This window comes from Macaca fascicularis, chromosome 3 (genome assembly GCF_037993035.2).
Source record: "Macaca fascicularis isolate 582-1 chromosome 3, T2T-MFA8v1.1".
NCBI classification, from domain to species: domain Eukaryota; kingdom Metazoa; phylum Chordata; class Mammalia; order Primates; family Cercopithecidae; genus Macaca; species Macaca fascicularis.
Window position 1 is genome coordinate 38,557,364 of NC_088377.1, and position 288,358 is coordinate 38,845,721.

Genomic DNA, 288,358 nt, shown 5'->3' on the forward strand with positions numbered 1-288,358 from the left:
TGATAACTGTTATCATTGAGAAGGTCATTCTCGCAGGCTCTAATAAGGCAGGATTTATTCAGTGTTAATTTGTTAAAGACAACTGTATTTCTAGCCAAATCCATGGGAGACGTTTCTCCTGGCAGTGTTGCTCGGGGTATTCCATGGCTTAGTCTTAGGGAAGCACACGCCTTTGAATACTGCTGAAGAGAACCCAAAGCGCACCAGAGCACTTTTGCCTTACGGGGTGTTAGTCACTGATACACGTCTCAGTGAGACCTGATGGATTCTTGACCCCTTCCTTTCTTAATTTTTTAGTTTTATGTTTAATTTTTGTTTTTTAAGAGTAAAACCCCTCAGGTGGCCACCATGAATCTCTGGTGTCTTCAGCTGGTTGAAGCCTATTTGCCGTCTCTGGTTCAAACATATTCGAAGCCTGATGATGCTTCCCTCGGTTGTTCTGCTGTGTGACCTCCGCGCCCGCAGGGTTCAAGAGTGTCAGAGCTGGGAGCCGCCTTCACAACTACCAGGGTTTCCGGAACCTCCTTTATCTAGCCCTGGGGATGGAAGAGGTGTCATCACAGGTGAAGGCTTATTGGTTTACACGCCATTGATAATGAACGAGGAGGTTTTCTTTTATATAAGGGGAGCTTCTTATAATGTGCTTTAGTAGGGTAAAGAAGCTTTTGAGGTTTGCTTTCTCTGGAAAGATAATTTGTGATCCTGCCCTTGCTTTCAACAAAAATATAATTTGCATACCAGTGCATGTTGTGTTACTGAGCACTGGCTGACAAATGGTTCTTAACTCGTCATTCACTCCGCCACTGTTTCTTGAATGGCATATGTGTTCCAGCTGTAGTAGGAACTTGCTAGGCTCTAGGACTAACCCTTATGAATCGGGGGCCCTGGGGGAAGCAAATGCATAAAACTATAAACATTTGTGGGGATATCAGAGGGGGTGACTACAGGTGCAAAACTTCGTTCATTCATTGCCCCATCTAGGAGGTTTTGTGTCTTAGTAGCGTGTTCCATAGCAACACATCCCTGTATCAAAACATTCATCATATTATTTTGAAATTCTCTGCTTAGGTATGTATTTTTCCCACTAAGTTTAGAACTGGTTAAGGACAGGCTATGGGGTATGTAATATATGTACACACACACAGATATACATATTACCATAGTAAATATACAATATAGATTTATATATATGTACACGTATATATTTCTCCCTCTCTATATATACACAACACACACACACACATATATACACACACACATATATATGAAATACACACACACACACACACACACACACTTCTGCCAAGCACAGAAAGTCAAAACTAGGCAAGGGTTCTTTTAGTGTTTATGAAAAAACAGATGTGTTAGTTGAGAGCGTCCTTAAGTTGCCAGGGGAAAGACAGGATGGATTCACAAAGGGAGATAGTGTTGTTTTTTTTTTGTTTTTTGTTTAACTCTTGAATTCTAAATAATCCAGACTTATAAAACAGTTGCAAAAATAGTACAGAGAATTCCCGTATGGTCTTCCCTCAGATTCCCCAAACATTTCACCCCATTTTTACTTTCTTTTTCTCTCTCTGTGGATATAATTTTTTTTTTTCTGAAATGTTTGAGTGGAAGGTAGAATGCTCTGAGGGATCACTGAGCTGACATAGTCTCCTAAATCCATGCTGTCAGGTGAGCGACAAAGCAGGACAGGAGGGTGATTTTGTAGGAGAGTCGGGCCACGGGCCCGAGTGTTCTCTCTGTCCCCATAGTGCCAGAGTTTCTACGTGCTCCAGGCCCGGGTTTGCATTGCACATAATTCTCAAGGGCTCATGGCAAGCTGCGCCAGAGACACAGAGGGTGGGGATGTGAGGACCCTGCCCCCAGTGGACAAAGGACTCACTGCTGGACTCTAATTTGTCTAGGTGTTTTTGTGACTTGCAGAAATACCTCCACCTTGCCTGGGCCTGGAGCCACAGGACACCTTGCCGAAGGTGAAGAATGTTCTGGAACAATGCAAGACCTGGCCAGGCTGTCCCCAGGAGCCAGCGTCCTGGGATCTCTGTGCAGCATCCAGCAACGTGAGCTTGCAGGACCCCGAGGAGCCCTCCTTCTTCTTGGAATCTGAGGATGACTGGGAGGACTCAGAGGCCCTGAGCTCACTGCTGCTGTTCCTGAACGCCCTCAGGTACAAGGCCAGCTTCCGTGGCCTGTACAACGTGGCACTGCTATGGCTGAGCAGCATGTTCTGCAGCTTTAGCGACAAGGAGGAGCTGACTGGGTTCCTGGCACAGGCCCGAGGGGCAGCCAAGAAAGCTGGCCTCTTGATGGCCCTGGCCAGACTCTGCTTCCTCCTGGGGCGGCTGTGCAGCAGGAGGCTCAAGCTGTCCCAGGCCCGGGTGTACTTGGAGGAAGCACTGGGGGCCCTGGAGGGCAGCTTTGGGGACCTGCTCCTGGTGGTGGCTGTGTACGCCAACCTGGCCAGCATTTACCGGAAGCAGAATGGAGAAGTGTACACAGGTGGTTCCCAAAGCCATGACTCTGCTCCTGGGGACGCCCGGCCACATCTGCAGCACCGAGGTGGAGGGAGAGCTCGTGCAGCTGGTGCCGCAGCAGGCGGTGGGTGGCCAGAGCCTGCAGGCCGAGGCCCGGGCCTGCTTCCAGTTGGCCAGGCAGCATGTGCACCTCAAGCAGCCCGAGGAGGCCCTGCCCTTCCTGGAGCGGCTGCTGCTTTTGCACAGGGACTCGGGAGCCCCAGAGGCTGCGTGGCTCTCAGACTGCTCCCTACTCCTGGCTGACATCTACTCCTGGCTCCTACTCCTGGCCGCAAGTGCCTGCCCCACCTGGTGCTGAGCTGTGTCAAGGTGGCCTCATTGAGGACACAGGACTCACTGGCCGGCTCGCTGAGAAGCGTGAACCTGGTGCTCCAGAACGCCCTCCAGCCCCACAGCCGCCCCACCCAGACTTCCCACTACCTCAGGCGAGCGCTGGCCTCCCTAATCCCGGACACAGGCCAGGCGCTGCGTGGCCTTCTTCACGCCAGCCTGGCCCAGCCGTACAGCCACCGTGGCTACCACAGCCCAGCCGTCACCTTCATGACGCAGGCGGTGGAAGCCAGTGCTGTTGCCGGAGTCTGTGCCATCATGGACTGCCTGGTGGCCCTGGCCTGGCTGCACGTGCTTCATGGACAGAGCCCGGTGGCCCTGAACTTCCTGCAGTCTGTCCAGGATGCAGTGGTGGCCAGCGAGGACCAGGAGGGTGTGATTGCCAACATGGTGGCCGTGGCTCTGAAGAGGACGGGCCTGACGAGGCAGGCAGCCGAGGGCTACTACTGCACCTTACGGGCGGCTTGGGACCTGGGCCAGCGGAGGAACCAGGCAGTGGTGCTGGCCAACTTCGGGACCCTGTGCCTGCATGCGAGTGCCAGCAGGCTGGCTCAGCACTACCTCCTGGGGGCTGTGCGGCTGTTCTCGAGGCTTCCCTGCAGGGAGTGTGGCCGGGACTTCACCCACGTACACCTGTAGCTGGGCCACCTCTGCACCCGCCAGGGCCCGGCCCAGCAGGGCAAGGGCTACTACGAGTGGGCTCTTCTGGTCACCGTGGAGATGGACCACGTGGAGAGTGAGTGCCCCAGTTCCTCTTGTGAGCCTTCTGGGGCCACACGGGTCAGGGCACACCTGGAGTTTGTGATTCGGAAACAAGTGGTGGTTTTTCCACCATCGAAAGTGCTGAGTCATGGCCAGTAGGAGATGTTGGCAAGCGCCCTGGAGACAGGCGGTTCCCATGCAGGGCCAGGCCCTCTGTGCCCTACTGAGGCAGCCAGCTCTTCCTGGTTTGCCCAGGGACCATCCTGCCTTGAGCATGGAAAGTCCTGCGTGCTGGGAATCCCTAGACATAACCCTGGGATCAAGGCAGGCTCTGCTACGCTGGGACTTGGGGCCCCTCCATGAGCCAGGCCCTGAACACCAGTTCTTGTGCCTGTGTGATCTGCTTGGTATCTCGGCAGCCTGCGCACCTGTCATCCCACTTCACAGAGGACACGGGGAGGGTGATTGCCCAAAGCCACAGAGCATTTCATGCAAAAGCAGCTTGTTGTGCAGAGTGTGCCAGGCCCCACCCACAAATGGGGCTTGTGGGGTCCTCAGGTGGCAGAGACTGAGCATGGGAATGTGAGCTTCAGGCCACAGAAGCGACAAAAGGGTGAGTGGCGTGATGGCGGGGCAGCACTTGGCCCCGGGTTAGGGAAGCCTCTTTAGTCTGGGACCAGAGGGTTGAGAGGATTTCGTCAAGTAATAGGTGGTGGATGAGGGGCTGGTGGTGGTGGAGGGGCTGGAGGTGTAGCCTGTGTGAAGGCCCAGGGGTGAGCGAGTGGAGGTGAGTGAGCGGGGATGAGTGGGGTGTGAGTGGTGGTGAGTGAGTGGAGGTGTGATGGGCGTGAGTGAGTGGGAGTGTGAGCGGGGATGAGTGGGGTGTGAGCGGGGGTGAGTGAGCGGGAGTGTGAGCAGGGATGAGTGGGGTGTGAGCGGGGGTGAGTGGGGTGTGAGCGGGGGTGAGTGAGCGGGGGTGAGTGAGTGGGAGTGTGAGCGGGGATGAGTGGGGTGTGAGCGGGGTGTGATGGGGGTGAGTGAACGGGAGTGTGAGCGGGGATGAGTAGGGGTGAGTGAGCGGGAGTGTGAGCGGGGATGACTGGGGTGTGAGCAGGGGTGAGTGAGGGGGTGAGTGAGCGGGAGTGTGAGCAGGGATGAGTGGGAGTATGAGCGGGGGTGAGTGAGCAGGGCTTATGCAGGGAGGTGCAGAGTTGAGAGTGGGTGGGTTGGGTGCTGGATGGTGAGAAGCTCTTCTGGAGAGCTAAGCAGGGCCTGGGGCCTCAGGCTGTGGCTTGGCCTTTTCCCCAAGAGCACTGGGGAGCCATGGGGTGCTATCGAACAGTCACTGCAGACTGAGCAGTGAACGGACAGTAGGTGGGCAGGGCTGTCTGAAATCTAGGCCGCAGAGGATAGATGAGGAAGTTGAGTCCAGGAAAATGGCTGAGTCGAGGGATACTGTTGAGTCCCCTCTGCCTTGCAGCGCTTTGTCATGGCATCGTGAGACCACTCAGAGGTGTCTCCTGTGGCCTGGACCAGAGCCCCAGGGGCTGTGACCAAACCTGCCCATTTCCCAGCACAGGCCTGGCACCCACTCCTGGCCCTAGGAGGGATGAGATTTTGCAAAGGACCGTGTGAAGGGTCCCCGGTCCCACACATCTGCCCAAGGAGGGGTGGGGGGTTCTGACCCAGGCTTCTTCCCCAGGGGCATTCTCTGACTGGAAGGAGACCCTCCAGGAACCCAGCGCCCCAGCCCCCACTGCAGCCTCCGGTGGCTCCTGGCACAACAGCCTGTGGCACCTCCTCCTACGAGGCCCTCCCCGGGGTGCTGGGGGATTCAGACTCGGAAAAGCAGGCCAGGGAACGGGGATCATGCTTCCCTGTCTCCCCACGCTGAGCTGAACGGTCGAGGAGACCGATGGTGGGGTTGATACCCCACATGCTTACTTGGGGTCATTTTTGAGTCATTTTCGGTAGTTTGTGTCCTTCTAGGAGTTTGGCTGTTGTGTCTAGATGGTCTGATTTCTTGGTGTACAATTGTTTTTAGTGTTTTCATGGAATCTTTTTATTTCTGTCAGGTTGGCAATAATGTTTCCTCTTTCATTTCTGATTTTAGAAACTTGGGTTTTTAATTTTTTATTTATTCATTTTTATTAGAGATGGGGTCTCATCATGTTTCCCCAGGCTGGTTTTGAATGCTGACCTCAGCGAACCTTCCACCTCGGCCTCACAAAGCGCTGGGATGACAGGCGTGAGCCATGGTGCTCAGTCTCTGATTTTAGTCATTTGTGTCCCATCTTTCTTTTCTTGGTCAGTCTGGTGAAAGATTTGTCAATTTTGTTATTATTTTCAAAAAATCCACTTTTGGTTCTGTTGATTATCTCTTTTGTTTTTCCATTCTCTGTATTTTTACTTCCCATTTCCACTCTCACGTTTATTATTTTCTTCCTTTTATTCACTTTGTGTTTAGTTCTTTTTCTAGTTTCTCAAGGTGGAAGGTTAGGTTTTTGATTTGAGATTTTTCTTCTTTCTTTGAATGTAGACATTTACAGTTATAAATTTCCGTTTCAGCGCTGCCTTAGCTGCTGCATCTTGGAATTTTTGATACACTGCTATATATATATATTGTTTAAGGCAGAGTTTTGCTCTATTGACCAGGCTGGGGTGCAGTGGTGCAATCTTGGCCCACTGCAACTTCTACCCAGGTTCAAGCCATTCTCATGCCTCAGCCTCCCGAGTAGCTGGAATTACAGATGTGCACCACCCCACCTGGCTAATTTTTGAATTTTTTTTTTTTTTTTTTTTTTTAATAGAGACAGGATTTCACCATGTTTCCCAGGCTGATCTCAAACTCCTGGACTCAAGCGATCCTCCCACCTCGGCCTCCCACAGTGCTGGGATGAGAGGCGTGAGCCACCGCGCTGGCCCGGGCTGTGCATTTGTTTGCATTCTTCTCAAATTAGTTTTCGGTTTCCCGGATGGTCTCTTTGACTCACTGGTTGTTTAGGAGTGTGTAATTTTCACATATTTTTGAATTTCCCACATTTCCTTCACTGTCGATTTCCAGTTTCATGCCGGTACAGCTGAAGAACACCTCTGCTTTGGTCTCAGTCCTTCTCCATTCACTGAGGCTCATTTTGTGGCCTGGCACATGGTCTGTCATGGGGAATGTCCCATGGGTGCTCGAGAGGACTGTGTATTCAGCTGTTGTTGGGTGGCGTGTGTGACAGATGTCCATTCGGCGTACCTGGTTTCCGGTGTTAATCTCTGGAATGTTTCTGACGCTAGAGAATCAGAAGCTTTCCACCGTTCCCAGTGCCCTGGCTTTGGGAGGAGCCTGGTTGCATGAGAGAAGCATGTGTGGGAAGACCAGGGGCGGGCTTTGAACCCCATTCCCCCAACATGATGCCATGTGTGGCAGACATGACGCTTGGCTTTGCTCTCAGGGTTCCATCTGCGACAGGGGCTACTTGTGCCCCTGGCCTCATCAGCTCAGGCTGAAGGCGGCCCTGGTCCTGGCCAGAGGGGCTTTGTGAAGCAGAAATAGATGGCCTGGTGCAGGGGCCGAGCCTGGCCAGGACCTCGGCCCTGGGAATTGTAAAGAAGGCCGGCCTGTACCATGAGCATCTGCACCAAGGTGTGCCCATGTCACGGTGTGCTCGGCATCTGCCCTGGCACGGGTGCATGGCCTGTCTGCGCTCAGGCTCCCCGCCTATGGGGCCCAGGCTCACAGAGGTGTGAAAGAGGCAAGCAGGGACCTCCGAGCACAGCCAGCCTCGCTTCGATGCTGGGAGACTAACGTCTTCCATTTTGTCTTCTGCCCAGGCCAGCTGCCGGCCATCCAGTGGCTGTGCTACTTCTACAGCGCCGTCATGCCCAGCGAGGCCCAGTGTGTCATCTACCACGAGCTCCAGCTCTCCCTGGCCCGCAAGGTGTCTGACAAGGTGCTGGAGGGGCAGCTCCTGGAGACCATCAGTCAGCTCTACCTGTCCCTGGGCACGGAGTGGTAAGGGCTGGCTTTGCAGTGGTAGAGGTGGGGGCGGGCAGGGCAGGGAGAGGGGCACAGGGAAGCTGGCCCAGGGCGCCAGCAGCCCCTCTCCTTTTGATCATTTGGTTCCTTGGCATCAGATGCTCTGAGCTGGTGGGCCTGGGGTCGTCCCAGGGCTGCTGCTGGCCCGTGAGTCCCAGCTTGAGCCTCCCTTGTTGGGTCAAAGGTCATCTCAACCCCAGCAGAGGCAGTAGGTGCACTCTGGGCTGTTCTTCCTACTATAGTGACTTTTGTCATCTGACCTCTGCCTGCCCCGAATCTTCATTCCTGGTCTTCATCTGTCCCCTTAAGTGTGACCACAGCAGCCACCTGTGGCTTCTCTTCCACAGAAGACAGAGCCAGTTGTGTCACCTGCTTCCCTGGGGCAGGGTTTCAAGGTCTCACGTCCCATATGTGGCCTACTCAGCTTCCCTCAAGCATCCTGACCTGGTGGGGTAACCATGGCCCTGGCCACCCCACCCACAGGGCCCAGTGACATTGCTGCAGTCACACCCCCTCGAGTGTTGGACTTACTGAGAGAGCAGGGAAGGATCAAGATTCCATGGGGACCCGGGAGACTGGCTCCAGTCTTGGCCTCAGGTTCACAGAAGGAAAATGGGCCAGTGGGCTAGAGCCATGCTTCTCAAAGTGTAGTCCCTCGACCAGTAGAGCAGCATCCATGTCACCTAGGAGCTTGTGGCAAGTGGGAGTTCTAGGGCCTGCCCCAGGCATGTGGAGCCGGGAGCTCTGGGGGCAGGGCCAGCAAGCTCTACAGTCAGGCCTCCGAGTGACTGTGATGCCTGCACACCTTGAGAACCATCGGCCTAGATAGCCTCTGAACACTAACGGCTCCTGGTGCATCTGGAGAAGACACAGGCCATGTCTGGGAGGCAGGGGAGATGGACTAGCACACTCCTCCTGCCACAGGGCAGCATGATGCTTGATTCCCTCAGACGATGTCCTTCATTTTTCCATGCCGTGTGAGTTCACCCTGGCCCTCCCAGCAGCCTGGGAAGAGCAGAACACTGCACACACGAGAGGGCCTTTCCCAGTCCCCACATGCCAGATTCATCTGTCACCAGACCCACGGGAGGAGGCAGACTGGTTCCAGGAGGATGAGAGCCCTTGTTCTGACACCTGCATCTGATTCCAGGGCCTACAAATCTGCTCTGGACTACACCAAACGAAGTCTGGGGATTTTCATTGACCTCCAGAGGAAAGAGAAGGAGGCACATGCCTGGCTACAAGCAGGGAAGATCTATTACATCCTGCGGCAGAGCGAGCTGGTGGACCTGTACATCCAGGTGAGTGACAAGGGATGCAGGAGGACCCCTGTGCTGTTCACTCTCTGTCCATCCACCCATCCATTCATCCTTCCATCATCTGTTTACCTGTTCATCCTTCCATCCATCCATCCATCCATCCATCATCCATCCATCCATCATCCATCCATCCATCCATCATTCATCCATCCTTTTATCATCCATCTATTCACCCGTCTATCCATCCATTCACCTGTCCATCCACCCATCCATTCATCCTTCCATCATCTATCTGTTTACCTGCTCATCCTTCTATCCATCAATCCATCATCCATCCATCCATCCATTCTTCCATCATCTTCCCATACACCTGTTCTTCCATCCATCCATCCATCATCCATCCATCCATCCTTTCATCCTCCCATCATCCATCCATTCACCTGTTCATCTTTCCACGCATCCATCCATCCATCTATCATCCATCCATCCTTTTGTCATCCATTCATTCGCCTGTCCATTCATCCATTCACCTGTTCGTCCATCCATTCACCTGTTCGTCCGTCCATCCATCCTTCCGTCTAACTTTCCATCTTCCATCCAACTGTTCATCCTTCTGTCCATCCATCCATCCATCATTCTTCTGTTCACCTCTTCGTCCATCCATTCACCTCCTTGTCCGTCCATCCATCCATCCTTCCATCCATCCATCCGTCCTTCCATCCGTCCTTCCATCCATCCTTCCATCCATCTTTACATTATCCATCCAACCATCTTCCATCCATCCATGATCCATCCATTCACCTGTTCATCCATCCATCCATTCATTCATCATCCATCCTTTTATCATCCATCCATCCATTCACCTGTTCATCCATCCCTCCATCCATTCTTCCATCCTTCCATCATCCATTCACCTGTTCATTCTTCCATCCATCCATCATCCATCCATCCATCATCCATCCATCCTTCCATCTATCTTTCCATAATCCATCCAACTATCTTCCATCCATCCATGATCCATCCATTCACCTGTTCATCCATCCATCCATTCATTCATCATCCATCCTTTTATCATCCATCCATCCATTCACCTGTTCATCCATCCCTCCATCCATTCTTCCATCCTTCCATCATCCATTCACCTGTTCATTCTTCCATCCATCCATCATCCATCCATCCATCATCCATCCATCCATCATCCATCCATCCTTCCATCCATCCTTCCATCCATCTTTCCATAATCCATCCAACCATCTTCCATCCATCCATGATCCATCCATTCACCTGTTCATCCATCCATCCATTCATTCATCATCCATCCTTTTATCATCCATCCATCCATTCACCTGTTCATCCATCCCTCCATCCATTCTTCCATCCTTCCATCATCCATTCACCTGTTCATTCTTCCATCCATCCATCATCCATCCATCCATCATCCATCCATCCTTCCATCTATCTTTCCATAATCCATCCAACTATCTTCCATCCATCCATGATCCATCCATTCACCTGTTCATCCATCCATCCATTCATTCATCATCCATCCTTTTATCATCCATCCATCCATTCACCTGTTCATCCATCCCTCCATCCATTCTTCCATCCTTCCATCATCCATTCACCTGTTCATTCTTCCATCCATCCATCATCCATCCATCCATCATCCATCCATCCATCATCCATCCATCCTTCCATCCATCCTTCCATCCATCTTTCCATAATCCATCCAACCATCTTCCATCCATCCATGATCCATCCATTCACCTGTTCATCCATCCATCCATTCATTCATCATCCATCCTTTTATCATCCATCCATCCATTCACCTGTTCATCCATCCCTCCATCCATTCTTCTATCCTTCCATCATCCATTCACCTGTTCATTCTTCCATCCATCCATCATCCATCCATCCATCATCCATCCATCCTTCCATCATTCATCCACTCGCCTGCTCATCCTTCCATCCATCCATCCATCCATCAATCCATCCTTCTATCATGCATCCATTCACCTGTTCATCCTTCCATTCACCTGTCCATCCATCCATCCATCCATCCATCCATCCATTCGTCCATTCATCATTCATTCATTCCTTTATCATCCATTCATTCAGCCACCATCCATCCACCTGTTCGTCCATTCATCCATCCATCCTTCCATCATCCATCCATCTTTCCATCATCCATCCTTCCATCATCCATCCATTCATCCGTTCTTCCTTCCATCCATCCATCATCCATCCAGCCATCATCCATCCATTTGTCCATTCATCCATCCATCCTTTTATCATCCATCCTTCATCCATTTATCATCCATCCATTCACCTGTTCATCCATCCATCCGTCCATTCATCCTTCCATCAACCATCCATTCACCTGTTCATCCTTCCATCCATCCACGATTCATCCATCCACCATTCATCCATCCATCATTCATCCATCCATCCATTTATCCATTCATCCACTTATCCATTCGTCCATATATCCATCCATCATCCATCCATCCTTCCATCAACCATCTACTCACCTCCTGTTCATCCTTCCATGCATCCATCATTCATCCATCTATCTATTTATCCATTCATCCATCCATCCTTCCATCCTTCCATCATCCATCCATTCATCTGTTCATCCTTCCATCCATCCATAATCCATCCATCCATCCATCCATCCATCATCCATCCATCCATCATCCATCCATCTGTCCATTCATCCATCCGTCCATTCATCCATCCATCATTCATCCATCCTTTTATCCATCCATTCACCCGTCTATCCATCCATTCACCTGTTGTTTCATCCGTCTGTCCATTCATCCTTCCAACATCCATCCATTCACCTGTTCATCCTTCCATGCATCCATCATACATCCACATATCTATTTATCCATTCATCCATCCATCCATCCATCATCTCTCCATGCTTCCATCATCCATCCATGCTTCCATCATCCATCCATCCACCTGTTCATCCTTCCATCCATCCATCATCCATCCACCCATCCATTCATTCATCCTTCCATCATCCATCCATCCTTCCATCATCCATCCTTTCTCCCATCCATCCATTCACCGTTCGTCCATCCATCCATCATTCATCCATCCACCCATCAATCTATTAATCCATCCCTCCATTCATCTATCTCTCCATTTGTTTACCCATACATTCGTCTATCCACCATCTATCCATCCACATGTACATACATCATCTACCCTCCACCCATCCATACATTATCTACCCACCCATACATACGTACAGACATACACACATCATTCCATCCATCCATCCATCCATCCATCCATCCATCCATCCATCCATCCATCCAAGCATTAATCTAGCCACACGCCCATCCATCCATCCATGTGTCTACATCTCCTCATCCATTCATCCATCCATCCATCCATCCACTCATTCCTAAGCCACTGCTGAGCACCTGTTGTGTGCCTTTTCCCTCCCTCCAACTGGTTCCCTCACATCCTCCCCCAGTGGCCAGCATCTTCTCCCTGAGGGCAGAGGCCCGGCCCCTCACAGTGCCCAGCACCTGCTGGTATACAGCACATGCTCAAATAATGTGACCACTCAGTTAACACACAGAAGAGCTTGCTCCAAGCGACACGTGGCAAATCTCCTTACAAAATGAATCTATCATAGCGGCTGTTTTCAGAGGCTTTCCCAAACACAGTGTGATCTGGAACAAATTGTGAAGCCCACGAGCCTGGTGAAGCTTTCATTATTGAGTACCTGCTGTATACCTCCTTGAGCTGAGGAGAGGGATCAAGAGCTCATGGCCAAGAGGGGACAAGGCCCACCCACAAACACTGCTGATGTGGCAGGGATGTGGCAACGCAGAAAGGAGCCAGGGGCTGGGCTCCCAGCAATCTGGGGGCCACGGAGACTGTTTTGAGTGCAGGGGGAGTGGGCTAGGGCTAGCCCTGGTGGTAGGATTCACAGGTGTCGGGCTCCTGGGCTGCAGCTGCTCAGTCACCTCCTGGCACTCAGGTGCATCAGTTCATTGTCCTCATGCCAGTGGTGGGGGCAGCCCTCATGCGCAGGGTCTGAAAAATACTCAAGTGTACCTGTAGTGTGTGAGAGGAAGGAGGCTGGCAAAGGTGCGCGTAGCCACCTCGCTAGGTGTGGGTCTTGAGGGAACTTCTGTCTCCTTTCAGGTGGCACAGAATGTGAACCTGTACACAGGCGACCCCAACCTGGGGCTGGAGCTGTTTGAGGCAGCTGGAGACATCTTCTTCAATGGGGCCTGGGAGCGGGAGGAAGGCATGTCCTTCTACCGGGTGAGCTGGCCTGTGGGCTGATGTGGGTGGGCCTCAGTGGGGCACCTGGAGGCTGAGGTACAGGTGTGGCAGGGTAGAGGCCTCCCACCTGGAGGCAGGGCCACCCATATACATGATTAGTTTCCAAGTGGTCTCACCAGGAATATTGACCATGCCCCTGCCCGGGACAAACGCTCGGGGCCTGGACGTGACAATGGCTCTACCCATCTACCTGATGACCTCAAGCAACCATGAGTGGGAAGTCCTGTCCCCATTTTCCAGATGAAGAAACTGAGGCTCAGAGAGGCACAGGGACATGTCAAAGGACACACAGCATCAGTGGGAGGCCCAGGTCTGCATGCACCCCGAAGTGGGACGGCTTCTCCCTTCCTCTGAGCTCACGGTGTGGCTCAGCCCTGGGCACAGATAAATGTGGTGTTTTTAGAGCAGAGAGGAGTGCTGGCTCCCCCCAGTCAGACTCCCGGTGCCCAGGTGGGAGAGGCTGGTCTGAGGCTGTTGGGTATAGCTGGATGGGCCTCAGGTGACTCTTCAGCCCCCAACTTGGGTGTCTGAACTGTGTGTTATCCCAGAGCACAGAGCTGTGTTGAGGTGCAGGGGTAGCTGGGGCGTGGGAAGCTCCAAGTACATGTTTGAGCTCTGAGGAGGGCTGTGGGCACGGTGGGTGCTGCAGGAAGCCTGACCCCACCTGCCTGTGTGGTAGGACCAGGCCCTGCCCCTGGCAGTGACTACAGACAACCACAAGGCGGAGCTGCAGCTACAGCTGTGCAACAAACTGGTGGCACTCCTGGCCACGCTGGAGGAGTCCCAGGAGGGCTTGGAGTTTACCTACATGGCCCTAGCACTCAGCATCACTCTGGGTAAGTCCCCTGAGCCCCACCCTGCCAGGACCCACACTTTGCCAGAGCCCAGCCTCCAGGTCTGCAGGCCAGGAGCTGAAACAGCTGCTGGATTTTCCTGGTCTCCTGTCCAGGCAGGCAGATCTGCCCAGCTGGCTTCCCCGTCCGGCTGTGGGGCACAGCCCGAGGTCTCTCACGCAGTGCAGAGCTCCCTGCCTGACTGAGCTCTGCTTCCTCTGCCTGTTCCCGCTGCTGACCACAAGGGCCGCCCAGTGTGCCCTCTGCCTTCCAGACATGCCAGGCATCTCGTTGGTCCCTGTATGTGCCAGGCTGAGTGACACATTCCCTTTCTCTTGTGCCCTTCCCACCCTCATCAACCACACGGCTCTCTGGCTGATAAAATCCCAGTTCCCCTTCCAGCAGTCTGCCCCTTAAGGCCAGGCATCCCCTGGTGCTGTGCCAGGGTCGTCTGTCCCCCTCCAGAGACAGGGAACCCTAGGCAGGCCACATGCCCCAGTGCCTTGTGCCCCGTAGCCCAGTACACAGTAGGTGTGCAGCTGACTCCCCAAGGTAGAGGGCTGTGATCGTGCCACACCCAGGAGGAGTCGGATGTCACATCTGTGGGTTGCCTGGAGCCGGGGTGTCCGGGAGCACCTGGACAGCATGGCTTTTGGGCTCCCCTGGTTAAACCCAGTGAGCAAAGGCAGGTGGCTATGTGTAGGTACAGAGCTGGGCCATCCAAGTCCGACTTTGCCATAAGCCTCACAGTAGACAGGGGCAGGCCTTATTAGTTCTGCTTTGCAGATGGGAAAGTGAGTCTGGGAACCTGGAAGGGACTGGCCAGAGCTGCCGACGTGACCACAGGTGCCTGGAGGCAAGCCAGGTGTGCTGCCTGGGATCTACATACCTGCTCCTGAGGGGCATGTGTCCTCCCTGCCCCAGGGAGCCACATCCTCACACCTGCCCCTTTGGCCTGCACCCCAGGGGACCGGCTGAACGAGCACATGGCCTACCACCGGCTAGCTGCCCTGCACCACCGGCTGGGCCATGGCAAGCTGGCGGAGCACTTCTACCTCAAGGCCCTGTAGCTCTGCCACTCGCCGCTGGAGTTCAACGAGGAGACCCTCTACTACGTGAAGGTGTACCTGGTGCGCGGTGACATCATCTTCTATGACCTGAAGGTGGGTGGGAGGGGCAGGGCTCGGGGTGTTCCCGGCCCCCTTGGAGTTGGATTTCCACCCACACCCCAGAGGCCTGGGTTCCAGCCTTCCTTAGGAATGACCCAGTGGCCTCCCTGGAGCCCTGCACCCAGCTGGAGGAGCTGGCAAGGTTAGCAGATACAACCTAGCTCCCAAGCTGGCCAGGCCCCACCCTCAACAACTCAGTCTCAGCCAGGGAGGCTGACACATGAGTGGGCAACGGTGGCCTCCGGGTAAAGAAGGGGGATTGTAGTCAGGGGGGCCCTCCTGGAGGAGGTGACAGCAAAACTGAGACTTGACAGTCAAGTGTCAAGTTGCATTTAACAAAGAAAACAGGTCAGGAGAAGGACATTTCGGAGGATGGCATCATCCTCACATTGAATCCACGTTGCAAGATCCAACCCAAATCCTGGCACCTCCTCTAGGAAGCCTGCCCAGGGTGCCAGCCTGCACTGAGCAACTCCTTCCTGGAGTCCCGAGACACCTTGAATCTTCACACCACCCAGGAAGGGTGGGGTGGGACCAGTGTCTTACCATTGGGTTCACAGACAGGGAAACCCCAGCTCAGGGCAAGGGCAGTGGGGTGGGGCTCCTGCCAGCCAGGCTGAGGCCTTGCTGGGTCGGGTGTGTCTCGAAGGGAGGTGCTGTGCTCCCTCTGCCCCCAGCCCTGCAGGGGTGGAGAGCTGGGACTGGCAGACTCAGACCTGGGGTGTCTCCACCCCTCTGCCCAGCAGGCGCGACCCCTCCTCAGCATCGCACCGGCGTCGCGTCAGTGCTCCTTATGGGCTGAGGGGCCAGGGCGCTCCAGTCCAGGGGCCAAGATCTTGTGGGCCTTAGAACAACATGAGGAGGTGGGGCAGCCCTAAGACCCTGCCCCGTATTCCCCACCGCAGGCCTGGGGCTGCCCGGGAGGCCTCAGCCCAGTGCTGGTGACACCTGGTGGTGAGAAGTGGTCCCCGTGGCCTCCCAAGTCCCAGCCAGACAGGGAGGTGCCAAGTGTCAGGCCCAGAGGGACGCTGCTCACTGCCCAGGGGCTTGCCTGGGACCCAGGGGGACGGGCCTCCCAGAAGAGGCCTTTATCTCTCTTGGTCAAGCCTGCCGCCCACTCCGCCTGTCCAGGAGAAAGGAAAGGTCCAAGTAGTACCTGAGAGGCCAAAGTCCACGGTTGGGGTCGAGGGGCAGAGGCCTCCTTCACCTCCTTCCCATGCACAGCCCTCCTTCACCTCCTTCCCATGCACAGCCCTCTGGGCCTCATCGTGACTATGCTGTCAGCGCGGGCCAGCTTCCCACAGGGAGGCCCCCTTGGAATTCCCCAAGGGCGGCTGTCTTTCCAAGGCTACACCCTCCTCCTTGTATAGGAGACCCTGGACCCAGGGCCCAGAGGAGTGGGAGAAAAAGCCGGGCTGGATGGAGCCTGGAAGGCTGAGAAGGCAGAGAAGCAGGGGTAAATGGGCATCTTTGCCAATTGCCTCTAAAATGGGGTCCCCTTTAGTCTACACGTGAGAGTGAGCCCTGGAATAGGGTGGATTAGATGTTTACTGGCTCAGCCTGCCACTCACTAGCTGCTGCACACACTATAGGCACATGGAAATGCACAGGGAAATTCACACAAGCACAGGCACACGCACACACAGGCACAGGCATGCACACAGGGAAATGCACACACAGACACAGGCACACGCACACACACAGGGACATGCACACACAGGCAAACAAACACGCACAGGCACATGCACAGGCACACGCAGAGACATATGCTTTGGCTGGCTCCTTCCTGTTTAGTTGGGAAGCCCCCACCCCTTCAGGAAGCCCTTGCTGCCCACCCCGGCTGAGTCTGGGGCCTCCTGGGCTTCCCTCTGCCACAGCCCGGGCCACCCTGTGTGGTCAGTGTTCGCTCCCAGGTCCCTCAGACTGGGAGCGAGGACATTAGGCTCCGCCACGCACCCAGCACAGAGTCCAGTGTTCGGCTGGGCTGGGGGGCATTGGATGAGCAGTGGCGGTGACTCGGGGCCTTCTCACGCCCCTGCTCCGTGTGTGGGGTGGGGCAGTGAGGGAATGGACTGCTGCATCTTGGACTTTCTCATTGGCCCTGGGAGCCATCTTGAGATGGTAAAGAGGAACAGGCCAGGCATGGGTCTTAGAGAGGTCCCTTGGGTGACCCCCATGTGGAGGAGGTGCCTGGGGAGAAGCCGGGTGGGGGATGGGAGGGTCAAGGAGGAGGTCTGGGAGATGGCATCCCAACCCAGGGATGGTGAGTTTGAGCCAAAGATGCATTGAAAATGGGAGTGGATGTCTGGGGATGTCTGGGGAGTCACACTCCGTCAGTATTTCAGGGAACATTGCCAGAGACGACACCTGTGAGATGGTTTTGTACCTGGCCTGTCCCGTGGAGGGCCTGGAAATGGTCAGCATGGACAGGGGCCAGAGGGGAGCCTGGGTCACTCAACGCTGTGCCCCTGCTGTGGCTTGGAGCCAAGGGTCCTGCATGGAACTGTCAGAGCAGGCAGGATCTGCCCTGACCTCAGCCCATGGGGAAAGCAGCCACTGCCTGCAGAGAGGGTGGCACTGGGGCAGGAGGCTTGGGGTGAGTGGGGCATAGGGACACTCAGGAAGGCTTCCAGGGGTGTCAGGGTCATCCCCACCTCCTGCAGCTGAGACCACAGCAGTGTCACAGGCTTCGGGGCTCATGGGGTGAGCCAGCATTGGCTGGACATGTGGAATGACCTGGAGACAGGAACGGCCTCTGGGAAGACGGGCTCCGAGTCCCCCTTTTGCTGACCATGACCTGTCCCCTTCAGGACCTGTTTGATGCAGCCAGGTACTACCAGCTGGCACTGGCAGCTGCCGTGGACCTGGGCAACAAGAAGGCACAGCTGAAGATCTACACGCGGCCGGCCACCATCTCCCACAACTTCTTCCTGGACCGCAAGAAGTCGCTCTTCTTCTACCAGAATGCCAGGACCTTGGCCACAGAACTCAACGTCCGCAGGGTCAACCCACCTCCTCTGCCACTCTGCCGGTGGGCCCCCTGGTTGGCCCCCAGCCACCCTCGCTGAGGACAGCATCCGAGGGAGCGGGTTTTGTGCAAGGAGGATGATCTCCTGCCTCTCCTGGTGTCTCCCGTGGCTCATTTTCTGGGAAATGGAGGCATGAAAGCAGAGTTCAAATAGCAATAAATTTTTTTTTGCAATAACATACCGAAGTCCCCAGGGCATCCTTCTCTGTGTGCTTCCTGGGCTGTGTCTAGGGGCCAGCTCCTTCCCTGGTGGCAGCCCTCTGATCTTGGGGATGAGAAGGACCCTGAGTCTAACAGACCTGGGCCAGGTCACCATGAGCCTCGGTTTCCTCGGCGGCCAGACGGGAGATGGTGGTGGAACTCCCTGGGCAGCTCCCTGCTCTCCCTGCTCAGAGCTTTTGCTCTAGGTCTCGTGCCGCTGTTGCCTTTAACCTTCAGGCCACTGTGATCAGGTGTGGGGGCTGCTAGTGTCCCTGTTCGCCATTGAAGAAATAGAGGCACAGAGAGGTTAGGTGTCTGGCCCACCGTCACACGGCAGGTAGGGGCGGAGACACAGAGCCCAGTACACTGACCACCACACCACCCTGCCAGCCTGCAGCCAGGAAGGTGTCCCCCATTAGGACCCCAGGTCAGCTCCTGGACCTCTCTTGTGGTGTCAGGAGAGCCACAGGCCAGTGAGGGTGGCCCCTGGGATCCCTCACTCAGTGTCCTCTGCTCCCAGACTTGGTTGGGCCGAGCCTGGCCAGTCCCACCTCTGGCCACTGGTCAGCCCTACGGGAAGTGAGACGCTGGGATCTCTGCCTGTGCAGACGCTGCTACCCTGTATTGAAAGCCTTATCTGGGCTGCCCCCCAGCCCTCCCTACATGCCCCTCCCCTTCCGGCCCCCGGCCCTCATCCCAGTCCCAGGAATCCCAGGTTTTCCTTCTTGGAATCTCATGGCCCCAGGGAACACAGCTCACACGGTCTCTTTGCCAGTTTACGGCAAGGAAACCGAGGTTCAGAGACTGTGGGTGTCCCACGTGATTCTCACGTACACTGCACTCTCCCAGGCCCCTCTTTTAAACACTTTAAATGAGGTGACTTTCACATCGCATGCAATTAACTATTTCAACGCGATTAATGTGGTGGCATTTGTGCATTCAGATTCCTGTGCAACCACTCACACCATCTAGTTTCAAAATGTGTTCATCTCCCCAGAAGAAACCTCCCATCCTCACTAAGCAGTTACCCCTCCTTGGTATCCCCCAAGCCCCTCGTTTAATGGAAGGGGAAACTGAGGTCCGGAGAGAGACTTGCCAGTGGGCGGAGCTCTGATAATAAGGAATCAGGCACCCATCTGCTGGTTCAATCCTGGGTTGGTTTTCCACCCAGCAGAGGTGACAGAGCCAGGAGGTTCTGCGAGCGCCACAGGTGTCACTGGTTCAGTCCTGGGTTGGTTTTCCACCCAGCAGAGGTGACAGAGCCAGGAGGTTCTGGGACCCCATGCTTGCAGCCAGAGCCCTGCCCCGAGCCTCCCCACCAGGGGGTATCAGCTTTACAGAACCAGCCGCGGGGCTGGCGGGAAGCAGCGGGTCAGAGCTGCTGACAAACCTCATGTAGACCCCAGATCGCTGTCTGTGGGTTGGGCTTGGGAATTGGAGAGGAGGCCGCATGATTGGAAACGTGAAGACAGCACGGCCTGGATGGAGGAGTGGGAAGCGCTGTCACGTTGACTGAGGACACAGACCTCCTGCCCACTGGGCCAGGTCTGCAGCCATTCTTCTCGGGGTGGGGTCCGCGGGTCCGGCTTGCTCTCGGCCCCCGACCTGCCTCAGAGTCCGGGGGGCTTTGGAACTGTGCCTCCCCATCTCCACCCACCCTGGCTGGTGCCATGAGGGGCCGGGATCCTGGGATCCTGTTCCTCTTGGGCAGCAGAGACTGGGGGACCAGAGGAGATGATGGGTCTTCAAGCCCCACATTCAAAACCCAGCCCACCACTGACAGTCTGGGGGTTCGGGATGAGGGAGTTGATGTCTCTGAGCCCCAGTTTTGCCACCACTAAAATGAGGCCGACATACTGGGGCAGAGTGTCAGCCCCCGGGCTAACAGAGGCCTGTTTCCTACTGACAATCCATCTTACTGCTAGGAACAGCTCCAACAACCACACACTAGAGAACACTCAACCCAGGCCAACTTGTCAGAGGCACGAGAACCAGAGCGACTCCATCTTGAATGGGGGCTGGGTAAAGGGAGGCTGAGACCTGCTGGGCCGCATTCCCAGGAGGCTAGGCATTCTTAGTCACAGGATGAGATAGGAGGTCGGCACAAGATACAGGTCATAAAGACCTTGCTGATAAAGCAAGTAGCAGTAAAGAAGCCGGGCAAAGCCTACCAAACAGAAGATGGCCACTAGAGTGACCTCTGATTGTCCCCATGGCTCATTATGTGATAATTATAATGCATTTGCTGCTACAAGACACTCCCACCAGCGCCATGACAGTTTACAGATGCCATGGCAACATCTGGAGGTTACCCTACATGGTCTCAGAAGGGAGGGCAGAAACTCTCAGTTCTGGGAATGGCCCACCCCTTTCCTGGAACACTCATGAAGAGTCCAACCCTTGTTTAGCGTATGATCAAGAAATAATCATGAAAATGGGCGACCAGCAGCCTTTGGGGCCACTCTGCCTATGGAGCAGCCATTCTTTCTTTTCTTTTTTTTTTTTTTTTTTTTTTTTGAGATGGAGTCTCGCTCTGTTGGCCGAACTAGAATGCAGTGGCGTGATCTTGGCTCACTACATCCTCTAACTCCTGGGTTCAAGCGATTCTCCTGCCTCAGCCTTCCTAGTAGGTGCGATTACAGGCACCTGCCACCACGCCCAGTTAATGTTTTGTATTTTAGTGGCGACAGGGTTTTGCCATGTTGGACCAGGCTGGTCTCGAACTTCTCACCTCAGGTGATCCACCTTCCTCGGCATCCCAAAGTTACAGGATTACAGGAGTGAGCCACTGCGCCTGGCCAGAGTAGCCATTCTTTTATTCCTTTTCTTTCCTAATAAACTTGCTTTCACTTTATGGACTCGTCCCGAATTCTTTCTTCTGTGAGATCCAAGAAACCTCTCTTGGGGTCTGGATCGGAACCGCTTTCCAGTAACAAACTTGCTTAAGCTCTCAGACCCTTCGTCTCTTCATCTGTAACCAAAGACAAAGCCTCCTCCGAGGTTCCAAAAGTGTGGAGAGAACGCCTGGGAAACGAGGGGCACAGAGTTGGTGTGTAGAACCAATATCACAGACTGGGTGTCAAGCCACTGTCATACTGGAAGGAATATCATGCTCTGCCTCACAAGTTATGAGGAACAATATCACAGGGGGGTGTGTACCTTCTCTGGTAGTGGGAGTAGTATCATCATCTCTTCCTTTAGATAACAGGAACGATGTCACAGGGTGGGTGTACACCCCGTGTGTTTTTGGAAGCAACGTCATTCTCTCTTCTTCTAGGATTTACGATTCACATCACAGGCGGTGTGTACACCCCTTGTTATACTGGATGGAGTCTCATCCTCTTTCAACTTGTAACTTTAGAACAATATCCCATGGGGGTTGTATATCTCTTCAATATTGGTACTAATACCATCTTCTCCTTTCCTGGATATGAGAAGCAATATCACAGGAGGTGTGTACACCCCTTGCGATGTTGGTAGTAATATCACCTCTCCCCTGTGGTTATTAAGGACAAAATCCCAGGGTGGCTGTACGGTTCCTACTTTATTGGGAGTAATATCATCCATTCACCCCCTGGATATCAGGAACCATATCACAGAAGAGTTGTCCACCCCCTTCGATATAGTCAGCCATGTCATCTTCTTCCCGCCTGGATATTAGGAACGATACCCGAGGTTTGGGGGCGGTGTACACCCACTGCGATATCGAAAGTAAAATCAGCCTCTTTTCCGCTGGATATTAGGAACGATATCACAGGTGTGTGTGCAACTTCTGGGATATTGGGAGTACTATCAGCCTCCACCCCGCTGCATATCAGAAACAACATAAAGGGGGCAGGGTGGTTACATCCCCTGTGATATTGAGAGCAATACTCTTTCCCCTGTACATTAGGAACTACATCACAGGGGTCTGTACACTTTCAGCGATATTGGGATTCATGTTATCCTCTCCCCCATTGAATGTCAAAAAGGATATCACAGAAGGGTGTACACCCCCTGCAATATGGCCAGTAACATCATCGTGTCTACCTTTGGATACTAGCAACAATATCACAGAGGGTGTGTACACTCCCCTGCAATATTGGGCATAATGTTATCCTCCCTTCCCCTGGATATTAGAAACGATAAACCCTGGTGGAGGGAGGTGGAGTACATTAAGAACAACATCACTGGGTGGGTGTAGTCCCCCTGTGATACTGTGTGTAGTATCTTCCTCTCTTGCCTAGGATATTAAGAACAATATCACAGGAGGGGTGTACAGCCACAGTCCCTGCGTTATTGGGAGTAGTAGCGTCTTCTCCCACTCTAGATATAAGGAACAATATCCCTGGGTTTGTGTACATCCCTTGCGATATTGGGCATATAGTCATTGTCACCCAACGTGGATATTGGGTGAAGTGTCTCAGCGGGGTGTACACCTTCTTCGATATTCGGAGTAATATCATCCTCTCCCCTCAGAATCGTAGGCTAAATGTCGAAGGGGTTTTACAACTCGTGCGATATGGGCAGTAATATCATCCTATCCCCACCTGGATGTCAGGAACTATATCACAGGGGGCTGTACACTTCTTGGCATATTGGGAGTCTTATCATCCTCTCCCATCTTGGATATTATGAAAAATATTAGAAACGAGGTATACACCCGCTGAGCTATCGAGAGTAACATTATGCTCTCCTCTTCGGGATATTAGGAACAATATCGCAGGAGGTGTGTACAACCCCTGTGATATTGGGAGTAATATCATTCTCTCCCCTTGAATATAAGAAACCATATCACAGGAGGATGTACCCACCCCCGGTGATACTGGGAGTCATATGATGTTATTCGGAACAATAGCACAGTGGGTGTGTACAATCCCTGCGATATTGCCACTAGTATTATCTTCTCCATCCCAGGGTATAAGGAAAAATATCCCAAGGGGATGTACACCCCTGTGATATTGGGGATAATATCTTCCTCTCCCCGGCTGGATGTGAGGGAAAATATCACAGTGGAGGTCGACGCCGTTAGTGATATTGGGAGTAATATTATCCTCTCGCACCTTGGATAGAGGGAACAAGATGACCGAAAGGATGAATACACGCTGCGGTAGTTTCATTAATGTCAGCCACTACCCCCTGCTTATTAGGAATAACATCATAGAGGAGGGAACACTTTCTTCGATATTGGGAGGAATATCATCTTCTCAAGGCCGGATATCAGGAACAAGCCTATTAATTGTTAATATTAATAAATACAATAAAAATTGATACTAATCATCAACATTAATAATGACAATAAAGATACTAAATACTAATGTTGATTCAAAATGTTACCGATTAGTATTAATAATTAATAATCATAAAACTATTAATAATAATATAATGATATCAATAACTAATGATACTTAAATGAATACAAAGTGATACTGGCAAAAACACAATAATTAATATTAAGAATTAATATTAATAAATGACATAATTATTAAAAATTAATTTTTGGCATCCATCATAATCTATTTAAAATAATTCTCAATATTAATGAGAAAATATTAATTGATAATATTATTGATAATTATTATAATTGATTCTACATATTTAATAAATAATTCTATCATTGTTCCATGAGCAATATTCTGAAGATACACACCTGTCTGTGAAAGAGTTAATCATTTCCAGAGAGAGAAATGATACTACTCACAATATTGTAAACAAGATGTGAGTCCACAATGGCTCCCAATAGCCAAGGGGGGGAGAGGGGGTGGCTATTGGTCCCCACCTCGCGGGGGGTGGCTCACCCCCCTGCGAGGTGGCTCCCAATAGCCAAGGGGGGGAGAGGGGGTGGCTATTGGTCCCCACCTCGCGGGGGGTGGCTCACCCCCCTGCGAGGTGGCTCCCAATAGCCAAGGGGGGGAGAGGGGGTGGCTATTGGTCCCCACCTCGCGGGGGGTGGCTCACCCCCCTGCGAGGTGGCTCCCAATAGCCAAGGGGGGGAGAGGGGGTGGCTATTGGTCCCCACCTCACGGGGGGTGGCTCACCCCCCTGCGAGGTGGCTCCCAATAGCCAAGGGGGGGAGAGGGGGTGGCTATTGGTCCCCACCTCGCGGGGGGTGGCTCACCCCCCTGCGAGGTGGCTCCCAATAGCCAAGGGGGGGAGAGGGGGTGGCTATTGGTCCCCACCTCGCGGGGGGTGGCTCACCCCGCTGCCATATTGGAAGTAATGTCAGCCTCTCCTCTCCGTGAATATTAGGAGCACTATCCCAGGCTAGGTGTACGCCTCCTGCTCTATGAGACGTCATATCATTCTCTTCCTTCCAGGATATTAATAACAGTATCACAGGCCGGGTGAACAAAGCTTTCCATACTGTGATTATTATCATACTCTCCCCCTCCGGATACTAGGAACTATATCACAGAAGACCTGTACTCTCCCTGTTATATTGGGAGTAATATCATAAGCTTCTTCCGTGAATATTAGGAGCAATTTCACCAGGTGGCTGTCCATTCTTTGTTATGTTGGGTTTCATGTCCTACTCTTTCACCGTAGATATTAGGATTAATGTCACCACGTGAGTGTACACCTACTGCGATATTAAAACTAGTATCATGATCTCCGTCCCTGGATATTAGGAATGACATCACAGGTAGGTGTACACTCCTTGTGTTATTAGGAGTAATAATATGATTAATTATTAAATATAAATGATTGATTTTAATAATTATCAATGACACTATTAATTAGTAAATACCGTTATTAATTTTGGATAACTCTTTTACATATGTGATTATGCACGCTTAAAATTAATTATTAATTTTAATGTCATTTAACAATATTATTAGTTCTTAATATGAATCATTATTTTATTACCAACATCTCTTAGTAATGATTTAAGCAACATTAATTGTTGAAATCATTATTTTATTATTAGTAATATTACTATTAATTATTAATATTAATCATTAACATTTTAAACCAGTATTAATTTTTACTATCTTAATTATGATTATTAATATCGATGATTATTATTAATTTTTATATTTATTAATATTAATAATTAATAGACTTGTTCCTGATATCCAGCGGGGAGAAGATGATATTACTCCCAACATCGAGGAAAGTGTACACCCCTCTATGATGTTATTCCTAATAGCCACGGGGTATAAGATAACATTATTGAAACTGCCGCAGTGGGTGTCTGTACCCTCGGTGGTCTTGTTTCTTATATCCTGGGTGGGAGAGGATGATATGACTCCCAATATCGCAGTGGGTGTAGACCTCCCCCGTGATATTGTCCCTAACATCCAAAGGTGGAGAGGATGATACTTCTTTCGATTTCACAGTGGGTGTACACCACCCCTGTGATATGATTCCTAGTATCCAGTGGGCGAGAGGAATAGTCTCAATATTGCAGGAGGTGTACACTGCCGAGTGATATTGTTCCTAATATTCAGGGATGGAGAAGATATCACCCCCTATAGAGCAGTGGGTGTTCACTCCTTCTGTGACATTGTTCCTAATAGCCAGCTGGGGAGAGGAAGACATTACTCCCAATATTGTAGGGGGTATACACCGCCTTGTGATATTGTTTCCTATGTCCTGGGAGGGAGACGATGATGCCAGCGGCAATATCGCAGGGGGTGTACACACCCACTGTGATATTGTTCTGAATATCCAGAGGGAAAGAAAATGATATGACTCCCAATATCACAGGGGGTGTACATCCTCCTGTGATATTGTTTCTTATATTCAGGGGGAGAGGATGATATGACTCCCAATATCGCAGGGGTTGTACACACCTCCTGCGATATTGTTCCTAATGTCCCAAAGGGGAGAGCATAATATTTCTCTCAATATCGTAGGGGGTGTACACCTACTTTGTAATATTGTTCTTAATATCCACGATGGGAGAGGATGATATGACTCCCAATATCACAAGAAGTGTACAGCCACCTGTGATATAGTTCCTAACATCTGGGTGAGGAGAGGATGATATTACTGCCCATACCGCTCGAGTTGTAAAACCGCTTTGATATTTTGCCTATAATCCTGAGGGGAGAGGATGATATTGCTCCCAATATCAAAGAAGGCGTACACCCCCCTGTGACACTATGCCTAATATCCACTTTGGGAGACGATGACACTACGCCCAATATCGCAGGGGATGTACACCCACACTGGGATATTGTTCCTTATATAGAGAATGGGAGAAGTTGCTATTGCTCCCAATAGCGCAGGGACTGTGGCTGTACACCCCTCCTGTGATACTGTTCTTAATATGCTAGGGAAGAGAGGATGATACTACACCCAATATTGCAGGGGAAGTACACCCACCCAGTGATATTGTTCTTAATGTACTCCACCTCCCACCACCAGGGATATCGTTCCTAATATCCAGGGGAAGAGAGGATAACATTAAGCCCAATATCGTGGGGCAGTGTCACACCCTCTGTGATGTTGTTCCTAGTATCCAAAGGTAGAGACAATGATATTACTGGCCATATGGCAGGGGGTGTACACCTTTCTGTGATATCGTTTTGGACATTCAGTGGGGGAGAGGATAACATGAATCCCAATATCGCTGAAGGTGTACAGACCTCTGTGATGTAGTTCCTAATATACAGGGGAAAGAGAAGAATATTGCTCTCAATATCACAGGGGGTGTAACCACCCTGCCCCCTGTATATTGTTCCTGATATGCAGCGGGGTGGAGGCTGACAGTACTCCCAATATCCCAGAAGGTGCACACACACCCGTGATATCGTTCCTAATATCCAGTGGGAAAGAGGCTGATTTTACTTTCGATATCGCAGTGGGTGTACACCGCCCCCAAACCTCGGGTATCGTTCCTAATATCCAGGTGGGAAGAAGATGACATGGCTGATAATATCGAAGGGGGTGGACACATCTTCCGTGATATGGTTCCCCTTATCCAGGGGGTGAATGGATGATATTACTCCCAATAAAGTAGGAACCGTACAGCCACCCTGGGATTTTGTCCTTAATAACCACAGGGGAGAGGTGATATTACTACCAACATTGCAAGGGGTGTACACCCCTCCTGTGATATTCTTTCTTACATCCAGGAAAGGAGAAGATGGTATTACTACCAATATTGAAGGGATGGACAGCCCCCAAGAGATATTGTTCTAAAGATACAGGTTGAAGGAGGATGAGATTCCATCCAATATAACAAGGGGTGTACACCCCGCCTGTGATATGAATCGTAAAACCTAGAAGAAGAGAGAATGACATTGCTTCCAAAAACACACGGGGTTAACACCCACCCTGTGATATTGTTCCTGTCATCCAAAGGAAGAGATGATGATACTACTCCAACTAACGGAGAAGGTACACACCCCCTGTGATATTGTTCCTCATAAGTTGTGGGGGAGAGCATGATATTACATCCAGTATGACAGTGGCTTGACACCTAGTCTGTGATATTGCTCCTAATTTCCAGTAGGTAAAGTACGATGTTCCTGCCAAGAGAGTAGTGGATGTACAGCTGCCCTGTGATATGTCTCTGAATATTCAGGGAAACAAAGGAGGACATTACCCCAAATCTCCCAAAAAGTGTACACCCGTTGTGTGGTATGGTTGCTAATATCCGGAGATGCAGAGGATGGTATTTGTTCTCCTGTCGCAGGCTGTGTACACACAACCTGTGAAATTGTTCCTAATATCCTGAACAAAAGAGATGCTAATAATGGACACACATTGCAGGGGGGAGTAATTGGCTATTACGATCCACATCGCAGGGGGTGAGGCACTCCCCACGATATGGGGAGTAATAACAACCCCCTCTCCCCACTGGCTATTACAATCCATGTCGCAGGGCACTTCAGGACTCCTGCCCTGCCCCAACCTTACCCGAGACAGTGGGTGTCATGGGACCACCTCAGGGTGGGTGGCAGCTCAGCTCGAAGGTATCCCTGCTGCCAAAGACCAACTGCTCCTGCTAGTTTGAATCTGGCCGCAGGGTCTCTGTTGGTGAGACAGGTGACCTTGAGGCAGACACCCTGAAATCTAGCACGACAGAGCTCAGCGCCCCCATGAGAGGCATCATAGCACGCAGACTTTGCAGACATACTAGCGAAGGCCACAGCAGGCCCTGAGTGAGGAACAAGCTGACCAAGATCCTGGGGTTCTGCCACACAGCCCTTAAACCAGGGACTGGAAACTGTTTCCCTAAAGAGCCAGGAGTCAGTATTTTCAGCTTTGCCAACTGATCTTTGCCTCAAGGATGCAACTCTGCCATGACTGCACGACAGCAGCCTTCTGTAGGTGGCCTGTGAAGAGATGGGCATGACTGCACCCCCATCAAACTTTACTTACGGACATGGACACTTCTCAGTGACATGAAGTGTTATTTTTTATTTGTTCAACCATTTGGAAATGTAAAATCCATTCTTGATTCACAGGCCACAAGAGGAAGCAGGTACGGGCTGCCCCTGGCCGACCTCTGGAATGAGCTTAGAGAAGGAAATGACAGGCTTGGCCAGCATAGCCTCCTCACAGCAGATCCACTGCAAGAGGGTCCTTCATAGCAATCACTTCTCATCCTTCATCTTGGCTTCAAGTGCAGTTCAGGTGGAGAAAGAGAGACAGAACCCGCCTCAGCAAGAAGAAGGAAGGAGATGCAGGGTCAAGCAGCTGTGTGGATCCATCACACTCAACATTCACACCAAGAGGAGCACAGGCAGGACCAGCCCCAGGGGGCTGAAGTGGAGGCTCTCTGGGGTGGAGGACCTCTGGGTGGGCAAGATTCTCTACCTAAAACTCACATAGAAGATCTACACAGCAGTAGTTACAGAAAACACACACTAAGAAAAAGGCCAAAATAAAAATAGGACACCAAGTTTGGCCAAACGGGTCTCACAAGCCAGTAGGTAAGAAAGCCCAGGAGGGCCCACCAGAGGAGCTGGGGTTGGGTTCCTGCCTGCAGGGGGCCTGGGACACCCCATTCCCACAGACGAGGACCCAAGCTTTGGGGAGGAAGCTGTCAGAGTCACCCAGTGAGCTGCTCAGAGCTGGAGCCACAGAGCAGGTGAGGAGCCCTGGCCACGTCCCCGTACGGGCTGAGAAGCTGGGGTGGGGCACACCCCCCAGGGACAAATGCAAACAGTGGACCATGGGCCCTCCTCCTGCCCAGAGGATGCTCAGCTCCCAAGGGACCACCAAGGCCTGGAACCCAGGGACACACCACCTGACCATCATGCCCAGGCCTCCTGGACCAGGCAATGTCCAGTACAGGCAGGCAGTCTGGGCTTGGGGCCAGGACAGGGGTGGATGGTCCTGCTAGGCAGGCCTCCTTCTCCCTACCAGCTGGGCTGGTGGCACTGTAGTTTTGTTCTGGCAACATATTGCTGCCCACTTTGGCCACACCAGTCCCTGGCTCCCTGGATAGACCCAGTGCTGTCCAACACACCTACACAGGCCCCACTAACCCAGTGCCCACCAGTCTCCCGTCAGCCAGGAGGACTCATGCTCACCCCCTGAAGTATCCGTGGGAACCTGCATCCCACAGGGACCCACAGCTCAGGGCCAACCTCCATGGGGCCTCTTGGTTGTGGTGGTAGGGGCAGGGGGCAGTTGACCTCCAGCCCTCCCATCCTGGCCACTGTGTTTTGTGGGGATCATTCGGTCCTGGGAGCTTCCTGGGGATCCCAGAAGGAAGAGAACAAGGTGGTCATGGCAGCCTCAGCCCCAGGCTCTGGGCCCAAGCGCAACAGAAGGAAGAGAACAGGGTGGTCATGGCAGCCTCAGAACCAGACTCTGGGCCCAAGTGCTACAGTCTTTCGGTTCTGGTTTGATCTGCTTGGTAACAACATGTCTTGTCATTCACACAAGCATTGGCTTCAATATAATGCATCAAGGGACTGTGGAGGACACAGATCAGCCTCCAGGCCAGTTACAGCTGGTGACTTAGCCAATGCAGGCTGGGGAGTGGAAAAGCTGACCCCTGACCTACCCACCTACCCTGCCCACCAGATGCCAGTAGGGGCCAGGGATCCCTGACTTCAGGCAGAGGCAGACAGCACAGTTGCTGCCTCCCTTGATCCCATCCCAGGGCCCACAGGGCCTGGAGAAACCTGGCAGGGGCTGAGTTGGGAGAATCAGGCAGGGAGATGCCAAGTGAAGAATGTGAGGGACTGGGTATGAGGGACACTAGGGTACAGGGTCTGCTTCCCCTGGGGAGGTGGCAGTGAGACATATAGTAGCCAAGCCTCCACAGGCACCACCCTGCTGCCAGGCACACGTGGTGCCCATACCCACCCCAACGGCTGCAGGAAGGTTCTTCATCAACAAAAGGGGAGGACGCACCCACAGCCACATAGGCATTGGTGCCCACACACACCAGAGAAGATAATTGCTGCTGTGCCCAAGGTGTGCGGAAAGGGGCAATGTCCCCTTCCTCCCCATGGTGGGTCCAAAATTACCCGCTCCTGCCAGCACCCCCTCCCCCAACTCCACAAGCTGCTGACCTCCACCACAGTGCCATGCCACGTGCCAAGAACAGCTCAGCGGTACATCCCAAAGGGTGCTATCCTGGAGTGGCTGTGCTGGGCAAGGGACACGTTTCCTAGTCACAGAGGTTTTCTTTCTTTACTGCTCACCGGCCCTGTGCCTCGGTTTCCCCCACTGTGGCACAGTGTAAAAATCCCATCTTGAAGGTTAGGAACCCAGAAAGGTCACCACACCTGGTGAAATGGGGGGTGAAACTTCCTGCCTCGGACCTCTTGCTCCAGGACTGATGTCCACTGGGACATGGCCAGGCCAGCATCCTGGGGAGGGCTGCATTCCCTGCCTGGGGAACCTTGCTCCCAGTTAGGGGTCACTGGAGTTGAGGCCCCTAATGGATTGGGGAGGCACAGGGGTAGAATGGAGGTAGCCCCATCATACGGGCCTGTGTAGACCCCAGAAAACAAGCATTGAGTTCAGACTCTTGTGTGAAGTTGGCCACCTGAAAGTATTTGGGCTTTGGGGTGTGATGAGGGCCTGGGGTCAGGGAACAAAGTGTTCTGGTTTGGACACGCAGGAGGTTCTCTGCAGCTCTCTCAGGTACAGGGTATGTTGCTAAGTATATGCTTTTAAAAACCCAGGAGGAGGGGGCACCCAGAAGGGGCCCTGAAGTCAAGGGCATGGTCCAGTCCTTCCACCTGCCCAGCTGAAGACAGGCTGGAGGACAGTTCTCCAAAGTTTCATAACAAAGAAGAGAAAAAAGAAATCAAAAAGACCTGGAGGATAGACAAGCTAATGAGGGCTGACTAGGATTACCCTGCCTAATCTTCAAAACAAGCCTTCCCTATCTGTCCTCTGGGCGAGGTGAGGAAACAGGTCACAGTAGGACATTCAGACCCTGGGCAGGCAGCTGGCAGCCTGGAGCCCAGTAGGTGTAAACACATTTTGACTAAGGCACCTCCTGCACAGCCCTAAATCCATTCAACCTTGAGTCAATACAGCACCTGCTTCTGTGAGCACAGGGTTGGGTGTAGGGTGACAGATTAACAGCATCTCAAGGCAGAATACTTTTTCCTAGTACAGATCAAAATGGACTTTCTTGTGTCTTCGTCTTTCTCCATAGACACAGTAACAGTCTGATCTCTCTTTCTTTCCCCCACACAGAGAGTGTCACCACTGTATGTCAGCTACTGGGGGACAGGCTTCAGCTTACACCCACCTTCGAAATTCCTTCCTCTCACCTTGGCAGAAGCTGGCCAGGAATTGGGGCCAATGGATGGGTGGGGTCTGCACGCGACACCGTGTTCAGGTCCCCATGACGGCTTCACACATGGGTGGTGGCCCTGCTGTTCCAGGTGCCACACACATGTCAGCCCCTGCTCAGGCCCTGATCTTTGAGGAGGGGGAGCAGCAGAACCCGGGCACTGACGCCACAGTGCCACTCACACCCACAGACGATTCTCCAGACAGGCATCAGGTCTCGGTCCTGGCCACCTCCCCCTGCAGGGCCTCAGCTCTTTCCTGGGACTCACATGGTCCTTTCTCACATGCAGTTCTGGTAGGATGCATTGATCTGTACCCACGGGCTCTGAAGTGACAATGGTCACCCTCGTCCAGAGTGCAAGGGCACAGGCTGGGTGCCCATTGTGGGAACCCTGACTGCAGCACTCCCAGACTATCATCGGATATGCTGGCCCCCAGGCTTAGCTAGGGCACCAGCGGTAGGAGTGCACTGCTCTGGACTCTGCAGGAGGAGGACAACTGTCACCGCATCTTTATGTTCTGCTGGTGTCACTCTGTGCTTCTCATCTCCTGGTTGCACGATTCAGGGCAGAATCTCTGAACACCTTGTGGGAAACAGCACAGTCCAGCAGAGAAAAGGAGAAAAGCCCAGCTGCAAAGATGAAAAAATGGCAGGTGTGACATGGACCCCCATTCAGATTCTGTATTTAAATGAGGTCTTCCGGAACACTTGCTCTCATTGGATAATACTTCAAATATATATATATATACATACATACACAAAATACATATATATATATTATTTTAATTTATTTAATTTTTTTATTGAGACAGTCTCACTCTATAGCCCAAGCTGGAGTGCAGTGGCATGATCCCGGCTCACTGCAACCTCCACCTGCCGGGTCCTGGTTCAAGCAATTCTCCTGCCTCAGCCTCTGGAATACCGGAGATTACAGGCATGCACCCCCATGCGGGGCTAACTTTTTGTACTTTTAGTAGAGACGGAGTTTCACCACGTTTTCAAGGTTGGTCTTGAACCCCTGGCCTCGAGTGATTCACCCACCTTGCACTCCTAAAGTGCTAAGATTACAGGCATGAGCTAAGTGCTAAGATTACCCAGCCCATTGTAGCAGCTTAATCACAGAGGAAAAGAAGGCCTGGACCCAGCAGGAAGATGATGAAAACGGGTAAGAGCAGCTCTCTCACCTATGGTGTTGCCAGGCACTTCCAACTTTCAACATAAGGGACGCTAAATAGCTTTCCCAGCAAAAACTGAGATGGTGGGTAAAACCTACAAAAATGCATCTTTGTAAGTGCATTACTGAGCTGGCATTGAAGGATGGAATCCACAGCAGTCAATAAAGAATTGGCAGGAACCAAAGTGGAATTTTTTTTTTTCTGTTTAGACAGTTGCACAGAGGATGGGGCATCAGAAACAAAACTGGATGTCTCTCCAAAATGAGGTCAGAAATCTGACATCTTAGGCTTAAAATAAAAGCCCACCTCAGAGCAGGAGGAGCAAGGAGAGCAGCTGTCCCTGCATTGGTGCTGGGTGGAGGGAAAACCACTGACCCTGAGAACCGATGAGAAACAGTCCTCCAGGAGTTCATGCTGGAAGACCTGGAGAGCATGGGTCAAATCGACGTGGCACCAGGAGGCTGCTCACTTCACCTCTACCCCATGTGAGTGAACATCTTTGCTGAAACAATGCAACCCTGTCCTCAAAATAGCTCCCCACATAAAATTCCAAGGAAGATAAGTCCGCGTGCAAAAAGTTACAAAACAAGTCAACAACGTGCTGTGGATACATCCGATAATTCAAGAAACAAATTCAGCAGAGCCACAAAAATCCAAAAGGTGGAAAAGATCAACTGCTGGCAAAGTATCCACTGCTGTTGCTCCTGTTAAGAGATTGTATTTCATAAAAAGCTAGACACGCCCCTCTGTGGCCTCACACTTGCCTTCTCAGGCATGTCTGCCCCAGAAATGCCCTTGGAGTGTCTTCTCCAAGAGAAACGTACGGGGCAAGAATATTTAGGCAGTGATTGCAGAAATAGAAAATACCTGAAAGCCATCCAAACACACCTCTATCAAGGAAAAAAGCTGGCATAGTCACATTGTGGAATATGATACAGCTGTGAAAATGAACTGCAGTTAGAAGCATCAACAATGAAAAATTACAGTGAACAAAGGAAATTACTGAAAAATACACTGCTATTCCATATACAGTTCACAAACCCTAACATATGACATTGCTTAATAATATACACAGAAATGATAAACCTTATGAAAAGCAAGACAAACATTAACACATTAGTCCTATGTCTGGGTGAAGAAGGGAGAGCCAGGTGATCAAGGACGAGCATATTGTAGCCTTTCAAGACAGTTGATGCTAATGGATGATGACATCAGTGCAATTATTAATCTATCGGATTATGCATTCAGTTTTGTTTGTTTGTTGGTTTTTGAGGCAGAGTTTTGCTTATGTAGCCCAGGCTAGAGTGTAATGGCATGATCTCAGCTCACTGCAACTTCTCTCTCCTGGGTTCAAACAACTCTCCCACCTCAGCCTCCCGAGTAGCTGGGATCACAGGTACCTGCCATGATGCTCAGCCAATGTTTTGTATTTTTTTAGTGGAGACGGGTTTCACCATGTTGGCCAGGCTGGTCTTGAACACCTGACCTCAAATGGTCCACCCGCCTCAGTCTCTGAAAGTGCTGGGATTACATGCCAACCCAAATTTTATAGACTCTTATATGTCACATATTTCATAATTAAACATAAAAAATAAAATATTTACTGTAGCTTGTAAATGAAAGAGCAATAAAAAATGTTGCAAACTTTTAAACATCAAACCTGTTGTATAGCTCATAGTGACCCTCGTATTAAGCTGTGGTAAGTTCCAAGTTGTATTTCATTGTCATTTTCTAAAACTAGATGAACAGATGAAAAACAGAATTCAGTTTTAAAACATGATATTAAGATAATGTTACTGGTTAAAGGTGTCCCGGTTCTTGGTGCCTTGAACCAAGAATTGGACACAACGCAAAAATGGAGCAAGGAAAGAATGAAGCAGCAAAGCAGAGATTGACGGAAAATGAAAGCACACTCCACAGGGTGGGAGCGCCTGAGCACAGGGAGCCCGTTACTGAAGCTTCTGGGCTTCAAATCCCCTCTAGAGGTTTCCATTGGTTACTTGGTGTGCACCCTATGTAAATGAAGAGGAGGAAGTACAATTACAAAGTCATATACTCGGTGTATGCCCTGTGTAAATGGAGAGGATGTTTCCTGTCATAGCCCAAGAGTTTCCATTTGATTTCATTCTCCAAAGTCAGGGTGAATCGGCCTTATGTTCCTGCCTCCAGACCCCTTTCTCCTGCCTCCGTGGAACGGATGGCAGGACATGGAAAAGTGTTCTGTCCAAATGACATGCCCCAGGGCACTGGCAGCTGAGGACAAGAGGGAACCAGTTAGTGCTACTGAGGAACGCTCACCCTTGTCTCCACACCGCACAGAACAAAGTGAGTGTCCTTGTTCTGAACCCACTGAAGTGAGTATCTTGCCTCAGGGCTTTCATGAAACCCTTTTTTGGAGAGGCTCCTTCTCTCTCCTTCTGCAGCCACAAGGCAGCAGGGATAGCCCGTCTCACGCTGAAATTCTTCTAAAAAACACAAAGAGAATAAAATAATAGAATTAATGTAATGGAAGGAATTCAGGCAAAATATTCCATGGCCTTCTGACTGCTCTCTGGTGCCTGTTGTGAAGTCTAAAAGCTGTGATGCTCCCCGGGAATGGCTATGTTCTGAAAGCTTTTCTAGAAAAGTGTCTTGAGCTGGGCTACATTGTTAGCTCTCTGCTTCACAGAAAGATCCTTCTCGCACTTAGATAAGACAGACTACATGGTACTTGAGGCTTCCTCCGTGGTTTTCTTCCAGACATCTCTAAGGCATCAGAAGCAAAGGTCAATGTCAGGCCTCTGAGCCCAAGCCATGCCATCGCACCCCCTGTGACTTGCATGTATATGCCCAGATGGCCTGAAGTAACTGAAGAATCACAAAAGAAATGCAAATACCCTGCCTCGCCTTAACTGATGACATTCCACCACAAAAGAAGTGAAAATGGCTGGTCCTTACCTTAAGCGATGATATTATTTGGTGAAATTCTTTTTCCTGGCTCATCCTGGCTCAAAAAGCTTCCCTACTGAACACCTTGTGACCCCTACTCCTGCCCACCAGAGAACAACACCCCTTTGACTATAATTTTCCTTTACCTACCCAAATCCTATAAAATGGCCCCACTCTTATCTCCCGTCGCTGACTCTCTTTTTAGACTCAGTCCGCCTGCACCCAGGTGATTAAAAAGCTTTATTGCTCACATAAAGCCTGTTTGGTGGTCTCTTCACATGGACGTACATGACAGTCAACAACTCAGTGTAATAGAAATTTTAAAATGAATCAAATATTTGGATGGAAGGAGAAACCTTCAAAATTATGTCTACTATTTAGCATTTTATCTTCCACAATGCAAAACAAAGCTATAAACTTCTCACTGCAACTGTGAGGGAAGAGGATCCTAAAACATTTTGTCTTAGCCTGTTTTCTGCTTCTCTTGACAGAGTGCCTGAGACTGGGTAATTTACAAAAACAGAGATTCACTTCTCACAGTCCTGGAAGTGGGAAGTGCAAGGTTAAGGGGTGGTGGGCATCTATCAAGGACCTTTGTGCTGTGTCATCCCACAGGAAGGTGGAGGAGCAAAAGAGCATGGAGGAGTAAGAGGGGTCAAACTCACTTTTGTAACAGACCAACTCTTGTGATAAGGAACCCACTCCCTCAATAACAGCATTAGTCCATTCACGAGGGTGAAACCCTCATGACCTGATTGTAAAGGTAAACTGAGGCTGGAGCCGAACCGGGAATGAAGACATAAGGCAAATGACAGTGAGAATAGCTTTTATTAGGGCTTGTGGGCGAGGTTCCTCGGTCCAAAGGTGTGGGTCCAGAAAGTCACGCTGAGGGAGGAGGATAGGGGCTTCTTATAGCCTGAGAGGTAGGGAAGCTGGTTGTGCAAACAGGGCCTGGGGGGTCTTGAAACTACTAGAACAGGAGTTGAGTAAGGGTCACGAGGAAGGGGTCTTTGGAAACTGTTAACCAAAACTGCTGTTTACGAACGTGTGGAATGCAGGTGAGCTGCAGGTCATGGGTGAGTGTGGCTGCCCAGCTGGAACCTCTGATGTACCTAAGTCTGAGGGTGTGTTCAAAGAGGGAGGGAAGTCTCGAAACAAAGGGCCTGCTATGCCGAGTGGCGCCGCCATGTCGGGTCCGGGTCCCTGCCTAACACTGATCACCCCTTAAAGATCCCTCCCCTCAACCCTACTGTATGGGGGATTCAGTTTCCAACACTTGAAATTTGGGGGACACTTTCAAACCATAGTAAGAAAGAAATGACAAGAATAAATTACTTATACAGTGTCTATCACTAATAATAAGGTATACACAAAACATCATTTATAGTCTATATTCACTATAATATGTTGTGCTCTATTTTCATGTGAATTCATGCAGAGAAATAAAAAACAAAGAGAAAGATTTTCGAGAGAGGTATTAAGAAACAGCACCATAAACTTTAGTAAAACTGAGAAACTAGTGGAAGTAATTGTTTTAAAAACCTTTTTTATTTGCTGGTTGTTTGGAAGTCAGTGGCGACATTTCAAGGAGGAGTTGTCATTGGGAAGGCAGATTTCAGGAGGCTTTAGTAAGAGTGCCTGAGGAAGATGGGGAAGGAAGGAGGACAGGTGACTTAGAAAGATTCTTGGTGGCAACTGGAAGTGCAGAAATAGAATGGTGACTTCAGGGAGAAGCAATTCAAGGAATGTTGTGCTTTTGCTTCTCTCTTTCCATCCCTCTCCCCATCTCTCTTTCCATCCCTCTCCCCATCTCTCTTTCCATCTCTGCCTCTCACTTGGTCTGTCTCTGTTTCTCCCTCTCTGTGTCTCTCTCCTGGTTGCTCTGTCTCTCTTTGTCTCTTTTTGAGATTCTGTGTGTGTCTCTGTTTCTCTCTTCCCCTCATCTCTTTCTCCATCTTTCTATGTCTCTCTGTGTCTCTGCTTCTCTGACTTTCTCTCTCTCTCTCTCTCTCTCTCTCTCTCTCTCTCTCTCTCTCTCTCTCTCTCTCCGTGTGTGTGTGTGTCTCACTCTCTTAGTTTCTGACTCTCACTCTCCATCTCGCAGCTCTCTTTGGTTTCACTATGCAAGCTGACTCTCTCCACCTGATGATCCAGTGGGATTAGCAGGAACCGGGTGGACCACCCCCACCACCCGCATCCTGTGCCCATCCATGAACTGGGGCAGAGGAGAGGACTGATCTCGCTACTTGGCCTGACTGGATGTGCTGACCCTCAAGATCACAGGCAGTGGAAGGAGCAGCTCCTGGAAGGTCAGAGTGGGTCCTGTGATGGATGGAAGCGACAAGTATGTTGAGCAACAAAAATGATCAGCACTTGGTCTATGGCAGCAGGAGCTCAGAAGTGAGGAATCCTAGGGCCTTAAATGAGTGGCCCGTTGTGGCAAAAACGTTTTTAAACAAAAAAATAGCCCCTAAGGAGTGTTCCAATGACCACCTCTTAAGCAACACAATTGACCCGTGAACAATGCAGAGATTAAGGGCACCAATCTGGCCACACAGTTGAAATTTGGACAATAACTTTTGAGTAGCCAAAAGGAATTTACTTATAACCTATTCTTGTGTGGAAGCCTCAGTGATCACGCAGATAGTCGGTTAACACACATTTTGTGTGTTATATGTATTGTAAAGTGTATTCTTATAGTAAAGTAAGCTAGAGGAAAGCAATCATAAGGAAAATGTGTTTACTATTCATTAAGTGGCTCATCATAGAGGTTCTTCTCCTCATTTTTGCATTGAGAAGGCTGAGGAGGAGGAGGTGGGAGGAGAGGAGGAGGGGTTGGTCTTGCTGTCTAAGGGGTGGCAGAAGTGAAAGAAAATCCATGTGTAAGTAAGTGACCCACGCGGTTTAAACCCTGTTTCTCAAGGGTCAACTGTTTGAACAGGGAAGTTTTGAAGTGACCTCTTTTTTTTTTTTTTTTTTCTTTTTCCTTGGGACAGAGTCTCACTCTGTTGCCCAGGTTGGAGTGCAATGGCTCAATCTTGGTTCACCGAAATGGAAGTGACCTCTCTTCAAATAGGGCATGGCAGGGAAACGGGGAAGAAAATGGCAAGAGTCTGCCCCACAAACTCAGGACCAAGATCCCCAATTTCTTCCCCTGGTGAGTGGGGCTCTCATTCCCTAGACCACAAAGTCTATTTGGGTTCAAAGATGACCTAGGCTCTGGGCTTGGTCTTCCAAGAGAAGAGGGTATCTGGTCCCTCCCAAGAATGCAGAGTTGTCCACCCCTGGATGAGTGACCGCAGCTCTGACCCTGTCCCTGGTCTGGGCTTCACTCCTCCTGTAGGTGGGCGCGGCTGCAGGCACAGGAGTTCTCTAAACCAGGCAACACGTGGTTGTTGGTGGGTGTGCTTGCAGGCAGAGGAAGAGGTCTGTGGCTTACACCAGAATCTCAAAGTTGACATCCATAAAAGGTAAAAGCTCCTGCGGGATGCTGACATATACAACTAACAAGATAACGCTCTGAGGCCGGGTGCGGTGGCTCATGCTTGTAATCCCAGCACTTTGGGAGGCCGAGACGTGCGGATCACAAGGTCAGGAGATTGAGACCATCCTGGCTAACACGGTGAAACACCGTCTCTACTAAAAATACAAAAATTAGCCGGATGTGGTGGCAGGCGTCTGTAGTCCCAGCTACTTGGGAGGCTGAGGCAGGAGAATGGCATGAACCTGGGAGGCGGAGCTTGCAGTGAGTGGAGATCGCACCATTGCACTGCAGCCTGGACGACAGAGTGAGACTCCGTCTCAAAAACAAAAAAACAAAACAAACAAACAAACAAAAAAACAAGATAACGCTCTGGGTGTACATCCTGGCACACAGGAAGAGCATTCTTGTTCATGGCGGTGGTTTCAAATATTTCAGTGAGTTCTCCCTTGAATGCCTCAGTCGGGAGCCACTTCAGTTCAGCGCGGGCAGCAAGGGAGCTTCAATGACTGGTAGTTACGAATTCAAGCTTGTACACAGCGACAGGTCACAGGTCTGTGGAAGATACTGTCAATCAATATTCAGAGGTAGCATTCCATAACTGAAGCATAGGGCATATCTGACCTCATCTGACATGGCTAAAATCATGATTGTTTTTCTAACTGGGAAATTTATGTAACTTATTTGCCAGTAAAGAACCATCTCTCTCCCCCCATTTTCTGACACAACGCTAGTAATTAGGGAAATGTTCCGATGATGTTTGTGAAAGAACAAACCAATGTCTTCCGCTGTAATAGCCACCCATTTCACACATATGACTCTTGCTGCTTCCATGTGACACTAAAAGTATCAGGAGTGCCAGGAAGTCTCTTTAATCATCGTTCTCCAACGTGCTCAGGAGATGAAGTCATTCTGTGAAGTGGACTTCAGTTGACATCAGGGCAACCTGTTTCTGCATCAAAGTCTTGGGAAGCTTCCATCTGTTTTTATTTTATTTTATTTATTTATTTATTTATTTATTTATTCAGAAATAGAGTCTCACTCTGTCACCCAGGCCAAAGTGTAGTGGTATGATCACAGCTCACTGCAGTCTTAACCTCCCAGGGTCAAGCCAATCCTCAGGCCTCCACCACCTGAGTAGCTGGGACTGCAGGTGTGCCACCATGTCCTGCTAATGTTTTATTTTTATTGTTTTATTTTGTGTAGAGTCAGGATCTCATTATGTGGCCAAAGTCGGTCTCAAACTCCTGGTCTCAAGCAATACCTATGTCAGCCTCCTAATGCGCTGAGATTATAGACATGAGCCACGGCACACAGCTGATTTATTATTTTATTTTCTCAGAACTCTATGCAACCTGATTCTTAATACATAAGGAAAGAGAAGCCAGACAGAGGTGGAAGTAGTTACACACGATGTGAGTGTCATTTGGCATTTAGACAAGAGAGGCGGATCATAAAAATAAAAGTTCCACATGTCGCAATTGACTGTGGGCTTGGATATGGACTCCAGCACTTTTTATTTTTATTTTTTTCGGAGATAGTGTCTCACTCTCTTGCCCAAGCTGGAGTGCAGTGATATAATCGTAGCTCACTGTAATCTCAAACTCTTGAGTTCAAGTGATCCTCCGGCCTCAGCCTTCCAAGTAGCTGGGACTACAGATGTGCCATCGCTCCAGGCTACTTTTTTTTTTTTTTTTAATTTTGTAGAAACGAGGTCTCCCTGTGTTGCCCAGGCTAGTCTCAAACATGTGACCTCAAGCAATCCTTCTGCCTTGGCCTCCAAAGCGCTGGGATTATAGGTGTGAGCCACTGTACCCAGCCAAGAAATCAACTCCACCTGTTTTCTATATAAAGTTTAGCATCTAGATACAAAGCAAAATAATGTTTAAAGATCAAGGAATCTGAAGGGAAGCTGGTGGGAGTGGAATGGGCTGAAGGCAGTGTTTTCTGGTCTACGGTTTTGCTTATTCTTGGACTTTCCAAAGTCCCGAAAGAAGCAGAAGGAAAATGAGAAGGGAGGAAGAGGCAGGAGGAAAGGAGGAGGGCTGTGCCTCTGAGGTTGCAGATTAGCCCAAGGCGGCTCAGTGGCTGGGAAGGAAGGAAGGAAATCCCCAAGGCCGAAGGTGGAGTCAGAGTCCTGGGTCCAGCAGAGACTGGAGGGGAGGAGGGTACCGGGAGCCAAAGACCTTCCTGCTAGCATTGCAACCTCTTAAACTGCTTAGGCTTTTATCCAAATTAGGTAAATTCACATTTTGTAGACCTCCAAACCAAGTCACTCAGGGTAACCCAAGCAGGAAGGGGAGGATGATAGGAGAAGGTGCCCCACCTGATGATGCCCTTCTGGCTTTTATCCATTCCTGGGAATGACTCTTTCTTCAACTCGGGGGATGCCCCTATGGGAGAATACAGTGGCGTGGACCAGCAGTGGAGAATTCCAAGTCCAAAAAACGATTAGCGTTTTAAAGGAAAATAAGAAATCATCCTGCACATGTGAAATATTGGGAAAAAAGGTTGTTACTAATAATTCTCAAGAGACCACTCTGGTGAGATTGGGTTTCTTTGGGGATGTGTGGAGCAGGGTATATGTACCGAGTGGGCACATCCCACCCTTCAGACTCCTCCCTCAGCTCCTGTCTACTGTAGCAGTCAGAGGGCAGCTCCGGTCCTCATCTCGTCTGAGCGACCCACTCACTCATTCACTCACTCATTCACTCACTCGTTAATTCATTCACTCACTCACTCATTCACTGCTTCACTCGCTCACTCACTCAGTCGTTTACTCATTCACTCACCCTTTTACTCTCGCTCATTCATTTACTCATTCAATCACCCATTCACTAACCCATTCACTCACTCACTCACCCATTCACTTGCTCATTCACTAACCCATTCACTCACTCAATCACTCACTCATTCACTAAGCCATTCACTCACCCATTCACTCACTCATTCATTCCCTCATTCACTCACTCAGCCATTCACTCATTCACTCACTCATTCACTCACTCATTCACTCACTGACTCATTTCCTCATTCATTCACTCAATCATTCACTCGCTCAATCATTCATTCACTCATTCACCTCTTCACTCATTCACTCACTCACTCATTCACTCACCCTTTACTCAACACTCACTCATTTATTGACTCATTCACTCACTCATTCGTTCATTCACTCACTCACTTCTTCACTCACTCGTTCACTTGTTCACTCACTGACTCATTCACTCACTCTTTCCCTCACCCATTCACTCACTCACTTCTTCACTCACTCGTTCACTTGTTCACTCACTGACTCATTCACTCACTCTTTCCCTCACCCATTCACTCACTCACCCACTCATTTGTTCACTCACTCATTCACCCACTCATCCATTCACTCATTCATTCACTCACTCACTCATTCATTCACTCACTCGTCACTCATTTATTCCCTTGGTCACTCACTCATTCACTCATTCACTCACTCCCTCACTCATTTATTCACCGACTCATTCACTAAGTCTCTCATTCATTCACTTACTTACTTATTCACTCACCCATTCACTCACTCACTCATTCATTCATTCACTCAGCAATTCACTCACTCACTTTCACTCATTCACTCATTTACCCACTCACTCACTCATTTACTTCCTTCCCTCATCCACTCACTCACTCATTCACTGACTGACTCACTCACCCATTCACTCATTTACTCACTCATTTACTCCTTCACTCACTCACTCACTCACTCCTTCATTCATTCATTCAGCAGCACCCATGACAGGTTCACTCTGTCGTGGGCTCTGCTGTTGCCCTAGGCCTGCAGCAGGGAATAGTCGAAGATCTCTGAATCCATGGCATTCAGACTTTAGCAGGGGGACCTCTGGAGAAGCCCAGCAGATAGGTGAAATGCCCCATGTGTGACACTGAGGAGGATGTTTTAAGAGAAGCAGGGAGGGAACAGGAGTGTGCATGGAGCCCAAAATTTCTAAGAGGGTGATCTGGGGAGGCCTCACCATGCAGGAGACCTTGCAGGACAGACCTGAGGAAGGTGGACAGAGTGGGTAGGGAGAGGAGGGCCTGGGCTGGGGAAAGAGCAGGCGGGTGCCCGCATCGGCCTCTGGGCAGCACCAGGATCTGAAGGGACCAGAGGACAGGCCAGTGTGCCATGTGTGGGGCCTGTGACTCCAAGTCAGCAGAGAAGATGCCTGAATTACATGCTGATAGGTACACCCTGACTTTGAAGTTGAGGAGACCTGAGGCATGGAGGTGGGGTGAATGTGGGGGCAGAGCATGGGGTGGGGAGGGAGCCTGTGCCGGTCCAGGTCAGAGGCAGTGGCTTGGCCCCAGTGGCTCCAGGTGCAATGAAGAGCCAAGAGGGACTTTCCTGAGGGACTTAGATTCCAGGGTGGAGGAGCACTGCAAGGCTTCAGCCTGAGCCCCTGGGAGGATGGAGTCACGAGGAGCTGAGGTGAGGAAGACTGAGCGGTGGGGGTTTGTGCAGAGATGCAGAGGCCTGAGCTCAGTGTGGCCCCTGCAGATTTGAGATGCCCACTCCATGCACAGGCAGACACAGCAGGGGAGGGGAAGAGGCTGCAGCTCAGGTAGCCCTGGAACGTGTAGCCTGACATGCTGGGGCAATGGGTCATGGTGCCCTCATGGCTGGGAGCTGCTTCCCTCCTGGGATGCTACAACTCCTTTAGGGTATATGGGCAACTCCTGCGCTCACCACAGAGGGGAAGCGGGAAGGGCATCTGTCCCTACGCATGTTCTCCTTCACTTGGTCCTAGGCAGGTCCCAAGCAGCACCTCCCCTCCGAAGTGGCTCCCCTTGGCCCCTGCCCCTAGTGTTCACAGCCAGACCCTCGAAGAGGGCTGGACTCAGCGGCTCACTTCTAATGAATAGAAGCAGGCAAAAGAGATGGCGGTCTCTCCTGAGATTGGATTGGGAGGGGCTGCAGGTTCCATCCATTGGAATTCTCCCCCTGGCTCTTGATAGGTGCTAGTTCTGGCAAAGCCAGTCACTGGCCCAGGGCAGAGGGTGGCCTTAAGCTGATGCCACGGAGAGACTGGGGCCTTCAGTCCAACAGCCTACAAGCAACAGAACCCTGCCAGCACCACAGAAGCGAGCGTGAAATTGGCTCCTCCCCTGATAAGCCTGAGCCTTCAGAAGACATGGCAGCCCTGGGCAGACACCTGCTGCAGCTGCGGAGAGCCCCTGGGACAGAGGGCCCAGTGAAGCCTGAACTCCTGGCCCAAGGAGTAATCATTCCTGTGGTATAACTGTGTGCTGGTGTGGGCCACAGTTTGGAGTAACCTGTCAAGGTTACAATAAAGAACAAACACACACCTCAGGTCCTACTGGGTGGAAGCTGTAGGGTCAGCATGGCATGTAATATCTGTCAGGCCTGAGCCCAAGCCAAGCCATCACATCCCCTGTGACTTGCATGTATAAGCCCAGATGGCCTGAAGTAACTGAAGAATCACAAAAGAAGTGCAAATGGCCTGCCTCGCCTTAACCAATGACATTCCACCACAAAAGAAGTGAAAATGGCCGGTCCTTGCCTTAAGCGATGATATTATCTTGTGAAATTCCTTTCCCTGGCTCATCCTGGCTCAAAACTCTCCCCCACTGAGCACCTTGTGACCCCTACTCCTGCCCGCCAGAGAACAACCCTCCTTTGACTGTGATTTTCTTTTACTTACCCAAATCCTATAAAACGGTACCACCCTTATCTCCCTTTGCTGAGTCTCTTTTTGGACTCAGCCCACTTGCGCCCGGGTGAAATAAACAGCCATGTTGCTCACACAAAACCTCTTTGGTGGTCTCTTCGCAGGAACGAGCATGGCAACATCTTCCAGTTCAATTAGAAGATTCATTGCTAAGGCCAAAGATTAAAAAAGAAAAAAATACCTCTAATTGTAGCACCATTAAAATACATGACTTGCAAAGAAAAAGAAGAAAAAAAAAAAAAAGAGCCATAGCCATTCTTTTCCATCTTAGTTACAGGTATATATTAATATATGTTAATTCCCTGACTGACTGAGCAATGGGCCAAACTCATAAGAACAGATGTGTGAGGACCGTCAGTGACCACCCTGACCTCAGCCCTTATATACAGACAAATTTTTGAACATAATCTGTAGCCTTGGGGGTCTTGACACTCTAAATTTCATTGTTTTTAATTAACTATTTCTATTCCCTAAGCAATACCTGTTCATCGGAGAGAAAAAATGGCATTACCTATACTAAGCAAAAGAAAGGAAATAAAATGTTCAGAAACATTTACATATATATGCAGACACACACACACACTCGCACACACGCACGCACAGGCTCGCACTATGTCTAGGCCTGCCTTTTCACTTATTTGTATGTCCTCAACATATTTCCATGTCCGTAGACACTTATCTTCGTAGCGGTAACAGCAATTAAATATTATTGCAGCGTCTATTTTTACCATCATTTATTTAACTCATCATGTTTGAACTGTTAGGTTGTGTCTATCGTTTTCTGTGTTATAGACAATTTGATGACAAATGACCAATCCCCTAACGTTCAATATAAAAATATCAATTGTATAAGGAGATAAGGGTATTTGGCTAAAATAAAATTCAGTGTGCCCCACCTTCTCCACATGTAATATGCTCTAAAAAGGCATGAATGATTAAATTAGCCCTTCTATTCTCCAGCACAGATCCTGAGCCCAGCGGTGGGTGCAGGTGCTCAGAGCCTCGGTCTGCTCTTCTGCCCGCCAGAAGGCAAAGGCCACTCAACTGCCACCTTGAGACACCCAAGATTCTCCTCTCCTTTTTTATTAATAGAATAATGCTCAGGCTCAGTGCATGAGAGCAGCGCTCTCCGACTTTGCATTCATCAGAGTAACCCAGGTGGTTTGTTTAAAAATATACATTCCCTGGCTGCGCTCCCAGAAACTGGACTTCAGTGGTTTAGTGGGGGTGTGCATAGGACAGGTGATTCTGAGGACCACGAGGGGTTAGGAATTTCCCCGTGAATTCTGGCCAAGGGAGAGATGAGACCATCCAGCACTGTCCGCAGCACATTTCTTTTTCCTCTTTTGCAATGAATATTTGATGCTCAGCGGGATGAGCCCCAGGATGAGGCACATAGCCAAGAAAAATCCATGCCTCTCCATCCTTTCCCCAGGATTGCCCTTTGGCGAGACGCTCCTTTACGATTGCTTCACTTTCCCCGATTCATAGAACAAACCTCTTCTTAGTCTCTTTTGTTGTCTCTTATCTGTTCAACAAACACCCAATGCGCAGGACCATCCTCCGGTAAGCCCTCGAGTGGGGCCGTTTGGCAGCCCTACTTCTCGGGGTGAGCACTGAAGGAACCGGGATCCCATAAGCCCGTGCTTTTGTGGGGGCTGCCCCCTCTCCCATCGTAGGTAACTGGCACCAGGCTGTTAAGCTGTGGATGGACAACCGCACAGCGCATTGCGTATGCGTATTTCAGCACTTGGCGTTGGCCAGTGAAGTCAGCCGAGGTCAGCACAGTGTACAGCAGCGCGCGTGTCCGTGGGGAGGAAGGGTCGTCCCGCCTCCCTGCGAGGCCAGTCCTGTTGCGCCTCCTCCTGCCCCACTCTGACTTTCGCGTGCCCAGACGTCTCTGAGGGTCGCGTCCCGATACCCTCCTCCACCCCAAGGCTTCTTTTCCGAAAGGGCCAGGCTGGTGGCTCAGGAGCGCCACAGCCCCCGTGGGCCCGGGAAATCGCAGTTTCGTCATAGCTAAGCCTGCAGCGCTCAGCTTTTCTCGCCACCCGAATGATCCACTCTCCGTGCGTCCTTCTCGACCTCAGGCTGCGGAGAAAACTTGGGGGCGGGGGTCGAGGAAGCCAGGCGCCGGGGCTCCCAGCGCAGCCCCCAGAGGAATCCTGCGGGCAACTACAAGCTGTGCGAGCGGCCAGGCTGGGCGCTGACAACAGCCGGAGCGACCGGGCCCGCCGCGAGCCTCCGCGTCCAGGTAGGGTCTCCGCGCCCAAATTCCATCCCGCCCCGCCATCGGCGCTCCCAGCAAGTGCGGGGTTTCCACCCGCCCCGCCGTTCGCGCCCATTCACGGTCTCCCTTGCCCCCCCGGGAGATGCTCCCCGCGTTCTATTCTGTCCCGCCATGGCAAGCCCAGCAAACGTTGTGACGCCGCCCCCATGCGTTCTCCCCTCCCCCGGACGCTGCCCCTGCCCCCACCTGTGGCGCTCCGGGCATCTCTAAAGCCCCCAACCAGAGTCCTCCAACCCACCCGCGAGGCTCGCGCACCAGCAACGCGGCCCCACCCGCAGGGACCCTGCCCACCTGTGGAGGTACCCCCGCATCTGCGACCTCCCCCACCGCTAGCGCGGCCCCTACCTACGACGACCCCCGCGTAGGTGCTCCTGCCCACACCCGCCCCCTCCCCGCCAGCCCCTGCCCTTTCCCTGCCCCTTTCCCTGCTTCTGCCCCTAGCCGCGCCCCCGCCCCGGCAGGCCCTCCTGTGCGCTCGGGCCCCGCCCGTCACTGCCCATTGGCGCTGGCGCCGGGTGGGGGCGCGGGCGGGGCAGCAGTTCCGAGTCCGGCGCGCGCGGGCAGGGTCCTCATTGCCTGCCGCGCACCCGGACTAGCGATTCCCCTCGGCCTCCTCGCCATGGACGCGGACGACTCCCGGGCCCCCAAGGGCTTCTTGCGGAAGTTCCCGGAGCACCTCTCCGGGGCCTGCAAGCCATCGGCTTGTTGACCGGCGGCGGGGATGCTCAAGGTGCGCGCCCCCCTCCAGGTGGCGAGGTCGGGACGGACGGAGAGAGGGAGAACAGGGCGAAGGGGATGGGGGGACAGGGCAGAAGAAGGGGGGAGCGATGGGAGGACCCGGTGAAAGATGGGGAAGCGATGAGAAGAACCGGGGAGAAGAGCGGGGAAGCGATCGGGAGAACTGGGTCGAAGCCGGTGCCCGGGAGCGGCAGGGCAGGGGTACCTGCGGGGCAGCGTGAGCGGTCAAGGCAGCCCCGGGGTCCTTGCCGGGTGGGGCGGAGGAGGAAGGGACATGGCGGTAGGAACCTCCATCCGAAGGATAGTGAGCTTTCCATCCCCTCCGGTTTATGTTTTAAATTGAGCCTGGCAGAGGGGGTCGCCTGGAGCGCCCTCGGGGGTCGTTCTGCCTCTGAGCTGTAGGACGGGGCCGGGCTCCCCCTCCGAAGCGAGGGTACAGCGCGATCACTTCCTAAGTGGCCCCCCGCCCCCCAACTCCGCCCCACACCACCACCCAGCATGTCGAGAAAGAAACGGCCGTGTCCCCGCACGCCTCCTGTCGCCTCGTGCCCGGCGCGGTGTGGGCGGGGTCCCGGCTGCTGCAATGCAGGACGCGGCAGGGGTGCTCTGGGTTCCCGCCTGGCGTCTCCGAGGCGGTCCGGGAGCCCCTCGCGTTTCCGCTGGAAGATTTACAAAAAGGGTTTCTTGTGCTCGGATGTGCTGTCGCCTTCCGGCTCGTGACAAAACTGAAAAGTAAAATGGGTCCCAGGACCTCCCCGCCAGCCTCCGCGGACCGGAAGGACCAGAAAGCTGGGACTCTGGGACGTCATCGGCGCCGTGGCGCGGGTTCTGGGCTTCCCCTGCCCTGCAATGTGGAAGCGTCTCTCCAGGAGGGGCCCGAGCCTGGGCCCAGGACGCGGGCGCGCCGGGAGGACATTTAACATTGAAGAGCAGGAGGTGATGGAGAGTGCCCTCCCCAGGTCCCGGGTGCACGTAGGGGCGCCTGTGCCCGGGATCAGGAGGGTGAGGCCTTCTCCGTCAGGTAGCCTTGTTAAATCTATCTGAAAGTCACAGGTAACTAAGTGTCAAGTCGTCACAGATATTTAAGTATCCTGAATGAGATGGCTACGGAAAACATGAAAACATCGTTACTGGTTACGTGCATGATGCATCAAAAACATTGTTGCCTACACAGTGGCAGCACTGATATTTGTGGGCTTTTGAACGTGTGGACTGGAGTGTTAAGAGTCCTTCAGAGTTATGACAGTAGTTTGCTTTGAATGTTCTTTTCTTGGCGAATAAATGTTGTACATTGAATTTACCCAGGAAACTAGGAAGGTGAACCCACACGAAGGACACAGACCTGTGGGCTGCTCCAGGCACCATTAGGGCGTTGCGGGGCCTGAGCCATGGGCTTCCCGCTCAGCCTCCTGAGAGCGGTGACAGTGTCTCTGTTCTGCCTCACACTGGACCGGCTAGTTTCATATTCTTGTTATGGTTCCAAAGCTACAAGCGGTTGGATTCTGCGAGTCACTCTCTGTCTTCCTCCTCCAGCTGCTTTCAAATGGGCCATGTCTTTTTTTAGAACTGCTTTTTAAAGCAGTGATTGGGGTGAGTTGTAGTGCTGGCCTGAACTGCAGAGGGAGCGCATTGAGGGACCTGGGTTTTGATGCTGTGCACATCAGCTGAGTCACCAGCCCAGGGCCCTGTTAGTCCCATTATTAAGCTCATTTCTTGCTCTTCTCATTGTTACTCGATGCCTTAAAAAAAAAAAAAAGCAAACTCCTGCTTGCGGTCACTGGCTGTTTGGCAAATGGGTGTTTACCCTGGAAAGAGGGGCATTTTGTCCTCTGGACCGTCTAAGGCGCCCTTTAGTGACGTGGTCGGTTTCTGACCATTCTATTCTGTGGGCGTCCTTCCTGCTTCCACCTTCCCTTTCCAAACGCCCCCGCCTCCAGGGCTTTAATTTTCCTTCTGTGTGTGTGTCACGCAGAGGTTATGACTATTGTGCCAGTGCCCCCCCCTTTTTTTTTTCTGCTGAGGGCCCAGAACTTGCTACATCTCAAAAGAAGCAATTGCACCCATTTGTTCGCAGTGATCATAAACAGCGCCCTCTAAGGGAGACTAATTGGTCAACCCGTCTGCTGTGGGTAGAAAGACAGCGGTGGCCGCGGAACGAGGGCTCTGCCTCTTCAGAGCCTGCACAACAGTCCTGCTTTCTTTCTTCAATATCCAGTAGGGGGGTTAATTTTAATGAGCCCTTGAAACCAACAAAGCAGGAAAGTGCAAAGACATTGAGTTGCGAGATTTAAAATTACAACCAGCAGCCTCTCATTCTTCCTTCACTGGGGGTTGCCGCTTCGTTTTGGGGCTGCAGGGTGTGTTTGGCAGCGACATCGGACCTTTGTGCTGTGCGACTCATGAATTGAGATAGTTCTTTACTAAGTGTTTTGTGCAGTAGGTATGAAAATGGGGAAAGAGGGAGCACTGTCCGGGGTGGAGAGGCGTGGAGAGACGCTGTGATACATAGCGGGTCCTTTTCTTCTGGGCTCCTGGTTATAAATCTTTTTTTTTTTTTTCCTAATAGCTTGACAGATGGTTTTTGTGTCTTAATTAAAAGATTGAAGACTGTAGGCCGGACCCAAACTAATTCCATTGGCATCAGAGAGAAGGATTCTTTACATATTTATCTATAGGCATAATTGATTTTTTTTTTTTTTTTTTTTTGCTGAATTATCTGGTTAGTCAAATCATACATTAGAGAAGTAATATTTAAAATTTTAAAAAATGTATCTGTAAACCTATCCCCCTTCCATTCTAGTCTTTCTCTCTGTGTAATTTTAGCAACTTGAACCACGATGTACATAGAGTTTATATTCTTTTAATATCTTGCTACTTCATTGTTTTAATGTTTAATCTTTGGGTTGATGTATCACAGATTACTTGACCATTTCTTACAGATGTTTGGTTTAGTTTTTTTTTTTTTTCCTTTAACTCTAATGTAAATTTGAGTGTTTGGCTGGTAGTTTTAGCAGGATTTAAGGCAGAGCCTCAGTTAGGGCCGTGGATTGATTTATGGTCCCTAGCTTGAAGAGGGAGGCGGCAATCTGCCCTTTCTTCTAAAATTGATATGTTAAATCACAATGGACATTTACTTGATTTTGAGCACTTGGGACTCCCGTGGGGTTCACTGGTATTGCAAGGTCAGGACTGGGGATCTACTGCTGGAGAGGCTCCCAGCGTGCCCAGCGCAGGGTCCTGAGCACGTTGCTGCAGGACAGAAGTCCTGGGCTTTGTCCTCCAGCAGCCATCGCTCTGGGAAGAACTGGCTGCTCCAGGAATGAGGTCAATGCTCTGAAGCCCACAGTCAGCAGACCAGCAAAGGTCAGCACAGACGACCTTATATGAATCATTCATTTAACAAGCATTCATGGAATACACACTCCGTGCAGTTGGAACTTAGAGTGGAGGGCCATCAGCTCACTGTTGTCTGAGCAGAGCTTGGTCTCTGGCTCCCTGTTGAACTTAGAGTGGAAGGCCAACAGCTCACTGTTGTCTGAGCAGAGCTTGGTCTCTGGCTCCCTGTTGTAGCCTCCGCTCCTAGGAGGTGCATGGTGAGTGTTGGGGAACCCTCCACAGGCACAGTTGCCGAACAAGGACCCCTCCCAAGGGCGTCAGCCCTGGGCCCTGAGCTCTGAAGAGGAGGAAGGCATTCCTAGGGCCGACTTCCCTTCTGGATACTGAGCTCTGCACCTGGAGAAACTCTTCCACATTCACTGCAGTGAAGGTCATAAAACAAATAACACTTTAGAGACTGGGACCTGCATTCCCCAGAATTTCCATGGCCACAGGTGGTGGCTGCACCGTGCGACTGGAGTCTGTGTTCCCCAGAATTTCTGTGGCTGCAGGTGGTGTCTGCACCATGCAACTGGTGTCTATGTTCCCTGGAATTTCCGTGGCCATAGGTGGTGGCTGTATCATGTGAATGAGGGTCTGTGTTCCCTGGAATTTTCATGGCCATAGGTGGTGGCTGTACCATGCGACTGGGGTCTGCGTTCCCCAGAATTTCTGTGGCTGCAGGCTGTGGCTGCACCATGGGACTGGGGTCTGCATTCCTTGGAATTTCCATGGCCATATATGGTGGCTGTACCACATGACTGAGGGTCTGCGTTCCCTGGAATTTCCGTGGCCATAGACGGTGGCCGTACCATATGACTGAGGGTCTGCGTTCCCTGGAATTTCCATGGCCATAGATGGTGGCTGTACCATGTGACTGAGGGTCTGAATTCCCTAGAATTGGCCATAGATGGTGGCCGTACCATGTGTCTGAGGGTCTGCGTTCCCTGGAATTTCTGTGGCCGCAGATGGTGTACCATGTGACTGAGGGTCTGCGTTCCCTGGAATTTCTGTGGTCACAGATAGCGGCTGTATCATGCAACTGGGGCCTGCATTCCCTGGAATTTCCATGGCCACAGGCGGTGGCTGCATCATGCATCAGGTCCTGTCTCAGGAGTTGGTGCCATTCTCTCTGTTACTCCCTCACCTGACACAGAGCGGCAGTCCCTGACCTTATCACTCCCAGGAAACACACAGGCATCTGTTTTGGATCCTTGTTTTATTTCCTCATCACCTTTGTCATCAAAGGGAAATTCACATCCCTATAAAGCTGAAAATGGTGTGGGGCCCCCGGTGGTCTTTCCAAGACATTATCAGCAGGTAAACTAGACCTAATGGACCAGTGTACCTGAAATGAAAACAGAAAGGTAAGTCGTATCACTAAGCTTTGCTGGGAGATTCGGGGTCTTTGTCAGTGACAGAATCATCCAAAGTAAGTTGTTTGTTCACTGCAGATCGACACGGTTAGCTGTGTCGGGATTAAACTTACCCAGTGTCGACAGAGTGAAGCTTAATCCTCGTGGAAGGGTGTCAAGTTCATTGAAGAATAGCTGCCGAGCCTGCTATTGTCGGGAGAGGGGCAGGTGCGGCTCTCCCTTAGCCCAGTGCTGAAGCAGGCCGGGCTCACTTCAGGCTGTGCGTGTGAGCGAGCTGGATTTTTAGCACGCTGGGACGATAAAGCACAAACATCTATTTTTAACTTGTGGGTGACCTTCTTCTGTGCTGCTTGAGTCTCTGTGGACCTTTCTCTGTTTCCTTCCTGAGGAGTCTGTGCCAGGGTCCCAGGCGTTCTCTGGGCTGCACCTCCGCGCATGCCCACTCAGGAGCTCCCACTCAGGAGCTCCTCCTGGTGGCTGTGGGACCGGGCTGGGCCCACACTGTCAGCATCGTCCGGGGTAAGCAAGCCCGTCCCTCCACACCTCAGTGTCCCCAGCTGTTGAACAGGGCCAATCAACTGACCGTCAGGATTAATGGGGATCAGATGCGCTCATCTCATAGCCCTGCTTGGTAAACAGCCACTTCCACTCTGTCCTCCAATGTGCTGCTCTAGACTTTTTCTTTACCTGCATTTATCAGGTGATTCGAGGTGATAGTGACTCTCAAGAGGGACGTACAGAGGAAATCAGTGGAAGAGATCTCGAGGAGCAGACATGGGTGCAGGGAACACAGTGCGGGGAGCACGGGTGCAGGGAACATAGGCATGGGGAGCACAGATAGGTGTGGGGAGCATGGGCGTGGGGAGGACGGGTGCAGGGAGCACGGGTGCCCGGAGCACAGGTGTGGGGAGCACGGGTGCAGGGGACATGGGTGCGGGGAGCACGGGGACCGGTAGCACAGGGTATGGAGAGCATGTGTGTACTTGCTCTGCTCTGACAGATGCTGCCGAGCACGTACTCTGTGATCAGATGGGTCAGAGCCTCAATGCCTCTTTTTTTAAAAAAATCTTTTTTTTAAAGATAGGACTTCCCTCTTCCTGGTGGCCCCTTTTAGTTCATACTCTTTTAAGCCTGCTTTTCCAGAGGAAAGCTAGGAAGGATGGCCTATATAGGTTCCAGTCTGGGCATATCTGGAAGAATGGCCTGTTTTAGGTTTGAGTCTGGTGTATCTGGGGACATCTTTGAGCCTCCACTCAGAGTCCCAGAGCCACCTGTAGAGGCTCCCCAAATGTCTGCTGGGACTTTCCCCTCTGCTCGGGGATGATGAAGAGCAGAACCTCACCCTGCCACGACCTCTGGGGTCCTCCTTCCTGGAGGGCAGTGCCTTGGTGGCCAGTGTGTGTAGGAGGCTGGGCTGGCACCTTCGGGCTATGCTGTGCAGCGGGGGCTCATGCCATGGGGCATTCTTGTGCTCTGCACCGGGACAGCTGACGTTGGGCATCCTCGTGCACTGTGGACCACATGGGGTGCACATGAGCCAGACAGCTCCTGGAATTCGGAGCCTAGTTCTGCCTCAGGCCACCCACCTGTCTGTGGCACTTCTGGGGGATTGTGGGAACCATATGAGTCTGTGTCCCCACCCTCACTGGCTGGACACCTGTGCCAGGCTGGAGCTTTATGTGTCACCATCACCTGTTCCGAGTTGCGTGAATATTTATTTTCGTTACCTACTCTCATAAGCTTTCCTTTTTTTAAAAAAAAATTCAGAGACAGACTTTGAAGTCTCCTGGCCCCACCCTTTGTGGACCTAATGGTATTGCAGAAATTATGGCTTCAATTATGTGTAATAACTGGGGCTACTTTAAAAGTCATGTAAAGGAACAAGGTGGAGTGGCCATTTCAAGCGGTACATCATGATGGATTCTTCAGTGAATATTATCAGGCTTTCAACACATTTTCTCTTTTTATTTACTTTGGAGAATATAATGGGTGCTCAGAAGCTGTTGGAATTTAGTAACAGGAAGTCATCCTTAGGAGCTATTTAAGCAAGGGGACAGTTGGAGTAAATGTAAGTTATGAACACACACTTATTCCAAACCAGAGAAATAAAAGCATCAACTGTGCTGGGGTTGAAACTTGGTTGCTAGTGTGTCTTTCCTGCCCACAGTGACTGTGGCAGTGCTGTGGCCAGGAAATTCTGGAAAGAAGACTTGGTGCCAGTGGTAGTTTTTGTGACGATTCATTTGCTTTCAGCTCAAGTGACTATAGTCTTACTTGCAAATGGCTAGGTCTCCACCAGTGGACCACAACATTGACATAGGACAAATGAGAAATGGCCCTTGGGTTTTTAACAATTATTATTTTTAATGGACACATTATGGTACATATCCATGGGATACAGTGTGATATTTCAATACATGTTTATCATGTGTAGTTAGCAAATCAGGGTAATTAGCATGTCCGCCTTCTCAAACATTTATCATTTCTTAATACTGGGAATATTTAAAATCCTTTCTTCTAGCTGCTTGAAAATATACAATAAATTATAAACTACAGTCACCCTACAAGGCTATAGCATACTAAACCTCATTTTTACTATCTAGATGTAATTTTGTATCCATTAACCAACCTCTCCCTTTCTGCCTTCCCGCCGCCCTTTCCTGTCTCTAGATTCCACTGTTCTCCCTTCAGAAGGTAGAATATCATTTTCCTCATAGAGACCTTTAACCCTCTTGGTTAGACTTCTTCCGAGGTATTTTTATTTTTATTTTATATTTTTGTAGCTAAATGGGATTGCTTTCTTGATTTCTTTTTCCACTGGCTCATTGTTAGTCTACAGAAATGCTACTGATTTTTATATGTTTATTTTGTATTCTGTAACTTTACTGAATTTGTTTATCGGTTCAAAGAGATTTTTGCTGGAGTCTTTTTTTTTTTTTTTTTTTTTTAATACATAAGAGCATATTGTCTGAAAACAGACAATTAGAGTTCCTCCTTTCCACTCTGGGTGCCCTTGATTTCTTTCTCTTGCCTAACTGCTCTTGACTAGGACGTTCAGTGCTGTGTTGGATAGGAGTGGCACAAGTGGGCGTCCTTGTCTTGTTACAGGTGTCAGAGAAAAACTCTTAGTATTTCCCCATTCACCATTATGTTAGCCGTGGGTTTGTCACATATGGCCTTTATTGTGTTGAGGTGTGTTTCCTTCAGTGCCTAGTTTGTTGAGACTTTTTATCATGAAGCAGCGTTGAATTTTATCAAATGCTTTTTCTGTATCTGTCGAAATGATATGGTTTTTGTCCTTAATTCTGTTGATGTGATGTAGCGTGTTTATTGATTTGTGTTTGTTGAGCAATCCTTGCATCCTGGGATAAATCCCACTTGATCATGGTGTATAATCTTTTCGATTTACTGTTGGATTCAGTTTGTTAGTATTTTGTTGAGGATTTTTGCATCTGTGTTCATCAGGGGCATTGACCTGTGGTTTTCTCTTTTTATTGTGTCCTTGTCTTATTTTGGTATCAGGGTAATGCTAGCCATGAAGAATGAACTTGGAAGAATTTCCTCCTCTTCAATATTTTTGGAATAGCATGAGAAGAATTGAAATAAAAATTTGTAGAATTCAGCTGTGAAGCCACCTAGTTCTGGGGTTTTCTTTGTTGGGAGACATTTTATTATTACATAGTCATACATGTTACTCATTATTGGTCTGTTTAGATTTCCGTTTCTTCTTGGTTCCATCTTGGTAGGTTGTACATGTCCAGGAATTTATCCATTTCCTCTAGGTTTTCCAATCCGTTGACATACAGTTGTTAAAAATAGTCTCTAATGATCCCTTGTATTTCTGTGGTATCAAATGTAATTCTCCTTTTCTGTTTCTAATTTTATTTATTTGGGATTTCTTTTTTTTTTTCCTTAGTGTAGCTAATGGTTTGTCTATTGTATTTATCTTTTCAAAAAACCAACACTTTTTTCTTCATCTTTTATATTTGTTAGTTTCCATATTATTTACTTCCTCTTCGATCTTTGTTATTTCTTTTCTTCTACCACTACTGGATTTGATTTGTTGTTGCTTTTCCAGCTCATTGCAGTTCATTGTTAGGTTGTTTATTTTAAATCTGTTTTTTAAATGTAGGAGTTTATTGTTATAACCTTTCCTCTTAATACTGCTTTTGTTGTATACCATAGGCTTCGATATGTTGTGTTTCTGTTTTCTTCTTTTTTTTTTTTTTTTGAGACGGAGTCTCGCTCTCTCTCCCGAGCTGGAGTGCAGTGGCCAGATCTCAGCTCACTGCAAGCTCTGCCTCCCGGGTTCATGCCATTCTCCTGCCTCACCCTCCCGAGTAGCTGGGACTACAGGCACCCGCCACCTCGCCCAGCTAGTTTTTTGTATTTTTTTTTTTTTTTAGTAGAGACGGGGTTTCACCATGTTCTCCAGGATGGTCTCGATCTCCTGACCTCGTGATCCGCCCGTCTCGGCCTCCCAAAGTGCTGGGATTACAGGCTTGAGCCACCGCGCCCAGCCGTGTTTCTGTTTTCAATTATTTCAAGAAATTTTTAAATTTCCTTCTTAATTTCTTCATTGACCCATTGGCTAGTCAAGGGCATATTGTTTAATTTCTATGTATTTATACAGTTTTGAAAGTTCTGCTTGTTGTTGATTTGTTTTTTGTTTGTTTGTTTATTAAACTTTATGTTCTAGGGTACATGTCCACAATGTGCAGGTTTGTTACATATGTATGCATGTGCCAAGTTGGTGTGCTGCACCCATTAACTTGTCGTTTACATTAGGTGTATCTCATAGTGCTATCCTTCCCCCCTCCCCTCACCCCACAACAGGCCCCGGTGTGTGATGTTCCCCTTCCTGTGTCCAAGTGATCTCACTGTTCATTTCCCACCTATGAGTGAGAACATGTGGTGTTTGGTTTTCTGTCCTTGCGATAGTTTGCTAAGAATGATGGTTTCCAGCTGCATCCATGTCCCTACAAAGGACATGAACTCATCCTTTTTTATGGCTGCATAGTATGCCATGGTGTATATGTGCCACATTTTCTTAATCCAGTCTGTCATTGATGGACATTTGGGTTGGTTCCAAGTCTTTGCTATTGTGAATAGTGCCGCAATAAACATACGTGTGCATGTGTCTTTATAGCAGCATGATTTATAATCCTTTGGGTATATACCCAGTAATGGGATTGCTGGGTCAAATGGTATTTCTAGTTCTAGATCCTTGAGGAATGGCCACACTGTTTTCCACAATGGTTGAACTAGTTTACAGTCCCACCAACAGTGTAAAAGTGTTCCTATTTCTCCACATCCTCTCGAGCACCTGTTGTTTCCTGACTTTTTAATGATCGCCATTCTAATTGGTTTGAGGTGGTATCTCATTGTGGTTTTGATTTACATTTCTCTGATGGCGAGTGATTATGAGCATTTTTTCATGTGTCTATTGGCTGCATAAATGTCTTCTTTTGAGAAGTATCTGTTCCTTGTTGTTGATTTATAGCTTTATTCTGTTACAGTCTGAGAATATCCTAGACGTTATTTCAATTTTTAAAAAATGTATTGAGACTTCTTTTGTAGCCTAGCGTGTGGTTGATTCTAGAAAATGTTCCATGTGCCGATGAGAAGAATGTGCATTCTGTATCTGTTGGATGAAATGTTCTGTAAATGTCTGTTAGGTCCATTTGGTCTACACTGTACTTTCAACTTGATAATTTGTTGTTATTTTTGGTCTAGATGATCTCCAGTGCTGACAGTGGGGTTCTGAAGCCCCTACTATTGTTGTGTTGGTCTCTCTCTCTCTCTCTCTCTCTCTCTCTCTATATATATATATATATATGTACGTGTGTGTATATATATGTATGTATATATATATATGTATGTGTATATATATATATTTGAGAAGGAGTTTTGCTCTTGTTGCCTAGGCTGGAGTGCAGAGGTGAAATCTCAACTCATTGCAACCTCCAACTCCTGAGTTCAAGTGATTCTCCTGCCTCAGCCTCCCGAGTAGCTGGGATTACAGGCATGTGCCACCATGCTGGGCTAATTTTTTGTATTAGTAGAGACAGGGTTTCACCATGTTGGCCAGGCTGGTCTTGAACTCCTGACCTCAGGTGATCCACCTGCCTCCACCCCGCAAAGTGCTGGAATTACAGGTGTGAGGCACCTTGCCCGACCTCTCTCTCTATTTAGATCTACTAATATTTGCTTTATATATCTGGATGCTTTGTTGTTGGGTGCACATATACTCGTAATTTTTATATCCTCTTGCTATGTTGATCTCTTTATTACATAATTACCTTTTTGTCTCCTTTTTACAGTTTTTGACTTAAATTGTGATTGGTCTGAAATAAATATAGCTACTCTTGTTCACTTTTGAGTTCCATTAATGTGGAACATGTTTTTCCATCCCTTCACATTTAGTCTATGTGTGTCTTTATGGCTGAAGTGAGTTTTTTGTAGGCAGCATGTAGTTGGTTTTTCTTCTTTTAAATCCACTCAGCCCATCTATATCTTTTCATTGGGAAGCTTGGGGTTATTTTGCTATTGATATCACAGTCCAGACATTAAGATTTTCTCACTTAAGTTATTTGTACACAAATTAATATGAAGAGGAAATAGAGTTTTTCTTTTGTCTTTTAAAGATGGCGACGGATTATTATTTTGATTTCATGCAAGTAAGGGACTCACCATGCCTGTTGGAATTTTAGAATTTCTTTCCTGTTTTTAGGAACAGCAATGATCTGTAATGGATTCCTGGAATCACCCAGTGATGTTCTGAATATCTTAAAAGTTTCCTTTCATGTCTCACTTTCTATTTCTCCCCTAGTAGTCATGCACCCAGGGCAGGATATGGCCTTACATTTCCTTGGTTTCTTGATGATTTCTTAGGTTTAGTGTTTGACACAGTTCGGATTCTGGATAAAATCAGCCCTTCTGGAAAGTGTGTAAATCAAACAAGGACTTTCTGGTGGCGTTATACAGGTTTCCCATGCCCCATGAGTACAGGAATAGCTCCCTGGGGAAGGAGTATGGGCACTTGATGGCAGGGAGCCATTCTTGGATGGTCCCATCGTTCTGCAAGAATTCTCATGCAGGGAGAAGAAGCACGCGGCGATTGAGCTGGTAGGGATTCTGCTGATGGTTTTAATCGTTATGATTTGCTCCTGAAAGGTGATGTGGGATGAAGTGAAATATTTAGAATGCTGACATTCCTTGAAACAAAAATATAGAAAAAATCTTATAATTGCAGGGTGCCTTGTAGTTTTCACCTGCTCTCATGTGGATCCTTTTTCGTCCTTCTGAAATGCTTTCCCAGGAGAGAGCATTGTTCTCTTTATATAGACGAGGAGCCTGGGTTTCAAATGGTTAGGAATTCATCGCAGGCATTGGAATCTTTGGTTTCCTGGAACATTTTCTATTCAAGTACAGACCACATGACCTCTAAAGGCTGGCTCACTCTTTTTTTTTTTTTTTAGTTTGTTTGTTTTTTGAGACGGAGTCTCGCTGTGTCACCCAGGCTGGAGTGCGGTGGACAGATCTCAGCTCACTGCAAGCTCTGCCTCCCGGGTTTACGACATTCTCCTGCCTCAGTCTCCTGAGTAGCTGGGACTACAGGCACCTGCCACCTCACCTGGCTAGTTTTTTGTATTTTTTTTTTTAGTAGAGACGGAGTTTCACCGTGTTAGCCAGGATGATCTCGATCTCTTGACCTCGTGATCCGCCCGTCTCGGCCTCCCAAAGTGCTGGAATTATAGGCTTGAGCCACCGCACCTGGCTGGCTCACTCTTAACACCACGATTGGGGATCCAGCCTCACCTCTGGGGTGGGTGGCAGGAACTCCACAGCCATCCTGGGTGCTCTGGGGTGGGGTGGCTGAACTGTGGCAGCCCCTCCCAGCTGAGCAGCAAGGCCAGGGAAAGCTCATTCTATTCCCCTTGGTTCTAACCAGGTAGAGGCTTACACTGCACATTTCCTTAGCTGGAAACATTTAGAACTTTACATTTAAAATCTAATCGGTGATCCAGGGGGTAGATACATGGGTACTCACTGTACAATTCCTACCTTTTTTGTATATTTAAAATTTTTTTTATGTGTGTCATGGACGACAAAAGAAATGCAACCCCTTTGAGTTAGCTTTTCTGTATAGCATCTTCTAGAATCAGGAGGCTGGCCAGAGTTTTGTTTCATCAGAAATCTTAATCTTTCTGGTCAAGAGACGGCATTATTAAATTCTTAGTTGTGTGGTTTCTGGGAAACAAATATTCTAAATGAGTTCCAGGAATCACCTCTGTGACGTTTCTACAGGAAAAGTGACCACTCTTAAAGCTTCGCTGTCACTAGCAAGAATGATTGTGATGGTTTCTAAGCCGTCTCCAGACAATCTTTAGTTCTTTTATGCAGAGTGCTTTTATTCCAAGTGAAGTGCGGTTCTGTTTAATGATGACCTCCAGTTACTACAGGGATTGCAGCCGCATTTGATGGACGTGAACCTACTCATCTCTGGCTCCCCAGCTTCACCTCTGGGGTGGGTGGCAGGAGCTCCGCAGCCATCCTGAGCACTCTGGGGTGGGAAGTCCCTAGTGGGAGTGGACGGTGCATGGCCGGGACATTCCTGTCCCATGTTCCACACTGGTGTGTGCTCTCTCTCTGCCTTGTTTCCTCCCTTCATGCGTCTGTGGCGTTTCCTCCCTTCGTGCGTCTGTGTCCTGTTTTCTCCGTGCGTGCCGCAGTGGCACATTTCCTCCATTCGTGTGTCTGCGGCCTGTTTTCTCCATGCGTGCGTCAGTGGCGCGTTTCCTCCCTTCGTGCGTCTGTGGTGTTTCCTCCCTTCGTGCGTCTCTGGCCTGTTTTCTCCATGCGTGCCTCTGTGGCGCGTTTCTTCCGTCCGTGCGTCAGTGCCGTTTCCTCCGTCCATGCGTCTGTGACATTTCTTCCGTCCGTGCGTCAGTGGCGTTTCTTTCGTCCGTGCGTCTGTGGTGTTTTCTCCATGTGTGCGTCTGTGGCGCTTTTCCCCCCTCCGTGCATCTGTGGCGCTTTTCTTCCCTCTGTGGGTCTGTGGTCTGTTTCCTCCGTCCATGAGTCTGTGGTGTTTTCTCCGTCTGTGGATCTGCGGCGTTTCCTCTGTGAGTCTGTGACCTGTTTTCTCCGTCCACGCTGAAGGCCGTCGCTTCTCTCTAGTCACCACTTACTGATCGCTCCCTGTGTGCTGAGCCTATGTCAGGTGTGTGGCGTGTGTCACCTGTGTGGCAGAGGTTTGCGTGACACATAAGGACACACACTTGGGGAGCCACAGTGATGGGGTCATAGCCACGCAGCTCGGCCCTCGGTCTGAGGGTCTTGGTGCCCACCCAGCTGTTCCCGAAGCAGCCTCGGGGCGGATCCCAGCTCTGCTTTCTCTCCTCAAGGCACCTCATGAAGTAAATTAAGCAAATCTAAAGTAGGAAACAGTTGTGAAATGAGACCTGGTTTCAGGTGTGTATGGTCATTTCTCTTTACATGGTTACTTCGTATACCCCAAATGATATACTTTTCCACCTGGTATAACAATTAATTACCAGCCATTACTGGTACAAAATTCCATGAAGGGTATTTGAGGAGGGCATAGTCTCAAAACCATGCTTTATTTTCACAGCTGTGATTTGCATGATAAAACTGTCAGGACTGTGACTTTGTTATCTTATTTTTATTTTTAGACCCTTGAAAGGAAGTTATTTAGTGATTACTTATAATTATGAAAATAATCTAATGATTATAGAACCTCATTAGAACAAGTATTATATTTTCTGTTCCTTATGTAAATGAAATCATCTTAATCCAGGCTGATGTTGGCAGGAATGGTCACGTTTAAAATGGGTAAGATGTTCATGTGATGTGCAGACCTCCCTCATATCCTCTCTGGAACATTCCAGGACATCCATCTCAATTCTCACTTGTTGACACCCTACCTTGTTTTGTGATTATTCTTGTTTGCATCAGAATTTTGAATCCACATACCTGAGATGATACTTACGTATGCATGTACACATGCATGTGTGTGCACGTGTGTATGCGTGTGTATGTGCGTGTATGCGTGTCCATGTGCACGTGTATATGCATCAATGTGTGTACATGTGTACACGTGTATATGTGTGTGCGTATATGCGTGTGTATGCATGCATGTGCATATGTGCGCATGTATATGTATGTATGCACACACGTGTACATGTGCGTGCAGTGCATACACGTGTATGTGTGTGCGTGTACATGTGTAGGTATGTGTATGCATGTGTATGCATGTGTGTGCACACAGGTAGAGCTTTCCCTTTCATACAGGCTGTGTTGAGTATTGCTGTTAGGCAGTGACAACTTTCCATTTCCTCAGTCAGAAAATGGGTAGCTCATCATTAATAAAGATGAGCATTCAATATCAGGAATCCCTAAAGACAATTGAAATTGTCATATTAAGTAAATAAATTCCAAAACAAAGATAGTGTTCTGTACTATGTGTTCACATTGAACTTTCTTATAAAAATTGGTGTGGATGTTTCCCACTTATTGGAAATTACATGACTAGTTTAAGCCAAAACGTGGAATATTAATTCTGTCTTCAGATCACCTTTGCACATTTATGATTGATCTGTTCTGCTGTTCTGGAAGCTCTGAAAGCCACTCTGTCTTACCCTAGCTGGTGCCACGGTTGTGAGAATTCAGGGAAACAAGGTGTCTGCCAGTTTCAGTATTTTAGATCTCAAGCTGCCTCTTTTCTGCATCATAAACCAGTCTTAAAGAAAGACACAGTGTGACTTGCAGTGGATTATATCAGTTTTATTTTCTGTGGCTGAATCGTCACCCTACCTTGTGAATTAATGTTATTTTTCAGATCGTCTTCATAACACAGGGAGGTTCTCCAGTGTTGAGTGCAGGTTCAGTGAAAGCACTAACACTGTTACTACGGACTTAAACAGACTTGTTTTCCGAGGTGATAACCCTGGAGTCAGGCATTCAGTGTCCGCCCATCACTTCACTTGGTTCCGAGTTCTCGGTCCCCTCCGGCTCTCCTTCCCCTGCACCCTTACTTCTGTCTTACCTTCTTTTTGACTCATAGGCCCTCGGCAGATGGTGTGTTGGGGGCAGGTGTCTGCTGTGAATCTTCGATAACCTTGGGAGAGAACTTTTTCTTTGGAGCAAGACCCCTCTCAATAAACTTTCAGTAGCCCGAGTATCATCTGTCGTGTGAACTATTTGTGGAAAATGTTCAGCATTTTTCCTTGGCTTTTGGCCGATCTTTCTCCACCTGCCAGTTTCTTCTCAGTTTGCCGTGTCTGTACCCTCAGCAACCCCGTTCCAGCCCTGGTTACGTGTGAAGTAATTGAAGCAGAGCTCTGCAGATGAGAGAGTGTGTGTCGCCCCCCGAGTTCCCTTTCTGGCCTCTGAGTGTGGGTTGTGTTTTGTTCTGAGGGACGACTCTGAGGCTCCTGGCCCCTGTTTTGGAGCACCCCACACCAAAGTGGGTGTAAAATGAAAAATGGGTTTATGCTATATTATTATAATTCATAGAGCAGATGATAAAAATGCTTGAATCTGAACAGCAGCTGAAAATGAGGACATGGCGCCAGTTTGGATGTTGGATGACCTTCTTGAGAAAACTTTCATCATACTTTAGAAACCGTGCGTGTGCTGTTTTCTATTTCATACTTAGAATGTGTACAGTGTGTGTTGTATGAATGCGTTGTATGAGTGTGTTGTGTTGTGTGTGAGTTGCATGGGTTGTATGTGTGTTGTATGTGCATATTGTGTTGAGTTGCATTTATTGTATATTTGAGTGTTGTGTGTTGTATGAGTGTGTTGTACGTGTATTTGTGAGTTGTATTTTTTGTACGTTGTATGAGTGTTGTGTGTTGTATGAATGTTGTGTGTTGTGCATATGTGTATGTTGTATATGAGTTGCATGTATTGTATGTTGTGTGAGTGTTGTGTGTTGTATGAGTGTGTTGTATGTGTGTTTGTGAGTTGCATGTGTTGTGTGTTGTGTAAGTGTTGTGTGTTGTGAGTGCATTGTACATGTATTTGTGTTGAGTTGTATGTATTGTGTATGTTGTATGTGTTATATGTTGTGAGTGTGTTGTACGTGCATGTTGTGTTGTGCGTGAGTTCCATTTCTTGTATGTGTTGTATGAGTGTATTGTATGTGTATGTTGTGTTGTGAGTACGTGAATGTTGCATTGAGTTGCGTGTGTTGTAGGTGCATGTTGTGTTGAACGTGAGTTGCATGTGTTGTACGTGAGCTGTATGAGTGTATTGTATGTGTATGTGGTGAGTTGCATGTATTGTGTCTATGTTGTGTGAGTGTTGTGTGTGCATGTTGTGTTGTGAGTTGTGTGTGTTGTGTGTTGTATGAGTGTTGTGTGTTGTATGAGTGTGTTGCATGTGCATATTGTTTGTGAGTTGTGTGTTGTGTGTCCTGTATGAGTGCATTGTACGTGCGTGTTGTGTTGTATGTGAGTTACGTGTGCTGTATGTATGTAAGAGTGTGTTGAACGTACATGTTGTGTTGTGAGTTGCATGTATTGGTTATGTGTCGTATGAGTGTGTTATAAATGCATATTGTGTTGTGAGTTGCATGTATTGGGTATGTATTGTATAGGTTGTGTGTGTTTGTGTGCATTGTGTGTTGTCAGTGTTGTATACGCGCATTGTACATGCGTGTTGTGTTGTTTGTGAGTTGCATGTTGTCAGTGTGTACCGTGTGAGAGGCGGGGCATCCACATGACTGCTCCTCAGCGAGTCCTGCCTTGCAGCCCCTTCGGAGCTTGTAACTTCCCGAGTAGCCTAGAATCAGCAGCATGTTTGCCTCTGCCCCTCCCCAGGAGGCCTCAGCCAGGTCCTGTGCTCAGCCCGCCGCTGGGCGGTCTGTCTCTCTTGTCTCTCTTTTCTCTCTCGTTCTCCTGCGCCTCCTCCTTCTCAGAACCTGCATCCTTCCTCTGTGCTCCCTGGCAAGCCACACCTGGGACGTCGGAGTTCAGGCTCTCCCTGAAACCGTTTGCTCCTCTCTGAAGAGCGCCACCCTTGACTGGCCGTGAGCAGCTGGAGTGGATTGCAGGGAAGGGAGGTGGGTGTCCCTGTAGAGATGCCGGGGTCTTACCTGGGGAGAAGGGGCCTGCCCTCCTGCGGAAGGGGATGGGGCGGGAGGAGCCTCTCGTGGACAAGGGGCCCACCTCCTGCCCTCCTTCCCTCTATCCCAGTCTGTTGTGAGGGAGGGCGAGGCCCTAGGTGATTTCTATGCAGATCTTCAATTATCCAGGCTGTGATTCAAATACTTCTGTTTTTAAGATCAGAGGAAATCTCCTTTTCTTTGTCTGCCTTTTATTTTATTTTATTTTATTTTATTTTATTTTATTTTACTTTTTTTGAGAAGGAGTTGCTCAGGCTGGAGTGCGGTGGCGTGATCTCGGCTCACTGCAACCTCTACCTCCCGGGTTGAAGCGATTCTCCTGCCTCAGCCTCCTAAGTAGCTGGGATTACAGGTGCCCACCATCACATCCGGGTAATTTTTGCATTTTTAGTAGAGATGGGGTTTCACCATGTTGGCCAGGCTGGTCTCGAACTCCTGACCTCAAGTGATCCACTCACCTCGGCCTTCCAAGGGGTTGGGATTACAGGCGTGAGCCACCGCGCCCGGTCCGTCTGCCTCTTAGTTAGAACCTGGATATTTAATGTTTTAAATTTCACTTTTCCGGGTCAGAACAGTCGTGTTTCTTTTTCGTAGTGTTGCTATGAATGTCCTTTACGATTAAGAGACTGGGCTGGCTGCCCACTGGAGAGTGGTATCACTGGGTCACGGTCACCATCTGCCCCAGCAGGGTCCAGAGTGTTTAGAGTCTTTCCTGGGTGTAGACACCCTTTTGTCTGACGCTCAGATAAAACCAATCACCATATTCAGTTAATCAAAGAGATCAGAGCTGGGAACGGTTAGTGCACATCCACCTCTCCCGAGAGTGTTCACGCCTCTTCCACGCGGGGCTAGGCTGCTGCTGAGCGTGATTCTACTGGCTGTGGGTGTGGCCTCTTTCCTCAACCACAGCCATCGCAGGCCTGCCATAGTTTTGATTCTTCTAGAAGAGAATAGGCAACACAAGAGAAACAAGATGTTAGATTTGAAACCTTTAAAAATTATTTCCTCAAACATTGTGTATATTTTTTGCCCATACCTAATTTGATAGCAATTTAGAAAAGATTAAAATGAAAAAAAAATTCCCCTATATTAAGTCTTTGAAAGGCATCCAACTTAGTTTTCATACAATTATTGTCTCTTTGGAGTCGTACTTTATTGGTTTCAGTAATGTGTAACAAGTACACCGGCATAAACAGATTTAGGAGCAAACAGCTGCCTCATGATTATAGTTCAGCTCACGGGGCCCAGTTGTGGGAGTGCAGCCTGTGCCTGTCTGTGCTCCAATAGGGCTGGTCACCTTGAGCATCTGGGAGTGTCTGGGTAAGTGAGGTCTGGACAAGGCAGCATCCACACACCTGCGTAGTTGTCACTTTGTCCACGTCATCCGGCAATGCCACAAAATTATCAAGTAAGTGTTCTCCAAGCGCATATTCAGTTAGTGTTTGGAAAGTGCATAGGTAGCTCATACAGCACCTTCAGGAGGAGCTAGGAGCCCAGGAATGAGAGCAGGTGTGAGGCCTGTACTCTCTTTGCATAGATAAAATAAGCATGTGCATATCTGAGACCAGAAAGTTAGATTGAGGCCAGAATGTGGAAGTCCTTACCTGTCGGATACTAGGGAGCCACTGAGGGTTTCGGAGAGAATCGTGCCTCTGATGTGCGGCATGCCGTGGAGCCGGAGGGACAGAGCAGGCTCATGCAGGGCACTCGCCGTGGCGAGAGGAAGAGAGAAGGCAGCCAGTGAGCTGAGCGATTCGGTGCCTGGGTCAGGAGGGGAAGAGGGAGTGCAGGAGGGCGGATGAAGCTGCGAGTCTGCACCCGGAGGTCGGCGTTGCGCTTTGCTGGAAATCAGGAGGAGAAGCAAGTGTGGACCTGACTCGGAGATACTTAGAGACACCACTGCAAGCTGCGAGTTTGGAAATACAGGAGGAGGTTTGGGGAAAATCTGGAGCAGGGTGCATTTGGGAGCCTCTTACGTAGAAGTGCAGGTCAAGTAGCCAGAGTGTGAGGCGCGCATGTCTCGAGAGAGGAGGCCAAAGGAAAGCCCACATTTGGAAATGGAGGAAGGGTTGGAAGACCCAGAAAAGGTCCTGCTTAGAGTCCAGAGAAGAGCTGGATGGCGCAGTTCACTAAAGCCCAGAGCCGAGAGTTTCCAGGAGAAAGTCCCAAGCGTTGCTGAAAACCAGGGTGCAGGACTCCAGTTGGAGCCTGCGAGGGGAGCCTGGCGGCCCTGATCCCTGAGAGCAGCCAGAGCCTGGGGGTCTCGCGGAAGTAGGTGGGAAGTGCAGGAAGCAGGTGGATATGATCCTTCAAGCCCTGGTGCTTCACACGGGCAGCCAGCCGTGGACCAAGACACAGCTTGAGAGGAGCCTGAACCCAGAGCGTCTCCAGGTGGAGGAGGGAGCCAGGAAGGGCAAAGGTACCTGGAAGAAAGGGGGCAGGCATGGAGCCACGTCCCCAGGGAGGCTGCAGTCTTCTTTCTCTGTTCATGGACTGATTGTTGGTTATTTTGAGTTCTCAAAGTCATCCACTCGATGTGGTCCAGAGAAAGTTCCCAGGGGTCTCAAGCCCGGAGCAGGCCTTGTGCTTTTCCGAACACTGTGCGTGTTGACTCAGGGTTACTGTCAATGGCTAATTCTAGCGTGTCTTTTGTTGAAGTCTGCAGAAGAGCCTCAACCAACACCAGCTTTTGAAGAACTTAGAAAACTTGTGTTCTTCTGATTCTGGGATTTTTGCCTGAAATGCCTCGTATATTTTTGGCTTAGGAGTTCTTAGCCCTTGTGTTACGGCATTTGGAGCTCTGTATTTTTGTGATGTGCTAGCTAGTGAGGATGTTTAAAATTAGATTCCTAGAAATCAGGTTATAGGAGCTCTCGGCCACGCTACATGGTTTATGTTTTGACCCCTCATAGTGGATCGCGTTGCGGTGGCTATTCTTAGTATTTGTGGAACACCTGACTGGTGATGCTAGGAGAATGTGATTTGTTTTCTTTGTAAGTCTAAAGTCTAATGACCTTGTAGAGTCTTTATACCCGTCTCTTATAAATCAGCTTTAATGTACTTGAAAGTGTCCTCATTGTGCTCTTGAAAACCAGGCGCACATTTTAAGTCATCCTTTTAAAATCCTTTACTCCAGCCTGTGCCCTTTGTCTGTTTTGTTTCCTTCACTGCAACATCATGAAACAGGGACAAGGGCTAGAATCTGTTTCATACACAGAGCTTGAAACAGGGACATGGACTAGAATCTCCGTTTCATCCACAGAGCTGAACTGTGCTGAGCGACCTGCTTTGCCGACGTCTGTTTCTGTCGTGAGAGGGAGCCCAGGCCTCTTGACTTTTCCTTTTGTACATTTTCAAAAAGAATATTTTTTCCTCTCTCGGGTCCATTCCACTGTGAGATTCTCTCCTAAGGCTGTTTCTTTGCCTTCCATTTTGACAACTATGATTTAGTTTCCGAGATGATGAAAGGTCAGTGAAAAGGCCTGGGAAAGAGAAAGCAGGAAGGGAAGGAATTATCTCATGATTTTCGTCAGAAGGAAATCACTCAGACAGAAATGCTATTACAAGTGGGTCAGATCCCAGGAAGTGGGATTGAATAAGTGGCATCGTATCACACAACTCTGTTTTACATTCTTGCTGTTGCCAGGAGTAATGAAAAGAACGAGTATATTCATTCTGACGTCAAATATATATCTTTGCTGACTCTGACTATAATTAGCAGAATTCGTTCAGTTCAAGTTTGAGAAAACCTTTACAGAAGAGGGTCTTCGTGCACGTGTGCCTATTTCTATTTGTATGTTCACATGTATTTGAGTATAAATGTGTGTGTGCCGTGTGTGAGACCTCATTATTTGAAATCAAGAAATGTGCAGTAGAGCTTATTAATTACGAGAAGGTACATTTGGGGGATAAACCACTTTGTTTAGAATTGAATAATGGAGTCCTTGAGGGGTGTATATATGTATGTGTGTTTGCATTTATGTGTATGAAAATGTGTATTGCATGTATATGTGTTGTGCATGTATGTGTGCCTTTGTGTGTAATGTACACGTGCATGCATGTGTATATGTGTGCATGTGTATCTGTGTTGCATGTATGTGTGTGCACGTGTTACATGTTTAGGCATGACAGTGCACATATGTGGAAATATGCATACATGGATGCTCGTGTGTGTATAGTTATACATGTATATTTGTGCATGTTATGTCCATGCATTTACATATGTGTGTGTCAGAATGTATATGCATGAATGTGTATGTATATGCATGTGTGTTTGAATGTTGTGTGTATGTGCATGCATGTGTTATGTGTTGGTATTATGTGATTATGTGAATGTGTGTGCATGTGTGTATGTATGTATTGCATGTAGGTGTGCGTGTGCATGTGTGTGTGTGTGTGTGTGATATGTGTCTGTGCATGCATGCATGTGCACATTTGATTTGTGAGTCCTCTCTGGGAGGGCCATCTTCCTGGAGACAGTGCATGGGATCCTCCGCTGTCCTCTCAGGGAGAGAGACATTGTGAAGATTCGAGCCATTAGGTAAACATGCCTGATGTTGTATAAAATATATATTTACATATACCACTGGAGTTAAATATATGTTAAATGGGTGCAAAGCTATTATATTGCATTAAAAGTCATGTTAATACTTCCTTGTTAAAGGCTCTGTGAGTGACTTCCTGTACATGGGGCATAATACACCACACAGAATTACAGCAGGTCAATGGTATTTGCCAGGAGGTCTGGCTTATGATTGGTATTTCTAGTTGCAGACATGCAGGTTGAGCTTTTCTGGACTTGGAGGACGGTCATTGACTCTGCCCACTGAATGATACCAGCCTCTTTGCTGCTTCCTTGTTCTGCCGGCTTCATCCAGAGCTGGGACAGCTGCTCTCAGACGCATTGTACTTTTCTCTCCATAAAAATCTGCAGCATTTGTTAGCAGTCCAGTAGCAGACCGAGTGGCAGGTCCAGGGGCAGGTCCAGGGGCAGGTCCAGCGTCAGGTCTAGCGTCAGGTCCAGGGGCAGGTCCAGCGTCAGGTCCAGGGGCAGGTCCAGTATCAGGTCCAGCGGCAGTTCCAGCCAACTTTCCACATGGCCCAGGTGAAAATGTACCCCCTCCCTTCCATTTTTCACAGCAGTAGTTATTAGTAGAGCCTACTGCCATTTCTTCTTGAGTTCCTCACAGTGGATGGTAAGCATTTGCTTTATTAAAGCAAAGTTCCATGCTCTTCGTGCTAAGTCTCCTCTGCCTTTCTGCGAGAGGCTAGAATTGGGATCGACCCTCAGCTGTGCCAGAGCCTTGATACTTGTCTCAGTTCTGGAATCTACTCTTTCCTTGTTGCCTTCCATCCACCGACAGCTATCTGTCTTCCTGTCACTCCTTCAACACGGAGTCCAGGAGTGTGCACACAGGTGAGCCTGTGTGGATGCTGGTTTCGTAGGATCTTATCTGGACCTTAGTCATCTTTTCACTAGGAAACCAGACACTGCAAAGGACTTACAGAAAAGCCCAAAGAAGCCATATCAATGGAATCATAGAGACAGAATTCTATAACCATAGGAAATGGCATTGATTATCATGAAATGTGCATTTATGTGAGGCATAGTAAAACATCACATTTCTTACGGGGCAAGAGCTTGGGAAAGAGATTATGAAAGTATAACTGGCTCTACTCTTGTATCGTGGAGGATGGTAAAGTGATGCAAGATTATTGTATAGAATGGAACCAACTGAATAGAATTATAGAGAGTAGCGCAGGATAGAACAAATAGTATAATGTTATATAGGGTAGCATAGAACAGAAGAAACATTGTAACAGTATGTAGTATAGTATACAATAGGACAAATAGTATTGCATGGCCTAGAATAGAACAAGTGAGATAGTATTGCAGAGTATACAGTTGAACTAATGGCGTAGTATTGCATAGCATAATATAGTCTAGATTAGAACACACAGCATAGTATTAATATTACATAGTATGGTGTGGAATAGTAGAGCCGCATGGCACAGAACAGAGAGGATAGTGTTCTGTAGCACTGATGCAGGAGTTTTGCTCTTTAGCTCGGCTGAGTCCAGGTTCTTGTCTCATGACCAGGAAGAAACAGGCACGTGGACATCGAAGAGTGCGTGCAGTGGAACTTATTAAGCTAAAAGGAAAGCTCTCGGCGAAAACAGGGGTGCTGAGAGCAGGTTGCTTGTTGCCACCTTCCCAGTTGACTACAAGTGCTTTTATATAGAAGCTGATGGGGCTGGGCTCCCTGTCTGTGTAAGGAGCGATTTTCTGGTGGCTCCACCCCATTCCCCCGTGCGCATGGGGGCCCTTAGTCTGCTGTGAGCATGTTTAGGCAAGCCCCCTATCTGCACAAAACTGGAGGCTGGAGGCTGGAGGCTCTCTGAGACCCTTTCCTTACTGTCTGCCTAAGGCAAGCTGGCTAACTCCTTTCCGTATAGAAGAAAATAATATAGAATAGAACAGATAGTACAGTATTATATAGTATAGAATGAAACTGTTGTATTCTATCGTAGAGAATGGAATAGTATAGAATAGAACAAACAGATCGTACTAGTGTAGTATAGAATAGTAGCCTCGCGCAGCACGGAGCAGTGTTGTGTTCCCTATGTACAGAGCGTAACCACCAGGAGAGCGTTCTTCAGTGGGGCATCACTGGCCCTTCATATTTCCTTGGTTTTCTGGAAATGAGGACAGGGAGATAAAGGAGAGGGAGGAGGTTGGCTTTCTTACTTTCAAGGTGCTCATTACTTCTTGGGGATCATTTGATGATGCCCTTTGGTAGTGTTCTGTGAAGCAGTCTATGGACTCTGTAGGGTGAAATGTGGAGCAGTCTGTGGAGTCTGTGTAGGGTGAAATGTGGAGCAGTCTATGGACTCTGTGTAGGGTGAAATGTGGAGCAGTCTGTGGACTCTGTGTAGGGTGAAATGTGGAGCAGTCTGTGGAGTCTGTGTAGGGTGAAATGTGAAGCAGTCTGTGGAGTCTGTGTAGGGTGAAATGTGAAGCAGTCTGTGGACTCTGTGTAGGGTGAAATGTGGAGCAGTCTGTGGACTCTCTGTAGCATGAAATGAGGTGTTTTATGTAAACAGTTGTCTCGTGCCTGGCACATGGCAGAGCCTCCGTGGATCTTGCTGTTGTGAACTTTCTGATAACTTCTCTACAGTGCCCTCCACACCATAAATACTATGCATTGTGGGAAGTCCGGGCCTTTTCAAAGGCTGGGTTTCATTTTATCAAAATTGGAAAGCCCTGCATATTTGGAGTGGCCAGATCATCCTGCACTTAAATGACTTCACCTGTCCAGCTGGGTACAGCTGGCTTTTCTGTCTTTTCTCCGTTTCTTTCATCTGGCAGTCTCTTCAGGGAAACCTTGACTTTGTTGTCAGGAAAACACTGATTAGCGAGAGATCAGATAGCAGCTGTGAAGAATGACAGCCACACTAGTGCCTGATGAGGAGAGATGCGCCTCCCTGCGAGCTGCCAAGGTTTATGGAGTGGAATTCCCTGACGCCACTGCCCTCACTGCCTGCACCTGCGTCTGCTGTGGGTTCATTTCCTTATTGGACTTGGCTGGGGACCGCCTAAGGGGTGGATGGGTCAGGACTGGGTAATCTGGGGAAGGTATGCGCAGCATTCCTGTTTGTAGTCTGTGTCCCTGTTGGAAGAGATGCTTTTAGTGCATCCATTAATCCAGACGTGATTAGCAAGTGGTGTCTCTCCCAGGTTAGAGTTGGTGCATCTCTGCTGAGCCACTTCTGACTTCATCCTTTTTCAAGTCTGTTACAAAGAGAACTTTGGTTTCTCAAGGCTTAAGAATTAATGTCAAAGAGCAATTTAGTGTTCTTTTTGAGTTTCCAGCCTGGCTGTGGATGATTCGTGAGTCCTTGGTGGTTAGGGCCACAGCACAATCGGTGGGCCGTCTGTTCCCCACCCTGGTGAATACTTTCTCACCCAAAGAAATGTATTCTGTTAACATGTCTCAATTAGAATATTTTAGTAGGAGACAGAGTTATGGTTCTTGTTTTAATTTGTAATAGATGATTACTGTGGCAGGATCAAGGTTGAGACTTGCAGTGTAGCTCATGGAAAACATTGATTAGAAACACCCAAAATATATCACCAGCTTTGTTGCTGCAGCTCCAAGGGACTAGGAATGCATATACATATTTTTCTTTTGTTATTATTTATTATTTTTATTTTTGAGACAGACTCTTGCTCTGTCACCCAGGCTGGATTGCAGTGGCATGATCTCAGCTCACTGCTACCTCTGCTTCCAGGGTTCAAGAGAATCTTGTGTCTCAGCCTCCCGAGTAGCTGGGATTACAGGTGCCTGCCACCATGCTCAGCTAATTTTTGTATTTTTAGTAGAGACGGGAGTCTCACCGTGTTGGCCAGGCTGGTCTTGAACTCCTGACCGCGAGTGATCTGCCCACCTTGGCCTCCCAAAGTGCTGGCATTACAGGCATGAGCCACTGTGCCTGGCCACCATGACCATTTTAAATGTGGCACTGAATATCTGCCTTTTTTTTTTTTTAAGAAGTGCAGATGTTACCCCTCACACCTCTATTCTGGGGCTGGCCTGGGCTGGCCAGCAGGGTTCCCAGGCTCGAGGCCATGTCGGAAGTGTTGCTGGACAACGTGGATCTGTGACCCTTGGTCTTTGGGGACTTGGGGCACCCCGAGACACCCACAGTCTTGCGAGGGTTTACGGCTCTGTGTGTGGCTGCTGTGAGGCAGCTTTGGGCGGGGAGGAAGGAGAGCAGAGCCCATCTGTCCTGGTGCGGAAAATGCCCAAGAAAGTAAAGAAATGGTACAAAAAAATCATCATCTGCCCTGGTGCCATTTCTGTTAAAAAAAAAAAAAAAAGAAAAATTCACTCTGAATGTGGTTCTGTGCTTGAGGAGGATAAAAATACCTGGAAAGACGCACAAAGTGTTCTTACGGGGTCAGTGCTGGGAAATGGGATGGGAGGCTTGGGAGTGTGTGGAAAGGATAACGTGACATATTTTATTCTAGTCTATTTGGTAGAGCGAGTGACGAAAGTGAAGCTTGAGTGATCCGAGCAGCTCGGCCTGGCCATGGGTAGATCCCAGCGTGTCCCACCTCCCGCCTCCAGCTGCAGCTCTATTTCTCAGTCACAGATGAGACAGGTGGCTTGAGGCTGTGGGCGGAGGAGGGGCAGCTCGGTGTCCCCAGCACGTGACTGTCCAGGCTGCTCTTGGGCCAGCCTGAGGGAAGGGGCGGAGGAGAGCTGGGAGGGTGCACAGTGCGTCCCCCTCCCCCGCCCTGGGACTGAGGTGAGCCCAGGCTGCTGTCAGGATGGAGGAAGATGCCCTCAGGACGGAGGAAGAGGCCGGTGGAGTTTGGTCAGCAGCCAGTGTGGTCTTTCCCACAGGGGATATGCAATGCGCCAACTCGCAGGAAAAAACTCTGCTTTAGTTTTTAAATTTTGCTCATTCTGTTTATCGTGCTGGTCATGGTAAGATCTGGATATTGTTGGTAGGAATCAGTGTCAATTGCATACAGTTGACTCTTGTCCAACACAAGCTTGAGCTTTGCGGGTCAACTTATAGGTGGATTTTTTCAACCAAACTCAGGGAGAAAATAGAGTGTTCTGCTACGTGAAACGCATGTCGGAGGGCTGATTCTTTGTACACGCAGAAAATATTGTTCCTGCCATGTGAAACGCGTGTCGGAGGGCCGACTCTTTGTATACGCAGATTCAGCAGGTCCACCTGTGCGGCTTGAATGTGCCTGGATTTGGTGTCCATGGGGTCCTGGAACCGACTTCCTGAGTCCAGCGAGGCTGGCCCCGGGATCGACTCCTTGAGGACAGAGACGCTGGCCCCGGGACCGGCTCCTTGAGGACAGCGAGGCTGTTTCTAGTAGCAGGTGGTTTATTTTGTGTTTTCCCCCTGGCTCCACACCCCGTTCTCAGAGACACGGCTGTCACGGGGGACCAGCTGGGGCAGGGGAAGAGTGGAGAGCACCTGGTAGAAGTGGCCATGGGCTCTCTTAGGAACGATAACCGTGGCACCTACCGTAGATGAAGATGTTGTTGGACTGCACTCTTCTTGTGTTGGTCTGGGGCATGCAGTGGCCGTGGGCTGGTGTGGTCCACAGCCCCAGTCTGGGACATGCAGTGGCTTTGCGCTGGTGTGGTCCACAGCCCCAGGCTCCGTGGTCCCTGACCCTGAAATCCCATCCGGTGCTGTGTCACCTTGGGCAAGCTGTCTCCTGAGGGGAAGGGAAAAGGGAACAGCCCTCCCCGCATGGCCTCCCCAGCACCACCCACTCCCAGGACCTCCAGTGTTGACCCTGCTGGGGGTTCCTCTCTCCTGGGGGGACCTTGTCCCAACAAGAGGACTCCATGGGCTGCAGGAGGTGTCGAGCTATTTTCTCTCCTGGAACTGGGTTGCTGGCAGCTCCCAGAGGCAGGAGGAAAGGCTCAGAAGTGCCTTCATAATAAGGAGTTGTTGACGTGAACTTTGGACAGCAAACACTGCTTACATTTCCTTTTCCGTTTTGATGCGTTAATGGTGTGCGGCAACACCGTGACACACGGGGATGCGGGTGACGGGTGACCCCCCCGCAAGGGGGCCATGCACCTGTTTGATAATAAGAAGGTATGCTTCTCTTACTGCAAATAAAACTTTTAATGGTTTTCTGCCAGAAAGACCCTGTCCTTTATGTAGGATACATAGAGGATCATTTGGCACAGGATTGGGGATTTGGGGTTAAACTAAAAACAAATTAATTTCATTTTATAGCACTCTGAACCCATTTGAGTTAATTATTCATTGAGAATTTGAATAGCACACACTGTTCTGACTTCCAATTTCCCCCTAATGAACGGCATTTGCTGTAATATGACAAAACCCTGAGTCTTAGAATTACTGGGTAATGTGGAAAAAGTCAAAGTTGGTTCTCTGTTGTTTTGCTTTAAGGAAATTATATTATTTTACAGCCACTTAGTTTTCTCCTTTCCAATAAGAAAAAATGCTTTCTTACTACCTGAAAATTCGTGAAGGTCAAGAGGACACAGGCTGCAGTGCATTAAAAGCCACCATCAAATGTGGACGTGGACCGAGTTTTCCCCTGTTCTCTCCCACCATCAAATGTGGATGTGGACTCAGTTTCCCCCTGGTCTCGCCCATCATCAAATGTGGACGTTGACCCAGTTTCCCCGTGTTCTCGCCCATCATCAAATGTGGACGTGGACCCAGTTTCCCCCGTTCTCTCCCACCATCAAATGTGGACGTGGACCCAGCTTCCCCCTGTTCTGGCTAACCATCAAATGTGGACTTGGACACACTTTCCCTCTGTTCTTGCCTACCATCAAATGTGGACATGGATTCAGTTTCCCTCTGTTCTTGTCCACCATCAAATATAGATGTGGACCTAGTTACCTTCTGTTCTCACCCACCATCAAATGTCGATGTGGACTCAATTTTCTTCTGTTCTCGCCCACCATCAAATGTGGACATGGACTCAGTTTCCCTCTGTTCGTGCCTACCTTGCCACCATGGCTCATTTCACAATCACTCAGGAAAGGAAGAAACATTATTTTTAATAGGCATGAAGGCAGTTGTTTTTAACGTAAGGAGCAGGACATAATTCCAGCAATGGAAATTGCCAGCTGAGTGGGTCTGTGTGAGGTTTGGAAGAAAAAAAGGATTTTACCTTCCCCTCTCTGTGAGTGCCCACCTCCCCCAGTTGAGAGTCACAGATTTAATTACTTTAATTTTGAGCTTAAAATAATTTGACAGCCTAACAAAAACTACTACAGTCCTATAAAATTCTGCTGTGTGTTTGGTTTTTCAGTTGCTTTTCTGAATATGGTAAATGAATGCATTATGAGTTGTTATTTTAGTAATTGCTGTAAAAATTAATGTATGTTATAACCAAGTGTTATAAAGTTAATTTAGCACCAAAGTAAAGCTAAAGCTGCATTGATTTCCCACTGTACTTGTGCATAACAACGGCTCCATGAGGCAGGCGCTGTGACCCTGCAGTCTGGTGGGAGCAGGTGCCACCTGGGTGGTGCGGTCACTGCCCATCCCCTCTTGCTACCAGGCAGCTTTGCAGTTTCCAGGCTATGCGGGAGTTAAGGCGGGTGGTCAGTAAGTGACGGTGGGGAGTTGGGTGGTGCAGGTTGGCGTGGGGTGGAAGGAGGCGTGGAGAGCCTGGGGAAGGCTGGACAGCAGCTCCGGTACCTGCACAGGGGGCAGGGTGAGGCGGCACCGGGCAGTGAGTAGCTCCTGGAAACAGCCCTTGGGGTTTTTATAGACGAGTCTGTCTTCAGCTCTGCACCCCTTTCCTGCTGAGTCCGGGTGGAGGGCGGAGGCGTCGAGCGCTTGTTTCTCCAGGTGAGGGCCCATCGGACACAGCCAGTGTTTCCTGGAGTCCCCTCACCTGGGAACGTGCCCCTGCTCTTTTCAGAACAAAACAAATCTTAGTTAAACTTGACACATCACCTTTCCAGAAGGTGTTTAAGTCTGTATGCCTGTTAAGTCACCTAACTTTAAAGAGTAATGATCCAATATGCTTCTTTTTAGGGCAGAAAACCTAGCTGATTTAAAAGAAAAAATCAGAGGTTGGGGTCGCAGCATTTTGGAGGAGACTTGGTTTATGTCCTAGTGGGCAGCAGTGTTTCCTCAACTGTTGTGTTTGCTCTATTATTACATTACAGAGGTGACACTTCAAACACAGGGAAATGGAAGACAAAACAGCCCCTCCCCATTCAGAGATAAACGTTATCAACATATTCATGCACTTCCTTCTGCTGTTTTTGCTCTTCACTTTTTATTTTAAGACCACGTTCGTAGGGTGGATATGTAATTGTTTATGTTGACTTTAAAAGCACCTTTCTTCTAAAAAGAGTATTTTTTTCAGTCTGGAAAATTTAGAAAACAAGTGTTGTTTAAAAATTAATTATAATACCACCATGAAGTCATCAATGTTTTTATACATTTTCTTGGTCTCTTTGTGGACTTAATATATACAATTTAACAAATTGGAAATAACGTAATTTTATGCATAAAATGTTTCTTGGCTTTAGAGATGGAGCAGAGAGGAGGCACAGGGCTTCCCGCTGGCTGAGGTCCTCCCAGGGTGTGACCAGCAGCCTCCCAAGTTTAGGGTCTGTACGGAGTAAGATTTCTAAATTGCCTTACACCACAAGCCCTGCAGCCACGCGATCCTTTGATAAGGGGGTGTACTCTGATAGATTTTTCAAGACAAGAGTTTGCTGGATCTGAGGCTGTTTCAGCTGCTTCTGGAGATGGCAGCTCTGGGACGTTTGTGCCAGCTCTCCCTCAAGATGCCACGGATGCCACATCCTTGTCTTTTGGAATCCAGTGTTGTAGAGGAGAAGTCTGAAGCCAGTTTGATTTTTGCTTCCTGGTAGGAAACTGATGTTTTCAGGCTTTTCCCCTTTGTTTCCATAATGAAGATGATGTCCCACCTCATCTAGAGGTGTTTTTGTTACTTTGTCGGGAATGTCCAGCCCTTATGTGCCCCTTCAGGTCCTCAGTCCCTTTCTCAACTTCCTCGCAATCCTCCCCATCTCATCCATCTTCACTGTAATTCTGTTATTTTTTTCATTTTTGTGCTCAATTTCCCATGCGACTTTTGTTCTTGTTTCACAGATGCCCGTGCCAAACTTTATGTCAGAGGCTCGGGGGCCGTGTTTTATTCTGTCTGCCTCTGCATGTACTTTTGAGAAGTGGGGTTGGAGGTTGCCCCCCAGGTGCTGTTTCAGCTGGACCTGCCCAGACTCTGTGAATTGGGGGCGTCGAGCAGAGCCCATGTGGCTCTATGGTGGGCCGTGTTGCTGAACCGTACGTCTGAGGTTTGGGGCCATGTTTCATTCTGTCTGCCTCTGCATGTACTTTTGAGAAGTGGGGGTGGGGGTTGTCCCCTGGGTGTTTCAGCTGCACCTGCCCAGACTCCCTGAAGTGGGAACGTTGGACAGAACCCGTGTGGCTCTACGGTGGGCTCTGGTGCTGACAGAGCAAGAAGCCGCACTGCCAGGACGTGCTTGCAGCTGTTGGCAGGTCTGGGATTGTGATAGGATGATTTCCTTGTCTAAAATACATCTCAACTGTTATCCAGAGGGTTGGCTGTAGGCTTTCAACAGCTTCACTCTTCTTAGTAACCAGGAGACAATTCACTAAACAGAGTTGCTGTCAGGGTTTAATTAGGAATTTCTGCGAGAGGCTGGCGGGACAGCTCCCTCTGCAAGCCTCCTGCAGCCTCCCTGTCCCCACTCTTGGGCCCAGCCACCTTCATTGGTCTGTGGAGGCTGCACATTCTCTGTTCTCCTAAGGGGCTCCTGGACTTTGGGGCAGCCTTGGTAAGCTGATGTGTAACTCCCAGTCTCTTATCTCTTTAAGTAAGTAGATTCATGGAATCCTGATCTTCTAAATTGTTTCATCTTTGTAAAACAGCCACAGTTTCCTAAGCCACCTTGTGTCTGAATGTGAATCACTTGTTATTTTTCACTGCAGAATGAACAGAACTGGAATCATAAGATTTAGAGGGTGATGAAAAGACAGAGGTTAGCATATTCCATTTTCTCACCTTTTCCTTACACTTTTTCCTTAAATGCACCCCTCGTATGTCTGTGAAGTTCTTCCCAATTCCGTAACGTCACTCCATCCTCAAGTGGAACATTTGTGAACAGTAACAAGTATTGATGTGTACACCTCTGCAACCCAGCAGGAATTAATGCTTTTTATTTATGAATGGATGGTCATCGGATGGCCAGAGGGATTCCCTGTGAATTGCGGGGGTCCTCATGCCTCCTTGTGAGTGACATGCACATGGCGAGGGCTAGGGAATCTCAGTCTCTGTGATTCGAGTAGTGACATCGTTTACGCAAGGCAGGTGGATGACTCTTTGAGCTTGGCATGCTCCTGGGTGGCACAGCACAGCTGACATGGAGTGGGGCAAGGGCTTGTTCCACGAGTCTCTGTGCTTTTGTTGTTGTTGTTGTTGTTGTTGTTGTTGTTTTGAGATGGAGTCTCTCTCTGTCACCCAGGCTGGAGTGCAGTGGCGCGATCCAGGCTCACTGAAAGCTCCGCCTCCCGGGTTCACGACATTCTCCTGCCTCAGCCTCCCGAGTAGCTGGGACTACAGGTGCCCGCACCACGCCCTGCTAAATTTTTTGTATTTTTAGTAGAGACGGGGTTTCACAGTGTTTACCAGGATGGTCTCGATCTCCTGACACTGTGATCCACCCGCCTTGGCCTCCTGAAGTGCTGGGATTGCAGGCGTGAGCCACCGTGCCTGGCCTGTTTTTGTTTTTTTGAGACGGAGTCTTGCTCTGTCGTCCAGATTGAAGTGCAGTGTCATGATCTTGGCTCACTGCAACCTCCACTCACTGCAACTTCTCCCTTTCAGTTCGAGCAATTCTCTTGCCTCAGCCCCCCTAGTAGCTGGGATTACAGGCATGTGCCACTATGCCTGGCTGATTTTTGTATTTTTAGTAGAGACAGGATTTTGTCATGCTGGTCGGCTGGTCTTAAACGATTGGCCCCATGTGATCCGCCCGCCTTGGCCTCCCAAAGTGCTGAGATTACAGGCATGGGCCACTGCACCCGGCCCTGTGTTTGACTCTTAAATCTTCTTTTTCTTTTTAATATTTCTGTTTCTGGACGGCCACTCAGTGGATATGGAGGAAGAGTTCACAGATGTCCATATTACATTTCTTTCTTAAATTAGCCTCCCTTGAACACTGCTATAGGGTACAGACGCATGAAGGGCTGAAAGGGTGGTTGCGTCCCAGTAAGTGTGAGCGTGGAGCTGGTCTGTGAGACCCCGGTGCCGGTGAAGGCACCCGTGTGAGATGGCCTGGGATGGGGGTGTGCAGAGCCCTGACCGTGGCACACACCCTTCAGCTTTGATGCTTCAGGCCATTGCTCTGGTCATCAGTGAGCAGAAGGTCTAACAGCAGTGGCATTTATCACTAGCTGTGTTGACCAATGTGTTAGGAGGCTGAACCTGTTTGACTTAAGCTGTTTGACGGGTTTGCATTTAAATAGACAACTGGTGACCTGGTGCCTGGACGCTTGCTCTGTGACCTGCCCCACGTGGCTTCTCCCTCTGGTATGCATTAGATGAGATGGGCGTGTTTAGGGTGGTGTGGCCCTAGACTGCAATGCATTAGAAGTACAAACCCTGCCTCACCCCAGATCTGCCCCACCCGTGTGACTTTTGGAGGTGGAGGCTCAGCATCCTTCACCTGCCCTCCAGGTGGGCCTGAGGATGCTGAGGTTTCAGAGCGCTGCTTTGCTAGCACTCCAGCAAGTCCTGCTTAAAGAGGCCAGGATCTGAAATGGCAGCTTATCAAATTGTATAGCAGAAAAATAGAAACGTTTCCTTAGAATGGGTGTAGGAAGAAAAATGATTTCCTTCACCATATCTGGAAAATATTTGGAATTATTAGTGGTCTCCTGTATTTCTTTCTTTTTTTTTTTTTTTTTTTTTGATAGAGGGTCTCACCCTGATGCCCAGGCTGGAGTGCAGTGATGCAATCTTGGCTCCCTGCAACCTCCGCCTCCTGGACTCAGGTGATCCTCTCACCTCAGCCCCCTGAGTATCTGGGACTACAGGCATGATACCACACCTGGCTAATTTTTGTATTTTTTTTTTTTTTTTAGAGACGGGGTCTTGCTATGCTGCCCAGGCTGGTCTCAAATTCAAGCATTTGTCCTGCCTCAGTCTCCCAGAATGCTTCTGTACCCCTGACCCAACAAGGAAGGACAAGAGGTGTGAGCCACACTCCCAGCCTCCTGTCTTTCCTTGTTGGAGCAGGGATGTGGAAGCACTTGCCGCAGCTGACCTGAGTATATCTCGTTTTGCTTTCTTTTCATCACGGGTAACCTGGCAGTGCTGTGCACCAGTGCTGCTGGCCAGCTGTTTTTTGATGGACTGGCAGAAAATCAAACTGAGACCCGCGTTCCTTTCTCCCTGGGTACTGACCAGGTGGGAGAGGAAGGACGTTATCTGAGTATCATCTTCATGAGGGCTGGTGGGGAGACGTCAACTTTAAGGTGCCTGGGATCTAAGGCATGGAACCCAGAGTGCAGCAGAACATAGGGGATGTAGCCTTGGGAGCAGAGACGTGCGGTCCGGTGCCCTCGTTCCTCGCGGGTTCTGAGTGCAAGAAAAGGTTAGTGAACCAGCCGAGGTCACGGAGCAACCTGCCAAGACCTGCCTGGATGTATGGCTGGCGTCTGTGCTGGCCCCAAAACTGCCCATTTGGGGATTCCTTGCAGTTTCAGATCCACCTAGGGGTCCGGAGAGCGTCCAATCCATGACCTCAAAGAACGAGGTGTTGCCTTGAGATCCTCCAAGGTGAGGGTAGGAATTTTTTTTTTTTTTTCAATTAGCCATAATTTGTTGTGAATGATCTTGGACCTATTTTCCACTTCTTTGTATAGGAAGAGAGACAGAATAAAAAGTCTCAATGTGTCAGATGCCATGTAATGAAGTCGTGGGGTTAACATTGTTGATTATTATGTAACATCACGTTAATTGGAACATATTCACACGTGTCCACAGCGTGTGTGTGTGCCCAGTCCGATGAGCATGTTGGGTTGGGGTCGCTGCTGGTTCTTGCAGCCCCTCTGGGTGGTGCTTTCTCTGTGACTTGCCCAACACCGTTGCTGCTGCCTCTGTTGGGGTTCAGCCTTGACCGGCCTTGCTGCCACCAGGTTCTCGGAGCCTGTGCACTCTCTTCCCCCCGTGCCCCCACTACCCCGCATGCACCTTCTTCCTGGGGCACACCCTCGTCTCCTTGAGCACCCTTGTCCTCCGTCCTGTCCACCCGGGGTCTGCTGTGTGTTTCTACTCAGCCCATGCCTGCCTCTTGCCTGTGAGCTCAGTTTATTGAGGTGCGGTGAGAAACCAACAGAGGGGAGCAGTGTCCCAGCCTGTCAGGGCAGGAGGGAGCCTTGGGCATCTCTTCCGCAGCTCTGGCGACCCACCCTTCGCGATGTAGTGCTGGGGAGAGAGGTGAGTTCTAAAGGTAGGACCACCTTGATTTCCTGAGTCTTAATTACCTAATACTGGGTCATCTGTCATGTCGCCTCATCGAAGGCACCTCTAGAGACAAAGCAAAGCCTCTGGTGGCCTTGGGCGGGGTGGCCATGCCTGTCTGTGGGTTCTGTAGAACCTACTCGGAGCCCCTCCAGCCGTGGGGATGTTCAGGCACTTGCCGCCTGTGGGAGGTGTGCGTTAGCCGCGTGGTAGGTGCGGAGGCCTGGAGGGACAGGCACAGGCCCACAGGCGTGGTGAGTGTGGGAGATTTAGCCGCCTGGGGATGTGTGGAAGGACAGGCACAGGACCACAGGCGTGGCGAGTGTGGGAGAAAGTGCACAGAGTGCCCAGCAGATGCCGTGTGGTCAGCGGAAGCCGTGAACACAGGCCGGGCTCGGGAGACACATTTGGAAATACACTTTAAGCAACATCAATGGATAATGCTGCGATTTGGTTTCCTCCCGTGGTCCAAAACACATTCTAGAGATGCCGCTGCTTTGTGTGTACCTGAGACAAGGGTCTAAATGTATTAGGGCCTTGATGTAATCTGTAAGACAGGCACAAAATGCCTATCTCAAAGAGGCACTGAACAAGAAAGCATGCTCTATTCAGTGCAATGAGAATGCTTCATTGTCATAAGCAAAGTAAAATGCCTCCAAGGCGAGCTTGCCATGTGTTTAATGACCTTGGACACGAGCCTCCTAAACCTGCCAGAAAGTGCTTCCAGTGTGGCTTCATGCAGTGGTTTCATGCAGTGGCTTCAGTGAAGAATGTGCATATGTGGCTGATACTGAGAGCTGTGCAGCACCCTCCTGACCTGACGGGTGCCCGTGTGTGGACCGTGAGCCGGGCAGCACCCTCCCGACCTGACGCATCCCCATGTGTGGACCATGAGCCGGGCAGCACCCTCTTGACCTGACGGGTCTCCTTGTGCCCATTGTGGGATCTCCGTCAGTCAAACAAGTGACACACGTCAAACTGAATGCAGGGAGGTGGGTCCAGGATTGCACGCAGGCTCCGTGTCTCGTTCTTCTGAGGCCTTCTGGGAATCCAGGAGGGCAGTGGGGTCTTTTGTGTGTTTCCTCCTGGCGGCTGTGAATTTGTAGCAATGGCTTTTTGCAAAAGGGCCCGGAGGCGGAATCAGAGCCTGTCTTGGAAAGGATGACATCTTCACGGGCACCTCTTTCCGCCTCTCCAGTGCTCCTGTGATTTTCAGTATGTGCACCCTGCAGACTTCAGCCTGTTGGTGTCTTGGGGGAAGAGATACCAGGATTGCTTCAATGTCTGTAAACCTGAAACAGGAATTTCTCTGCATTAAGTTGGTCACCAAAATGGGAGGTAAGTGGAGAGGGGAAGGAACTTCTTGACCTCGTCAGCCCTTTTCTTGAAACTCACAGTCAAACTTTGTCAAATTCTAGATGATGTTGCTTCAGGCGATGCATTTATGTATGTTATGTCTTGTTTTCTGAGTATGGTGCTTCAGGAATTTAAATATTAAGGTGAAATTGCCATGCACAGTTGAATTGGCACCATAATTTGACTCTCTGTAAAGCCTTTTGGTTTCCTGTTAGAGTGACTTACCATTTTTTGAGTTAACTGAAGCAAACTCTGCTGTCAGCACGAAGGAGCCACTGTATAGTTAGGACGTCCGATTAAATAGAATTCTCCTAAATAGAGTGTGTTCTTTTCATAAATTTTAAAAATTCATTGATTCATCAAACACATATTGAGTACTTATCACCCTGGTTGCTAGTCACTGTTCATATATATATTTTTAAGGAATTACTTCCACCTAGCTCTGAAATAACATTGCATTTAGAATTTAGCACAGAGGTGATTAAGTATGAACTTTTCTCAGTAGTCTTGTTTTCATTTTTACTTGGGAACATGTTCTCAGACTCGGTGCCCAGCTGACATTACCGTGCGTTGCCCGAGACACACACCTGGTGGGGCTGTGTCTCTGGGGCTTTAGAGCAGGAAGGAAGGGCTGCCAGGTGTCTGGCCCTTCCATGTTTCCCTGGGGGAAGGATTAGGTCTTGGGCAGGAGTCTTGGCTTGTCTTACTGGATTAGCTGGTGTCATTCAGTCAGCTCTGCCTTGGTGTTAAGCTCTGGACTGACTCTGACCTCTGAGTGGCAGAGGAGAGGATGGCGATTTAGAATCAGTCGTGCAGACCGGGGCACCCAGCGGGTCTTGGATAAAAAGTGGTGGCAATTGATCACTTGCCTTTTTGGGAGAACTGTGTGGATTGACTCAGACCTCTTTCTTTTCATTTTATCTTGAGACTTTGTAGAAGCAAAAATGCCTTTAAAAAAATTAAATGATGGGCTTTTGTAATGTTTGTGTCTCCCCAAGATTCACAAGTTGGAATCGTCACCCGCGAGGAGATAGTGCTAGGAGGGGGAGCTTTGGGCGGTGAGGAGGTCGTGAGGGTCTCATAAATGGGATTTGTGCCCTCAAAAAAGGGACTACAGAGAGCTCCCTCGCTCCTTCCACGGTGTGTGGACCCAGTGAGAAGGCGCCGTCTATGAACCAGGAAGCCCTCACCAGGCAAACCTGTCAGGCCTTGACTATGAACTTCCCAGCCTGAGACTGAGACTGAGAGCTGTGAGAAATGAACTTGTGTCGTTCGCCAGCCCCTACCCAGCCTGTGGTGTGTTGTTAGAGCAGCCTGGGTGAACGAAGGCAGGTCGTGAATTTTCTGTTGTAGTTTCTGGCTTCAGATACTTGCTAGGTAGATGTCACCATCTTACCCAGGTGGGACTGTCTGGAATCAGACGTTCCGTTATGATTTGACCTTGTTCTTGCCCCACGCCTGTGCCGTTCACACCTCCAGGTGTCTCGGCTGCCGGCGGTCCCTCCAGACATTTCTGATTCGGGGTGTGGTGCTGGTCGCGGCAGCGCCGTCAGTGACCAGGTGTAGGAGCTCGCGCCCCTGGTGAACCAGTAGCCTCACCCAGAAGCTGCCGAGAAGCGTTTGACAGGTGATCGCGCCTCGAGACTGAAACTTCCTGTTTACAGGGAATGGAGGTGCATAGTAGGGAATTTAATGATGGCCCTAGAAACAGATGCCTCTGGGGTAGGGGATATTCTGCAGGACAATGGCCCCGGACTCTGGAAAAGTGAAGATCACACATAAAAGGGGTGCGAGGCTGTTCCTGACGAAGACGGGGAAGGAGAGTCACTCGGCGCAGTGTGTGGCCAGGATAGAAAAGAGGTTTTCGGGACGATTGTGCTACCTGAACATAACCTGGACAGCGATGCTCTGAAATCGTTCTTGTCTGCCGATGATGGTACTGCGTCTGCAGAGGGGTCCTTATGCCTAGGGAATGTGTGCCTGAGGACTCCGTGAGGCAGCAGGAGCCTCTCACTTCAAGTGGCTCCAGAGGAGAAACAAATCTGTCTCTCTGTCTGATCTACAGAGAGGGTGAGAAAGCAAATCTAACGAAATGTTAGCAGTTGTTGGAGCTCCGCGTGGAGAAAACTTGACCACTCGTTGTACTGTTCTTCCACTTTTTAAATATGTTAGAACATTTTCATAATGAAATGGTGGGAAAGTAAAAATAAATCTGGAAATTAGAACGGAAGTGAGCCCAGCCAAGCGCTCTTGGGTTCAGCCGGGAAGAGCCAACGGTCCGTTGGTGTTCTCTCGACTCGTCCTGGGGATTTCCTCCTCCTGGGTTCACTACCTAGTTTTCCTGGTGATATTTTATACATAGCTATGAGCATAGGTGATACTGAAAACACACGTTTAGTGTGGTTTGTCATTAAGAATTTGGAGAACTGGCTAAAGAAACCACTTGTACAGAGTTGAGATGAGCACTGCCTGCCTCAGCATCTGTGGTACCAGCTTCACTTGGGTGCAGAGCTTGGCAGAGGTTTGAGTGACTCTGTCTCGATGGTCCTCTGTCACAGGACAAGGTTAAGCTTCACCACCAAGGGCCCTGTTGAGCCTCTGGGCTGGAAGTAACCTCCCCCGGGCTGGTGAGGCAGCCTCTGGGGGCCTTTCCTGACAAAGCCCTTCACTGAGCTGCAGTCTGGCCACCTCTGCCCTCGCCTCCCCGACTGCAGGGCCTCAAGGTCTCACTACCTCCAGCCTGAGCGCCCAGTGCCCAGGGGCAATTTCCCGCCTTCCCTGGGGGCTCAGGATGCCGGCTCCTGAGGCAGTGCCCGCAGCTGGGCCCCTCCTCCCGGGCTGGGGTTAAGGCTGGCCACGGCCTCCTGCTATGTCCCACTGGCCACTTCACCGCAGCTGCAGCCCACACTGGGTGGCCGCTCCTGCTTCTGTTGGATGTGGAGATGCAGGCCTTCACTGAGGCTTCCTGGCCTCGCCCCTGCTGGCCCCAAGGCTGTGCCACTTCCCCCTGCCCAGCCCCTGGTCTCTGTACAGTGTCTGTCCAGGATGTCTGTCCATCCGTCCTTGACATTCTGTCCACAAGCAGCCACTGTCATCCTAGCTTGTGAGGGGCGAGCAGAGCCCAGGTGCGGTCGACGTGGAGATGCTGATGCCCTTCAGTGTGCAGGGAAGTGAGTTCCTTCATATCTACAGCCTCTGGGCAGCCAGCTGGGAGCTCATCCCATTCACAGGTGGATGTGCCTTGTTTTTTGGCCCAATCGCCTGCATTAACTCAGAAGAATCTCAGTTCTCTGCTTTCAAACACATACGCTGGGACGTGAACACTCTCACCCTGGACGTTTTGTCTGAATGTTCAGTGCCCAGGCTCTTAGGTACACAGGCGGCCCCGGGTTTTATTTGAAAGCTTTTACTGACATGAAGGAATGTAGAGGCTGCTGAAATCCTGGTCATTTTGGAACAAAGTATTTTATTAACAGTTTTCTAAAAGAAAGAAATCATTAAAAAATTGATCCCTGTTGAGGTAGAAGGATCTCGTCCTCATGCTCCTCAGTTCCTTCCAGAATCAGCTTCCAGTTCAGCTGCAGAACAGGTTCTGGTGGTGGCTGGAGCAGCCCAGGCAGGTGCCGTCGGGTCTGAGTTCACACCGGTGCCCGTGTGGTCTCCAGTTATGGTGTGGGCCGTGGGGTCTGAGTTCACACCATTGCCCATGTGGTCTTCAGTTACGATGCTGGCCATGGAGTCTGAGTTCACGCTGGTGCCTGCGTGGTCTTCAGTTACAGTGCTGGCCATTTGTACCTTTCTGGGAAGTTAGAAGGAGGATCATTTCATCACCTCTCTGTCCTCCCACACCTGATCTACGCTGGGCCACCGTGAATTCTTCCTTTTAACTGTTTCTCTCGTCACGGGCAACGCTGGTGTTCTGTGGTCCACGTTTGCCTTTTCGGAAAACGGATTCTGTGTTGCTTTATATAATCACGTGGTCTCTTTTACGAATTTCGCTTTTCTTTAAGAAAATAATCGTGCTTTTATCGCTTCAATCTCAACTCTGGTCCCTGACACAGGCTCTTACCAGCTCGAAAATTAAAAGTAATCTTTGATTATACTTAATGCTTTCTAAAGTTTTCAAAAGTTTATCAGCATGTGGGTTACTGAACATTGTTTATTTAATGGAAAATTACATTGTAAGTAGAGTATTAGAGTGAAAATGATCTTTTGATTTTATTAAAATATTCAGGTAAAAATATTAAAATGCCTTCACCAAACTTCATGCCTGTGTATCGTGAAAACATTAAGCTGCTCTCTGCTCCCGAGAATGCATGAGTAGAGTATGTGTTTGAAAGCGTCATTCCAGTCTTAAGTTTTAGGTATTCTTAAAGGGGTTGGCTGGAGAAGTGACATTTAGCATTGAGTGAACGTTTGATAAAGATTTGTCTCGATATAAAAATAGTTAAAAACAATCTTTAGTGTTTCCTGTCAGGGTTCACCCATTAAAGAATGGTCTTGTAAAAAACTCATCGAGAGTGTCGGCGCCCAGAGGTGCTACCTTGCCCACAGTTGTGTCATCTGCTGTGACCAGGCGACACGCCCAGCATTTAGCTGCACGTCAGATGTGGCCACGGGGCCACAGGACATCCCTGCGGACGGATGTTCTTATGCAGATTAATGAGGATGGAGACCGCTGCAGAACTGTAAGCACCCCAGGGGCTGACAGAAGCCTGGGAACACCTGAGACACCAGAGTCGCTGCTGCTCTGGGTGGAAGGAAACCTGCCCTGGAAGATGGGAAATGCAATAAGGAGAAAGTACCAAGGTACATGATTCTGTGAAAACGGAGATGTTTTAATTAAATTAACAATTAAAATCATTTTAATTATGAGAATTATTTGAATTCATGTTAGTTCTTTTTAGGAAATTAATACTTAAAGCAAGTTTGTTTTCTGAATTGTTGGAATTAATTGAGTCAGCACAAGAGTTAGCATTGATATCTGACCCTCTTCCAGGGTTGGGGCAGAGGAGATGGGGGCAGAGGAGATGGGCCTCCCACCGGCTTTCCCCTGGAGCTCAGCCAGAATTTCCCATTGAGGAGCCCTCAGCTACCTGAGAGCCAGGAGCTCTTGCGGAGAAGCCACTGTCGGCATGCCGCCCGCTTTGATGGCTCTGCTCTGCCATCCCTGCGCTCCAAGGGCCGGACCCTGCCGCTGCCTGTGCCAGACGGGTCTCAGGGAGGTGCCAGTGAGCGGGTATGCATGGCAAGGCCTGGGCATCGCTGTCCGTTTTCTGTGGCTGCCGGTTTCATTCTCTCGCTGTTTGTCCCCTTAGCAAGACTCATGAGGTTCCTTGAGGACAAGACCCCCTCCTGCCACCTGGTCTGTTTCCTGAACGTTCTCTGCACTAGCACAGCCCTGGGATGCAGCCCTCGGGAATCAGGGTGTCGGCCATAGTAGGGCGGGTCGCTCTGCTGGGCACCACGATGGATGTTAGCTGCTGTGCTTCACTTTGCGGACACGTTGAAGTACAAAAGTAATTTTAAAATTTCACCATTATTTCAAGACAGCTGAGAGCCTATTAGCACAGAATCCCTGGTCTGAATGAAATCAAACAGTTCTTATTAATTATTCATGATGCCATGAATATGTAGCCTTATTTTTTATAATTACCAGTCTGTATAATTAATCTTTCATTTGGTTAAAGTACTTAACAGTAAGTAGAGCTGTAATTTCAACTGTTTATAAAGCATATGGAAGAATGTTTAAATGTTTAATTAGAACCATTTTTTTTAGTTTCATAGAGAATTTTTTTTTTCTTGTCAACGAGGATCTTTAATTATTTAAACCAAAAGAGAAAAACAGACCAGAAAAGAAAAACAAGTAGTAAAGCTCGGAACTGCGAAGGTGGCATCGTTCCGTTAGTCTCGGGTTTTGCTTCCTGGGTTTGTGACGTGGTCAGAGTCCTTGTCTTTGATTTCCTAACACAAGTTGTTAAAGTTGGAAGTGAGTGTGAAATTGAGTTAGTCTAGCTTTATTCTTTCACGGATGAGAAGTGAATTATCTTCAGCAAGGTGGGTGCAGGCGTGGTCCCCGGGGGTCTCTGTGGTGAACAGGCCACCCTTGTGGGGAGCCAAGTTCGTCATCACTGGGACAGAGCCCAGGACACTTCCCCGGCTGGCCAGCCTCTTCCTAAAACCCCACACATTGCAAAGGATGGAGTCCAGATCTATACCATAAAGAAACGAGGGTGGTTACCACGATCTCAGCTGAGTGGCTCTGAGCACCCCAACGTTGGGGCACCTCAGCATCATGTGTGGCTCAGGCTGTGCCCTGCAGGGAGGCTGGCCCGATTGAGCTTCGATCTCCACCCTGAGAGTGAGGGCTCCTTCCCCCAGAGTGGGTTAAAGCATCGTGTGTCCACCTGTGCAGTGGCTGGTCCCAGTGGCCCTGGAGGGCTGAAACCCTGGGTCCTGCCACTGGTCCGGGGCGTCTATTTCCCCTTCCTGCAGCTCCTGTGTCTGTGTGTCCAGGGGGCTCCGATCCCTGTCTCAGGACCATGGGTGAGGGGTCAAGTTCACCTGCTTTGGAGCTGGCCCGGATCTTGGTTCTGTGGATCCTCGCTGTGTGGCTCTGGAGCAGTTCTGTCCTCAGGAGAGGGATCCTTACAGCCGCCTCTTGGGGCCATGAGGAGAATTAATAGGACGACCCCCAGGAAGCTGCTCAAAGCCCTGTGCGGGGCCAGCCCTGTGTCTCCACCAGTTCCTTCCCTCTGTGCTCCCCCCCACTGTCACACCGCCAGCTTTTATTTCCTTTTCCTTGGACCCAGGCAGCGAATGCTCTGCTGCCCTTGGCAGCCCCTTCTCTAGTCTGTCCTCAAATCACTTCCTGACGGACAGCCCTGACTAGCCATCGGCGTGACCAAAACCCCACAAAATAGAACCCAACTTTCCTATTAAGCTGTGCAGAGCTGTCCCAGCCCCACTTCCCACAGGCTGGCCTCATTCGCCATGGGATCCGTGGTTCTCACCTGGGGCTGGGGGTGCCCCTGGCATCTGGTGGGGAGTGTCAGGGATGTCCCTCCAGGCCCAGTACAGTCCCCCAGCCGGTGGGCAGCAAACAGCAGCACCCAACCTGATGTCCCTGTGGCTTCTGGTTCCCCGAGGCTGGCTGTGCTTTGCTGCCTCTTCATGCCCTCTCTCCACCTTCGCTGTTTAGCAGTGTTCCATCCATTAGAGTTCAAAGCACTGCCTCCCGGCAATGCAGCCCGTTCTTCTGGCCTGCCATCTGCCTGTGCCCTGCGGTCTGTACCATGTCCTCACGGACCCATCAGAGCAAGGCTCCCAGGGATGGAGAGGTTCCTGTTTGTGTCTCTGTCCCACCTTCTCTGGACGTGGCACCGTGCCCTTTGCCGACAGAGGTCTTGGGTTGATTGTCAGCAAAGCAGACAATCTATATGGCTCTAAATGGTTGTGAACATGCTTGATTGAGTGATTTTAAAAATAATTGGATATGTAAGCATTTGAGTGTGACACAGGTGGATTTTTGGGCTAATGGTCTTGTTCTTCAGGGAGTAACCACAGGCCCATCCACAAGGACCATTTCCAGCTGATTTATGGAACGCTGTTCTACCTGGTTAATTTTGAACGTTATCTCAGCCTGAGAGGTAGGTCAGCATGTGACGAAGATCACTGGTTTGAATCCTAATCTAATCCTTAGATTGAATCCTAATCCTAATCCTAATCCTTAGGAGCTGCACCTTCCATGCCTCCGTTTCTTCCTTGGTTAGGTAGGGAAGGTATGAGCTACCTCAGAGTTGTGAGTGAGGCCTGTATCGAGTGAGCGATTTAAGTGACAAGGACTGCACCCGGAGTGTTGATATTTAAAGACCTTTAAACATCGCGATGCTGCATTTTGGTACCCAGGTAAAACAGCAAAGTTATTTCAGATGCAGACACAGACCCTCGGTGAGGTGAGGGGCTGATGGCAGGAGGTGGACCACCGACCCTGTAATGAGGGCGTGGTCTGTTCGAGGCTGAACGAAGTGTACATCATTGCATGTACCACGGAGGTCCCTCTCGTGAAGTCCTGGAAGGGTCCATGTGGCTGAGCCGTGCGGTCTGTCCATGATGTCTGGCAGGAGCAGAGCTTTTGGGTGCAGCCTTGCTCTTGTGTGCACGGCCCTCAACGGTCTCAAAAGTCTGAGGCTTAAAGCAGGCTTGGGGTTTCGTTACACCTCCTGGACATCTAATTTGCCTGGCAAACATGTTTTTCTTGGGTGTAAAGGTGAAGGAGTGGGTGACTCTGGTGAAAGTGTACTAATTACTGCACTCTGGGTCAGTGGCGCTTGGTCGAAGACACTATCTGCCCTGGGTGGACATCTCTGGGGTGGTGAGAACCGGTGGCTGGATGTCGCAGTTTTGCCAAGAGGATGCCAATTGTTTCCTTTTTCCTCAGTAACAACACCCTACTTTGTTTAGGGAAGCAGCACACCCCGCTGAAAATCCAATTGTCTTGCACGGCGGAGCGGCTGGTGACACAGGTCCAGATGCTGGGATGCTGATGGGGGTTTCTGGAGTGGGAACTGTCAGGAGGCTTTCCCGGCCCACAGCAGCCCTGGGCCCTTGTCCAGCCTTCTTGCCCGGGGCATGACACGTGGAGGGAAAGCAGCTTCGGGGGCCCGAGGGCCAGAAGGCAGAGTCCTGGCATGTGAGGCAGGCCTGGGCCAGGCTCCTCGGAGGATGTCACAGACCTGCTGCCCATGCAGGGACCACCCACCTCTGAGCCCCACGCAGATTTTCCTCCGTAGCCGAGTGAAATCCTGGTGTGGTGAGTGAGGCAGTCAGAGGCACCTTTTGTGGAAGGAGGACAAAGCTGGAGAGAAAGAGGTTTTCCTAAAGGCACAAGGCGCTGATTGTGCGTTAGGGATAATTCCTAGGAGTGTGGTTGCTGGTGGGTGGAAAACTGTAGCCAGAGAATAAGTGGGAACGGCCCTTGCTGGTATTTAACGGATTCGTTCACGAATGATCTGAACAGTTCCAGTGAAAAGAGCATTTCGGACACAGAAGTTTTCATCCTGCCTGACAATCAGCGTGACCGTGGGCTGTTCCATCCTTCTTGGGCGACAGTGAGAGGGTCTCAGGCCCTTTCGGCACTGTGCTGGCATTTCCCCAGGGTGTGTGCCCCATCCCAAATAGGCTGGAATGCCTCTGGGTGCAGCTGAGCCTCTTGAAAAGGGAAGAGACATGTGATGTGCTCTGGCTGAACAGGAAAATGAGGGAGGACAGGGAGAGGGGCCTGGAGGTGAGGAGGATGGTGAGCAACACTGGGGAGAGGGGACGGAGGGTAACACCAGGGACAGGGGGATGGAGGGTAACGCCGAGGACAGGGGCATGGAGGGTAACACCGGGGACAGGGGATGGAGGGTAACACCACTACTCCAGGTGCCTTTGGGGGATGGTGCCGCCTCTCTCACCCCAGAGTGAAGCCAACAGGATTCTGTCCCGAGGAGCCCCAGAGCCTGGCAGCTGGGATTGGCCCAGTATGAACCACCGTTCACTGGCTCTGCACCCTGGGACAGGCTCCCTGGTGTTTCCACCCTGGTTTCCCTTCTGGACAGTGGGACCCTGAGTATCCCCGTCCCAGCTGCACCCAGAGCCCTTGACTCCAGCGTGTCATAGGCACTCGTTAGCGTTTCTTTTGTTGTGGTCCGTGGACGAAGTGGCTCTCTCTTTGTGTGTTCACAGCCCTCCTGCTCACTTTACCTTCTGGGAACACTTTTTACAGAGCTTCGTATGTGGGGAGGACTCAAGCGATTAATCGAATGTTTCATCAGGTGCGGTTCTTCTGTTTCCCAGTTTTGACGCAACATTTGGTGAAATTTCCAGGGACTCCTGTGGTCAGCCTCACGGTTTCACTCTGTCACTTTCTAATGCAGTATTTTTGGGAGTCTTTTAAATTAAGAGCCACCACTTAAAAATAAGTTTTATAATATGCAGTTTCAGGTTAATTCTTTACCTTTGTGTCTCAGGCAGTGGCTCCCCACCTGTGAGTTGTCAGAAAGGTTCACGCAGTTTTCCAGGGTGGCCTTTGCATTTACTGGAACTATGAAGAGCTCATTCCTGCTTCGGAGGCGATTGACACACAGTGCGCGTGAGGCCGTGCGTGGCTTATCGTCTTCTGCAGGCTTAGAGGTCACTTTCTGTTCTTCCCCAAGCCTGCTGCACTGTGCCGAGTGTTCACTGCGGGCGACGGTCATGCTGTCTGGCACAGGCCACCGAGGCCACAGGGCAGGTTCCACGTAGCGGAGCCTACAGAATGGCAGAGCCCGGCCTCCTCGCCGCCCTTCATGGGGAGCAGAAAGCGCAAGCCTGTGATCAGAGCTGTGCTAGCCCAGAAAGCCTCTGAACAGGTTGAATTGAGGAATCTGCTCCTACCAACTGCCCATGTTTATGATGTGTTTGAGTTTTTGTGATTTTTCTTGCACTGAAGCTACTGGACTGGCTCTGAGTCACCGTCATGGGTCTTCATGTTGCCCCGACGGGAAACGGCGGGGGTGGAGGGCTGCACACAGGCTTGTGGCCCTGATAATGAAGGGCTTGTTGCCTCTTGGGACAGCGAGTTCAAACTCTTTGTAATTGTCAGCACAAAGAGTGACCCGCTGAGGACACGGCTGTAATACAGGGTGGCATGGTTGATTGTCATAGCTGATATCAGGTACCTGCCTCTAAAATGACGGTACCCGTAGTGTGGCTCCAGGAGGACAGCTCCTGCCAAACACACGTGCTCCTGGGTCCCTGCAGACAAGGTTGTGTTGCCAGCCAGGCCTGCAGCTGTGAGTGTAGAGGATTCTACAGGGTACCGACTGCCTCCCTCGTTTGCTTGTGGGGACCAGGCCTCCGTCCCTCCCGGTCCCCAGTGCGGCTTCTCCCAGGATTCTCCCAGCCCCGTAGACACCTCCGTCTTCACAGCTTCCGTAGTTTTCTTGTGGGTGCCCCAGGTGGGCGCCTGGGCAGGGTTCGTGTGTTAGTCGAGTTCTCTCTAGCCAACCCTGGCTCGAGGCTCAGCAGGTCCCTTCAAAAGAGTCAGCCAGCTGTGTGCCTGCATGTTCAGGATACTTGTCAGGGGCCTTCCTCAGAGCAAGACCGACGCTCACCTCATCCTTGGGACTTTGGAGCCCGCCCTGGAGAGACTCTTGCCAGTCCAAAGGGGCCGTCCGGGTCCCGCAGGCTGGTGGGAGTGACTTCTGAGCCACTCGAGACCCCACTTTGTGTTCCTACACCCCACAAAGCCACTTAAAGTGCCATGTTCTGGTGCCATGTGCCTCTCCAGTGTGCCACACAAGCCCGGACGGGGATCTGAGCGGGCGCTGCCTTCCTCAGGCTATGCTTGAGTTTTGGGGCAACTGGAGCACTCGTGGCTGTGATGATCGCCGCTGTCTGGGCTCCCCTAGAAGGTCTCACCCGCAGCCTGAGGGCCACGTCGGCAGCCACCGAGGAGCCGCCAGGTGCGGCGTTGGTCCCACTCAGTTCTTTTCGACTTTGGTGACAGAGGAGACACCAAAACTTCAGCTGGTAGCCCCAGGCCTTCTCTGCTTGGGGCCCTGGGACTGAGATAGCACAGATCCTGCCATCCACGTGCTGGGGGCCCCGCCGTGCGGCTCCCTCCTCTGATCAGGGGCCACGCCCTTGGGCTGGGCAGCTCCGGGTTCTCGCACTCAGGGGCCCAGGGAGGGTCCTGGATGCAGAGAGAAGGAGAAGGGTGGCGGTTTGAGCCCAACTGTGTTGGCTTCATCTTCTGCCTCCTGTCCTGTATTTACATTTGCAAAGTTTTCCAGATGAAAACTCAGAAGGGATTTTTAATGACTGGAATCTGTGAATTCCATGGAAGCCAAGTGTGTCCACCTCTTTCACCCACTTCATTTCTCCCCGTTGGGGCTGATTTTGGCAGCGTTCATAGGGGCATGGACGCAAGGGGTGGTGGCCAGCCCTCAGCCCTGTGTCCCTCTCCTCCTCCCCTCAGCGCCACAGCATTTCGGTGTCATCCCCTTCCCTGCGCGCGTCCTCATGAAAACCAAGTGCGGCTGGAGGGAGATGCCTGCGCCCACTCCCGTGACCTTCCCGACCAGCCTGGCTGCAGCGGCCTCTCAGCAGGCATCTTTCTGGTGCTGCCTCTGTGCCCCTCCCATCACCTGACGCTCGTGCTCCTGAATCTTCACGCGTGTACTCTGTGCATCCACCTCACGGGCTCCCTGGGAACAGAGACAGTGTCTCATGCCGGTCAGAATGCTCTTCTCTGTCTACTGAATAGTCCAACACAGAATCATTCCTCTGTGATTATTTATGCTTTGTTATGTAGAACTGGAATAAAGAAAAAGTGAATTTGGACATTACAGCCATCAGGTTGAAGCTAGGTAATGGCATTAGGGAATTAAATGAGAGCATTTGAGCTTCTTGAGTTCTAATTCCACATCTTCGTATCCCCGTCACCCCATACCCAGTGTCTAACACAGCTCTTGGTCTAGAAGTTTCTTGATAAATGCTTACTGAATTGAACTGGACTGAGCTTAACATTCCCACCCAGAGTTAGAAGCCAGTCCCTGAGCAAATTGCATTTAGAACATGAGTTTGATGTTACTGCGGTAAAGGGTATCCTACACGTCATAATTCCTAGTCAATATCGGGTATTTAGTCAAATAGTGTCAAGTAGAGAGAGGCATTGGCCCATCTGGCAAAAGGGTAAGGCATGGTGCTTTAGGTCCAGGTCCCCAATATCAACTATGGAAAAAAACGTTGTCATCTCCAATTGCAGCCCTGTCCTCAGCTGGTCACTGTTTACGCTAACAATTATAAACAGCTTGAACTTGCTGTCCTGAGAAGCAACACATCCTCCATTCTCTCTGCAGTGCAGCTGCCTTGGTGGATGGAACATGCCCCTCCTCCCTCCCTCCCCCTCCTCTCTCCTTCCCCCCTCCTCTCTCCTTCCCCCCTCCTCTCTCCTTCCCCCCTCCTCTCTCCCTCTCTTCCCCCCCCCTCCCTCTCTCCCCCCTCCTCTCTCCCTCTCTCCCCCCTCCTCTCTCCCTCTCTCCCTCCTCGTCTCTCCCTCCCTCCCTCCTCCTCTCTCCCTCTCTCCCCCCTCTTGTCTCCCTCCCTCTCCCCTCCTCTCTCCCTCCCTCCCCCCTCCTTCTTCCTGTCTTCTCTCACCTTTCTCCTCCCACTTTCTCTCCTGGGCTAGGGGCAGAAGAAAAGAGACCTCCGGAATCTTCTGCTTCATCCAAGCAGCTTGGGGGCAGCACCAAGTGCTACAATTTGGCTGCCCCAGCAGGTGTCTCAGGGCAGCCTTTCTAATGGGAATCCTGGAATCATGTCTTTCCTTAATGTGTCCTAAAGGCTGGAGGACATGAAGTGAAACAATGCTCCATGCTCAGTCCTGTGATTTTGTGTATTTATTGGAATTAATTTGAAATTAAAATAAATAATACCCAAGGTAGAGCATGAAAAAAAAAAGAAAAAACAGGCTATGGTGTTTGAAAAACAAACAAAACCGTTTGGTTTGTTGGTTTGTTGGTTTGTTCTTAGACCTTCACAGGCTCCTAGGTCACACGTTTCAGTTTCTCAGCGAGTGATATTCTCGTGTCGGCCTCTTGTTTGATGATGTCAGCCACAGCAGAAAGAAGCACTCCGTAGGCCCCGTGCTCAGCACATTGGCGTGAGCTTCTGCCGTCTTCTGTTCATGCTCATCACAGCTCTGTGCAGTGGGCGTCCTCCTGATCCATATGGGAGAATGGAGGATGGAGGCGGAAGGGTGAGTGATGGCAGGATCACATGAGGGGTCTCTCCCGAGGTAGGGAGGGGAACGGGCCCAGGACCTCGGTGCCCATCCCGTCCTTCCTCCTCCTCCTCTGCCTCTCTGTGACTGTTTGACTCAGGCTGCAGGGACAGACATGAGTATGTGCAGAGCGTGTGTGCACCCCTGGGGGTGTGTGCTCATATTGGCAGAGAGGGATGTGAGCGTGTACAGAGCGTGTGTGCACACCTTGGGGATGTGTGCTGGCGTTGGCAGGGACAGATGTGAGTGCATACTGAATGTGTGCTGGCATTGGTAGGACAGATGTGTACAGAGCGTGTGTGCACACCTTGGGGGTGTGTGCTGTTGGCATGGACAGACGTAAGCGTGTACAGAGCGTGTGTGCACCCCGGGGGTGTGTGCTGGTGATGGCGGGGACAGATGTGTACAGAGCATGTGTGCACACCTGGGGGTGTGTGCTGGTGTTGGTATGGGCAGACATGAGCGTGTACAGGGCGTGTGTGCACACCTAGGGGTGTGTGCTTATGTTGTTTTGTAAGCGGCAAATACGTGGCCCGTTGCCTCAGGCGGCCCTGCGCTCGTGTCGAGTCCGTCAGTGGCCCTCGGGTTGGGGTCTCCATCTCCCCAGACAGCACTCGAATGGCTTGAGGTTTCAGATTCTTCCTTTCCGGGTACTTGGGCCTCCTCAGGACCAAACATCAGAACCAGCCAACTGCAAACTACAAGAACGTTCAAATGCATCTTCAGTAGGAAAAACAAAAGCAATTGGAATAATTTTCCAACATGACCCCGTGGGTAAGCGGTTAGATACTCCAGCCAACAGATTGAGTCACTTTAAAATTCACACCAATTAAAATAGTTGTGAGAGTTACAGAGCTTTACCGCTAAACCTTGAAATAATTGAAGCGTTCTGCTCCACTTGCTTACAAACGGTTTGAGGATAACTTTCAGTCCAAAGCAGCAACCTTCTAAATCCAGCTTAGATGCGAGGCTCCCACTGACACAGGAAGAGACAGTGGCCCTTGATTATTCTCCTGTGTTCAGATACTTTGTCATTTTTTTTTGTATTCTGATCATCACTTCTGCTTTTCCAATTCAAACTAAAGGGAGTTTAGTTCTGTTTTGGAGAAGCTGTGGTTAGTGGTTTCTTTTCATGGTTTACTTAATCTCTTAAGTCTGGCACTTACATTTACCCAAATGGACTTTTCTTTAGTACGACGGTGCCGTAGCCCAGGGCTTCTCCCTCCATATCTGCTCCCCAGGAGGCCCCCTAGGAATGGGCGCTGGAGATCCAGCCCCTCTCCGTGTGCCCTTTTCTTTGAGTCCAATGTAGGTTTGGCTCAGAGAAGAAAACAGGCCTCCGGGTTAGGTGCCTCTGACTGCTTGCTTGTGAAATGTTTAATGAGAAGGCGTCTTCCAAACTAATTTTACACATTAATAGTTGTAGCTTAAAGTGTCACTGCAGTCATAAGAACAAGAAACACTCCCATAAAGTAGATAGGCAGAAAAAAGCCATAAAAGTTTAATAAAGCGCAAATAAAATGGTGTTGTAAGAATGTACAATGGGAAATGTTCTCAGTCCAGCCAGATCGGCTGTGGCGTCCTCCTGTAAATACATTCAGCCATGTGTGGCCCTGATCACAATCACTACTGTGAATTGTGATCCAGAATGTTCTTGGGGGCCGATACCTGGACTGTGCCAGCAGCTGAGTCTCATTGGAGGTCACGGCGGTGATGTGCTTAGTGCGGCCATCTGGGCTGAGGGGTGGTCACCCGTGCACTCACCACGTGCAGCCGTTATTCTTGTGATGGAGTTGCACAGGGCCCGGCTTGTCCACCTTGGCTACTTAAAGTACCGGGAACCCAACCGCTGGTGAGTGCGTCCTGACATGGGAGCTGTCTTTTTTATCCAGGGCCCTCTGGTGCTGCAGACCCTGAGTCCACGGGGAGGCACCGGAGGGCTCTACTGGGACATGGAGGTCCCCGAGCAGGTGGTCACTCATTGTGAAGTGGTCCATGGCCTGTGAGGTTATTCCCGGGGTCTGTGTGAGCGAGGTTAACCAGTTCACAGCTGGGCACTTACCCCTTACACAGGTGACACTAGTTAAAGTGGAATCTCTATTAGCTCGCACGGGCGTGTGTGAGGAGCTGGGAGGGTGCGGAGGCTTGGCCCTAGCACTGGAGCCCGGGCTCCTGACATTCTGCGTCTTCCTGCTGAGGGGCCGTCAGGGCTGCTGTGGGTCCTGAAGACAGTAGGTGCCATATGGACCAGGGGATGCGGAAGCCTCTAGAGGCTGCGGGAGGCGAGGAGACGGTCGCTTCCCCAGAGCCAGCCCTGTCGACACCTCGACGTTAGCTGGTGGGACCTGTTTTGGACTCCAGCTTTCAGAAATGGGAGAAAATAAGTCAGTGTTCAGGGCGCTAACTTTGGGGTGATTTAGTGGAGAAATAGAAAACCAGCCCACGAAGGTGCACGCATTGAAATGTTCTCTGTCCAGGTGTTCACAGTGGCGTGAGGGGGATGGCATCAGGGTTCGGGGAACTGTGCAGCTTTACTGAAGGAAGGGGGCTCGCCATGCCTTTCCTCATGTAACTGAAGGTATGTATGCCTGCCACACCGCCCAGGAGACAGGGACTAGAAATCTGACTTTATTTCTTATGGGAACCAAGGTCAGAACACGGTGAGGGCCGAGATGAGCTTCCTACAGCCTGACCTGGGAAGAGGAATCGCAAGTAGTTTGTGGTTTTCTACACAGACCTGTCCTTTCAGGTTTTGTTAAGTTCTGGAAAAAGGGAGAAGCCAGGCACACCTCGGCGAGGGACAGTGTTTCTGGAGGTGGTGCGGCTTCAGCCTTAATGTGGCCGTGTGGTTGGGAGCCTCAGAAACTGCCCTCCAAGAGCACTCATCTGTTCCTTATTGCACTAATACCTCATTTACAGAAATTACATAGCAATGCGGGAGGCCTCTGGTCTGGATGGGTTTGTGTGGACCGAGGTCACGGGGTGTTGTCCCAAGTGCTTATCCTGATCTGGCAGAGGCTCTGTTCCCAAATAATTATTCCACAGTTTCAGAGCCTATATCTGAGTGATAGTCTTTTAACTTTGTTGCATAAAAGTAAACAAAGTATGTCTTGAGGGTCTAAAAATTCATGTAGTAATCATGGCTGTAAACTCATACATGGGGCTTTTGGGATGGAGTGAAAACACCGTCACCTGGCGTGGACGCTGCGTGGTATTTTTAGCGTGGTGGCCTGCTCGTGCCTTGAACTCTATCTGCAGTGTGAGCAACAGCTGTGTATTTGAGAAATGTGGGCAGGTCAGCTTGCTCCTCCAGGGGCCTGCGGGCGTCCGGGTGAGGGGCCTGGGATGCGGCCATGTCAGTGGGAAGGAGCTTGGTTGTGTCAGCAGATATGTCTGCCTCTACAGGCCTACAGGCCAACCAGAACCCAGTTTTCCTTTGGCCATCTAATGCCAGAAAAAAATCTGTTTCTTAGAGACTTTCATAATTTATATTAATGAACCGTTTGACCATACATAAAATGTTATAAATGTATGAGGCTTTACAACTTGGCAGATGTGTAACTCACATGTTATGATTGAATCCAACTGTTGAAGATATTTGTTTCACTGGAAGGTTTTTAGCATTTTATGTGCAAACCAAATGCCAGTAGCATTTTGAAAGAGTATTTTGGAATTTTAAACACAGAGTGGGACAGTGCTGGGTCTCTGGGATGCTGGTGAGGTGGACGTGACCTCAAGCTCTTGGAGCTTGCAAGCAGGATTCCTAAAGTGTCACCTTCCAGTGAAACAAATATCTTCAACAGTTGGATTCAATCATAACATGTGAGTTACACATCTGCCAAGTTGTAAAGCCTCATACATTTATAACATTTTATGTATGGTCAAACGGTTCATTAATATAAATTATGAAAGTCTCTAAGAAACAGATTTTTTTCTGGCATTAGATGGCCAAAGGAAAACTGGGTTCTGGTTGGCCTGTAGGCCTGTAGTGCTGGAAGTCAAAGTGGACTTCTGTAAATGAGGTATTAGTGCAATAAGGAACCGATGAGTGCCCTTGGAGGGCAGTTTCTGAGCCTCCCAGACACCGCCGGAGGAAGTGGGGGAGGGGGGCAGTAACCCACCAGAACCTGGACGGTGGAGCCGGGTTTGCTGGTGGCCCTGGTCATTACGTGCAATAAGGAACAGGTGAGCGCCCTTGAGGGCGGTTTCTCCTTGCTTCGGAACTGCAAGTGGAAGATGCCTCAAAGTGGGGGGAGGTTGGTGGTGGTTGGTTATCCAGTGGGGCCGGATTTGCTGGTGGCCGCTGCGTGGCAGGTCACTGGGTGGAGCGATAGGTGAGTGGAGTGGGAATAGAGGATGCACCCTCCACAGCTACTGCTGGGAGTTGGCTCTGGTAGCAGAGGGGGCATAGAGGGATTCCCACCAAGGGCAACACAGCTGGGGTCCCACGTGTGCTGGACGCTGACGTGTGGCTATGTGATCTCAGTCTCCACAGCCATCCTGGGAAGTGGGTTCAGTTACCTTCCCATCTCACATTTGAGAAATCTCGGGCTCACATCACAGCTGGGTGGGTTGGAACTAATGTCTCAGGCAGGACGTTGGCCCCAGAGCCCAGCTCTTACCACCCCCCCCCCGCCCTTTTCAGTCCACCAAGCTTTTAGAGAGGGGTGTGTGGTGGTGGGGGGCGGCTGAGAAACCAACACAGTAGAAGGGGGGAAGGAAATAAACCAGGCAGGAGACACAGGCAGTACTTGGGAGGTCTACCCGGGGTCTGGGTGTGGGGGGCACCTCTGGGCCTGTGAATCCCGTTCTGTGCTCCCGGCTTACCCAACCTTGGCCCTCAGCCACATGCTGTGCGTTTTAGGTGAAATCTCAGTCCCTCGCATGGTGCGAGCATCTTTTCTCCCTGGCTTTGCTTCTCCTTAAATCACAGAGTCTCAGTGGGGATGGCGGGGTGGTTGGTGGTCCATGGAATTTGCCCTCCACTTTCCCATCCTTGTCCTGTCCTGTCTGGCCTGTTACCTGAATCGGTGTCTCTTCAGAGCCTGCAAATGAGTGGAGGCCACAGCAGCCCCTCGCTGACCGGCCTCTCAAACTTTTTTATTCATCAGAATTGTGTTAAATGCTGATTCCTAGGCACCCCATTAGACTCTCTATGCCTGCCTGGCATGGGTACTTTGGGGACGGTACAGAGGGTTGCTGGGCTGTTCCAGGAGGGAATTTGCATTTGTAGAATGTCCCCTGTGGTCTTTCCACCACTCTACTTTCCACGCACACGTGGCATTAAACCTGGAAGACCTCTGGGTGCTGTGCTGGTGAGGAAGTCCCGGCTGGACGAGGGGCTGCTGGGGCTCGGACTTGATTCCTGGGCTGGGGGCTGTGGGCTTATTCTCTTCAGTGGGCCTGCTTATGGGATGCCCTGAGTTCTGCTGTGCACTCAGGGGATGGTGCAGAGACAGGCTCAGGAAACACAGACCATGGATTTAAAAATTCCTACTGGAAAATCTTTTATGAGCAAAGAAATTTGCATCTAACTGAAGACAATCATTGCTTGAATAATTGGTTTGTTTACAAAATTGGTCCTATGAACAGATTAAAGTTTTCATTCATGCCTTGTCTATAACGTAAATAGGAGCTGTTACCGCAACCTAAATTAGCCTTAAATTTTGTATCAGATTGCAGTCCAGATTACAAACGGCTGCTTGATAATCTAATTGATAAAACGGAGGAATTTAGTGCCTGGAACCCAGCGTGAAGAGAACAGAATTGCTTTGGCTTCTCAAAAGCGTGTGACTGAGGGGTGACCTGGGGTGAAGAGAAGTGGCTGGAGTCATTATACTCAAGGAGATGATCTGCCAGAGCGCCTCTCAGCTGTCTTCTGGATAAAACAAAAGGGCGAAAAATGGAAAAATTCAGCACTGAGTTCGTCTATGCCCTGAGCTTCTCATATGGTCATTAATGTGACCGGGCTGTATCTGTGAAGCCTCCATACAGGCACAAAGGAATTAGGCTACCTCTGGCGTCTGGACCGCGTGTCATTTCCTAAAGCCCTTTTGGGTGAAATGACAATCGCAATGTCTGTTCGGAGAAGTGTAATCTCACGTATGAGATACAGATTTTAAATGATGTAGATTTTAAACACCAAAGTCAGGAAGCTTGGTGGGAGTGGCTGTCTTCCAAGTGGTTTTCTGTGCTGCCATGGATGAGGCGTGGATGTGTTTGTTGGTGAGATCCACTGGTGAAAGGGCTAAGCAAACCCTGCAGCTGGGGCGGTGTGAAGCTACATCTCTTCCGGCATCCCAAGTAAATACATTTTGTAAATCTTGTGAATTTGACCCTGACCCTAACCCTGAGTGTTGAAGTCTGGTGCAGTGTCTTGAGCCCTCTTCTGCATTGAGGGTGAGTGACTGTAAATGAGCGATTCCTCAGTGATGAAAGTTCAAATTTGGCTTCCCTGAGGAAGCCAGACCTCAGTCACCCGTATCTCCATTGTAAGCACTGTGGCCTCTAGGCGGGTGGCTGGAAGTTTCCAGGCCCGCCTTGGAGACACAGCCGTGCAGTGCTTGATGATTTGATAACATCGGCCACCTTCTGTCTAATCACGGTACAAATGATTCTCCTACAAGGAAATGGATCTGGTTTCTTCCCTGATTGTTGGAAGAAGCAGCCCACATAGGAACTGCACCGTCCTCTGCACTTTCACAGCGAAGCCTGTGTCTGTCTCCCAGGAGTGTCATGTGTTGTGGGAATCACGGGAATTGCCTCTTTAATTCTTCCTGCTTTTGAGGGCTCGGGCAGCTCTGCCTGTTTCACCCGGGACAAGCAGCGTGTGGTCTCTGGCTGCTGTGGGACTAGGGCTTGTGTTTCACCTGGGACGAGCAGCGGGTGGTCTCTGGCTGCTGTGGGACTAGGGCTTGGGGTGCATCATCACATCCGGTGACCTGTCCAGGTGGGCATCATTGTCTTTTGCCTGTTGGCTGAGGCAGCTGTGATGCCATGGGGGTCATGCTTGTGTCAGGGCCAACCCAGTTCTTCCTGTGCACACCTCTCCTGCTGGAGTGCCTTTCCTTATGATGACGTGCTGAATTAGGGCGGAGAATGCAGAGAGGCTCTGGGCTTCTCCTTCCCATTCTTATTCCCTGGAGCTGTGATGCCCGACAAGGGAGCCCATAGCCAGAGGCTCCTTTAAATTTAATTAGAATAAAGATTTGATTACATAGCCAAACACATTTGAAAAGAACTTCACAGATTAAATTCCGGATTCAGCCCTTCAGGCCCAGTGGCCACGTTTCGGGGCTCAGCAGCTGTAGGTGGCTGTTATCTTTCTGTGTTGGCTGAGCAGATTGGGACGTTTCCGGTTCAGCTGGCAGTTCTCTTGAATGGCTGTGCCTGTGGTGGGGGCACCTTGGCTGGAGAGCCTCGTGGGGATCCTTTAGGCCTCTGGCTACAGCCAGGCTGCACGGTTCCTGTGCCCCGGGTCCTCTGAGGCCCAGATGGATCCCACCACAGAGCCAGCACTGCTAGACTTGGGTACTGTGTGCAGACAGCAGAGGGGCACGTCTGGGCCTTGCAGGGGCTAGGGTGACTGGCCTCCTTGGCCAGGATCCCGTCTCCAAATTTTCAGAGGAAATGCATCCACCGTCCACACCGTGCACCAGAGGAAAACTGCAGGCTTCTCTGTGGATGGTGAATTGAGATCATGCAGAGTGACTAGGTTTGGGCTCCTGACCAGCGTGAAACTTGATACCTTTAGGTGGAACCTGACATGCCTCCATATGTACATGGCAAAGAGAATGCAGCGTTGTCAGCTTGAATCCAGATGTGCTCCTGTTTTGAGGTGGAAGGTTCTGGGAGTATTGGCCGTTGGTGATTGTCCTGCCATGGAGGACTTTGAATGCAGGCACTGGTTTAGGATAACCCTGGTTTCCTGGTCCTGTATGTGGGCATCGCTGAGTCTCCCGGGCTGGAGGAAAGCAGGGCAGATGGGAGGGTGACAAGAGGTCAGGTGTTTCCAGCTCTGGGGAGTGATGCCATCAGACGGCTGAGATCAGGTGGCCAGGGAACAAAGCAGGGGTGCATGGAAATGTCATGTTTCCTGGGGTATGGGGAGGACCTGTTGAACTCTATTCCTGGGCAACAGTTCTTCCATTCTCAGGAATCTGTGCCATTGTAATTGAGTAGCAAATTCTAGAATTGCTCTAATTACTTACTGTTAAGTCCCCATCCCAATTACCATGAATTAGCAACAGTGATAAGAGTTTGCCTGGTCAAGCCTTGCTAAGAAAAACCAGTGGAACTAGTTTTAGTTGCCTCGAGTTCCCTCCAAATCGGATTCCTTAGCGGCTTATGTCCCCACAGCTGCTGCAGTTCTTCCTGGGCCTGGCAGGCACATTCCAGACATTCACATCTCAGCTCAGATGCAGGCGTGCATATTATAGAAAATCGCACTGCGCTGTGATTGGCTTGAGCTGACGTTCTCTAGGTGAGAGGCGGAGGCCGAGGACCTGTGAGGGACTGAGTGTCCTCTCATTGACTTGGAGCAGGTGCATATCTGTTCTTCAAAAGTTCTAATGGGATGAAATTAGAAATATGAATTTTTAAAATTCACGTGTTACTAACTCTGTTCAGTGATTTCCTCTGAAATGAGAGACTATTTGCAGACGAGGCATTCAGACTGCAGCTCTCCTTAGAACTGTCCTAGACCTCGATGCCGTCCTTTGGTCTCTTCCTGGGTGTGGGGTCCTCTGCTTGAAGCAAAACCACGTGGTCTGTGCATCACTACTGCAACCAGCTCAACGTACACACCCACTGGGAGGGGGGCCGGATCACTTAACATTTTAAATGCATTTAACATTAAACCAGCAAGTCAGCCAGTGCTTTCTGTAACCAAGCTGCCTGGCTCATGGGAACCTGACACTTGACTTTTCGGAAGAGAATACTTGCTTCTGTGGAGTGTCAATATTTGTCTCATTTCTTGAGACTCTGCTCAAAGTGATGAACGTGTGTAAATTAGGACCTTTTTGTGTAAATTGGGCCACAGAGCTCTCTAAGCACGGTCAGGGGAGTAAACAGCTGTGAAAGATGCCGCCTGATGTGAGCCGTGACCAGGCACTTTGGAACCTGGGATCCCATCTCCAGCCTTTCAAAGGACGTAGAGGAATTGGCCTGATGTGAGCCCTGGCCGGGCACTTTGGAACCTGGAATCCCATCTCCAGTCCTTCAAAGGACAGAGAGGAATATAAAATGCAGATGGGAGAGTTCATATTTTGGGCATCTCTGTTCTTTTGAAATCAAAGTGCAAGGAAAAAGTTTTGCCTTGAGGTCTTACCCCATACTTGTTTTTCTCCTGAGGTTTTAACATTTTCTTAACTGCTTTTTTCTCCCCCGATCCTTGGGAAACTTCTATCTTCATATCTTCTTAAAAGATATGGTTAAATTCAACACTGAAATTTAAAAACATGCATTCATATTATTTTTCTTTAAACTGATGTATCTGATGTTGGTGAAGAACTCACTGGGCGTATTGGTGTATTTTCATTTTTTTGAGACAGTCTTGTGTTGCCCAGGCTGGAATGCAGTGGCGCGATCTTGGCTCACTGCAGCCTCACCTCCTGGTTCACGCCATTCTCCTGCCTCAGCCTCCTGAGTAGCTGGGATTATAAGTGCCTGCCACCATGGCTGGTTCATTTTTGTATTAGTAGAGATGGGGTTTCAACATGTTGGCCAGGCTGGTCTTGAACTCCTGACCTCATTTGATTAGCTCACCTTGGCCTCCCAAAGTGCTAGGATTACAGGCATGAGCCACCACACTCGGCCTGGGATATTCTTGATTGTAACTGTAATAGATCCCTTTAATAAAAACAAAACAGAACACCACCACCACCACCAACAACAAAAAAACAGCTGTCTGAAAAGTCCCAAAATTAAAGAGCTCACTTGGACAGGGATTTGGACACCAGTTGAATGGCCCAGCACAAACCATAGTTACATGGGCCACTCGGCCTGTTAGATCCTTAGGGTATTTGAAGTCATGTGGATATTTGCATTTCTGCTTCTGGATATCGTGTCAGTATGAATTCGTCTAGTGTTTGAGGGCCAGGCTCAGATCCGGGAAAGCAAGAGCCCCTGCCCTCACGGCACTTCTCTTCCGTGTGTGTGTTAGGAAAATAGAAAGCATAAGATATTTTTTTCAATGAGCTGGGAAGATGGAAAAATAAGCTTAAGATGTTTACTTGTTCAGAAGAAGGGAGGTGCAAGGAATACTCAGCTTTGCTGCTGCTGAAGGAGGCCCCTGGCGGAGGATGTTTCAGAGGTAGGGTTTGTCTGAGAAAGGTGGTAAGAGGCAAATAGGATGCCCCATCTGGTTTGCCAGAGATGGGGAAAGTCCGTATCCCCAAAACAGCCTCAGCATTCTGGCAAAGGCTTTGGAAAACCAGCTAGTGTGTGGGACCTTGTTGGCTCCTGGGGAGAAAGAAAACACTGCTGGTCCTGAGGACTGTACTGTTCTTCCACTGCTATAAAGAATTACCTGAGGCTGGGTAATAAGGAAAAAAAAGGTTTAATCGGCATACAGTTCTGTGGGCTGTACAGGTTTCTACATCTGGGGAAACTTAGAGTGGAAGGTGAAGGGGAGGTGGGCATGTCTTCACATGGCTGGAAGGGGAGAGAGAGTGAAGGGGAAGGTGCCATGCACCTCCAAACAACCAGATCTCAGAACTACCATGAGGACAGCACTTGGGGGATTGTGCTAAACCATTAGAAACCACCCCCATGAGTCACTCCCACCAGGGCTCACTTCCAACAAAGGGTTAGAGTTCAGCATGAGATTTGGGTGGGGACACACAGCCACATCATGTCAGGCTTCCCATTCTTCTCCTGCACATGCTTCGCAAATGGTTCTGTCATTGGTTTTTGTTTTTGTTGATACATAATATGTGTACATGTTTTCAGAGTGCATGTGATATCTTGATTCATCCCTGTATTGATGAAATCTGTGTACTTGGGATGTCTTTCACTTTAAATATTTTCTTTTCCTTATGCTGGTAATGTTCAAGTTATTCTCTCCTAGCTGTTTTGAAATACACAGTAGATGACCCACTGCCATCCCCCTGCTGATTTATCAATAGTAGGGCTTGTGCTCCCATTAGGCTGTGTGTTTGTGCCCGTTACAAGCCTCTGCCCATCCTGCTTATGAGTGGGCTCTGCTGGGCCCTGTTGACCACCTACTCTTGGCCTCCATGAGATCTGCTCTCAGCTCCTGCTTATGAGTGAGAACATGCTCCATTTCTTTGCTTGGCTCATTTGCTTAACGTATATCCTCCAGCTCCATCCATCCTGTCGCAGATGACAGGGATCTCAGCTGTGTGGTGGAGTATTGCTCCTGTGTATGTTCGGGTCACGTTCCCTTCATCCCCTGTTGACGGACACTCAGGTGATTCCAGACCTTGGCTGCTGTGGATGGTACTGCATTGAAGCTGAGAGCAGTCACTGGCTTTATACTTGGAGGACGTGAGCCACTTTGATGTTCTCAAGCAGCCATTCCCCAAAGTCCTCCGTGGAATGCCGCATTCCTTTGTGCCCATGGCTTCCACTAGGATGAAGAGCTGGGAAGGGGCTTTGAGTGAACCCTTGGGTTTCTGTCTTTAATTGGTACCCAGCTGCACTGACCAAGTGGGGGTCCCAGTGACCCTGGACACTACCTCACATAAGGTCCAAAGATGCAGTTAGGTTCTTTTTTTAACTTTTTTTTAAAAAAAAACCCTTTTGACCTGGTTAAGCTATAGCATTATCAGTTAGTGTTTTTCATATTGGAAAGGTGTATATTTTATTTTCTAAGAAGGAAAGAAATCCTGTTAAATACTCTAACCACAGATTAAATCATGTCAAGGAAAGAGGTACTATTTTGGGGGAAAATTATCCCTTCATGTCAATGATCAAGGAGATGACTTAGATTGTTTAATTGAGTTAATTATGAAATCTTAAGTGGTTTTGAGAAGATGAGCTGTGGATACTGCAAGACATGAGACTGATGCTGATTTAATGTTAGTCAGCCCTGACAGAATGTGGCTAATATTTAAAGCTTGCTCCAGTATTGCCTGATAGATTGTAAGTTAATGTAAAGATCTGTTTGATGCTTTTATTTTACAAAATATTATTAAGAAAAAGTTTGACAGCCAAGGAACCACCTTCAACCAATTTCTTCCTAATTTCTATCACTAGAAAAATTTGTCCTGTTAATTCCAAAATTTACTTTTGGAAAGTTCCTGTAAGGAGAGCAGAGGTATTGGTGGTTGAATGGTGACTTGAATTTAGGTGAAGATCGTTAAATATTTCATAGTCATGTTTGTCTTGGTGGTTTTAGCAATTTTATATTAAATTTAGAACTGTGAGTCAAACCAAATGTGTTCTTTCGCTTTTGTGATACTCCTTTGTATGACTATACTGGTAAAGAATGATAAAATGTGTATCGGGTATTTTTTCTGTGTAGATATTAGGATTTTGAGGGGAACAAATTAATCATTCTTCTAATAGACATTGTGCTGTGTGTTGGGTCTTTTGTATATTAGTTGAATCACTCTAATGAGGACCACTTGAAAGTCTGTTTCTATACAAGATCTTTTATATGCTGACTTGTGTTATGCAAAATCCTTCATCCTCAAAGAAGACTAAGCAATGGGTTGGAGGAGAGGTTTAATCCCCCATTAGGTCTATTCCAAATGCCCAGAATTGAATGCAAGTACGAATTATGTTTTTGAAGTGGTGTGTGTGTGTGTGTGTGTGTGTGTGTGTGTGTGTGGTGGACTCCTTTTTAGGTCATGAGAGGGAGTTAAAGCAAAGATCAGATTTGCTGATAAACATTTGTGCATATGCTAGTGGAGAAGTCATATGTCTTGACTGCACCTGCGTACTCTGATTTTGGTTTTGTTAGTGTCCGTAGCTACAAGCCTCACCCACCTCTGGGACTCACCCTGAGGGGCTGTGGTGAGGGTTATTACAGAGTCGTGTGTCTTAGCGAATGGCACAAACGGTCTTGTGGGCCTACTTTGGCTTTGTTTGAATCTGTAGATTGTTAAACTAAGTTTAACATTTTGAGGATTATAAATTGTGATTCTTGTCTAAGAAGAGGTTTCTGTTGTCTCTGAAGACAGGAGCCACAATACAGATGGTCCCTGGCTCACAATGGTTACGTTTGTGATTTTTTTTCCCAACCTTGTGATGGTGTGAACTAGTCACACTCAGTGCATTGTTCGGCCCGAGATGGGCTGCCTCTGAATGAATCCATTGTAAGTTGAAACTATTATGTCAAATGCACTTTCTATTTAGGATATTTTCAGCTTACGCTGGGTTTATTGGAACAGTTTCATCCCATGGTAAGTCAGGGAGCATATATGCTCATAAAAGTAGAGAGGATCTCATAGATACCATGAGATATAATGTCTCTGATGTTATAGAGATACGATGAAAACAATCAAGTGGGACTTGGAAGCCTTGGAGGGACTCACAAGGGTGGCTCTTGGAATGCAAATGTGAGCGCCACTGGCTTCTGGATGTGACATCTGTGCCTTCTGCTTAGCCCAGTGGGTTATTGGCTGCTCCCGAGGGCAGAGAGGTCCAGCGTTCCTGTGTTTAGGTGTTTGAGCTGCCTTAAGAGGCTAGGTCAATTCTCACTGGTGTCTTCAGGGCTTTAGGTCTTCTGAACAAGCAGGAGGAAGGACGACTTTGTAGAGCTTTGGAAATCTCAACGGACTTCAGGACCATCCCCCTTGGTAGGAGAGAGCCCCACTGGAGGCGAGCAGGGTGCCATGCGTGCCTGTGCTGGGCCCAGACGTGTACAGACGTTGTGAGGGCCACAGGACACAGATCGGTCTTGGTGCACAACTGGTGTCAATGGCCACGCAGCATTTCTGCCAGGTACATGAGTGCGGGGACTTGGGTTTTGGGGTGTGCGTCCTGGTTGCCTAGTTGCTTGGAAGACCCCTATTCAGACCCCAGCCTGAGTCACCGTGACAGGCCTCCCGCTTCACACGCCACACGGAAGCCGTGGCGTCGGTCACTGACGCCCACCAGCTGTCAGATGTGCGTGTGTATCTTCCCTGGTCTGGTGATGGGTCTTGTTTTGAGGTTATAGTAAACGTTCAGAGAGGTTTTGGATTTTTTATGTTGTTTGCAAGGAGGCAGCAGGGAGTGCTTGAGCAGTGAGATCCCCTTCCCAACCAATGCAATTTCAGATCACAGCAGGTAATTAGGGCAGCGGAGCTGTGGGATCACCTACCCAACCAATGAGAATTCAGATCACAGCAGGTAATTAGGGCAGCGGGGTGGGTGGCAGAACACTGAACTGTGTCTGTTTCTGGTGTCTTGCCCCGCGGACAGAGTGTGCTGGGGCCTCCGTGGTCCTCTGTGGGGTGGGTGGAGCACATGAGCTGGGTGCTGCTGGGCTGTGGCTGGCTCCCCAGTCCGAGCTTTATGCAGGACTCGTTCTTAAGACAACTTGGAACCCAGAAAGCAGCATGAGGAGAACGGGTTTGTGCGTTTCTGGATCCTTGGTGCTTCCCAGTCTCAGACGCTGTGCAGGCTCTGAGGGGTCTCGCCGGGAAAACTTGAACAGTCGGCCCCCGCGGTGGAGTGGGGCTGCAGCGGGTCTTGCAGAAACTGGAAGTGGGGGTGAGTGTCTCGCAATCGGGACCTTTCAAATGGGCCCAGCAGGCTGCATGTGTGGAAATGGTGCCACCTAACGCAGGGCTGTGGCCAGCATGGCCTGAAAGGCTACAGCAGGCTCTGTTTCTGCTGTCTTGAGAGAGTCGCTGCACGGTTTTCCTTGGTCTTTGTCTATTTGGAGGACGCTTCCCCCTTTCTTGGGCTTACACAAGCCTTCTGAGCTGCGTTGTTGAGTATGACAAAGCCCTGAGAAGGCATTTTTATCGCATAATTATGTTCTCCTGGTGGCTGGATAAATGACCTGCAAATGTGGGTGACTCAGTAGCTCTGAGGGTGCTCAATATCCAAGACAGGTGGGAAGAAAATGTTCAGGCAGGTGTCAGAGAATCTGTTCTCTACTTCACACTGGGGCCCTGGTTTGCTGACAGTCTTCACACTCGATCCAAAATGGGGATAATGAAGTCTCACGGATTCGGCGTCAGCTGAGAGCTGCCTCCAGCGCAGTCTTCTGTGAGTAACAGTTTATAGGTTTGGTGCAAAGGGCGGGCGTTAGTTGATCTTATTTGTGGTGGTGCTTATGGTGGCTTTTCGGTAAGGAATTTAGACTTTATTAGCTTTGGCAAGGGAATCCTGAGTGATAAATTGGAAGAATGCTTCAGGAAACTCTGGAACCTGCAGTGAGTTTGGAATCTGTATGAAATTGAGGTTTGGATTCTCACGATTTCCTAATGCTACCCCGAAACCCAGTAGTTGAGACAGTCGTAGAGCTTCAGTTGTGCTGCCCCGGTTCCCCATTTTAAAAGGAACACGTTGCTTTCATCTAGAATGTTCTGAGCTCTGAGTGCTGCCAGCAGAGTTTCCAGCTCTCTGCATCAGAGGGGAAGCCAGGACTGCGCTCACGGTGTCGCGGCAGCTGGGAGCTGAACCTGGACCTCAGGCACGTGTGATGCTGGCCATTTTCTGTAAACTCCAAGGGTGCAGTGGTCTCCTTGGCACTTTACAGTCTTCTGAAGCTTTTGATGTGTCTGTACTTTATAGATTTTTCAGAAGTAGACGGCCTTTTCCCACACCCTTGGGCCGAGTTTTGTCAGAGGCTGGTGTGTTGGAAGCACTACACCCACATTCTGACAGGGAAGACTCTGGTGTCCAACTGAGGTCAGAGTGGAAATTTGTTTTTCCTTCCCTCCAGTCTGGTCCAGCTGCTCCCTGCTTGGCCAGAAGAAAATCATTCTTATCCAAGTCGTAGGCAAACCCCCGAAGTCAAACATTTGTCTTTTTTCTTTAATATATCCATTTAGTTTTTATGGGATGATAGATGGCGAAGTGTTTTTTAGGGGAAAATTAATTTCTTTAATTACAGAGAACTTTTTGGACAAAAACTGTAATCAAGAAGCTATTTTGTAATAAGATCTAGTTAAACACTACAGTTGAAAGCTCCTTATATTTGATCTTAAACTTGGGTCTGGTATGCATGTCCACACGCTCATGCTCATGACGCCAGGCTCAGCTGTGAACTACAGGCACGGTACACACTTTCTGGTTGCTTTTTTGAAAGTCTTACTGCTTGGCCTCTCTGACTCAAATGTTGAGTTAGGTTGATTCTGTTCAGAATGTTCATCCCTCCATCTAGGGTCCAGTCATCTTTCAGGGAGGAACCATCTTCCTCATCTTTGTCCCCTACAGTATTGTATATTTAATAGTTAAATATTTATAGGTTACATGGGTGACTGATCTGTTCATTAGGAGGAAAACAATGCCAATTTTTACATCATTATAATGGACTTGTTAAATGATTGTTAGTATAATGAAGTTTCCATGGCAAAAGAGGCTTTGCAGATGTGACTGTAACGGACAGTGAGATGGGGGAGGACCCTGGGTTGTCCAGGTGGGGTCTAGCGTCCTCACATGTGCATTGATGAGAGGGAGTACGAGGGTCTGCCTCAGAGGAGGAGACCTGAGGATAAGATAGAGGCCAGAGGGCTGTGGGGCTGAGGGCGGGGGTGGGGTAGGGGCCGGAGGGGCATGGGCCAAGGGTGGGGCAGTGGCTGGAGGGGTGCAGGGCTGAGGCCGGGGCAGTGGTCAGAGGGGTGTGGGGCTGTGAGCCAAGCTGCATGGTGGCCTCTATGAATTGGGAGACTCCAGGCAGGAACACAACCTACTGACCCCTTGACTTCAGCCCTGGGACTTCTGACTTCCAGGGCTGAGAGGAGGTTTGCATTTGTGGTAATTTGTTGCAGCAGCCATAGGAAGTTAATGCATTGTATCTGTTCTTCACCTCCAAACCTTTGAAAAGTAACCCTGTTGTATCAGCCTTTTGTGTGCCCTAAATTCTAATGAGATGGTTTGTAGGAAATAACGGACACAAACGGTGGCAGAACACAAAGTTGGACAGAAGCAGTGTCTTCTGTGGTTCTGTAGTTTGGGTCTGTGAAGTTAGATTTCGGTCAGAGAGTGTGTGGTCTTGTTCAGCGTATACCTGGAGTACTTGTTCAGAGCTCCTGGGGGAGTGGTCTTTAACACTGTTAGCATTAAAACTTCAAGCACATCAGGGCCAGAGTTCCTGAGTCAGTGTTAGGTGACCTTTGAATAAGAGTTGGCATGTAGAATCTGCCCACTTTACTAGCATGAAGCAGCAATTTTTTTTTTTTTTTTTTTTTTTTAGATCGATCTCGTTCTGTCACCCAGACTGGAGTACAGTGGCTTGGCCTCGGCTCACTGCAACCTCCACCGCCTGTACTCAATTGATTCTCCTGCTTCAACCTCCAAATTGCATGATTTATTTTCCTGTTTTACATACTTAGTATGTGACAACTCTGCAAACTTTATCAATACAAATGACATGCCAGAACTTATGAGAATCCAGCATTTTCCCATGCAAATTAGTAGTGATATGGAATTCCTGGGCTGGTTTGGTTTTATAAGACGTAGGGGCGGATTCTTTGCCTAATTTCTGTGGAACTAACAATTGTTAATCACCCAGCAATCTTACCTCCCCTAACAGCTCAGGTGAGGGGGTTACCCCCGCTGTCATGATGAGAGGCAGGAGACTGAGGCTTAGATGAGCAGGTGACACATTACTGTCTAGTCCCACCCACCCCGTAGTTTCCTGCCATGGCTCAGCTATCTTCCTACGAGAAAGGACAGACACCCTGGTGCTGGGTAGAATTCCTTGTGAACCCCTTTGCATCCTCCAGGGAGTTCTTGCTTTACGGTGGTGGCTCATGGGGAGGCCTCTGGCCCACTGAGAAAGTGACTCATGTTGTAACATTACTGTCTCTCTGTCCGGCTGCTGTCGATTGGGTGATTTGTAAACAGACATTTATTGCTCACAGCTCTGGAGGCTGGAAAGTCCAAGGTCAAGGCAGTCCAAGGTCAAGGCACCTACACATCTGGTGTCCCAGGGCCTGTGGCATACAGACGGCAGCATCTCACAGGTTCTTGCGTGTCAGCAGGCATCTCGTTGGGACTCACATGGTGGAGGAGCAAGAGGGCACCTCCACCTCCCAACAAGGACACCAACCCCAGACCTGAGAGCAGGACCTCCCAAAGGTCCCACCTCTTAATGTATCCCATCGGAGATGGTTTCAGCATGAGGTTTTGGGGACATTCAGGCCAAAGCCATTACTCTGCCACGGTGTTAGAGCTGCATGGCATCATTACTGCAGCAGAGCCACAGCCTTCTCATGTGCATTTGCTGCAGGAGGAAGACGCAGGAGCCTGTGCAAGTTGGGGTTCAGTGCAAGAAGCCGAGACCCTCTGGGAATCTTAGCAGGAGGAACTTAAGGCTTTGAGAACTGACACCTTAGGACTGTAGTTTTCTTCAGACTGTAAAAACCTTGGTGTGTGATAATACTGAACATTTCCTGAGCCCTGTGATCCTGTAAAACAGTGGTGGTTAAGACATTCCCCCTCCCCACAACTGCGCCCCCACTTTTACTGCAAGAAGCCCCTTCCTATGTGGCTTAGGCTGACTTGCAGATGACCATTTACCGAGGACAAGGCCAGACACAGGCCTTCAAACCCCCCATCTCTGCCTTATAAGTGATTAGCTAAACTGCCTGTTCGCACTAATCAATCACCTTCCACCTTGAAATGGTTCTTCGTGGTGCAGTTGCGCCTGGGGGGTGGACTTGTCTTTGACTGTTGCCTTCCACAGAGGACGGTTAGGGTGGGCAGGAAAGAATTCTCTGCTACAGGTCTGCATTCCAGGCTGTTTCCAGAAGTGGGAATTCTTGTGCCCTGGAGTCTGGGAATGGATTTCTAGTGTCCCAGCTTCAGGTGGAGTTGAACTTGAGTGAGGCAACCCACCACACCCATCTGGAGCCAGGAACTAGAGCCATTTTTAAAGTGGCAGTTTCTCCATAAGGTTACCCAAAAAATGCGCTCAGCACGTTTCTTTCTTTCTCATATGCATTTGGCCATCTAAAACGGGAATGGTGGCTTTTTCAAGTATGGATGTAGTTTTTTTTGTTTGTTTGTTTTTTTGAGACGGAGTCTTGCTCTGTCGCCCAGGCTGGAGTGCAGTGGCCGGATCTCAGCTCACTGCAAGCTCCGCCTCCCGGGTTTACGACATTCTCCTGCCTCAGCCTCCCGAGTAGCTGGGATTACAGGCACCCGCCACCTCGCCCGGCTAGTTTTTTTTTTTTTTTTGTATTTTTTTTAGTAGAGACGGGGTTTCACCGTGTTAGCCAGGATGGTCTCGATCTCCTGACCTCGTGATGCGCCCGTCTCGGCCTCCCAAAGTGCTGGGATTACAGGCTTGAGCCACCGCGCCCGGCCGGATGTAGTTTTAAATTTTGAGTATTGTAAACCTTAATGTAGCTTCTTAAAATGTTTGCCTGATTATCTGGAGATTTACTAAACCTTTGGAGTGGTAATAATGAGTTGATCTATATGACTTTGCTTTCTATGATGCAATGAAAGTACTCTAATGAAAACCTCTGCAGTTGAGTCAGCAGGCGATTGGCCAAAACAAATTCTGCTTTTTGGGTTTCTTTAACCAAACAAGGGAGTAGAGTGTAGGCTGAAGTGGCAAATTCATTTCAGAGCACGCCAGAGCCCTCAGTGATTGAGCAGCCTTCTCAGGTGAACGTGTAATGTGCCGTGAGTCTTGGCAAGCCTGGCTACTGATGTGTGCACGCGACACCACAGAGCCACACCTAGGAAGATGTGGTTTCTGTAACAAGCTTTGGAAAACCAAAGTTCAACTTAATTATCCAACTTTGTTATGGAAAAAGCTTAGATCAGATGGCCAAAGACCTGATTGTTTCATGGTTGAGACATGGTTATAAAATTGCCCTTACTTGGTGCCAATCAGTGTTGGTCCACAGTGATACTCCTCCAACCTCACTGAATAGTTTGGAGACTGATATGAGACTGTGAAAATCTCCTTAAGGTGAAAAGGGCTCTGGGGCACCCGGGAATATCCGCACACCCGTGGCCGTTCCCCTATAAGGTGGAAAGGACGGCTGGGTCACGCGGGAGCATCCGCACACCCGTGGCCGTCCTCTTTAAGATGGAAAGGGCTGCTGGGGTGCCCTGCAATATCTGCACACCCGCGGCCATTGTGGCTGTCCCACTTTCTGCTCAGTCACCTCTGTGTTCCCGCATTCAGGCTTTGGGACACTCATGAACAGCTCGTCCCCTGGGCTGGTGAGGAAGGAGTGGGAGGTTGTTCTGAGGCTCTGTCACTGTCTGCCCTGTCATGAGCTGGGGAAGGCAGTGGCAGTGACCCTGGAGGAGTCTGGTCAGTGAGGGCTCCGGCAGGAAATGCTGAGGCTGGAGGTGGCTCTGCCAGTCATAACCAAATGTCTTCCCTCTTATTTCCATGATTCCTTCTAGTTCTGCACCTTGCACTGCAGAGTCTCTGTGTGTCTATAAATATACATGAGTTACGATACAGGTGTCTCTTTCCCCTCTGTCTGGGGCTGGGCCCAGGGAGTGAAGTGCAAGACCCCCTTACTGCTGGATGCCCACCAGCACGAGGCACTGCCTGCCCTGCTAACGAATGCCTCCAGCGGGGAGGCGGCGGTAGCACTGCCCCCATGGTTCATCCTTGGTGCATGGAGGAAAGTGTGTTCATGATTAAAACACAGCCCATCCTCTCAAAAGCAGGGTGACAACCACATTTACTTCTGGAATCTTAAAAAAGGGCCCGTCTCTTTGAGAGAAGAACGTAGCATGTATGTGTGTACCTCCTTTGTTTTTTTTGAGACAGTTTCCCTCTGTCACCCAGGCTGGAGTGCGGTGGTGTGATCTCACTGCAAGCTCCGCCTCCCAGGTTCATGCAATTCTCCAACCTCAGCCTCCAGCGTAGCTGGGACTACAGGCACCCGCCACCATGCCTGGCTAATTGTTTGTATTTTTAGTAGAGACGGGGTTTCACCGTGTTAGCCAGGATGGTCTCGGTTTCCTGACCTCGTGATCTGCCCACCTCGGCCTCCCAAAGTGCTGGGATTATAGGTGTGAGCCACCACGCCGGGCCGTATGTGAGTACCTCTTTACAAGTCTTGCCCGACCTTTGCATTTAAAAATTATTGAAAAACTTAAGGATGTAACTGACAAGAACTTTATAGGTTTCTCCAAGTAAAAATTTGGAAAAGTTAAGTGAACCCATAGTGTATTTTATTTCTATGAGTCCCACACTTGGATTTTTAAATGTGGGCAAAACATCTGTATGTTCTTCAGCCTGATTTCCGTGGAATCGTGAATGAAACGTGCTGAAGTTGCCATGCAGATTTTGTTATGTGGCGGTGACAAGTGGGGCTGGTCATTAAACAACTGGAGGGATCCCTGTCCTTTCTGTGCTCCCGTTGGACACTAGGCACCTGCTTGGGTGTTTTCTGTGTGTGTGGACAAGATGAGGACAGAATTTCCAGATTCACACGGTGGTATCTTCTCCCTTTTCTGTTAAAACGTGTCTTCTGCTGCTTCTACATAGACCAAGTGTTTCTTTCTCTTGCCTGTCTACATAAACGCTGTTTAACAAAAACCGTATTGCAGACATGTGAAGCTGAATTCCACATGATCAAGCAGATAGAGATGACTGAGTATACTGTTTTGTGGAAGGAAGGTTTAAAATGATTTTTAGCTTTTTCCCTGAAATAGGGAATAATTTTAACTTTTTCCCTGAGATAGGGAATAATGAAATGGGAAAATAATTAAATTTTCCCATTTAATTGTTAGATTATATTTAATTCATGTATTGCAAGGGAAAAAGGAACTAGATCACCCCATGTACCCAAATGAAAATTTAAAGGGTATGGGCGAGTTCATTTGAACTCCTTTAATTTGTTTTTGTTTGTTTGTTTTTGACAGTCTCACTCTGTTTCTCAGGCTGGGTGCAGTAGTACAATGACAGCTCATTGCAACCCCAACCTTCTAGGCTCAAGTGATTCTCCTGCCTCAGCCACCCCAACTGCTGGGATTTACAGGCGTTAACCACCACACACAGCTTATCACCTCTTGGAGACTAGCTTTGAGTTTGGGCATTCACTGAACTACATTTTGGTTAATTCTCAAAGTTTGTCACTGTTTATCTTTAATTTGCTAAAAATCTACATGTATTGTAAAATGCGTTATATGTCCTTAGCATTCATGGATTCCCTGTTATTGGGGCAGAGACGCAGAAGAGCAGAAGGCGTTCGGACATCATCAGGGTTGCAGTTGAGTGCTTGCCCCAAACACACTGGAGCTCTGGGCTCTGTGGCCCCACGGGGGTCCTCTGTCCACTGAGGGGGCCGGGTTACCTGGAAGGTCCCTCCAGCCTCTGCAATTTTGCCCTTTTCAGGTTAACATCTCATTGTTGTCCTGGACAGCACTGCCTTTCGTTCACTGACCCACGAGTGAACAGCTGGTCAGTGGCCAGTGCTGCTTCCTTCAGCTGGGAGGTGGTGATGTGATAACACTTCCGTGGAATTTGGTTCTTGGTGTATTAAGGGTTCAGTTGTACGTTTATTTTTTAATCTGCACCTCTGAATTGGTCTTTTGATTGCAAAGAGATTGCTTGTTGGATTTGTTTCTGAATATTTCGTGGATAACAGGAGAACCTTGCTTATCTGTGTGTTCATTTAATGTGTTTTTGCCAGGCATTTAAATGGGTGCATTAGCCCTTAGCCCACTTTCTGTGTGTGGTGGAGTCATTGAAATCATTTATGTGAAGTCTCTTCTATTAAGGCCAGAGGACGTGGAGTGGTGTCTCCATAAACTAGGGGGAAATGGCATTGTTCTGCCCTCCTCCCTGGGAACGCTGGTGTTTCCAGGTCTCTGAACTTGGCTCCCACACTGGGAGAGTGGCTGTGGCTTCTGGAGCCCGTTTTGTGCGGGACTGACTCCTTCACTTGCTTTATTCCCCACCATCTTTGCTGCTTTATGACGCAGGGATGAGGGAGTTGGGCCCAGGGGCCTTGCCTGTGCCTGAAGGGCCCGATGTAGAAACTCCTCATGGGAAGGATGTTCCTTGAGGGCAGCTTTTGGAGTCTTTTCCTACTTTTAACTGAGAAGCAGCTATTCACATGGTTCTATTCTGCTAGTGTGTTTCAAAATAATTGGTGTAGAGTTGCGAAGATGTCCGAGACACCCATGATCCACTCCGGGCCAGTGACAGGCAGTGTGCTCAGATGCATTCAGACCACATTCAGATGCCAAAGATTCTTGCTTGGTTATTCTCAAACTTATGAGAATCTAAAACGTGGGCCACGGTATGGATTTTCTCTTGAGCCCCCATGACTTTGCCTTGTATTTTGGGCATAAATGACTTCATCAAGGGGAAAGAATTTGAGGGAGGAGCCTCTGAGGCTAGCGGGGGCGGGGGGAAGAGGAGGGAAAAGGAGCTGTAGAGGGAAGAGCCAGGCTGGGGCTGGGGCATCTCCCCATGATGCTCCCCACCCCTGGCGCGAGGCCCCAGGGACTGACTGATTTTCCCACAGGAAACGTGTATGATTGCGTGTCTGTTTTGTGGGCTGGCCATTTGGATTGGGGGAATGTCTGTGTTGTGATTCCTTATTGATTCGAAGGTTGAAAAGGTTTGTGCTCAATACAGGGGTCTCCTGGTGCGATGGGAAATGTGATCGCAGCCGCCTTCGGGGTGGGGAGAGCCCTTGAGGCCCTCAGTGGTGGCCAGTGTCGGCTTCGCTTCCCTGGGTGAGCTGCCCTCAGGGTGGGAAGGGAGGTCCTCGGTGGTGGCCGCTGTTGGCCTTCGCCTCCCTGGGTGAGTGCTGCTCCATCCCCGGCTCTCCGACTCCTTGCCTGGGCACCTTCCTCGTTGGAGGCCGTGATCCATCAACTTTGTCCACGCGTGTCCTGCAAACTAGTGCTGACTGCAGGTTCAGGAGTGGTCAGAGGAGGCCAGAGGAGGCCCTCGTGATGCGAAGCTAAACGTTGAATGATGGCGCTGCTGAGTGCATGAGCCGCGTCAGCCCAAGAGTCTGGGTAGGAGGGAACGGCGGGGTGGAGGGAAGACTGGACAGATGGGTGCTTTCCTCGGCCCCTGGGAGCACGGTCAGGTCCATGCTCAGACCCCCTGGTTTCTCCCACATTGCCATAAATAGCAAGGAAAGGACTCGGGGCATCCAGGGACCTCAGGGGTATAAGCTGTGTCCTTGCGTGGCCCCAGCTGTGGCCAGTGATGTTATTCTCTTTAACCTCAGGCTTATTTTTTATAAAAACACAAAGGGACAGAAGTAGTTCAAGGGCCTCTAAAGACTTACGTAATTGTTAATAGGCCTACTTTTATGCTTTCTTATGTATTAAGAGCAAATCATGAAACAAACTCATTTCTGTTTGAAGAAATCTTTACTGTTCTCATTTTTGTGGCAAGCAACATTGATTCTTTGCTTAGTGAGCATTAGTGCCCTCCTGCCCAGTGCGGTTGCCTGGCGTGTCCTCGCACACACCTCTGTCCATTGGTCTCCGTTCACCTTTCCGCCTAGAATTGTAGGAGGGGCGCTGGGATCTTAGGGCTAGAAAGAAACTCTGAAGACCACTTATGGGGCGGCTTTTAGTCAGGGCTCTCCAGAGAGACAGCCAGCCGGGTGTGCGTGTGTCTCCAGGGGGAGGCTTGCTGCAGGGGCTACAGAGTCCAAGAAGCCCCAGGACCCACAGCCTGCAAGCTAGAGTCCTGGGAGGGTGTGGCTTGAAGACTTGAGAAGCGGAGGGTGCAGATCCCACCCGGGTCTGAGGAGCTGAGACCCAGGAGCACGGGCGGCAGAAGACAGATGTCACCGGCCCATCAGCCACACAGGTGGAGTGAACCCAGTTTTCCCCGCCTTGCTGTTTTACTTGGGCCCTGGGTGGATAGGGTGGTGCCCCCCACACCGGCGAGGATGGGTCTCCACTCAGTCCAGAGGCAAACATGCATCTCACACAGAAATAATGCAGAGCCAGCCATTTGGGCACCCCGGGCACGCTCAGGTTGATGCACAAAACCAACGCCGCGCGTGGCCCTGAAGTCTGCGTGTTCGCATCACTCCACGCACATTGCTCAGTCATCGTCTCGGTGAGTTTGTAAGCTCATTGTGTGGTTCTGGGGCTCTTTGTCCCGGGTGGTGGTGGTGGTGATGACAGGCTCCCCACTGCCCCAGCTCAGGTATGGAAGGTGATGGCACCAACGGCTCCTTGTTTCTCAGACACTTGAGCGGGTGCTCTGTGCAGCCAGTTCCACCTGCAGCAGCATCTGTTCCCTATGTCTATTCCATTCGGAGTGTGTGCCTCCCTTCTGTCGAGGGTGCAGCCTTCTTTCAGGGAAGAACTGTGTCCTGCTCGCCTGTATCTCCTGTGGTGTATCTCATGGCTGAATAACTAGCTATAGTATACCTCGGTGGCTGAATGATAGGTTCATTGGAAGGAAAACTTGATACTTTTTTTTTCTTTTTGGGATGGAGTTTCACACTCAACGCCCAGGCTGAAGTGCAATGGCATGATCTTGGCTCATTGCAAACTCTCCCTCCCGGGTTCGTGATTCTCCTCCCTCAGCCTCCCAAGTAACTGGGGCTACAGGCGTCTGCCACCATGCCTGGCTAATTTTCGTATTTTCGTTAGAGACGGGGTTTCACCATGTTGGCCAGGCTAGTCTTAAACTCTTGACCTCAGGTGATGCACCCACCTCGGCCACCCAAAGTTCTGGGATTACGGCCATGAGCTACCACACCCAAGAACTTAATACCATTTTTTTAAAAAAAAATCATAATGGGCTTGTTAAATGCTTACGTTAGTGCTTATTTTTTAAAATGTTATCTGTGACCTTTCAGCTTTTCATAGCACTTCTCGTGTGAATATTTAAAAAAGGCCCTTTAGTCATGGGGGAGAAGCAGTTATCCCTTTCAGCAGAGGGAGATGGAGGAACAGGCCCTCGTGGGTCTGAGCATAGACAGTCACCCCGACCTTGGTGCTTGCTTAGGTCTGTTCTCTGTTCACCGTAGTGCATCCACTCTCATTGTCAGCTTAAAAATAAGCTTTTTCCTCTTTCTAATCAGAACAGTTAGTTTGTTAACCATCACGTTAAGGTATCGAGAATGATGGCTTTCAGGCCTCAGATATGACACAAGTAGTAAATGCAGCTGACCCTGAACAACATAGGTTTTGAGCTTCGAAGGATCACTTATGTTAAATATTTTCCAACCAAACCCTTACTGAAAAAACCTGGCTTTGTGGAGGGCCGACGTTTCCTACATGCGCTTCCATAGGGTGGCTGCGGGGTCCTGTGGATACGTAGATTTGGGTAAACTCGGGGGGTGTTCTGGAATCCATGTCCCTGTGTATACAGAGGGACAACTGCAGCTTTTTAAAAATTTGTGTCCTGCCTTGTCCTGAAAAGGCTCCAAGGTGGATGCAAAATTATTTCATTTTTTTGGTTTTCTTGGTGGGATATTGATGTTTATTCTTCAGTGTCTAAAATCCTGAGTGAACAGAGTTAGTGCTTCAGGAACAAAGCCAGTCTGGAAACACATATTGAGATATCCACCTTTCCTTCATGGTTTCACAAAAGGCCATGATCATATTTTATTCGGTTGAACTGTAGGAAACTGCCAATATTTGCTGTTTTTGGCGTACAAAATGGCAAGTTCGTACGATATTAAAAACAAAGGCTTCCTGGATGGGGAAAATAGGAATCGGTAAGAACCTGAAGTTGTCTGTCATGGCCTCTGAGTCACAGGTAAATAAACCTGCGTGAGGGGAAGTTGGCTGTACAGTATTTTCCTTCTGTTTTGAGACTGTCGGAAAAAGGCCAGTTCCATTGCGTTGGGTCCCTTTGCCTCACCTTTGCTGCAGAGGGGACTTGCCATTATTCCTCTTGTTTCCGTTGCCCAGGAGGCTGATGCCACATAGAAGACCTGCAGGTCGGTGGATGTGAAACAGGCAACGGACACGCTGTGCACCTTGGGACGCATCTGAGAAGTGCGTGCTTGCAGCAGGTCTGAGGTTGAGGGCGTGTTCCATGTCCTCTCTCTTCTCTGGCTTTGAAGGCCTTTGAAGTTGGTCCTGGAAAATGAAATTTAGTTAATGCTGATTTAAGCTCCAGGTCAAAGCTGGGGGGGCGAAGAGACCCGCCCTTCACTAGAGGTGTGAAGCATTGGGCCTTCCCATCAGGAGGCAGCAGGGACTCCAGAAAGCCCCACATGCCCTCCAGTTCCCTTATGTTGAAATTTTTTGTACTCGGCCATGCCGGGTCATTTTGGGAGGTAAATGGGGGGTTCACATGGGGGTGTGCAGTATTATTAGGTGTCAGGTGTGAGAGTTGAATTTGTAGAAGCTGTGCAGATAGGAAAGGGCCTGGCCGATTTAAATCCAAGGAGCCGATTTAACGCGAGGTCTGTGCTCTGCCTGGCTCCGTGTCTGACCGGTGTCTCCCAGTCTGCAACAGGACATTCACGTGACTTGGCGCCATTGTCCCACTCTGTGTAGACGTCTGAGGATCTGTGTGCGGCTGCTCTGTGAGCATGAGTTGTGATAATGAACTGAGAAACAGTGAACAAACCCTGAATTGGGTAGCACTGGTTCCACGGCCACTTCTGCCGTGGTTGGAGTCATTCATAATAAAGTGTGCTGGACTCCTATGCAGAGCTCTGAATTTCAGAGGCCCTTTAACTCGGCAGCTAACGAGCCGCTTCCTTCAGAAGACATTTGAGTCCCCTTTACCTGCCAGGGTGACCCTGGGAGTTTGAAGATGAGTGAGACAAGCCCTCCGTGTCTTATGGATTTTACTGTCCAGAGGAGAGACAGATGTGGATGGTGAAGGAGGCCCTATCAGAGGTCAGCGCATGTCAGTTTTATTTCTTCAGCACTTGCTGTGTTCAGGCGGTGCCCCGGGCCATGTGCAGAGTATCTGGGGACCCTGCCCATGGCATCCCAGGCACAGCTAGCATCTGCGCCATCTTCATACTTGGTCTGAGTTTTGGGGAAGTACCGAGGATGGATTCTGCCTTTGCTGGAGAGAGTTGGAAGTCAGGGCAGCCCTCCACAAGATGATGATCGCCAGCTGATTCCTCAAGAAAGAGAGGTGGTCCCCACATGGGCAGAGCAGGGCAGCATGCGCAGACCTGGGTGTGGGGTCTGGGGCATGTGCATCTGAGTGGGGTCTACTGGGAGACAGCAAAGGTGAGGTGTGAAGGCAGTTGGAATTTACAGGACAAATTATCACTAAGGCCATGCTGGGAAAACATAAAATTGGGACTCTCTGGGGTAAACGTGGACTTAGGGTGACCCTGGGCGTGGGTGTTTTCAGGCTCTGAAGGCAGAAATTTAGGAAATTGGGGCAGAGCTGAGCCCCAGACGAGGATGAAGACCACCCTTGGGATGTTGAATGAGACAGGGGTGGAAACCCAGTGAATGTCCTAGGGTCAGTCCAGCAGGAAGGCAGCAGAGGAGACCGCTGTCCTCAAAGGCCTCGTGGGGCATGCCTCTCAAAGTGCTGGGATTACAGGCATGAGCCACTGCTCCCTGCCGATACTTTTAAAATTTCTAAGCTACTCTCTCTCATACCCACTCCCGTATTATTTTTTTTTTTAGACCAGGTTTATGGCTATATTTTTTCCAAGGAAATCAAACCAGTTACCTGTTTGAAGTACAAATAACACCGTGTTTAAAAACCGAAAATGCCAATTTGCATAGAAGTTTCCAAATACCCAGTTGGTTTGAGCCTTGCATTGCAGTGTCACTACCTGCTCTTAAATTTCTACACGATGTATAGATAGCGAGGCAGGGACGGCTCGTACATCTTCAGGTTTCGATTCTACTCACTTGGGCTATATTTTCATTTATTTTGGCACACCTGTGGGTGTGGCAAGCAATGCTAGGGTATTTATTTTGAAGCTTGTCCAATAACAGTTGGGAAGATTTTCACATTTTTAGAATTTTCATAGTAATAGTTATAATTTACAAAGAATTTAAAATTGTGTAGTCATTATTTTGCTTTTTTCTAGATGTGCCCCGAAACAGGGTTGCTAACTATCATTCTACATCACAGGATTCAGAACAGTACCCTTTTGGGAGCAGATGCCTGTAATCGAGGAATTCCGCCTAGTCGGTTCACTTTAAACGTGTTTAAAAGGTTTTCTTTATCCTGGTTGGCACCTGTGGCTACAGTTTGTTTTCACTGCTGAGGAATATTCCATGATGGAAACCGTAATTCATCTGTTTTTCATATCGGTGGACATTTGGATTATTTTGGGAGGGTGTTTATGTCTATTCAGCCTTCATTGTTTCAGGATTTTTTGTAGAAGATAATGTAACAGTGTAACATCCTCTGCTACGGAGCCAACACGAACCCTGATGACAGCCACACAGACTCACGCACAGACTCTCAGGCCTTGTTACCAACGCATAGAACCATTTTCTTAAGTTGAAACACAGTAGCAGAACCTGAAGCCATGTGAACGGGTCCTCCGATCTTACACTTGGAATTCACTTTTTATTACTATGTCTGCCAATTAGGAAGCATATCAATTATACAGAAAACTGAGAATGTAAAATTATATGTTTATAACAGAAAAAAAACTTATTTAATACCCCAGAACACATGACTATGTTTTTCCCTCATACCCCACCACTGTTTTCTTTGCTTGAAATGTGAAATGACACTTGAATGCGGTTTTCTAGCGACTGTTAGACTGGCATAGTTCTTCAGAGACAGAGGATGTAAAGCACATGGAGAATTTCTGTTTGTGGAATGTGATTTCCCGGTCACCTCATTCAGGCTGCCGCCGCCTTCCCCTCTGGCTGCCTGCACCGTGGGACGTCTGAGGAGGTCCCTGTTTCATCCTCTGGAAATTCTGAAAAGGAAGGAGAGGAGGGCGTGCAGGGTGTGGTACCTTTGTGTTGGTCCTTTGAGCTTTTATTTGGAGTCTGGGCTACCTTGGTGGTTCCTGCCTTTATGTCCCTAGCTCGTGGCTTCGTCCTTGTGTCTAACTCACAGGCAGACAGATGGAAAGGGAAGTTATATTCAGCCAACAGTTTGATCTTATTCTGAAGGCTCAAATCGACTGGGTATTTGGAGACTTGTGTGCAAATTGGCATTTTTGGTTTTTAAACACTATGTCTTATTTGTACTTCAAATGGGTAACTGATTCTCTTGGAAAAAATATAGCCATAAAGATGGTTCTTTTAAAAAAAAAAAAAGGAGTGGGTGTGAGAGAGTGGCATAGAAATTACACCAGTAATGGTTGTGCGTGGTGGCTTACGCCTGTAATTCTAGCACTTTGAGAGGAGGAGGCAGATGGATCCCCTGAGGTTAGCAGTTCCAGACCAGCCTGGTCAACATGGTGAAACCCCGTCTCTACTGAAAATATGAAAATTAGCCAGGCATGGTGACAGGCACCTGTAATCCCAGCTACTTGGGAGGCTGAGGCAGGAGAATCACTTGTACCCGGGAGGCAGAGGTTGCAGTGAGCAGAGATTGCACCACTGCACTCCACCCTGGGCGACGTTCAGAAACTCCATCTCAAAATAGAAAGAAAAAAAAAAAAAACACCCCGGTAACGGAAACCTGACTGCGTCATCTGTGATGGAGATGGCGGATTATTTGATTTTTAGTGACAGGATGAATTGGATATGTTTGCAGTATTGATCTTGACAAGGGAAATGGTGAGAACCAAATGTGCCGCCCAGCTTGGGCCTTGCCGTTGGCAGAAGACCCTGGCGGGCAACAGACTGGAGACTCGGAGACCAAGGAGAGAATTCTCACGCTGTGATGCTGGTGCAGTGTGTGCTTCTGGACTCCTGCTGGAGGGAGCGGCCCCTTTGCCTTGCAGGCTTTGGTGTAATGGAGACCTTAGGACCTGCCCCTCCTGGCACACCTGTGGGTGTGGCGAGCAGTGCCAGGGCTGAGGCACAGTTGGTGAGCCCGGAACGTGGAGGGGGAGAGGCTGTACACGCCGGCAGGCGTCTGCTCCAGCAGCCGGGGGTTTCCGCAAGGGGGCGGGGCGTTGGTTTTCCTCCTTGAATTTGGGTAGGGAGGGTGTCCTGGGGTGTTGTGTCTGCACTTGTGTTGCTCTGAGGTCAAGTTGTGGCCTCGAGTCCCTATCCCTCTGCCAAAGTGAGGGTTTGCCCATTTTCAGGTCAGATTTCCCTTGGGTCCGGGTCTCTAGGAGTGGGGCGCATTCCAAGGGGGCGTGAGCACGGTGGACGCGCCTGGGCCTCTTCCTTTCCCCCCAGCTCCTGGGCTGTGTGTGAAGAGCTGCCCAGCGGAATCGCTCTCCTGCCTGGTGTTTCATTCACCAGAAATCGTTCTCACTGTGGACTCTTGAGTCAAATGTAATCCAGGAATGGAACGTGCTGTTGCTGAATGCCACACACAGCATCAGGAGCTTAGTTGGGGATTATATGATCTTACCCCACACCTTAAAAGTAAAGACTATAGTTGTCAGGCCTCTGAACCCAAGCCAAGCCATCGCGTCCCCTGTGACTTGCACGTATATACGCCCAGATGGCCTGAAGTAACTGAAGAATCACAAAAGTGCAAATGCCGTGCCTGGACTTAACTGATAATATTTTACCAGAAATAAGTGAAAACGGCCGGTCCTTGCTTAAGCGATGATTTTTGTGTGTGCGTGAAATTCCTTTTCCTGGCTCATCCTGGCTCAAAAGGCTTCCCCACTGAGCACCTTGTGACCCCCACTCCTGCCCGCCAGAGAACCCCCCTTTGACTGTAATTTTCCTTTACCTATCCAAATCCTATAAAATGGCCCCACACTTACCTCCCTTCGCTGACTCTTTTCAGACTCAGCGCGCCTGCACCCAGGTGAAATAAACAGCCATGTTGCCCTCACAAAGCCTGTTTGGTGGTCTCTTCACACGGACGTGCATGACAATAGTTAAGGGGATACTGAAGTCTTTAGCAGCTCCAAGAACTTTTGCAGTTTGTGTCAGGACATTTTAGGCAGAAGGAAAAGCTTGCTCAGGCAATCTTATAGAAATGTTTGGTGCAGCGCCATTAACTCGTGGAATAAATGTGTAACTTTCCATGGCGGCCCTCTGGAAAGAGATGCACTTTGAGTGCACCCTGGTCTGCTCGCTACAAGAATCGGCCGTGTCACCCCGCTTTCTGTGGGTCTGCAGGTGTGCGTGGTCCATTGCTCTCCACTGTGGCCATGGAAGGGAAGATGATCTGGAATGCTGGCGACACTTATCGGTGTGTGTTGATGTGTGCTGCTTTCCACAGGGGAGAACATTTCTGTTTAATAAATATCTCATCACGATGATGACTGCAAGATATTTGAGCCTCATTCAAGAGTGTTTCTGGGTTCCTTCTGTTTTTAATCTGCTTTCTAGCACTAAGCAAGTGAAGACATGGAAAGTAAAAACCCATCGAACTTGTAGAGACATGGTGTTGTGTAGGAGCAGACTGTAGCCTCTGGCTCTTTTTAAAGATTGTAGTAAACCTCTTACCTGGGATGGCCAGGGTGTAAATTATCTTGTTTAATCGAAATGTGAATGAGTCAAAGCTGACGCCTGCATTGTTGATGAAATACCAGATTTTAAGGGAACATGTCAATGTACCATAAGATACCAGCAAAGTTCCTCGATGAGGTTCGGCGTGGGCTTGGAGGAGCTGAGCCTTAGGTCACCAGGGTCGTCTCTGGGAGCAGATGCTCAGTGTGGGCATTAGTCACTTAGCCTTTCCAGAGCCGAGGAACAGCTCGCTGTGGTGGTTTTTGAAACCTGTATTTTGAGTCAGTTTGTCCCACTTGACTAGAAGTTGCCGCTCAATTTCAGACCTTTGCCTCCACCGTGCGCTCGTTTTCTTGTCCCCTGATAACTGCCTCGGTTGCCTCAGCCTGACATTCGAGCCTCGTCGTTCATGGACACAGGCTCCGTGGTGGGGCAAAGGCCGCGACTCCGGCTTGCACAGTTCCGTGCCTCTCACCATGGTTTATCACATCACTCCCGGGATCTCCCGTTTAGAGGAAGAGTGTCCCTTTCCTGCAGGCCCTGTGTGGTGTGGAAACCACCCCTACCTACCTTTCTCTTCTTTGAACTGTACCGTGAAGCTATTTCTGTTCTAGTCAACCGTCAGAATTTAAGGAACAGTGATTCATGTAACTTATCACACGCTTCTCAGCAGTTCTTTATGAATTTCATTCTGTTGTGAAATTATTGCAGTTTTCATGGCTATGCTGGTCTCACGTTGTGGCCCTTGGTAACTACCTTGAAATGAATTGCCTTCCCCATTGTGTGTAAAGGTTGTGCCTGGGAGCTGTTGAGGCCTCACCTTGGGGAGGTGGCTTTGCTCTCCTGACAAGAGGAAGAATCTTATTTAGAGCATTTCTAATGTGGTTTTTGCTTCCAGACAGAATTACTTTTTTCACAGAGACGGCCACTAAAGTCATAAATTATGCTCAGGATGGACACACGGGTCAGCTGACAGAGTGGAGTCCAGAACAGACCCAAAGACGCAAAAGCAGTTCAGTAGAATTTGAGTCTTTTCAACAAATGGTGCTGGAATTATGGGACAGCTGTATGCAAAAGAGTGAAAACAGGGAGAAATTCCTGTATGAAAATTAAGGTGGACCATAGCCCTGAATGTAAAATACCAAATTACAAAACCTGTAGAAGAAATGGAAATTGTCAAGACCTAGGGCGAGAGCTCTTAACCATGATACCATGATCCATAATCAAGGAAGAAAACAAGTAAGTAAGACTCATCAAAATTAAACTTCTAATATAAAAGACACCCCTAGGGAATTGAAGAGACACATTTTCGATAGATGGGGAGAAGATGTCTATGAACCATGCAGCCGGCAAAGGACTCGTATCCAGAATGCACAGGACTCCCACGGCTCATGACAGAGAACAAACCACCTGACTTAAAAGCGGGAAGAGACCTGAACAGATGCTTCACTGAGAAGGATGGGAGGATGGCCTGAAAGCATCTGAAATGACCTTCAGCGTGACTGGTTGCACCGAGATGTGCACCAAAGCCGCAGTGAATTTGTTCACACCCCTGCTGGAGCGCCTGACTAAGGTCTTCCGACAGCCCCAGGTGCTGGTGAGGACAGGCAGTCGAGACTCCTGTGCGATGCTGGGGTTCAGCACGGTGCAGACAACTTGGCGGTTTCTTATAAAACTGAACTCACACAAACGTGGGGCCCGGTGACCCCACTCCTGGGTATTTACCCTAGAGAAACAGAAGCTGATGTTTAAGAAAAATTGTGCCCAGATGTTAATAGCGCTGTCTGTAGTTGCCCAAAACAGGTTACAATGTGCTACAGCCATACGTGGAATAATAAACATCCAGCAGCCCCGAGGCCTGGCTGTTGATCACAGGACACCCTGGGTGCACCTCCAAGCACGATGCCCAGGAAATCGTGATTTTGCGAGTGTTTTGCCACAACACTTGCAAAAGACAGACTCGGAGGATGGGAGAACACAGAGACGGTGGTTGCTGGGAATGGGACGGTATGCTTATGAGGCCCCGTGAGTGGGTTTGGGGCTGCTGGACTGTTCTGCTTGTGTGATGGTGATTATGAGAATATTTGTGCCGAAATTCACAGAACTGAACACTGTCCGCTTTACAGTAATTTTTAAAAAGAGTTAATATGCTCATTTTCAGTACTGTTTTTAATGGAAGATGGAGTTTGCAGACAATTCGTTAGGGCAAGCCTGTCTCAGGAGTTTGTAGACGATTCGTTAGGGGCCTGTCTCAGGGCCCTTGGGTTGGGTTGAGTTGGGCTGGGTTGGTTTGGGTTGGGTTGGGCTGGGATGGGTTGGGTTGGAAAAGCCTTCCCTATTGCAGGCAGTAGCATGGGGCATGGAAAGGATATCGCCAAGGAAACACGGAGAATCCTTTGAGGAAGCATGTGTATTTCTAACTTGCTATAAGATAGAATGGGAATTTGTAATGGTTTTGTTTTCTAGAGTCTTGGTAGAATAGGGAAGACAGTGTAATAAAAGCTAATTTTGAAATGAAGAATTTTAAAGATTTTCAACAGAAATAGCTCTAGGAAGTCACCCTGGAAATGTTTTTAAAGATGTTCAGTAGCAATAGCTCTAGGAAGAGTCACCCTGGAGTTGCTTCTTGAGCATTGCTTTTCTGGCTGTATCTTCCGACTTTCATTTTTAAGTTTTGCTGTGAGTTGGGGATGTGTGGGAATAGCCATTCCCAGGTGTTGGGTAGGAGTGGCCCTGCAGGAGGGTGCATGTGCCCCAAGGCCTGGGGCACTGTTTCAACCTAGCATGGAACATAGGAACTCTTGTCAGTGGCTGGAGTAAGAGTACCCGCCTGGAAGGCTGGGGAGCCCTGGGGTGGTCTGGGTACTGTCCTCCCTGCCTGCAGGATAGCAGCTGGAGGAGCTTGAAGGCTGCCTGCCTCATGGCTGTCAGTGCAGCAGCCCTTCCTGGCCCTGGAGCAAGCTTTTGGTCCATGAGTCTCTGCACCGGGACTTGCCTCCTGGGACCTCTGCCACTGTCTTGAGGGCCCTGGTGCCCAAGCCTCAGGCAGCTGCGACCCCAGATTCGGTTGCTTTCCCTGCCATCTCATTCCAGCACGAGTGCTCACCCCACTCAATGCAGAGCCTCAGGTTCCCTCAAGATCCCCAGAGATGGAATCTCCCAATTTAACAAGATAGTTGGTGACAAGATTTGAGCGGCACTGATTTAACTCAGCTCCCAGAGTTTAAGTTCTCAAGACACAGTCCTGCTCCTTCCCTGGCCTCATCCTGTGTAGCTGGTGTGGATGCGGGGTTTCCGGAGGGTGGGGCTGAGGCAGGTCAGCAGCAGGGGGATGGCTCATTATTGATCGCTCAATACCTTGAGGATAACTAGGATTAATGACCTTTATAGGGTTGTAGGTTTGGGGTATATACATACATACATATATATGTATATATATATACACACATACATATATATATGTGTGTATATATACACACACACACACATACATACATATATATACACACACACATACATATATATATATATATTTTAAACGAATTGGCTTTCACGTGGGGCAGCCTACAGCAGTGTGGCCTCACCAGGTGCCCAGCAAAACACCTGCTGACACTGTTACTGTGTGTGTTCCCGTCATCCCACGAGGTGGACACGGTTATCACCACATTTTTCTGACATGAAACTTGGAGAGGAGAGGGTTTAGGAAACTCCTGAAGCCACATTGTCAGCGGGACCTGGGTGGTCTGGCCTTACATCCTGCACTGTTTGCCCCTCGCCACACTGTCAGCAGACCTGGGTGGTCTGGCCTTAGAACTCCCGCTGACCGCCCCTCCCTGCCACGTTGTGGGGTTTTTCCTGCTTCTGGGCAGCATTTGATAGCTTGTGAAACAAGACCAAGACTTGCTATGAGTGGATATGCCATTATCTGAGATCCAGAACCTTTCCTGGACCTGGCATTGCCGACGTCACATAAGGGGAGGTAAAAACGTTTTCTTTGTGGTCATTGGGGCTCCTGAAATGGTGTTTTTCCCAGTGAGAACTGACTCACAAAAATCTGTTAACTCAATACTATGTGAACAGGAAGAGGTGTGTTGGGCTCTAGTTAAATGTCTCAGAGCCACAGAAGTAAGTGAGGGCACCTTCCGAGCACAGCCTCCCGGAGGGGAGGCCAAGGACGTTTGTCTGGAGGGTTTGCCATGAAGCAGGACCCGGACAGGGCTAGTCTGCCTGGAGAGGCCTCTGCCATGATATAAGTTAGTTGAAGTAGTTGAGGGGTGGTGGCGTGAGGTCGGTGGTCCCCGAAAAAGCCCCTAGTAAGGCCGGTTTCCGTGGGATAGAAAACTACCGTTCAGTGGCTGTAATCCTGGCTTCACGGGTCTGATGTACAATCCTGCACTTGGGTACTTGGATCCCAACCAGGTCAGATGGTTGTATCTTGGAGCAGCGTTTGTGTCAGTAGAGAGCAGAGTGGTGGTTCCCAGAGGCTGGGAAAGGACAGAGGTGAGGCCCCTGAAGGATGCTGGTCTTCCTGGTTTAGGGGTTTGGGGCTCAGCCACCTTCCTGTGTCCGTGTAAATTATACCCAGGATGATTTTCGCTCGCCCCACTTTAGTGAAGCATTGGAGCTTCAGGATGTGCGTGCCCACGTCACCTGGGCCGTGATCCTGGAGTTGGGTGAGACTGATTCCCGGGTTTATAGAATTACTCTGGGATTATTAAAAACAGAAGCACTTGAGGCATTCATAATGCTATTTCCTGAACGTAATTTATGTGCAGTTCTTCAGAAACATTTCTCTGAGGAAGCATCTATAATTTTTGTTTTCTGCCACTCAGTGCTAGAAAGAATTGTGCAACACTCAAGTGAGTGGCATTATTCCCCTCCCTCCACCATGCAAGCAAGATTAAAGGTACCTCTGGCCCCCCTCAGTCTTCTCACCTGCAGGGCGCCTGGCGTGGCAGTGTGCTGCCTTCCGTCTTCTTTTTGGGGAGAATTAGTTGTTTTTGTGTGTACTGCTCAGCTCAGCCTGGTGCGGTTGTGTGGGTGAGGAGCTTGGTTGCTAGGTGACCCTCCCAGGCCTGCCTCCCACCTCCCTAGGCCTTGTTCTAAACTGACAGATAACCAGTGTGTTTTGGAAGAGGAGAGCAGCAGGGCAGGAGAGAGTTTGTTCAGACTTTCTCCTTGCTCTGATGTTTGAGCCCTCATCCAGCCTGGGCCCTTCTACAGAGCTGCCTTTGTGTGTTGCAAACCACTCCCTCCCAGTAACCGTGCTTTTAGAGGTTTGGAAATGTGAATTAACTCATGTTCAATTTAAAGTGTACTATTAAATTTTCATGTTGAAACTGATGTATTTTATGGCCTTTATTAGATTTCTCTTGATTTTTTTCCCCCATATGAGACATTGCATCTTAAGGGAGACAGACTGGTGTTGGCCCCCTTTCCTAAGGATGGAAGTGAATTCTGAAAGCCCTTTATGTAGGCAGCGAAATAATCAGGGAACCGTTATTATAGCTATGCCTGTCCATGTAAAGTGAGCACGACTCATAAGCAGGAAAAAAATGCAGCCCGGGGGCAAGGTGAGCCCTAATGCTGCCTGTGCCTAGCCTCCCTGCCATGAGGAACAGAAGTGCAAGCTCAGGTGGTTGAGTCAGCCTCCAAGCCCAGCCTGCGCCCCCCTCACATCCCTCTGCATCTGCAGGGGCACAGGCCATGCTGCCACCCCTCGCTCAGTGCCAGGGCTGATGCATCAGGAACGGGGGTGCTGTCCGCCCCTTGCTCGGTGCCAGGGATGATCTGTCAGGATCCCTTGTGCTCATCTGGTCCTCACGTCTTCATCACCAGCCTCCTGCTGGTAACGGGCTTGTTATTACCTTGGTATGTGTTGTGGGGTGGTGCTCAGTCCTCCGAGGGAGGGAATTGGCCCTCAGCCGATTCACATTCAACGGGACCGGGGAATGGGTTCTTGTTCCATGTCCTGGATCCCAAGAAGCCCTTGTCCTGGATCCTGTAATGCCCGGGGTCTTCCTGAGAAACGCTGGTGCCACTGGAGCACAGCCCGGGCCCCTCCAGTTTCTCTGCTTTGTAACTGCACTTGTGTTTAGCAGGTCTTCCAGGACTTAGACGCTGCTTGGTGTGAGCCAGGTTTTGTGTGGAAAGAGGACAGGTCCGAGCCGACAACCAACCAGCCCAGAACCATCTTTTATGCTTCCAGATTCTGTGGCCAAAAACTTACCCGTGGACGTTGAGGGTGATGCATTTCTGCTCCAAGACGTCTGTGGACTCAGCTGGAGGGATGGAAAGGATGTGGAGCCTCTTCACTCCTGGCCTGGCCTTGGACCTGCTGTGCAGCCTCTCAGTGGCACCAGGGCCCCCTTGTGTCACAGCAGTCTCGGGTTCGTGGCACTGCCTCAGGATGTCCCAGGCTTCATGATGTCCAGGCTCCCCTGGCATGGCGACTTCAGGTGGGTGGCACTGCTCTGACGGACGTCCCAGGCTTCATGATGGTAGGGCCTCCTTGTGCCATGGTGGCCTCAGGATGGTGGCACTGCCCCAGGGTGTCCTAGGCTCCAAGGCCAGTGTTCCATCCAGCGAAGGGAAGTTGTACTGTAAGGTCTAGTCTCGGAAGGTTCCTGGGGTCCTATCCTTCAGAGTGGTCCTACACTCACCACAAATCAAGCCAGGGGAGGCCCTGCCAGAATTTGCAGCTGTGTTTCAGGTGGTTCCACAAGGCCTCTTTTATTTTGGCCTAGTCAGGTATATAATTCTTTTTCTCTTTGGTTTTATTGAGACAGGCAAAAAAAACCTTTTTGTTGCCCAGGCAGTGGTGTGAGCACAGCTTACTACAGTCTCAACCTCCCAGGCTCGAGCGATCCTCCTGCCTCAGTCTCCTGAGTAGCCAGGACCCACAGGCACATGTCCCACATGTCCCCATGCCTGACTTACTTTTGTATTTTTTGTAGAGATGGAATTTTGCAATGTTGCCCAGGCTGGACTCGAACTCCTGGACTTAAGCAGTCCAGCTGCCTCAGCCTCCCAAAGTACTGAGATCACAAGCATGAGCCACCGTGCCTGGCCAAGTGTGTTTCTAATTTCAAAATTAAGAGGACCCCCAGCCAGTTAATTACGTCTCTTTTGGAGCATGCTGCTTATAGTACACCAGGAAAAATCCTCCAGAACTTGGAAAGGGGGCTGGACAGACACAGCCCTTTGAGGTTGTCTGAGAAACCCCTGGGGTCTTTAACCATCTGGAGGGATGTACCATGTCAGACTCACTGTTGTCGACGGGCCGAAGCCCAGGTTTCATGAGGTTATGTGTCGGCTTGTAGTACTTTCTCTGGCAGAGATGCGAGTGACTTCTGCTCACTGAGAGGCTCAACTCAGAGACTTCATGGCCTGAGGGACGGCAGGCTGTTTGAGCTGATCGAGCAATCTCGCGCTACCCTTATTTTCTGAAACGCCTATGAGTGACTTCTCACATGGTCTTTGAAGAGGCTTCATGCCCGCGCTCCTTGGTAATGATCGAATGCTTTTTTTGACCCCTCGTCCCCTTTCTTTGGGATGTTCCGGTCTCAGTTCTCATGTGTTCTGCTTCTACGGGAATTTCTGAAGCTGCTGAATGTAGAAAGCACTGAGGAGGCTGTGCTCCCACCCCTGTGAGCCTTCCAGGCATCATCCTCTCCCCTTGGCGAGGCGGCGTCCATGGCACACCGAGGAGGCTGTGCTCCTGTCCCCCGTGAGCTTTCCAGGCGTCCTCCTCTCCCCTCCAAGGGGGACAGGAGGAACCTTTCAAACCCTTCTTAAACTTGTTTTCATGTCTTTGTTTTAACAGATTTCTTTGTATCTTCTCCCTTATCCAGAAGTGAGGGTGAACGCTGAGTTATTCACGGGAGTCAAGAAACCACACGCAGCCCAAAGTGACGTTTGTTTCCCTGAAATGATTTGTGTGTGTTCACCTTAAAATGCAACTCAGTAAAACAGGTGTGTTTTGAGAAATAACTTTAAATTACCCAGGTAAAAATGTGACAGTTAAATTTCATCATCTGTGCGGGTGTCCAGAGCCCCCTTCTGTGATTGCGTGTGAGTTTGTGACTTGTGGTTATTTTTGAAGAAAGAAAATCTGTTGCTGAGGACTTCAGAGGGTGTGCTGGGATTGTGTAGGGTGGACATCGGGGACTTCAGTGTGTGGCTTCCTTGAAGAGGTTCAAATTAAGGCTGAGAGTCCCTACTCCAAAATGCTCGAAACCTGAAACATTCCGAACTTCCTCATGACACTCGAAGGAAATACTCTTCGGAGCACTTTGGATTTCAGGCTGGGGATGCTCAACTGGAAAGTGAAACATTGCAAGACCCTTCTGGCCCCAGGAGCTTGGATAAGGTCATGAAGGGGGCCTGTGCCGGGTGTCCCTGGAGTGTGAGGCAGCCTGGGCTCGCTGAACTGGTTTTTGTAGGAGCCACAGAAGGGAAAGAGGGTCAAAGTGGCCACGTCTGGCTCCTGAGAAGGCTGGACCAGAAGGAGGTGGGCACGGAGGGCAGCAGTTGAGTCCCCAGCGTCCGGGGCTCCTGTCCCTGGTGGAGTTGAGAGCCTCCTCTAGTTGTGGCCTCTCCCCTGTCGGCAGCCACTGAGGCCTGAAGGGAGAGGAGGGGGCTGAGGAGAGGAGGAAGGATAGGCCTGCTTCTGGAGAGGGCCAACATCGGCCTGTGCTAGCCTCGTTTGTTACTCCTGCGTCCAGGGTGCACGGCCGTGCCTCGTGGTGTAGCAGTTCCCGGAATGCACAGCTTTCTTGTCTGCAGTAACAGCTTTGTCTCCGACCCTTGGAGGCAAGTTACCTTTTTCCCCAGTGAAAAGAGGTAGAAAATCTTATAGAAATGCATTTGCTCTAATGTCTATTTTCCGATAAGACATGGTCGCTTAGGTTAAATCTTTGGGAGGTCAAGGCAGGAGGATCACTTGAGGCCAAGGGGTTCAAGACCAGCCTGGACAGCATAGCAAGACCACATCTGTATAACAGAAAAATTAGCTGAGTGTGGTGGTGCGTGCCTGTGGTCCCTGCTACTCTGGAGGCTGAGGTGGGAAGATCACTTAAGGTTACAGTGAGCTGCGATTGCTCCACTATACTCCAATCTTGGTGACAGAGCCAAGACCCTGTCTCAGAAAGAAAAGTTAAAAAAAAAAATCCAGAAATGTCATTTTCTTCTTAAATCATCCGAAAAGAAAAATCGTTTTTTTCTAAGAATGTAAAGGGAAACTGATACGATTCTTTCCTTGCATTGTTTCTCCTTTTCAAATATTTACAGTAGTCCGTCCACATCGTCTCTCAATCTCATTACAAAGCAGCAGGTGTCTTTGAGGTTAGTGGTGTTTCTCTGTGTCGCACCTTGGAGAACAGCCAGCATGAAACCTCTTACCACAATCGTGCGCATCGTTTGTAGTCCCAATTAAAATCCTCTCCAGAGATGCCTGTGCTGCTTATTATAGCAGAACTTTGGTTGTGCTGAAATGTGCATTCAGCTAATGGTTTTAAGTTCATATCTGAGATGATGTTGTATAATTCATGAAGCATATGGGATCAGTAATGATTGAAGATAATTCTGGCTGATGTCATTTAGAGGATATTTTTCACTTCAAGTTAAAGTTTCCTTCGCGATAGTCATTTTGGGATTCATTTAACTATGTGCTTTATTTCATAGCTCAAATTTTCATTTGTCATTTCATAACATAGGATTTTGAAAGCAGATTTGGAAAATATTTCTAACAAAATGTTTGCTTATGACGTCCTAAGGAACAGCACTCAGAATTGCTACTAACTGTGGTACATTTTAAGGCTGATGATAGAAGTCACTTGAACGGGAAGTGGTGCTTTGTGAGGCAGATGGGGTTTGAACCCTGGCCCTCCTGATACACCAGTCCTGACCCTGGCCTTCTCTCCTCTACACTGGGAGATGAGAAGGTGCCAGTATCCACCTCACAGGCCGTCCTGAGAACCTGGGACTAAGGGCTTGTGTTCCTCTTGCAGGTGGTGCAGATGTGGGGGCTTGAGGATATACACACTGCAGGCTGCCAGTGTCGGGGTAATCCAGTTTTAGTCATAAAGGTGGGATTTACTTTGCTCCCCTGCTGACCAGGTGCGGTGCCGCTGTTGTAGCAGGTGTGTGGATCCTCTTGGGTGCTCCTCAGGTGGAGAAGGAGTCACTGATTCGTATTCCCAGTGTTAGATGTGAGGGGACCATGGACCTCATGTGTTCAGAGGGGAGGAGTAAAAAGCTTCCCTTGTAATTCCAAGACTGTCTATCCCAGGAATGCCAAACCACTGGCTTTCACCTGACACTGTCGTAGGTGACACTGTATGGAAATGAGGACTCATATTTCGCATACCTGAGCCAGTACCTGTCTCTCTCCAGGGCCGTGGCCAAGCCCTCTTGATTTCTCTGGGTTGCCAGCCTGGGGATCTGTAAGCCCAGTGACGTCTCCGGTCTCAGCCCCCGCTCCCCGTGGGGACAGGAGGTGGCTTCAGGAGGCTGGTGATAAATGCCTGAATGAAGCAGACTTGTGACTGCAGTTCTGTCTAAGGGCCTCCCCGGGTGTTAGATGTCAGTAAATGACACCTGTGTGTGGATCTCATGTGCTGAGAGAAACAGTGGGGGAAATCAAAGCTTGTGGAGTCTGCAGGTTCTGGACTTGGGGGTGTGTGCACCTGTGTATTTGGTGAGGGGTGTGATGTCTGGAATGAGTGTGCACGTGTGTCACGTTTGTGCATGTGTGGTGAGTGTATTTAGCAGGCGTGGGTGGAGTGAGCATGTTCATGTGTGTCGTATGTATTTGAGGGTATGTGTGGAGTGTGTACATGCATCACATTTGGTGAGGGTATTTGAGGGTGTGTATGGAGTGCATACATGCGTTTGCGTGTATAGTATTGGGTGAAGGGGTGGCATGTGTGGAGTAAGCATGCACACGTGTGTGCTGTGTGTGGGGTTTCTACGTGGTCCTCCCCTGAGCCTGCTCCTGGGCCCTGCTGTCCTGGCAGCTTTACAATTTGGTGTGTCTTTGATTCCGGAAGATTCTGGAACCAAATTCTGAAGCTGTGATCACAAACTTGCAGCCTTGGAGGACGCTGGCCCATGGAGCTGGCACGAGGATCTCTGTGCTGGCCTCTCCCTGGGCTCTGTCCACAGAAGAGCATGTCCGATGATTGAGCTGTGCGGGTCTGTGGCTCCTCAGCCTCCAGTCAGCCCTCGGTTCTGCCTCGCCTCTGTTTTTCTTGCTGAGGGGCTCCGGGAAGTGGTGCCTGGGATGGCGTTTTCACCCTGGGGTTGCTTTTCCAGCTGCCCAGATGCTGGCTGTCTGAGGCCTGCTGCCATCCTGGTGGACGGGGCTGTTGCGGGGGCATTCCTGAGCACCTGCGGGAAGGCAGGGTTAGGAAGTGCCAGAGGTGAGTGGCTTCCTCCCACACTTGATTTTCTGGAAAGTTCTGGGTCTCATATTTTTCCCTAAGGGAAGTTAGAAACTGAGTTTCTCTTTAGGGGAATGTCTTTGCAGCGTCTGTTGTTTGAATGTTCTCCAGGTGTGGAATACTCGGGGCCGTGTGTGTTTGGGAACATCCGTGTCCTAAGCGAATTCAGTAGGGAATGGAGAGAGGCCTCCTGTCAGCTTGGCCTCTGTTTCCTGCTTGTTGAGAGTTGACAGCTGCTGGTATCCCAGGGAGAGTAAAACACTGGGCAGTGTGGGATGGAAACGTTCACTCTGACAAGGTCAGTGGGAAAGCATCTAAACAAACGTCGCTGTTCTTCAGGCTTCTGGGGGTCGAGCTTGTTTTGTGGTGTTGAGGGAAAGCTACGCTTGTTCCTGTTCTTCACCATTTGAATGGTGTCCAGGCCTCGTTCCTCTGGAGAAGTGATGCACGTGAGTGGGGGTCAAGTCGCAGGCTCCGAGGTTATTTGGAATCTGTCAACTGATTTCCTGAACACACAGGTGCTTGGTAAAGATATTCCTGATTAGCTAAAACATTTCAACAGGACGTGATAGCTGGTGGTTGTTTAGAGACTATCACATTTTTCCTGTTACTTTTTAAATGCCTGTTGAATCAGGGGGGATTCCCATACTTTTCTTTTCCTGTCTGCATACTTGATATTTTGTTTATTGTTTTTTATGTGGGTGTGCAGTTAACAGGATTTGGAAGCAGTCTCAGCCCTGGGGAGACTTCAGGGCCACCTCAGTCAGTGCTGAAGGGAGGCAGGGATTTGGGGGCTACCTCCTCCATAGGACAGACACCAAGGGCCAGAGGTCAGCAATCTCAGTGAGGTCACAAAGACGGGCACACCCAGCACCCTGGCCCATGTGCCTCTCCTTCACGTTTGTCTCTGCTCAAACTGCTCTCCTGGGTCATCACGGGTGATCTCTAGGCGCGTGCTTGCTTCTTGCAGAAGTGGTGTCTGGCTGTGGTCAGTGTGGGCCCTCAGGACGTCCATGTTTTTGGCTCACATCAATATTGGGCAGTGGTGTATGTTTGTTTTGGAGTGGTAGATCGGGTGGATTTTGGCTTTACCAACTCATTTAATACCTGTTCTCCTAGGTATAATACCTGTTCGTAAGCCGCATGTTTTCCTAGGTGCTGGGGCCCTATCATAAGCCGCATGTTTTCCTAGATGCTGGGGCCCTATCATAAGCCGCGTGTTCTCCTAGGCGCTGGCACCCTATCATAAGCTGTGTGTTCTCCTAGGCGCTGAGACCCTATCGTAAACTGTACTTGAGGGATCTCGGAGGTGCTCCTTATGAGGATCCGATGCCTGACCTGAGGTGGAAGAGTTGCAATTCAAAACCAGCCCCCCGAAAAATTGTCTTCCATGAAACCCATCCCTGGTGCCAGAAAGGCTGGGGGACAGCTGGCCTAACGCGGGCTAAGATGTCAGTAGATTTTTGGACTCGGGCCTCAGTTGAAGAGGATTAGATTTTGAAAGGTGGGGATTGAAGGCTTCTAAAGGGCAGGTTTCATCTCCAGTGGGGCCTCGGCAGAACTGGCTAGAACTGACCCAGAAGCTGACAACTAGTCAGGCTGGCTCACTACCTGTGTCCTGTGTGTGCAGCCTTGCTGTTTATTCAATTGTCTCGTGGTGATGTGGGTTCCATCCACAGCCTCAGAGTAGTGGAACCCATTACTTCAAGGCTGATCTTATTTAACTTTATCAAAAAGACATGAAAATCATTTAGTATAAATCTTCCAGATACCTGTATCCTTTCTTTTCCCAGAGGCTTTTAAGTATTGCAACTTAAAAATCTTCAAAAATAACTTTAAAGGAAAACCTGTAAGTACATTTTTGATGAGCACCCTTGACAGTTTTAATATGTGAAGTAAATTCCCTTGACTTTTGTATTCCTAGAAACTCGTTCATGTTTGCAGAAGACTTTGTATTTTGTCAACAGTGGCCACTGTTCGGTGACCATCATACCTGCCGTGGTCTCATTTAGAAAGTTGGATGTGGATGTATTAGCTTTTCAGACACAAAAACACATGGGCTGTTTGATTTTGGTTTTGAATTTTTTGGGTTTTTTTTTCCCCCAGCTGAATTCAAGAAAGGGAAACAAGCAGATAGAGTAAGTACCAGAAAGAGTCTAAGTGGTTGGGTGGGGGATCCTACTATGGTGCTGGGTTGTGTTCTGCCAGATATCACTCCTCAAAAAGCTGACCCAGAAAGGGCTGGCATTGCCCTCACCCTGTGACATTTGTCTGTCTCACCAGAAAATGAAGAATCTGTCAGAGTACTGTGAGTCAAATTCAGTCAGAACTCGATTAAATAAGAGGCTTTGTCTCAAAGGCCAAAACATAAGGAGATATTTTTAAGTTTTTTTTTTCTTTTTTTTGAGACGGAGTCTCGCTCTGTCACCCAGGCTGGAGTGCAGTGGTGTGATCTCGGCTCACTGAAAACTCTGCCTCCCTGCTTCACTCCATTCTCCTGCCTCAGCCTCCCGAGTAGCTGGGACTACAGGTGCCCGCTACCACGCCTGGCTAATTTTTTGTATTTTTGGTAGAGTCGGAGGTTTCACCGTGTTAGCCAGGGTGGTCTCGATCGCCTGACCTTGTGATCCACCTGCCGCCTCCTCCCAACGTGCTGGATTACAAGCTTGAGCCGCCACACCCGGCCGAAAACATGTTTCTTTACTGCCTCAGTCCTCAGTTGGGTAGTCTGTTCTTTGTTGTTGAAAGGCGCGCTCTGCGAGATGGGAATCTTCCGGTTGCTTACTTAGGGAATCCTGCCGGCTGTCATTTACTGGAGAGCGCAGTTTCCTGGCTGCCCTGGTCTTTGAGGGGAGGGAGACTGAGGGGTCATTTTCCCACCTGGACCAACGTGTTTATTAAACCTGGCTTGTGGATCATTTGGATCTTTTTATGAAGGAAGAGCCACATCTGTGACTTTCAGATGAGTGGAAGTTATGTTAAATATATATATATATATATATATATATGTGCTACTATGGAGAAGTTTTGTCTTTGTGACCTGTGAATACAGTCATGGGAGAGCAGAATGTTCACGGTGTAGGTGCTTACAGTGTGCATGCAGAGTCACATTCTTCACTAGTATTACGTTAAAAAGTGACAAATAAGAGAAAAATATTTTCCTCATTACAACCTCGGTAAGAAGCTGGCAGTACTCTTGTTTTTGGAGGGGTGTGAAGGGAATATTGAGAAAGTATCATCAACGTTAGACTCGCCCACTCTGCAAATCCTGTGCCAGCTCGAGTGAGGACCCCGTGATGGAAAGATGCACCCCTCTGCCCGGAAGAAGTTGAATCTTTGTGGCGCTCAGGATGCCTGGTTCATCTCTATACAAAGGCAGAGTGTGAAACGCTGTGGAGGCTGAGAGAAGAGATGTGGTTAGCAAGTATGAGTGAGAAGTTTGGGGCTTGTTAGCACCTGGCGTGTGTGCAGCAAGCTTTGCTATCTGCACACGTGTGATCCTTGGAACACTGGTGTGTGGAGCCGTGAGGCTGTCGAGGGCCCCAGCTCCCGGCAGGCTGAGGAATCCCCTGTTACCACCAGGATAACCGTGATTGAAGGCTGTCACTCAATCCCAAGTCCCGGAAGGGGCTCCTTTCAGAGAGGAAAACACCCCTGGAGCCTCGGGCAGAATGATTTTTCATATAATGTTGCTCAGATTTCGCAAACATGAAACCAAGAACATATTTCAGAATGCTTATGGTCCTTTTGTAACCATGGAAACAAAGTAATTTGCAGTCGATGGACAGTTTGAGGAAGCTGAACTACCTACATCATGAGCACGGCGCTCTCCCTACCACCCTGGGCCTTGCTCCGGTTTGCTGGGAAGGCTTTGCAGGGCCTCTTGGCTGGGATTCTTCTCCCATGTCCCATGTTGCTACCCCTGGTCACAGCCATACTGCTGGGCACCTGCGCCGTGAGGACACTGAGTGGACACGGAGCCGCGGGGCAGCAGTTGGTCATGAGGTGGCATCCACATGGTCCAAAACAGGTTTCTGTTCATTAAGAATGATCGTTGCAATAAAAACAGAGTGAAAGAAAACCCTCTACTGACCTGAGAATGCGTCAGCTCAGTTGGGTGGGGAAGTGCAGTGAGGAAGGTGAAGACTGAAAGGAAATGAAGGAGGGAGAGGAAAGGAGAGAAGGGAAGTGAAAGGGGGAGGGAGGATGGGAGTGAAGAGGGAGATGGAGGAGGAAGAAGAGAGAGGGTGGTGGGCAGGAGCCTGGCAAATGAGTCCCAGAGCCGGTTCCTGACCGTCGTGGGTGCATCAGAGCTGATCTTCCAGGAGAGGTGGCCTGGGAGGGCTGACCCTTAGGAAGTGAGGGCCGGGGGGAGCTGATGTTTTGGCCCTCAGCGGGGCTGTTGCTGACCTGAGATGCAGTCGATGGTTTTCCCGAAGAGGTCGTCTGCACAGTCACCGTTTGCTGCCAGGTTGGAGAGAGAAGTGCTCCCCATGGGTTCTTTCTATTTTATGGATTTTTCCCAGTTTAGCTGAGCAGCCTGTCAGTGGAAATGTCAGGGATTACTAACATGTCTCCATTCTACAGAGCAGTCGGCCAGCTTCCGATCCTGTAGTTGTTGGGGGCACCACTCCCGTCGTGTCAGTGCTGGCCCAGCATGGAAGCTGCAGCCGGAGGCACTGGGAAACCTGCGTGGCTCTTGCTGCCGGGATTCTGATGGGAGTCGTGCGCTGGAAGAGAGATGTCCTTTAGGCAGAGCCTGGTGAGGAGGGGGTGCTGCTGTTGCAGCAGTACATGGAATTTCAAATGACAAATGAAACAAGCTTTTAATTATGACCAGAGCTCTGGGCCCTGCTTTTCTTCAAATGGAAATGTTGTGCTGAAATGGAAATGAATTTGCTGTTAATTGGTTGCCTCATGCAAGATGGAATGCTGGGAGCAAAGTAGAATGTGGACTTATCCACAGAGCTTCCTCCTCTCAGACTGTAATCAGTTGGATGATGATACACAGGAATACGTGAGAATTCATGTGAGAAAGGCGATGGATGCAGACCTGTGTGACCGGCAGGTGTAGGGGGAGGTTTGAGAGAAGCTTTTGGCTGAAGTGGTGTCAGGTGCAGGTGCTGAAGTGTGATGTCTGGCTGGATGGAAGAGCACACACCTCTGGGCTGCGGGAAACAGATAGAGGAGGAGGTGGGCAGACGTGAGTCATGTCTTAGGAATGGTAGCAATTCAGGCAGACCCAGGATCAGGCTCCCACGGGGGAGGAGTGGACATCAGGACTAAGGGAGCGTGGGGTGGGGGTCATGTCCAGGCCTCTGTGGAGCTCGCTGCTGTGTCAGCAGGGCCTTGTGCTTGCCCTCCTTAAAGCTTTCCCGATCCGTAAAACGGGCACGACAAAATCCACCTTGTGACACTGAAGCTTAAATGAGATGATCTACATGGTGTCTTCCTTCCCTTCCTGACACATCATAGACTCACAGCTATGGTAGCAGTGACAGACTGGATGGAATGCTGGAGCCACTTTGCGCCTGGTGAAGCTACATGGATTTTTGCAGTGCTGGAGACTGTCTCTGAAAGCCTTTGGTCATGGCAGTGGCAGCCTCGAGTGGCTCTTGGCATACTTGAGTCTGTGGAGTGCAAGGTTGACTGGAGCTCCGAGGCCATTGATACTATCCAGGGGTGAGCTGATGGGGCCCTAAAACATGGGGGAAGGTCGAGAGGACTTGGCTGCCAGAAGCATGCCAGAAGCATTGTAGATTTCTGGCTTCGAGAACTTGCTGACTTATGGATATAGGAAGGTAAACCCAGATGGCTCCAAAATTTTAAGTCCAGAAGAAAGGTGGGCGGGTACAATTGCTGATTAGGTCATGGTCGCCCTGTCCCTTTCTTTCTGGCCATCGTTTCTCCTCCCTCCCCCTGCCTTTGTGAGCTGGAGGGCCTGAGCCTGCATAGAGGTCTATTTCATGGTGACGATGACCTGCAGTAAGAAATCTCTCCACTTTATTTTGCAGCAGTAGTTAAATAAATTTAAGGAGTGATGGTGTAGTGGTATTTGTTTTGTTTTTGCTTTTTTTTTTTTTTAAAGTATCATTTAACTGAAAGTTATTCCCAATTTCACTGATCACTTTGAGAGGCCGAAACATGCTTTGATTTGTTATTTTGTGTTTGAGCTAGTTTATTTTCTCACAGGAATGCCAATTGTTCTGTTGTCACACATAATTAAGTATCTCAAATTGTGTTACTATAATACTTAGCTGAATTATCTCCCTTATTTTGACGTTTAATAAACTAAAATCTGTGTGAAACACACAGGATGGTGCATCTCCGTTGAGGGTTGTTCAGAAGTGTGACTTTTCCTGGCATGCTTGAGAATCAGTGACATTATTTTATAGAAACACTTTGCAACTGACACCAAAGCTAGAAGCTCCTGTAAAGGGCAGGGTAGGTAACGTGTTATGCTTTATGGGTCACTGAAGTCTCTACATATATTTCTTTTATTAAAACTTCAAAGTGTAAAAATCACTTCTGGTTCCCTGGCCAAGGCTCGGTCGGGGATCATGGTTTGCAGACCCTTGACATCACCTTAGCTGAAAGCTGGTCTCCCATGCGGTGAGCAGGGGTCCACCTCATTGCTTCAGCCAGGAAGATGCTGCCCTCATGCTGGAATTTACTTCAAACAAACTTGAAAGCTCTGGCACCGCTGCTTATTTCCATACTGTTGCAGGCTATCTAAAATACGGGAGATGCCTTGGTGTTTTGATTTTTTTACTCCTCTTGAACGGCTCTGAGATGGCTCATCGCGAGTTAGACATTTGCAGAAATGATCAAGCAGAGCTGCAGTCATCTTGCAGATCAAGTGAAGTTTTTTCTGAAAGCTTGTTACAGGCTTAAATTTCTGACCCCTTTCCATCCACTGCTCTTGTATGATTGGCTTCTTTTGCACCCATTTGGATCTGTGAAGCGTCTCCCCACCGTGGTAGAACTTTAGCTCTGATTTCATGTATGAGTCGGTATCCTCACTCCTCTTCTGCGAGGAGAAAGCGCTGCAGGTCCTGCGTGGTTTCCGTCCCCTCCCTGCACGCGGATGGATTGGGAGGTATTTGTGGTGTGTGAACTTGCTATCCCCAGAGGCTCCTGGTTCACTCCCCTGGACCGTACTCCTCCCTACTGCTATGGACTGCATTCCTCCCTCGTGGTTCATTCCCCGGACAGCATTCCTCCCTCCTCCTTCCTGGCTCACTCCCCTGGACCACACTCCTCCCTCCTGGTTCACTCCCTGGGCCGAACTCCACCCTCCTCCCTCCTGTTTCACTCTCCTGTGTGCCCACTCCTCCCTCCTGGTTCACTGCCCTGGGCCCCCACTCCTCCCTCCTGGTTCATTGCCCTGGGCCCCCACACCTCCCTCATAGTTCACTCCCCAGGGCCCCCACTCCTCCCTCATAGTTCACTCCCCAGGGCTCCCACTCCTCCCTCATAGTTCACTCCCCAGGGCTCCCACTCCTCCCTACTCCCCTGGGCTGCATTCCTCCCTCCTGGTTGACTCCCCTGGGTCCCCACTCCTCCCTCTTGGGGGCGTGGTAGTTTCTGTTGTGCTTGTGCCAGCACGGTAAGGCTGAGTGGCAGCTCCAGGGCTGTGGCTGCTCACGCAGCTGTGGCATTAGTGCAGAGAACTGCGGAGATGCAGCTGCCCTTGCTGTGATGCTTCGTGTGTCATAGTCGATATGGGAAACTGTGTGGGATGTGGATGTCCCAGGAAGGGACAGGAGCCTCCCCTCAGCCTCTGTCAAACACTTCTCAGCCAGGTGTGGTGGCTCACGCCGGTAATCCCAGCGCTTTGGGAGGCCGGGGCGGGCGGATCACCTGAGGTCAGGAGTTGGAGACCAGTTTGGCCAATGTGGTAATTTTTGACGTATTAAGAATTAAGGAAAATGACTCACACTCGTTTGCCTTGCTTTTTAATTGACGATTGGTGTAGCCCAGTAGTGTGAACTTGTTAAGCAACCATTCTTACCGAAAGACTAATCTTTAAAAGTCTCTTCCTCTGGACACGTCTTTGGCTGCTGTAATCAAATGCAATGTAATCAGCACTGGTTTCCTTGCTTGGCTAACAAATGCTCCGCAGAAACTTTGGTTTCTTGTTATTTTCATTTATAATTAGGTTTTAAGCCTTCTATTTTTTCTAGCTTTCCTGCGAGTTGGGAATAACTGTGATGGGTGCTTAGTTTGGGATGTTGACATACACTGTATGCCCAGCTATTATGCCATTGTGTGAACACTGATTTGTCACTTTCTCATGAAGACTGATTTCACCTAGTTTGGTAAATTCTATTAATTTTAAGGAAGGGGGTATGCCGGGCGCGGTGGCTCAAGCCTGTAATCCCAGCACTTTGGGAGGCCGAGGCGGGCGGATCACGAGGTCAGGAGATCGAGACCATCCTGGCTAACACGGTGAAACCCCGTCTCTACTAAAAATACAAAAAGAAATTGGCCGGGCGTGGTGGCGGGCGCCTGTAGTCCCAGCTACTCCGGAGGCTGAGGCAGGAGAATGGCGTGAACCCGGGAGGCGGAGCTTGCAGTGAGCCGAGATCGCGCCACTGCACTCCAGTCTGGGCGACAGAGCGAGACTCCGTCTCAAAAAAAAAAAAAAAAAAAAAAAGGAAGGGGGTGGAATGCAACTGCTGTTAGGTGGCTTTTTTAAGGATCAAGGAAATGTTGCCATGATTATTACCATTACAGAAGGAACATAAAAACACGTGCTGCCTTCAGTCATGATGAATATGTAAGTCCGCATCTGTGACTGCAGAAAACGGCAGCCCCAAATCTTAAAATCGTGTGGATGCACCAAGCCCATCTGCAGGGCACCGTGGAGCAGACTGCATTAGCCGAAGTTGGCTCACAAGTCCTGAGGGATGGTGTCTGAGTTATGATAAGTCTCTGACTTGGGATTAAACAGGCCTCCAGATACTGTGATATTCTAAACAAAGACACGATACTGCCCTGGGAGCCCAGTGGGCACCTGTAGGCAGTGTAGGTGAGAAAAGGCTCCAAGGAAGATTCCTGCAGCTCAGCTAGGAGGATTCTGTAAGGCAGTAGACACATCAATGTTCACATAAGAGTGTTGAGCTATATTCGTTCCTTTTAAGCAGCCAGGCTTGTGCGTGTTTTTAGGGGCACTCACATGGCGCCCCTTCCACCCTCACTGCTGGTTGTGCCTGTTTGATGTTCCGGATTTCTGTGTTAAGTGTGTCCACTCTCCAAATGTATCTCTGTCTCTAGAATATTTTAGAGTAGACCATTTATTGGTTAAAAGCTTATTTTTAGTGAGGGAGAAATCTTTAAAACTGGCCATACAGACCCTGCTATAAATGTTGAACAATGGAGTGTGTAATGTTTAACACGTAGTATTTAAAGTAGAAGTTTAATTTAGAAATCCTGTTGGAATGCCAACTTAAATTACCACCATCCGTATGCATATGGAAAAGAATGAGAGTGAATGTGCAGAATTGGAATTTTGTCTATTTTGTAGAGATTCTGTAATGTATCAGGTAGAAGCCCCACTTCATGATTTAAATGCATGAAGCTGAAATTACAAAACTTGATGAAAACACGCCTTTGAATAGTGAGCCTTTATCCTCCTTGAAATAGTGATTCATTCACTAACACGTCCACCTGCAACTTTGTCAAACACATTTGTTGCACTAGTTCTCAAGTGGGCTCAGTTTTCCAGACAGGCAGATTATTACTGTTTAAAGTTTGTCCTGATGATGTTGGTGAACGGGGAAAATCCTTTGATGTGGATCCTCTGTGTGTGTTACACATCAGACGCGGCCTGCCCAACCCCTCTGCCTGTAACTGGGAACCTTGACTGTCGGGATCATTGTAGAGAACCTTGAGGAAAGCAAAACAAGCCTCTGGAGTAGCAAAAGATGTAGCTGATTTCATGCAGTAAAACTTACACATTTTTCTTTAAAATGCATCCTTCGGAACATCAGCTTGCTGATTATCTTAGAATCGCTGTAGTCTGCTGACAGCAGTCGTGGGAACAGGTGCATGGCCCGGCTGATGCAGGAGGGTCTCAGAGCGGAACCACACTGCTGACGCCGAAGGAGGGGCTGGAGCGATCACGCTCGTGACTCGTACAGATGACCTTGGCTGACCTCCAGAAGAGGAAGTGTCAGTATCCAAGGAGGAAAAAGTATTAATTTCATGAGTGTTTGCCTTCACAATGGCTAATACCCTGAGTTTGTGGCACCTGCTGTCTCCAGAATGAGGAGTCTTCCCTTCCTGGCAGACAAGCTCTAGATGGGAACAGGAGCTGTGGCTGCTGGATTGAAGAGGTTTCCTTCTTGGGGAGGTGGCCTTCGAGCCTGACTCGAAGGAAGCTGTGACTGGCGGGAAATGGTGTTGGAGACAGTGTATTTACCAGGAGGGTCAGTGACTGAGAACCATCCTGTTCCGAGTATTGCCATTCTGGTTCTAGAGTAAACTTGGGGAGAAGCAACAGCCAAAAGCCTCGAGGAATATTCTGTGATGTTGATGACATTTGGTAGATTTGTTGCTGAGACTCTGAAATGAGAAGCCCTGGAGGTGCAGGTCTATCAGGCCATGCGACGTGGGACAGCTGCTGCTTCAGGGATTGGAGTCCCCGTGCCAGAGGCTCAGTCCTGCAGAGACTTTTGCACAGTGGGCAACTGCTGCCTCTGGTTGATTGTGAGTCCCCCAGATGAATACCCATGAAAGGTACTGTGTCAGCAAAGACCCAAACTCTGTGAAGCATTTCGAGATTTATTCTGAGCCAAATGAGTTACCATGGCCCTTGATACTGCCCTCAGGAGATCCTAAGAATGTATTCCCAAGGTGGTCAGAGCCCAGCCTGGTTTTATAGCTTTTAGGGAGACATGAGACAATCAATCAAATAAATGTAAGATGTACATTGGTTTGGTCTGGAACTGTGGGACAACTGGAAGCAGGGGTGTCCAGGTCATAGGTAGATTCGAAAATTTCCTGATTGACAGTTGGTCGAGAGAGTTGTCAGATAAGGGGTTGTGGAGACCAAGGCTTTGTCATGTGAAGGGAATCCTCCAGGTAACTTCGGAGAGAATAGATTGTAAATGTTTCCCATCAGACTAAGAGTCTAAGTTCTGTCTAATTCCAGAAGGGAGGTGGGGTGATGAGGCAATTCCGACCCCCCACCGATCATGGCCTGGACTAGTTTTTCAGATTAGCTATGGAATGCCCTTGTCAAAAGCAGGGGCTGTTCAGATGGCCAAAGGGGCTTCAAATTCTAATGTTTTTACAACCAGAAAGTGATTGTGTTTCTTCTGTGGATGACAGCCAGTGTGGTAATTAATATTTTATTAGCAGATTAATTTGGAAGTCAATGTGTTTTCAAGTATGTTAATTATTAAGTCATCAACAAACAGAGAAGGGCTTGCTTTGAAACCAGCCTGAGACTCAAGAGGCTCACCAAAGAAAACGATGGACTTGGGAGAACTGATTCACGTGTTTACTGCGCCAAGTTTCAGGCATTATGAGAAGTCTGTGCTGATACATTTGTGACTTCAGAACTTAAATCTTGATGGACTCTTAAGAGTGAGGCTTTTTTTTTTTCTTTTCTTTTTAAACGGTCAGTGTTTCTGTCTCCTGTGTTTTGTCTTCCAGCCGCTGAGCACTTTAGCCTTGTGTTCATGTGGCCTTGTTCTCCGAATCACCCCCTTTGCTGCTCCTCTGTCCTGCCCGCCTTGATCGCGTCTTCCCCACCCCGTGGGTTTTATCCCGAGGACTGCTCTCCACTGTGTGGAGTGGAGGATCAGTGGACACTGGCTTTACCGACTCATTTTCTGTGTAGCTCCCAGTTTCTCAAAATCATAATTGTCTTGGATTCCCTGTGAAACTGGGAGTCAGGCCTTGGGCGCAGTGCTGGGTGGCCTTGGGCACAGTACTGGGGCAGGAGGGAGAGATGAGAACAGGAGGGATGGGTTTGTCAGGGGAAGGAACCCCTTGCCGAATTCCTGTGTCTGTTTTAGGTTAAAGACGAATGTCCGGGTGGGTGGATGTCTCACCGGGTGTGGCTGGACCTCGCTGTGCTGAACCCTGAGCAGGGGCCCCAGCAGCTGCCTCCTGCCAGGCCGGGGCAACAGGGCTGGGCTTTCACCTCGGGGGTGGGTTGTGAGGGCTTGTGCCAAGGTGGAAGTGTCTGCACCACCTGAGGGGCATGTGGGAAGCTGGTCTGTGCTCCTTACCTGGGAGAAGCTGAGCTCACTTGGGCCAGAGCCTCTGGGGAGGTAGGAAGGCAGAGGCCTAGAATTCCTGTTTTCCCCAGACAGCAAGGAAGCTCAGTGTTGCACCTGCTCTGAGATGCTCTCAGCAGCCATATATAGTTGATTTTAACATGAGGGAAGGTGCCAATTAACCTGGCTCTGTGGGGAGCTTTGAGGAGTCCAGGCCTTGGGCCCCGGGCTTTTTAATGTGTTCCTTCCTGAACAAAAAGCAACAAAAGATCCCTGTGGCTGATGCCGACTGCGTGGGGTAGGACATGCCGAGCTTGTGTGGGGCTTGCCCCTGAGTTTCCTTGGTGCTCCTCCCAGCCCCCACAGACACCAGCCGTTCCAGGCCGAGGCTTTTCCTGTTTAGACCCTCGTTGGTGGTGTCTGCGATCCTGGATCGAGGGCCCAAGCACTTCTTTCATTATTATAAATGATTCACCCGAGATGCACGGCTGCCCCCAACATCTCACGAGCATGAGATACAGCCAGTGTCGCTGCCCCAAGCTCATAATTCTAGTGGAAAGGGGAAATTTTACTTTTAATGTGCTCGTGTGACTCAGATGCAAATATTCAATTCCCGTTAAACTTTCAAGACCTTGAAAACCTCTGAGATTCCTTGGAAGCCGTTCCTTGGCCCCACGACTAACTCCTGTGGAAGGAGGCTGGGGTGGTCTGCATGGTCTGGGGTCCTGCTGTGTTCTCCAGGATTCCTTAGGTTTCATCATTAGTCCCAGCTCTTCAGCAGGTGGAGCTGATTGACTCTGACATTTCCATTATGTTGTTCTTGTGTTGCCTCAGTTGACTTAGAATAGTCAGTATTTACCAGAAATAATTGATGGCGAGATGGGAATTATTGGTGATTCCCGGACATAGGCAGCCTGTAGAGATAAGCGTGTTACACAGTGTCTGATTTCTGAGATGTTGGTCCAAACCTGCTCAGCAACACACTTTCAGGGGTAGATTCCTGTGCAGGAGAAGCTGCTTTTCCCCGAGACACGGTGGTGGCCCCTGCACTGGCATGTCAGGGTGGTTGTGTGACTGGGCAGGGCTGGACGTGCTCCTGTCCACCCCTGCGCTGGGCGCCCGCCTCCGCCCCACATCTGTGTCGAGGGTGCCTACCTTTGTTCCCCCAGCTCGAACTCATAGAATTGTGTACCTTCCTTGACACATTCCTGCATAGAGATGATTAGATCTGGGGGCTGAAGCTCAATCTGACATGCATGTAGGTAAATTATTCATGTGAATGACTTGGGTCCTCCACGTTCAGGGTCAGGAGGCGCGAGGTGGGTTTGGAGACAGCTGCCTGGCCTCAGGAAGTTTCTCTCAGAGTCTGTTTCTTTCTCTAGCAAAGTAAATGCTGCCTACCTCACGGGGCTTGACACACGCTCAGTACTCAGATGCTGTCTGGTCTTTATTAGAGTTAGTATTTGGGGAACAGCGTGGCTGGTAAGAAAATGCGTTATCTTTACAATTTATAGAATGTCATACAAGGCAAGCGTGAAACCGGGACTCTACCGTAATCTGAAGATGCTGGTGCTTACTCTTCTCCTTAAGCATTTTGTTGTAATTCTGGCGTGTGTCAGCCAAGTCATATGACGGCACCGCATGCGTGATGCCAGCTCAGTTACCTTGGAACGGGGAGCCTGAGGCTGCCAGGGAGCATCCCTCCTGCCTCCAGCCCTCGGCAGTTTGTCTGTCTCTCTATCCTTCCCTCTGTCCCTCCCTATCCCCCACTCCTCCTCACCACTCCTGCTCCCCTCCCTACCCCCCTCACTTACTCTACAACTGAGGCCCAGACTTTGACAAATCGCAGCTGGGCCTATTTATCGCTTGGTTGGGAAACCAGAGGGAAGGGGGCCCAATTACTACAAAAATAGACAATTGAAATAGAATGTGAGCCACTTTTGCGTCTTGTTTTTTATTTTAATCTGAATATAAAAGGCAAGTGTCAACACAAAATCGGTGGTAACTGCGCCACACAGCTCCGAGTCTGCCTTGTCGGGCCTCCGTGGGTTCTCACGCCCTGGCCTTCTCCATGAGCGTCTGGACACGCCGTGGCTGCGAAAGGAGCATTCAGTTATGGTCCTTTGAATGTTCCAGAGTCATGTTTAATAAAAATCTTCACGTTTACCCACAGCCAAGTCTTGATTTAATAAGAGGTACTGCAGGTCTCTGGGTGGGCCTGAGCCTCTGTTTTCGAAGCAGCCGCACCATCCGGGGGGCAGGTCCGTGTGGGCTGGCAGGCGGCCTGGTCCTTGGAGCACAGGGTGGACCTGACCCAGTCCTGGCAGTGCGGGGCCTTGCAGTTCTAGAATGTAGTGATGCAACCTGTGGCATAAATAAAAAGCCTCATGTGCCCCCATGAGAAGCTGGGACTTCCCCTCAGTACTGTGGTGTGCTGTGTTTGTGATCGTGTAGATGTAAAAGGGTGAGGGAGATGCCTAAAAACCAGGATTCCAAAGACAGCCCTTCATGTCTGGTGCTTTCATGTGTGTATGCACACCTGTTTGACGCGTGTACACCTTCACTCGTGCCCCTGTTTCATGCGTGTACACCTCTTCATGTGTGCATGCACCTGTTTCGCGTGTGTATGTGCCTGCGCATTCACCCTGTATTGCGTCATACGTTGTATTTTACAGATTTTTTTTTCCAGTTTGTATCGTGAGCTTGTAATGACTTTGTGAAGAAAAGAGGGGGCCCTGGCAGCCTTTGACTTTGAGAAACGTGATGTCACGGGAACAGATGAGACAGCCCGGGTGAGGCCGGCAGAGGCCATCGTGGCCTGGGAGTCCGTGCACATCCACTGTCTGTCACTGTGTGACAAGTGACCCCAAAACCTAGGGGCTTAAGGCAACGTACACGTACGACTGTACAGCTTCTTCAGGTTGCAAATTCACGGCAGCCCTGCTGAGCGACTCTGGCCCAGTCCCCCGGGTCACCGTGAAGATGCTGTCCAGGGCTGCAGCCATCTGTAGGCTCAGCTGGACTGGAGGTTCTGCTCCAGGATGCTGAGCTGACGTGTCTGCGGGCAGAGGCCTGCTCCTCCACACCTGGCCCCTCCCTGGGGCTGCCAAGTGCATTCCTGCCCAGGGCCGCTCCTTTCCCCAGAGACGTGGGAGTGCTGGTCTTCTGACCAGCGTCAAGGTGGCCGAGTCAGGAGCAAAGACTTGTTTCCCCTACTCAGAGGCTACTCCTGCAGGGTTGGGCGACAGTGGAGGTCGCGCAGGAAGGTGTTCGCTGAAGACCGTGCTCTGTGACTTGACGGGTGTTCCTCCCAGGAGGGTTAAATGGAGACTGGACGCTGGGAGCAGAGTCCTGCGCGACCCCGCATGTAGTGGGCTCACAGCAGAGCTAAGTCCTTCCTTTACAGATACTTTTCAGAGTCTGCCCGCCTTTAGATTCTCTGATTAATGTGTCTGAGGAGGGTCCCAGGAGTCTGCCACCTGCCAGGCCAAGGAGGTTCCCTGCATGTGGCTGGTCCCCTGACGCCCTGAGAAGCGTGGCTCGAGAGGATCACCCGAGTTTCCTAAATGAGTCACCTGCCTTCTCTTTGGTTCATGCCTCCCCCAGGCTGGGTCAGTCCTGTCAGCTGCAGCGATACCTGCATGCTGGGGTTACAAGGAGATGGGGGTGTGTCTGGTCCCCCAGGGAGATTCGGTGACTGAGGATGCTGTCATAGCAGCCAATATGTCCTTATTTTTTTCACTTTTAATGAAGTTCAGTTACTAGGTTTTCTGAGGCACAATGATGTCCTTGTGAACAATTGGTGAACAAGGAAGCAAACAAGTGTGGGAAAATGATCCTGCCCTGAAACCTAAAAAACGGCAAAACAGTAAAGAGCCCTGAAGAGCCCATGGGGCAGTGAGGAGACACCTCAGTAATGGTTTAAAAAAAAAAATGAGATGATACTGAAGTAAAGGTAAACTAAATTTTGGGTCTCCTATGGGTAAAGAGATTGTGGTTTATATTTTATAGGCCTGCATTTTCATAATTATTTATTTTTCTTTGTTGCATTTAGAATTAGTTGCAATAAATGTGATTTTTTTTTAAATTAAAAAATTGGGATATATGAAGTCTAATCCCTTTGTGATATTTCTGTACTGTGAGACTCCACATACAAAAGTGAAGCCCAGACTGTCTATCTCTAACGAACCAGAGAGAAGTGGTCATATCCTGCAGGCTGGTCTGGCCTCCAGGCGTCTGGCCATCCTCCCAATCTTGGGCACACCTGTGTCACTGGTGCTTCCTGCCAGGCTGTGACTCTGCCCAGGTTTCAGGAGCACCTGGAACAGTTTTCCTGGGGGTCCTGCTTTGTCCTGGTTCCTGGAAGCACAGGCTTTTGATGAAGGACTCTCCCCACCGCCAGGTCAATTGGTGATTGCCCCCCAGGCTGTATTTCTCGTATGAGGCGCAGAGAGTGCGGGCGTGGTGTCCCGGCCCTGGAGCCAGCTCTAGGACTCCACAGCGGCCTTGCCTCCACCCCTCATCTGGGAACAGGGCGGTGGGGAGGAGAAGGAACCAGGGTCTTGCCCCTTCTGTGTCTCGAGAACATGGGAACACATCGTCCCATTGCCTTGCACCATTCACAGCCCAAGCTTGTGTGAAGTATTTATTTTATAACCTCCCCCGACAATGATGTATTTTATATAAGCAGCACATAAAGTAGTGATTTAATACCCTATCAAGCAAGATCTAAACAATAAGGAACAGATATCACTGTAGAAAAGTTACTTTATCCAGGAAACATTTATCAACTGCAGGTGGAAATGAATCATGGCTTCCTCCTCGGCGGCTCCTGAGAAGCCTGTGAGATTCTGTCCTGTTCGCAACTGTTAGTTTATAAGCTATACCTTTCCTTCTATGATGTTAGTTACAAGCTCTACCTTTCCTTCTATGATGCTTATTTCTTGCCTGTTCAGCACTGTTACAGTTACAAGCTCTACCTTTTTTTCTTCGATGTGTATTTCTTGCCTGTTCACCACTGTTAGTTACAAGCTATACCTTTTATTCTGTGATGTATATTTCTTGAAGGCATGGACTAAATCCTAATTCCACAGTATTCGATGCACATACTCGAGACACTTGTTTGAATGAATGGATTAATGGAAAAGAGAAGTGGTGACTTCCGTTTTAATTCATTATGCCAAACTTTGTTTACACACACAATTTTATGGTCCTTTGGATAAACTGAGCTTCCATGCAGGGTGGTTAGAGATTGTGGGAGTGCAGCAAATGGCTCTGTGTCTCTAGGCTCACGAAGGGCTTGAGGGACTTGATGGCGGCACCCGTGTTGAAAACTCAGTTCTGCAAATCCATTCGATGATCTGCCAGCACACACAGCCCTGCTTCCCAGCTGATTTCTGCACAGAGGCTTCTCCTGAACACCCCAGGTGAACGTGGGTTCAGCCAGCACTGCTGCACTTCCACAACAAGCCAGGTGCTGCAGGGATGAGGGAGAAGGGCAGGACCCGGATCTTCCTGGGTCCCAGGGCCCGTGTGGGGACACTGCCTGGCCTGGCTCTTGTTGGGGAAGTCAGGGAAATGATGGCATGGAGCTTCTGTTGGCAGGATCCGCTTGCTCAAACATGGATCCCAGGTCTGTGTGTGGGAGGCAAAATAGAAATTTATGTGGATATCATCAGTAACATAGCAAATGCGGGCTTCTTCCCTAGGGTGGCTGACCCTCTCGCTCATCTGCTGAGCAAAGGTGCGGCCCGGCCTCCTGGGCCTCCACAGTGAGCTTTTCCCAAGCTCTGTCCACTCTGTGGAGATGGCCGGAGCCAGGGCAGACATGGGGTGTTTGTAACTTTTTTTTTTTTTTTGAGATGGAGTATTGCTCTGTCACCCAGCCTGGAGTACAGTGGTGTGATCTCGGCTTAGTGCAAGCTCCGCCTCCCGGGTTCACGCCATTCTCCTGCCTCAGCCTCCCAAGTAGCTGGGACCACAGTCACCCACCACCACGCCCAGCTAATTTTTTGCCTTTTTAGTAGAGACGGGGCTTCACCGTGTTAGCCAGGATGGTCTCGATCTCCTTACCTCGTGATCCACCAGCCTCAGCCTCCCAAAGTGCTGGGATTACAGGCGCGAGCCACTGCACCCAGCCAGGTGTTTGTCAGTTTTTGAAAGCTGCATTTAAAGAATGAAATAGACCGAACAGAATTACTTACTTTTGAATATTTAATACTTAGTCTACAAGAACACTTAAATATAGTTAATGTATTCAAATAATAAGGAAGAACTTTCCAAAGCAAAAGTACAAACCTTTTACTTGGCAGGGATTTCACTCTGTTTCTAAAAAGCCAGCAAGCACTTTTCCTGAAATAGACCCGTCTGTTCCTCTACATAGACCCTACTAACGTTTTAGCTGCATTTCTGCTGTATCTTCATGTGATAGATGATAGAAAATTCCTTGCTACTGGAACTTCACGATGCCTTCCTTTTAAACATCAGATAGAAAGTATGGATAGTAAATCTCAGATTAGTTGCCATTCTCGGTCTTGGTAGAGCTGCCACCAACAGCCTCTGTCAGTTACAACAGAGTGTGTCTCCCCAGCAACCAGGCTTAGATTGCAGACCGAGCCAGGCTCACCCAGGATTGAGTGCAATGTCTTCCAAAGCTGTAGCCGCTGCTCTCAGAGGAGACTTGAGCCCTCCCTTTGATGCCTGCAAGTGGCTGTTCTCAGATCACAGCAGCTGCAGCAGCATCTCGGAGGATGCCGGCAGGGGTGTCCTGGGTATTGACACCACAGCAGGGGCCTGCAGTGTCGGAATGAAATGGGCCGTGACACTGAGCAGCCTAGAGGAGTCCACAGCCACGTTTCAAAGGTGCAGCGGCCCGAGGTGAACCCCAGAGCACTGAGGAGCCTGGAGTTGACCTGTCTCGAGTCCATTGAGAGAACTGGCTCAATTCTGTACCTGTGCGGGCAAAAGATGACTGTTTGGGCTTGGCCCCTTCCCAGGCCAGGGCTAGGAAGGTTGTCTGCACAGCTAGTGGGAGCTTGACTCTGTTCACACTTGGGGCTGAGTCCCGCTCCTTTCTGTGAGCCCAGGGAAGATAGACATGCCGAGCTCTCCTGTAAGAGGCCCCTGATGAGTCGAAGCTGAGCGCCAGGATGGTCGGCCTTGTGGTGTGCGGGGCAGGTTCGGGGTGGGCACGTGCTACGTGGGGGCCCGGCTGCTGTTGTCACTAATTGGGCTCAGCAGACGCTGCCGGTGGACATGGCTCCTGTGGTACTTGGTGATTTTCTCCTCACAGGAGGTACTTGATGGGTTTCCCTGCGGTGAAGGTGTCGGTGCTCTGACAGGCTGCCTGACTGGAGGAAGGTGCTGGTGGGGTTGTGCTCCGAGGCCCCGTTCCTCTTAAGGAACAGGAAGGGGGTTTGGGATCCTGCTTCCGGCTGCGCTCGCTTTCTAGGTTCTTGGCCTCCACGGCCGGGAGGAGCTGAGCGCCGGCCTGAAACTTGGACCCGTTCTACAGCCTCCGTGGCGCTTGTGGTGGTATGCGGGATGTGGCCCTTGGAACTCCAAGCCCTACCCTGGTATGCCACGCGTTGGGGCGTCTCAGGCACCCGCTGTGTGCCAGAATCCGTAGTGGGGTGGGCGGTAGCAAGGGCTATGGGGTAGAGGGGACACGGTACGTGGATGAGGATGAGAAGCATCAGGGATGCACTTGAGGCAGTGACAGCAGAGCTGAGACCTGCAAGGAGGGGACTGGCTGTGGGTGTTGGGGCTCAGGGAGCTGCCTCTACTAGAGCCACAGTGCTCAGTAAGGGCAGAGCGGGGTACTGAGGCCTGGGGAAGCCGTGTGCACAGTTCGCATCAGGTATGTAGGTCTGCCGGGCTGTGCTGCCCTTCTCAGTCCTGGCTGGGCCTGGGGTCCCGGAGGGATCTGAGGGTCCTGGCATCTCCCTCTGCTTGCTTCCCTGTTTCTTCCTGGTCAAGGGCTGCTTGTTTATTGCAATTCTGGCAGTTATTCTGAATATTAAGAGGAGTTTCACAAAATTGTAGGGGGAGAGGGACCAGGGATTCTTTTTTTTTTTTTTCTCCCCCTGATTTTACACGGAGGCTTCTGCCGTCCCTTAGTGTGGAGACAGAGTGCAGATGTTCTGTAGTTTTGTCCAGGAAGAGAAGAGCTTCTGAGAAGTCACAGATCTGATCGTTGCAATAGCACTGACATTTTTAAATGGGAGAATGCTGATGTCTATAATAATCAGAGTGAAACTTCGATAGCTTCAATATAAAGATGCTGAGATGATCTTAGAGCCACTTCGTCCATAGATCCTTCTACAGAGTGGAGTGTGACATCTCTACCAGCCTCTGGTCAGTGGCCGCCTGTGGCTGACTGAATGCTTGAAGTGTAAATGAGAAACTGAATTTCTAATTTTTTTTAAATTTTAGTCAAATTTAAATAGCTATATGGGCCGGGCACCATGGCTCATGCCTGTACTCCCAGCAGTTTCGGAGGTCGAGGTGGGTGGATCACGTGAGGTCAGGTGTTCGAGACCAGCCTGGCCAACAGAGTGAAATCCCATCCCTATTAAAAATACAAAAAAATTAGCCGGGCCTGGTGACAGGCGCCTGTATTCCCAGCTACTCGGGAGGCCGAGGCAGGAGAATCACTTGAACTCGAGAGGCAGAGGTTGCAGCGAGCCGAGATTGTGCCACTGCACTCCAGCCTGGGTGACAGAGGGGGACTCTTAAGGAAAAAAAAAGATTTTAAAAACCCTACATGCCCCTAGTTGCTTCTGTAGGAGACGGCATGGTTCCAGAAGGTAGACTAAGTGTTGAGGACTCTGCAGCATCAGGCTGCAGACAGTCTCCCTTCCTAGCAGCGTGTGCCCCTGGGCTGCCCTTCTACCAGAAGGGATGGTGGCATCTCTGGGAGGTATCTGTGGACTCAGATCGGTGTGGATTAGTGACTTGTGTTACTCACAGATACTTAATTTTATGGGTAAATGAATACCTGGACTTGCTGCAATTTCAGGGCGAGATTCGGGAGTAGGGAGTGAGAAGTGACAAGGGGACCCAGGGCTTGTTCTGCCGCCCCCAGGACCTGCTCGGGGCGTCTTCCCGTCTGCAGCTGCAGCGCCTGCCTGGGGCACCCCTCCTCTCTGAAGCCCCAGCAGCTGGTCGGGGCATCCCTCCCCTCTGAAGCCCCAGCACCTGGTCGGGGAACCCCTCTCCTCTGAAGCCCCAGCACCTGGTCGGGGAACCCCTCCCCTCTGAAGCCTCAGCACCTGGTTGGGGAACCCCTCTCCTCTGAAGCCCCGAGACCCTCCTGGCCTGCGGTGCTGCTTCTCCAAATGCTGCCCTTGGCTGTTTTCCAGGAGTCACCGGCACCCGATCAGGCTGCGTGTGTCACTTCTTCATGGATCTGGGGTATCAGTGAAGTCATTGAAGCTCATTTGTCTCATCTTCCTCCTCATGTGCCATATCTCACCTGTTGTCTGTCCGAGTTCGTGTGTGTGCGTGTTGTGCGTTCTCAGGCTGTACTTGGTGCTTAGGTGACAAGAACGTCTTAGGGCAATGGACTGTCTGCTCCAAAGGACGCTGTGTGTGAATCGAGATACGGTTTATTTGTGGGGTTTAAATTTCCTGGATGTTGGAGGCAATTAGGGGGAAACAAGGTCTAAAAAAGCCCCTGGGGAGGAGGAAGGCAATAAAGAAAAACGTAACTTTATACACACTTAGCAGTTGATTTAATTTGAAGGTGAATTTTGTATTTTGGGGACTCCTAAAGTTACTGTTTGTTGGGATTCCTTGATGAGCTTTTCTTGTTTTCTGTCAAGTAGAAAGTAAAGTGCATCGGTTTTGTCTTTAATTTTGACTGACTAGAATCTAATTCCCTTTTTCTCCCATTCACGTTAGGGTGGGGATTGGACTACAAGAGCTGTAGGATCTCTTTATTTCTGATCTTAAATGAATTTTTTTTTTCACTTTTTTTTTTTTTGGTGAGTTGCTATTTTTTCCTTCAATTCACTGTTCTTTGTTTTGGAAAATGTTATATTTGTACTGTGCTTTAAATGTACACAGTGGTTCTAAATTGCTACTTTTCTTTAAGGTTAGATATAACATCATAATTAAAATGTCATCCATAAATCAGGCACAGTCTGAGGCCTGGAGACCCCTCTTGTCACTTCCTTCCAGCTGTGTCTCCTTCCCTGGCCACGTTGCCTCTGGCCACGTCTCCTCCTTCCCGGCCACATCACCTCTGGCCTCACTGCCTGACACCCTCCCTCCTGGTGACCTCCGTGGCTCCTGCTGACTGCCCTCCCGAGGGTCTGGTTGAGGCTCCTTCCCCGTTTTCTGCTTCTGAGTGGGTCTCAGGGCCTGGATGTTTCATAGGATGCAAGTTTCTTCCCTTCCAGCCGTGGGTCTCTGGGTGACAACTCCAGAGAGTGCACAAAGCTCTCCTTACCCACCTGGGGGCCCTGAACCCTGACCGCCAGGGCTTGTCTGTGGGGTGTGGGGCAGACTCATGCATGAATTGGACTAAAAAGGTGCTTCCAGGAATCCTTGTTTTAAGTGCACTGGAGCAGAGATGGGGAGAGGGGACCACCTGGTTTGCTCAGAATTTGGTGGTGATCACAGCCAATGAGGCAACATAAGCCCCTCCTCAATGAAGCATTCCACAGACTGATTTTACACATGACAGTTGTGATGGCTGGAAAAGGCTTCACACAATGAGTGAGTTTGAGCTGCATTTGAAGAAAGAACAAGTCCCTGCAGGTGGAAATGAAAGATAAGGGTGACCCAAGCCATCAGCAGCAGCGGAGGTGGGGTTGTGCCGACTTCCCATGGATTGTTGGCATGGCTGAAATGCAGGAGAGGGCAGGGGTGCTAAGGAACAGCAGGGCGACATTACGATCCCCCTGCAGGGAGGGGACGTGACTGACATATTATCACATGCATACAACTGAGAGATGATTTGAGGATGATTTCTGGGAGCATGTGGGAAGGGCACATCATCAGTTCTCTGGATCTCTTTTTATGAAGTGAAAACAGGCCTCTGTCTCTCTTGGGAGCTGTTAAGATCAAATCGGATAATCTATAGCGAGCCTTGTAAATGCTAAAGCTTATGACAGACTGTTCCAGGCCCCTTGTCTTCACCCTCCTTTTCTCCTCAGTATCGTGAACCCTGCTGGGTACCACACTATCTGCCTGGCTTCCTCCTCCATAACGTGAGCCCTGAGTACTTGCTGGGTACCTCGCTGTCCACCTTCCTTCCTCAGTAACGTGAGCCCTGAAGTATTTGCTGGGTACCTCGCTGCCTGCCGTACAGCTGGCTGTAGCCTTGTCAAACGCACTTGGCTGGCACATAAGCAGAAGTGCTCACTGGACCTTGGGAGGTCTTTCTGACATGTGGGTGCCTGCTTTTCCCTGTTAGGCTGGAGCTGCAGGAGCCCCCCTAGACCAGACAGAGGACCAAAGCTGTGGCCTCGGGGTGGGGGCTGGGGGAGCTCCCTGGGTTTATTGTGTGGGTGAGAGCACACTTCAGTCTTGCTGCGGCACCGGGATTCAGGGATCCTTCTGGAATGTTCTGAGTGAGAAACAGAAAGTGTGCACAGGTGCGTCTTCTACGGATTTTATGGTTATCTTGGGAGAACACTGGTGCCTCTGAGCTATGAACCTGCAGAACCACTTCTTCCACTAAGACTGCCTTTATATAAAGAATGACTTACAAACAATGCTACTTCAGATGGAGGTGATGGAGTTATTTGCAGGTGTGGCCTGAAAATTGAACAAAATGACTCTTTCACCTCACGAAAGTACCTTACGTTATTCCCAGTGATTAGACATTTGAGTTTTCCAGTGAATATTAAAATATAAAAATCTTGTGTCCACCACTTTCTTATGTGATCAACGGTGATATTGATATGGTTTTTTTTTTTTTTTGACGTAGAATGAAATGTGGAAGCTGCTCATAACACTGAACCAGTGTTTTCTAACCAATGTGTGATTACAAAATCGTGTGCTGGTAAAAGCCATTCAAGTGCAGGACGGACCAGTCGACTTAGAAGGAATTGGGGCGGAAAGGCCCGTCGGCCAGAGCGCAGACTCCACGTTGCAGACAGCCTGTACTGAAGTACTGCTTGTTATATTTGGCAGCAGAGAATACCTAAAATTATCCGAAAACACATTGAAAATACTTCTTCTTAATTGTGTATCAGCATGGGGTCAGACTTTTTTCATAAACTTCAACCACGACTCTGCAGCCCACTGAACGCAGACAGCCCATGAGAACCCTGCTTTCTGAGATGCAGAGATGTTAGGCATTTTCACAGCAGCACAAACTGTTTTCATGCTGCTGCTTATTTTGGAAAATGGTTTCTTTAAGACTGTGTTAAGATGTAATGACTTTATCACTGTAAAATGAACTAAATTGTTACCTTTTTTTTTTTTTTTTTTTTTTAGACGGAGTCTTGCTCTGCCACCCAGGCTGGAGTGCAGTGGTGTGACCTCAGTGCACTTCAACATCTGCCTCCTGAGTTCAAGTGATTCTCCTGCCTCAGCCTCCCTAGTATCTGGGACTACAGGTGTCCGTCACCATGCCCGGCTAATTTTTGTGTTTTAGTAGAGATGGGATTTCACCATGTTGGCCAGGCCGGTCTCGAACTCCTGACCTCAAGTGATGCACCTGCCTCTGCCTCCCAAAGTGCTGAGATTATAGGCACAAACCACCACTCCTGGCCTCATGAGAAACCTTTTTTGTGATCTTTAATAAAGTGCAAAGTGTTCCTGAGACCCAAAGTTTGAAAACCACTGGCTTAAACTGACAAAATTGTCCACGACTCTTCAGTATATCCTCTAATCTGTTGATGGAGAAAGGACGTAAGGGTTGCTTTACTTTTGTCATTTCACAACTCAATGGTGCTGGGACAACTGGGGTATCCACATGGAAAAGGATGGACTGGACCCTTCCTCACCCTACACACAAAGCTCAAAATGGATCCAGTGTTAAGGAGCTGACTGTGAGACCCATTCTGTCAGTCTGCTGGGTACAGTAACGGACACCACAGACCGTGTGGCTTAAACAACAGCATCTTATTTCCTTTGTTCTGGAGGCTGGAAGCCTGGGATCAAGATGCAGGCAGGGTTGGATTCTCTGGGGCCTCACCCCATGCTGTGTAGACGGCGTCTTCTCTGTGTCCTCACAGGTTTCTCTTACGTGTGTGCAGCACTGAGGACTGTGTGCCTAAATTGTCTTATAAGAACACCCATCATACTGGATCAGGGCCTACTCTTAAGATCTTATGGGACCTAAATTGCCAAGTTAAAGGCGCTGTATCTAAATATAGTGACATATTGAGTTTCTGGGGTTGTGACTTTAACGTGGGAAACTTGACAGGGGGACAGTTCAGCCTATGACACCTTTAGGGGAGAATCCTGGTGAAACTGTTATGTTGGATTAGGCAATGTTTCCTTAGATGAGACGCCTAAAGCATAACAAGCAACTGACGGGAAAAAGACGGTATCAAAATGAAAAATATTCATTTCAGAGGATACTGTTAAAGTACAAAGACAACCCACAGAATAGGATACATCATGTTGATAAGGGCCTGATATCAAGAATATATTTAAAAACTCTTAATAAAAATCCAATTAAAAATGGACAAAGAATTTGAATAGACATTCTCCAAAGAAAGACATATAAATGCCTTAAAAAGCACATGAGATGTTTAACAGAATTCGTCATCTTAGAAATGGAAATCAAAACCAGCGTGAGATACCACTTCACAACCACCGGGACGGGTAAAACCCCAGTATTGGACAGTGACATGTTGGTGAATTTGGGAAAACTGAAATCTTGATATATTGCTAGTGGGAGGGGAAGTAAAATGGTACAGTTGCTTTGGAAAAGTCTGGCAGTTAATTCCTCAGAAAAGTTAAGCATAGAATCACCGTACGACCCAGGAATTTCACTCCTAGGCATATGCCCAAGAAAATTGAAAGTATTTTTACCGAAAAGTCTTACATAAGAATCTTCATAGCGGCATTATTCCTAATAGTAGAAACAGCCCAGGTGTCTGTCAACGGATGAATGGATAAAGACAATGTATGCACAATGGAATCTCACTCAGCCGTAAAAAGGAACAAAAGAACGTGTGCTCCAACCCAAATGAGCCTTGGACGTGAAAGATGCCTGCGCCAAAGATCACGCACTGTGAGATTCCACTCACCTTGGACGTGAAAGATGCCAGCACCGAAGGTCACGCCAAAGGTCATGCACTGTACGATTCTTCTCACAACAGGTGTCCAGAATGGGCAAATCCAGAGAAACGGAAGTCGGCTGGCGACTGCCACGGGCTGGCGGAAGGAAGGAGCAGGTGCTGACTCTTTAATGGGTTCAAGGTTTCCTTGGCCAGTAGTGAAAAAGTCCCGGAATTACATAGTAGTGGTTGGTTGTTGTACAGCTTTGAGAATATGCTAAAAAGACTGAATTGTATCCTATAATATTGGGGCTTTTATGCTTTGTAAATTGCTTTTCAACTTAACAAGGAACTCAAGAACTTCTTTGGTGTTGATAATTAGAATGTGAAAGAGACAATATCCAAAACATGTTACTATGTAACTCATGTCCCCAGAGAGTTAAACTTCATTAAAGGATGTGTTTAAGCCTAGGAGACACAATGATCCTATACTATATGTTCCAGCCCATCTTACTGACTTCTGTCTCACATAACAACCATATTCAGGGAAAACCGACATGTAAACGTGCGCTGAATGCTATGTAGAGGCACATTCCTCTTACCCGGATGGTCTTTAGTGGTGCAGTAAGAGATACGGTCATAGCAACGTTAGTTTAATTTCCAAGGCAACAGGAATTTGCAACATCTGATGAGTTAGATCTACCTGCACAGCTCCTAATAGGGTTGCCCATTTCTGTGTGGTGTCTGTGTACGTTCTTGCTGTGGAAATAAGTGATAGTACCTGCATAAACACTTGCCTGGAAATGCACACGAAGCTGGTGAAAGCAGAGGACAGGCGAGAGGGTAGCATGGCTCAGCCCTGGCAAAGTAGACGGTTATTCCGAATGCAGAAGATTCAGGAACACGATCCTTGGGAAGACTGGTGAATTCCGTGGATCTCACCACTGTCGGGTTGTATCTGTGTAGCCAGTTTACCGGAGCCATCAGAACCGCATGTGTTGGTATCAGTGTCATCACTCAACGCTTCTGACTTTTCCTGGTGCTGAGGATGACTGCATGTGGCGGAATCAAAGTGCTCACTTAGCACAGATCACCAGATCCCAGTTCTTTTCTATCAAGGGGGGCAGGGTTAGGACCCCCCCCCCCCACTCTCTAATCGTATAAGAACTGGGATCCGATGATCTGTGCCATCGAGAGAGGCAGGGTTACAACACCCCACTCCCCAATCCCATTGTTGAAAATAATAGTTGGCTTGGGAGGGTTTTTACTCCTAAGGTTGAAGCCGTGCATTTCTGGAGTCTGGGCTGTCAGCCGTGGTGGCTGGGGAATGCTGGGGCTGTGGTCGCCCGGCCGCCAGCAGCCCTGCTGGTGGGTCCTGCCTCTTTGATACCGTTCCTTTCTGAAGCTTGCTTTCCCCGGTCCTGGAAGTAGCAGCACTGGAAGAATGGCCTCCTTCCTACAGCGAAGCTGTGCCAGAAGAAGAGAAAACACAGAGCTCCGTTGAAGGATGTGATGTTCAGGGCACCGCACCATTCGTTCTGCTTCTCAGCGGTGCCTCCTGGTTGATGTTACCATCACCTGGCATTGCCCAGGAGGTAACTCGCAGATGCCACACTGATGGAAAGCCGCAGGAGCGTGGTTCGAGTCCAGGGCCAGCTGGAGCATATCAGCAAGGTCGGGCTGGACACCTGTGGTCCACCCAGTGGGTGGGTCTGTGGAACTGGGGTGGCGTGAGAGCCAGAGGGTCCTAGTAGAACCCTGCCAGATGACAGGAAAGAGGCTCATGAGGAGAGGAACCAGTGGGATCGAGACAGGGAACCGAAGGAGGAGGTCAGGAAGGAGCGAGCTGTCACAGGGCGCACAAGCAAATGCACCTTACAGGATGCAAGATATTGGAGACGGTAATTATAGATGACTTTTCTCAGTCTTTTTATTGTGGTAAAATTACATAGCACTCTGTTTTTAAGTGTATGGTTTGGTGGCATTAACTGTGTTCACACTATCATGCCGCGATCACCGCCATTGATCTCCAGAACTTTCTGGCCTCCCCACACTTGAAACTCGGTCTACCAAACACGAGCTCTCCTCCTGCCCCAGCTCTGGTAAGCACTACAGATTGCTTGTGAAATAGGCTTTTTCAGAAGAGAAGGGGCAAGAAGAGCTCTCAAGACTGTCTTGAGATTTGAGGAAGTGTTTTAGGTTTTGCTCTCTGGTTCCCAGTGTAAAGGAACTATTGAAGATGTGGGAAGGCGAAGGTCTGTGATCTCAGGAAGTGCTGGGCTGGGCAGCTATCCCGCTGTGACGGGGGCACGTGCCCTCAAACCCGCCTGAGATAATCGCGTGAGGATGGTGCTGCGTTGTGACAGCTCTGAACTTGGTCTCCTTGAACGTTGCCAAGTACACAAGCTTTGGCGGTTACCGTCTAGTGTCTGCGGGAGACTTAGAATTTGAACATTGTTGACTGTAGAACACACTCACTCTGATAACACTCTATCTGTTCTCATCAATAGGAAATATGCTGTGTCCTTTTTTTCTTTTTCTTTCTTTCTTTCTTTCTTTTTTTTTTTTTTTTTTTTTTTTTTTGCCTTAATATTCTGTGTTGCAGTAGCAGTAGTTGCAGCAGACGCTACTTCTGGTTCATGGTCATTGCCAAACACAAGCTTCTGGAAACCGTGTGAACAATGGAGGGGAAAGTGTTTTTCCGCAAAGGGCTTTTTTGAACATCTTGTTTTTCTCTGGAGTATCTGTTGTGGTGTAAAATATTTTCACATTTAGGGGTTGGTAACGTGTTTTTTACTGGTCAGCTTTGAAACCCCGTGTTTCTGCATGTCATGGGGCTGCTTTATCCTGTTACTCTATGATATCGCTGGTTTGCAAAACTATTGGTTATTTCACTTTAAAAACCAAAGCAGCTTGCAGTATGAGTGTGATTCCTGTAAGAATTTAATTGTAAAATTGATTTGTGTTCAATAAACTTACTGGAATGACTAGATCAGTGGACAAAAGATAAGAACACGTCAAGTCTCTGGGCCAGGAAGGACTTCCAAATAATACACGTGATACACAGTAATTACTTAACAAAAGATTAGATTTAGTACATAAGTATTTAAAACCTCTATATTTTCTATTCTAGCCATTCCGCAGTGCCCATGAGGGTGGGCTGCAGGACAGCCTGTGGAATGCAAGGTCTGTGGGCGCTCAGGTCCCTGGTATAAAATGGCATCGTGTTTGCATATGACATAGGCACGTCCTCCTGCAGACGTTCAGTCATGTCAGGGTTGCCCATAACGGCTGTACCATGGACATGCCATGCAAGTAGTTGTTAAACTATATTGTTTAGTGAATAATAATGAATAATAAAGTCTGGATGCTTAGTACAAACACATTAAAAAGATATTCTTGCTCTATGGTTGGTGGAATCCACAGGCCTGGAACCCCGGGAGAGAGCATAAACTCTAGAAGCAAAACGAACAAATAAAGAACTTGAGGTCATCAGGGACGGGTGTGGGATCACACTGAATCTCGTGTGTTTTGCTGTCTGTGTCACTGCAGAGTGTAAACGGGAACTATTTTTAGCTTAAGGTAAAATAGGTAACGGGAAACACTGTGGAATGGGCACGAAGGTGCGCCCCTCATTACCACGTGTTACAGCCAAGCGTCTGCCTCCTGGGGAACGATCTGTTCTGTGGGGAGACTAGACGTTGATGATTTCCGGATATGTGAAGGGAAATGCCCTCCGAGAAGCGTGGCTTTGGCCGGAGCACGTGAGACGAGAGTTAGCGTGGCATGGAGTTTCCACAGTGCCCCTCAGCCCTGCTGCTTCTCTCCCCACCCCTGGTCCTGACTCTTACCAAGGGAGGAAATTTCAACCCCGCACAGGGCTGTGGGTCTCTAGGGCAGGTGCTGCCTTCTCCTGAACAGGCTGTGGCAGAGGAGGGTCTGGCCTTACTTGAACTGTGAGAGATGCTCTCGGAGATCCAGCATCCTGCAAACCCAGGTGCTGAAGGTTCCTCTTTCACCGTCCTGCAGGGAGAGGCCGCTTTTCTTGCTTCCCCTCAACCTGAGCTGATGTCTTGTCTGTTCTGTACACCTAGTTCTCAAGAGCAGTTATTGTTAATCATCCAGCAGACAAACCCCATAAGGTGACAGCCTGGGAGGGTAGATGGGGCTGGAAAGTAGTTTCCTGAATAACAGGGTTCAGTTTCCTGTTTTGGCGTCATTTGACCAAAAGACCCCAAATAATTGAAATATTGTCAGCAAAACACCCATGCTGTATCTGAGTTTTTTTTTTTTTTTTTTTTTTTTTTTTTAAAGGAATGGGTGCAAACATTTAACAGGGACCTGACGAAAAGAGAAGGATGTCTTCTCTGCAATGTGAAGGTCAAGGCTGGTTGGCATTTGCCATCTGTGACTAGCAGCGACCCAGGTTGTTTCCCTCCTGATCCTCCAGCTACTGCTTCAGTTCCCACCAGCAGGAGGAGCAGCGGGAAGGTGCCTTTTCCCCTTTGAAGGGGATGAGGTGAGAGTTGCACCTGCCATTTCGCAAGTCCCTGGGGTGATTCTCCAGCATGGGTGGGAGTTGGGTTTGGAGGCCTGAGCCCCGTGAAGCTGGGGTTGCTGTTCCCTGAGCAGCAGGAGCCTGGACTCTGGGAAGTGGGGTCAGAAGGTAGCCTTTGCTGCATCCACAGGAGGGGCCCCTCGTCTCAGTTGACATCTTCACTGCAGAAGGGGGTGTGGGCTTCATGGTCCATTGATAAATAGAACGTTACTTTTTTTTAAGCACATCGAACCCTAATTCAGCCTTTACTAAAGTGGCATTTTGTAATTCCACTTGATTTCATCGTTATACCCGCCGGAGGGAATGCTTCCTGTAAACCAGAAGCATCTCTGAGATGGTTCTTGGCCCATAGAGAGTTCATTTTCCCAAGGTTGAAGACACAGCCTCAGGAGGGGTTGAGGACACACTGTGACAGCCTCAGGAGGTCCTGGACATGTGCCCAAGGTGTTTGGGGCACAACTTGGTCTTTCACATTTTAGGGAGACGTGAGACATCAATACATGTGAGATGTTCGTTGGTTCGGTCCAGGACGGAGGGACAGCTCAAAGCAGGGAGGGGTTTCCAGGTCACAGGTAGATCAGATAAATGCGTTTCTGGTGAACCTTTCCAGAGGAAGCAGTCAGATCCGCATTTATCTCCATGTGCAGATGGTGACTTTGAGTTCTGTCCTCTGTCCATGAGGAATTTCCTTGCAGACTGGTTGTGCAGGAGGTACGTGGCTGTTTTTCCCCCCAGTAGCTGTCTCTGTTAGGAAGAGCATGGGAGGCAGGTTTACCCTAAGCTGTCTCCCACCTTGATTTCCCTTTAGCTTAGTGATTTTGGGGTCCTGAGATGTATTTTCAGCTTCACACTTCTGAACACACTGGCACTCTAAACAGTGTTGTTAGGAGGCATCTAACTTAGAAGAAGAATCTATTTGGAAGGACTTGAGCACCTTCCTCTTTGAGAGACACAAGCCTCTGTTTAGTTTGCCCCAAGGCTGTTAGGCTGCCCCGGTCTGTGAGCTTAGAAAGCTGTGCCCCTCTCAGGGCCTGGCTGTGGAATCTGATGACTTGGAAGATAATCCAGCATCTACATGTTTTGGAAAGCAGATTGTCTCTTAAATTTTTGGTGATTATGATTCTAACACTAGAATTTCAGTGTGTATTTTCCACCCTTCTTACTTTGTCTCCTCACACCCTGAGATGCTGTTGCATTTGCCCTTAGGTTTCATTGAGGGAGGGTCAGTTCTGACCCTTTCTTAGATATTGACCTGGAATGAACAGAATCGAGATTCAGAAAAACCCTGGAGCTGTGAGAGTGGTTGATATCTATGTAAGTGGGGTTCATGTGTCAAATTCAGGTTGAAGAAATACCAATTCTAGGCTGAGCATAGTGGCTCACACCTGTAATCCTAGCACCTTGGGAGGCTGAAGTGGGCAGTTCAATTTTGAGCCCAGGAATTCGAGACTAGCCTGGGCAACATAGCAAGACCCTGACTCTACAAAAAATTAAATAGTGGTGGTGATGTGCACCTGCGGTCCCAGCTACTCGGGAAGCTGAGGCTGGAGGATCACCCAAGCCTGGCAGGTTGAGGCTGCAGTGAACCCTGATAGCACCACTGTACTTATGGTGCACTGTGCCTGAGTGACAGAACAAGAACCACCACAAACACACACACTATCAATTCATGCAGTGGCCAGTTCTGCTGGGACCACCTGTTAAGTCTACTCTGGGCCTCATGGTTTGAGAAGGGTCTGTCCAGGGGAGAGAGGGAGTAGCTTGAGGGCCTAGAAGCCAGTTCTTGTGGTTCAGCGTAACTGTGGGTGTGGAACTGGGGGCAGGGCTCTCCAGGGGCATGAGTGGGTAAGCTGATGGGATTCCAGGATGAGCCCCTGTGACTTTGCCTCGTTTACATCCGTCCAGTACGAATCCACAGGCTCTTACTCTAGAAGCTTCTGCCGGGGCTGATGGACTGGCCCAGGGACAGAGGGTGCCCTCAGAGCCTCAGGGTGCCTTCTGGTTTAGGAAGAGCACTTAGTCTCCTAGATCTAGGATTTATGGCACTACAGGGGACTGGTCACACTCGGAGCAGCAGCCACCTACATTCTAGACTTGGTTCTCGCCGAAGTATTTTGGAGCCTGTTGGTACCCTGTGTTCTGTTGATCTGTAAAACAAGTTAGAGTTGTAACTAGTTAAAATCTACTTTTAAATTTTTGCCACAGAATATGGCAGTTGTGGTGGAGCCTGGCCAGAGACCCCCACCCTCGGACGCTGCCGCATGCTGGGGTTGCAAGCGTTGCCTGCATCGGCTGTCCCTCCTGGTGTGCCTGTGTTCTTGACATGGGCGCCGGCTGAGGCTCGGCCTGTGGGACTCGTGCAGCCATTTGTCCGTGTTCCTCTGAGGCTCCGCAGACTTCATGGTCCCGTGGCAGAGCATACGGTATCTGCTTGCATCCTGATTTCCCCAAACCAGTGCACGTGAGGCCTCCCTGGAGAGCTTGTGGGAAGCCCTAGCCCACCCTTTTCTGGTCCCACAGCCAGCACCAAACTCTGAGATCCCCTTGGCCCACCCCTCAGGTTCCTAAAATGGTTAGGGTTTCCTGGGCCCCGAATTTTTAGGTCTAGGCTAAAAAGTCCTGGGACAGACTCGCAGGGTTCTTTATGTAGAAACGATGAGTGTGCTGGTGACTCAGAGCAGGCACTGCACCCTCACTCCAGGGTCCTTTGCGCCAGCTGTAAAGGAGCGTGTGGGTCACACACAGTCCCTGCATCCTCACTCCAGGCACTGCTCTTTTATTTCTTAATTAAAAGCCTAAAAGCCTTGATAATGAAAATGCATTCTCCCCAGAAAGTAGAGTTTCCTGTTACGGAGGCTCACCTGTAAATGCCGTGCCAGGTCCTGCTTCCTGCCAACGGCCAAGGCAGGTACTTCATTTGGGAGGTGACCCAGAGGGACATCTGAGAGGCCTGCCCGTCCCCGAGGGATGAAGCCGCTGGCCTCACACTCTGCTCCGGCCTCCATCAGCTCCTTCCTACCTGCAAACTGCCTGCTTTGACGTTGCCATCATTGGAGATCCATTAGGGACTTAGTATGGGTTGACTCCCATAGGACCAGGAGATCGTGGAAAGGTGGGAACCAGGGCTGGGAGGGTGGTGACCACGGCCAAAATGAGAACCGTGGTGGACTGGGAGGTCCATCTTCTGTCTAAAATGTTTTTTAAAATAAACATAGTGTCTCAGGAGCATGAGAGGGCAGGCCACAGACAGGGGAGAACGTATCTGTAAAAGACTCATCTGATAAAGGCTGTTATCTAAACCGTGCAAGGAACTCTCAAAACTCAACAAGAAAATGAACAACCTGATTAAAAATGGACCAAAGACCTGGATAGATAACCCAACAAAGAAGATACACAGATGGCAAATCTCCACGCGGAAAGATGGCCCGCGTCTTATGTCGTAGGGCGAGGCATCACTGCGCACCCATCAGCCTGGTCAATACTGGAACTCTGACACCACTGCGTGCTGGTGGATGTGTGGGCATCAGGACCTTCACTCATCACTGGGGGAAGTGGGGCAGCTGCTGTGGGAGGCAGCGTGGCAGTTTTCTGTGGAACTAAGCACTCCGACCACAGGAGAAATCAAAGTCTTGGACGTTTACTCAGAAGAGCTGAAAGTTCACTTCCACTCGGAAATGTGCACACAGATGTTGACAGCAGCTTTATTTATCATTGCCAAAACTTGAAAGCAACCAAGATGCCCTTCAGTAGGTGAATGGATAAACTGTGGTATGTCAGAAACTGGGATATCATTCAGCACTGAAAAGAACTGGACCACTAAGCCATGAAAAGACGCGGAAGGATCTGAAACGCATGTTGCTAAGTGAGTCTCCAATCTGGAAAGGCTACCTGCTGTCTGAGTCCAACCACAGGACAGTCTGGAAAGGGCAAAGCTGTGGAGAAAGTAAAACGGTCAGCGGCTGCCAGGGTTTGGGGAAGGGAGAGATGAATGGGAGGAGCATACAGGATGTGTAGGGTGGGGAAGCAACTCCGGGTGGGGCTTTCATGGGGTATCCTTGCCGTTCCACCTCTGTGAAACCCACAGAGTGAGCAGCAGCAGGCCGAGCCCTCTGGTGAGCTGTGGACTCTGGGTGGTGGTGTCGTGTTGATACGGGTCTGTCAGTCGTACAGACGTGCTTGTCCGGTGGGGACAGGAGAATGATGGAGGCTGTGCCTGTGCTGGGAAAGGAGATACGTGAGGACTCTCAGTACTTTCCTCCTGATTTTGCTATGAACCGAAAACGGCTTTTAAAAACGTCTATTGAAAAGCCAAAGAAAAGAGTGCTGGCCAGATAGCATCTGTGTGAGCGTGTGGCCTGTGTTCTATGTTCAGGATTTCCCTGTTAGAATACACATATCTACATTATTCAGAAGTTAAACTTTTGCACTAAGTAACTCACTATAAAGTTAATGACAATATCAGCTTGAGCGCTGCCGGGATAGCCAGGATCCTGTATCCTGAATCCTGAACAGCTTCTCCCCTTACAGGTGCAGTTGACGCCCATGCCCTCAGCCCAGTAAGCAGCAGGGCTGGAACCAGGAGTCAGGCTTTGGGGGGCAGAGAGGAAGTGAGATCTGTAAGCACGTGGCGGGGGGGGTGGCAGGGATGATGTTTTGACCAGTTTTCCTTATCCCTGAGACCTTCTTACAGTTGGGAGTCCCCACTCTCGGGCACCTCAGAAACCAAAGGCTGCTCGTAATCCTCAAGTTCCAGATGCCTCAGGGGAGGTACTTGGGTTGTTGGGTGCAGTTATTTGCTACTCGGTGGGATTTACCCGCAGCATTTCTGGTTGTTTTGAAGAGCTGATGCTTGAGCTGCTTAAAATCACGTATGGATATCGATTTACCTGTAAAAGTTAAGAATGGAATTTGAGTTCAAAGATTTGTTGAAAATGCTCAAGTTTGTGTACTAATATATACATTAGTGGAAATATCCAAAAGTCCAAGATTTATGTTAATCACTTCTCTTGATTTTTGTAATATCTACCTGTCGTATTTCCATTTGATTAATAGATGTCAGAGGGCTTAAATTTTGAGTGCCTGAATTCACTGAATTTAAAACTTCTTACACCAAATGTAATTAAACTGAATGCAGCCAACAGTGCGTGCTTTTATAAATGTTGATTAAAATATATATAAAAACACATATCCATGAACATGCAGATGGGGGCAACATATTAAACCAATGGAAGTAGAATTAGTGTTCCTTGTTTTCTGAGAAGACAAATTTTTAAAAAGCTGAGGGTCTTATAACTTTCTAGTTTCCCACTTATTTGCCCTAAAGTGGAAGATTGACAGCAGCAGAAGAGGAGATCCTGGGCCAGTGCGGGCTCTGGGAGCAGCGGGATGAGTGCCCGAAGGTGCTGGCTGGAGGCAGAGCAGGGAGGTGCTCAGGCAGGCCAGGACGGCCTCAAGGCACGCGGCTCAGTGAGTGAGAAAGGGTTCACGTTTCCTGGAGAACCCTTGTCTCTGCCCACGGAAAACCCAAACTCCTTCCAACCGGGATGTGCATCTCATGTAAAAGTTGTTGCTCCCAGAAAGAAAGCCAGTGGATATAGAATTTTTTTGTATGCAGAAATTAGTTGAAATTTGTTTCTAACCTTATCCTTTTCTTCCACCATCTTAATGTCCAGTAACTTCCTGCAGGTAACACACACATCTTAGGAGAGCGCTGTATTTCAGCTGCTGTTGGCTCCGATGTGACTTTGTGGTGTCTGATGTTCTGGTTCTGAGGTTCTGCCCAGAACGTGGCTCCTCCCTGCTGAGCGTTGCTTGTTGAAGGCCCGTGTGGAAACTTTCCCTGTCAGCTCGTTGACCGCAACAGTCTTGGTTCAGAAACCTTGGACCTCCTGAGACTTCACACAGCCTTCTAAATTTTCTTGCGTGACCTTTTCATTTTAGTGTTCCCCATTAATTCAGCTGTTTTCCAGAATGTAAGTAAGCTGCTGAATGCAGGGTGGGGGGTGCCCTCCGTTGGCTCTGGGGAGAAGCATCGCTGTTTCTCCGGGTGGAGCTTCCCGGCCACCATGTTGTGCTCCAAGACGCAGCAGGGTTCTTTGGCAGAAGTAACCGTCGAAGGCCCGCGTCTCAGTGGCAGGGTGGCTGTGGGTGTGTGGCCTCGCGGCCATACCGGCCCCTCCCCGTCAATGGCACCACGGAGAGGAGCAGGGGGAGGCCTGGGATCTGTCAGCAGAGTCACAGCAGTGCTTCCGAGAGTGTCGTCCATTTGTAACTAGACAAGCAGAGAAAGTGTTGGAGATAAGCAGGAGACGGTGTCTGTCCCTAATGAGCTCAGGCGTGCCCTTGAGAGGGTCAGGTTTCTGTGCGGTTGATCCGGACTCAGCCTGGCTGTGGCAGTGCAGGTGACTGCTGGGCTTTGGCAAGGCTGCAGCCACTGTCCGTCTGAGACAGCCCCCTTCCCAGGTTCACGGTACCAGCTGGGCGCCCAGGCCTGATTTCCCGCCAGGACGGAGGCCCTGTGTATGTGTTGGGGGAAGGGGCGAGGAAGGGGGAGGTGGGGTCCTGCTTTATTGCTGTATCCAATGCCACGCGGGGTCAGTACTCAGGAAACACGTGCTGTGTGGGTCAGCGATTAAGTTCAGAAACCTGAAAAATTCAGCAGCGCAGGCTTTGGGCATGCATGAGCCGTCCAGCCCTGGGGCTCTTTCTCTGAATTTCCTTCCATGGCATCCTCCTCATCCCAGGGGCCCCTGTCCCCGCATGGCTGTTGGCAGCTTCACAGCTTCCTCTGCCTCCCCTCCAGGGCCCTGGTGTGGCTGGGGCGGCTAGTGGCTGTGCAGACCCCATAGCCAGTAGATCGTTGATGCCAACGCCTTAGGCCTGGGTTACCTGAGCCAAGGACTCCAGTGCACGGCTGAGCTCACCCCAAATGCCTGGATCGGAAGGCCTTGGCTTGCAGTGGGGTGGGAGTTGGATATCGAAGGACAACTGCAAAGCGGAAGGGGAAATGAGTGTGCTGGATGGGCAGCTGGAGGAGTCTGTGCAGAGCCTGGAACCCAGTGCAGATGCAGAGCTGGCATGGGGAATCCGGGGACACGGCCACCATGGAAGTGGACAAAGTTACAGGCTTCAGATCGATATGGAGGGGCTGGTCTAAAACGATTCTCCTTTTCCTTTAATCCTAACAACTGCTGGCTTACGGGGTGGGGGAATGAGATCTGTGGTGGCAGCGAGGAGAGACAGGGATTTTAATTAAACCCCTCTTTCTGGGAGGGGGAGTAGCCATCTCTGTAGGACAGTGAGCATTTTCATCTGAGTCAGTTCAGGCTGTTGTAACGAAACACCATTGACTGAGTGGCTTATGAACAACAGGAATTTGTTTCTCACAGTTCTAGAGTCTGGAAGGCGGGATCAGGGTGCCGCAGGAGGGGATTCTGGTGTGGACCGCTTCCTGGTTAGCACACACCTCTCTGGCCCTGACACAGTGGGAGGGTGAGGGATTTGCTGGGCCCCTTTCTGAGGCACAAACCCCATTCACGGGGCTCCAGCCTCGGGAACTCATTACCTCCCAAAGACTTCCTGACAGCTTCGCATTGAGGGTGAGGATTTCAACCTGTGTTCTGGGGGACGGGTAGGCAGTTTGTCACCCTCACCCTCTTTGTGGATTTCTGACTCAATATTGAGTCTGCATTCGGCTCTCCAGGGGACAGAGCCTGTGTGGACACTGAGCAAGGTCAGAGCTGCAAGCATGTACACATTGGGGGCAGGGGAGCTGCCAGGGGTGCAAGAACGGGTCTTCAGAGTCAATCGGAGCTGCTTTCCTGGCAAATGTACTCATAAGCTATCCTGGCAACATTTGCCCTTCACGAAGAGTCGATCAGGCAGTGCGGGCAGCAGGCGGTGTTGCCAGAAGCTTGGAACAGATGGTCGGGGCAGAGGCCACGACCTTGGGGTGGTCAGCAGCGCCAGGTGTCTGCCCTCCAGGCCTCACGCCTGTGACTGTGCAGAGACCGAGCCGACCGGGGTTTGCCGGCCAGTGTGGCTCTCATGCAGGTGATTATCGGGGTGTGCTTTCTATGTAATGTTCCCTCAATCCCATGCCCACCCCCACCATTTCTGTGTCTAGCAGAAATCATGCTGCGTTTCCTTGATGAAGCACTGAGTTTCCTATGGAGGTGTAGGAATAGCACAATTTGGTTCACGTCAAAATACTTTGTAGTGAAGCTGCATGGAAGAGGATTCTAGGCTTCCATTTGACGTTTTAGACAATGCCTGAGTGTTACAGGACCCACTTGCTTGTTAAAAAGCACCAGAAGAGAAAGGCTACTGGTTAATAAAGGAGATTTTTATATTAGCACAGAGAGGGTGGCTTGAGATAAATTCAGTGTAACGTAGGTGTGTTTGTAAGCCGTCAAAGGGACCATCTCTGTGCTGGTGACACATGTTTTCTGGCATTGATTTTCTGAAAAAGGATGACTGGCATTCGGTAGAATCATTGCAAAATTCACCTGGAAGGCGTCCACATGGTGTCTTGTTTTCTCCTGACATTCTGGGCACCACGAGGAATTATTCTTGTCTTCACCACTAGCGGGGGACTTTCCTGAACACCTGCTCCTCTTTGCCATTGTGGGTGTGAAGGGGTCAGAGTGACCCTGTCTTCGTGGAGCTTTCAGACACCATGAAGACAGTGTGGCACGAGTGTCAGGCTCGGGTGGGTTGGACGCTTTCCCCAGAAAACAGCTGCCGATTCCAGGATGGCCCTCGACCCCTCCTCCCTCTGTTTTTCTGCGTCGTGTCTGAATTAAGGCTGTTCTATTGTAGCGGGGGTGTCATGTTAACTGCAAGTGTGCTTTTGTTCTGGGCAGTAAGTAAATTAATGGTACATTTGCCAAGGACAGTGAGGCTTGATTTGATGAATCCAGTGGGGGAAAAGGAGAAGGGGTTTGGCCGGGTGGGCACGTGTGTGATGGGAGCAGAAAGGAGTAGCCATGCAGGCTGGTGGGATGGAGGGACCGCGTCCGCATTTCCATGGGGTCCATCGATGTTTGTGTCACTAGACCTGAACCTCTGTCTCTAATTCTAAACCCTGCATAGTGAGGAAATTCCTGATGGGCCTGCGTTGTTACTTCCTGTGGCCATTGCTGGGAAGTGCCCCGGGCGCCTCTCCTGGCTGGTGACGGCCCCGGGGCTGGACACTGGGTTCGTCCTGAGCTCTTCAAGGGGCTTGGGCTCCACGCGCAGCAGGCACCTGCGCATCTCTTTGGACGTGAGATGTTGGCACTCGGCTTGGAGGCCACCGCGATCTGGGTGTGGTCAGGACTGGCTATCCTTTGGGGAGAGAGCACCTGCCCGGGGGCCCCTCTGAGGTGCGTAGCCCTGCAGTGCCCTCACAGGATGGCCTGTCCTCCGGGGACTTCCTGCCATTCCCCTGGACCCTCAGGTGTGGGAGTCAAGTGTGGTGTGTGTGTGTCACGGGCGGGGGTGCTGAGGACACCACGTGCCTGCTCATTCGAAGACACGAGGCGCTGCGTGGGCTCATTTCCAGGGGGCCGTTGGCATCTGGGGGCCTGTGGGTGTCTTTCCACTGGCAGGAAATAACGGATGGCCCACGTTACCTTTTTTGTCAATTTTTGCCAAGAAGCCCTAATGGCAATGTTGCTGTCCCGTTGTGGGAACCGCTCGTCTCAGGCTCACTGGCCCTCCTGTTTCTGGGCTGTTGCAGTGTTGTGTTCGGATAACCAGGTTAACTTCATTTGATTTTTTTTCCTGTTCTTTTGGAATAAGAGTTGATAGCTTGTTCTGCTTGTTCACCCCAGAGGCGAAGGTATCCTTTAGGCCTGGAGGAGCACAGCCCTTGCAGGCAGGTGCCCGGCCTCGGCTTCTTGTGTCTTCCGCAGCCCTCACCGCACGTCTGCTCTTCGCTCCTCGTGCACACGGCCGGGGTCACGGGCTGTTCACTCTGCTGTTTGAGATCCTCGGAAAAGGTGGTGTTTACACTGAAGGGAGATTGGGGGTGTGGGGCTGATTTTAAATATGAGGAAATGACGGTAATCGAATGAGCAATGCCAAGCACTTAGTTTTAGGCTTGAGAAATTGTGTTTTAGAAACAAGGTATCCCCAACTCCTGGTTTTTTGAAATTAAATCTTTTAAAGTGTTCACATATATAAACAGTAAAAGCCTAAAACTATGCAACAGAGGGCCTAGAGCCCAAGCCACTGCCACCTCTGTCTCCAAGACACCTCAGAAACTTGTTCCTCCTCCTCACAGAACCCCCTTCTACTCCCCCCTACACTCCACCCTCCACACTCCACCCTCCACACTCTGCCATTCACAGCCCTCTTCCCCCTCCTTCCGCCCCCTCCTTCCCCTCCTTTCTCCCCTCCTTTCTCCCCTCTTTCCCCCCTCCTTTCCCCCTCCTTCCGCCCCCTCCTTCCCCTCCTTTCTCCCCTCCTTTCTCCCCTGTTTTCCCCCCTCCTTTCCCCCTCCTTTTACCCCTCCTTCCCCCCTTCCCCCCTTCCCCCATCCTTTTACCCCTCCTTCCCCCATCCTTTTACCCCTCCTTCCCCCATCCTTTTACCCCTCCTTCCCCCATCCTTTTACCCCTCCTTCCCCCATCCTTCCGCCTCCTTCCCCCCTCCTTTTACCCCTCCTTCCCCCCTCCTTTTACCCCTCCTTCCCCCTCCCTCCTTCCCCCTCCCTCCTTTCCCCCTCTCCTTTCCCCCTCTCCTTTCCCCTCCCTCCTTTCCCCTCCCTCCTTTCCCCTCCCTCCTTTGCCCTCCCTCTTTTCCCCTCCCTCCTTTCCCCCTCTCCTTTCCCCCTCTCCTTTTCCCTCCCTCCTTTCCCCTCCCTCCTTTCCCCTCCCTCCTTTCCCCCCTCCTTTCCCCCTCTCCTTTCCCCTCTCCTTCCCCTCCCTCCTTTCCCCTCTCCTTTTCCTCCCTCCTTTCCCCCTCTCCTTTCCCCTCTCCTTTCCCCTCCACTTTCCCCTCCCTCCTTTCCCCTCCCCTTTCCCCTCCCCTTTCCCCTCCCTCCTTTCCCCTCCCTCCTTCCCCCTCCCTCCTTCCCCCTCCCTCCTTTCCCCTCCCTCCTTTCCCCTCCCTCCTTCCCCCTCCCTCCTTCCCCCTCCCTCCTTCCCCCTCCCTCCTTCCCCCTCCCTCCTTCCCCCTCCCTCCTTCCCCCTCCCTTCCCCCCTCCCTTCCCCCTCCCTTCCCCTCCCTTTCCCTCCCTTTCCCTCCCTGTCCCTCCCCTCCTTCCTTCTTCCCCCTTCCTTTCCCTCTCCTCCTTCCCCCTTCCTCTTCCTCTCCTCCTTCCCCCTTCCTCCTTCCTTCCCCTCCCCTCCTTCCCCCTTCCTTCCCTTCCCCTCCTTCCCGCTTCTTTCCCCTCCCCTCCCTTCCCCTCCCCTCCCTCCTTTCCCCTCCCTCCTTTCCTCTCCCTCCTTTCTTCTCCCTCCTTTCCTCTCCCTCCTTCCCCCTCCCTCCTTCCCCCTCCCTCCTTCCCCCTCCTTTCTACTCCCTCCCACTCCCTCCTTCCCCCTGCTTTCCCCCATCCTTTCCTCTCCCTCCTTTCCTCTCCCTCCTTTCCTCTCCCTCCTTTCCACCCTCCTTTCCCCCGCCCCCTCCCTCCTGCCCACCCTCCTTTCCCCTGCCCTCTCCCTCATGCCCGCCCTCCTTTCCCCTGCCCCCTCCCTCCTGCCCCACCTCCTTCCCCCTCCCTCCTGCCCAACCTCCTTCCCCTTCCCTCCTGCCTCCCTCTTCCCCTCCCTCCTTCCTCCCTCATCCCCTCCCTCCTTCCTCCCTCTTCCCCTCCCTCCTTCCCCCCTCCTGCCCTCCCTCCCGCCCCCTCTTTCCCCCCCCTTGATCTCCAGGGAAAGCAGATCGATAATGGGTTATAAACATGGAAACGTTTTGGAAAAGCTGTCCTCCATTTGTCAACTCCATCTCTCCTGCCTGGAAGATGTAGGGAGAACCTGCCTTAACCCCCCCTCATCCCGTAACAGGACAGAGGACCAGGAGGCAGAGACCCAAGTCCTGTCAGTGCCCTCAGGAAACCCCCCGTTTCCTCCTCATGGTGGAAGTGGAAACCATCCTGCTGGATGATCTTCCCGGGGAGCTCCTCCACCCTGAAAGCAAGGAATCTGGTTTTGAGCGCGCACACATTCTTGGTGCCATCACTTTCTGCAGCTGAATCCTGCATACGTGGCCCATTAGTCTTGCTAGTCTGGTGTTACTGGGTCCTGAGAGATTCTGTGGGCTGATGGCAGGTGTTTACCATTGTGTTTAGAGAGGAGAATAGAACTTTATTGTGTCAAAATCCAATGATAACGATTGCCATGTGATTCCTTGGGTTGGTTGGGGCGGGAGGTGCTCAAGCTTCTTCTGAGAGTTAAGTTCTTATTTGAGACAGTCTCACTTTGTCGTCAAAGCTGGAGTGCAGTGGTGCGATGTTGGCTCATTGCAACCTCCGCCTCCTGTGTTCAAGCAATTCTCCTTGCCTCAGCCTCCTGAGTAGCTGGGATTATAGGTGTGTACAACCACGCTCGGCTAATTACGAAAATTTTTTAAACAGGCAGGGTTTTGCCATATTGGCCAGGCTGGTCTCGAACTCCTTACCTCAAATGATCGGCCCACCTTGGCCTTCGAAAATGCTGGGATTTACAGGCTTGAGCCACTGCGCCCGGCCCGATCCTGACATCTTTTAAAGCTGCCTTCATGTAGCAAAAGGCAGTCTATGTTTGAACATCAGGCTTGAAGAGCCTAGGAGAAGAGGGTTACACTTCAGCTAGGTAAATAACTATGCATATGTTAAAGATATGGGCCAAAATCTACATCAAATGTTAACTCTTCTGCTTTATATTTTATATCTATTTATGGTTATTCTTTCAGTATTAAGATTTTTAAACATTCTTTTGATAATTATAGACAAATTACTACAAAAACTCAGCTGCATTTGTAACACTTTAAAGAACTAATTGGATGACATTATTTTCCTTGGAGGCATTTTGGATAGTTACATAATTAATGTTTATCTCTTTGCCAGAAATCTTTTTTTTTTTTTCCAGAACAGAAGCCTGAAAAGAAAAATTCCTTTGCAGTAAGTGCTATTTCACCGTGTGACAATCAATTTTTGAATGTGAGAACAAGATCATCGTGTATTTTTGGGATAATTCTTACTTCATAGTGATAATACTAAGTGTTAAAATTATGGAACAATTTGTTTCTTTGAAAATTATTATTTGCCTGCTCTCCAGGTGGGAGCTGAAGAGAACGTGGATGTAAAAATTAAATTGTATTTAGCTTGTATAAAAGAAGTTTTAAAAAAAGGTTTTTTGTTTTGTGCTACTACTGAAGTTGCTTAGCTGTGGAAATGAGGTTATTGCAGGCACCTAGAATTGTATCTCCTTCACTTCCACACTGGGAAGAAATTCTCCAACAAGCACAGGAATCTGACATTCTGATATTGAGACTCCTGGGCATCAAGCCCCATGGAAGGGGTGGTGATTACATGAGCGTTGGCGTTGATGTGGGCACCCTCCAAGCCGGACGCAGGGAGCAGGGAAGGGCAGAAAGAACAGGCCCCTCAGGTGCCACGAGAAAATAAAGCTTTGGTGGCAGTGGTAAGGGTTGGTGTCAGGGGCCAGGAAGAGGTGGCGAAGGGAGCATGTGCCTCAAGGCAGCCCTGGAACCCGCGGTCCCTGCAGTGAGGTCTGGTCTGCAGAGGACGTGGACGGCCACGTGGCGAGGCCCATAGACAGCCTGGACTTGGCTGCCTCAGAACTCTGGTGGGCGTTGCAAGCAGCCCCACAGGGTTGCAGTGCACATTCCACGGACAGAAAGAAGACGCTTGGAACTGTTCCCGGCACGAAACCAGTGCCCTGCGAACACTGGCCGCTGCTGTCGTGACTGAGTGCTGTCCAACTCGGGGCATTTACTCTGCGCAGTTCACTTAATTGGGCCAGGAATGGGGTTGCCCTGCCTTCAACAAGCTTGACGCATTGAACGAGGACTCAGTCGATAATGTACTCTGTAAACATGCTCTCCCGGCTAGAGTGAGCAAAGCCCAGGGAGCGGGTTGTTCTTCAGTATTAGCCAGGTGTTTGTGGCGGGGCCAGCTGTGCGGCTGCCAGAGCGAGTGTGACCAGGAAGCCTCTGTCCCCCCAAGGTGGCCAGCGTTCCCGTTACACGTGCCTTAAGCAGAAGGTGGGCACTGCTGGGGAACTTGCTCATGATCCTGTTTTCTGATTGGAAATTCAAGGTTTCTGAGCATCGTACATCAAATTTGTACATTGCTGAGACTATACACATTTCAACACTTGTTTTTTTCTGCTTTTCGGATCTATACAATCTGGCATTTGGCCATGGCTTCCAAGACAGGCTGGATGCAGAGTGAAGTCCTCTCCTCACTGTCAATGTTTGCTGATGTCTTTTTGTATAAACTTTGTATTTCTTGAGACTTTCAATTAGGTTTTTACTTAACTAGACTTTTAAAATTGCCATGCACATAATTCTACCAGTTACAATCATGAGCTGACATGGATTTTGGTTTTACTTTGATGAATGTTTCACATTTGCATGCTGGATGTGGGGGCGGAGGTCATTTATCTGCTTTTCATTTCCTTCTTGGTTATACTTAGTAACTTTCAGGTAAGGCGTGGAAGGCGTGGTACAGGGTGAATTGCAGGCCGCACTGTGGCGCGGTGGATGAGAGGCGCGGGCTGCAGCGGTGTACACAGGGGATGAGAGAAAAGAGGAGACTTCCATCCTCGAGGGAAACACACAACAATTTAAAAAACTGATCATCTAGCTTACATGAGGTCCAACAAATTCAGTTTGCAAAGTTTAACTTCCAAGTTAATTTAGTAATTTTTCCCCTAAGTCATTAATTTAGTACCTTACATTTAAATATATTTCTTTTGTCTAAAGCAAGTCATAAATTCTAAAATGAATGACTAAACATGGAATAATTTAGGAGTACAGCACCTGAAGGGAAAACTGCCAGTATGCTATAATATTGGATACAGATGCTTAAAAAATAGAATGTAGCATTCTTACAATGCTGTGCTTTTAGCATGTAACTTGGTGAGTAGTTTTAAGCTCTATTTGTAGGACTGTGTATCTTGAATACTTCAGGGCACCACTGCAGATGTGTGCGTGAGATGTATAAATACTGAATGTTCTTCTCCCTTCCCTTAAATGAAAAACATTAGCTCCCTTTTTTTAAATTTCAATTTTAATTTTTTTTGAAGTGGACTCTTGCTCTTGTTGCCCAGGCTGGAGGGCAGTGGCACAATCTCGGCCCACTGCAACTTCTGCTTCCCGGGTTGAAGTGATTCTGCTGTCTCAGCCTCCTGAGTAGCTAGGATTACAGGCACCCACAACCATGCCCAGCTAATTTTGTATTTTTATTAGAGATGGGATTTTGCCATATTGGCCAGGCTGGTCTCAAACTCCTGACCTCAGGTGATCTGCCCACCCCGACTTCCCGAAGTGCTGGGATTACAGGAGTACTCCACCGTGCCCGGCCAACTCCCTTCTGTACTGATTTATACAGTTGTTTTTGCTTTTTGTTTTTTTGAGACGCGGTCTCACTCTGCCGCCCAAGCTGGAGTGCAGTGAGGCAAATCTTGGCTGACTGCAGCCTTCCCCTCCTGGGCTCAGGTCTCCTCCCACCTCAGCTTCCTGAGTAGATGGGAATAGACACATGTCACCACGCCCAGCTAATTTTTTTTTTTTTTTTTTTTTTTTTTGTATTTTTAGTAGGGACAGCGTTTTGCCATGTTTTCCAGGCTGGTCTCAAGCTCCTGGACTGAAGTGATCTGCCCGCCTCAGCCTGCCAAACTGCTGGGATTACAGGTGTGAGCACCACATCTGGCCCATTTTTTTTTCCTTCCAGGATTAATAGGCGACTTTCAGAAAATTCTTCAACCTTGCAAACTTAATTTTCCATAATAATATGCCTCTAGGATAAAAACAAGACAGAAACAAAGAAGTATGTGTGGACTATAGTTAAACATTTTCAACACAACATAGCTTAGGAGAGTTGACATTTACAAAGAGCAGGAGGCCCGTTCAGTGCCTTCTAGGCATTGGGAATGGCGGTCTGTGGGCGACCCTAACGTGTGGGCGTCCTGAGATGTGATCGTGGTGCTCACGCTTTTACCGAGCGCCTCCCCCCGGAGTACCCGAGGCTCTTCTGCAGTTGGCCAGCCGGGCAGCAGCTGCTGGAGAAGGAACAAACAGGAAAAGACAGATGTACACGGTGTTATTGTGGCAGAGAGGTTAAAACCAGGCTCACTCTGTTCTTACTGTTTTAAAAAGCTAATAATGAAGTTCTTAAATATGTATTGCATTTCAGGATTTTAAAACAGTTGTGGGTGTGTCTGTGTCTCTCTCTAGCTCCCGTTCGGGTCTGCGAAGAGAGCTCAGAGATGCCACCTTTTCTTGTTGAGATGACAGGGCCTAGAGAGATGTGAACCCCGTGGTAGGGGGTAACTGACCTGTGGGGAGGCTGGGTCAGCGTGGGGATCCACCCCACTCCACGTTCCTGTAGGGAATCCACAGTTCTAACTCTTTATGATATGGGTAAGATGAACCTGGAAGAGGTGTTGTTTTTTAAGAAGTAAGTGCCATGCTCTTTTTTCCTCATATTTCTCTGTGTTTAAGCAGCATTGAAGGATAAGGCACTAGTAGCAGGTTGGTTTGGAAACAACCTTGTTGGTTATTTTACGTTGAATCCGATATTAATGTTGTCTGGTAACAGAAGTTTTCCTTTAACAACATGGAACTCTGTTGAATCTGTTGCCCCGTTGGCTGAGCCGTCTGAAGTCGGTGCGGTGGCAGCTGAAGACGCCGCTTCCCCTGGGAGGAAGCCTCTGGCTTGGCAGAAGGCACAGCCCTTGATTGAGGGAGTGAGGCGCCTTTGCAGGGACCCCCACACCGCACCTGTGGCTCTCTCCTGCCCCTGTTGGCTGGCCAAGCAGCCTCGCGACAGTGTGCTCAGAGTGAACGTTCACGGGGCAGGCCAAGGCTTTTGTTCCAGAAACACTGACTTCGGAAACGGCCGGTGGTGTGTGTTGAGCATGGCAAGAAAGACTTACGTGTGTTTAAACTTCTTGAACAAAGCAAGCTGACGTTTCGAAGGCTAATGACTTTGCTATGATCAATGTTCAGGAGAAAATAGGGTTTGATGAAATAGAAAGATAGGAGTGGCAAGTGACGTGCTTGTGCCCCATATGACTAAGCGATGACCTGGCCCTTCCACACCAGGGCCTCTGAGCAGCCAGCGTTGCAGATACTGGGTCAATTTAGATGGGACTCCTGGAACTGTCAGTCCCCTGGGAGAAACACGAGTTCTGTGTGCCCACGATCATGGTTCCCGCTACTGTGTCCAACAATGTGCCGAGTTCCGATTTCAGCATCGGGGCAGACACAGCCCTGAACACTATCACCGACCTAAGTCCGTGTGTGCCCCACCAGGCGGGCGCCGGCTGACGCTAACCCGAGGGCCCCGGCCCTTTTTATCTACCAGTGCGCTAGAAACAGCCTTTTACAAATACCATGAATGAGAGCTTCTCGTTATTCCCCCCACCCCCAGAAAATTACGTTTTTAGACTCTGAACATTTTTTATCTCATTCTCAAAAAAGTTTTACCGCCTCTTCTTCTGTGTGGCCACCGGCGGGGACGTAGCGTGGCCAATACCCCGGGAGTGCCCGTGAGTACCTGCAGTGCTGAGGAGGGCTGGGCCGCACTCTCTGTAAATGCTGAGCCTACATTTCTTTAAGCCTCCAGTACCCATTATGATGAACCCCTGCCTTGATGCTGAGGGTAGAAATTGAACCGAATATTTTATAATTGTAGTCATTGTTCTGAACGCACCATTGCACTTGTTATCTCTTTGGTCTTGGCTGTTGACCTCATTTTCCCCTTTGTAAATTGGGGATGTTAAGTTACATCTAAGGCAATATTGGGGCTAGTTGAGTATTTTGCCAAGAGACAATAATAAAACATACAAATATATTCTTCTGGTTTTTTGTTTTGTTTTGTTTTGTTTCTTTGTGAGACAAGGTCTTACTCTGTCACCCAGGCTTGAGTGCAGTGTTGCGATCTCGGCTCACTGCAGCTTCGACCTCCTGGGCTCAGGTGATCCTCCCACCTCAGCCTCCCGAGTACCTGGGACCACAGGCACGTGCCGCCATTCCCGGCTATTCACGTGGGAGTCTGAAGATGCGTACCTAATGCAGGAAGCATTTCATTTTTTTTTAATTTTAATGTCTAAAATTTTTCACTAATTCTCAAGTTTTAATTTTTCTTGTGCGACTTAGTTCTCAGGAATATTTTTCAGTTTTTCTTTCTTTCTTTCTTTCTTTTTTGGAAACCCTTGGCATGAAACTTATTTCTGGCACTGGTAAATAAAAAAAAGTATTTAACATACAGCACCTATAGTAAGTAATGCTTAGCACTCGTTTCTTGCTTTTCTGAGCATCTTAAACTCTCTTCACTTTCTTTGCGAAGGAAACCTGCCCAGGTTTTCCCGTGTTCACTGGCTTTGGGGGCAACTTTCACCTTATTTTTGGCAGTCACTAATCTCTGACCTAGATGTTGCTTCTGTTTTCCCAGTGACGGGTGTCACGGCTTTGCTGCTGCGGGGCGGGCCCGGCTCTGGGCTGACCTTCGCGCTGGGAACATGAACATGAGTGTCTTGTTTCAAAGAGGGGATTCCAGCATGGCTTTCCCTGCTCTTTCACCAGCTTTAGCTGAATTTTTGGGTCTGTGAAAGTTGGATGGGCAATGGGAGGGATTGAAGCTTCTTTTTTCCCTAATTGTTACCTAATTGGATCTTGCCCAGAGGGAATGGGTGGAGAATTTGAGAGCAGTCACTGCAGTTAGCTGAGCATCTGAAAGATGTGGGACAAAGCTGGTGTTGAGCTCCCTGTGACTTTTTTTATTTTCAAGTTTCCACACAAAGCATAGGTCCTTGTGGCATGTGATGTACACTTTCAGGCATGAAAAAAATCTCTCTTTAATTCCAGGGTCCTCCGCTATAAATAACTTTCTATTTGTTGTTTTTCAGATTGTAAATATGTAACAAATGTGTAGGGTCAAAATTTGAAAACCAAAATACGTGAGGCAAACACCCCACAAATGATCAGTTCCACCCCCTTTGACTTCCCTTGGAGGGACTGTGTGATTTATTATGCGATTGTTTTAAATTCAGTTTTTCATTCATTCGAGTTCCTCAAAGCTAGGTTAAAAAATTTCATTTTCTTTCTTTCTTTTCTTTTCTTTTTTCTTTTCTTTTTTTTTTGAGACAGGTCCTCACTCTGTTTCCCAGGCTGGAATGGAGTGGTGCAATCACGATTCACTGCAGCCTCCACCTCCTAGGCTTAGGCAATCCTCCCACCTCAGCCTCCTGAGTAGCTGGGACTACACGTGCATGCTACTGTGCGCATCTAATTTTTTTTTATTTCTACAGAAACGAGGTCTCCCTGTGTTGCCCAGGCTGGTCTCAAACTTCTGGGCTCAAGCAGTCCCCCTGTCTTGGCCTCTGAAAGTGCAGGGGTTACAGGGATGAGCCACCGCGCTGGGCCTTAAGTTAACTGATTACAATAGAGAAAGAACTGGAGCGTGTAGTTAGTTGAGGCTCCCGTTGGCCAGGCACAGCCACCTTGGTAAGTGTATGTGTGTGTCCTCATTGCCCTTCTGATCCTGAGCTCCGAGAAATGAGGCTGTCTTGGGAGTGCTGTGGTTCTAGTCTCGTGATGGGTGAGTGACGCCGGCCGATCAAGGTCACCCTGGCGAATGCAACAGCTGCTCGGGAGCCAGGACAGGGATGAGAAAGCTGCTGAGGGTCCCTCTGTGGACCCCTGAAGGGAGAGGGACCTAGATGTGAACATGGCAGCTGTTTTCTCCAGAGTCCTGTTTACTGATGGCCAAACAGGATGAATCCTGAGAAGGTTTGGATTTGGGTCTGAACTGGGCTTGTCTGGCTGTAGAACAGGAGCTGGTGACGAACTCAGGACATGAGGGCATGAGGCGACTTGATGTGGATGGCTCCGGGTCGCTCCAGCCACTGTCCTGCAGCCGTCAGAGGCTGAGGATGGGTGGGAGCGTCTCTTCCCTGTCTGGCCACACCCTCTGTGCCCTGTGACTCATGGCCTGGCCCTGGGCAGCATTTATGTTTGGGGTCTGTGGATGGCTCCAGTTGTTCAGTAAATTCGGTGATTCTCATGGGGTGATTGTGCCCCAGGGGATGTTTGCACCGTCCAGGGAGGTTTCTGGTTAGAACTGGGAGAAGGGATGCTCCCAGCCTCTGGGGCTGGAGGCAAGGGACGCTGCGGAATGTCTCTCCAAGCACAGGGCGGGCTCCATAGTAGGAGTCTGGCTCAGGATGTGGCTGTGTTGTGCCCAGGACGCAGCCCTGGGCGGATCTGATGTGGTGAAGTCATCATCCTCAATCGTGATTTCCTTCTTGCCAGCATTGATGCTTAGATGACGCCACAACCCCTCAGAATCTATGCGGTGCTGGTGAGTGGGTCTTCCGGGCAGAACAGAATGAATGAAATACCTCAGAGCAGGTGTTACACATTCTCAGGATATGGCTGCAGGGTGTTTCTCTTGGACTCCTTTCATTCCCTAGCACTGGCTGGTGCATTACTCTGTCCTGTAAGCTTGATCAGGTCACATCAGAAACACAGTAGGTGGGTGCCACGCTGCTGTCAGGTGTCACGAAGGTGACGGTGACCACAGCCTTGTGAGTAATTCCTTGTCATAGTGGCCCCACCACGGACCCAGGGGCCCGGCTGTGTTCGGTCTTGAGAGTTTTATGCTTTTCTGGGCAGGGTCTCCCCTGTCTTGAAGCTTCCCTCTCCTCTTTTGGAGACTGAAGGAAGGAGAAGAGGAGCGATAGGGAAGAGGGGAGAGAGGATTTGCAGCAATGTGGCCATTCCCACAGATTTCAATGTGGAGTTAAGGAGCCGAGACCTCCCCCACCTGCCCTCTTGTGTGCCTCAGGCACCAGGTTACACACACCCTCCGGCTTCCGGTGAGGGCTTCTTGGAGACGCAACCAGCTCCCCGCAGCCAGTCTTGGTCAGTCCTGAGCTAGGGTATTCCCCAGGAAAGGAGTGACATCACCTGTCTGAAAAGCCTAAGGAGCCCCCCACATGGTTGGTGGTGCTGACGGGGCCACATCCTGGGCACCAGACCAGGGAGTATCCCCCAGATGAGTGTTTCTGGCTGGCAAGCAGGCTGGCATTTGGATGGAAGTCCTGCACAAACTGCCATGGCCAGAGCCTGCAAGGCAGAGCCTGTACAGAGCAGCCCAAGAGCTGGGCATGTGCTGGGCCTGGGAGGACGTGGAGGCCATGCCATGGGGTGTGGGGGACCCTGCTCACAGCTCACCTCGTGGTCGCCCAGCACTGACCCATCCACCTTACCCTCCTACCCACCACGCTGTGAACTCATCTGCCACAGATCTCCACCCACTGTCCGAAGCCCTCGGCCCACAATGCTTCGGGTTGCACCAGGGCTGCAGAGCCTGGGTCACTCACTGTTCAACTCTCCTGGGGCAATGTGGGCCCGGCCCTGCGTCCCAACAGTAGCATTTCTGCAGCAGATGTGGGGATATTCACAGTAAGCGGGACAAGTCCAAGTCCATAAACAGTTGGTTTTGCCGCCAAGTGGATGACAAAAATACTTTGCTGTGTGGGGCCGCTTGGAGGTGGGAACAGTGAGCGTGTAGACCTGTCCTGCTGTTACCTTGGTTATCACGTTGAGGTGGAGTCTGGAAAACCCCGGTGCACATGGGCTTCGGAACCGCTCCCCTTTTTGACACCAGAACCCATTTCCCAGTGGAACCCCAGAGCAGCAACTCGGGCTCTTGCTCGCCTGTGTGGCTTTGTGTGTGGCTTCCTGCTGGTGAGCAGAGATGTGGCGTGGGGCTGAGTGTGGCCCACCGGTAATCCAGCTGCATGCCTCCTTCCCTGCCTGAGTGTGGAGGCTGCCTCTGCACGATGAAGGCTGTCACTTGGTGTGGTCCTTACAGCTGTGGGCCCCATCCCACTGGTCGTGGCCTGCCTGCAGAAAGCTATAGGACTGGCTTTGCCTTTCAACCTGCTGATCGCCCTGGCCTCCCTTACCCACGATGAGATGCCGAGAGCTGAGCTGTCCTGCTCGTGACTAACTCGCCACTGCCTACAACCTGCGCTGCTGCCTGCCTCACACCCACCCTGCTGTGCTGCCTGCAGGCCTCCCCTTTCACGAGGACCTGGGCTGTGCCCAGGCAGCCCCCTGTGTCGCTGAGGCCTGTCCTGCTACCGCACGGCCTCCAGAGCTCCCCTCGGCCCCTTGACCCGCATGAACCGGCTTCCCCTGGTGATTCAGGCCCCTTCTGTCCCTTCCTGGACCGCAGCGCAGGCCCTGGGGCTGGCAGGTGAGCACGCGGCACCCCCTGCTAACCGCTTGGCCCTGCTGCTTCAGGCTTACAAAAGCGCGTGCGACATGGCCGAGGTGTGAGGCCGCCGCCAGGAGCTTTGCATCCCCCTGTGTGTGGTGCCGGCCACGATCAGCAACAATGTCCCGGGCACAGAAATAAGCCTGGGCGCTGACACTGGCCTGAATGCTGTTGTCTGGGTAAGAGAACCCCGTTTCCTCCCATTGCTTTCTTTCACTTATTTTGGCAATTTGTTTCTTCTGTGCTAAGAATGAGCCAGATTTATTATTACTCTTCTCCACCCCCCACCCCCACTCTTTATTAGCTTGACTTTATGTCGGTCACACTGGACAGAACAGGGTAAATTTTTTAGCTTCTCTGCCTTAGGGAGAATCTGTCTTTATTGATTAAAAGTGAGATGATATATTCAGTTCTCAGGGTCTTGTCTCTATCGCACCTAGACTAGGGGAGCGGTGAGCACCATTTCTCTGGAGCCTGCCTCTCCTGCCTGCGTTGATTAGCGAGGCTGCAGGGCCAGCTGTGGGAGCCTGCAGAAAGGGGTTTGAGTGCCTGGTATGTACGAGCTCTGGGACACAGCCGTGTCCACTGGGGGCCGCTGCCTGGAACCACAGCCTTCCTGGTGAGACGAGAGGTTCTTGAGAGAGCTGAAAGCAAGCCCTCCTGGGCAGGTAGCTTCACCAACATGTGCTTTGGGAGGAGTGGATCCTGCCGGTCATGGGCGTGGTGCTGACACCCGCATGGTGGCCCCTCCGGTCCCTGATAAGCTGACCCACCTCTATGGTCATGAACTGGACATGAGGACCTGTGGGAGTTCCACAGGCCTTTGCTGCAGAGAGGGTCCTCACTCAGCTGCAGACGGGACGGTGGCCATCTTGGCAAGTAGGGTCGTATCAGTGGCTTGGCTGCCTGGTGCCTTCTGAAGAGCAGCCGCTGGCCTTTACCTTAGATGTTCACGTCCAAACCACCTCCGGAGTTTGCGGTGAAAACTCCCAGCCCTGTTGGAGACTCCTTAGTTCAGCTTGGCACAGAACCTCGGAAAACAGCAGTTCTGTTCCGGGTTCTTCAGAACTGACTTCCAGTGCAGGGAAGGGAGCAGAGGGGCCGTGAGGTCGGCTGCAGCCTCCTGTGCCGCACACTCGAGCTGAGGGCCATCTCTCTCCTGGACTTCTCCTTGTTGCGTTCCCTGGTGCTGTGCTGGCCCAGTTCCCTTGCAGAGGCTGGCCCCGACTCGTTCCCTGGACTTTCTTGGGCCCCGTGCTTGACCCCTGTTCATTGAATGCCATTGGGTTCCAGCCATCGCTGGCTTCGCTCTCCTTTAGCACCTTGTAGATGTCCACACATGCGGCGCAGCACTACCCCGGCCAGCGGCTGTGCTTTGCTGCAGGTCCCTTGCTGTAGCAGGGGCGGGACCCCCACCCCCTGCCCCGTCTGGCCACCGACTTCAGTAGAGGCTCGGCTGTCGTGAGGGATACCAGTCATGGGAAAACTGGTCTCCCTGCAGATTCACAGAGCAAGGTGGTTCTCACAGAGAAGTCAGTGGCTTTTTTCTACCTTAACGCTGTAGCAAATGCCACCTTATCTTTCACCACTAATTTATAGTTCTTTACACCCACAGAGCAAAGTGCTGGTGATGTTTGAACTGTAGCCTGGGGCTCTCGCTCCCATGGGACTCCTTGGGGAATTTCCTAGCAGGATCGTGTGTGTGCCCTTTCAGGGGGTTGTATCTGCCAGGCGCATCCCATTGTGTGGCAAGAATGGCTGAGGTCACAGGCTCTGCCTGACGAGTGCCACTCACAGCTGCTGTCCACGCAGGGCCATGCTTGGGATTGGCCTTTTTCTTGTCAGTGCTACTTTGACTAATTGCCCGAGTCACGGCTGGAGTGACTTGCTATTTTTAGAAGCTAATTCAGGCTTCAGATGCCATCTAGGTAATGAGGAGAGAGTTCAGGAAAGCTGTATCTAAGCTCCAGCAAAGGCGGATTCTTCCATCCCAGCTGTCACTGCGTTTACACTGAGAGGAGCACACGGTCGTGGGCGTGGCTCAGGTGTCAGGGCTGCGCTGTTCCACGCACCCACAGCAGCAGCCTGGCGGGACCAGAACTTAGACACTCTTGGGCACAAATCAGCCTCTTGGGAGAGCTGCTTTGCCTGCAGAATTCTTTTGCTATTAAGCGATGGATGTCATTCTTTGAATGAGTGACAGTAATTCCCCACCTCAGGATGGGCTGCGGGGGAGATTCAGTTGGAAAAATAACCCATGAGGCTTTGTGCCTCTGAGGATCCTGATGCCCCACCCACATTTTCCTTCCCATGCCCAGGATTCTCTAAGACAAAGGGCAAGTCTTAAAGCCTTACGGCATCTTAAGTCTTAGATCGCAATTAGAGACCCACCCAGTACAGGTGGAACAGTGAAACCCTCAGAATTCTACACTGGCCCTTCAAGAAGGCAGTTGTGGGCTCTTTGGACCCTTGACGGGTTTCTGTCCTCCGTCCTTCCTAAGCACAAAGACGGGAATTCTTCCCATTGCCTGTTTCTCTCCCCATCTCGGCTTCTACACAATGCAAAGTGGCCCTCTAACTAGAGCCCGTATTCAGTTTTGAATACATCAACCAATTATTTTGGGAAGAAAAGAATCTGTCAAAAAACGAAGTATAGGTTGGAATGGTTGAATCAAGCCTATGTTTATTCAACAAAGTGCGCTTTTAAATTTCATCCGAGGTACTCAAGTGAAAATTTCCCAGTGGGTGTTAAACTTTCATGCACAGACTCTCATGTGGCTCCCAGTCTCAAGTCCACACCCCCACTTCATGTTTTTACTCTTGGCTGAGTCCCATGGAGGCCGGTTAGGGAATCCTGCAGGATCAGCCCTTGACCAGGACGGACGGACGGACGGACAGACGACTGGCTGAGGAATACTGTGCTTATGTCATTCAGAGACAAGTATTTCTTGAGCGCCTGCTGTTTGGGCTCGGCCGGGTCCTGTTGATGGTGCAGTGGTGTAAGCCCAGCCCACAGTTCCTGCCCTCATGGAATTTGCAGCCTAGTGCGGACTGCAAGTGAAATAACCACGAGGTAACTGCAGGGAGAGACACCTGGGTGATTTCTATGAAGAGAGGACATGGGGTGCCCCGAGAGCCCCTGACAGAGGGAACTTTGCACTCCTAGAAACCAGGCGGCGTTTTCCTGAGGAAATGACATTTCCCTCTGGGTGAGAGCTGAGGAAGGTGCCTGTGTGTGTCCCGTGGCCGCTGAGACCCTGACCACACACCTGGGGCTGGAAAATAATACTCACTCTCCCACAGCTCTGGAGGGCAGGAGCCATGGACTGAGACCAGAGTGTTTGCTCCAGGAGAGGCCCTCGTGGCCCATTCAGGTGCGCAGAGCTGCGGGCCTTGCACGCCTTGTTCCCTGGCGCCGCCTCCTCCCATGTGGGTGTGCAGCATCCTGCTCCAGGGCCTTCAGCCTCTGCACCCCTCATCTGCCGATGCAGGTCGTGGCACTTAGGGCCCACCTGGGTTGTCCTCAGAATTCACCTTTATCACCGCATGAGGGAACAGTCCCAGGTTCCAGGGATTGGGACCGGGATTCCTTTGGGGGTCGCTCTGCCGCCCATCACTGTGCCTGAATGTGATGCACACAGCGGCCAGCATATCCAGAGGCCCCAGGAGGACCTGGGGTGGCTGGAGCTAGAGCGGGACCTGGTGTCAGAACCAGGCGGAGCAGGGAACCTCGAGAAAGGCTTGACGTGTACTTGAAGTGAGCAAAGAGTTTTCAATGGATCAGATGAATGTTTTTTATAGATAGCTCTCCAGTCTGTGTGAAAAGATTGGAGGGTGCCGGGGTGGGAGCTGAAGCCCAGGTAGAGGCTTTGCAGAGGCCCCGCGAGGTGGGGCCCAATAGCCACCCCTTCTCCTCCCCTTAGCTATTGGGAGCCATGGTGGACTCATAGCCTGTTTAAGATATTGTGAGTAATATCGTCTCCCCCTCTGGAAATAATGAACTCTTTCACAGACGGGTGTACACCTTCAGTGTATTGCTCAGGAAACAGTGATATAATTCTTAAACATCAAGAATCGATTGTCATAATTATCAATAATACTATTAATTAATATTTTACAATATGGATAATTATTTTAAATAGATGATGGATGACAAAAATTAATTTTTAATAATTATATCATTTATTAATGTTACTAATTTTTAATATTTTTTTTTGCCAGCATCACTTAGTATTGATTTAAGTAAGATTAATTGTTGATATCATTATTTTATTAATAGTGTTAATATTAATACTCATCGTTAATATTCTGAATCAGTATTAATATTTAGTATCTTTGTCATTATTAATGTCGATGATTACTAATTTTTATTATATTTATTAATAATTAATAGGCTTGTTCCTCATATCCGGCAGGGAGAAGATGATATTACTCCCAATATTGCAGAAAGTGTACATTCCTCTATGATGTTTTTCCTAATAACCAGAGGGTAGAGGATGACATTATTGAAACTACCGCAGTGTGTGTACATCCTTTCGATCATCTTGTTCCTTCTATCTAGGGTACGAGAGGATGATATTACTCCCAATATCGCAAGGGGCGTGGATCTCCACTGTGATATTTTCCCTCACATCCAGCCGGGGAGAGGAAGATATTAGTAAAAGCCAGCAGGGAAGAGGAAGATATTACCCCCAATATCACAGGGGTGTACATCACCTTGTGATATTGTTCCTTATATACTGGGATGGAGAAGATAATACTAGTGGCAATATCGCAGGAATTTTACACACCCACTGTGCTATTGTTCCAAACAACATGATATGACTCCTAGTATCACAGGGGGAGTACATCCTCCTGTGATATTGTTTCTTATATTCAAGGGGAGAGAATGATATTACTCCCAATATCGCAGGGTTTGCACACACCTCCTGCGATATTGTTCCTAATATCCCAAAGAGGAGAGCATAATATTACTCTCAATATCTCAGCAGGTGTACACCTCGTTTCTAATATTTTTCATAATATCCAAGATGGGAGAGGATGATAAGACTCCCAATATGCCAAGAAGTGTATAGCCGCCTGTGATATAGTTCCTAACATCCAGGTGGGGATAGCATGATATTACTGCCCATATCGCACGAGTGGTAAAACCCCTTCGATATTTAGCCTACGATCCTGTGGGGAGGGGATGATATTACTCCCAATATCGAAGAAGGTGTACACCCCCCTGAGACACTGCACCCAATATCCATGTTGGGTGACGATGACAATATACTCAATATCACAAGGGATGTACACAAACCCTGGGATATTTTTCCTTATATCTAGAGTGGGAGAAGACACTATTACTCCCAATAACACAGGGACTGTGGCTGTATACCCCTCCTGTGATATTATTCTTAATATCCTAGGGAAGAGAGGATGATACTACACCCAATATCGCAGGGGGAGTACACCCAGCCAGTGATGTTGTTCTTAATGTACTCCATCTCCCTCCACCAGGGATATCGTTTCTAATATCCAGGGGAAGAGAGGATAACATTATGCCCAATATTGCAGTGGAGTGTACACACCTTCCGTGATGTTGTTCCTAGTATCCAAAGGTAGAGACGATGATGTTACTGGCCATATCGCAGGGGGTGTACACCTTTATGTGATATCGTTTTTGACATTCAGTGGGAGAGAGGATAACATGAATCCCAATATCGTTGAAGGTGTACAGACCCCTGTGATGTAGTTTCTAATGTACAGGGGTAAGACCAGAATATTGCTCTCAATATCACAGGGGGTGTAACCACCCTGCCCCCTGTATGTTGTTCCTAATATGCAGCAGTGTGGAGGCTGATAGTACTCCCAATATCCCAGAAGGTGCGCCCACACCTGTGATAGAGTTCCTAATATCCAGCGGGAAAGAGGCTGATTTTACTTTCGATATCGCAGTGGGTGTACACCGCCCCCAACCCCGGGGTATCGTTCCTAATATCCAGGCGGGAAGAATATGACATGGGTGATAATATCGAAGGGGGTGGACACCTCTTCTGTGATATGGTTCCTGATATCCAGGGGGTGAATGGATGATATTACTCCCAATAAAGTAGGAACCGTACAGCCACCCTGGGATTTTGTCCTTAATAACCACAGGGGAGAGATGATATTACTACCAACATTGCAAGGGGTGTACACACCTCCTGTGATATTGTTTCTTATATCCAGGAAAGGAGAAGATGGTATTACTAACAATATTGAAGAGATATACAACCCCCATGGGATATTGTTCTAAAGATACAGGTTGAAAGAGGATGAGACGCCATCCAATATACTAAGGGGTGTACACCCCACCTGTGATATGAATCGTAAAACCTAGAAGAAGAGAGAATGACATTGCTTCCAAAAACACACGGGGTGTATACCCACCTGTGATATTGTTTCTGTCATCTAAAGGAAGAGATGATGATACTACTCCCACTACCGGAGAAGGTACACACCCCCCTATGATATTGTTCCTCATAACTTGTGGGGGAGAGCATGATATTACTTCCAGTATGACAGTGGCTTGACACCCAGTCTGTGATATGGTTCTGCACACCAACTCTGTGCCCCTCGTTTCCCATGCATTCTCTCCACACTTTTGGAACCTCGTGGGAGGCTTTGTCTTTGGTTACAGATGAAGAGACGAAGGGTCTGAGAGGTTAAGCAAGTTTGTTACTGGAAAGCGGTTCCGATCCAGACTTCAAGAGAGGTTTCCTGGATCTCACAGAAGAAAGAATTCGGGGCGAGTCCATAAAGTGAAAGCAAGTTTATTAGGAAAGAAAAGGAATAAAAGAATGGCTACTCTGGCTGGGCGCAGCGGCTCACTCCTGTAATCCTATAACTTTGGGATGCCGAGGAAGGTGGATCACCTGAGGTGAGAAGTTCGAGACCAGCCTGGTCCAACATGGCAAAACCCTGTCCCCATTAAAATACAAAAAATTAACTGGGCGTGGTGGCAGGTGCCTGTAATCCCAGCTACTAGGAAGACTGAGGCAGGAAAATCGCTTGAACCCAAGAGGTGGAGGTTGTAGTGAGCCAAGATCATGTCACTGCATTCTAGTTCGGCCAACAGAGCAAGACTCCATCTCAAAAAAAAAAAAAAAAAAAAGAGAAAAGAAAGAATGGCTGCTCCATAGGCAGAGTGGTGCCAAAGGCTGCTGGTTGCCTATTTTCATGGTTATTTCTTGATCATACGCTAAACAAGTTTTGGACTATTCATGAGTGTTCCAGGAAAGGGGTGCGCAATTCACAGAACTGAGAGTTTCTGCCCTCCCTTCTGAGACCACGTAGGGTAACCTCCAGATGTTGCCATGGCATCTGTAAACTGTCGTGGCGCTGGTGGGAGTGTCTTGTAGCAGCTAATGCATTATAATTAGCATATAATGAGCCGTGAGGACAATCAGAGGTCACTCTCGTGGCCATCTTGGGTTTGGTGGGCTTTGGCCGACTTTACTGCAAACTGCTTTATCAGCAAGGTCTTTATGACCTGTATCTTGTGCCGACTTCCTATCTCATCCTGTGACTAAGAATGCCTAGCCTCCTGGGAATGCGGCCTAGTAGGTCTCAGCATCCCTTTACCCAGCCCCAATTCAAGATGGAGTCGCTCTGGTTCACGTGCCTCTGACAAGTTGGCCTGGGTAGAGTGTTCTCTAGTGTGGTTGTTGGAGCTGTTCCTAGAAGTAAGAGGTATTTTCAGTAGGAAACAGGTCTCTGTTAGCCCGGGGACTGGCACTCTGCCCCAGTATGTCGGCCTCATTTTAGTGATGGCAAAACTGGGGCTCAGAGACATCAACTCCCTCATCCCGAACCCCCAGACTGTCAGTGGTGGGCTGGGCTTTGAATGTGGGGCTTGAAGACCCATCATCTCCTCTGGTCCCCCAGTCTCTGCTGCCCAAGAGGAACAGGATCCCAGGATCCAGGCCCCTCATGGCACCAGTCAGGGTGGGTGGAAATGGGGAGGCAGAGTTCCAAAGCTCCCCAGGCTCTGAGGCAGGTCGGGGACCAAGAGCAACCCGGACCTGGGGGCCCCACCCCGAGAAGAATGGCTGCAGGCCCGGCCCAGTAGGCAGGAGGTCTGTGTCCTCAGTCAACGTGACGGCGCTTCCAGCTGCTCCAGCCAGGCCGTGCTGTCTTCACGTTTCCAATCATGCAGCCTCCTCTCCAATTCCCAAGCCCAACCCACAGAGACGGCGATCTGGGGTCTACATGAGGTTTGTCAGCAGCTCTGAGCTGCTGCTTCCCGCCAGCCGCACGGCCGGTTCTGGAAAGCTCTCTGCTGCCCCCTGGTGGGGAGGCTCAGGGTAGGGCTCTGGCTGCAAGCATGGGGTCCCAGAACCTCTTGATTCTGTCACCTCTGCTGGGTGGAAACCAACCCAGGACTGAACCAGCAGATGGGTGCCTGATTCCTTATTATCAGAGCTCCGCCCACTGGCAAGTCTCTCTCCGGACCTCAGTTTCCCCTTCCGTTAAACGAGGGGCTTGGGGGATACCAAGAAGGGGTAACTGCTTAGTGAGGATGGGAGGTTTCTTCTGGGGAGATGAATACATTTTGAAACTAGATGGCGAGAGTGGTTGCACAGGACTGTGAATGCACAAATGCCACCACATTAATTGCGTTGAAATAGTTAATTGCATGCGATGTGAAAGTCACCTCATTTAAAGTGTGTAAAAAAGGGGCCTGGGAGAGTGCAGTGTATGTGAGAATCACGTGGGACACCCATAGTCTCTGAACCTCGGTTTTCTTGCGTAAACTGGCAAAGAGACCGTGTGAGCCGTGTTCCCTGGGGCCAAGAGATTCCAAGAAGGAAAACCTGGGATTCCTGGGACTAGGATGAGGGCCAGGGGCCGGAAGGGGAGGGGCATGTGGGGATGGCTGGGGTCAGCCCAGATAAGGCTTTCAATACTGGGTAGCAGCGTCTACACAGGCGGAGAACCCTGCATCTCACTTCCTGCAGGGCTGACCAGTGGCCAGAGGTGGGACTGGCCAGGCTCGGCCCAACCAAATCTGAGAGCAGAGGACACTGAGTGAGGGATCCCCTTCGCCACCCTCACTGGCCTGTGGCTCTCCTGACACCACAAGAGAGGTCCAGGAGCTGACTTTGGGTCCCAATGGGGGACACCATCCAGGCTACAGGCTGGCAGGGTGGTGTGGTGGTCAGTGTACTGGGCTCTGCGTCTCTGCCCCTACCTGCTGTGTGACGGTGGGCCAGACACCTAACCTCTCTGTGCCTCTATTTCTTCAATGGTGAACAGGGACACTAGCAGCCCCCACATCCGATCACAGTGGCCTGAAGGTTAAAGGCAACGGCGGCACGAGACGTACAGTAAGAGCTCTGAGCAGGGAGAGCAGGGAGCTGCCCAGGGAGTTCCACCACCATCTCCCGTCTGGCCGCCGAGGAAACCGAGGCTCATGGTGACCTGGCCAGGTCTGTTGGACTCAGGGTCCTTCTCATCCCCAAGATAAGAGAGCTGTCACCAGGGAAGGAGCTGGCCCGTAGACACAGCCCAGGAAGCACACAGAGAAGGATGCCCTGGGGACTTCGGTATGTTATTGCAAAAAAAACATTTATTGCTATTTGAACCCTGCTTTCATGCCTCCATTTCCCAGAAAATGAGCCACGGAGACACCAGGAGAGGCAGGAGACCATCCTCCTTGCACAAAACCCATTCCCTTGTATGCTGTCCTCAGCGAGGGTGGCTGAGGGCCAACCAGGGGGCCCACCCGCAGAGTGGCAGAGGAGGTAGGTTGACCCTGCAGATGTTGAGCTCTGTGGTGAAGGTCCTGGCCTTCTGGTAGAAGAGGATAAACTTCTCACAGTCCAGGAGGAAGTTGTGGGAGATGGTGGCCGGCTGCGTGTAGGTCTTCAGCTGTGCCCTTCTTGTTGCCCAGGTCCATGGCGGCTGCCAGGGCCAGCTGGTAGTACCCGGCTGCATCAAACGGGTCCTGAAGGGGACAGGCCATGCTCAGCAAAAGGGGGACTCGGAGCCCGTCTTCCCAGAGGCCGTTCCTGTCTCCAGGTCATTCCACATGTCCAGCCAATGCTGGCTCACCCCATGAGCCCCGAAGCCTGTGACACTGCTGTGGTCTCAGCTGCAGGAGGTGGGGATGACCCTGACACCCCTGGAAGCCTTCCTGAGTGTCCCTACGCCCCACTCACCCCAAGCCTCCTGCCCCAGTCCCACCCTCTCTGTAGGCAGTGGCTGCTTTCCCCATGGGCTGAGGTCAGGGCAGATCCTGCCTGCTCTGACAGTTCCATGCAGGACTCGTGGCTCCAAGCCACAGCAGGGGCACAGCGTTGAGTGACCCAGGCTCCCCTCTGGCCCCTGTCCATGCTGACCATTTCCAGGCCCTCCACGGGACAGGCCAGGTACAAAACCATCTCACAGGTATCCTCTCTGGCAATGTTCCCTGAAATATTGATGGAGTGTGACTCCCCAGACATCCACTCCTGTTTTCAATGCATCTTTGGCTCAAACTCACCATCCCTGGGTTGGGATGCCGTCTCCCAGACCTCCTCCTTGACCCTCCCATCCCCCACCTGGCACCTCTTCCACATGGGGGTCACCCAAGGGACCTCTCTAAGACCCATGCCTGGCCTGTTCCTCTTTGCCATCTCAAGATGGCTCCCAGGGCCAATGAGAAAGTCCAAGATGCAGCAGTCCATTCTCTCACTGCCCCGCCCCACACACAGAGCAGGGGCGTGAGAAGGTCCCGAGTCACCGCCACTGCTCATCCAATGGCCCCCGCCCAGCCGAACACTGGACTCTGTGCTGGGTGTGTGGCTGAGCCTAACGTCCTTGATCCCAGTCTGAGGGACCTGGGAGTGAACACTGACCACACAGGGTGGCCCGGGCTGTGGCAGAGGGAAGCCCAGGAGACCCCAGACTCAGCCGGGGATGGAAGGCAAAGGCTTCCTGAAGGGGTGGGGGCTTCCCAACTAAACAGGAAGGAGCCAGCCAAAGCATATGTCTCTGCGTGTGCTTGTGTGTGTGCCTGTGCGTGTTTGTGTGCCTGTGTGTGTGCACGTGTCTGTGTGTGGGCGCCTGTGTGTGCATGTGCATTTGCGTGTGCATTTCCATGTGCCTGTAGTGTGTGAAGCAGCTAATGAGCAGCAGGCTGAGCCAGGACACATCTAATCCACCCTATTCCAGGGCTCACTCTCACGTGTAGACTAAAGGGGACCCCATTTTAGAGGCAATCGGCAAAGATGCCCATTTACCTCTGCTTCTCTGCCAGCCTTCCAGGCCCCATGCAGCCCGGCTTTTTCTCCCACTCCTCTGGGCCCTGGGTCCAGGGTCTCCTATACAAGGAGGAGGGTGTAGCCTTGGAAAGACAGCCGCCCTTGGGGAATTCTGAGGGGGCCTCCCTGTGGGAAGCTGGCCTGCGCTGACAGCATAGTCACGATGAGGCCCAGAGGGCTGTGCATGGGAAGGAGGTGAAGGAGGCCTCTGCCCCTCGACCCCAACCGTGGACTTTGGCCTTTCAGGTACTACTTGGCCCTTTCCTTTCTCCTGGACAGGGGGAGTGGGCGGCAGGCTTGACCAAGTGAGATAAAGGCCTCTTCTGGGAGGTCGGTCCCCTTGGGTCCCAGGAGAGACCCTGGGCAGTGAGCAGTGTCCCTCTGGGTCTGACACTTGGCACCTCCCTGTCTGGCTGGGACTTGGGAGGCCACAGGGACCACTTCTGATCACCAGGTGTCGCCAGCACTGGGCAAGGGCCTCCCGGGCAGCCCCAAGCCTGCGGTGGGGGATACGGGGCGAGGTCTTAGGGCTGCCCCAGCTCCTCATGTTGTTCTAAGGCCCCCAAGATTTTGGCCCCTGGACTGGAGTGCCCTGGCCTCTCAGCCCCTAAGGAGCACTGACGAGGTGCCGGTGCGATGCTGAGGAGGGGTGGTGCCTGCTGGGCAGAGGGGTGGAGACACCCCAGGTCTGAGTCTGCCAGTCCCAGCTCTCTACCCCTGCAGGGCTGGGGGCAGAGGGAGCACAGCACCTCCCCTCAAGACAGACCCGACCCAGCAAGGTCTCAGCCTGGCTGGCTGGGCCCCCGCCCCACTACACCTGCCCTAAGCTGGGGTTTCCCTGTCTGTGAACCCAATGGTAAGACACTGGGGTCCCACCCAACCCTTCCTGGGTGGTGTGAAGATTCAAAGTGTCTCGGGACTCCAGGAAGGAGTTACTCAGTGCAGGCTGGCACCCTGGGCAGGCTTCCTAGAGGAGGCGCCAGGATTTGGGTTGGATCTTGCAACGTGGATTCAATGTGAGGATGATGCCGTCCTCTGAAATGTCCTTCTCCCAACCCTGTTTTCTTTGTTAAATGCAACTTGACACTTGACTGTCAAGACTCAGTTTGGTGTCACCTCCTCCAGGAGGGCCCCCCTGACTACAATCCTCCTCCTTTACCCAGAGGCCACCATTGCCCACTCATGTGTCAGCCTCCCTGGCTGAGACTGAGTTCTTGAGGGTGGGGCCTGGCCATCTTGGGAGCTTGGTTGTATCTGCTAACCTTGCCGGCTCCTCCAGCTGGGTGCAGAGCTCCAGGGAGGCCACTGGGCCATTCCTAAGGAAGGCTGGAACCCAGGCCTCTGGGGTGTGGGTGGAGATCCCACTCCAAGGGGTCTGGGAACACCCCGTGCCCTACCCCTGCCACCTACCTTCAGGTCATAGAAGATGATGTCACCGAGAACCAGATACATGTTCACGTAGTAGACGGTCTCCTCGTCGAACTCCAGCGGTGAGTTGCAGAGCTACAGGGCCTTGAGGTAGAAGTGCTCCACCAGCTTGCCATGGCCCAGCCGGTGGTGCAGGGCGGCCAGCCGTGGTAGGCCATGCGCTCGTTCACTGGTCCCCTGGGTGCAGGCCAAAGGTGCAGGTGTGAGGACGTGGCTCCCTGGGGCAGGGAGGGCTCAGGCCCCTCAGGAGCAGGTATGCAGACCCCGGGGCTGCATGCCTGGCTTGCCTCCAGGCACCTGTGGTCACCTGGGCAGCTCTGGCCAGTCCCTTCCAGGTTCCCAGACTCACTTTCCCATGTGCAAAGCAGAACTAATAAGGCCTGCCCCTGTCTACTGTGAGGCTTTGGAAAGTCGGACTTGGATGGCCCAGTTCTGTGTCTACACAGAGCCACCTGCCTTTGCTCACTGGTTTTAACCAGGAGAACCCAAAAGCCATGCAGTCCAGGTGCTCCTGGGCTCCCCGGCTCCAGGCAACCCACAGACGTGACATCCGACTCCTCCTGGGTGTGGCACGATCAGAGCCCCCTACCTTGGGGAGTCAGCTGCACACCTACTGTGTAATGGGCCACGGGGCACAAGGCACTGGGGCATGTGGCCTGCCTAGGGTTCCCTGTCTCTGGAGGGGGACAGACGACCCTGGCACAGCACCAAGGGATGCCCGGCCTTAAGGGGCAGACTGCTGTAAGGGGAACTGGGATTTTATCAGCCAGAGAGCTGTGTGGTTGATGATGGTGGGAAGGGCACAAGAGAAAGGGAATGTGCCACTCAGCCTGGCACAGGGACCAACGAGATGCCTGGCATGTCTGGAAGGCAGACGGCACACTGGGCGGCCCTTGTGGTCAGCAACAGGAACAGGCAGAGGAAGCAGAGCTCAGGCAGGCAGGGAGCTCTGCACTGCGTGAGAGACCTTGGTCTGTGCCCCACAGCCGGACGGGGAAGCCCGTTGGGCAGATCTGCCTGCCTGGACAGGAGACCAGGAAAATCCAGCAGCTGTTTCAGCTCCTGGCCTGCAGACCTGGAGGCTGGGCTCTGGCAAAGTGTGGGTCCTGGCAGGGTGGGGGCTCAGGGGACTTACCCAGAGTGATGCTGAGTGCTAGGGCCATGTAGGCAAACTCCAAGCCCTCCTGGGGCTTCTCCAGTGTGGCCAGGAGTGCCACCAGCTTGTTGCACAGCTGAAGCTGCAGCTCCACCTTGCGGTTGCCCGTAGTCAGTCCAGGGGCAGGGCCTGGTCCTACCACACAGGCAGGTGGGGTCAGGTTTCCCACAGCACCCACCTTGCCCAGCGCCCTCCTCAGAGCTCAAACATGTACTTGGAGCTTCCCATGCCCCAGCTACCCCTGCACCTCGACACAGCTCTGTGCTCTGGGATAACACACAGTTCAGACACCAAGTTGGGGGCTGAAGAGTCACCTGAGGCCCATCCAGCTACACCCAACAGCCTCAGACCAGCCTCTCCCACCTGGGCACCGGGGGTCTGACTGGGGGGAGCCAGCACTCCTCTCTGCTCTAAAAACACCACATTTATCTGTGTCCAGGGCTGAGCAACACTGTGAGCTCAGAGGAAGGGAGAAGCCGTCCCACTTCGGGGTACATGCAGACCTGGGTCTCCCACTGATGCTGTGTGTCCTTTGACATGTCCCTGTGCCTCTCTGAGCCTCAGTTTCCTCATCTGGAAGATGGGGACAGGACTTCTCACTCATGGTTGCTTGAGGTCATCAGGTACAAGGGTAGAACCATTGTCACGTCCAGGCCCCGAGCGTTTGTCTCGGGCAGGGGCATGGTCAATATCATTCCCGGTGAGACCACTTGGAAACTCATCATGTGCATGGGTGGCCCTGCCTCCAGGTGGGAGACCTCTACCCTGCCACACCTGTGCCTCAGCCCTCCAGGTGCCCCACTGAGGCCCACCCACATCAGCCCACAGGCCAGCTCACCCGGTAGAAGGACATGCCTTCCTCCCGCTCCCAGGCCCCATTGAAGAAGATGTCTCCAGCTGCCTCAAACAGCTCCAGCCCCAGGTTGGGGTCGCCTGTGTACAGGTCCACATTCTGTGCCACCTGAAAGGAGACAGAAGTTCCCTCAAGACCCACACCTAGCGAGGTGGCCACGCGCACCTTTGCCAGCCTCCTTCCTCTCACACACTACAGGTACACCTGAGCATTTTTCAGACCCTGTGCATGAGGGCTGCCCCCACCACTGGCATGAGGACAATGAACTGATGCACCTGAGTGCCAGGAGGTGACAGAGCAGCTGCAGCCCAGGAGCCCGATACCTGTGAATCCTACCACCAGGGCTAGCCCTAGCCCACTCCCCCTGCACTCAAACCAGTCTCCGTGGCCCCCAGATTGCTGGGAGCCCAGCCCCTGGCTCCTTTCTGCGTTGCCACATCCCTGCCACATCCGCAGTGTTTGTGGGTGGGCCTGGTCCCCTCTTGGCCATGAGCTCTTGATCCTTCTCCTCAGCTCAAGGAGGTATACAGCAGGTGCTCAATAATGAAAACTTCACCAGGCTCGTGGGCTTCACAATTTGTTCCAGATCACACTGTGTTTGGGAAAGCCTCTGAAAACAGTCACTATGATAGATTCATTTTGTAAGGAGATGTGCCACGTGTCGCTTGGAGCAAGTTCTGTGTGTTAACTGAGTGGTCGCATTATTTGAGCATGTGCTGTATACCAGCAGATGCTGTGCACTGTGAGGGGCCACGCCTCTGCCCTCAGGGAAAAGATGCTGGTCACTGGGGGAGGATGTGAGGGAACCAGTTGGAGGGAGGGAAAAGGCACACAACAGGTGCTCAGCAGTGGTTTAGGAATGAGTGGATGGATGAATGAATGGATGAGAAGATGTAGACACATGGATGGATGGATGGGCGTGTGGCTAGATTAATGCTTGGATGCATGGATGGATGGATGGATGGAATGATGTGTGTATGTCTGTATGTATGTATGGGTGGGTAGATAATGTATGGATGGGTGGAGGGTAGATGATGTATGTACATGTGGATGGATAGATGGTGGATAGACGAATGTATAGATAAACAAATGGACAGATAGATGAATGGAGGGATGGATTAATAGGTAGATAGGTGGGTGGATGGATGATGGAAGAATGGATGGATGAACAGGTGGATGGATGGATGATGGAAGCATGGATAGATGATGGATGAATAGATATGTGGATGGATGATGGATGGATGGAAGGATGAACGGACAGATGGATGGAACAACAGGTGAATGGATAGATAAAAGGATGGATAAATGATGGATGCAGGGATGGACGGATGGATGAATGGACAGATGGATGGATGATGGATGGATGGAAAGATGAACAGATGAATGGATAAATGGACAGATGGATGAATGGTGGATGGATGGAAGGATGAACAGGTGGATGGATGGAAGGATAGATGAACAGGTGAATGGATAGTTGATGGAAGGATGAATGGACGGATGGATGGATGAACAGGTGAATGGATGGATGATAAATGGATGAAGGATGGATGATGATGGATGGATGGATGATGGATGGAAGGATGAACAGATGAATGGATGGATGAATGGATAAATGGATGGATGGAAGGATGAACAGGAGATGAGTGGATGGATGGATGGATATATGGTTGAATGGATGGATGGATGAAGGATGGATGGATGGAAGGATGAACAGGTGAATGGATGGATGATGGAAGGATGGACAGATGGATGGAACAACAGGTGAATGGATGGATAAAAGGATGGATAAATGGTGGATGGAGGGATGGACAGATGGATGGATGATGGATGGAAAGATAAACAGATGAATGGATAAATGGACAGATGGATGAATGGTGGATGGATGAATGGTGGATGGATGGAAGGATAGAAAGATGAACAGGTGAATGGATGGTTGATGGAAGGATGAATGGACGGATGGATGGACGAACAGGTGAATGGATGGATGATAAAAGGATGGATGATGGATGGATGGAAGGATGAACAGATGGAAGGATGGATGATGGAAAGATGGATGGATGGAAGGATGGATGAATGGATGGATAAATGGATGGATGGAAGGATGAACAGGAGATGAGTGGATGGATGGATGGATATATGGTTGGATGGATGGATGGATGGATGGATGGAAGGATGAACAGGTGAATGGATGGATGATGGAAGGATGGATGGATGAATGGATGAACAGGTGGATGGATGGTGGCTGAATGAACGGATGATAAAGGAATGAATGAATGATGGATGCACGGATGGATGGATGAATGGAAGGATGAACAGGTGAATGGATGGATGATAGAAGGATGGATGGATGGAAGGATGAGCAGGCGAGTGGATGAATGATGGAAAGATGGATGGATGATGGATGGATGGAAGAATGAACAGGTGAATGGATGATGGAAGGATGGAAGAATGGATGGAGGGATGGATGAACAGGTGAATGGATGGATGGATGATAAAAGGATGGATGATGAATGAATGGATGGATGGACGGACAGGTGAATGGACGGATCATGGATGGATGGAAGATGGTTGGATGGATAACGGAAAGATGGAAGGATGGACGGATGGACGGACCAAGAGGTGAACAGAAGAATGATGGATGGATGATGGAAAGATGGAAGGATGGATGGATGGATGGATGGACGAACAGGTGAATAGATGATGGAGAGGTGAATGAATGGATGGTTGCATGGAAAGATGAACAGGTGAATGGATGGATGATGGAAGGATGGATGGATGGATGGAAGGACCCACAGGTGTATGGGAAGATGATGGATAGATGATGGATTGATGGATAGAAGGATGAGCAGGTAAACAGATAGATGATGGAAGGATGAATGGATGGGTGGATGGACAGAGAGTGAACAGCACAGGGGTCCTCCTGCATCCCTTGTCACTCACCTGGATGTACAGGTCCACCAGCTCGCTCTGCCGCAGGATGTAATAGATCTTCCCTGCTTGCAGCCAGGCATGCGCCGCCTCCTCTTTCCTCTGGAGGTCAATGAAAATCTCCAGACTTCGTTTGGTGTAGTCCAGAACGGATTTGTAGGCCCTGGAATCAGACGCAGGTGTCAGAACAAGGGCTCTCATCCTCCTGGAACCAGTCTGCCTCCTCCCGTGGGTCTGGCGACAGATGAACTGGAATGTGCAGATTGGGAACAGCCCTCTTGTGTGTGCAGTGTTCTGCCCTTCCCAGGCTGCTGGGAGGGCCAGGGTGAACACACACGGCATGGAAAAGATGAAGGACATCCTTCTGAGGGAATCAAGCATCATGCTGCCCTGTGGCAGGAGGAGTGTGCTAGTCCATCTCCCCTGCCTCCCAGACATGACCTGTGTCTTCTCCAGATGCACCAGGAGCCGTTAGTGTTCAGAGGCTATCTGGGCCGATGATTCTCAAGGTGTGCAGGCATCACAGTCACCCGGAGGCCTGTCCTTATAGCTTGCTGGCCCTGCCCCCAGAGCTTCCGGCTCCACAGGCCTGGGGCAGGCCCTAGAAATCCCACTTGCCACAAACTCCTAGGTGACATGGATGCTGCTCTACTGGTCCAGGGACTACACTTTGAGAAGCATGGCTCTAGCACACTGGCCCATTTTCCTTCTGTGAACCTGAGGCCAAGACTGGAGCCAGTCTCCCAGGTCCCCATGGAATCTGGCTCCTTCCCTGCTCTCTCAGTAAGTCCAACACTCGAGGGGGTGTGACTGCAGCAATGTCACTGGGCCCTATGGGTGGGGTGGCCAGGGCCATGGTTACCCCACCAGGTCAGGATGCTTGGGGGAAGGGGAGTAGGCCACATATGGGACGTGAGACCTTGAAACCCTGCCCCAGGGAAGGAGGTGACACAACTGGCTTTGTCTTCTGTGGGAGAGAAGCCACAGGTGGCTGCTGTGGTCACATTTAAGGGGACAGATGAAGGCCAGGAGTGAAGATTCAGGGCAGGCAAAGATCAGATGACAAAAGCCACCATAATAGGAAGAACAGCCCAGAGTGCATGTACTGCCTCTGCTGGGGTTGAGATGACCTTTGACCCAACAAGGGAGGCTCAAGCTGGGACTCACGGGCCAGCAGCAGCCCTGGGACGACCCCAGGCCCACCAGCTCAAAGCATCTGATGCCAAAGAACCAAATGATCAAAAGGAGAGGGGCTGATGGCGCCCTGAGCCAGCTTCCCTGTGCCCCCCTCCCTGCCCTGCCCGCCCCCACCTCCACCACTGCAAAGCCAGCCCTTACCACTCTGTGCCCAGGGACAGGTAGAGCTGACTGATGGCCTCCAGGATCTGCCCCTCCAGCACTTTGTCGGCCACTTTGTGGGTCAGGGAGAGCTGGAGCTTGTGGTAGATGACACACTGGGCCTTCCTGGGCTTGATGACGCTGTAGAAGTAGCACAGCCACTGGACGGCCCGCAGCTGGCCTGGGCAGAAGACAAAATGGAAGATGTTAGTCTCCCAGCATTGAAGCGAGGCTGGCTGTTCTCGGAGGCCCCTGCGCCATGCTTGCCTCTTTCACCTCTGTGAGCCTGGGTCCCATAGGCGGGGAGCCTGAGCGCAGACAGGCCATGCACCTGTGCAAGGGCAGATGCCAAGCACACCGTGACATGGACACAGCTTGGTACAGATGCTCATGGTACAGGCCGGCCTTCTTTACAACTCCCAGGGCTGAGATCCTGGCCAGGCTCGGCCCCTGCACCAGGCCATCTATTTCTGCTTCACAAAGTCCCTCTGGTCAGGACCAGGGCCACCTTCAGCCTGAGCTGATGAGGCCAGGGGCACAAGTAGCCCCTGTCACAGATGGAACTCGCAGAGAGCAAAGCCAAGCGTCATGTCTGCCACACACGGCATCATGTTGGGGGAATGGGGTTCAAAGCCGGCCCCTGGCGTTCCCACACATGCTTCTCTCATGCAACCAGGCTCCCAAGCCACAGGCTCACTGGCCTCTCCCAAAGCCAGGGCGCTGGGAACAGTGGAAAGCTTCTGATTTTCTAGTGTGAGAAACGTTCCGGAGATTAATACAGGAAACCAGGTACGCCGAATGGACATCTGTCACACACGCCCCCCAACAACAGCTGAATACACAGTCCTCTCGAGCACCCATGGGATATTCCCCATGACGGACCATGTGCCAGGCCACAAAATGAGCCTCAGTGAATGGAGAAGGACTGAGACCAAAGCAGAGGTGTTCTTCAGCTGTACTGGCACGAACACTCGAAATCGACAGTGAAGGAAATGTGGGAAATTCAAAAATATGTGGAAATTACACACTCCTAAACAACCAGTGAGTCAAAGAGACCATCAGGGAAACCGAAAACTAATTGGAGAAGAATGCAAACAAATGCACAGCCCGGGCCAGCGCGGTGGGAGTTGAGGCGGGAGGATCGCTTGAGTCCAGGAGTTTGAGATCAGCCTGGGAAACATGGTGAAATCCTGTCTCTATAAAAAAAAAAAAAAAAAAAAAAAAAAAAAATTAGGCGGGGGGTGGGGGGTGGTGCACAAACATCTGTAATTCCAGCTACTCGGCAGGCTGAGGCATGAGAATGGCTTGAATCTGGGTAAAAGTTGCAGTGAGCCAAGATTGCACCACTACACCCCAGCCTGGGCAATAGAGCAAAACTCTGTCTTAAAAAAAAAAAAAAAAAAGCACAGCGTATCAAAAATTCCAAGATGCAGCTAAGGCAGTGCTGAAAGGGAAATTTATAACTGCAAATGTCTACATTCAAAGAAAGAAGAAAAATCTCAAATCAAAAACCTAACCTTCCGCCTTGAGAAACTAGAAAAAGAACTAAACGCAAAGTGAATAAAAGGAAGAAAATAATAAACGTGAGAGTGGAGATGGGAAGTAAAAATACAGAGAATGGAAAAACAAGACATAATCAACAGAACCGAAGGTGGGTTTTTTGAAAATAATAACAAAATTGACAAATATTTCACCAGACTGACCAAGAAAAGAAAGATGGGACACAAATGACTAAAATCAGAGACTGAACACCATGGCGCACGCCTGTCATCCCAGCACTTTGTGAGGCGGAAGTGGAAGGATCGCTGAGGCCAGCATTGAAGACCAGCCTGGGGGAACATGATGAGACCCCATCTTTAATAAAAATAAATAAATAAATAATTAAAAGCCCAAGTTTCTAAAATCAGAAATGAAAGAGGAAACATTATTGCCGACCTGACAGAAATAAAAGGATTCCATGAAAACACCACGAACAATTGTACACCAAGAAATCAGACCATCCAGACACAACAGCCACACTCCTAGAAGGACACAAACTACCGAAAGTGACTCAAAAATGACCCCAAGGAAGCATGTGGGGTATCAGCGCCGCCCTCGGTCTCCTCGACCGTTCAGCGCAGGGTGGGGAGACAGGGAAGCATGATCCCCGTTCCCTGGCCTGCATTTCCGAGTCTGAATCCCCCAGCACCCCGGGGAGGGCCTCGTAGGAGGAGGTGCCACAGGCTGTTGTGTCAGGAGCAACCGGAGGCTGCAGTGGGGGCTGGGGCGCTGGGTTCCTGGAGGGTCTCCTTCCAGTCAGAGAATGCCCCTGGGGAAGAAGCCTGGGTCAGAACCCCCCACCCCTCCTTGGGCAGATATGTGGGACCAGGGCCCCTTCACACGGTCCTTTCCAAAATCTCATCCCTCCTAGGGCCAGGAGTGGGTGCCAGGCCTGTGCTGGGAAATGGGCAGGTTTGGTCACAGCCCTTGGGGCTCTGGCCCAGGCCACAGGAGGCACCTCTGAGTGGTCTCACGATGCCATGACAAAGCGCTGCAAGGCAGAGGGGACTCAACAGTATCCCTTGACTCAGCCATTTCCCTGGACTCAACTTCCTCATCTATCCCCTGTGGCCTAGATTTTGGACAGCCCTGCCCACCTGCTGTCCGTTCACTGCTCAGTCTGCAGTGACTGTTCGATAGCACCCCATGGCTCCCCAGTGCTCTTGGGGAAAAGGCCAAGCCACAGCCTGAGGCCCCAGGCCCTGCTTAGCTCTCCAGAAGAGCTTCTCACCATCCAGCACCCAACCCACCCACTCCCAACTCTGCACCTCCCTGCATAAACCCTGCTCACTCACCCCCGCTCATACTCCCACTCACTCACCCCACTCACTCATCCCCGCTCACACCCCACTCATCACCGCTCACACTCCCACTCACACCCCATTCACTCACCCCCACTCACACCCCACTCATCCCCGCTCACACTCTCATTCACTCACCCCATCAAACCTCCGCTCACCAGCACTCACCCCCACTCCCTCAACCCTGGGCCTTCACACAGGCTACATCACCAGCCCCTCCTCCACCACCAGCCCCTCATCCACCACCTATTAGTTGACTAAATCCTCTCAACCCTCTGGTTCTAGACTAAAGAGACTTCCCTAACCCGGGGCCAAGTGCTGCCCCACCATCACGCCACTCACCCTTTTGTGGCTTCTGTGGCCTGAAGCTCACAATCCTACGCTCAGTCTCTGCCACCCCAGGACCCTACAAGCGCCATTTGTGGGTGGGGCCTGGCACACTCTGCACACAGCCCCTCCCAGCCACTACCCTGGCCTCCGGGGCAGCTGGAGTGCCACGTGCCTTTGCTCCAGAGACTTTGGCAGAGGGTGGAACCACCCCCTCCCTGAGGCAAAGCTACAACAACCTTCCCTTCCCCACTGGCTTCCCGGCCTCCTCTGGAACCTTGTGCCTGCATCCCAAATATACTGGGATGGATCCCATTCCCCGGGAAATTCCAAGAGCCCTTGGTGGGTCCACATCACCAGGCTGTCCACATGTGGACCCTGAGGGGAAGAGACAGAGCCGCAGAGGGGAGACGGGAGGGCCTCCCTGAATCAGCCCCTCAGGAAGGAGCAGACCTTTCAGGGATATCAGTTGAGGCCCCTGTAACCTAAGGCTCTGAATTCTGCTACCCGCTGAGAGCAGTGTGGCCTCCCATCTCTGAGGCAGAGCACAGGGTGAACTGCAGCTTCTCCAGGTCATGAAGAAGGAACCCACAGCTATATGTGGGCCCCAGCAGTGGAAAGGATGCCCCACCTCGGTCGGGGACCAGGCGGGGGTCAGCATGTTCATTGGAAGAAGTGTGGGACCCCACGGCCTCCAGTGCCAGAGTAGACGGGAGGTTCAGGCCCACCTCAGGCGACATCCTCCAAGCCCCCAGCCCACACCACAGAGGGGTGACTGTCGCATCCAATGCCCACCGTACTCAGCTCTGTCACCACCCCCCGCGTTACCCCAAGGCCCAGCTCATAACCAGAGGAAGCCTGAGCCACGCGCAAAACCCACCTTGTTCCTGCGGCTGCTCAGTCTCAGCTTCCTCTACTGAGTCTGGCAAGGGAGAAAAGAGAAGCAATGAACACCCCCAGCCAGCACCTCTGGTTCCATGTCAGGTTCAGCTGGGTGTCGGTGTTGCAGGGTGAGAGCATTGCAGGGTGCAGGGGTTGAAAGTAATATCATCCGAGGGCCGGGCGCGGTGGCTCAAGCCTGTAATCCCAGCACTTTGGGAGGCTGAGACGGGCGGATCACGACGTCAGGAGATCGAGACCATCCTGGCTAACACGGTGAAATCCCATCTCTACTGAAACATACAAAAAACTAGCCGGGCGAGGTGGCGGGCGCCTGTAGTCCCAGCTACTTGGGAGGCTGAGGCAGGAGAATGGCGTAAACCCGGGAGGCGGAGCTTGCAGTGAGCTGAGATCCGGCCACTGCACTCCAGCTTGGGCGACAGAGCGAGACTCCATCTCAAAAAAAAGTAATATCATCCTCTTCCCTCCTGGATCATGGGAACAACATCACTGGGGGGTGTATACTTTCTGTGATATGGGGAGTAATATCGTCTTCTGTGCCTTGGAATATTAAGAACAATATCATGGGGGGGCGTGTACATCTTCTGCAATATTGGGAATAATATTATCCTCTCTCCTCCTGCATACTAGGAAAGATATCAGAGTGGGTGTTCACCTCCCGTGATATGGGGATTAATACCATCTTCTCCCCTTCCGGATAGCAGGAAGAGTATCACACGGGGGTCTACAGTGTCTGCGATACTGGGAGTAATATCAACCTCTCAGCCTTGGAATATTAAGAAGAATATCACAGGATGGATGTACACCCACGGCCATATTGGGAGTAATATCAGCCTCTCCTCTCCATGGATATTAGGAATAATATCCCAGGATGTACGCCTCCTGCTCTATGGGGAGTCATATCATCCTCTCCCTTCCAGGATATTAATAACAATATCACAGGGCGGGTGAACACTGCCTACGATACTGGAATTATTATCATCCTCTCCCCCTCCAGATACTAGGAACCATATCACAGGAGAGCTGTACCCTCCCTGCGATATTGGGAGTAATATCATACGCTTCTTCCATGAGTATTAGGAGCAATATCACCGGGTGACTGTCCATTCATTGCTATGTTGGGAATCATGTCATACTTTACTCCCTGGATATTAGGATCAGTGTCACAGTGTGAGTGTACACCTACTGCGATATTAAAACTAAGATCATGCTCTCTGTCCCTGGATATTAGGAACAACATCACAGGTAGGTGTACACTCCCTCGATATTAGAAGCAATAATATGATTAATTAGTAAACATCAATGATCAATTTTAATAATTATCAGGCTGGTCTCGAACTCTTGACCTCAGGTGATCTGCCCGCCTCAGCCTCCCAAAATGCTGGAATTACAGGGGTGAGCCATCGCGTCCAGCCAACACTTCTTTACATCTCTTTTTGGACCTCAAATTTAGCATGCCCAAAATGCACTTTTGATTCCTCCTGCTATAACCCACTCCTCCCATAGTCTTCCCGATCCCAATAACAGCATCTCTAGCCTTCCAGTTACTCAGGCCAAAATCCTTGACATCATCCTTAAAACTTCTTTTTCTCTCTCTTGTCATCCAAGAGAGAGACTCTCCTTTCAAAATAAATGCCAGACCTAACCCCTTCTCACCTTCCTCATCATTTCCAACCACGTCCAGCCCTCATCATAGCGCTCTGGGTTACTGTAAAAGCCTCCCAATCGCCAGGCAGAGTGGCTCACACCTGTAATCCCAAGCACTTTGGTAGGCCAAGGCAGGTGGATCATCAGAGGTCAGGAGTTCAAGACCAGCCTGGCCAACATGGTGAAACCCCTCTACTAAAAATACAAAAAATTAGCCGAGCATGGTGGTGGGTGCCTGTAATCCCAGCTATTCGGAAGGCTGAAGCAGGAGAATCACTTGAACTCAGAAGGCAGAGGTTAAAGTGAGCCGAGATCGTGCCATTGCACTGCAGCCTGGATGACAAGAGCGAAACTCCATCTCAGAAGGTTAAAAAAAAAACAGCCTCCCAACCCAACTCTCTCCTTCCACCTTTCACCCTGCCCTGCATTCTACCTTCCACTCTCAAACATTTCAGAAAAAAAAAAATTATATCCACAGAAAGAGAAAAAGAAAGTGCAAATGGGGTGAAATGTTTGGGGAATCTGAGGGAAGACCATACGGGAATTCTCTGTACTATTTTTGCAACTGTTCAATAAGTCTGGATTATTGCGAATTCAAGAGTTAAAGAAAGAGGCCGGGCGCGGTGGCTCAAGCCTGTAATCCCAGCACGTTGGGAGGCCGAGACGGGCGGATCATGAGGTCAGGAGATCGAGACCATCCTGGCTAACACGGTGAAACCCCATCCCTACTAAAAAATACAAAAAAACTAGCCGGGTGAAGTGGCGGGCGCCTGTGGTCCCAGCTACTCGGGAGGCTGAGGCAGCAGAATGGCATAAACCCGGGAGGTGGAGCTTGCAGTGAGCTGAGATCCGGCCACTGCACTCCAGCCTGGGCAACAGAGCCAGACTCAGTCTCAAAAAAAAAAAAAAAAAAAGAGTTAAAGAAAGAAAGAAAAAAAATCTCCCTTTGTGAATCCATCCTGTATTTCCCCTGGCAACTTAAGGACGCTCTTAACTAAGCACATCTATTTTTTCATGAACACTTGAACCCTTGCCTAGTTTTGACTTTCTGTGCTTGGCAGAAGTGTGTGTGTGTGTGTGTATTTCATATATATGTGTGTGTGTATATATGTGTGTGTGCGTGTTTTGTGTATATATAGAGAGGGAGAAATATATACGTGTGTGTATATATAAATCTATATTGTATATTTACTATGGTAATATATATATCTGTGTGTGTGTGTGTACATATATTACGTACCCCATAGCCTGTCCTTAACCAGTTCTAAACTTAGTGGGAAAAATACATACCTAAGCAGAGAATTTCAAAATAATATGATGAATGTTTTGATACAGGGATGTGTTGCTGTGGAACACGCTGCTAAGACACAAAACCTCCTAGATGGGACAATGAATGAACGAAGTATTGCACCTATAGGCACCCCCTCTGATATCCCCACAAATGTTTATAGTTATATGCATTTGCTTCCCCCAGGACCCCCGTTTCATAAGGGTTAGTCCTAGAGCCTAGCAAGTTCCTACTACGGTTGGCATACATATGCCATTCAAGAAAGAATGACTGAGTGAATGACGAGTTAAGAACCATTTGTCAGCCAGTGCTCAGTAACACAACATGCACTGGTATGCAAATTATATTTTTGTTGAAAGCAAGGGCAGGATCACAAATTATCCTTCCAGAGAAAGCAAACCTCAAAAGCTTCTTTACCCCACATTATAAGAAGCTCCCCTTATATAAAAGAAAACCTCCTCGTTCATTATCAATGGCATGTAAACCAATAAGCCTTCACCTCTGATGACATCTCTTCCATCCCCAGGGCTAGATAAAGGAGGTTCCGGAAACCCTGGTAGTTGTGAAGGCGGCTCCCAGCTCTGACACTCTTGAACCCTGCGGGCGCGGAGGTCACACAGCAGAACAACCGAGGGAAGCATCATCAGGTTTCGAATATGTTTGAACCAGAGACGGCAAATAGGCTTCAACCAGCTGAAAACACCAGAGATTCATGGTGGCCACCTGAGGGGTTGTGCTCTTAAAAAACAAAAATTAAAAATAAAATTAAAAAATTAAGAAAGGAAGGGGTCAAGAATCCATCAGGTCTGACTGAGATGTGTATCAGTGACTAACACCCCGTAAGGCAAAAGTGCTCCGGTGCGCTTTGGGTTCTCTTCAGCAGTATTTAAAGGCGTGTGCTTCCCTAAGACTAAGCCACGGGAATACCCCCAGCAACACTGCCAGGAGAAACGTCTCACATGGATTTGGCTAGAAATACAGTTGTCTTTAACAAATTAACACTGAATAAATCCTGCCTTATTAGAGCCTGAGAGGATGACATTCTCAATGATAACAGTTATCACTACAATCTCCAAACATCTGCGATCCTGCAAGGAGGAACTGTGACAGCGCAGGTCACGTGTCCAGAATGCTTCCCAGACTGCCTGTTACAGAATAAAAGAAATGAAACCCCCCCCCCAAGAATGTCTTCTCTCACATTTAGCCAGTTGTTCCTTTGTGTGCATCTCTGTGCTAAAATGGCCATTCTTCCCCACAGCCTGAAGTCATATGCTACAATAAATGAGACTCACATGAAGCCAGAAACGTGCAGATGCGAGGAAACCAACACAACTGAAATGGGCTGGAGAGTGTGGCCAGGAGGATGGTACTTCCCAGGAAGCAATTACTTCATCTCTGCCCATGAAGCAGGCAGCTGTCACTGTCCCCCAGGCCCACACCAGCCACTCGAAGTACGTTCTAACCAAACTACCTCCAACAATCAACATCAATACACCACACAATTGGCTTCTGAAAGGACACCTTGCAACCAACAAGAAACTGTTAGCACAACTTTGAAAACCTGTGCAACTAAAAACCTTGGAAAGGGATAAACACTGCCACATTTTGACTCAAATACTGTTACGGGGTAGCACTGCAATAATTCACTGAAACAAAAGAATGAATGAGGAATACGTTTATATAGGAATCAGAGGAAGCATGACTAATCATTTAAAGAAATAGGTCAAGAAACTGCTAGGTTCAAATGCTACCGTGAAACACTGTCAGGGCCTTAGGCAAATTCACTTCTCTTGGTCCTGTTTCTAGGTTCATCAAAAACCAGCTTTGGACTAGGGAATCTGTTGCTTCCCAAAGCCTTCCTTCTGTGATTCCAGCCCAGATTTTAGGACTGCTCTCCCACTTGGTATATGAAAGTGCTTTCTGTGTAGAATAGCAAGAGTACATTTCTGTGTTGAATGAGGTTTGGGACCTACTCTATGAGGCAGAATATCATCATGTAACTTTAAGCATGACGACAAGGCGCACTCTAGAATAAGGATAACACATAAGATGTGGCCATACACCTGTGCGTGCCTGGCAGGGAGATGAAGAAGTCTCATTTAATGAAGCCGCGGTGCCTGTTGCACCTGAATATCCTCAGTCCACATCAAGTTCACAACGTCCTTCTGACATCAAACCACATGTATCCCATACTTTTCCATACTTTCTACCCAAGATTAAAATATGCAGAGCACCGTGATAAAGACGCCTCCATCCCCAGCATGTTGGCTCTCGTTCTGTAGAATTACATACTTGAGGTACAAAATGATCACCAGGCTGCAGCGGCAAGCAAGACTGGGCTCCGTGGGGACAGCAGGCCCTGCAGCAGCCACCACTCCTGTCCCCACAGTCTGATGCAGCTGCAGAGAAGCTGTGGTTGAGGCCATTCACTTTGTGAGGGAACCACACAGGAGGGAAAAGGTAGGGGAGGTAGGGAAGAGGGCAATGTCAAGCCTCTGAGCCCAATCCAAGCCACCGCATCCCCTGTGACTTGCACGTATACACCCAGATGGCCTGAAGTAACTGAAGAATCACAAAAGAAGTGCAAATGCCCTGTCCCACCTTAACTGATGACATTCTACCACAAAAGAAGTGAAAATGGCCGGTCCTTGCCTTAAGGGATGATATTATCTTGTGAAATTCCTTTTCCTGGCTCATCCTGGCTCAAAAAGCTCCCCCACTGAGCACTTTGTGACCCCCACTCCTGCCCGCCAGAGCCAGAGAACAACCCCCCTTTGACTGTAATTTTCCTTTACCTACCCAAAGCCTATAAAAGGGCCCTACCCTTTTCTCCCTTCGCTGACTCTCTTTTTTGGACTCAGCCCGCCTGCACCCAGGTGATTAAAAAGCTTTATTGCTCACACAAAGCCTGTTTGGTGGTCTCTTCACAGGGACACGCATGACAGGCAGGTGCAGAGCCAGGGAAGGACCTGTGATGAGAACAGAAAGGAATGTGCCTCCCTGTACGCACACTCGGATTTTATGACAATGTGGGCATGGGGCTGAACAGGATGCCTGAGAACATGCCTCCAAGTTCTTTTGCTGATTTTCTAAATATTGGTGTAAAATCTGAACTCAGACAAATTTCTTTTTAAATCGGTTCAATCAACATCTTTGGTGCTCAGCATCATGTCTACGTGATCATCTAGAAAACCAACTTCTGTTCTAAGGCTCACATCTTCCTATTAAGTCCCAGGGATTTTACAAGGGAATGCACCTCTCATTCGCATCAAGCACACACACAACTACCATTAAAGAAATGCTTAATTTGCCTACATAATTTTTTAAACACCCAGATTTGAAATACAATAGAGAAGACAACTTTTTGATAGCTCTGCTTTCCAACTGCGAACTGCGGGTCGAGAAAATAACCTGCCATGATTTCTAACCAGTCAACAACCTGTCTTCCCTGGCTGCAGTAGGAGCGATCTTTCTGAGCTCAGGATGAAAAAGAACCCAGCTGTTCAGGGGACAGATAGTCATCAGTTCTCAGCGGGCTTCCCGAGTCCCAAATCCCCATGTGATACGTGGAAGTAAAAAGCTATCAATGACCAAGCATCTGAACTCTTATCCCACCTCGACATCTGCTTCTCCTGCCATGTAAATTTAAAATTAATAAGCCTGCTATTAGAGAACAGAGTTGGTGCTGCATCTGTCTTCCTAAAAATATGGATAATTACCAGCCCACAATAGCTTCTAATCAGATTTGAGTAGTCCCTTAGACAGGAAGCTAAAGTGCCTCAGCCCTAAACTGAGAAGAAAACAGAAACTGGAATGCTCTAGGTTTGATTTTTTCCCCCTTGTTCTAAAGTTGCTGTTCCCGAATCTCCTTCTACTGTCTTGCTTATAAAATGTATGAGAAACAGGGAAATTTAAAGACATGATAGAAATGGCCACTTTTTCTAGGTACAAACTTTGTGAACATTATTTTCAGCTGCTGGGCTTTTTCTCCACAAACTGTGAGCCTGGAGGACATTTTCTCCCTCGTGGTTACACATTCAGAGTCAGGGAAGGTGGCTTTAGCAGTAAAGAGGGGAGTGCAGTGAGAAGTGACCGGACACTGAGAAGGGCAGACAGGGACTCTACCTCGGTGGCCTGCAGCACTCCTGGGCCTCGGCCTTTACTTTTCTATCTGTACAAAGGATCTAAAGGCCTGTGATTCTAGGCCACGACAGCTCTTCATACACACATACACTAACATCACACGCCTATGTGAAAAGCTGTGACACTTGGCTGATTTCCTGAAGAGGTTATCTTGTATCATTTCTACTCAAGTACTCCACCTCCTTCCAGACAAGTATCTGAGGATGATGGGCTATCCCACAGCCATGTGTGTAACCTCTGCTGCTTACGATCCCTGTTCACATAGCATTTTCCAAAAGCATTTGGTGTGAAGTGACAGAAGAAAGAAGAATAAGGTTCTTTCAGCCCATTCATTCATTCATTCAACAAATATTGACTGACTATCTACGTGCCAGACACTGGTGATATAACAGCGAACATATATTTTTGTAGGTAGAGACAGACAACCAAAAAGTATGTTAAAGAGTGATCGATGCTGTAGAGGAAAATACACCAGGAAACAGGAAAGAAGAATACCCCTAGCCACCCTACACTGGGGTGACGCTAGTGTTACAAAATGGAAACAGCGGCCGGGCGCGGTGGCTCACACCTGTATTCTCAGCTCTTTGGGAGACTGAGGCAGGCAGATCACCTGAGTTCAGGAGTTCAAGATCAGCCTGACCAATATGGCAAAACTCTGTCTCTACTAAAAACATAAAAATTAGCTGGACGTGGTGGCACACACCTGTAATCCCAGTTACTCAGGAAGCTGAGGCACAAGAATCATTTGACCTGGGAGGCAGAGGTTGGAGTGAGCCGATATCACGCAACTGCACTCCAGCCTGGGTGACAGAGGAAGACTCTGTCTCAAAAAAAAAAAAATAAATAAAAATAAAAATAAAATGTAAACAGAGAATAAGATACCAAAAGAAAGAACATGAACAACTAATTGTAACAAAAGCCTTTGTAAGCTGATACTTTCCTTCCTGGATCCTTGTCCCTTACAAATGGAAAAAAAGGGTGGGTAGGGGGTAGCATCAAAATGATGTTTTAAGACGGCTTGGGGTTTCAGATGTCTGACAGCCATACTCACGTACTTCAAGGAAAAAGCTCTAGCTCTATAAGCCATCTGGGCAATGGTTTAATGTCTTTTCCTTTTTTTTTTCCCCCAGAGTTTTTAAAATACAGGAAAACATGTATGTTTATTTGGCTGCTCTGTGCCCGCACACGTGCAAACTGTGCTAACAGGTTTTTCCATGTTTTGCTGAATTTGCCAGCTTGCCATAAACAGGCTTCCATGTCGTAATTGTCTATAAATAGCACAAACACACGAAAATGCAAATCAAGACAAGCTGTCCCTTCCACTGCTGTTGCCATGATGACAGGAGAGCGACCATTGGCCAAATCAATACGCGGAGACTGCAGCTGTCTGGCAGAGAGCACAAGGTCGACTGCTTTTCCCATAGCATTTAAAGAAACAAGCGGAAACGGCTCTCCACACAGGACAGACACGTCCTTTGTTCTTTGAATCAATACTGCCAATGCCCAAAATACTTTCTCCATCACACTATCTATATGGAATTCAAGTTCCTTCCAATGCCATGAGTAACGCCACTGATAGACTATGTTTAGTCATAATGACCCATTAGCATTCTTTTTCCTCTAAAATGTTGAAATAATAACATTGAGTGTGCACTCACGAGGTGCCAGGCTCTGAGTTTGATCTCGTTTGGTTCTCGTTGAAATCCTGTAAGATCAGTACCATATTCTCTCATTTTTCATAGATGAGGAAACTGAGGCATAGAAAGGCTAAGTAAGTTGTCCATGGTCACAGGTTATTTAGGAACTTTTCTCCAAACTTTCAAAAGTTAACCACTGCCACTATTACAAATGGGTTTTTGTTTGTTTGTTTTTGTTTTTTTTTTGAGACAAGGTCTTGCTCTGACCAGGCTGGAGTGCAGTGGCATGATGATGGTTCACTGCAGCCTCGACTTCCCAGGCTCAAGTGATTCTCGCACCTCAGCCTCTCCAGTAGCTGGGATTACAGGCATGAGCCACCACATCTGGCTAATTTTTTAATTTTTATTTTTTCTAGGGATGGGGTTTCATCATGTTGCCCAGACTGGATCCAAACTCTGGGCTCAAGAGATCCTCCCAGGTCAGCCTCCCAAAGTGCTGGGATTACAGGTGTAAGCCGCTGTGCACAGCCCTACAAATGTGACTTATACAAAGTCAGAGCAGTGAGCAGGAAGAGAACAGAGACTTCAGCGAGCCTCCTGGCTGTGGCAACACCATATCCCTCCTCCATACCGTAATGTGTCTACACCCACCAAGCTCCTAGACGTTGAAGGCAGGCCAGCTCAGAGACGAAACAGCAGTCAAGAAAGAGAAGATGCAGACATGTGTCTTGATTTCAGCTCGAGCGTGCCTCTCTGCCTTGCAGCTGCACAGGCAGAAACTAGGGGCGGTGAGTCTGAGACAGTGTGTTTGGTTCCTGGCAGGTAATCTTTTGGGAGACCATCCCATACAATTAGTGTTACACTTCTCAAAAAGGAAGTGTGACTTTTATAGAAAAATCATTTCCATTTGGGAGAAAGGCCTAATAAAACCACAAAAGGATAATACATTCATACAACAACAAATTCAATTCATCTGTCACAAACTGAAATCCCAAAGCCCTCTGGGCACACAGCTGCTTTTCTGAGCTGAAATTCAACTCCAGTTGAGAAACAGGTCAATTTTTCTAAAAAATTTTCTTTTTCACATGCCTTAAATAAAAATTCCTTCCCCTCACTTGTCATTTTCCAGATTTAATGGCTCTGTTGGTCTTCCTCTCATTTAGGCCATGAGCACTGGCTGCATGTCTGCTACGGCCCAGACTGCATGGGAGGCGCCCTAGGGAACACAGATGACCTCAGCACAGCGACACCCTCAAGGAGCACACACGGAGAAGGCAAGAGGATACAATCGCAGACTTCACACAGAAAAGAACGTGGCATCCATACCCCATCCCATTTCTAGAAAACAACGATGCTGAGTCAGTAACATTTACCGAACAGCCTGCAGTGTGGAGGCAGGCACGAGGGGGCTCCATGCGGGGAAGAGCACCTTCAGAAGGGGGCATGCAAACAACGTGGAGGCAGGAGACGCCCCCACGCACAAGGGCCAGCCTGGGGGCCTGCAGAAATGCCCATGCATCTGGGAAGAGGGAGAGAGGACAAGATACTTAAATGCTCCAAAACGAATAGAAGCCTCCCAAGAACCTCCCCCGAAATGGGGCAGGGATTTACAAAAGACCAAACCGAGCATACGCAGTTACCTGAGCATAGCGCCAGGAGAGGAGCTCTTCCAGGAAGAAACAGGGTCCCTAGAAGCCTGAGCCTCTACTCCCAGCTCTGCGACTCATTCACCCTATGACCTTGGTGAAGGCTCTTAGCTTCTGTGAGCCACAAGAGAATCACGCGAAAACAGAAGATATGAAAACTGCTCTGCCTTTTTCACAGAACTGCTGAGGGAATAAAATCAGATCATGGATTTTAAAATTCTCTGTGAATTACGAAGTAAAATACAAAAATATGAAATCATTCTTACCATTAGTAACAGCTCTGTAAAATTAAGAGCAGAGGTAAGATCACAGCATTTTCCACCTCCCGACTCCCGAGAGAAATAGTGAGTCCAGCCGATGTATTTGTGCAACCCCAGTATCTAGGCTTTGAGAGCCTCAAACCGCTCATGAACTCTGACAGTATCACTCCAGCCCACTGTTCATTAAGTTCTCCAAGACAGCCAACTGACCTAAAATACTACAGCTTTTTCAGCTGGGCTTGAAGCCCAGCACACAGCACAGCTAAACAGTGAAGAGGTTTTCTGCCAGTAGACTCAAAAGCTGGCTTTTGTAGATTCCCATAGAAAGAACATTCAAGGCCAGGCATCGCGGCACATGCCTGTAATCCCAGCAATTTGGGAAGACGAGGCAGGAGGATCACCTGAGGTCAGAAGTTCAAGAACAGCCTGGCCAATATGGCAAAGCCCCATCTGTACTAAAAATACAAAAATTAGCCGGGCACGCTGGCGGGCACCTGTAATCCCAGCTACTCGGGAAGCTGAGGCAGGAAAATCGCTTGAACTTAGGAGGCCGAGGTTGCAGTGAGCTGAGATCATGCCACTGCACTCCAGCCTGGGCGACAAGAGCGAAACTCCATCTCAAAGAAAAAAAAAAAAAAAAGAAAGAAAGAGCATTCTTTTTTGCTGATGTTAAATTTCCTGTGCTTAACACAGAGAAATCATACAACACTGAAATCCTGAAAAACATATCATAAAAAGCATTTAGCGACTGAAAAGACATTCAATATAACCTGTAACAGTGAGTTCCCCTCCTCTTTCCAGCCAGCTCCACTAACGCTGTGACCCTTAACAATGCTTTCACTAACACAGAGGAAAATTAATAGGACCGCTTACCCCTCTCAGCTGACAGCTAAACCACTGTTTCTCCCTGGGCTCACTAAAGATGACCTTACCCAAAACCAGGCTGCAACGACCCTGTAGATGTTGACTAACGATTTCAAAATCCCCATATTCTTTGTCCACTCCTAAGGAAGATGAACTGAAGCCAGGTGTCTCCAAGTCAGAACAGAGGCCTTAAACATCAGATGGCCCATTCCCTTCTTTGACAACCGGGGGATCTAAAGCTGAGATTATGGAATAAAACAGCCTGTTTAATAACAAAGCGAAAACCAAAGCCTAGTCACCCAACCTCTGGTCCAAAACTCCTGCAACAACCCAGCACCCATACAGGATGAGTCTCCCTAACCAGAAACTCTGAAATCCTCAACTTTTGAGTGTCGAGGTGATGCTCAATGAAATGTTCATTGGAACAGCTCAGACTCTGGATTTTTGAATTCAGGATGCTCAACCAGCAGGTATAATGCAAATATTCAAAAATCCAAAAAAGGAAAAAAATCTGAGACACTTCTGATTCCAAGCAGTTTGGATGATATTCAAAGCAGGATATTCAACCTGCATTTTTTTTTTTTCTCTAATGAAGGAAATTAAAAACGAGGCCCAAGCAAAGTCATTCCATCCATACTAAAGTCATTCAATAGTTTAATTAGTACCCATTTAAAGTTAAATGCTACCCGCAGATATTTAAAAGGATGAATACATACATGACTATAATCCCAGAACTTTGGAAGGCCGAGGCGGGAGGATCACCTGATGTCAGGAGTCCAAGACCAGCCCGGCCAGCATGGTGAAACTCCATCTCTACTATAAATGCAAAAATTAGCCAGGCGTGGTGGCACACACCTGTTACCCCAGCTACTTGGGAGGCTGAGGCACGAGAATCGCTTGAACCTGGGAGGAGCACGTTGCAGTGAGCCGAGATCACACCACTGTACTCCAGCCTGGACCACAGAGCAAGACTCTGTCTCAAAAAAAAAAAAAAAAAAAGAAAGAAAGAAAGAAAGAAAAAAGAGAATTTAAATTGTGTTTTCACATGGAGCCCATGTTCCCAGAACACAAGCCCTGCTCTATGCTCCAAGGGCACACAGGGTGCCCCTTTATCTAATACTCACCATATTCCATGGCAGTCATTAGCACGCATCTGTCCATCGCACTAGACTTCCTGTACATGAGGCAGGGATCATATATTATTACCTTTCTGTCCCCAATGTCTGGCCTAGAAGACACTCAGCAAATGATTCCTGAACTAAGTCAGTTACTAAGATATGTTAAACTTGTATTAACAAAATTGATTTAATAAGTTTGCCAATGCAGCCTTCATACCACACAGCTTAAATCTCAACCTGCGGATTTATCTTGTGTACTGCTAGATTATCACTTATTACCATTCAGGAGGCACCTAGTATGTGCTAGGCATTACTAATTGCTGGGGACCTAGCAGTGACAAAACAACATTCCTTGTTCAAAGAGAAGTTCTAATATAAAGAGGAATAGAAGGAACATGCTAGATTGATGAGAGAGATAAGAAAAGGACAGGCTGCCGTGGGAAGCACCTGGTCTTGTCTGGATGGTACATAGTTAACGAAGTCTGAGTGCTTCATACAGCATAAGGTCATCTCCTCCAAAAAGCGAATGAAGCTTTGATTCCCCAGTACCAAAAGTCATCATAAAGTTGTGCACAGCCACATGCTTAGTGTAGGAAGTGAAACCAAACAAACAAACAAAGCTCCAACTTCCAGAGGCAACGGTCCAATTATGAAATCCTCTGGCTACGTTCCATTGAAATTCAAGGTATTCAAGAGGCCAATATTTAAGTGATAAATTAACCCAACCACTTAAAACTAAAGTAGTCTTTGGTTCAAGGGGTAAAGGTATAGTACCTTTTACAAATTTATTAGCTCTTAATATTTACATTTAAATATGATGATGATGGTGTAATAATAACTTTACTGAGTAGTTACTATGTGTTAGGCACCAAACTAAGCACTTTACAAACACATTTGCACGATCCTGTGAGATGATCATGACCCCTTGTCATCCCATTTCATAGATGAAAGTCAGGTTTACATAAGCTTAAAAAGTTGCCCCAAATGACACAGCTAGTTAGCAAAACCCAGGCAGCCTGACTCCATAGGCCTTTTTTAAAGAAGTAATATTTAGAAGATGGCCGAATAGGAACAGCTCCAGTCTCCAACTCCCAGCGCGAGCGACACAGAAGACCGGTGATTTCTGCATTTTCAACTGAGGTACTGGGTTCATCTCACTGGGGAGTGCCGGACGATCGGTGCTGGTCAGCTGCTGCAGCCCGACCAGGGAGAGCTGAAGCAGGGCGAGGCATTGCCTCACCTGGGAAGCGCAAGGGGGAAGGGAATCCCTTTTCCTAGCCAGGGGAACTGAGACACACAACACCTGGAAAATCGGGTAACTCCCACCCCAATACTGCGCTTTAAGCAAACAGGCACACCAGGAGATCATATCCCATACCTGGCCGGGAGGGTCCCACACCCACGGAGCCTTCCTCATTGCTAGCACAGCAGTCTGCGATCTCGCGGCAAGGCAGCAGCGAGGCTTGGGGAGGGGCGCCCACCATTGCTGGGGCTTAAGTAGGTAAACAAAGCTGCTGGGAAGCTCGAGCTGGGTGGAGCTCACAGCAGCTCAAGGAAACCTGCCTGTCTCTGTAGACTCCACCTCTGGGGACAGGGCAATAACAAATACAGCCGAAACCTCTGCAGACGCAAACGACTCTGTCTGACAGCTTTGAAGAGAGCAGTGGATCTCCCAACACGGAGGTTGAGATCTGAGAAGGGACAGACTCCCTGCTCAAGTGGGTCCCTGACCCCTGAGTAGCCTAACTGGGAGACATCCCCCACTAGGGGCAGTCTGACACCCCACACCTCACAGGGTGGAGTACACCCCTGAGAGGAAGCTTCCAAAGCAAGAATCAGACAGGTACACTCGCTGTTCAGAAATATTCTATCTTCTGCAACCTCTGCTGAGGATACCCAGGCAAACAGGGTCTGGAGTGGACCTCAAGCAATCTCCAACAGACCTACAGCTGAGGGTCCTGACTGTTAGAAGGAAAACGATCAAACAGGAAGGACACCTACACCAAAACCCCATCAGTACATCACCATCATCAAAGACCAGAGGCAGATAAAACCACAAAGATGGGGAAAAAGCAGGGCAGAAAAGTTGGAAATTCAAAAAATAAGAGCGCATCTCCCCTGGCAAAGGAGCACAGCTCATCGCCAGCAACGGATCAAAGCTGGACGGAGAATGACTTTGACGAGATAAGAGAAGAAGGCTTCAGTCCATCAAATTTCTCAGAGCTAAAGGAGGAATTACGTACCCAGTGCAAAGAAACTAAAAATCTTGAAAAAAAGTGGAAGAATTGATGGCTAGAGTAATTAATGCAGAGAAGGTCATAAACGAAATGAAAGAGATGAAAACCATGACACGAGAAATACGTGACACATGCACAAGCTTCAGTAACCGACTCGATCAACTGGAAGAAAGAGTATCTGCGATTGAGGATCAAATGAATGAAATGAAGCGAGAAGAGAAACCAAAAGAAAAAAGAAGAAAAAGAAATGAACAAAGCCTGCAAGAAGTATGGGATTATGTAAAAAGACCAAATCTACGTCTGATTGGGGTGCCTGAAAGTGAGGGGGAAAATGGAACCAAGTTGGAAAACACTCTTCAGGATATCATCCAGGAGAACTTCCCCAACCTAGTAGGGCAGGCCAACATTCAAATCCAGGAAATACAGAGAACGCCACAAAGATACTCCTCGAGAAGAGCAACTCCAAGACACATAATTGCCAGATTCACCAAAGTTGAAATGAAGGAAAAAATCTTAAGGGCAGCCAGAGAGAAAGGTCGGGTTACCCACAAAGGGAAGCCCATCAGACTAACAGCAGATCTCTCGGCAGAAACTCTACAAGCCAGAAGAGAGTGGGGGCCAATATTCAACATTCTTAAAGAAAAGAATTTTCAACCCAGAATTTCATATCCAGCCAAACTAAGTTTCATAAGTGAAGGAGAAATAAAATCCTTTACAGATAAGCAAATGCTTAGAGATTTTGTCACCACTAGGCCTGCCTTACAAGAGACCCTGAAGGAAGCACTCAACATGGAAAGGAACAACCGGTACCAGCCATTGCAAAAACATGCCAAAATGTAAAGACCATCGATGCTAGGAAGAAACTGCATCAACTAACGAGCAAAATAACCAGTTAATATCATAATGGCAGGATCAAGTTCACACATAACAATCAACCTTAAATGTAAATGGACTAAATGCTCCAATTAAAAGACACAGACTGGCAAACTGGATAAAGAGTCAACACCCATCAGTCTGCTGTATTCAGGAGACCGATCTCACACGCAGAGACATACATAGGCTCAAAATAAAGGGATGGAGGAAGATTTACCAAGCAAATGGAGAACAAAAAAAAGCGGGGGTTGCAATCCTAGTCTCTGATAAAACAGACTTTAAACCATCAAAGATCAAAAGAGACAAAGAAGGCCATTACATAATGGTAAAGGGATCGATTCAACAGGAAGAGCTAACTATCCTAAATATATATGCACCCAATACAGGAGCACCCAGATTCATAAAGCAAGTCCTTAGAGACTTACAAAGAGACTTAGACTCCCATACAATAATAATGGGAGACTTTGACACTCCACTGTCAACATTAGTCAGATCAACGAGACAGAAAGTTAACAAGGATACCCAGGAATTGAACTCATCTCTGCAGCAAGCAGACCTAATAGACATCTATAGAACTCTCCACCCCAAAACAACAGAATATACATTCTTCTCAGCACCACATCGTACTTACTCCAAAATCGACCACGTAATTGGAAGTAAAGCACTCCTCAGCAAATGTACAAGAACAGAAATTATAACAAACTGTCTCTCAGACCACAGTGCAATCAAACTAGAACTCAGGACTAAGAAACTCAATCAAAACCGCTCAACTACATGGAAACTGAACAACCTGCTCCTGAATGACTACTGGGTACATAACGAAATGAAGGCAGAAATAAAGATGTTCTTTGAAACCAATGAGAACAATGATACAACATACCAGAATCTCTGGGACACATTTAAAGCAGTGTGTAGAGGGAAATTTATAGCACTAAATGCCCACAAGAGAAAGCAGGAAAGATCTAAAATTGACACTCTAACATCGCAATTAAAAGAACTAGAGAAGCAAGAGCAAACACATTCGAAAGCTAGCAGAAGGCAAGAAATAACTAAGATCAGAGCAGAACTGAAGGAGATAGAGACACAAAAAACTCTCCAAAAAATCAATGAATCCAGGAGTTGGTTTTTTGAAAAGATCAACAAAATTGACAGACCACTAGCAAGACTAATAAAGAAGAAAAGAGAGAAGAATCAAATCGACGCAATTAAAAATGATAAAGGGGATATCACCACCCACCTCACAGAAATACAAACTACCATCAGAGAATACTATAAACACCTCTACGCAAATAAACTGGAAAATCTAGAAGAAATGGATAATTTCCTGGACGCTTACACTCTTCCAAGACTAAACCAGGAAGAAGTTGAATCCCTGAATAGACCAATAGCAGGCTCTGAAATTGAGGCAATAATTAATAGCCTACCAACCAAAAAAAGTCCAGGACAAGATGGATTTACAGCTGAATTCTACCAGAGGTACAAGGAGGAGTTGGTATCATTCCTTCTGAAACTATTCCAATCAATAGAAAAAGAGGGAATCCTCCCTAACTCATTTTATGAGGCCAACATCATCCTGATACCAAAGCCTGGCAGAGACACAACAAAAAAAGAGAATTTTAGACCAATATCCCTGATGAACATCGATGCAAAAATCCTCAATAAAATACTGGCAAACCGGATTCAGCAGCACATCAAAAAGCTTATCCACCATGATCAAGTGGGCTTCATCCCTGGGATGCAAGGCTGGTTCAACATTCGCAAATCAATAAACATAATCCAGCATATAAACAGAACCAAAGACAAGAACCACATGATTATCTCAATAGATGCAGAAAAGGCTTTTGACAAAATTCAACAGCCCTTCATGCTAAAAACGCTCAATAAATTCGGTATTGATGGAATATACCTCAAAATAATAAGAGCTATTTATGACAAACCCACAGCCAATATCATACTGAATGGGCAAAAACTGGAAAAATTCCCTTTGAAAACTGGCACAAGACAGGGATGCCCTCTCTCACCACTCCTATTCAACATAGTGTTGGAAGTTCTGGCTAGGGCAATTAGGCAAGAGAAAGTAATCAAGGGTATTCAGTTAGGAAAAGAAGAAGTCAAATTGTCCCTGTTTGCAGATGACATGATTGTATATTTAGAAAACCCCATTGTCTCAGCCCAAAATCTCCTTAAGCTGATAAGCAACTTCAGCAAAGTCTCAGGATACAAAATTAATGTGCGAAAATCACAAGCATTCTTATACACCAGTAACAGACAAACAGAGAGCCAAATCAGGAATGAACTTCCATTCACAATTGCTTCAAAGAGAATAAAATACCTAGGAATCCAACTTACAAGGGATGTAAAGGACCTCTTCAAGGAGAACTACAAACCACTGCTCAGTGAAATAAAAGAGGACACAAACAAATGGAAGAACATACCATGCTCATGGATAGGAAGAATCAATATAGTGAAAATGGCCATACTGCCCAGGGTAATTTATAGATTCAATGCCATCCCCATCAAGCTACCAATGAGTTTCTTCACAGAATTGGAAAAAACTACTTTAAAGTTCATATGGAACCAAAAAAGAGCCCGCATCTCCAAGACAATCCTAAGTCAAAAGAACAAAGCTGGAGGCATCACGCTACCTGACTTCAAACTATACTACAAGGCTACAGTAACCAAAACAGCATGGTACTGGTACCAAAACAGAGATATAGACCAATGGAACAGAACAGAGTCCTCAGAAATAATACCACACATCTACAGCCATCTGATCTTTGACAAACCTGAGAGAAACAAGAAATGGGGAAAGGATTCCCTATTTAATAAATGGTGCTGGGAAAATTGGCTAGCCATAAGTAGAAAGCTGAAACTGGATCCTTTCCTTACTCCTTATACGAAAATTAATTCAAGATGGATTAGAGACTTAAATGTTAGACCTAATACCATAAAAATCCTAGAGGAAAACCTAGGTAGTACCATTCAGGACATAGGCATGGGCAAAGACTTCATGTCTAAAACACCAAAAGCAACGGCAGCAAAAGCCAAAATTGACAAATGGGATCTCATTAAACTAAAGAGCTTCTGCACAGCAAAACAAACTACCATCAGAGTGAACAGGCAACCTACAGAATGGGAGAAAATTTTTGCAATCTACTCATCTGACAAAGGGCTAATATCCAGAACCTACAAAGAACTCAAACAAATTTACAAGAAAAAAACAAACCACCCCATCAAAAAGTGGGCAAAGGATATGAACAGACATTTCTCAAAAGAAGACATTCATACAGCCAACAGACACATGAAAAAATGCTCATCATCACTGGCCATCAGAGAAATGCAAATCAAAACCACAATGAGATACCATCTCACACCAGTTAGAATGGCCATCATTAAAAAGTCAGGAAACAACAGGTGCTGGAGAGGATGTGGAGAAATAGGAACACTTTTACACTGTTGGTGGGATTGTAAACTAGTTCAACCATTATGGAAAACAGTATGGCGATTCCTCAAGGATCTAGAACTAGATGTACCATATGACCCAGCCATCCCATTACTGGGGATATACCCAAAGGATTATAAATTATGCTGCTATAAAGACACATGAACACGTATGTTTATTGCAGCACTATTCACAATAGCAAAGACTTGGAATCAACCCAAATGTCCATCAGTGACAGATTGGATTAAGAAAATGTGGCACATATACACCATGGAATAGTATACAGCCATCAAAAAGGATGAGTTTTTGTCCTTTGTAGAGACATGGATGCAGCTGGAAACCATCATTCTTAGCAAACTATCACAAGAACAGAAAACCAAACATTGCATGTTCTCACTCATAGGTGGGAACTGAACAATGAGATCACTTGGACTCAGAAAGGGGTACATCACACACCGGGGCCTATCATCGGGAGGGGGGCGGGGGGAGGGATTGCACTGGGAGTTATACCTGATGTAAATGACGAGTTGATGGGTGCAGCACACCAACATGGCACAAGTATACGTATGTAACAAACCTGCACGTTATGCACATGTACCCTACAACTTAAAGTATAATAATAATAAATAAATTAAAAAAAAAGAAGTAATATATATAAACTGTCCAGCACAGCGGTGGTACAAACAAGAGTTCAATAAATGCCTAAAGAGTACTTCATACCCAAAATCGTTTCCCGCCAATCAAACTAGACTTACTCTGGTTCTGCATAACCAACTGTCAAATTATTGTTCCATGAAGAAAAGGTGGAATGGGTAGAGATCAGAGTAGAGTGAGTAACCGGTAAATATACTTCATGACAGGGAGTGACAGGATGTGACATTTAGGCTGTTTCCACATTTGTTTGCATAACACTTTTTCACAGTTCTAAAGCACAAGAACCATTCTCAGCTGGTGAAAGCATAAGGCATGTCTATGATCCAGGACTCCAATTCACTGTGGATCAGTGGATCTCAACCTTTACTCAACCTTTACAGTATATCAGAACCACCTGGGGGTTTTTAACAGCACTATAGCTGCCCAGGCTCCATTCCTGCAGATTCTATTTCAACTGGTCTGGAGTAAGCACACATGCTTTTTTCACAGCCCCCCAGATGCAGCTAGGTTTGCAAACCACTGTCCAAGACGCTCTCACACTTCCGCTCAGTTCAACACACACTCACTGAGATTCTAAGCACTATGAACTGGGCTAAGTTAACAAGTCAGGCTCCACTCCCTAATAATATAGACAAAGAAACCAAGATCAGAGATTTATTCCACTCCAAACCAAACAAATTGCCGGGTGAAAAAAATGCCCTGGCATAGTTTGTCATACAAAACAACTTCCTGCATCTTCCCAGTCAGTAGCCTACAGACTGACTCTGAGCCATGAGAATTCAGAATCAGGGGAAAATGTCAGTCTGAGGCATCTGCCACACTCCTAGCACACCCCCAAAAGCACCCAGCTACATTTCACATCCACTGTCCTAACAGGAGTCGAAATAGGGAAGAGCAGTGCAATACAGAAAACAGAGGCTGCTGGGCGCCAAAAGGCTGGGGAATTCCAGTCCTAGCCCTGCTACCAATCGGTCTACTCACTTCTCTCTGGTTCTGGTGTGGCCAACAGTTACGCGAGAGGTTGAGACATAAAAGCACAGATGTCAGGCAAGCTCCAACATCCAAAATACATAGAAATTAAAAAGCATTAAGGTGATATCAAGGAATGTATAGCATCAACCAGAAAAGTATCTGAAGTATTCGTTTTCCCATTCTTAAGAAATCAAAAGTGGAAGCAGAAAATTGAGCAATCAGCCTACCAAGTTGACTGGGGCAACAGAATACACTCACGGATTCTGCTCACAACAGCGGGGGTGACAGACCAAAAGGAGAACTGTAGAGCATCCCTCTCTCCTCTGTCCACCCATGCCACCAGTACGTGAGTGCATCCACACGCAGCGCCCAGTCTCCTGTTCCACTGATGCCGGCGTCCACTCACCGCAAGCCTACTAAGTGCCACATGTGCTAGGATGCTCCCTCATCTCATCACCATAGACATCCCTGCTGGAGGTGAGTATGTGACAGACGAAAATCACGGAGGACTAGGGAGGTTGAGACCCGCGTTCCCACTGCAGTGAGGGTGTGCTTGAGAGGGACCCCACGGCTGGGCCCTCCATGCCGCTCCACTCACTAATCACTCCCAGACCAGAGCAGCGAGGGGGAATTTTCTTCCTCTCACTATTTTCAGCCCCTTGGCTGACTCAGCATTCCCCAGAAAGCTATCGAGTTCTGGCAGCTCTGAGACCACAAAGCCATAAACGCACGGGACACACAGCCCATCTGTCTCTAATGGGTCTTTTACTTGTCATGCTGGTCATTTCTAAGAGCAGATGGGTTAAGAAAGACTTGGCAAGTTACCACGAAATGACCCCTCCACTCTTCCCTGGGGGAAGGCTGACTAGCGAGCAGTCAGGCCGGCTTTCTTCCCCCACTCCCTGCATTCCTGTCCCCAAGGAGCCACAGACAATCCCACCAAATATAAGCAGGAGACAGCCGCCTCCTTCCTACAGCTGGAGGGGGGAAGGGTCCTCTCGGGCCTTTCTAACTGCATGAAAACCAAACTGTGAGCTGTACTGACCCGGGCCTCACCCATGTTGCAGGCATGTACAACACAGGTGCCCAGTGGTATCATCAGGCAGAACTACGAATGTGCTTTCCATCGTTTTCATACAATGATTCCAGAACCGCTATCCACACAGCTCCACTTCTCACACATACGACGTGCTTCACGGATTACACAGCATGTTCACCATGGCCCTCATCCGCTCCTCCCAGCAGCCTTGTGTGATCCCTTGAGGATGCTTCCTCATACTGAGGTTTGAAACCAAAACTTTCCCAAGAACATCCAGCTAGTGTTAGAACCAGGATATGAGGGCTTCTGATTCTAGAACCAGTATTTGTGCCACTATTCCCCATGGGCCCCTCCAGGGATTTCTGCCTGATCTTAAAATGCAGACAGCAAATCCGTCTCTCTACAGTCCTGGGGTTCCCTATAGACAAGAAGTGAAATTTCTAAGAGAAAACTTATACTTATTTGGAAGGCTACCTGGGATATTTCTTTTAAGTTAGTTTGTTCATGTTTTGGAAAGATTGTTCCAATGGCAATGTGGGGCATGAAGTGTAGAAAGGATTCCATGATGAGGCAGAGAAACAATTCGGTGGCTCTTACAATGTTTCCAATGTGGCATGAGGCTCAAGCAGAAAGGACAGAGGGAAAATGCATCAGAAAGAAATGCAAAATGAAGTCCACTCAGACCCAGGATGGAAAAAAGGGGATTAAGCATGATGGTGGTTTCGAGGTTGAAAGACTGATGAACAAGGACGTCATTAACTACTGCAGAGTGGTATCTGGGGCCTGGGTGCACCAGTTTGTTTAACCATTGACCTGCTGAGCAGTCTCCGGGCTGTGTCCAGTTTCTAGACTTTATAAATAATGCTGCTATGAACAGATACATATAGGTTTTTGTGTGAACATAAGTCCTCATCTCTCTGGGATAACTGCCCGTGAATGTGAGTGCTGCCTCCCACAGCAATTGCACGTTTAGTTTTTTAAGAAACTGTCAAGCTGTTTTCCAGAATGGCTGTACCATCTTCCATTCCCACCAGCCAAGTGTGAGTGATTCCATTTCCCCGCATCCTCACCAGCATTGCTCTTGTTACTACTTTTTATTTTAGGCATTCTGATAGGTGTGTAGTGACGTGGCTTTAGTGTGCATTTTTCTGATGGCTCATGATGTTGAACATCTTTTCATGTGCTTATATGTTATCTGAAATGTCTCTTCAGGTTTTTTATTCATTTTCAAACTAGATGACTTGGTTTCACTGCTGAATTTGGATAGTTGTTTATATATTATAGATATGAGTCCTTCATCAGACATGTGGTTTGCAAATAGTTTCTCCCAGTCTCTAGCTCCTCTTTTCATCTTTATTTTGCATTTTACATTTTAGTCCATGATCCATTTTGAGTTAATTTTTGTACGAGGTATGAGGTTTCGATCAGAGTTCAGGTTTTTTTCCCATGAATAATCAGGTAGCCAGTAACTTTTTTTTAAGAGACAAGGTCTCACTCTGTCACCCAGGCTGGAATGCAATGACAGGATCAGAGCTCACTGCAGCCTCGACTCCTAGGCTCAAGTTATCCTCCAGCCTCGACTCCTGGGCTCAAGTTATCCTCCTGCCTCAGCCTCCTGGAGTAGCTGAGACCACAGGCAGGTGCCACCATGACCAGTTAATTTTGTTTGTTTTTGTAGAGACAGGGTCTTGTGCCATGTTCCCCAGGCTGGTCTGGAACTCCTAGGCTCAAGTCATCATCCCACTTATATGGGGCCAGGCAGTGGCACATGCCTGTAATCACAGCACTTTGGGAGAATGAAGCAGGAGAATCACTTGAATCCAGGAATTCCAGACCAGCCTGAGCAACAGACGGAGGCCCTATCTCTGCAAAAAATTTTAAACATTAGCTGGGCATGGTGTTGTACACCTGTGGTCCCAGTTACTTGGGAGGCTGAGGTGGGAGGATCTCTCAAGCCTATGGGGCTGAGGCTGCAGTGAGCCGTGATCGCACCACTACACTCCAGCCTGGGAGAAAGTGAGACCCTGTCTCCAAAAAAAAAAAAAAAAAAAAAAAAGCTAGAGCATCACCCATATTAAAGACACACATTGTCTTTTTGAAAATTTAATTACAGTTATATAATGGACATGTAAAATGTCCAGTTTGAAAGGTTGAAACATATATAACTCTAAGTATTCTTACCTTAAAATTCTGATTCCTACCTAAGGTATCGCATACTGTTTACATAAGTATCACAATGCCTGGACAACAACTAAAATTGTGTACGAGGGAGAAAAATGATCATATATGCCTATTAATTAAGGTACATTTCCCCCTTATTACATAAAAAAGTCATCACGGCAAACCCCTGTGACTGTATCTAAAGCAAGCCTACAGTTTTACTTCTCCGTATTATAAAATGCAAGGCTACAATTCAAATACTAAGCACTTCCTGAAGCCAACTGTAGTTTACTTAAAATAAATGCCTAGGGTCTATATCAAAAATATGAAAAACCTAGCTACTTCATAGCCATTCCAATCTAAGTTCAGCTTTTCTTTTTTAATTGACACATAATTGTGTACTGTACATATGTATGAAGTACACATAGTGATGTTATAATACATGTAATGTATGTGATCAGCATAATTAGCATATCCACCATCTCAAACATTTATCATTTCTTTGTGTTGGAACGTTCAATGCCCTTTCTCCAATTATCTGGAACTATATATATATATATATATATATTTCTTTTTTTTGAGACAAAGTCTGGCTCTGTTGCCCAGGCTGGAGTGCAGTGGTGTGATCTCAGCTCACTGCAACATCTGCTTCCTAGGTTGAAGCTATTCTCCTGCCTCGGCCTCCTTGGTAACTGGGGTTACAAGGCACCCACCACTATGCCTGGCTAATTTTTGCATTTTTAGTAGAGACGGGGTTTCTCTACACATTGGCCAGGCTTGTCTCAAACTCCTGACCTCAGGTGATCCACCCACCTCAGCCTCCCAAAGTGCTAGGATTACAGGTATGAGCCACCACACCCAGCCTGAAACTATACATTCTTGTTAACTATAGTCATCCTATGTTATAGAACACTAGAACTTTTTCCTATCCAGCTATAATTTTGTATTCTTTAACAAATTTCTCCCTATCTGCCTCTTCCCCGACCCTTCTCACCCTCTAGGATCCTCTGTCTACTTTCAAATTCCATGAGATCCACTCCTTTTTGCCTTCCACATAAGTGAACATGTGCTGTGTAACTTTCTGTCCCTGGCTTATTTCATATCTTCCAGTTCCATCCACGTTGCTGAGAATAACAGGACTTCTTCCTGTGTTATGGCTGAATAGTACTCCACTGTGTATAAATACCACATTTTCTCGATCCATCATCTGCTGTTGGACACCGAGGCTGATTCCTTATCTTGGCTATGGTGAACAGTGCTGTAGGAAACAGAGGTGCGGATGCCCCTCCGACACTGATTTCCTTTTCTTTGGGTATCTACACTGTAGTGGGACTGCTGGATCACACTGTAAATTCATTTGCAGTTTTCTGAGGAACCTCCATACTGTTTGCCATAGTGGGTGCCGTAGCTTACTCTTACTCTTTTTCTTTTTTTCTCTTCGAGACAGAGTCTCACTGTTGCCCAGGCTGGAACACAGTGGTGCAATCTCGGCTTGCTTACTGTAGCATCCGCCTCCAGGGTTCCAGTAGTTCTCATGCCTCAGCCTCCTGAGTAGCTGGGATTATGGGCGCCCACCACTGCACCTGGTAAATTTTTGTATTTTTTAGTAAAGATGGGGTTTCACCACGTTGGCCAGGCTGGTCTTGAACTCCTGGTCTCAAGTGACCCACCCACCTCAGCTGCCCAACGGTGCTGGGATTACAGGTGTGATCCACCGCTCCCAGATAATTTTTGTGTTTTTAGTAGAGACGGGGTTTCACCATGTTAGCCAGGCTGGTTCAAACTCCTGACATCAGGTGATCTGCCCGCCTCGGCCTTCCAAAGTGCTGAGATGTCAGCGTGCGCCCGGCGCCCAGCCAGCTGCTCTAGTGCACACCCCCCTACAGTGTGTAAGAGCTCCCTTGTCTCCATAGCCTCACCAGCACTTGCTATTTTTTGTCTTTTTGATAATACTCATCCTAACAGGTGAGATGATACCTCACTGTGGTTTTGATTTGCATTTCTCTGATTATAAGTGATACTGAGCATTTTTCTCACATATTTTTTGGCCATTTGTATATCTTCTTTAAAGAAATGTCTGTTTTATTGGGTGTGGTGACACAAACCTGTAAGCCCAGCACTCAGAACGCTAAGGCAGGAGGACAGCTTGAGCGTAGACCAGCCTAGACAGCATAGCGAAACCCTAGCGCAAAAAAAAAAAAAAAAAAAAAAGAAGAAGAAGAAGAAGAAGAAAAAAGAAATATCTGTGTCTGTTCAGCTTTTTGACCTCCAAAAATTAAGAGCCCATTTTGGAATCTGACAACCTGCCTGATTCAGAGACAATCTGTGTTTGGTTCTACTCTGCTACTTCCTATGTGACTTTGGGAAGTTCCCTTAGCCAATTTGAGCTCAACTTCCTCAACATTAACCAGGAATAAGTACCACCTGCCTCTGTTGGTTAATGCTGAGGACTGAAAGGAGAACCTCCACAACGCCACTTGACAATGCCGCCTGGCAGAAACCCTTCAATGCGGGACTGGTAGGATCATCTGAAGCTAAGTACAACTTTCCTTTCCACTGTCCCAGGCTCACTCTGCATATGATTAGCAAGAAATAGCGAATAAAGGAAACCAAAATAGTTGCTTAATTTTTAATAAGAAATTTTTCAAAAGTGGGGGTGGTGGCAAAATAGGACGGAGAGGAGGGGAAGGAAAAGCAGCCGGTCACAAGTTCTAGTCCAGGGCTCATCCCTGGCCTCCTCACTCAGGCAATCACCAGTCCCCACCTCCTGGGGAGGGGTACTTTCTCGGCTGGCTTCACCCACATGGAAGGCACTGCCACAGGTGTTCAGAAACCAGGAGCACCTTGAAATGGGCAATGTGCTTTGGGTAGGAGACCTACAATTTCCCCAAAGAAACCACGGCACAAAAGTGACCCACACAGGAGGTACCAACGGCTGTAAATACTTGGTGGCAAAAACTGATGTCATACCTTCTGTACAGGAGACACACACCCAAATAAAACTTGCCAAAATAGCAGAGAAAAAAATACAGCAGACAGCCAGTGCCATTCTGTTACAGAAATATTTATATCCCAAAGCCAGGGACCTCTCTGGAACACTGTCTTTATTTGCACGTTTCATGGAAGATGTTTGAGTGCACTCACGTGTGTCTCAACAAACTTCCAGTCCCTGCTCTAAACCCTGTGGCTCCTCAGCAAAACCCAAAAACAAGTATCAGTTTTCCTTCTAAATGGGAAATTTCCTGACCTAGCGAACCCAGCATCAAATCCACTTATTATGAGATAGCTGATTACAGGCGAAGCCCTCTAGTCCCAGGATGACTCCCCTCCTGCAGGAGCGGGAGGGATGGGCATAGCACTGGCCTGCCAGACCACATCTCCAGGCAGTTTGCAACCATGGCTGCTCAGCTGAGCCATGATAAAAATCAAAACCAAGTATCTCTGAAAAGTGTACATGTCAAGAACCAGACCTCGGACCAGACTCAGCAGAAATGGATGTTGCAAGGTTTGTTCAGAGACCTCCTCTCCATGCCCCCTCTCCCCGGGACCTCCCTCCTTGCACTAGGAGCCCAGGGCCAATGGATCGCTCCCTTACCTCTAGCGCAGAGCATTTTCAGAAACAGCTCCCAGACTGTACCAGACCCTGAAATGTATTCACTGAATGCACTATTTCTTGAAATGATCATAAATCAACTGACTATAACAGCAACTGTTTTAAAAGTGTTCTCTCTCTCTCTCTCAGGAATCGTGCCATGAGTTTGAGCAAGCAGCTTTGCTTCTCTCTACTGCAATTCTATCATTTGCAAAATGTTAACAATTACTGTGTTCACCCATAGCATTGTTGTAAAAAGCCTTAAGACCCACTTCATGTAGCCTGCCTGGAGCACAGACCCTGTCACGTGGTAAATGCCCACTGAAGGTGAGTTATCTGTAGCTATTATTACCTGCCACTCCAGCGAACAAAAGGAGTCGATCAGGACTCATCGTATCACCATGAAAGGATGTCCATGTAGACTGCGCAGTGAGAACAGGGGAATTCAATGTTGATCAGGTACTATTTTGTTTTTTACAATGTGTACATACATATTTGTAGGCACACTGGAAAAGATCTGGAAGGAAATACACCCAGTGTTAATAGTGACTACCCCAAAGACACATTCATCCAAACACACAACAGAAAAACACTCACTATCTTTCTGACTTCCATATCATTTGAACTATTTTCAATAAGCGTCTATGGCTTTTGTAAAGTTTTTGAAAGGAATTTATTGCATTTTTTTTCTGGAGAAACAAGCAGGAGCATGAAAAAGGTGTAAACAGAAGGTTAAATGGAATGGGACTCAATGGAATTGAGTCCCAGCCAGGTTCAGCAGGTACAGGAACCACGCACCTCTCACTACAACTCAACACCAGCTCTCTCTTCTCTTGGTCCAACGGCCCAAGACTTAGAGATAAAATGTTTATTGTGATCACATCAATCACACCAAGGAGCTTGGAACCACTCTTCCAAACTCCTCTGGTTCTGTGTACCTGCCCGGGGCTGTTAGCTTTCCTCCTGTGTCTTTGGCTGACCTGTAATCCCCTAGTGGTGGAAATGCACCCTGACACTTAGCCATCATCCCCACAACACTCAGCACCGCATAGAGACCAGGGCAGTGATGCCCACTCGGACTGTGATTCTACTTATAAAGAAAAGGACCAGGGGCCAGATGCGAATTGTCTTTGGTAACTCACCAGCTGTTGCTTGAACCAGAACAAAGCCAGGTCTCCTGATGCCCAGAAAAGAGCTAGTGCCTGTCCCACTGGAAACGTGGTGAAAATGTTTTGCTTGCTGTGAAAAGATGCACTACTGGAGAAGATGGGTGCAACTTCTCATGGAGACACTCAGCCCAGATCACCAGGAAACAGGGCTGCTGGATGAGACACTTGGCCCAGATCACCAGGAAACAGGGCTGCCGGAGGAGACACTCGGCCCAGATCACCAGGAAACAGGGCTGTTGGATGAGACATGGGGCCCAGATCACCAGGAAACAGGGCTGCCAAAAGAGACACTCAGCCCAGATCACCAGGAAACAGGGCTGCCGAATGAGACACTCGGCCCAGGTCACTAGGAAACAGGGCTGCCAGATTAGACACTAAGCCCGCCCACCGGAAAGGAAATCTGGATGGGCAATGGAGGGAAATTCACACAGCCCAATGACAGCAACAGCATGAACAAAACAAAAAATACCTGACTGGAAAGCCATAGCCTGGCTAGCAGATTCGAAACAGAGCCACAATCCTAGCAGCACATATCACTGCAACACAGAGCTTCAATCAGTGTATGCACACTTTAAGTAGATATGTAAAATGTCCATGTTTTTGGAACAAGGGGTATTTGTGTGTGTGTGATGTCAAAGAAAACAGCTGAGAAGAAACTGTGGCGAGGAAATAGAAATAGGCGCCCTTACACATTGACAGTGAGATAACGGTATGGTCCTAACGGAAGGGAATCCAGCAACACACATCAAAATTTAAAATGCGCAGAACCCTGGATCCCTCAATTCCATTTCTAGTAATGCATCCTATGAACATATTCACGCAAATATGCAAGAATTATGTACAACTCAGCATTGATTAATCCAAACGGTTGGGAACAACCTAAATACTTACCGGCGGACAACCGTGTTTATCTTATGCCAACATCTGTGTTTTTAAAAACAAGACACATAGGCTCGGCGCAGTGGCTCACGCCTGTAATCCCAGCACTTTGAGAGGCTGAGGCAGGTGGCTCACGAGGCCAAGATATCCAGACCATCCTGGCCAACATGGTGAAACCCCGTCTCTACGAAAAATACAAAAATTATCTGGGCGTGGTGGCGCACGCCTGTAGTCCCAGCTACTCAGGAGGTTGAGGCAGGAGAATCGCTTGAAACCGGGAGGCAGAGGTTGCAGAGATCTGAGATCACGCCAGCCTGGTGACAGAGCAAGACTCTGCCTTGGAAAAACAAACAAACAAACAAAAACTGGCAACAGTGGTCACAGGGCAGTGATGGGAGTAGGACTGCCTTTCACTCTCCAGGACCTTTTGAATGTCACTCACATTACATATTCAAAATACATGACTACAGCAAATATTTTCAAAGAAACTATGAAAACCTGGGAGAATAAGAATATGTAACACACAGGACTGCTGTATAATTAAAGAATGAAAAATATTAAGCACTATCAGAGTTCAAAGGAAGAAAGATTAATTCTAGCTTGGATGTCAGAGTAGGGATCATGTAAAGGAAGTATTTCAAGTCTTGAAGGATGGAGAAGATTTAAAGAGGCGGAAGTGTGGAGATGATGTCCCAGATGGAGATAAGAACATAGGCGAAGACGATGTCCCAGATGGAGATTAGAACATAGGCGAAGACGATGAAGAGATGAGAAGGTATAAATTCTAAGTGCAGCTCTGAGGCTGGGCTTTAGAACAGGGCTTAGGAAAGAAGCTGGAACGCAAGGCTGATGGTGGGAATGGAAACACTGAAACCCAAACTTGCATATCACGCCCTGATCATGAGCCTTGAATGCCAAGCCAGGGAACCCGTCCTTGATCTTAACAATGAAAAATCACTGGGCTGGGTGTGGCGGCTCATGCCTGTAATCCAGTGCTTTGAGAGGCTGAGGCGAGAGGACTGCTAAGGATAGCACACCTGTAGTCCCAGCTACTCAGGAGGCTGAGGCGGGAGGATCACTTGAGCCCAGGAATTTAGGGTTGCAGTGAGCTGTGATGGCACGCCTGCATTCCAGCCTGAGCAACAGAGCAAGGGCATGTCTCAAAAATCAAATCAAATGAAATAAAATCACTAAAAGTTTGTATAGACATGAAGTATAAAATCATACCATATATGAATTAATTCAGATATATAATATAAATTAGAGGGGGAAAAGAGAATTTAGGAAGCTATTATAAGAAAACAAGACTCAACTAAGACATGAACAAAGGCCCTGGGCTCACAGCGCTATCTTCATATAAAGGAATGAACTACCACATTTATTTTCATGGTATCACCAACTTAGATACAGGCTGCAGTATTCTGGAACCATCTCTGTATCAGTCAAATCAGATGGCCATAATACCATAGGCAAATACCATAAAAAACACCATAGGCTGTGTGGTTTAAACATTAGTTTATTTCTCACAGCTCTGGAGGCTGGAAGTCCAAGATCAAAGTGTTGGCCAACTCAGTTCCGGGACAGGGTCCTCTTCCTGGCTTGCAGACAGCCACCTTTCTTCTTGTTTCCTCACACCAGGGCAGTGGGAGCTGCCTGCTTTCTCTTTCTTTTTTTTTTTTGAGACAGAGTCTCGCTCTGTCAACAGGCTGGAGTGTAGTGGCACAATCTCAGCTCACTGCAACCTCTGACTCTCTGGTTCAAGCAACTCTCCTGCCTCAGCCTTCCGAGTAGCTGGGATTACAGGCACGTGCCAGCAAACCCAACTAATTTTTGTATTTTTAGTAGAAACAGGGTTTCAGGATGGTCTCAATCTCCTGACCTCGTGATCTGCCCACCTCGGCCTCCCAAAGTGCTGGGATTACAGGTGTGAGCCACCACACTCGGCCTGGTTTCTCTTCTTCTAAGGGCACTAATCCTGTGAGACAAGGGCCCACGCTCATGACCTCATCTAACCCTTATCACCTCCCAAAGGTCCTACCCCCTAATACCATCACACTGGCAGTTAGGGCTCCAGTACAAGAATCTGGGGGAGACATAAACATTCAGTTTAGAACAATGTCTTTTCAATCCTGTTGAAAAAAACAACCAAATGAGTAGGCAAAGAAGTACCTTATATGTAAACAAGTCAGGACTTTTCATATTTCTGCTAATACATTAAGGTCAATTTAAAATGTCTGATAACAAGAGTCAGAAGCAGAGATAAATGAAAGTTAGTTACTCTGCATTTTAGACCCACATTGAGCTGTCTTTCAATGACATTGTGGCACAAAGAACACTGCTTTCTATTCCTGGTTTTGCCACCAAAAAAGCTGGAACATTTCCCTGTAATTCCATTTATCTTGAAAATCACTGGGCTGACCTAGCAGACCTCCAAGGTCCCTTCCATTCACAAATTCCACAAATAACTTCCTACCAACAGATGCTACACAAATAAACTACACTGACGAAGGGAAAGCTAACACTAGCAAACAATGAGATGCACACAAGACAAGACATATAGAGAACTGGATCAACCACAAAACTGGTGGACGATGAGCCGGCGGTGGATAAAAACACACATTCCCTAACAATGGACAGAGAGGCAATGGCGCCGAGGTAGTATTGTTGAAGATTTCCTATTTTAAATCTTCAAGATCAATGGCCCAATTGTATATATTCATTCTGATTAAATGTGAACGTGAAAACTTCCTCCAGGGGACACAGACATCTAAAAAGTTCCCAATGTATCCAATTTGTCATTTGATATTTTTACTGACAAGAAAAATGAGGGACTGAATATACAAACAGACCATGCCTGATCATATGTATAAAGACAGAACTCAGACCACAACCTGTAGCTGCCCACCCAGGAAACCAATCCCCTATCTACAGTCAACAGCCAGGAGGCCAGCCAGGCTAGCCCATCAGACAGGAAGCCAGACTGCTCTCTCTCCACAACCCAGAAACTAAACCACAACTCTGTCCATGTGGCCAGGACTTGACTCAAAACTGACAGCTACCCTAATTTTGGCCCCTGTTTCCAGTTAGGATCATTCAGAGAAAGCCAAATATGCCCCTAACCAATCACATAGGACAACCCACTTCTGCACAGCCGCCTCCAGTCCCCACAACAGCCTCCACTGGGAGCCGTTCTTTTCCATCCTGAAATTTCCCCACTCTTCATCAGCCACTCACTTGCATGTCAGTCTCTGCCACACGCAAGTAATGGTGCCGACTCTCTTGCCACAGCAGTTCTGAGAAAATCACCTCTGCCTGTCTCATGCGGGCGGCCTTCCTTTATTTCCCCCAAAGAATAAGTCTTAAATGAGGGGCTTCTCTCTATATGGCCAAGCTATACAATTCAGAAGCCCAGCATGGCAGATTCCAAGCCTGGAAAGACCATACACCCCTCAGGTCTTCTTTCCACAAAACACAGCTTCCTTGAGTTCTTCAGTCACTCCCACCAACCAGGGAAGGAACCACGTGTTATGGAAAGATGAAGGGCCTTGAAGTCAAACTTCTGAGTTCATCAATTACTTCATCTTTCCACTTAAGAAATTACATGGCCTCGGCCAGGTGTGGTGGCTCACACCTGTAATCCCAGCAGTTGGGGAGTCCGAGTTGGGCAGATCACTCATGGTTGGGAGTTCAAGGCCAGCCTAACCAACATGAAAAAACCCCGTCCCTACTAAAAATACAAAATCAGCCTGGCGTGGTGACGCATGCCTGTCATCCCAGCTACTCAGGAGGCTGAGGCAGGAGAATCACTTGAACCTGGGAAGTAGAGGTTGTGGTGAGCCGAGATCGCGCCATTGCACTCCAGCCTGGGCAAGAAGAGCAAAACTGTGCCTCAAAACAAAACAAAACAAAACAAAACAAATGACGTGACATTGAACAATTTTCTTAACTTCTCTAAGCCTCTATCTTCATCTTCAATAAAATCATTTTACCTCCAAGATTGCATTAAATGGAATCCCACATGTAAACCAGCTGACAAATATTAGGGACCCAACAGCTGTGTGCTCCTACTGCCGCCCCACTTTACCCCAAGGGAGAAGCACAAGATGTCCAGAAAAAGCCTGTTGGTCCCTACACCTCAGCATCCTGTGTTCACACAAGGCGCAGTGGCATCCAGACTTACCGGGGTCACCCAAATACAAGACATGTTTTGATTTTTCAACTTAGGTACACATGGCTTCTAATGTTCACCATATATGATCCATAATTTAGAAGAGATTTTCCTACTCTACCCCGTGGTTCTATTTTAGCAGACTTAGATGTGCCATAATAGCTCACTCTCTTAAGCCCTCTTCAGTATCAAAAACAAAACTTTAATCTGTAACACAGTTATCAGCAGTGAAAGTGGAAAAGGTACCTATGAGTCAAAATGACCCTCTGCCCCGCCCCGCCCCACCCTACAAAAAGCTGTTCAGGAGTATTTGGGCTGCTTATGAGAATGCTGTCTGTATTCCCAGGGACAGACAAACGCCTACCCTGGTTAGAAGCTGCGCTGCTCAGCCTCCAGGGTAGAAAGCTCCCCACACCCTCTACCCAAGGAGAAGAGAAGCAAATGGGGTGGCCAGGCTCCAGGATGTGGATATTTAGTGTGGTTTCTGCAGTCCAGGTCACCGCCATGGGTGAAGCTCTTCCTTCCTTCTTTTCCACCCAAGTTGCCAAGGTCCTACGGCCGCTGTAGGGTCTCTACCCTATGAGTTAGCCCAGCCATTCTCCTTCCCCCTTCTTCTTCTTCTTCTTCTTTTTTTTTTTTTTTTTTTGAAACGGAGTCTCACTCTGTCACCTAAGCTGGATGCAGTGGCGTAATCTTAGCTCACTACCACCTCTGTAAACTGGGTTAAAGCAATTCTCCTGCCTCAGTCTCCCAAGTACCTGGGATTACAGACACCCGATACCACGCCCAGCTAATTTTTATATTTTTAGTAGAGACGGAGTTTCAACTTGTTGGCCAGGCTGCTCTCGAACACCCGACCTCAGGTAATCCACCTGCTTTGGCCTCCCAAATTGCTGGGATTACAGGCATGAGCCACTGCATCTGGCCGAGTCAGCCCAGCCATCCTGACATTTTGTTCTGGCAAAATTACTCTCTTCTACATCTACCTTCCAAGTAGCTAAATCAGAGATCTGGCCCTTGGGGCAGGCTTGAAGAATCCCTGTTTTTGGTCCTCAAGAGGTCCTTCCAGGGTCTTGGACAATTTCAAGACTTGTGTTCTTAAAGAGGAAAGAAACCTCACGTACATGGCTCTCGCAGAGCTCAGGCAAGCCCGTATCGGAGGCAAGGCTTGGGAGGTGGCCCTAAGGTTTGGGTGTGCCATCTATGATAACAGCTAAGAGATCTGAAGCCAGCTGTCTGGGTTCAAACCTCAATTCCAACAGCACTGGCTGTGTGATGTTAGACAACGTCCCCAGCCTCTCTGTGGTTCAGTTTCCTCACTGTAAAAGGGCCACAATAATAGAGCTGCTCTAAAAATTAAGTGAATTGGTGCATATAAGGTATTCAGAACAATGCTTGGCACATGGGGAGTTCAATAGACACGTATTGAACAGAGTAACTTAGCAATTAGTAAATATATTCATGCAGGCCAGACGCTGTGGCTCACGCCTGTAATTCCAAAACTTTGGGAGACTAAGGCGAGAGGGTCCCTTGAGCCCAGGAGTTTGAGACTAGCATGGGCAACACAGCAATATTCCATCTCTAAAAATGTGTGTAACATACATGTATATATACACTCAAATGTTCACAGTGTATTTATAATATACAAAATAGCTGGAATACAGAGTTAACTATTCACAATGGTTACTTCTAGAGAAGGGGGAATGCAAATTTCAGCTTTTTACACCACACATATATTCTTGTATCATCTGAAATATTTAAGCAAATTGTATGCATAAATTTGCCCCGAAACACATACCAGAACAATGAAGTTTTGACTCCAAAATCTTCAAATCATGATGGAATTGTCCTGTGAAAGTAAAGTTATAGAGATGAAAAGTCTCCCTGCAGCCTAAATGCTCTTTCATGTGACCTATATTACACAAACCAATGCAGAGGCCCAATCCTTGTCCCACTGTCATACGAATTTTTCAGTGAACTGCATTCCCCTTTACAAACTAGATGATAATTAGAGTTACCAGGCAAGAACGTGGATCCAGTTCTGCTTTTTCAAAGCCCAATGTTCCTCACATAATAGCAATGCATTCTTCAACCGGTCAACTGCCCCCAACACCTGAGCTCTCTGTTGTACACAACTCAGCGAGGCCTGGGAGAAAGCAGGTGCAAATTTCACTTACTCAGTAACAACACATCCCGCCTGATTCTTCTGCTGGGCTAGTTCTCAAGTCATCTTTTTCTAAGCTTTCATTTGGCTCTGCCACACGTACCTAGGCTGGGTAAAACACTTTACCAGATTTTTTTTTTTTTTCGAGACAGAGTTTCACTCTGTCGCCCAGGCTGGAGTGCAGTGACGCCTTCTCGGCTCACTATAACCTCTGCCTCCTGGGTTCAAATGATTCTCCTGTTTCAACCTCCCAAGTACGTGGGACTACAAGCATGCCACCACACCCAGCTAGTTTTTGTATTCTTAGTAAAGATGGGGTTTCACCATATTGGTCAGGCTGGTCTCAAACTCCTGACCTCATGATCCTCCCGCCTCAGCCTCCCAAAGTGGTGGGATTACAGGCGTGAGTCACTGCACCTGGCCTACTTTACCGGTTTTGTTCCTGAATGAATCCTGTCATTACTATCAATAATGTCAATCAGTGCCATTTCATTCACCGTGTGACACACACACAAAGCACTTCATACTCGCTCCACCTATCTGCTTTTCTGCAATGGCCGCAGTGTTCCCCATCTTACACGAGAGGCACAGAGAAAGACAATGACTTCTCCAAGGTTTTGTAATTCACAATCAGTGGCAGAACCAACATATCCAACCCGGTCTGGCCAAGGCCTGTGTTTCAGCCACACCACTTGGTTGCTGCCCCTAAGGCTCAATGGGCAAGTGACAGATCACTCCGATTGCAGAGGCTGCAGAAATGCCTTCCGCCATAGTACAATGGACGGTTCGCTCTCAGGAGGGGAGGCAGGGGTGGGAATCAGCACACGGTTCTGCTCGGTTTCTCATGCAGGGCACAGACTATGTATTTTGTGCCTTGCTTTGGAGGTGAAATGTCTCCTGCCCCCTGTACCACAGCTTTCTTTGGCCTCTCCACATAAAAGTACAACTGAGTTCCTCAGGGGCAGGCAGTGATCACTGCCCTGTGCCACACCTGACTGCTGTCCCAATAGGTGGACACACAGGCTCTTCTCTTATGGCCCAGGCTGCCCCCATCTGCTAAGCATCGAAAACTACACACAGGATTTGCAGAACATTAATGACATGGAGGTGACTGCTTCATCTCTGTTGAAAACTTACTGCAGTGTTGTAAAGAAGAGAATTCAGGAAAAGCTGAACATTTGAGGCTGGCTGGCTGTAATCTTCAGCTGCTGAGAAAGCCTCAGCTGCTCGGTTCCACTGTGGAAATGCAACTCCTCCCTCAAAGTCCAACTCAAGTACACCTCCTCTGCGGTGCCTGCCCCTTCCTCCCTTTCACAAGCACGTGCTCCCTCTGCAGTCCCAGAGCATTCTATCGCCACCTCTGGAGCCACACTGTCCCAGCCGACAGCCAGCTCAGTGCACAGCTGCCTCTCCCTGTGTGTACCTGCAGGCCCCACCTGGGCTGGAAGGCTGCCTCCTTCTCCTCCACACGGAGGCGGCACTCAGGACCTACTGAATGAAGGAGGGAGTGGATGAGCAAGATAGCCAAGGGCCACAGGGAATGAATGGCCTGCGGCTCCCAGCAGGAACAGCCCCTGCCCTGCCAATCCGGAGGTGCTGGCTCTGTTCTCAGCAGGGCTGCTAAAAGCTCCCTTATAACAGCTCTAGGCCACAACGACCAACTTGGTGTCAGGCCCTAAAGACACCAAAAATCCTAACAAATAAAGAGGCGGCTATGCAGCATGCTGGTTAAAAGCACAGGCTTCGGAGTCAGAGCTTGAATTCCACTTATTAGGTGACCTTGAGCAAGTTACTCAAGGCATCAATCTCATTTTGTCACCAGCAAAATGAGGACATTATCCGCCACACAGTGTTGCTGAAAAAGTAAGAGAGGTGACAGACGCAAAGTGCTTGGCACTTACTTACTCTTACTGGTTTATTACAAAGAAGAGAACACACGAGCAGCCAAATGCAAGAGATGCACAGGGCACACCACGGGGCAGAGAGGTCGGGGCTCCCATGCCGTCCCTGGAAGTGCCACCTCCCCAGCACCAAATGAGTTCACCAAACCAGAAGCTCTCCAAACCCAGTATTTAGAGGGTTTTATGGAGTTTTCATAACATAGACATGATGAAGCCATTGGCCACCCATGACTAGCTCAATCTCCAGCCTGTCTCGTCTCCCCTCCCAGAGGTAGGGGTGGGGCTGGTATGTCCAACTCTTTACTCATGACTCATCTTTCTGGCAACCAGCCCCAATCCTGAACCTGTCCAGGGGCCCGAAGCCACCTGTCATCTCATTATCATACAAAAGACACTCCTATCACCCCAGAGATTCCAAAAGTCTTAGAAGCTCTTGTGTCAGGTATTGAAACCTAAGACCAAATATTATAACCAATGATGTTCCTATCACTCAGGAAATTACAAGGGTTTTAGAAGCTCTGGGCCAAAACCAGGAAGAACACTAAATATATACACTATTGTACTATGTATCCCACTATCACGATACATTTTTTTTTGAGACAGCGTCGACCTCTGTTGCCCAGGTTGGAGTACAGTGGCGTGTACAGCTTATGATGCGATCTCAGCTCACTGCAACCTCCACCTCCCAGGTTCAAGCAATTCTTGTGCCTCACGCTCCTGAGTAGCTGGGACTACAGGTGTGCGACACTACAACTGACGAATTTTTGTATTTTTTAGTAGGACAGGGTTTCACTGTGTTGGCCAGGCTGGCCTTCAACTCCTGGCCTCAAGTGATTTGCCTGCCTCGGCCTCCCAAAAATCTGGGATAAGTCACAAGCCACCATGCCTGGCCTCACTATCACAATAATTATACTGAGAGGATGGGGGAGAAAAACATGGGCAACAGGAGGAGGGGAGAGGGTAAGCAACCTGAATCCTTGTCTTCCACACAATCTAGAAGAACCAGCTAAAACATAAACATAGTAACCTCCAAGGAGCAGGGATCAGGGTGAAGGGTAAGGTGGGGGATTGCTGGGTTTTATTGTAAGCCTTGTTAATTTCTGACTCTTAGAGCTGTATGCCTGTACAACTTTGCAAAAATGAGTATTTACCTGTAATCCCAGCACTTTGGGAAGCCAAGGTGGGCGGATCACGAGGTCAGGAGATCGAGACCATCCTGGCTAACACGGTGAAACTCCATCTCTACTAAAAATACAAAATATTAGCCAGGCATGGTGGTGGGCACCTGTAATCCCAGCTACTCAGGAGGCTCAGGCAGGAGAATGGTGCGAACCCAGGAGGCAGAGCTTGCAGTGAGCTCAGACCATGCCACTGCAATCCAGCCTGGGCGACACAGCGAGACTCCATCTGAAAAAAAAAGAAAGAGTATTTAATTTTTAAACAAAATCTGATACTTGACCAACAACAATAGTATATTAAGTGATATAGTTTTTTGTTTTTGTTTGAGAGGGTCTTGCTCTGTTGCCCAGGGAGGAGTGCCGTGGTGTAATTCTAACTCACCACAGCCTCAGATTATTGGGATCAGGTGATCAACCTCCCGAGCAGCTAGAACCGCAGGTATGCACCCCCACGCCCAGCATTTTTTTTTTTTTTTGGTAGAGGTGGAGGTCTCGTTATGTTGCTGGTCTTAAACTCCTGATCTCAGTGGATCCTACTGCCTCAGCCTCCCTAAGTGCTGGGATTACAGATGTGAGTCACCACACCAGGCCCAAGTGGCGTATTCTAAAATTTTTTGGAATCCAACCACTTTGAAAATGTATGGAGAGCTATAAATCGTCTCCCCATAAACACACATGGATGCATATACACAAAATTGTTGCACAGGATTTTGGGGACTTCATACATTTCTGAAAGCCAGGTTAAAAACCTTAGGATTATAGATTCTGGTTTCTTTTTTTTTTCTTTTTTTTTTTTTTTTGAGACAGAGTCTCGCTTTGTCGTCCAGGCTGGAGTGCAGTGGCGTGATCTCGGCTCACTGCAAGCTCCGCCTCATGGGTTTACACCATTCTCCTGCCTCAGCCTCCTGAGTAGCTGGGACTACAGGCGCCCACCACCATGCCCGGCTAATTTTTTGTATTTTTAATAGAGGCAGGGTTTCACCATAGCCAGGTTGGTCTCAATCTCCTGACCTCGTGATCTGCCCTCCTCGGCCTCCCAAAGTCTGGGATTACAGGCGTAGCCACCGCGCCCAGCCCTAGATTCTGGTTTATTAAAGGAAATGTATTTCAAGTCAGAGCTTGTCATTTATTGCACAGGAAAATAAAAACTTCATTTAAAAAATCAAAAACACCCACATGATAAAATGAAGTCCTGCTTGGTTTTAAACTACTTGGCCACCATCAGTTGTTTTCTTGACCACAGGATGCACCTAAGTCCTAACTATGAATAAAGGTACAAACATTGTTTATCGGGCTTTTGGCTTCAGCCTTGAAATAGTCAGATTCTCTCAAACTCAGGAATGTGAATCGCTGTTGGGCTGATGCAGCTGTTTCCATTCTAGAAATGGACCTGGAATCACGTACTTTTCACTCATAGAGAGTCCTTTGTGTAAAACTTGAAAAGGCAAGGTCCCAAATTCCCCATATGGGTGTTTCTTCCAGTAGAGGAATGACTCTAATGACTTCTTAGCAAAACTTACATAATCAGGGCAGGCCATCAAAATACTCCAAAACACAAAGTTTAGCTCCATTTCTAATGGACCTGTCTCCATTGCTATCAATCTCACCAACAGCCTCACATCAAGTCAGAGGAACGGTTTTTTCACTTAAGAAGGATCTTCATGGCTGGGTGTGGTGGCTCACGCCTGTAATCCCAGCACTTTGGGAGGCCAAGGTGGGCAAATCACAAGTTAACGAGTTTGTGACCAGCCCGGCCAACATAGTGAAACCCTGTCTCTACTAAAAATACAAAAATTAGCCGGGCCTGGTGGCACATGTCTGTAGTCCCAGCTACTCATGAGGCTGAGGCAGGAGAACTGCTTGAACCCGGGAGGTGGAAATTGTGGTGAGCCAAGATTGCACCACTGCACTCCAGCCTGGGCAAGAGAATGAGACTCCGTCTGGAAAAAAAAAAAAAAAAAAAAAAAAAGAGGGATCTTCATGTTCTTGCCAATTTGCAAAAATGAAAAAAAAAAAATTGGTATCTGTTAACCAGAGGCAATGAAAAGCACCTCCCAGGCTGCTGTAGTAACTGGATCAGTAACTGTGATGGGAGATTCCAACCCCCCCGAGACCTGTGACTATGTCACACAGCAAAAGGGCTTTGCCACAGGCCTTAGGAGGAGTATCCTGGGCTATCCAGGGAGGTCCAGTCTAATCCCATGAACCTCTAAGAGCATAGAACTGGCCAGGCACGGTGGCTCTTGCCTGTAATCTCCACACATTGGGAGGCTAAGGCAGGCGGATCACGAGATCAAGAGATGGAAACCATCCTGGCTAGAATGGTGAAACCCCATCTCTACTAAAAATACAAAAATTAGTCGGGTGTTGTGGCGGGCACCTGTAGTTCCAGCTACTCAGGAGGCTGAAGCAGGAGAATCACTTGAACCTAGGAAGTAGAGGTTGCAGTGAGCTGAGATCACGCCACTGCACTCCAGCCTGGGCAACAGTGTGAGACTCCATCTCAAAAAAAAATTTAAAATAGGGCATAGAACTTTCTCCGAGTGGAAGAAGAGAAAGGCACACAGGGGAACTGGAGAGGCTGACCAGGTCCCTGGCCTAGCTAGTCCTGAGCTGATGGGACCACGTGCAAAGACCAGATAGAGGTCTCAGGAGCTGTGGGCAGCCCCCAACAGATGGCCAGCAAGGGAACAGACACCTCAGTCCTGCAACCACAAAGAACTATGTTTGGCCAAAAGTGCTTGGAAACAATTCTCCAGTGAGGAATGCAGCCCAGCCCACATGGTGATTTTTGCCCAGTGACACCCACGTCAGACTTCTGTCCCACAGAACTGTGAGATGATACAATTTCAATTGTTTTAAGCCCCGAAATTTGTGGAAATGTGGTAAAGCAGCAACAGAAATGAATACAGTGATTTACATGGAAACCCCTAGAAGAGTGTCTGGCACGGTGTTGACACCTGACAGGCGTTTCCGGACTTCCTTACATCGCAAGACAGGGCTGGCCACACTCCATCCAAAACAATAGATGATAGACTTGTTCTGACAAAACAGATTCAGTGAATTATAAATGGCCCAGAACACCTACAAATTTCAGGTTTCAGGTAAGTGATTGCCTTTCCTTTCACTTAGAAACCTCCCAATGCTCATCTTACTGATAAACTCTAAGTACCAAGCAGGAGACTAAACACCAGACAAACCCAGCCCCAGATGCCCCGAGGGAGCCCATCCCAGCACTCACTCCGCTGCACTGAAATGATGTCCAGGTCAGTTTATCCCACTAGACCAAGAACTCCAGCTCTCCATGTGTGAGTCACCAGTGCTGCCTCTGCATCTCTGCTTCCAGGATGGTGCTTCTGCACTTCACAGGAAATCTGTGTCAATGTCTGTCAACACTATATATGACAGTGTAACTTAATGTCTGCACCGAAAACATCAATTCTTTGAGGACCAGGGCCGGGTTTATTAGCCTTTGTCCTCCCACTGCCACTGTCTGGGACACCAGAGGCACTCGGTAGAAGTTGGTGAAGAGAAGGAAAAGGCAGAGGAGAGACAGGAAAGCAGGACCAACACTGCAGACACAGATTCCGAGGTGGCTGGAGGAGAGGCAGGGCAGAGAAACTTCCTGGATGCTGGAATGGGGTTCACTGTGATACCTGCTGCTGAATTTCAAATGTCAAAGGTGGTGCTTTGCTGACCTTGACCTCTGACTGCCCTTTAGCTTTCCCGACCTCAACACAGGGCACTTAGAAACTGCAATGTCAAGAAATTATGCTTCATTAAAGCATGGGAATGTTATTTACATGGACGTCCATTACTGCATTTTTTTACATGGGAATGTAAATAATTGAAGAGATTGGTAAAGACTAAATCATGCACATTCAATAACTTTGTAAAATATTAATGATAACTGAAACACAAATTTTGATGTTCCCCAAAAATGCTAAAATATAAAACAATACTGGCCAGTTAAAGATAGAAAACAATCCTAATGAAGCTCCCCAACAGACACATTAAAACTTCTCTGTACATTAAACATTTGGGATTTCAAAGGAAAACCCAGATTCATTCCATTCTTAATAGGGCATTAAAAAAAAATTCTTAGGTAATACAATATTTCATTTAAAATTTACAAAATTCCATCACATTCATGATTTCATTTGATCCTCAAAACAATCTCCTGAGTTAGGCAGAACAGGTATTACTAACAACTAACTCCATTCTACAGGTAAGGGAATTGAAGTTCAGAAAGCACTTGGACTTAACAAAAGCTTTAATAGGGCCACATGTAGAAACCAAATCTTCTGCTCAAAAGAACTAGAAGAAGTTATCTTTTACATATTATTCATACTTATATCCTGTCAATATCCAAAAACGTTTTGAGGTAGCCTGCAATAATAGACACCTATCCAATAAAAACATTAAAATGAAAAACGGGGGGAAAAACAGCAGGTAACATGGGAGACAGACAAAGGTACATAGCAAAGACTGAGACTTACAATCTAAGAAAACTTCATCTCTGACCTTCCAGTTCCAGGCAGATAATACTAAAGGAAACAACATGGTTCATAGACTCATCAACTGACAAAAGAGAGGTTGCATCAGTTCTTAACTATGAAACACTCCTAGTAGCCACAGCAAATCTCTAGGACAACAAATCAATGGTATCAAAGCAAGAGAATACTTCAGTGATAGAGTGAATTAAGTTCCCTGCTTGGGACCCAGGCCAGGGCTAGAGAAAAGAGCTCTGAAATGTAGAGCTCAAAAATATATCCTCTGTCGGCCAGGCACAGTGGCTCACACCTGTAATCCCCAGCACTCTGGAAGGCCGAGGCAGGCAGATCACGAAGTCAGGAGATGGAGACCATCCTGGCTAGTAAAGTGAAATCCTGTTTCTACTAAAAATACAAAAAATTAGCCGGGCGTGGTGGCAGGCGCCTATAGTCTCAGCTGCTTGGGAGGCTGAGGTAGGAGAACAGAGTGAATCCAGGAGGCGGAGCTTGCAGTGAGCCTAGATCCTGCCACTACACTCCAGCCTGGGCAACAGAGCAAAACTCTGTCTCCAAAAAAAAAAAAAAAAAAAAAAAAACCCCAAAAAACATATACACACACACACACATATATATACACACACACATATTTATATATATATACACACATATTTATATATATATACACACACATATTTTTATATATATATATATATATACACCCTCTGTCTTCTCCATACCCATGTGTTCCCTTCTGTGAGAGAATTCCTTACATCATTACGGGGAAGAGAATTTTTCTCTGCTCTATTTGCTTGAAAGAATTAAAGGTGTAGGGCAAAAATCTTGGAAATTATGTAGTTTACGATCCTCAAAAGTGAGAAAAATGAAGCCCAGAAGAGAAGGCCTTCCAGGAAAATTCCAGAGCCGGAGGTAGACCCCGTACATTGTTTTTGTTTTTGTTTAGAGAGAAAGTCTCACTCTATGGCCCAGGCTGGAGTACAGTGGAGCCATTTCACTCGCTGCAACCTCCGCCTCCTGGGTTCAAGCTATTCTCCTGCCTCAGCCTCCTGAGTAGCTGCAATTACAGACGCCCACCACCACGCCCAACTCATTTTTGTATTTTTAGTAGAGACAGGGTTTCACCATGTTGGCCATGTTGGTCTCGAACTCCTGATCTCAAGTGATCCGCCTGCCTAGACCTCCCAAAGTCCTCGGATTACAGGCGTGAGCCCCCGTGCCCGGCCGACCTGGTAAGTTTTAATCAAGTACTCTGAATTATGCAACAAACACTAGGGAGTAACAGAAAAAAGAATTAATCTAAAAATCCTCTGGAGAGTCAAAGAATTGCAGACTTAAAATAGCATGAATACTTGGATTCATGGTTTTGAAAAAGGACCTCGCATTTACCCGCATGTACAAACTGCCTGCCCACCTCTATCAGAGCATTTTTCAAGCTGTGCTACAGTTAACTATGTACTGCCCAAATCCAATCTGTCCCTGCAGATCATAAGCTCTTCAAGACCAGGACTTCAGGAGAAAGAGCAAAACTTCAGAGAGAAGAGAGCCACCGAAACAGAGTTCATAGCAATGGGTCGGCAGGAGCTGATGACTGGAGGTGCGCGGTAGCGTTGGGGTCTGGGACAGCGGAGGGCAGAGAAGGCAAAAGGGCCTGCATGACACGCTACAGGGCTAGGAGCCACAGCTGCGGTGATTAGTTCAGGTTTGTCTCGTATGCCTGTTACTTATACACCATCTCTTGTTCAGAAAGAACTTCAGGTTGAGTATTTGGACTCCTTGAGCCTTCTGCTGTTTGTCTCCGGGACGTTTAACACTCTTAAAAGGGGAAAACTGTCCAGTTCGATTTTCCTTCCTGGAACATTACAGGTTTTTCAAAAGTCTGATGAAAGCATTCACTAAGGAGTGATTCCACTTTCTCTGGTGCCTGAGAAATAGGCGTCTGAGGGGCAGCATCACGTCTTCCCATCAAGCTGAGGTCAGAATCTCCCCACCCACGGACCTCACCCTCGCTCTCCCCTCATAAATCTGACCTCTAACTGTAACTGCCTTGGCCTCATTCCATGGGTGTGGATGCTCCTGCTTGAAACGCATTTTCCAGCGCGCCAAATTCTTGGGAGAGCTTCTTCCACTCTCCAAGCGCTGAGAGTTACAAAGTTCAATCTGGCTTTCCAGATTTTTTTTTCTTCCCATTACTAACGGAAGAACTCAAGAAGCGCCCGGCAGAAGGGCCCTGCTCCCTCCAATCAGAGCCCAGCTCGGGGCCAGAGCAGGAAGTGCGGCGGTGGGACGCCTGGTGGGACGCCTGGTGACAGCCCCTCGCCCCCCGGGACCCGCCGGCCGGGACACAGGTCGGTGCGGCCGCTGTGCGACAGCTCCGGGCCCGCGCCTCTCGCTTCCTCCCTCCGGGCAAGTGAGAGGACAAACCATGCGGCGGGGGCGGTGCGACCCCACCAACCGCGACCCTCGCGCACGGACCCCCACTACACGCGTCCCAGGCGGGGTCGACCTAGACGAGCCACGGGGGCGCGCACAGCCCCACTAGCAGGGCGGCCAGGACCCAAGCGCGTGGGTCCACGCAGCCACCTATATAGGTGACAAAACACTCAGGAAACTGTCATGCGGGGCCAGGAAAAAGCCCCCACCCAGAGTCACGGACTCCCTCGTCCGAGGGTCCGCGCAGTCCCCTCGGTGAGTCTAGCGAAGCAGTCTCGCTGAGAGGGAAGGCGGGGAGGGTGGCGGAGTCTCCCACTCGCGGTGACCCGGGCCCCGCCCCACGAGTGGGTTCTCGCAGGGCCCCCTCTGCGCACGCGGGGACCAGCCACGCCGCGGAGGACCGGGCAGAAGCCAGCGCCCGGGTCCATGAAGTCCCCTCCGCGGCAGGCGCGGGGAGCTGGGGAGCAGTGGGGACCGGCCCCCACCCGCAGGGCGACCGGCACCGCCGCGCGGGCCCACGCATTATCGCAGCAGGGGCGAAGCCCCCGTTGCCACACGAGGCCGAGACAAAGCCCAGGCGCAAGGACTCCGGATCCCGAACTCGGACCCTGCGGAGCCCAGCTCGGAGCCGCCACGCCCGGGGCAGAGACCCCCGCCCGGTCCGGAGAACCCGTCGCCCGTCGCGCCCTCTCACCTAAGGCCGCCGCCTCGCATCGCTCGCTCCTGGCCGCGGAGCCTGGGCCCACTGGAGCGCAGCTGAGCAGCCGACAGAGACGCGGCAGCCTCAACAATGGAGCCCCGGGGCGGGGCAGCCGCGCCGCTTCAGCCCGTGTTCCCCGTTCAGGATCCGGCTCGGATCAAGGAGCTGCAGCTGGCGCGGGGCTGCGGCCAGGAAACACACCGTGCAGGTGCACACGGACCCGCCCACCGCCCGCCGCCCGCCGCCCCGCCCCCAGCGGAGCCGGGCGCCTAGGGCCCCCTCCGGCCAATGGGGAGCAAGCCGCGCGGAGAGGGCGGGGCCTGGGGGAACAAAGGCAGGTTGGGCGGGGCGGCGCTGGGATTGGGCGTGCGGGGTCCCGCGGGAGGACCGGACCCAAGAGCTGGCCGGATCCTGGCCCCCTAGAAGACCCAGCTCAACGTCCACCTGCCTTCTGTTCTACAGGACGCGCTCATCTCAAGGCCAGAACTCAGGCTTTTAGGGCAGACAGCGAGAGACAGGCTTGCTTTACAAAAAGTGAAACTGAGGTCCAAGGAATAGGATTGCCTGTTGCCCGAAGTCACGTAGTCCCATTCACTCGTTCACCTTCTCATTCAGCAAACATTTGGAAGCACTTATGGTGGGCGTTAGGAGTGAAGTAGGGCCGGGCGCGGTGGCTCCCGCCTGTAATCCCAGCACTTTGTGGGGCCGAGGCAGGTGGATCACTTGAGGCCAAGAGTTCGAAACCAGCCTGGCCAACAAGATGAAACCCCATCTCTGCTAAAAATACAAAAACTTAGCCGATCGTGGTGGCGCGTACCTGTGGTCCCAGCTACTGGGAAGGCTGAGGCAGGAGAATCGTTTGAACCCTGGATGTGGAGGTTGCAGTGAGCTGAGATGGTGCCACTGCATGCGCTCCAGCCTGGGCGACAGAGTGAGACTCTGTCTCAAAAAAAAAAAAAAAATTAATAGATGGGAAGTAGAAGCGAACTTAGGCCTTCCCTGAAGGAGCTCAGCCAAGGAGTACCTGAAATGTCTCTGCATCTCTTTAAGGTCTGATAAAGGAACCAGGAGCGAGCACTAATCACTTCCCTTTCCTGCCTCAGAGCTTTCATATGTTTGCTGTTCCCCGCCTGAAATGCCAAGTACCAATGGAATTTATTTATTTATAGAAATGGGGTCTCCCTATGTTGCCCAGGGTGGTCTCAAACTCCTGGCCTCAAGCTATCCTCTCGTCTCAGCCTCCCAAAGTGTTGGGATTACAGGCATGAAGCACTGTCCCCAGCCCTGATCGTCTTTAAAACCTCTTTCCTCATCTTATTTGAGCTTCCTGATTCATGTGCCCCCACACCCTTGGTTTTCCTGTACTTCCATAGCTACTCTGCCAAACTTGTATATGTCTGGGCTCAGGCCAAATGCCCTTCCATTTGCAGTGGGCAGTGCCACAGGAAATCTCATGCCCTTCCGGGCTTCACAAACCATCCACATGCTCTGCTGCCTGCCAGAGACATCCATCCCAGTCAGATGCCCAGCCCTGACCTTTCCCAAAGCCCCAGCTGGACACAGGGAAGCATCTCAAATTGTCCGCGGCCAAAACAGAGTGGTTTATTAATGCCCTAACCTGCTCATCCACATTCTCGTGATTCTCTGTAAACAGCCCCTCCATCCACCCAGCTGCTCAGGTGAAAATCTCAAATCCTCCTCCAGTCCTTCCTCCCCGAACCTCTCATGCAGCCCTCTGCCTTCCTAGGACGCTGAGCACCCCTCACTCCCAGCACCAGCTGGGGTGCTGTCTGAGTCGCTGCCACCCACTTGGCATGAAGTGTGACCTCTCGCCCGGTGTGGTGGCTTACGCCTGTAGTCACAGCACTTTGGGAGGCTGAGGCGGGCAGATCGCTTGAGGCCAGGAGACTGGGACCAGCCTGGTCAATATGGTGAAACTAAAATACAACAATTAGCCAGGCATGGTAATGCGTGCCTATCATCCCAGCTACCCTACCCAGGAGGCTGAGGCAGGAAAATTGCTAGAACCTGGGAGGCAGAGCTGGCAGTGAGCCAACATCACAGCACTGCATTCCAGACTGGGCAACAGAGTGAGACTCTGTTGCAAATTAAAAAAAAAAAAGAAGAAGAAGAAGGAGAAGTGTGACCTCTCTAAGGCAAGGCAGTGTCCCACTCTGATTCACTTCCATGTGCAAAACAGGACCTGCACCCTGAAGGCATTCACTCAGGGAGGCTGCTGGGATGGGTGGATGCACGGTTAAGGTCTTCATGGTGGCTGGGGCTGACCCCATCCCCATCGCTCTTCCCACACACACCTGCACACTCATCACTCCCACGCTCGCACCCACCACTGAAAGCCTGGCCCCTAATCTGATTTGCCTAACAAGGTCCCCAGATGAACAACACAGGCTTCCCTACCTCTCCCCTGCTAGGGCCCCACCGTGTTCTGGGATGTACTCAGGGATCAGGAGAACAAAACCTCAGGGAGTGAAAGGACATTCCAGGGTGCAGGCCTCTGCATCCCCCTCCATGCCCTCACCCCTGCCTGACACACCCTCCCCCCTGTACCTGGCCAGCTCCTACCAACCCTTAAATTCTCACCAAGTTCTGTGGTGGCAGCCACACCCTAAAGCGACTGACCCCCCAATGACCTATGCCCTTGCATAGTCTTCCTGACCTTAGATACGAGCAAAACCGGTGACTGGCTTCTAAGCCATAGGCCCTGGCAAAAGCAATGGGATGTCACTGTCACAGTGCATCACCTTCGCACACTAGAGAGAAATGTTCCACCTGCAGGTGCTGCTGGAGGGAGATGCTGTGCTGAGAAAGACCTTTGGAGGGGCCCCGTAGGCAAGGAAGCAAAAAGCTGGGCCCTTGCCAAGCGGGTCTGAGGAAATGAATTCTGCCAGTAACCTCAGCAGACCTGAAAATGGATTCTGCCCTGGGGGAGCCTCAGATGAGGATGCAGCCCAGCTGCTTAGCATGAGATCCCAAGCACAGGACCCGCTTAAATAGGCTCAACTCCTAGCTTGCCAAAATTGGCTTTAAGGTGTGTGTTGTTTTAAGCTTCTACATTTTTAGTTATTGCCTATGAAAGTGTTAAAATGTGAGACAATAACTTAGGTCCCCTCCCCATCACACACATTCTTCCTTCTGGCATTCATCACAATTCTACTTATTGATTTAAAATCTCCCTCTTGACTGGGTGCAGTGGCTCAGGAGTTCCAGACCAGCCTGGCCAACATGGTGAAACCCCATCTCTACTAAAAATACAAAAATTAGCTAGATGTGGTGGTGCAATCCTGTAATCCCAGCTACTCCGAAGGCTGAGGCAGGAGAATTGCTTGAATCCCGGAGGCAGAGGTCAGTGAGCCATGATGACACCATTGCACTCCAGCCTGAGTGACAAGAACAAAACTCTGTCTCAAAAAAAAAAAAAAAAAAAAAGTCTCTTGCCACTAGCATGAAGGTCCCATGAGAAGAAAAATGGAAACTCTTGCTCATAACAGTGTCCCAAATGCCCAGCACGGTGTAGTTCTAGGGCAGTTGGTCGATGGTGGACGCTGCTGGTTGGAGGGCCCAGCTGGCCCTCCCAGCTGCCTTCTCCCTGGTCAGGTTCCATTATAGAAAACAGAATAGTTTCATGCCTTTCCGGAGTCCCTCTTAGTGGGGATTGGCCAAGTGACATTGTCCTGCCCTGGGAGACATAAGTGGAAGTTGGCTGAAAGGTTTGTAGCCGTGGTGTGCTGGGGCGATTTGAACCAGGACATGAGAGCTGACCGTCCATTGTTCAGGAATTCTGCAAGTTGATTGTTCAACACATTCAGTACTTAAAAATATCAAATAATATAAACTCGCAAATTAAAAAATGCATTAAACCAGATGCAGTGGCCCACGTCTAACACATTGGAAGCCTGAGGCAGGAAGATCACTTGAGCCCAGGAGTTCAAGACCAGCTTAGGCAAAAAAGGAAGAGCCTGTCTCCACAAAAAATTTAAAATTAGCTAGGCATGGTGGTGTGTGCATGCAATCCTAGCCACTCAGGAGGCTGAGGTGGGAGGATCGCTTGAGCCACCTGTTCAAGGCTCCAATGAGCTATGATAGTGCCACTGCACTCCAGTCTGGGTGATAGAACCAAACCCTGTCTCAGAAATAAACATATTTCATATATTAACAAATTTATAATAAATGTATATTTACATATACATGTATGTATTATAATTATATATTTAGACATAAATATATATTTCTTGTTTTATTTATTTATTTATTTATTTATTTATTTATTTATTTATTTATTTATTTTGAGTTGGAGTTTAACCCTTGTCACCCAGGCTGGAGTGCAATGACACAATCTGGGCTCACCGCAACCTCCACCTCCTGGGTTCAAGGGATTTTCCTGCTTCAGTCTCCTGAGTAGCTGGGATTACAGACACACACCACCATGCCTGGCTAATTTTTGTATCTTTAGTAGAGATGGGATTTCTCCATGTTGGTCAGGTTAGTCTCAAACTCCTGACCTCAGGTGATCTGCCCACCTCGGCCTCCCAAATTGCTGGGATTACAGGTGTAAGCCACTGTGCCCAGCCTATATGATATATTTATATATTATAATTATGTATATTTTATATAATTATATGTAAATATCAATATAAAACCTTTCCTTGCCTTCTCTTGTTTCTACCTACAGTCAGTCCCATGACTTCAAATACTATCTACATGTAGTAATTTTAAATGTATGTTTATATATATATATATATATTTTGTTGTTGTTGAGACGGAGTCTTGCCCTGTCATCAGGCTGGAGTGCAATGGCGCAGTCTCAGCTCACTGCAACCTCTGACTCCCGGGTTCAAGCGATTCTCCTGCCTTAGCCTGCCAAGTAGCTGGGCTTATAAGCGCCCACCACCACGTTCAGCTAATTTTTGTATTTTTAGTAGAGACAGGGTTTTGCCATGTTAGTTAGGTTGGTTTTGAACTCCTGACCTTAACTGATCGCCCACCTCGGCCTCTTAAAGCGCTGGGAATGCATGCGTGAGCCACCTTGTCCAAAATATTTTTCTGTTTCCAAACATTTTACAAGAGAGGAAAGCGGAGAATAAATCATCTGACATACTACTATAAAAAGAAAATCTTTGTGCCTCTCTTCTTTTCATCTTTCCTAAGTGTACATATTACCAAAATGTCTTTAGGTTGAGGTCCCCCCGTGAAAACTTTACAGGGTGTTGTGTCCTCAGACACCCTCCTGTCTTTTCCTAGTCCTGGCATTTTAGAACTGTCTGGGGATGATCCAGGATACCCGCTGTGGCCATGTCTATTGGAGGGTCTAGTGAGTATCAGCCCCGGGGTCATCTCATCGCCAAGGACAGCCTGAGGTAGGGGGTAGAGTCTCTCAGGGGAGCAACTGGATGCTCTTGGCCTTTGAGGAATCTCCTGGTATAGTTTCATCTAAAATGGTGACCCCTTAGGGTTATTAAAATTTTAGGACATTAAAATGAATGGACAATACAACGTAATGTCATTAAAGCTAGGTCATTAAAACTGTTCCTCCAGCCGGAGCTTTTATTCCTCGGAGACACATTGACGGTCTGCAAATGGGATGCTGATATTGAGAGGAAAAGGCAGAAATGATTTCTGCTCTCTAGATTGTCTCAGATTTGTGAAGAGAGAAAAACTGTCCCAAAGGACAAGGAAAACCCACCCCAGAGAGGATGTGCAAGAACCTGAATATGAAAATGCACTCAAGGCACACAGGAGGACAAAGAGCAGTGCCAGTGCCTCCTAGGTGGTCACTGAGGACTTTACTGAACAGGATGGGTGTCCCGAGGGATAGAATGCCTGCCGTGACACTTAGAAAGGTCTGTGTTGGAGTCAGCGCTGCCTCTCCCTGAGTTTGTTACCTTGATAAGGCTTGTCCGCTTATATGAGTTTCAGTTTTTCATTGACTGTAAGATACATGTTGTTAGTACAGTTTGAAAGATAAAGGTACTATTTCCAAAGTAGCAAGGTAAAATGACGTATTTTATTTGCTAAAAGTTCATATTTATTTCTTCCCCAGAGTGAGTGTAGTAAGATTTAAAGGTCTGTTCTTTTCAAGGGTAATTTCAAATGGAATTGTAGGACTTAGCTTTGTGAATGCTACTGGTGAAATAAAAGTGTGATAGATAAATTGATGATTTACAAGGATTCACCAAAATGTCAGTTCCCCTCTTGTAGCATGGTGAAGAATTTATGATAGTGGACACATCTGTGTCCTCTTATCTGGATATCTGAGGGGTTTTTTGGTGTTGTTTTATGTTTTTTTGTTTTGGAGACACTGTCTTGCTCTGTAGCCCGGCTGAAGTGCAGTGGCACTATCTCTGCTTACTGTGACCTCTGCCTCCCGGGTTCAAGTGATTCTCCTGTGTCAGCCTCCCGAGTTACTGGGATTATAGGCACCCACCATCACACCCAGCTAATTTTTGCATTTTTAGTAAACACGGGGTTTTAGGCCTGGCACTGTGGCTCAGGCCTGTAATCCCAGCAATTTGGGAGGCCAAGGTGGGTGGATCACGAGGTCAGGAGTTCCAGAGCAGCCTGGCCAACATGGTGAAACCCTGTCTCTACTAAAAATACAAAAAAAAATTTAGCTGAGCATGGTGGCAGACACCTGTAATCCCAGCTACTTGGGAGGCTGAGGCAAGAGAATTGCTTGAACCCGAGAGGTGGAGGTTGCAGTGAACCAAGATCTTGCCACTGCACCACAGCCCAAGCGACAATGCAAGACTCCGTCTCAAAAAACAAAAAATACAAACAGCAAAAAGGCGGGGTTTTGCCATGTTGGCCAGGCTGGTCTCAACATCCTGACATCAGATGATTGCTCACCTCATCCTCCCAAGGTGCTGGGATTACAGGCGTGAGCCACCATGCCCTGCCCACACTATTTTATTTTTATTCCCTAAATTTTAATATGTTTGAGTTTGTCTGTTCCTTTATCACTGTTTTCTTACATAAAATAAATTCTGCCTAATCCTTCGTAAAAAAAAAAAAATAAAAAAAAAAATCTTTCTGTGACTTCTGAAAGTGTTCTGGTTTTATCTTTCATATTTGAATATATAATAAGTTGATTATGGATCATGGAATAGAGAAGAATGCAGTGCATTTTCCTAAGCAGATGCCAGCCTGGTTTGCCTCATATTTTAAAGTGCATGTGATTTCTTTTTCTATTCTACAGTGCCTACTCTATCACTCATCAACTTTTCATTTAAATGCTGGGTCATTAAGACTTCTTCCCATTGGTCTGCTTGCTCATGTCTCTGCTAATACTGTGCTGTCCTGAGTATTTTCGTTTGAAAATCTTAGAAGTATGTTAGACAAGGCATCACTCTTTTTTTAGATGACTAAAAAGCATTAGACATTTGTCATTTTTACTATGCATGAAAAAGTAATTTTTCCTGCCTAAAAAAAACCTGATTTGGGAATTTATGTGATTTCATAGGAATAGCATCTGGAAGTGGTGACATTAATGTCCTTTTTTAAAAGCAGGTGTCGTATTTCCTCTTATTCCTTTCTACCTTGACATTGTGCAACAGAAATTTGAAAAATTATTGTATTAATATTGTCCAATATCAATTATTGGTTTTATTTACTACTCAATTAAATTTAATAAGCCTACTCTCTTTTGGTATAATCACATGGAATGGGCTCAACTCCCCAGTTAATAAGTGACAGCACATGTAAAATATTGTGTACCAGGGAAACTCATTGAACACTTAGTGTTCAGATTGTGGTTTGGTGTCTGGTTCTCTAAGCACCACTGCAGTGAAAATAATAGATCTTCGGCAGAAAAAGTTTTGGCAAATATATTGCATAAGCCATTTAGATGCAGTGAATCATTCTTATTACTTGGGTTGGTGGAATCCCTTTCAAAATGTAAGTTACTAATACAAACAAAGATGGAACTTTGTGAGCAGACATTTTTAAGAATAAGTAGTCTCAGGACTGATAATATTAACTCCTTTATGCACATCAGGTAGAACTTTATTATGACAGATACTAGAAATGTACAAAGTGAAGTTAAAAGGTAACTCCTAGCAGCACATCTTACTCCCTGGATTCTCTAATGAGATGGGTGTTTCTACTTTGCTGTTGCCTTTTTGAATAGTTCAGTTCTCACATTAGTACTGCTGTGTGGGAGGGAGTATGTGTGAACAGATTAAGAGTTGTGACAATCAAGTCATAGAATAAATGCTTGGAAATTTTAGAATCATGTAAACAGCTTATGGATTGAGTATAGATTCCCAGTGCTGTCAGTCTCACCCGTCCTACTATCCACATATGTGGAATGTTCTAGGACTCCATGGCTTTTGAGGATGTGGCTGTGAACTTTACCCAGGAGGAATGGGCTTTGGTAGATTCTTCTCAGAAGAATCTCTGCAGAGAAGTGATGCAGGAAACCTGCAGGAACCTGGCTTCTGTAGGTAAGAATGACAACACATTTCACTTAATTACAGAAGTATTTCCCTATCATCAGTGCTATTTGTGATTTGGAATGTGGCAAGGGAATGATTTGGTGAAGAAATTAGGCATGGGCACTGTGTACAATGAACATGAAATCTAGTAATGTTTCTGTAGTTTGTAATAATTCATGATAATTTTGTGGGTCTGCATTTTAGGAAACAAATGGAAAGACCAGAATATTGAAGATCACTTTGAAAAACTTGGGAAAGATATAAGATAATTTGCACTGAGAAGAGGAAATAAAGTCCTCTGAAGGAATCTTAGCTTGTCATGAACTTAAAAACAAGCAATCAAAACAAATAGAGTCACTTGAAATTTATTTTTTTTAGAAAAATTTCACCCAAAATGTAACGTACTTCAAGGTAGCAGTCAGTGTTTGGAAAACAGTTTACTTGAAAATAGTACTACAAAATTGTGTATATGAATGTTACTAATTTGGTCATAGCCATGCAGGTGGTAGCTGTGTTTTCAGTAGTAACCCATTTACTTTCAAATAATTCAATCATGGCAATAATAATAATAACAATGCATTTTCCTTGGTATTGGTTGCAGTGTAAGGCCAAGACCTATTAGTAAGTAGAAAGTTATTAAACCAACCAATAATAATGTGCTTGTCATTTTTTACAGAAATCATGTGGTACAGAGACTGTGTGAAAGCAAAGAAGGTAGACAGTATGGACAAGTAGTCAGCCAAATTCCAAATCTTGATCTGAATGAGAACATTTCTACTGGATTAAAACAATGTGAAAGCAGTGTTTGTGGAAAAGTCTTTGTACATCATTCCCTCCTTAATAGGCACATCCTGGCTCACTCAGGATACAAACCATATGGAGAGAAGCAATATAAATGTGAACAATGTGGGAAATTCTTCGTTTCTGTTCCAGGTGTTAGAAGACACATGATAATGTACAGTGGAAATCCAGTTATAAATGTACGATATGTGGGAAAGTGTTTTATTTTCTCAATTCATTGGAAAGACATCAGATCCGGGGCCTATCATGGGGAGGGGGGAGAGGGGAGGGATTGCATTGGGAGTTATACCTGATGCAAATGACGAGTTGATGGGTGCAGCACACCAACATGGCACAAGTATACATATGTAACAAACCTGCACGTTATGCACATGTACCCTACAACTTAAAGTATAATAATAATAAATAAATTTAAAAAAAACATTAACCATTAATGAAAAAAAAAAAAGAAATCACTGGCCAACAGTTAATAAACTTCTATTTTACAAAAAAAAGAAAGAAAGAAAGAAAGACATCAGAGAACTCACACAGGAGAAAAACCCTATAAATATAAACAATGTGGTAAAGCGTTCACTGTTTCCGGTTGTTGTCTAATACATGAACGAACTCACACTGGAGAGAAACCCTAGGAATGTAAGGAATGTGGGAAAACATTTAGATTTTCTTGTTGTTTTAAGATGCGTGAAAGGACTCACACTAGAGAAAGATCCGATACATGTACCAAATGTGATAAAGCCTTCAGCTGTCCCACTTCCCTTCGTAACCATGGAAGCATTCATACTGGAGAGAGACCCTATGAATGTAAACAATGTGGCGAAGCCTTTAGTCATTTGAGTTCCCTTTGTAACCATAGAAGTACTCATACTGGAGAGAAAGCCTATGAATGTAAACAATGTGACCAAGCCTTCAGTCGTCTCAGTTCCCCTCACCTCCACGAAAGAATTCATACTGGAGAAAAACCCTATGAATGTAAGAGATGCGGTAAAGACTACGCTCGTTCCAGTCATCTTACTCGCCATGAAAGAAGTCATGATATAGAGGCTGGGTATAGTGACTCGGCCTATAATCCCAGCACTTTGGGAGGCCAAGGTGTGTGTATTGCTTGAGCCCAGGAGTTCATAACCAGCCCGGATTAAAACAATGTGAAACAACCTGGGCAACACGGTGAAACCCTGTCTCTAGAAAAAATAAAATAATGCCAGGCACGCTGGCTCAAGCCAGCTACTCGGGAGGCTGAGACAGGAGAAGGGTGTGAACCTGGGAGGCAGAGCTTGCAGTGAGCCAAGATCGCACAACTGCATGCCAGCCTGCGCGACAGAGCGAGACTCCATCTCAAAAAGAAAAAAAGAAAAAAGAAAATAATTAACTGGGCATGGTGGCACATTTCAGTTGTCTTAGTTCTTTTTCAAGGACATAAAAAGCCACAGGGGGTTGGGGGAAAGCCCTGTGCATGCGGATCACGAGGTCAGGAGATCGAGACCATCCTGGCCATCATGGTGAAACCTCGTCTCTACTAGAAATACAAAAATTAGCTAGGTGTGGTAGCATATGGTTGTAATCCCAGGTACTCAGGAGGCTGAGGCAGGAGAATCACTTGAACCCAGGAGGCGGAGGTTGCAGGGAGCCGAGATTGTGCCACTGCACTCCAGCCTGGTTACAGAGTGAGATTCCATCTCAAAATTAAAGAAAATAAATAAATAAATAAATAAATAAATAAAGCCCCTTGAATGTAAGAAATGTGGTAAAACATATACTCTTTCCCATTCCCTCATAAGCATGAAAAGGCTCACATTGCACAGAAACCTTAAGAATGTAGGAAATGTGGTCAGGCCTTCAGATTTTCCTGTTTTTGAAGATTTGGGAGGACTCAGAGTGGAGAAAAGCCTTTTGAATCTAAATTTGTGGTAAGGCCTTCAGTTATGTTAGTTCCATTTGAAGACATCAGCTGATTCCTGAGAAAAACCCTATGAATGTCCAGAATGTGGGAATGTTTCATTTCTCTCATACCCACTCAAGGACATATGAAAATGCACACTGTAGCTGGCTGGACCTTGTAAATACAAGAACGTACACAGGATTAAAACTCTAATAGTTTAGAAACTGCAAGAATATTTTCAGTTCTCACATTTACTTGAAAAGTCATGTGAAAACTCCCATGGGAAAGAAGTTCTATAAGTGAAGCTTTTCTAATTTGGAAAGCCTGATGCAAATTAATTATGGTGCAGTGCTTGAAAAAAATGTATGAAATGTTACACAAGTTACAAGTATATTGTTTTTATCAGTGGCTCATTCTTAAAGAGTCTTGAGTATGCATTTCACCTTGTTTTGCGGGAAACCTTGAGGTGAGAGTTCCGTAAATGCTCTTTAAGCAGTAGTACTTGAGTTTCATAGATAATGATATTAAGTTTGTTGATAGAATTTTTGTCTATTCATTTGATAATGTGCTGGATTCATGGTTGAATTTAATTTTTCTAATATGTAGGTACATTTAATTTTTTTTATTTCATTTTTTTTTTTTTTTTTTTTGAGATGGAATCTCCCTCTGTTGCCCAGGCTGGAGTACAGTGGTGCAATCTCAGCTCACTGCAACCTCCGCCTCCTGGGTTTAAGTGATTCTCCTGCCTCAGCCTCCCGAGTAGCTGGGACTACAGGTGCCCACCACTATGTCCAGCTAATTATTTGTATTTTTAGTAAAGACAGGATTTCACCATGTTGGCTAGGCTGGTCTTGAACTCCTGGCCTCATGATTTGCCCACTTTGGCCTCCCAACGTGCTGGGATTACAGACATGAGCCACTGCACCCGTTCAGGTAAGTTTCATTTGTATGTATTGTCCTGTGATTAATGGACCAGTGAATAATGATTGTGAATTGTTGGGATTGTCTTACTAGCCTCATTTGGCAAATTTTGATTATCCCTTGTTCATTATACACATTCCACCTTTCTTTATTAAAGGAAAAACTACTCTTGATGTAAAGATGTTTATTTTTTGCTAATAATGAGTTAGTATTAATTCCTAAGTACATAAATTTTACCATGGATTATCATCTCGTGAGTTCTTTGCATGTGTTGCCCTTTATTCTTTATTATTTCTGTCTATTATTTGGATCATTCACTTTGAATGAAGGAGAGAGGACTGTAATAGGACAACATGTTGTAACCAATCTGAGGGAGGAAGCATTCAATCTCTCAGTCACATATGATATCATTCGGCTTTTCATCGATGCCTTTCTCATTGTAGTAGATAGTATTGCACCATTATGATATGATAGTTTATATATTGTTTTTTAGAGTATTACAGTCTTACCAGTCTGTGTGACATGATTCAGTTCCCTACCAGCCAACAGACAAAGCAATCACATAGTCCTGTAGGAACAAAGGAACATCCTCGGCCGGGTGCAGTGGATCACGCCTGTAATCCCAGCACTTAGGGAGGCCGAGGCCGGTGAATCATGAGGTCAGGAGATCCAGACCATCCTGGCTGAGAAGGTGAAACCCCGTCTCTACGAAAAATACAAAAAATTAGCCATGTGTGGTGGTGTGTGCCTGTAGTCCCAGCTCTAGAGAGGCTGAGGCAGGAGAATGTTGTGAACCCCGGAGACGGAGCTTGCAGTGAGCTGAGATCAAACCACTGCGCTCCAGCAAGGGTGACAGAGAGAGATTCTGTCTCCAAAAAAAAAAAAAAAAAAAAAGGAACATCCTCACTTTTTTCATGCTATACCACTCTCTGCTCCTAAGTTAATCCCTGTTTGGGCCTATGGGAGCTTACACCATCCTCCTATATGTAATTAATAACTGATGTCTGGTTTTTCTGTTTAGTAATAGATGTTATGTGTTTAACGGTGCCAGTAAACGTAGGGTGCTCATTCCTTCCTCACCAGTGGGGTGCATGAGATGCTATTGAAATAATTGGCAACACAAATGGAATGGACCAGCCCTCATGCAGGACACCTGCTCAACTTGACCTACCTGCTGTCCGCTGACGGTTCCGTAACACATCAGCAGTCACCTGAGTCAGAACCGTGAGCTGATGATGGGCTTTCCCTTTGGTCTGCACAGCGTTCTGTGGTCTTCAGGTGTTTTCATCTTCTCCCACACTAAAATGCTCTCATCTCCTAGACATGAATGTTTCATTGCACCCCAGCATGACATTTGGCCTTTGCTTAGCAGGCAGTTTTGAGGCCCTGACTTATTAATGCACAGAAGCGCAGCACATAAGCCAACACTTAAGTCCTAATTAGCAAGGATCAGGCTGTATCTCTGTAGTCCCTGCATCTACTCTGGTCACCATCTCTGTATGCTGAGGGCAACCATGTGAACATTATTAATTATTGTACACTCCAAGATAATAGTTATTATGTAGGCAGAAGTAGTGGCCTTGTTTGTTTCTTGTGCTGCTGCTCCCCTTGCCGCTGTCCCATACACCCTCCTGATGAGGTGTACATCTATGGTTCCTCATGGTTCAGGCACTGATGAGTACAGAAATTGGGAAGAAAGAGTTTGACATTAGCCCCTATCGAGGGATATGAAGAAGAGTCTCAGTTGCTTGCATTGAAAAATTCCTAGCGAGTGTGTGGGCTTCTCTTATCACTGCTGCTTATCAGCATGTCAAAAGTCGAATCTTCGGATGGCAAGTCTTGCCGGCCTTAGACATAATGGCCTTACTGCGTGTGGAGCTAACCCCAGGAAGATGAAGTGACAGTCTCTGGAGGATTAGGTGGTCTCCTCCAATGTGACTTGATGGGTTCCTGAACTCTTTCCTGTAACCATGCAGAGAGTCTACACTGCCAGTGATCATGTGCCTCAACTCTGTAGATGTAGAAACTCAAAATATTCAACATATTCTGAAACAGTTTCCATTGAAAGGAAAGAGAAAGACAGTTAGGTGCCACGCTCCGGTCAAGAGAACTAGTACATGGCTCACAAGAACACTCTGTTGCTACTGTCTGTGCTTCTGTCACAACAAATATCCTGATCCTTCAGTTTTAAGGGTGTAGGGCCATTTTCCTTCCTTTCTTACTGGTAGTTCTCAAGATAACTGTATGATATGCTGAGAAGACAATATCCTGATAATCAGGTGACATTGGTCAGAACAGCCCAGGCTCTGTTATAGTCCCTGCTCAAAACAGAATGGCCTTTAACACTTGTGTCCAGCAAACCACATCATTTGAGAAAACCCAAGGTGGGCTTCTTTCTGGGGTCCCTCAGTTGTGGTGCAAGTGAAGCATTTACAGTCAAAACTCCATCCATCTGCTCTGGGTAGCCTTCGTGATCTTGTGGTAGCAGTTCATATTGAATCCTAGACTTCTGTTGTCTTTTGTTTGCTATTTGTAAGTAATAAATTCACTTCATGGAATTTATGTATGAATGTGTTTTGTCTCATTGTACTCAGAAAAGTTGGTAGCCATTGCACAGTGAACCCGCTTCATAATTGGCGAAAACACCTATGGCCCCCTTGTGTCACAGTAAGGAGGTTAATTCAGCCAAACATAAACTTCATGTTTGTAAAACCCTGTAGCACAATTATTACCATGCGGGAGGCCTTTAACAATGGTGATGCTGATTTGAAGAACTCTGAAGGAAGAAATTTACACAAATAGGTTGGGTACACGGGAGTCCCTCCTAACTTAAAGAAAACCTTACTCCCCTCTGCCTAAAAGAGTGGAGAGGCGAGGCACCGTGGCTCAGACCTGTAATCCGAGCACTCTAGGAGGCCGAGGTGGGCAGATAATAAGATATCAGGGGTTCAAGACCAGCCTGACCAACATGGGGAAGCCACATCTCTACTAAAAATACAAAAATTAGCCGGGCATGGTGGTGGGCACCCGTAATCCCAGCTACTTGGGAGGCTGAGGCAGGAGAATTGCTTGAACCTGGGAGGCGGAAGTTGAAGTGAGTCAAGACCACGCCACTGCACTCCAGCCTGGGTGACAGGGCAAGACTCCATCTCAGGGAGAAAAAAAAAAAGTGGATAAGAACTGAAACAGGTTTAAAATTTCACCTAATTGGAAATGCAAACTTTACAAAAATAGTATTTCAAATAAAATGCTAAATGAGTGCTCACTGAATTTTATGCCTCCACAAAGTAGGTTGTGAATTAACTTCCACATCTGTTGCAAGCCACCAAAGTTGGGCAGCCTCCGTGTCTGAAATTCACATGTGGCTCAAATAAGAATTATACCTGGGGATACCCCAAAATTTAAATATGGTATCCCCTGTGATATTATGAGGAATTACTGTACATAAAACAGGTTGTCTTCCTTTAACTCTGAAAATCATATTATCTTGCTAAATTCTCCAAAACACATTGCTCTGCAGTATCCTATGGTGGACATAGGTTTCCTGACCAATGAGCAGTAAAAGTCAGTGTGTGCGACTCACCTATGTTCTTATCAAAATGGAAATCCCCGAATCCTACCAGTTAGAATAACATGTCAGAATGTCAGATTTTTGGAATCTATAGGTTTTCTGTAAGGTTATTAGGTATTGATTCCATTTTTAAAATAGTTATCAATATATTTAGATGACCTATTTCTCCTATGTTTTAGTATTAATAGATTGTGTCTTTTAATTCATCCAGTTGGTCTAAGTTACCAAGTTTGTGGGTTATGGAGATTGTAATATTCTTTATTATTTTATCATCCATGGGTTCTCTAATATAAAGGCCTCTTTTAATTCTTCTATTATTAGGTTGGTGCCAAAGTAATTGTGGTTTTGGACCGTGAATTTTAAATTTTTATAATTAGGCTGCAACACATCTTTATTAATCAAAATAGAACCCATTACAATGGACTGGACACAGTGGCTCACGCCTGTAATCCCAGCACTTTGGGAGGCTGAGGCGGGCGGATCAGGAGGTCAGGAGTTTGAGACCAGCCTGACCAACGTGGTGAAATCCCGTCTCTACTAAAAACACAAAAAGTAGCCGGGTGTGGTGGCATGTGCCTGTAATCCCAGCTACTCAAGAGGCTAGGCAGGAGAATTTCTTGAACCCAGGAGGCAGAGGTTGCAGTGAGACGAGATTGCACCTTTGCACTCTGGCCTGGGTGACAGAGTGAGACTCGGTCTTAAAAAAGAAAAGAAACCATTACATTGAACACATTTTTGTCAATGAGAAATAAACTTGTTTATTCCGTGCTTTCAGGGTTCGATGAACTCTTGGAAAGCATTTTCTTCATCCTGCTGGTTGTGTAAGTGTTTTCCCTGCAAAAAGTTGTCAAGATGCTTCAAGAAGTGGTAGTTGGTTGGCGAGAGGTCAGATGAATATGGCAGATGAGACAAAACTTCATAGGCCAGTTTATTCAACTTTTGAAGCCCTGGTTGTATGACATGTGGTCATGGGTTGTGGAGAACTGGGCCCTTCATGTTGACCAGTGCCAGCTCCAGGTGCTGCAGTTTTCCATGCATCTCATCGATTAACTTGGCATACTTCTCAGATGTAATGATTTCACCAGGATTCAAAAACTGCAGTGGATTCAAAAACTGCCAGAAGACTGGCAGCTGACCACCAAACAGTGACCATGACCTTTTTTTGGTACAAGTTTGACTTTGGGAAGTGGTTTGGAGCTTCTTCTCAGTCCAACCAGTGAGCTGGCAGTTGTATGAAATCCACTTTTCATGGCATGTCACAATCTGATCAAGAAATGTTTCATTGTTTCATAGAATAAGAAAAGATGACACTTCAAAGGATGATTTTTAAAATATTTGGTCAGCTCATGAGGCACCCACTTATCAAGATTTTTCAGCTTTCCAATTGGCTTCAAATGCTGGATGACCATAGAATGGTCGACATTCAGTTTTTCGCCAACTTCTCGTGTATCTGTAAGAGGATTGAATTCAGTGGTTGCTCTGAATTGGTCGTTATCAACTTCTGGCCCAGAGCCTGGGGCTGAGGCTGCCATGACCACCCTGTTCTCTTCCTTCTGGGGTCCCCAGGAAGCTCCCAGGACTGAATGATCCCCACAAAATACAGTGGCCAGGATGGGAGGGCTGGAGGTCAACTACTCCCCCGACCCTGCCACCACAACCAAGAGGCCCCCATGGAGGTAGACCCCCAGATGTGAGTCCCTGTGGGATGCAGGCTCCCACAGATATTTCAGGGGATGAGCACTGGTCCTCCTGGCTGACAGGAGCCTGGTGGGCACTGGGTGTGTGGGGCCTGTATAGGTGGGTTGGACAGAACTCGGCCTAACCAGGGAGCCAGAGACTGGTGTGTCTTCCAGATTTCCTATGAGATCCCCTATCTGGTCATAGATGATGGTGATTTCTCTTCAAGTACTGAATCCCTGTAAGGTGTTAGGCACTCCGTTCTTACTAAGTTTATTTTGTTACCTGGTAGAACTTGGCTCATAAACAAGAAAATGGTGAAGAGGAGGACAGGAATCCTCATGGCTGAAGAAAGAAGAAAGTTTGGCTTCATTTCCAGGAGGCAGAGAAAACTTCCGTCTGTGGCTCTCCAGCACCAGTGGAATGTCTCTGTTTGGATAATAAGAGTCTTTCTGTACCTCATTAGGGATATTCATAGATAGAGGTGTTCTATGCATGCAAAATTGCTTTTATGGGAGGACTGACGTGGGTGCACAGTTTTGGCCAGAAAACCTTGTTAAATGGGAATATAAGCTACAAACATTTTGGCAAAAGATGAAAGTTTATGAACAAACAACCATTTATATTGTTACAATAAGTTAGACTGTGTTGAGAAACCAGTTGCTTTCGTTAATGATCAGACATTTTTTTAGCGAACACTTCCCAGACTTTACTAGCCCTGCTAAGAATTAATCACCCCACTTGCTCCTGGTCTGAAACCCCAAAGTGCTTTGTTGATGTTACGGTGCTTACTGCCTTGTATGTTAGATTAGTGAATGTATATTTGCCTCTTCCACTACTGTATGAGCTTCTTGCTTGCTAGGACAAGGCTATATTCCTCAGAGCGGAGGAGGGATTTGAATCATGAGGCCATTTATTCTCAAATCCTCTTCACCAAGTGGAACAAAACAGAACAGCGAAAGACCACTGCACATGGAAGCAGGAGGTCTGGATTTGGGTTCTAGATCTCCAGATCTATTACTAACTGGAGGTATGGATAGAGTCAGGAAAATTGTCTTCCTTAGGTGCTTCCTTGATAGCACCTATAAAGGTTGAGATCTGTTGGATCTAGATCAGGGGATTCTCAATCATTACTATGCATAAAACAACTGGGAGAGTTGCTTTGCAATATAGATGCGTAGTTCCATCTCATGATATTTTTACTGTTTTTTTAAAATTGATCTAGTATTTTTCATTAAATAATGTAAACTTTCTTAGTCTACATCTAATAAAACTCCCACCGGGATACAAATACATTGAATGATATTAGCAGCAGAATCTTTAAATAAAGTATCTATATACAACTATTAACCCAAACCACTTTTTTTCATTCCTTATTATTTCATGCTGTTTGTCACCATTGTCATCATAATCAGGATCATCCTACATTGCTGAACACCCATTATGAACCATATGGCATAAACATTTTTCCTACTCGTAAGGAGCATATATTCTCTATATGCATATGAAATTAATGTCTGAACAAAGTGGCTTAAACGAGGCAGAAGTTTATTTCTTTCTCACTTAAATCTATAGTTACACCTATCATGGCTGGTACAGATGCTTGCCAAATTCATTAGGGACACAGGCCCCTTCCAGCTGTCTGCTCTGCTGTACTTTAGAAGAGGCTCCAGTTTGGCTGCTAAATGCCCACCTATCATTTTTTAATTCCAGACAGCAGGAAAGAAAATAGCCAAGAGAGAAAAACAAGGGAACATCTACCCCTCCTTTTACATTTTTTAACCAACCCCCCCTTTTTTTTTAACTCAATTTGTTGAGCTATGATTACATTTAAAAAGCTGTGCATGTTTAAGGTATGCATCTCAGTGAGTCTGGGGAGAAGTATACATTATGAACACCACTACCCTTAAGATTATAAACATATCCTTCACCTCCCAAAGTCCCCCCCATCATCATTATTATTATTATTACTGGTAAGAAATTTTGGTAAGAACACAAAATCCACCCTTTTAGCAAATTTTCAGTATGCAATACAGTATTCTTAGCTATAAGCACTGTGCTGTAAATGAGACCTCCAGAACTTACTTATATGGTATATGTGAAACTTTGTGCTCTAACCACATCTACCCATTTCCCCTGCACCACAGCCCCTGGCAACCACCATTCTACTCTCTGCTTTTGTGAGTTTGTCTATTTTAGATTTCAAATGCAAGTGAAATCATATAGTAATTGTCATTCTGTGGCTGGCCTATTTCATATAACATAATGCCCTCGAAGTCTACCCATGTTGTCATAAATGACAGGGATTCATTATTATGTAACACTGAATAATATTCCAATGCATATATGTATTACCCATTTATCCTGATACTCTCCCTCCACCTGCCTCCCAACAGGCCCCAGTGTGTGTTGTTCCCCTCTCAGTATCCATGTGTTCTCATTGTTCTGCTTCCACTTGTAAGTGAGAACACGTAGTGTTTGATTTTCTGTTCCCGGGTAAGTTTGCTGAGGATAATGGCTTCCAGCTCCATCTATGTCCCTGCAAAGGACATGATCTCATTCCCTTTTATGGCTGCATAGTATTTCATGGTGTATATGTACCACATTTTCTTTATCCAGTCTATCATTGATGGACATTTGGGTTGATTCCATGTCTTTGCTGTTGTGACTAGTGCTGCAATGAACATGTGTGTGCATGCATCTTTATAACAGAATGATTTATATTCCTTTGGGTATGTACACAGTAATGAGATTGCTGGATCAAGTGATATTTCTGGTTCTAGGTCTTTGAGGAATCACCATACTGTCTTCCACAATGGTTGAACTAATTTACATTCCACCAACAGTGTAAAAGTGTTCCTATATCTCAACAGCCTCATCAGCAGGTAGTTTTATTTAAAAATTTTTTGAGAAACCTTCATACTATTATCCAAAATGGCCATAGTAGTTTGTATTTCCGCCACGAGTATACAAGGGTTATCTTTTATCCACATCCTCACTAATACTTGCTATTCATCTTTTCGATAACAGCTATTCTAAGAGGTGTCAGGTGACATTTCATGGTGGTTTTTATTTGCATCCCCCTGACAATTAGAGATGGTAAGAATTTTGTCATATATTTGTTGGCCATTTGTATCTCTTCTTCTGGGAAACGTTTTTTCAGATCTTCGCCTATTTAAAAATAATTTCAACTTTTATTTTAGATTCACTGAATGCATGTGCAGGGTTTTACATTGGCACATTGTGTGATGCTGAGGCTTGGAGTATGAATGATCTTGTAACCCAGGTAGAAAACATATTTCATGGTGTATATGTTTTTCAGGTCTTGGTCCCCACCTTCCCTTCCCCTTCTTGTAGTCCCCAGTATCCATGTTCCCATCTTTACATCCATGTGCAATCACTGCTTTGTTGTTACTTATAACTAAGAACATATGGTATTTGGTTTTTTCTTCCTGCATTATTTTAGAATAATGGCCTCTAGCTGCATCCATGTTGGTGCAAAGGACATAATTTTTTAAATGGTTGCATAGTATTCCATGGTGTACGTATACTACATTTTCTCTATCCAATGATAGAGAAAATAATTATATTGTCTCTATCCAATGATAGAGGAAATATTCAAGTCTTTGCTATTGCAAATAATGCTGTAATAAATATATGAGTGCACATGTCTTTATGGTAGAACAATTTATTTTCTTTTGGATACAAGGGTCAGTCCCCATGGCTGCTGTAAAGGGCTAGTGTTGAGTGCCTGCAGCTTTTCCAGGCTCAGGGTGCAAGCTGTCAGTGGATCTATCATTCTGGGGTCTGGAGGATGGTGGCCATCTTCTCAGAGCTCCACTAAGCAGTGCCCCAGTGGGGACTCTGTGGGGGCTCCTACCCCATATTCTCCCTCTGCACTGCTGTAGTAGACATTTGTCATGAGGTCTCCACCCCAGCAGGCTTCTACTGGACATACAGGCTTTTCCATACATCTTTTGAAATCCAGGTGAAGGCTTCTGATATGGTATGGCTCTGTGTCCCCACCCAAATCTCACCTCAAATTGTACTCCCACAATTCCCACATGTTGTGGGGGGACCCAGTGGGAAATAATTGAATCATGGGGGCAGTTTCTCCCATATCGTTCTCGTCGTAGTGAATAAGTCTTATGAGTTCTGATGGTTTGATAAGGCGAAACCAGTTTTGCTTGGCTCTCATTCTCTCACTTGCCTGCTGTGATGTACGACATGCCTTTCGCCTTATGCCTCCTCCCAGCCATGTGGAACTGTAAGTCCAATTAAGCTTCTTTCTTTTGTAAATTGCCCAGTCTCGGGTATGTCTTTATCAGCAGTGCATTCCTGTACTTTGTGCAACTGCAGGTTTAATATCCCAT

General features: G+C 48.8%; 1 protein-coding gene and 5 long non-coding RNA genes across 11 annotated transcripts; 3 read left to right on the plus strand and 3 right to left on the minus strand.

The window, feature by feature from the left end:
- Positions 1–294: 294 nt before the first annotated feature.
- On the plus strand, positions 295–18,381 carry LOC102116256 (SH3 domain and tetratricopeptide repeat-containing protein 1-like). Its single transcript, XM_065541583.2, is given in 10 exon segments — positions 295–563; positions 1,930–2,488; positions 2,490–2,793; positions 2,796–3,606; positions 7,395–7,575; positions 8,750–8,900; positions 13,029–13,151; positions 13,852–14,008; positions 14,972–15,168; positions 17,985–18,381. Coding segments are annotated over 10 exon segments (2,886 nt in total). The 5' UTR covers positions 295–418; the 3' UTR covers positions 18,243–18,381.
- Positions 18,382–48,270: 29,889 nt separating this feature from the next.
- Positions 48,271–170,446, plus strand: LOC135970048 (uncharacterized). 4 transcript variants are annotated; one of them, XR_010585486.2, is made up of 4 exons: positions 48,271–48,429; positions 138,321–138,570; positions 139,966–140,086; positions 168,240–170,446. It is a non-coding gene; the product is annotated as an uncharacterized lncRNA (long non-coding RNA). The 4 variants fall into 4 exon arrangements; XR_012433171.1 differs by lacking the exon at positions 48,271–48,429 and adding an exon at positions 112,920–113,482 and having other exon boundaries at positions 139,938–140,086; XR_010585484.2 differs by lacking the exon at positions 48,271–48,429 and adding an exon at positions 112,920–113,482.
- A 3,359-nt stretch (positions 170,447–173,805) lies between these two features.
- On the plus strand, positions 173,806–224,612 carry LOC135970049 (uncharacterized). 2 transcript variants are annotated; one of them, XR_010585489.1, is made up of 3 exons: positions 173,806–174,494; positions 206,260–206,549; positions 223,479–224,612. It is a non-coding gene; the product is annotated as an uncharacterized lncRNA (long non-coding RNA). The 2 variants fall into 2 exon arrangements; XR_012433173.1 differs by lacking the exon at positions 223,479–224,612 and adding an exon at positions 206,615–207,106 and having other exon boundaries at positions 206,260–206,432.
- Positions 206,553–211,811, minus strand: LOC102141944 (uncharacterized). Of its 2 annotated transcripts, XR_010585487.2 has the most exons (4): positions 211,670–211,811; positions 210,811–210,966; positions 209,658–209,852; positions 206,553–206,950 (listed from the first exon to the last, which is right to left on the minus strand). It is a non-coding gene; the product is annotated as an uncharacterized lncRNA (long non-coding RNA). The 2 variants fall into 2 exon arrangements; XR_012433172.1 differs by having other exon boundaries at positions 209,658–210,960.
- A 23,335-nt stretch (positions 224,613–247,947) lies between the features above and the next one.
- Positions 247,948–255,976, minus strand: LOC135969821 (uncharacterized). Its single transcript, XR_010585228.2, has 3 exons — positions 255,824–255,976; positions 255,604–255,654; positions 247,948–248,106 (listed from the first exon to the last, which is right to left on the minus strand). It is a non-coding gene; the product is annotated as an uncharacterized lncRNA (long non-coding RNA).
- A 2,858-nt stretch (positions 255,977–258,834) lies between these two features.
- LOC135970050 (uncharacterized) lies at positions 258,835–266,888 on the minus strand. The gene is made up of 3 exons (XR_010585490.1): positions 266,684–266,888; positions 262,290–262,404; positions 258,835–259,277 (listed from the first exon to the last, which is right to left on the minus strand). It is a non-coding gene; the product is annotated as an uncharacterized lncRNA (long non-coding RNA).
- Between the last annotated feature and the right edge of the window lie 21,470 nt (positions 266,889–288,358).